This window comes from Cyprinus carpio, chromosome A24 (assembly GCF_018340385.1).
Source record: "Cyprinus carpio isolate SPL01 chromosome A24, ASM1834038v1, whole genome shotgun sequence".
In the NCBI taxonomy this organism is placed as follows: domain Eukaryota; kingdom Metazoa; phylum Chordata; class Actinopteri; order Cypriniformes; family Cyprinidae; genus Cyprinus; species Cyprinus carpio.
The window spans coordinates 6,229,432-6,466,742 of NC_056595.1; the positions used below are offsets into that span (position 1 = coordinate 6,229,432).

The following is a 237,311-nucleotide window of genomic DNA, read 5'->3' on the forward strand; positions in this document are numbered from 1 at the left end:
TCCAAACCCATAAAAGCTTAGTTCGTCTTCGGAACACAATTTAAGATATTTTAGATGAAAACCAGGTGGCTTGTGACTGTCTTATTAACTGCCAAGTAAATTACACTGTCAAGGTCCAGAAAAGTTAGAATAGTCCAGAATAGTCCATCTGCCATCAGTGGTCCAACCGTAATGTTATGAATCGACGAGAATACTTATTGTATGCGAAGAGAACAAAAATAATGACTTTATTCATCAATTCGTCTCCTCTGTCTCTCTGCATCACTGTAGCGGCATTTTGGAGAATATGAGCTGAACGCAGGCAGCGTACGCTCTTCTGTGTCACGCACTGCACAGATGCACTGTTTTCATTCAAATCAAAGAGTGAATGTAGAAAAAGTATCCTTGTGTCGAGGCTGACACAGAACAGCGTATATTCAGCGGATATTCTCCAAAATGGTGCTACGGTGATGTGGAGAGACACAGAGGAGATGAACTGTGGAATAAAGCTGATATTTTTTTTTTTTTACTTCAAAAAGTATTCTCGTCACTTCATAACGTTACGGTTGAACCACTGATGGCAGATGGACTATTCTGACGATGTCTTTCATACTTTTCTGGACATTGACAGTGTAATTTACTTGGCAGTTAATAGGACAATCACAAGCCTCCCGATTTTCATCCAAAATATCTTAAGTTGTGTTCCGAAGATGAGCGAAGCTTTTACAGGTTTGGAACGACATGGGGTTAAGTGATTAATTTTCATTTTGGGGTGAAGTATCCGTTTAACATTATGTAGCAACATTCCGTCAGTTTACCATATGTCCCCTTTTTATCAGACATTTCCTGGCCGAGATTTCCAAAATGCCTGAAATGTCCAGATTTTGGCTTTGTTTATACAATCAACGTTCTCTCAGTCCTCATTCATTATATGTAAGCATATTTGCATTGCTTTGACCATCCTTTGTAGATCCCACCTTCTTGCACGCCACGATTCATCAATTATGTACAATCCATGCACACTATTGGTCAAACTACTTTTCAGTCATTACCTTCAGCAAATATGAATACAATGCATACAATACATGCATACCTGTTTTGCCCAGATGTCATCTTTGCCTGCTTTGCATCCAGACAGCAACGTTATGAAAGTGCTCTGCACTCTGAAACATTTCAAGATAATACATTTTGCACTACGGTAAGTCGCCTTATTTCACCTTTTTAAAGAACAAAAGTTGAAGCAACTTGAGGAGAGTAAGGAAACAGGAGCCAGGTCTGCCAGGGGAAGAAAGGAGACCTGAGCTAATTTACGAGGCTGTGAGTGGATTGAAGTTTCAGTTTAACCTTTGCAGGGCAAAACATGCAGAGTAAAAAGAAGTTGAAAGACTCATTTTAAGACAACATTACAGCGACAACAAGTAATCCTTAAGCCACAAAAATAAATATCAAGATGAATTTAAGCATTTGTATCATGCACCAAAATGGTGGGATCCACATAGAAAATCCAACCATTGATTTATGAATATGCATATTAAGAAGTCGACAATAGCACATGACACAAAACATTTTGTTCGTTTTTCATGTTACTCCAAATATTATATATTTAACATTATTATTATTATTATTATTATTATTATTATTATTATTATTATTATTATATTAGGATCATATTTGATCATTTGCTACTGCTACCCCCCCCCCCCCCCACTCCCCCCCCAAAAAAGTTCAATCAAATATAATTGTTGAATCATGAACTGATGTTTACCTGAAACCAAAACCACACCCCTTTAAAGTTTCATTGTGGCTAAGACATGTATTACACAAAGGCGCATACATGCACGCACACATTCAAAGCACTGAATTACAGCCAACCCCACACCTTGAAGGTAAGCAAATCAGTCAAATTTGGTTATCTAGCCCTGTCCTTACTAAGTTAATCTAAGGCATTTAAAAGAAATGCATTTAACATAACTAATACAACTCAAATGCAATAAAGCCAATTCCGCAGATGCTTGAAGAATGCTTGCCTTTTGTAAAAAGTAAAAACCATGTTTTTAACTAATACAACAGTATTTGTAATCTATAAACAACAACCTATAAACAATCTATAAACAACAACCTAGAAACACCTGCTTTAAGATCCAAATGTTCAAACAAACGGTAAAAGCCCACACCATGCAAGTAAACAAACTTCAACTTACAGTTCGCCGCTGCTTCTACATGCTCAGGTATCAATCAGTCATAGTCCCCCGTCACAGAGGAAGGAGACTGTGCTAGTTACTGCCTACAGTTAGGTTATCTCTCTGTATTATGTATTATTCATCAACAAAAAGTAACATAATATTGTACAATATCCCAACATGCTTGCTTCTGACCGTTGCTTTAATGTCACCTCAGTGTTGCTGTTAGCCTGAGGTGACCTATGGACGAAGGCATGCAAAATCACTTGCAGATGACAGATTAAAACAGGCAACTGTTAGGACACCCATGTAATAGGTGCAATAACCACTGTTATAGGTGCAATGGGGCAGGACACCAGGCTATATATAAGCTATATATTTTTTCTACCTACAATGCAGGCACTAGGTAAGAGCAGGGTAAGGGCAGACAGCTTAGTTTCTTTGAGGTTTACGCTATTGTTCTATTCTGACTCAAACCACAATTACTAACAGTGCAGCAGATGGTTCTGTGATTGCTACTACATCTAAGCCTACACTGCTGATGATTTAATGTGACTTATCTATCTTAGAGAGACATCTAGTGTCTCTGCTTCTGGCAATGACAACACCATTATCTACTTTAGCAGACAGGGTTATTTCAGTAACAGTATGGTAACTAGATATATATTTAGTTGCTCCATTTGTATCATTTTATTTGTATCATTTCAGAATATTTTGGCCAAAAAGTTTTTTTTGAAATTTAAAGTAATAAAAAGTATCCAAACTATTTGTCTTATGTAGGATTGCAGGGATGCAGAAGCTTGTTCCAGTGTCTAGGGCTGAAAGCAGGGAAACACTCTGAAAGGTTGGATGGCCAGCCCCCATCACATGGCTAAAAGTAATAAAAAGACACACATATTTGTATTATGTAGCACACACACACACACACATTTTAACAGTTTATTTAAGTCCACTTAAAATAAGTAACTTACAAGGACATAAATATTATAGATGCAGTTTAATACATGTACAAGATCATGGACCAGTGGCATACAGCAGGTATTTTACAATATTAAGCATATCACTCAGTTCTTATGTGTATAAATAACAGTGTCTCCTCCATATATGACGGCTGCCTATGATAGCAGACAGTGCACAATACTTTGTCAAGCGTTTGGCCCTCGTTTTTGGCATCCCAAGTTGTTAAAGCCCTCTTACAACCAGCCTATGTGTGTCCAAAGCTGCCAAATATAAAAACAAGTAATCACCTCGATAACCTATTTCTGAAATGTTTTTTAGGAGTGATTGATATTTAATGATTTTAGTCATGAAAGCTTCCTCCATACTAGAGTCAAAGGTGCATGCAACCTCCAAAACAAACACCGCTCTACACTCCTCATTAATCACAATAACATATGATGTATTAGCAGACAAATGAGAAAACATTTCAGAATAACTGTTAAGATACTGAAACGTGGATGAATTTACACAAGAATGTTTGAATATTCTTACTAAAGATGCTAAATAGTTTGATATATCTTTCACTATCAAGTCCACTATTCTGTCGTGGTGTGCTATGTACATTCCTTTGTAAGCATTACAACTGTTCAGGATATGGGGCAATGTTTCTGTGATCTGTTCTGTAGTGTGATGCAGACAGTGAGGAACCTGAATTGTAAGAAACCAGATAGAAAGGTTGAGTCTAGTTGGAAGAACTTGTAATCTGGCTTTTACTGAGAAAATAACAATATCCTCGCTGAGTGCAGTATTCTTGAGAAATAAGTGAGAAACAGAGTGCATAGGCAGAGGGAAGACATGCGAGTTCCCTTTCAAGGGAACTTCGAACTGCATCCTCTAGGGGTCGCTATGGGGAACGCCTTGTCGTGACCCGTGTCTGAAGCATACAATGGAAAAACACCAACAAGTTGGCCAGCGACAGCCCCTGACGTCACTACCGGAGCGACTATAGAATAAATAGGTGCTGGGAGAACACGTCATTCTCTTCTTCATTTTCACTGACTGTTCTGTTTGAAGAGTGCATTTAAACATGGTAAGAACGATCTTTCTCTATCAATCATGGTTACTACTAGCAAAGTGTTTAGACAGTGTGTGCATCTGTGTCATCGTTATTTGACACCCAATGACACACAATCTTTGCGTTGTTTGTTTGGGTGAAGAGCATGCACGCGATGTCCTTGAGGGAGCAATCTGAGTGCATTGTTAGCGTTTTTCAATGAAAAAGCTCCGCTCTCGTTTGTCTCTCTTTTCGAGGAAAGAGGGGCAGCCATGTGCTTCCCGCGGTTCAGTATCCGCCGCTGCTGAGGCACAGAGGAGAATTAGCTTGTGGGTATCACAGGTGGATCTGGCTGAGGAGTTTAGAGAGGGACTTTCCCTTTTGCGCTTGTCGGCTGTGAACCAGAGAGAGCTGCTGGAGGATGATGTTATTTCCTTAACACTTTCCAATCCAGAGGCTAGAGCTCTACTGACCTCCATACAGAGATCGGAAAGGAATGGAAGAGGCCATTTTCTTCTCGGATCCATCGGTTTCAGCATACGAATTATGCCAACATCGAGGCGATGCGCTAAAGCAGCTAAGAAAGGATGCCCCCAGTAGAAGAGACGCAGGCTAGCTATCTATCTGTGGGGGAGACGTCCTCTCTTAAATCTCCCTCCTTGCCATCTAAGCCCCTTCAGGATACATCTCGCTTAAATGGCAAGGCATACGCAGTAGCAGGTCAGGCTGTGGCTTCATTGCACATGATGGTGGTGCTTCAGGTGTATCACACTGATCTGCAGAAAGACCTGGATAAAGGCGAGGGCCTTTCCCCTGATCAGGTAGCTGAGCTGCGCCGCACCACAGATCTCGCTCTCTGTGCTACTAAGCAGGCCACCTCCGCCATGGGCAGGTCTACGGCGGCCATGGTGGTAACGGAGAGACATCTGTGGCAGAACCTGGCAGATATCGGGAAAAAAGAAAGGGGCTTTCTTCTCGATGCTCCGGTTTCACCTTGCGAACTTTTCGGTACCTCCGTTGAGATGGTAGTCGAGAAGTTCTGGGAGGCAAAGGCTCGCTCAGCTGCCTTCAAATCCTTCCTTCCACGAAGCTCCAGGTCTGAGCCCGAACAACATAGGGGTCCTGGTCCGTCTTGGTCTGAGGATCAGAGATGTGCACAGAAGGCTAGTGTCGGGTCTCGCGCTCCTCCCCCACCTGCGGGTAGGGGTCAGAATCAGAGCAATATGTGAGTATCTACTTGTTCCCTTTGGGGGTTTTACATCTGCCCTTATCTTCGCCTTCCTAATTCCCCTATAACCACCAGCTCTCCACCTGACCGAGGTTAGGTGGGAACTTCTTGCATAACAGTATCCTATTCTGGACCTATGATGTTTTTGGTTGGTTCTATTGTTCATAGTGACCACCTTTCTGATGGTCTGGACTAAAGGGAGTCACCCCTTGAGCGGGGCTCCAGCACAGGAAGTGAGTATGATCCATTCTATATATACATATATATGTATTAATTTGTTGGTGGTTATGTGTGTATTATGTGTAGATTTCTTTGCAGTGCTCAACTTTCAGTGTTTCCTAAACACTCATTGATATTATGTCCAGCTGGTATGACAGCCCTGATTCCGGCTTCATGCTTCCTGGATCATCCGGCCAGGTCATATGCTTCTGCAGATGCCTTCTTGATCATCAGGCCCCGGCACGCCACTGCAAATAATTTCCTGGATTCAGCCTTAGGGTCTTCCTTGCTGAAGCATCGAGCAGGAAGAATAGGTGGCATTTGCAAGAATCTGCTTGTATAATGCTGTCTCAGGCAGCGCTCCCCTCGCCGAGGATTGTAAATTTGAACTTGCCTCTCCCATGTGGTTCAGCACCTCTGCTATTCTTAAGTACACACACTAAGCTCTGTGTACTTTTTGAAATCCATATGGTGGTTAGTGTGCATGTTGAACACTATGTGCACTTTCTAAATTCCAAGTAAATGGTAAGTGTGCATGCTAGCACTTTGCACACTTTCTAAAATCCACATAAGTGGTAAGTGTGCATGCAAAACTCTGCACACTTTCTGAAATCCTGTACGGTAAGGGTTATGCGCTCAGCTTCGTTCCCTTTCTTTGAGTTGGTTAGACCTTGGTTCCCTTGGCTCCACTCAACCAATGTGTCTTTATTTTACACTTCAAGCATCGCTTCCCTCAACATGAAGGGCTGTTGTGGGCATGGCGCTTCTCCTTAAGTGCCCGAGTTATCTCCCCTTCTGAGGAGTTGAATTCCTCGCTCCTTGGGCTGTTCTTGTGGTAGTTAGCAGTGCTCCCCTTTACCAAAAAGGGTTGCCTATGAGCGTGCTACTCTCTTTCTGAATTTGGAGTTCTCTTCTCGTGTGAGAATTGAGTTCTCTGTTTTTTCCCCAGAGCACCTGGCAACCAGCAGCATCAGGTGAGCTAGGCCATTTCTTCACCTCTCTGATGCCCTGAGGTTTTTGGCTAGCTTGCAGTACACTTACCGTTCTGATTCTCACGATCAGGCTGTAGGTCGACCTCCCCCACTCCGTTTTGGAGTTGGGTTTGTGCTGGAACATGCTGCTGGCTGAGCCCCCTCTCTTGTGAGAGTTGGGTTGTGTTCCCTCAGCTAAATAAAATATTGCTAGCTGTTCCAGCTTTGGAACATGCGGTAGGTCGAGTTCCCCTCTTTTTGAGAGTTGGGTGTTTGCCCTTGCCCTCAACTAGATATTTACTGCTAGCCGTTCCAGCATTATTATCATAGATCGAGTTGATGACTCTCAAACATGTTGTTTTTGGGATGCACCATTCCATCTATGAGCTTCTCTTTCAGTGTGCCACGAGAGCCCCTTAGAACAGTGTCTTATAAATCCATGTTATGGTAAGTGTGCACATGAAGTCTTTGCACACTTTCTAAAATCCACACTGTGGTAGGTACACACGCTAGTTCTCTGCATTCTTTCTAAAATCCTACATGGTGAGAGCTTCGCGCGGTTGCTTCGTGCCCTTTCTTGAGCTGGTAAGCCCCGTTCATCTTGGGTGCCACTCCACCTATGTATCCTCAGGATACCTATTTAAACAGGGTGTGTTATTAGGGATCTGTTGAGACAGTTCCTTCAGCAAGCTTATCCAAAAAAGAGCAAGCCTTATCCCCTGTGTGACAGGCCAAGACTTAGTAAATTAATAAGCTCTTGGTTGTATCCCTTTAAAGGAATCTATCTTGATTCCAAGCCTTGAACTCTACCCCGGGCCCAGGAGTCTGGCCCTAACAGGTAAGTTTGGGTATGTAGCCTAGGCCTTTGGCCATAAGGGATAATGTCACGACAGCCATCTAACGTCCCAGGGGCAACTCCCATGGAAATGGTAGAGTTGGTACTTAGTACTCGCCATGGTTCTGGCCGGCACTCCCCTCAGCATGGTGGCGTGGGTATACTGTTCCCATAGGGGACCCCTAGAGGACGCAGTTTGAAGTTCCCTTGAAAGGGAACATCTCAGGTTACGAATGTAGCCATGGTTCCCTGAGTAGGGAATGAGACACTGTGTCCTCTAGCTTTCCTGCCATGCTTCAGACGCAAGCTTCAGACGAAGAAGTGAATGACGTGTTATGCCAGCACCTATTTATTCTATAGTCGCTATGGTAGTGATGTCAGGTGTCGCCGGCCAACTTGTTGGTGTTTTTCCATTATATGCTTCAGACACGGTTCATGACGAGGCATTCCCCATAGCGACCCCTAGAGGACGCAGTGTCTCGTTCCCTACTCAGGGAACCATGGTATCATTCGTAACCTGAGATGTTTTCCCTGAAGTTTCTGTCCAGTCCAGTGTTGTTTTTTTGTGATACTGATGTAAATCCATGAGAGTTTGCCTGGCACCTGTAGATGTTAGCGGGGGACATACACACATTTACATTTTCTCCATGTTTATATATTGTAGGGAAAACCAGAGCACCTACATGCAATAACACATGCAAACTCCACATACATAAGTTATGCTAGGTGTTACTGGCACAAGTCACAAAATCCAACCTATAACTCTTTATGGCTACACTTACACTGTCAGTGTTCTGGATCAACATTTACTTACATTTATTTACAGGTGTGAGTCTCGAGATGTCCTGTTCACACAGCAGCTTGGACACTGTTTGTGTGAATGTGCAAAGGAAGATCAGTTAAGATTTAATGGATGAACTCATGCTTCGATTGGACTCTTATAGTGTAAAATGTGAGAAGACTTTCCAGTTTTATGGAAGTCACCATCTTTGATATTACTTGGACTGGAATGTCTTCCAAGGTTGCAGACATAGACTGTAAAAAAAAACATGGGCGTAGTGTCTATGATGTCACCCGTAGGTTTCCAAAGAGCATTTTTGAAGGCTAAAGTGGGCAGAGCCAGCCATCGCCATCTTGGACACGCGTCACTCCCGGATAATTGAAAATGGGCAAAGAGGTGGGACGTGGGTGGACCTGGTTGCTGAAAGGCCACCTAGCTCGATGGCTTAATATAATTTAATAAGGCTTAATAAAATTGATAGAATTTATATATATATATATATATATATATATATATATATATATATATATATAATTAACAGTAGATTAATTGCAGTTTAAATCACTTCTGTGTTGGTATCAAGAGAGAGACCGGAAGGTTGCTGCTTGGTTGCAGGTGATAGTTAAGAGTAGAACTTAGGCTTTACTCATGTTGCACATTCATAAAGATAGTGTTCAAGCACTATTATAAGTCATTTAGTGACTCACACCTTCAAGTAAATGCAGCTGTTATTGTATATTTAGAAAGGAATAAACGGCACATTTAGACAAATATGACACAATGCGTGACTGCTCTCTTTACTGGTTTTCATATATCAACCTTTTACCGGAACACTTCCAGATGCAACGTAACACTGTATTCTGGGGAATGTAGTTAAATAAACAACGTTAACCAAATACACAACATTTCCTTCCCTCTTACTCATAAGGTCAACATAAATAAACAATTAATTATCACTTGCAGAATGCAGGTATGCCATTCAGTTTCACTGTAACATTCTCAGAACATTCGGTCTTTCTTGTTAAATGTCTTATATATGAACTCAACTAACTCCCTGGGAATGAAGGTGGACTACCTCAAACCCTAGCTTAACCTTAGGGGATTATTCTGCCCCAAACAACAAGGGTAGCCCCTAACTAAGTGTAATCCAAGAAACGCTGTGGTAAGCACCGTTCCTTTACTGGATATCGGTGAGCTGCTTGGTTCTGATTTTCTGTTGAAACAACAGGTGATGATGGTTTCCTTAGTAGATAGGGAATTTCGGGTCTTGGTAAACTCTGTGGTGAAGGTCACAGAAGCTGGTGAGCTGTCATCTACTTGATCAGCGGCATCGGTACCTCTAGGAAGGTCCGTGGATATACTAGCACCACTCAGCAACTGATCAGTATGTCTCCTCCATAGAAGGTTTCCAGCAGTTTTAACCTTATATGACACAGGACCCGTCTGGATCTCCACAGTAGCTGGAACCCATTTCGGACCGCTGCCATAGTTACGAGCCAGCATGGGTGAGCCTGTTGAAAAGGTTCTGTCTTTGGCTCGCCATTTCCACCACTGTACCTGATTTTTTGTTGTTGTTATAGGATAGTTTCTTTGAGGGTTGCTGGTTTAAGCAGCTCAAAGTTTGTCCTGAGCTCTCGATTGAACAACAAATAAGCTGGCGACACTTTGGTAGTTGGATGTGGAGTACTGCGATAGCACAGCAAGAAGTTATGAAGGCGTTGATGAAATGTGCCTTGCCCAATCAAAGCTTTCAAAACATGTTTCATGGTCTGGATGAACCTTTCTGCTAGCCCATTTGTGGCAGGATGGTAGGGCGATGACTTGATATGTCGTACCCAATTTGCTAGTAGAAATGTGGCCATCTCATGCAATATAAATTGGGGTCCATTGTCTGAGACAAACTGCATGGGTGGTCCAAATCTACTGAAAATTACTCCCAACTTCTCAATTGTCTTGTCCCCTGAGGTAGATTTCATGATAGCCTTTTTAGGTCACTTACTGTGTGCATCAATGACAACCGATTACATTTTGTCCTCAACTGGGCCTGCAAAATCAGCATTAATGCGATGTCATGGTTTCTCCGGATATTCCCACAGGTGCAGCGGTGCCAGTTGTGGTACATTGCATATGCTCTTACATGAGTACCTCCTGGCAATCTCTTTCATACGGACCATTCCACAGTGTCACACATGTAGCTGTTTCAGCACTGATTTATGCAGAGCTGGTGGAATTATCACTTTCCTTCCCCACAACAAACAGCCAGACTGCACCGAAAGGTCATGATGTCGAGAGGTGTATGGTTTGAGCTCTGTGTCATCATTCTCACCTTTCCCTGTCATGACAAAATCCATGACCTTGGACAAGACAGGATCATTTCGCATGCCCTTGCACACTTGTGCAGCTGTCACGGGGGCCCTTTCCACTTGACTGAAATAGAAAATTTCAGCCACTTTCGCCAGTCAGCCAGAGGCAATCTGGACAGTCCGTCCTCATTACCATGCAATTCTGACTTGCGGTACTTGATGTTGTAGGTGTGAGCAGATAATAATAAAAAAATAATAATTTGCATCCTACTAGCAGCAAGAGAGGGAATGCCATGGTAAGGGCCAAAAAAGTGAGCAGGCAATGATCGGTCAGCAGCATAAACTTCCTTCCAAAAATATACTGGTAAAACTTGCTCACTCCAAACACAATGCTCAATGCTTTACATTCAATCTGAGCATTGTTTGCTTCGGCTTTGCTTAGACTCCTCGGAGAAAATGTGATAGGCTTCTCTTGATCATTCAGCATAATGTGGGACAAGACCGCTCCCACACCATCTGGGGAAGCGTCGCAGGCCAGCCGAATCGGAAGAGCAGGGTCAAAATGGGTGAGGGCCTTTTTGAGTCTCCCAACTGCAGACTGGAAAAATTCACATTTATCCTTCCGCATTCTTAATCCGCACTCTTTTAGTCTCTTAAGGGTAGCGTCCAGACGCTGCAAGTGTGACTCATCGTCAGTGCCAGTCACAAGAATGTCATCTAAGTAATACACTACTCCTTAAACCCCTGCCAGGATCTGGTCCATAGCTCGCTGAAACAGGGATGGAACCGAAGTAATTCCAAATGGTAAACTCTTATACTGAAATAGGCCCTTGTGTGTGTTGATAGTGAGAAGTTCTCTGGACTGTTCCTCCACATGCATTTGGAGATATGCCTGATTTACCAAATTTTTGCCCTCCAGTCAGTCTAGCAAAGAGATCATTAATGTGAGGTAAGGGGTATTGTTCCTCAGACAACACTGGATTTACAGTGACTTTAAAGTCCCCGCAAATTCTTATGCCTCCATCTTTCTTTATAACTGGAACAATAGGTGTTGCCCACTTGCTGACACTTATGGGTTCGAGCACATCATTCTCCACAAGTTCATTTAAGCTCGCCTCTAATTTGGATTTGAGTGCATACGGCAGGGGCCGGGCCTTTAAGAATTTTGTCTGGCATTCTGGCTCAACAGTCAACACATTGTCATTCACATTGATTCCTTCCATGCTGCCTAGCTCCTGTTTGAAAACTTTACTGTGTTTCTGAAGGACACCCTCTAAATCCATTTTTTTCTGTGTCATTATGTGTATGGCCTGCCAGTCCAACTTAAGTTGCTCCAGCCAGAGACGTCCCATCAATGAGGGATAATCACCCAAAACCTCATACAATGGCAGCTTTTTTGCTTGTTTGTTTAGTTCGACTGTTACCTGGGTGAGGACTTTCATGGTCACCGATTCACCAGTGTAAGTTTTAAGGGTCACATCAGGTGGTTTGAGTGGCAGGTGGCTCAGTATTTCACTATATACCACATCCGACACCAGTGACACCGCAGCACCAATGTCGAACTCCATCTTCACTGGCTGTCCTTCCAGCAGTGCCATGACTTCGTATGCCTTGGTTCCCCGCAGTGAGCACATGCAAAGGAAGTTCATCATCAGATGTGTCTGTGACCCGCTTGTTTTCTTGGTCAACAGTGAATACCTGTTCCTTTTGCTTCCTTCTGAATGTTATTTTCTGCTGCATTTTTCATTTTTCTGCCTTATTTCTACATGCACGCTCTATGTGTCCTTTTTGCTTACAGCTGCAGCACTCCATATCCTTATACCAGTATGTGACAGGTGAGTGCCCAGTCTTCCCGCAACAGTAACATGGGCCTTTATTTTCAGTCTCCATTTTCTACACTTTACTGTTTGAGCTCAGTTGCTGAGCTTCCATAGCAGCCAATTACATAGACACACTCAGTTCAATTGCCCTTTCTAGTGTCAGGTTGCTCTCAGTTAACAGTCTTTTCTGTATGCCCTCACAGCGGAGTCCGCACACTAATCTGTCTTGAAGTATGTCATTTAATGCATCACCAAATTTGCAGTCTTCAGCTAGTTTTTTTAGCACTGCCACAAACACTGTCACAGTTTCTCCTTCTAGCTGATTTTGTCGGTGGAACCAAAATTGCTCTGCAATTATAAGGGCTTTGGAGAGAAATGAGCTTTGAGAGTGTTCACTATTTGATTTTTCCCTTTTTTTTATAATGTTTTCATGTTGAATATGATTAGGTTCGAAATTCTCGTAACACACGCAGAGTAACTGAATCCTCGTCGCCACTTTTATTGTATCTTTAGAAAGGAATGAACAGCACATTTAGACAAATATGACACTTGCACTGATTTTGCGTGACTGCTCTCTTTACTGGTTTTTCATATATAAACCTTTTACCGGAACAATTCCGGATACAACGTAACACTGCATTCTGGGGAATGTAGTTACCAAATACACAACAGCTGTCAAGCCTAAAATCTGACAGAGTGAACATAGCCTAAAGGATTTTTTTTTTCTAATATTTTATGATCTACTCATTTTGGGTTTTACAGCCTGTTGTCATTGGAGAACATTTAAGTTCCACAAAGAACTTTTTTTTTAATCATCTAGTGTTTTAGAAAACCATGTGGAACATGCTTTAAAGAACCTAAAAACCAAAACAGTGATTTTTTGAATCTCCAACCACCTCAAGTTCTTTATATGAAGATGGTTCTTTGCTGAACCTAAGATGATGCAAAGACCCAATTTAGACCTATAACAATGTACTTGTTGATAGATTTGTTACTTACCACATACAAATGCAAGCCATCAATCCATTCTACCCTTCTCTGCATCAATCAGCACTGACTTAAAATCTTTCCTAAGTGTCCATCCTCTCTTTGCTTGACTGGATGCCCAGTAAGTTACAGCATTCAGCTCATATTATAACATCCAATTATTGGCAAGCATAGACAAGCATCTTTTTCCTCTGTCAATCAATTTCAGCAGACTTTCACACTTCATTGTTAACAACACTCACCAACAGGGGCTGCTGTCCAACCTATTTGTGCCTGTTTATCTGTGTGACCTGCAGAGATAGAGCATTATACTGTACCTGAAGAGCTGCAGAAAGCTAAAATATTCATGGCTGCTTCTCTGTTTCTCTGGTTTGTTATAAAGCTCCCTTGGTGTTCATTAGGTCCCTCCCTTGCTCAAGGTTCACTTTTCAAACCAGAGTAGACGCCAGATGCCATGCTTGCCGTATGCACCCCAGTAAGACTCTGTCAGAAGATGCCGCTACCTCTTCCTGTGCACCTTCATGGTCTCTTTCTATCCTCCCTGTTGCTTTCCTTTCCTATCTTCCTCTCTCTCTTTAGCGCTTTCTCTCATATGACTAGCCCAGGCAAACATCATAATTCGGAGCAGTGAGAAAAAGCCAGCACTGATGTTTCAACCTCTAGGAAGAGGACTATCAATCACAAGCCGATTGGAGGACCAGAGGCAATCAATAACACTGTATCAAGTCGTTCACGTCTCGGCCCATGAGGAGGCCCCTCGTCATGTATCACACTGACACCTCTCCACCCCGACTTCAGGTCTCTCTGGCCTCTGATGGCCTTCATTTCCAAAGGGGTCCAATTTGATCAGCCTCCTTAAGTGGTGCTCCCTCAACTGGATCTTCCAGGCTTGAGTTACCACAGCTAAAGTGCCTCATTTCCTGCTCTATTGGATTACAAATGGTGCAGTCCAACCCACAGGTGGAGACACAGCAGTGGCCATAATGACCCCATAATTAGTGTGGGCACTAGGCCCATGACCTACTTGGACTGAATCTCTGTACAAAGGCCGGCCCCCCATTTCAGACAATAAGCCAGACAGACATGTCACCTGTTCTGGGCTCTTAATCAAAGCAGAGAAGTGCAGTCTCTATTATTCTCTTTTGCATCGGGAAAAAAACTATACAAATAAACTTGAAAGGTTATGATGATATGAAGATGAATTAAAGTCTTTAATTACACAATCCAGAGAAACATGAGTCTTACATTCTCCACTGGCTGATGCTTTAGGCGCATTTTCCACCTAGATTTGCTGTCCATAATCCTTCTCTGAACATTATTCACTCACTGTTTGACATTTTCTGCTTGCCATTTCCTTGTCCATGATGACAGATGCCTAATGCAAGATGCTCACAGCTATTAAGATATGATATAAGGCTCATTCCTGTTCTGGCTCATGCAGTATATTATTATGTCCCCATTATGCATGACTATGTACAGTAAAATATTAAATAAATGAATAATATAATATAGTTTGTAAAGATGAAAATCATATTAGTTAATTACTTATTATATTATAGGTTTATATATTAATTTAAATTAGATTTAAATAAAGGAAGCATTTTACATGGGGTGAATTTTAAATAATTATGGTACTTTTTAATAGTAAGCAATAGGACATTCATTGGTATTGTATTATCGATTTCATCATGGGTTTTTGAAAAAGGTGCAAAAATCTATCAAAATCATCATCATAAAATTTTAAAATATGACATAAAAGTAATTAATAAAAAAATATATTTAAGTTGACATCCTTGTGTAAGCTAATGGTTAACGCTTACTAAGCAATAGCTAACTTAAGCATTTTATTTCCATTCTATTTATTTTTATAGAAATATTTATTTGAATTACAATGCAAGCATATTCATTTTTAAAAAACTACAGAATTACAGAGGAACTACATAATAGAAATGACTAGTATACAAATAATCATACTTCATTCAGTAAACAATTTAAATACTGCAATTTTGATTATTAAAAATCAGTGTCTATTTATGCAAAAGGGAAAAATCTGACCTTTTTTCATCATGCATTGTTTGTGTACACTATTAGCTTCAACAACAGAAGACACACTACTGCCTCTTCATATTTGTCTAATCATTTCTTCTCCTTCGCACCTTTTTTAACAATCAGAACATCACAGCTGGAGATCCAGTGTATTTACACAGGCGTTGTAATTGTTTCCATACACACTTGAGTCTAGGCTGTTGTGAGACAGGTGTTGATTCAAAAGGTTTTGCATCAGGGTGACAAGCATGTCAAATTCATCAGATCTGCCAACACTGATGGGCCAACCAAGGTTAATTTACTGGACATTTAATTTAATAAATCAATGTCCAGATTTGATTTTTTTTTTTTGTGGTTTTCTAATATCTAAACAGTTAAATGCTCTTTTTGTGCAGGATTTTTTGTTTTGTTTTCATTAATACATTTAATTAATTGCAAAAAAGAATACCAAATTTAAATGGTAATAGCAAGCCTTAGCAATCTAATAATTTGTCTTTACTTTAGAAAAGCAGTTCTACACAATCATTTGAGTTATGCACTAAATAACTGCTTGTTATTTGAGAGGAGCAATTCCAACTGAGATATAATTTTTTATAATGTATGTTCAGAAATGACATGTAATTCAGTATATAGCCTACAACAGCAGAAATACATGAGGAACAGTTTGTCTAACACACATTTACTGTAGCATGATGACTTTAATTGCTGTGAGTACAGCTGTATCAGAGTGTGGCTTAATGTCTTTCACCAAAAAAAAACAAAAAACAATACACAATAAAAAACTATGATTAGTATGTCATCCCTCCCACAAATTTCAATCTTTTCACTGAAAAGGTTGTGAGATCACACAAAAACAAATTTACAAGAGCAGCGGACAATGCACAAAATGTCTCAAAAATGTTCAAATATGCCAAAACACCAAAGTCAGCAGTGTCAATATATTTCTTTGGAGAACATAAATTATAAATAGTTAATAGAATGAAAAGAATACAAACAATTTAGGGCTATAAAATTAAAAAAAAGCACAGATTAGAGAAATTTCATGTAAAATGTTTGTCCTCAAAAATCTGCGCTTTGTTCATTTTATAGCTCTAAACAGTTTACACTTCTCCAAAGAAATATCAGCAGAAACATCTAAGACAATGGTCTGTTAATTAAACAACTCTTTCCATTCTGTTATCCAGATATAGACCAACCAACAAATGTATATCAGCTATTAAAATGTTCTGAAAGACATATTAATACAAGTTAAGTGCAAACAGTGGAAATAAAGATGAATGTTTTGCAGTATATGACATTATACGAACACTGGATGAACAATGTTTGACACTTGATGGATTCTTAGAAAGATATTAAATATAGTGGAGTTACGGTGGAAATAGAGCTTGGTCTTACCAGAGGTGAATGCAGCTGTCTCCAGACATGGTTGGACAGTTCTGTACTGATTATGTGATTTGGATATGTGAGGCTGCTTTTAAAACAATTATCTCATCCAAAGCAAAGTGGCTTCAGTGGGTGAAAGCATCAGCCCACACACTGGATTGAAGACCAAATAATCATCATAATAACCGTCATTCAGAACAGCTCCATCATAAAATGTCAGATTGGTGGGAATGTATAAGGAGTTTACACATTGGGATACAAGGATGACAAATCTGAAATGAAAAATAAACATGCATTATGACACATTGCTCAAATGGTATTTAACACAATGGGGTACATACTGTATCTTGGAGTCTAGATATGTATCATTTAAGCTTCAAATTTATTTCATGATGTTTCTCCTAAAATTCCTTACAAGACAAAAAATAACCAGGTACAAATGAAACAATTTTTGACATAGCCTACAGTAAGAGGCTAGAGATTTAAAATACATTTGGATGCATTGAGATCTCTGACAATTGATTGCATACTTATTTTGCCAAATCTGAACACAGTCTGAGACACTGTTGAGATCTCTTCTGAAACTCGATACTGGAGAATACTCATTTGAGATGAATAGGATTTTTATTTTTATTTTTTTTTGTCAGGAGAAACATCTGAGAAGGACATTTAAACATCCCATTTGCCAATTAATCTAATTTATGTGTAGTAGGAAAAAAAAACGGAGACATGAATGAAATCTAATTTGAGATTTATTCTTTTCTAATGGGTTTAATGACACTGCGTGTCCACAAATATGGCTCTGAAAAATTATCTGATGAAGCCACAATGGGCTAGTTGCATATCGCCGCCATCTTGGATTTCCAGTCTAGGGAGTGTGGGCATATATCTTCTGGTTTTGCTAAACGCCAGTGCAGAGGGCCGGATAAATAAAAATATTACCTTCTACAGTATATATGTTTACAGGATTTATAATATCACTTAAAATGCAACTTACTAAGATCTACATTACTATTATTACTATACAATAAATGTTAATTGAGCCAGTGGCATTTGAAACTATGTTTGGGTCAGGTGAATGAATGAAATACAATAACCCGGACTGTTCCGGAAATGATATTTGACTTGAACTCATGGGGCCTCATTCATGAAACATTCGTAAATATATTAGAAAATTCGGAGAAATTTACACGTAAAACAGACCTTCCTGAAAACTCTCCTCCGGATTCACAAATATTTTGTAATGGTCAGATTTGGTAGTTAAATGTGTGTATGTTGATGAATTCCAGTCATTCATAAATAGGGCGCACATGAACACTCATTCACAATTAGCAAATTCCCTGCCTATGAATTACAGCAATGCAACTTACGTATCTAGTAATGGTGTGGAATCCTTTGAACTCAATTCTCAGATTTGGCGAGTTATATTGCACAACTGCATAAGAGACTAATAGGCTATATGAATAAATTAATGTGTGTCCACAAGAGCGTTTTTAGCCAGCTGACATAATGCCTGGTGCTCTTCTGAAAACGACCAGCTTTGGAGGCACTGCATTTTTCTGGAATGATGCATTGTTTGCTATCATTTGGAATATTCACGACAGTAACGTTACGAGTAGTCTACTGTATGTTATTCTGAAGTATATTACTGAATATAAAAATGCAGTAACCAGCAATATTAAAGGGGTCATATGATGCTGCTATAAAGAACATTATTTTGTGTATTTGGTGTAATGAAATGTTTATGCATTTGAAGGTTCAAAAAACACATTATTTTCCAGATACTGTATATTATTGTTTCTCCTCTATGCCCCGCCTTTCTGAAAAGCATTGATTTTTACAAAGTTCATTGTTCTAAAAAAAGCAAGGTGTGATCTGATTGGCCAGCTATCCAGTGCTTTGTGATTGAGAATACCTCAATTGTGTGACAGAAATTTTACGCCTCTCACCATACTGTAAAGCCGCATCCCGGTGTTCTAACAAATAATTCTACCTATCAGATTACCAACCCATCAATACTGTATTTGTCCTACTGTAAAGGTAGGTTTAGGGTTGGGGTAGGTGTACATGTTAATAAAGGATTTTGCTTCCGAATTATGCTAGCACAAATCGTCAGAACACCGGGGCGATGAGACAAAACCAATAAAAACCCATTACAAACGAGGCATGTGTAGCATACAGTGGGGACATAATTAGAGATTATAATGAAATATATCTTTTTACGTGTTGCGTTGCATTGCGCCGCATAAACATAAAACCATATCTGCATTTATGATCGGAGAAACAACAAACAACAAGCGAACAACAAAATTTGTTCTGCTTGTGTTTCATGAATGAGGCCCATGGTGTGAACACATAAGCTACACAATGTCTTTTCCCCTTACCTTTATGTAAATTTTTGTTCATGAAATGCATTTGCCTTGTGAGACATCAATTGATCTTTATAAATATCCATTTCTTAATTCTGCAGATAAATCTTTTGTTTGTTCCATCAACAATTCACAATTTACATTTATACATAGTTATCTTTGCATCAAACATATTTTTAGATGAAAACACACTGCAAAAAGAACAAATTAAAGATTTTTTTTTATTATTATTACAATTTGCTACTTATAGATACCAGACAGATAATGATTTATGCAACAGATGCATTTTCACAAAACAGATAAATATTCATAAAAACACACAGGGAAAAACAAACTGATCTTTTAATAAATGCAAACCTGCTATAGGTAAATTATATTAAATTGTACAGACACAGTTAAAAATAAGGTTACCAAATAAAGTTAATAAAACATACATTGAGTCCATAATGCAGAAATCTCTTGAGCGTCTCTGCTTTGTATCTTGATGAATTTCCACACAGAGGTACACAATAATGTAAGGAGGATGTTTTCTCTTGTCTTTGATATATCACTTTAATTTGGAAAACATTAATTATGTCTATCTAGCCAAGTTTCGTATGAAACTTTCCACTTACAGTAAATGCAAACGTAGCAAAGATGGGAAGTAAGCATGCCCACCAGTACTGCGCGGGTCAATGTATAAACAACCCGCAACCGACCAACGTTTTCAACTAACCCGCCCGTTACTCAGACCGCAAAAAAAGAAAAAGAAAATATTGTACCCGACCCGCTTCCTGACCCGCATTTTTTGAAAGTAGTAAATTCTCATCGTAGGGCAGGGGCGTAGAATTAGGGGGGGGCGCCAGGGACGTGTCCCTACCAATGTCCAGCGACTGCCAAACTGTCCGTAGCAATAATTTTGAAAAAACAATTAAATATATGTACAGTCGTGGCCAAAAGTTTTGAGAATTACATAAATATTGGAAATTGGAAAAGTTGCTGCTTAAGTTTTTATAAAAGCAATTTGCATATACTCCAGAATGTTATAAAGAGTGATCAGATGAATTGCATAGTCCTTCTTTGCCATGAAAAATTAACTTAATCCCAAAAAACCCTTTCCACTGCATTTCATTGCTGTCATTAAAGGACCTGCTGAGATCATTTCAGTAATCATCTTGTTAACTCAGGTGAGAATATTGACGAGCACAAGGCTGGAGATCATTATGTCAGGCTGATTGGGTTAGAATGGCAGACTTGACATGTTAAAATGAGGGTAATGCTTGAAATCATTGTTCTTCCATTGTTAACCATGGTGACCTGCAAAGAAATGCTTGCAGCCATCATTGCGTTTCATAAAAATGGCTTCACAGGCAAGGATATTGTGGCTAGTAAGATTGCACCTAAATCAACAATTTATAGGTTCATCAAGAACTTCAAGGAGAGAGGTTCAATTCTTGTAAAGAAGGCTTCAGGGCGTCCAAGAAAGTCCAGCAAGCTCCAGGATCGTCTCCTAAAGAGGATTCAGCTGCGGGGATCGGAGTGCCACCAGTGCAGAGCTTGCTCAGGAATGGCAGCAGGCAGGTGTGAGCGCATCTGCACGCACAGTGAGGCGAAGACTTTTGGAAGATGGCCTGGTGTCAAGAAGGGCAGCAAAGAATCTACTTCTCTCCAAAAAAAAAAAAACATCAGGGACAGATTTGATCTTCTGCAGAAAGTATAGTGAATGGACTGCCGAGAACTGGGGCAAAGTCATATTCTCCGATGAAGCCCCTTTCCGATTGTTTGGGGCATCTGGAAAAAGGCTTGTCCGGAGAAGAAAAGGTGAGCACTACCATCAGTCCTGTGTCATGCCAACAGTAAAGCATCCTGACACCATTCATGTGTGGGGTTGCTTCTCATCCAAGGGAGTGGGCTCACTCACAATTCTGCCCAAAAACACAGCCATGAATAAAGAATGGTACCAAAACACCCTACAACAGCAACTTCTTCCAACAACCTAACAACAGTTTGGTGAAGAACAATGCATTTTCCAGCACGATGGAGCACCGTGCCATAAGGCAAAAGTGATAACTAAGTGGCTCGGGGACCAGAATGTTGAAATTTTGGGTCCATGGCCTGGAAACTCCCCAGATCTTAATCCCATTGAGAACTTGTGGTCAATCCTCAAGAGGCGGGTGGACAAACAAAAACCCACTAATTCTGACAAACTCCAAGAAGTTATTATGAAAGAATGGGTTGCTATCAGTCAGGATTTGGCCCAGAAGTTGATTGAGAGCATGCCCAGTCGAATTGCAGAGGTCCTGAAAAAGAAGGGCCAACACTGCAAATACTGACTCTTTGCATAAATGTCATGTAATTGTCGATAAAAGCCATTGAAACGTATGAAGTGCTTGTAATTATATTTCAGTACATCACAGAAACAACTGAAACAAAGATCTAAAAGCAGTTTAGCAGCAAACTTTTTGAAAACTAATATTTATGTAATTCTCAAAACTTTTGGCCACGACTGTATGTTTTGTAATTTCGCATCTGATGACGCATCTGAAACATCATACCATTGATATTATTACCTAAGAAGTTAAAGTAAATAGGCTACGTTAGAAAACGGCGCGCTTTCAAGGACGCGCATTTATTATTTTTAAATGGGCGGAATGTAGTCACTCACTGGACAAGTAGCGCAACAGCTGATGATACTGAACTGCAGCGTGCCGGTTAGAGCGGTTCTCGTTCTGAGTCAAGAACCGGTTGCATCGGTTTTCGGATCACCAGTACACTGAACCGAGAACCGTTTCTGTCGGACACGTCCGATTTGAGAACCGATGAGCTGATGATACTGCGCATGCGTGATTCAGCGTGAAACAGAAGCCCCTTTCACACTGCACGTCGGACCCGGCAAATTGTCCCAGGACCCGGGTCAACTTCTGTGTGAAAGCAAACACGTCCCGGGATTGATTCCGGGATTGAACCCGGGTTGGGGACCTAGTAACATTGCCGGGTTCAGTCCCGGAACGAGCGCTGTGTGAACAAAAGCCAGATCTAATGCCGTGTCGTAGTGATGACGCGTTATCGCGCGACTCTTTCAGCGTGTTCTGAAGGCAGATCAACGTTTGCGATGAAACAAATATGTGCAAACTGTAACGAAGCAGAGATCCGTTAGTTCCTCACTTTCCGCGCTTAAGCTGAGATCGTTCACCAGCTTCAGTGAAAGTTAACGTGCCTAGTGTTTTCGACTCGTACATTACACGTCACACCCTGATATCACGTGTCTTCACGGGACCTTTATGGGTTGTGTGTGAACGCATGCACATATTCCGGGTAATCACTGGCAGTGTGAAAAGGCAAAATCTAGCGACCCGGGTACAAATGCCGGGACACATTACCCATGTATTTGCCGGAATCGCAGTGTGAAAGGGGCTAGACTGACACACAGTGCGTCTGAGCCGAACTGATTCTTTTGGTGATCGATTCTGAACTGATTCTGTGCTAATGTTATGAGCGCGGGGAAACCGAAGACTTGAATGAAGGGCAATCTGCCGAAACGTAAATTTATTTAATAACAAATAAATCGCAATGGATTATGTATAGTAAGTGGATCATATTTTTTTTAATTGATGATAAATAGCTTTGATTTATTTATTTCTTCAAGACTTAAATCCTCATATGCACATTATTGCTGTTACTGTATTTGGGTGCGTTGTTGCAAAACTTAATTGTAAACTTTTCATGATTATGAGTTTTTAACTGACTAAAGTTATTACTGACTTTGTATATTTGAATGTTTGATAGACTTGACGCCATTACGTCATCACTAATGACGTCATTACGTCGAGCGTAAAAGAACCGGTGAACCGTTTTTTTTTTCAACCTGTTTATTCAATCGAACTGTCCGAAAGAACCTGTTCGCGGAAAAGAACCTAACTTCCCATCACGAGACTGAGCTCATGCGTCATCTTCGCGCCAGTTATTCAGCCAATAAAGTTTAGGCCTATGTATTTCAAAATTATGTCTAGTACTACATAAATTACAAAGGTTTAATTGGCATCTTTATTTTCCAACGACCGACCGAGACCACGACCCGACCGACTGCGACCCGAATATCATTTAAAATATTTTTGGATGACTCGTAACCGCGGGTGACCGCAGGCACCCGCTCATTTTGGATCAACCCGCGCATCACTGATGCCCACACTCGCGTCGCCGAAACTCACAGATGCCATCTTGTGCACCCAGCTAATAGTAACAATACACTGAGACATTGTGAAGTCGATGTGTTCATCCCTGGAACTCATTACTCACACATGCCAATCAAATGATGAACCTTCATTACCATGCAATTAATAAACAGAAATCATCCACCTGAAAATCAATCATATTTCTCAATTCTAAAATTTTTCAGAGAAATGAATACGTCTGCTATAACAGAGAGAGAGACAGCATGTCTGAAAAAGATTTGTGAAAAGCTATAGATTCTTTTGGCAGGTTTGATGGGCGCTGAGGGTTACAGGCACACGTCAATAGAATGATGCAGCCAATGATGAGGCCATTGTCGTGCAGGGGGACGTGAGTTGAATGTGTTCCTGCTAAAGTGCTGCTAAATCTGCTCACCATTGTGAGGGGCTACTGGAGCATGACTCCCCCCAGCTGCTGCTGGAGATAGCAGATGTACTGCTTTACAAGATACTTATTCTCACAAGTAGCTCAATCTGACCACCACCATCATATCACATTACTTTCAGGTAGACCGATGATAGCATTTTCTCGCTACTGAAATATAATTTTGTAAATGTTTGATAACTAAAAGCAGGCATAACTGCTTCTTATCAGAGTACTGATGTGAATTCTTCAGTAAAGTGAAGTTCCCTCATTGTAAAACAAATATATGTGAAGTAATGCTAAAAATGATCTTTCTGCTAATATGTGCATAAGGAAACCTTCAGTACAGACTGCATAATATTTATAGCCTTGTTCACCTGACACTTTTGGGAAGTAAAGTTTGCATAAAATAGAAAATCATCACCCTATCTATTTTTTAAGTGCATGTTATTGATATTATTGTGAATGATTCATCCATGCATGTTTAATTTTTTGTTTGTTTGTTTGTTTTTAAATATTAAAACCTAATAATTTTTTTTATCTAAACAGCATAACTCAGTCTTCCAGTGAAATTACAGCCTTTTCGGACTCTTATTTTGTCTGCTTTTACAGTTTTCTTACAGTTGACCTTAAGCTCACATTCAAATCAGTCTATATCCAAACAGCAACAGATGGATTTAAAAAGAAAAAATAAGTTAGGGCAGGGACTTGGTTCTTTTACAATAATATGCTTCACTTTTGACACTAAACAGAGGAAAAAATATGTCGCTACCCAGACAGCAACATTGTGTTGGACCAGATCTGGCCCACATCTGGGGCCTCATTTATAAAACTTCATGTACAATTCATCCTAAAAGTGTACGTACTTACGAAAGCTAGATTCTGCATACGCACAAAATTTTTCAGATTTAAAAAAACATTCATACACCAGAACCTGCGCAAAAATCCTTTTATAAATCCCAGTCAGAGAAAGATTGTGTGTACATGCATTTCCACCTCGTCTCCTTCCCGAAATCACCATACATGGAGATTACAATGCTATGCATAACCTCATCTGCACATCATTTCCATGCATATTCCCATCCACGTGACACCATGTTTAACTCCATCAAAGATACAAGGCATTAAGGAGATACATACTATAAATTACATTTCTGCCATACAATTTACATTGCTAAAAATCATCAAGTATTGTTTTAGAATAAATATAGAAAAAAATCAAATCAAACAAAATTGTATAAAATACTTCACAGAGAAACTTTTTAGAAAAGAGTTGATTCATTCTTTTACACTGGCCAAATAGTAGACTACTTCATTTGTTTTAAATAAAACAAATGTATGCCGTTTTGCTGATAATGTTCACACGTTTTAGGGTTTTTATATAGGCTAGTTTGGCCTACTTATATTTTGCAGTAGAAAATGCAGTTGTCTGACTCGACGCCTCACTGACAAAATAAAAAATAAAAAAAGAAACATGCAAATCTTACAGTTTTCTTTAAGTGATGTTTTATAAACAAATTTCGGGAGGAACACGTACAGTTAATAACATGGCCAGTTCATCATTAGTGATTACACCATTTATCCAATCAGCACAAGAGAAAACTCCTATAAATAACCAAGTACGTCCTACCTTCGAGCCCCGAGCTCGCCTCACTTGACACCACGATCGTCCCGCACAAGACCCGGCTCTCCTCGAGTGCTGGGTCGCAGCAGCAGGCCCTCAACGAGCCTGGTCCATGCCCCTGATCTCACCGCAGCAAAGCCTCACTCGCTTCATGCTGCGGCTCTTCTGGCCGCAGCGCTGTACACACCCTGGCCTCCAGCTCTCGTAACAGACGCTAGTTTGAGGCTACCTCCGCTAGCAGCGCAGGCAGTGTTGCAAATTAATTAATTTTCAGGTGAAGTCACTAAAAGCAGGTTTTCGTGGCTAAAGTTTGTTAAACGACGTTATGACATAAACGGATGTTGATGGCATTTTTTAACCATGAATCAAACAAGGTGTTTTTTCCAAAGTTTATCCACACTGAAATGTCTGAAAGCGTTACATTCGCCTTACTGTGCATGTATAAAACCTCACTGAGATGATACAGACGGAACAGACGTAAGTTTCACACAATTCTTCTGGCAGGATTAATTCATTTATGGAAATATTTCACCACTCACTGATGTGCCCACGGTGTGCCAACTCAGAATTTATCTAAAACGTAACTGCCTTCGTGTTTTGCCGCAGGACAGCAATTGTGAGTAAATTTTCTTTTTAGGACTGTAATACGAAGAGCGTGCAAAGTAATTATTTTAAGCAACAGTGTGAAAGTGAATAGCACATAACTGCAAAATTAAAGTTAGGTATAAACATATCTATTTGTACAATTCATTACATGATTAAACATGCTTCATCATTTTCAAAAGCCTCCGTTTCCACAGTCCATAGTTTACAACAACGTGAAAACAGCGTTTTCAAATTTATCCGCTCTGGAGAGCGTTTAAAAAGACTGGAAGGCCAGAACGAGAGGAAAAGATGCATTTTCAACAGAAACATATTAATGTGTACAAGGTTTGAGGAATTGCTATATCTAGCAACAAATTGCTAAGTTGGCAACACCGCAGGTTACCCTAGGCATTTCAGCTTGTCCCATTAAATGTCACTAACCCTTCCACTTTCCCACGGCCTACAGCTTCAGCAGCCAAAGCAAGCATGAAGCTGCTTCTGTTTGCAACACAGGCTCGCACATCCCAGTATTTCTATCCTGTTACTTCTAACCACCTTTTTTCCTTTCAGCGGCCTCCAGCTCCCATAGCAGACATTAGCGTGAGGCTGCCTCCGCTAGCAGTGCAGGCTACACAGGCTCTTCAGGATGTCACAAACCCCACCCCCTTCCCATGGCCTACAGCAGCTGAAGCAAATGTAAGGCTGCCTCCATTTGTTAATGGCGCAGGCCCCGATGCCTGGCATTCCCCCTCTCTTCCCCTCCTTTTCTTACGCTCCCGTTCCCAGAGCCGTCCCAAGCATGAGCATGCCTCCAATAATGGTGCAGGCCCCGACGCCCGACCCCCCCCCCCCATTTTTCCCCCTCTTTCTTCCACTCTTGGACCTGTCTCAAGTGTGAGCATGCCTCCGCTAATGGTGCAGCCCCTGAAGCCCGCCATTCCCCCTCTCTTTCCCCCTCTTTTTTCCAGTCCCGGAGCTGTCCCAAGCGTGAGCACACCTCCGCAAGCAGTTTCGGCGGCTACCTTTCCTCCTCCCCATCACATGCTTGCTTTTCCTTCTCTTTATCTTCCTTCTCTTTATCAGCCACAGCCCTACCCATCCCCCCAAATGCTCTTGCCTTGGAAACACCCCCCGTAGCCAGCAGCATCAGGACACAAATTTTGTCAGAAGTTCAGACTGTTGGCACCAGAGGCGGAACCATCCCAACCCCAGTCCCTCCCTCTTCATAGCTGATATTCCTGTAAACCATCCACTGAAACCTCTCCTTGAAGCTTCCCCCAATTCTATCCTACAAGCCGTCTCCCCTAGAACCCTCCAATCTTATCTAATAGCTTACAACCTGCCGTTCCCCGACTTTTTCTTGCTCGCCATCACCTCATTCATCTCTCACCTCAACGTCAACAAAAACCTACAAATCAGCTCCATTAAAGGTTTTTAAGCGGAATCCAGTTTTTCCACAAACCCGTATATGGTTCACCCTCACCCCAGATAGCCAATTTACAGACCTACCTACTCAAAGGTATCCAAAGAGCCGATCCCACCCACCCAGACATCAGGCAACCCATAACCTTAAAAATATTGACTAAATGTTTTTCCACCCTCCACAGAGGTTACCAATCCATTCACACCACCAGCACGCTTGACGCCATGTTCATCCTGGCTTTCTTCAGTCTTCTCAGATTCTCTGAGCTCGCTATCACATCTAGCTTCAACCCAAACATCCACCCCTCTATCTTCAATCTAGTGGTGCTGGATGACGAAATCCTCTTTTACTTCATAAAGTAAAACAGACCAAGAAAGGCCATTTCATTTTCAACCTCCAATCACCCATACTAGCATACCAAGCCCTCCTAGCCTTCATCCAGCTCAGGAAATCACAATCCAAACTCCCATCCGACCCCTTTTCACAGACGACTCCAACTGCCCCGTCACTCGTTTCTGGTTTCAAAAGCACCTTAAGTCTGTTCTGCTCCTATCCGGTACCCCTGCCGATAACTTTTCCAGCCATTCATTCCAAATTGGTGCGGCAACCACAGCAGCCCAAAAAGGCCTCTCCCAGCAGCCTATACAAGCACTCGGTCGCTGGTCGATAAGAGATACATTCGATTGGACCGCTTCCACATGAAGGAAGCCCACTGAACCCTCATCGGCCGACACCTTTAATGTCAGTACAGTTAACTAATTCCCACATTGCTGATTCAGTGCCTGCTTTCGCAGGAGCCTTTTCTGTATTTCCCCGCTTCCGCAGCAGTTCCCGCTCCCGCAGGAGCCTTACCTAATTCCCACACTGCCGCAGCAGTGCCCACTCCCGCAGGAGCCTTTTCTGTATTTCCCTACTGCCGCAGCTGTGTCAGCTCCCGCAGGAGCCCCTATCTCTCTCTCTCACTGCTGCAGCAGTAGCCACTCCTGCAGGAGCCTTTTCTGTATTTCCATACTGCCGCAGCAGTAGCCACTCCCACAGGAGCCTTTTCTGTATTTCTACTGCCGCAGCAGTGACTGCCCCTGCAGGAGCCTTTTTCTATATTTCCCAACTGCCGCAGCAGTAGCCTCTCCCGCAGGAGCCATTTCTGTATTTCTCTACTGCCACAGCAGTGTCCGCTCCCGCAGGAGCCTTTATCTCTCTCTCCAACTGCCGCAGCATTATCCGCACCCGCAGGAACCCCTATCTCTCTTTCCCATTGCCGCAGCAGTGTCTGCTCCCACAGGAGCCTTTTCTGTATTTCTCTACTGCCACAGCAGTGTCCGCTCCCAGAGGAGCCTTTATCTCTCTCTCCCACTGCCGCAGCAGTGTCCGTTCCCGAAGGAGCCCCATCTCTCTTTCCCAATGCCGCAGCAGTGTCCACTTCCAGAGGAGCCTTTTCTGTATTTCTCTACTGCCACAGCAGTGTCCATTCCCGCAGGAGCCTTTTCCTATATCCCTACTGCCGCAGCAGTATCCGCTCCTGCAGGAGCCCCTATCCCTCTTTCCCACTGCCAGTGTCCACTCCCAGAAGACCCTTTTCTGTATTCCTCTACTGCCGCAGCAGTGTCCGCTCCCACAGGAGCCTTTTTCTGTAATTCCCTACTGCCGCAGCAGTATCCACTCCTGCAGGAGCCTTTCCTGTATTCCCCTACTGCTGCAGCAGTGTCTGCTCCTGCAGGAGGTTTTCCTGTATTTCTCTACTGCCGCCCCAGTGTCTGCTCCTGCAGGAGCCTTTTCTATCTTTCTCTATTGCCGCAATAGTCACGTCTCCAGCAGGAGCCTTTAAATCTTTCTTTCAGCTGTGAACGCTTCCACAGAAGCCAAATTCTCTTCTTAGATACTGCCGCAACAATCGTATACCAAAGGATGTCCAGCACCCCTCTAACACTAAGCCTTGCTTTTTGGGGGGCAGTAAATACACGCATCTGGCTTCTTTCCTGTTCTAATTGCTTTTGGGGGGAGCGCTTTTGGGCAGGGCTGGACACCGAGCTCGGACCCCTCTCCCCGGACAGGGGAGTATGCCCCAGTCTTGGGAGTCTTGCCTAGCTCAGAGCTCTCTCCCTGGACAGCACGCTAAATACTCATAACCTTTATTCAATTATATGTAAGTGTGAACTCTTGAAATTCTGTCCTTCAAATATGTGACTATCACAGGAGTCTGCCTGCACACATCAACATCTCTGTTCAGCAGTTGTACAGTATTGTCACTGGACCTATTCAAACCAGCCGATGGACTGTTGATCCACCAAATCCAGCAGTGTCTCCCATAATATCAAAGTGCGCATCATTTCCTTGTTCTCACTAAAAATATTTTCACATAACATGAGATCTGCAGTTTAGTTTAAGGAGGAATTATTGTGCATCTAGCACTCCTCCCTGTCATTAAAACATAGCATGCCACAGGAAAAGCCATCAAAATATAGCGCATCCACTACAAATGTCTATCCATATAATCTTTAACTTCTGTATAATGACTTTATGTAATCGCAGTGCTCATCTCCATTAATAAGTGTAATTTTTAATCTAATTGTTTATATCAAAATGAATAAAAAAAAGAGTTTAAAATACTTAATTGTTTTGCTCACTGTAATAAAAATGTGCATACACATGGGTCAGAGTCTGCGTGCAGGTGCGCAAATTTTCCCATCAAGTTTATTATTATAAATCACATCTTTTGCATAGGAAGTGGTGTACACCTCTTTCAGGGCATGCTTTGTACGTATGCAATGGTTATAAATGAGGCCCTTGCGTGAAATCCATGTGGGCCAGATGTGGGCTGGATCTGGGCTGACACTTGTTGATGTCTGGTTACTTCCGTTCCATTGCTACTTTAAGATTAGATGCAGATACTGAGTATATTTACATGGACAATAACATTCCGATATTAACAAAAATAAGACAATAATACTCTGTTTAAGAATTTACCATGTAAACAGAGATTACCTTAATCCGGCTAAAGTCATACTTGAAGTAAACACAAATTGAATTAAGGCATGTGGAGTATTCCTATTTTAGTCGCATGATTGAAGTGCAGTATAGACATGTCACAATCACATTATTACTGTCATGTAAGACTTTTTGCTGCATTTTGTGACAGGATACACACACCGCAGTGTTCAACCGTTTGACGGCAAACAAAAAAGCATGGCTTCAAGCCTCAAGAAGGCACATTCTTATCCATCGTCGTCGGTTTGGACGTATAGCATGGCATATAATTAACTGCACTTGTAGCGTTCGTAAAAATAAAAATGAAACACCCAAAACTGTATACTACCGAATACAAACTGTATGTTGATAGGTGAAATTCTGAAGTGAATGTCAGATGGCATCATGTGGGAACGTAATGAAATGTGCCATTAATTGATCTACAGTATTAATTGACCTGTATAACATGTAAAATGGGAACATAAAACGAATATCCTTAAAGCAACTCATGTAAACACCCTAATGGTAATATTGTTTTATTTAGAATGAGGTAAATAATTAGATTACTGATGTTCATGTAAAAGTACTCATTAAGGGTTACAACTAAGCATGGGCCGATTATCGGTTTCAAATGAATACCGCGATTTCAAAATTTCAAAACCACTAATATTTTCCGTTATATGCAGTATGCGCTGTTTTTCATGTCTCCTCAAAGACTGAAAGTGTAGGAATCCCTCAGGTTGAGTGCAGTGTAGAGAGTAACACGACCCCTCCCCCTCCTGTTGTTGCGAGCAGTCAGTCCCATCAATGCTGTGATATTTTTGCTTAAAGGTACCATAGAATGCAAAAATCACTTTAATAAGGTGATTGAACACAGTTGTGTGGCTGCAGTGTGTGAAAACAACCAGCCTATAATGGTAAAAATACACTCACTCATTGTTTTATAATCCCAAAAAATCATAAACAGTCTCTCCATACGAGCAGTTCCAGACTATGATGTCATACTCAGTGAAAGTCCCGCCCATTTGTGATGCTCTCTGCCCTATACACAGCCCTGAATGAGAAGCAGCGGTCTGCCATTTATGTGTTCTTGCTGTAGCTGCTGGAGGTACAATGGCAGCACCAAAGAGCCATTAAAAGTGTTGTGTGTTGGGATGTACCAACAAACATAGGAGTCTCCATAGACCACTGAGAACACGGTGGTTACATTTCATTTTCAAAAAAACAGAAAAGTCCTATAACTTTACGTTTGTGCTAACATTTTACACCGGACTGCCTCACAAACAACGGTCAGTTTAGCACTGGAGTTGTGCAAAGAATGCTTCTGAAAGAGGGATCGATACCAAAGCTTTGTGCGCAAAAGTCCAGACTGCAGACAAAGTAAGCCTCACGCATCATATTTTGTTTTCCAAAAGAGCTTCTTGGCTCTCTGTAAGGCTAATATTGCTAAAGCTACCATTGTCTCTGCCTGTTTTCAATAATGCTGCCTTCACGTGCAACCAGAATGATCGTGAATAGGAATGTGGTAGTTAAAAATTGCATTTGGACGCAATGTGAGAATCAGTAACACGGTCACCATCAGTTAAACCGTAACACTGGTATGCCCGCGAGCATGAGCTCTTGAAGCTCCGCACTCTTCTGAGAAAGGAGGCAGGAGCATCAGCCTATTTTCATTTAAAGGGGACTTACACATAATCAGCACGTTTTGGCTCATACCCTAAACGTGGCAATTTCAACAAGCTATAAAAAATTATCTGTGGGATATTTTGAGATAAAACTTCACATACACAGTCTGATGACATCAGAGAACAATTTAAAATATTGTATCAATGCATTTTATGGCACCTTTAAGTTTATTATACAGTCAAAATCTCATACCAGCCCATGTCTAGTTGCAACTATGGATATTATTTTCATTGCTATAATCCAGCACGCTACTGCAAGTTTAATGACTGCAACATTAACCCTACAAAATCTGACACACACATCACACTGTGAAACACAAAGTCACATATGGGCTGCACTTAGTTTTTAGGCTGGTTAACACAGGCTGCTGAATTTTATTGTGTTTGATGCGGTTTGTTTGAAGTCATTATGTAGTGCCTTGATTTGATCTATATTTATAGATGTCTTTGATGTACAAATTAAATTCTACATTTCATCTACATATGAAGTGAACTTCAGTCTCCACAGGAAATGGTTCATTTCTTTAATGATTAAATCAAACCTTTATTATCCACAAATAATTGGCACTTGCATAAATGACTGGCTTTTGGAAGAAAATACTGAAATAACAAGGTTAAACATGCTTTACTTTTATATCCGTCAACAAAATCCTAAAATAACAACATATTACTCAGAGGAGTCCAATCCAGCTCTTGGATTGTCACCTTACTGCAGAGTTTAGCTCCAACACACCTGTCTTGAAGTTTTTAGTCATCCTGAAGACCTCAAGCTGGTTCAGGTGTGTTTAATTAGGGCTAGAGCTAAACACTTCTGGAAGGTAGCTCTCCAGGAGCAGGACTGGACAACCCTGCTATTTCTAAATCTGCGTCATAGTGAAGCCAGACATGAGCTCTCAATATGGATTTTTACGTTAAAAAATAAAATAAATAAATATTCATAAACCATATCTAAAAATACTTATACCATTCCATTTATATATGTTATTGTTGACTATTAAATTAGATATGCTAAGCTGACTACTTAGTAGATATATATGTTAGATGCATCTCAGTCAGGAGACAGGAAGTGAAGCTGAGACTGGATTCGGAGTGCCTTGATGCTATCCTACATTGGAATGCATCCTCCGGAAGGTAGCATTTTTCAGCTTTCAAATGCAGAGTGGTTTCAGACACAGCTCTGAAGACACTAAGTAGCTCGATCAGATGTGTTTGATTAGTTTAATTGGTTGGAGCTAAAGTAAGAAGCACGATTGGACACCCCTTGTTTATGTGATGTTTTATTAACAATGTTCGGGAGGAGCATGTCAGATACTTAGCCTAATCAACACCGGTGGAGCACATCAAGTTAATCAACACCATAATATAAATACAGCTGACTTACCTCTATCCAATGACTATTTATCAGCATTTGGTTTGCACCTTTTGCCATTATATGTCAGGCTCAGCATTCCCCCATTTAGACAACGAGGTCTATAATGGGAATTTTTTCGGTTCTCCGGCCAATCTGCTAATTCCGCCGCTCCGTCCTCATGAAAGGTAAACAAAGGGGATCTGTACAATCAATGTTATTCGTCTCCCAGCAATCAACCAAACCTCACTCCTAAATCCACAACAGCAGGGCGGCCAATAGATCGAGCAAAGCTAGCAAGGCCCCAAACTCGCCTTGCTCGACACCTCCATTGCCTCGCGGCATACAAGACCCGGCTCTCCTTAAGCGCTGGGTCGCAGCGCTATTTTTAGCCACGTTTGTGTAAAATACAAAGAAATTTCTCTGATTTTTTCTTAATTTTCGCTAACATTTTTTTCCTCTATTTGAAATTCACTTTACTCAGATAAATGGATGAAAAATATTGATTTGCGAGAAAATAATTTCGCCTATGTACCTAAATGATTAACGATTATAGGCACGTAAGGTTTTATCACAAAGGAAACAATCAACAAGTGCAACTAGCAACCTAATTCGCATGTGACGTGAGTATTACTAGGCACCTCTCTCCAAGTCTGTAGCCATTGTGGTGCATTGGCTAGCTTTTCAATACCTTCTTCTTCGCGTGATTAAGAGGAAAATGCTTGTCTTTTAACACCTAATAACTTTTAAATTGCCAAATAAAAAAAGTTGCTATGTGCTTTGGGAAAACAAGTTGCTAAGGTAGTTTAAGAAATTGCTAAATCTAAACAAATGGCTAAATTGGCAACACTGCAGGCTACTCGGGCATTTCAGCATTTCCCGTCAAAATGTCACAAACCACCCTTTCCTGTGGCCTGCACCTGAAGCAAGCGCGAGGCTGCCTCCACTTGTAGCACAGGCCCACACATCTCGGTCTTTTTCCTCCGCTACTAATAACCCCTTTTATTACAATTGCGGCACCGGCTCATCTCCCTCTCAGCTCTCTACTCCATTTAAAATCACAATATTCTCTTTTTTATTACAACATCACTGCCCATTCTTCCAAATGCTGTTGCCTTGGAGCTACCTCCAATGGTTCACAACATCCGGGCACAAATCCTGGAAAGTGCTGACATAGACCCTTCATCTAAGGCCATCACTAACGATTAATTGGGTAACAGAGTTTTCTGTGGATTATTCTGTTGATTAATCGGATAATTATAATTTATATTGTTGGTAGGAAGAAAAAAATAGACCAAATCAAACAATAGCCTTAAAAAATTACCTAAAATACATATATAATAGCAATGAGGCCGTGGTGATTGGTTTAAATGAAGTATGGAAAGCAATTAACGATACTGTCCTATTGAACAAAACTTAACATAATGTGTTTTAAACAATATACTGTAATGTACATGCACGTTATATAAAGCCTTCAAATGGCACCAACGTCCCGCTAATTGTTTCTTCATGTCACTATGCAATCTAATCCTTGTTTGGCTAAACATTTAATTCAAATGTACACAATCTTTATTATTTGGACAGAAATGCTACAGCAATCATAAGTCCTCGAATGTGGACATCAAAAGTTGCCATTTTTTCCAAGTTTTTCATTACATTCAGCCATTTCACTGAAATAATGTTCAGCTTTCCCCCATAGGCAGTGTGAATTAAACAAGGGTTCATGATCAGCCCTTCCAATGCCCCGCCTTCTCAGTTTTGCATTAACCCATTGGAGTGGCTACTCTGAAAATTCTGGGGTAAGAAACTCCTAATTGATCTGTCAGCTCCACATATCTCGCCATTTTCAAGCATAATCACTTCGAATGCTCTTGATGAATTCTCTCTCTTAACTGTAGGACATCGATCATGCAATCAATATGAAGAGAGAGGGGGAAGAAAAAAAAAGTCTTAGCACTTGGCTGGCAAAAGTCGACTTCACCTCAGCTTTCAAAGCTATGCCTATGCATAGATTCATGGCACTTATTTGGGGTACACTGGCACAGGGAATTCTATTTTGTCGTATGCTTAACTTTCGAATGCAAAGCCGCACCATGATTTTCTGACATGTTATCGGAAGCATCTTATTGGATTTGTTAAACAATAATGCAAAGTAATCCACATAGCATCTACCCTTTTAGACAACTCAAATTATTCTGAGTATTGAACTCCCTGTCAGGTGCCACAAGAGTGCTCCCGGTGGAGCAAATATGTTTCTCTTTCAACTACCGGCGAGGCTCACCCATCTGATGCAGTGAGTATTGAATTCCTGTCAGATGCTGCGAGAGCCTCCCAGTCGAGCAAACCTTGCCTTTTCCATCCAACTATCAGCGACGTTTACCCGTCCGATGCCGTGAGTATTAAATTCCCATCAGATACTGCAATAGCTTTCCAGGTCGAGTGAATGTTTTTCTTTCAACTAACATTGTTGCTTACCCGTCTGTGCAGTGAATATTGAACTCCCGTTGGATGCCGGCGAGAGCCTCCTGGTTACACAACCTTACCTTTTCCAATCTACGGTCAGCGAGGCTTACCGGTTCGACGCCGGCGAGATCCTCCAGGCCACACAAATTTACCTTTTTTCCTTTCTATGGTCGAAGAGGCTTACCCATCTGAGGCTGCGAGTATCGAACTCCTGTCGGATGCCTGCGAGAGCTTACCGGCTAGACAACCTTACCTTTTCCATTCTACGGCTAGCAAGGCTTACCTGTTCGATGTTGTGTGCTCCCGTCGGACATCAGTGAGAGCGTCCTGGCCAAACAACTTTATTTTTTCCATTCTATGGTCGTCGAGGCTTACCCATTCAAGGCTGTGAGTATTGAGCTCCGATTGGATTCCAGCAAGAGCCTCACAGCCACAAAAACTTACCTTTTCCATTCTACAGTCTTCGAGGCTTACCCATCCGATACAGTGAGTATTTAGTTCCTGTCGGATGCTGGCAAGAGCCTCCTGGCCACACAACTTTACCTTTCCATCCTACGTCCGGAGAGGCTTACCCGTTCGATGCCATGAGTATTGAGCTCCCGTCAGCCGTCACCGAGAGTCTCCCGGCTAGACAACCTTTACCTTTCCATTCTATGGTCGTCAAGCTTATCTACCCAATACTGCGAGTATCGAGCTCCCGTTGGAGGCTGGCGAGAGCCTCCTTTTCCATTCTACGGTCAGCGAGGCTTACCTGTTCGATGTGTGTGCTCCCATCGGATGTTGGCGAGAACCTCCTGGACAGACAATCTTTACCTTTCCGTTCAACGGTATGCGAGGCTTAGCCGTCGACGCCATGAGTCTCGACCTCCCGCCGAATGCTGTCTAAGCCCTCTCCGCTATCCTCACATCTTTTCCCCCCGCCTGGCGAGGCTTACCCGTTAGATGTTTTGATGAGTATGATACCCCATCAGATGCTGCGAGAGCCCTCCCAGTCGGGTTTTCCTCTTCTCTCTCTTCCCGCCCGGCGAGGCTTACCTGTCTGATGCGTTTGCTCATGTCAGACGTTGGTGAGAGTTCTCCCGGGTGGGCTTCTATACTTGCCGCCTGCAAGCAAGACTCATCCATCCGATGCTGTGATTAGCAGGGGCATGTCTGCCAGTAGGGCCCGTACGCCGACACCGTGACCTATTCCAGTCGAGGCAACTTGGTCCCTCCTGGTCGGGCTATACAATCACGCTGCTCCTCCCCATCGGCCGGTAGGGCTCACCCGTTCCAATGCTGTGAGCTCCCGTTGAGCATTGGCTGAGCCCTGCCAACTGGGCACCCCAAACCATGCTTATTTTTTTTTTATTTTTTTTGGTGGTGGGGGGGGGGTTGGCATTCTTAGTCTGGTGGCTGTCCTTTGCTCAATTGCTTTAGAGGGGTACTCTATGTTCGGGCCACTCCCGAGCTAGCAGCCCTTCCCCAGACAGCACGCCAAATATGCATTATCATACTTCAGCTAATTATATGTAAGTGTGAACTCGTGAAATGATATGGCTCAGCATCAGGGGAGTTTTCTCCTCCTCCGAGGCAAGGGAGGCAGTGTCTCATCAAAATAAAAACAAAAAAAACAATGCCAATATTACACAATAAAACATTAAAAGGTGTATAAATCATTGTCCAACAGCAACACCAGCAGGTAAAGTTACAGCAGGAATCTGTGCCTCTCTCGCTTCAACTGAGTTTTAACGGACCCCCTAAAGTGCAGAGGTGGGTAGTAACGAGTTACATTTAATTCGTTACATTTACTTGAGTACATTTTTTGGGTAACTAATACTTTTGGAGTATATTTAAAGATGGGAAATTTTACTTTACATTTTTAGTGAAAATACTGTACTTCGTTATTGTGGACCATGCTCCTCTCGTTACTTTATCTTAATGCAATACAAGTTAGAATACATTGTTAATGTATAAATATTACATAGATCTTTTTTTTATTATTTTTGATAGTCTAAGTAATGTTCATTTTAACCAAGAAAATGTTAATGGGAAATTAATTTACATTTGATTAAATAAAAAAAAAAAAAAAAAAAAAAAAAAAAAAAACTTTGAGGACTTTGCCGTCTCATTTCAGAACATGTTTGTAGCACCAACATTGCAGGACAAGATACAATTATATCCAATCAAAATGCCTGTATTGGGGTGTCATCTTTTGCTGGGCCTCTTGCCTAAATCATAAAAAAAAGGCATTATGAATGTGTGGGGGTCGGGCGGCTGGTTGGTTCATGCATCCCCAGGCCTGAGGGAGGATTTTCCAGCCGTCTCATCTAGCTCTTGTCCCAGTCTGATGAGTCTCTGAGCTGCCTGCGTCACTTTGCCTGAGCACGACAGAAAGCCAGCCAGTCAGATTTGTGATTACATTTCAATAGATCCTCCCACATACTCCATGATGAGGTAATTACATTTGACACAATCAATGAAAAACACCACAAAAATAGACAGAAATAGTTTCCATGCTAGAAACTCATTTATTAGTACAGCTATAGAGCTATTTTTAATGAAAAGCAAAAAGTTAACAGACTGACATGTAAAAATCAGTAGCAATTTCTAATATAAGTGTCACTCTTGCTCAAAAATTCAACTCGACCTACACCATTTCAGGTACAGGCATGAACAATACTTCACATAATGACTTATAATGCATATAATGTGTTTTTAGATTGCACAACTATTTTCCATTATTCCTTTCTAAACATGCTAAAAAAGATGTCTTTGATCATCAGGCCTACGTTTTTTGTCTTTCGTAGTCTTGCACATGACATTCTAAAAGTGTGGCAGTGGCACTCAAAAAAATCTCAAGACCTTGCTTTATTTTGTCCTTACCCTTTCTCCTGGTGGATAATAAAACAAAACAAAAAGAAAAGGAAAAACAGAAGAAAACCACAGAAGGAGGCACCTGAACCAAATCTAGGAGCTAAAATATCATGGAGACCTGACAATGCATGGGCTCTTTTCTCACCTAGCAACCACACAGCAACACCCTTATCCAGAAAATATAATATGGTAGTTTTCTTTTCAGGTTCACAAAGCACACACTCACATCCGCTCTTAAAACCCAAATGATTCCTAAAGCAAAACGTTGCCTTTGTGGCTGAACAGGTGAGCCCATCGCCGCAGCATTAACCAGGCTTATCGAAAGGGTCAAACCGAGAGAGAAAATAAAAAGAATATGGCATCTGCTTATCCCTTCTCCTTGCAAAGTGTGCGCTTATGCCTTCCGAAGACCATTAACAGGATCATGGAGTGCTTAAACAGCAAATCATTGCCCTTACCCTCTGAAATCGCATTGTTCCTCATTGCAGGGCATTGTGTTTTAAGCCACCACCAGTACAATAACACAAAACAATGTGTTTCCATTGGTTACCACTCTGCACCCCATCTATCGGTATTGACTGATATGACAGCTGTGATTGGCTGATAATGACCGGCAGTTTACATAATTCCAGTTCTTTTCTAATTTTCCCTGTCATTAACTCCTCAGAGAGGGAACACAATGTGGGCAAACACCAGGAGTTGTATTTTTTTTTTTAGAACACAGCATCACACGTATACTACAAAAAGGGTTGTAAAAAACAAGAAAAAAGAAAGAAAAGAACAAGAAAAAGAAACAAAACCTCCTGTTGTGTCTGAACAGGATGCAAGGAGGGGGGACTACGTACTCGTTCCTTGCTGACGTCTGTTCTTTCTTTCGTCATGATGCTTGAAGCCAACTGGGTGGAGGAGGTGGAAAGGGGCATTTGAGTCTTTTTTTTGTGTAATGCATTACATACCATCAGCCTTCTTTGTCTTGCTGATTGGACGCAATGCTGAACCTTTCAGTTTCTGTATAAAAATTTGCTACTAATTACTTTTTGTGTAACCCAGAAGTGATACAATTGATGTTATTGACTTAAATCTACAAAATGTCAATGTGTAAGAGCCACTGATCTTTGCAGTGCTGTACAAATAAAACTACATAAAGTCTGGAAAGTTATTGAGACTTTCAGGAAAATTACATGTCCTTTTATACAACCCCTGCTGTCTCCCTGCATGTAATATCTATACAATCTGGCATCCCATCATGAACCTTGCGAAGCTGACACCTGGGGCATAAACCGTAGCTCATGACCCAGAAAATAGAGGTTATGTCCTTTTTACATATCCTACAAGCCTCTGAGCATGAGGGGATGTCTGCAAACATGGTTACAGACCCCACCCAGAGAATATGCAACCACCACAAATACAAATGCAGTTTGTATATTAATGCATGGATATATATATATATATATATATATATATATATATATATATATATATATATATATCTATATATATATATAATTTAAACATTTAAAGCATAAATTAGAGGCAGTACAACAAACACTAACAACTTTAAATATTTTAGAATTTAAATAACTTTTTTTATTATCACTAGTATTTTTTATTTATTTATTTTTGAAAAATTGCTGAATGGTTATGAAAATGCAAAAACAGGCTTTATTTTCTTTATAAAGCAAAGTATCATTTCTTATTTAATTCTTTTGATTTTGGAGTGAAACACCCATATTTCTGCAGTGTGATCTCAAAATAACATTTCAGTCTCATTGTATATGCAAATATTTGATCATCAAACAATTCCAATAGAAACCGACATGATATCTAAATTGAAGTGGATTCATCCGGGAGCGTGAAACAGTATTTTTCCATTCAATCTCTGCCACAATTTTCAGTTTGCACTGACAATTTGTGGCTCCCCCTTTGTCCCTGAGTGCAGCCATTTTGTCTCTCTCTCTGTCTGAAATGGGGGTGCAGCATGAATCATCAGTCTCAGAGAGAGACGATGCCTCTGACAACCGCACACTTCACAGCTGATTGTGCTGGGCAGGAGATGCAGGCAGCCGGCAGGGCCATCTCAGCCAGAATACATTACATCCCAGCTTTTTAAGTTGGTGAAGACTATTACCCAGAAAGCCTTTGGAAGTTCTTATCAGCGCCAACCAGATGGAGAACATGTGAGCGATGTCAGTACCTGCAGACCTGTTGATAAAACAACACAGCCAGAAATCTGAAATTGAAAAGAGATTGTGCAGTTGTGCAGCATTTGGTTAGTAATGTAATCTCATTAATATGTAATGTTTAATTGTTTAATATGTATAAGGTATTGAAACCTCTGGTTTGTATAGCTCTATTAGTGGTTTATGCTAGAGTCAATAAGTGAACGTAATATTCTCTGCTTTTGTTTTCCTATCCAGACGTATTTGTCATTTGTGTTCAATGAACGTAAGTCAACACTGAATTTTATGGATGCTTGTTACATGATTACAGGGCACGACAAAGCCACAGAATTTCACAGTTTGACTTCAGTCCAAGAACAACATGCATCCAATCCACTCATATCCTACAAAAAACACCCCCCAAAACCACAATAACCATGTATGTCTGCAAAAGCCAGAAAGACATTTAACGACTCACTTTTACAGCAGAATGCATGTCTGCCCCCTTGTGTCTGAGAATAGTTAAGGAACCTGTCAAAAATATCCAGGACATATCTCACTCTCACACAGTGGGTACGGAAATTATTCAGACCCCTTAAATTTGTCACTCTTTGTTATATTGCAGCCATTTGCTAAAATCATTTAAGTTCATTTTTTTCCCTCATTAATGTATACACAGCACCCCATATTGACAGAAAAACACAGAACTGTTGACATTTTTGCAGATTTATTAAAAAAGAAAAACTGAAATATCACATGGTCCTACGTATTCAGACCCTTTGCTGTGACACTCATATATTTAACTCAGGTGCTGTCCATTTCTTCTGATCATCCTTGAGATGGTTCTACACCTTCATTTGAGTCCAGCTGTCTTTGATTATACTGACTGGACTTGATTAGGAAAGCCACACATCTGTCTATATAAGACCTTACAGCTCACAGTGCATGTCAGAGCAAATGGGATCATGAGGTCAAAGGAACTGCCTGAAGAGCTCAGAGACAGAATTGTGGCAAGGCACAGATCTGGCCAAGGTTACAAAAAAAAATTTTCTGCTGCACTTAAGGTTCCTAAGAGCACAGTGGCCTCCATAAATCCTAAAATGGAAGACGTTTGGGATGACCAGAACCCTTCCTAGAGCTGGCCGTCCGGTCAAACTGAGCTATCGGGGGAGAAGAGCCTTGGTGAGAGGGGTAAAGAAGAACCCAAAGGTCACTGTGGCTGAGCTCCAGAGATGCAGTCGGGAGATGGGAGAAAGTTGGAGAAAGTCAACCATCACTGCAGACCTCCACCAGTTGGGGTTTTATGGCAGAGTGGCCCGACGGAAGCCTCTCCTCAGTGCAAGACACCATGAAAGCCCGCATGGAGTTTGCTAAAAAAAACAGAGAAATAAGATTTTCTGGTCTGATGAGACCAAGACAGAACTTTTTTGGCCTTAATTCTAAGCGGTATGTGTGTGGAGAAAACCAGGCACTGCTCATCACCTGTCCAATACAGTCCCAACAGTGAAGCATGGTGGTGGCAGCATCATGCTGTGTGGGGTGTCATGCTGTGGGGGTGTTTTTCAGCTGCAGGGACAGTGATGTGGGGGATGAATGCGGCCAAGTATAGGGATATCCTGGACGAAAACCTTCTCCAGAGTGCTCAGGTCCTCAGACTGGGCTGAAGGTTCACCTTCCAACAAGACAATGACCCTAAGCACACAGCTAAAATAATGAAGGAGTGGCTTCACAACAACTCCGTGACTGTTCTTGAATGGCCCAGCCAGAGCCCTGACTTAAACACAGTTGAGCATCTCTGGAGAGACCTGAAAATGGCTGTCCCCCAAAGTTTACCATCCAACCTGACAGAACTGGAGAGGATCCCCAAATCCAGGTGTGAAAAACTTGTTGCATCTTTCCCAAAAAGACTCATGGCTGTATTAGATCAAAAGGGTGCTTCTACTAAATACTGAGCAAAGGGTCTGAATACTTAGGACCATGTGATATTTCAGTTTTTCTTTTTTAATAAATCTGCTACAAAAATGTCAACAATTCTGTGTTTTTCTGTTAGTATGGGGTGCTGTGTGTACATTACTGAGGGAAAAAAATGAACAAATGATTTTAGCAAATGGCTTCAATATAACAAAGAGTGAAACATTTAAGGGGGTCTGAATACTTTCCGTACCCACTATATATATGTATATGAAATGGTTTTCTGTGATTTGCCACAGTTTTACATTATTTTTATGATAATTGCGCACATTTACACAATTCAGTTCTCTTTAAAGTGTATTATTATAGTGTATCTTTTTGGTCTTTATAGTGTATACGTGAAGAAAAAAAAAGTTTTTAAAAATATAGATATATAGATGCCTTTGCATTTAACTCAAGAGCGTGTTGAACAGGATTAACTCTACAAATTTTTGATGATCATCAGTCATCAAATAAAATGGCTACTACAGCTAAGGCAATGGAAACAGAGGAGCATCTATAGCTGTCCACGGTTTAGTTCTGTCATAAGGAAAGTGTTAGTGATACACTGACCTGGATCAAACAGACACTGTATCATTCTTCACATTTGCTTGAAGGGAAAAATGACCAGGATGTAGCTCAGTATGCCCATTGGTGCATGTGTGAGCCTTTGGCATCCACTTCCTGCTCTGACCCACTTAGAATGGTGTGTTGGTTATTTTAAGACACCAGTCGCACACCCTGCAGCAGAAACATGCAGCATGAGCAGTGTTTTAGAGGATGGAGTTGCAGTCCAGAGCTGGCATGTGATACCCAGTACAATGGCTGTAAATGACAGGGAGACATTTTGTCCTTGACAAAAACAGCAAACGAATCTGACTAGTGAGACAAACCAGGAAACACCACATTATGCCACGGCATACCATAGTGTAGAGGTGGTTTGTTCAAAGGCATCGCTGTTTGTTTTTCAATGGCTTACTTGAATTAATCGTGCAGCCCTATTGTGTGGTAATTTAATTGCTGTCCAAATCCACATCTTTGACTTTACAAGAAGAAATCGATTCAAAATTCACCGTTTAAATCCTTTTTGACCACTGAACACTGTACGGTAACCGTTGCGCTGCACTGTCGCTTCCTGCAAAGACACACTAACAAGAACCTTCATCTGGGGCTCATTCTACTGGTGAAGACATCAGCTATAACAAACCTCCACAGAGGGGAAAAAATAAAAAAGAAACAAATCACAAGCATATTGTCTTTATACAGAATAAACAGTACATGTACACAACATCTCAGGTTTAAAAAAAAAAAAAATAGTACAAAATTGATATTCACAGTGATTTTTCTGTTCACACATTACGTGTCTCATATTTCATCCTATGTTCTTCACTGACACTGTTTTCTCCTGGGTAAATAAGTATGCTAACATTTTATTAAACTTCATTAGGGGCCAAAATGTTTATTGTGATGGAAATGTCACATCCTGATGGAAGGAAGTAATTTGAGTTAAAAAAAAAAGAAGATTGATGAATGGCTTATGATTATTTTACCCTTGTAAAAAGTATTTAGCATTATTATGTTCATTCTGGATTTTCATTTGTTTAAGATTGCATGTCTGGGTCAAAGGTAAACAAAGTAAATACATGAAAGGCATCTGAAATGTCACATGGTTAAAGGTTTCCAACACATTATTGACATGATTTAACATGCGCAGTGTGTTACATCAACTCTGCTAAGGAAACTACAAATATTATCAACAGTTTGTTCAAATATAAGCAGTGAACACTATTAACAGACAATTAAAACATAGGATAGACAATTTCTACTAGTGCCATCTAACATAACTAGTTTCAAAAAATGGTCCAACATAGGTATACTTTTTACTTCAAGTTTTGTAAAGGATTTGCCACTGATGATTCAAATGCGAGTTTTGAGCAGTGTAGAGTAGCGCTTGTTGTTTGTCGTTTCTCCGATCACAAATGCAGACATGATTTTATGTCTGCTTCTGTGAACGCATTTCAGAAAGGCGGGGCATAGAAGAGAAACAATAATGTACAGTATGGGGAAAATAGTGTATTTTTTAGTACCTTAAACTGCATAAACATTTCATTACACCAAATACACAAAATAATGTTCTTTTTATCAACATCATATGACCCCTTTAAAGCCATATAAAAGAACCTTTTAATTGTTTTTAATGGATTCTTTCATAATGAATAGGATATCCTGAACTTCAAGGGCGCTGTCAGTGTGTAGTGAACTGACATATAGGCCTATACAGGTTTTCAAGAGTTTGTGCATTGAGATACTAAAATTGCTAAAATCTCTTGCAGCACATTTAACTGTTAAACAACTTGTCAGACCGGCATTTTAAAAAAATTCAAAATCATAGCATGAAAACAAACATTTTAAACATAAAACCCAGCAGTGTTCTGGAACTCTGGCTCTTGAGGGCCACTGTCCAGCAGAGTTCAGCTCCAACCCTGAACCAACTTACCAGCCTGTCAGTTTCTAGTATTTGATTCAAGTTGAAGCAACTTAAAAAAGCACAGTTCTAAAAGATCTGTGCATTTACTACACAAACCACTTAAAATTCTAACAGACATAATGCTCAGTAACTCATTTAATAATATTTGTGAGCATAAAGAGATACATCATATGCATAACACCACCATGTTTCAGTGTCACTCATTTTATTTCCTTCAACGCCTCTCTTTTACACTCAACAATGGTATCAGAGCGACCTCTGGTGTCCAGTCATGGAGAATGCTCTTGTTTGTTAAGCAGTGCTAAGCAGCAGGTCTCCAGAAGCTCTCATCTGCTCCATTCTTTATAGAGGGCTTCATCAGCATAAAAGAACTGTTCAGTTGTGATTTCAAATGGTAGGCCAACCTAGGTTTTATTAATGGTCTTCAATAGCAGTTTTTAAATGAAAATCATTGTTTACATCAGTACAAGAATGTTCATTTACATTTGGCAAACTGTTAAATGCAACAAGATGACCTCACTCATATGTACTCAGAAATCAAAAACCCACTTAAGCAAGGCTCAGATGTTACAGTATGTCTTTTCTGGGATACTGAATTACAACCTGAACTGCTCTGCTCTGGAGAGAGGACACACTGCTGGGCGTAGTGGATGTATGATTCCTCACAAGTCCTGATCAGACCCGAACAGATTTGTTAGCAATCTGGTGCAGTTCTGCGATGAGGGCCGTGTTGGAGACGTTGTCAGGGAAGGTTCAGCCAGGAGCACTGTCCCAGGCCATAATATGCAGGGCCCAAATAAGGTCCTTCATGGCACAGTCTACTGTCATCCTGGGCATATGGAGGCTTTTTCTTCAAAAACTCTCCTGGGCCCTATAAACCTTATTGACGCACTTGGGCAGAAAGTCCTACTTATGCTCTTCTTTTTGATAAAGGCTGATCACAACCTAGTCAGAATGGGGAACACACCCTGTTGGAAAGAAATTGAAATCAAAGTCAATCTGATGTAAAATTTAAAGTTTTACTTTAAAGTACATTTGAAATAAATGCTTTAAAGCAGCACACTTATTTTGATTTGTTAAATAATATTATTTTTAAAAGTATGCTAAAGTATACTTTTTACAAGGGATCTTCTACAGCCAAGGCAAATCTATGAACAATCCATATAACTGTTGATGTAAAAATGCTGTGTTTGTTGTGTACCTCTCTTCGCTTTCTTCTTGTGGCATCTCTTTTTTCTGATTCTGCTGGACTCTTCAGATGAAGATTCATCAGTGATGCTATCATCACTGACATATGAGCTGGACGAGCGCTTACGTCGCCTCCTCCGTGACCTGGACTCAGACAACACTGATGTGCTAGCTGCAGCAACCGAGAAAAGTAGTAAAAAAGAGCAAATGAGCAAAGCACCAGTGTAACAGGAATTAGAACACAAACTGCAAAATTAATTCATTCATTTCAGCTCACAATTCATAAACATGAATTGAAAATAGTGATTCCAATATTAACAGAACTACTCTTTAGAAAACTTAATATGCATTTTCATAACATTATCAATATACTGTCCATAATAAACAATATACTGTCCATCAATACAATATACTGTCAATATACTGTCCATCAAAACAATATACTGTCAAATCAATATACTGTCCATATAATAAACCTTGTCTTTTGTAAGTGCATTCACTGCTCACTGCTAATAAAGTGTGCATAGTTTAAGTGTTTTATAAGGAGGTGACATGGTTGGTTCAATTAGTTTTGTGGGAATGTGATAATATGTTGAGGCCACGAGATATTAATTTCTGGGAACGACATCCATTTCTCGTGGTCACGACTTCTTATGTTGAGCAAATGACTTATTTTTCTTGTGGGCACGAGTTTAATGCATAAACCTGCATGACCATAGCAACCTGGGATTATCAGAAGGCCTTGGCTACCGGACTGTATTATGTGCTATAGTCAGCATTCAAATGAAATTTATCATGAATAAATGTTACATAAAGTGCAGAACATAAAATAATAATAATTATAATAAAAATTCATCCTACAGCTTGTAAGTGTATTAACTGATCTTCTTTTTCCCGTAATATTTGTATATTATTATTATTGGTTATATTTTTTATATTCGTTTATATTAATTTTTCCCTTCATTTTGATCTCTTTACTAAACGTTCTGAATACTTTTGTAAATAATAGCCTACTGTAAATGCTCGACATGCCAATAAAGCTTTGATTGTGCTGACTGGAATTTTTGCTGGAATGGAGTTTAAATTTAACATACATTTCATTTTATTTCAGCTAATTAATAGACTGTTATTATAAATACTATAGTGTTTTGTTGAGGAATTAATCATTCACATAGTTTAATTTGTAAACAAAAACAGAACATGCTCATTTATCATCACACATGGGCATAAATACAATTATAAAGTCAAAACTTTATTGGCATAATTGTCAGGCGTTTATTTGCTAAATATAGGCTATGGTAGGCTAGCAAATGGTAGCATAATTATACAAAATGTTAACTAGGTAAAGTGATACACAAATTGAAAGGGGAAAAAAGCATATATAACTATAAACATAAAAATATAGCTCTAATAAGTTAATGTAATAATAATAATAATAACAAATATTAAATTAAATGTTTAATGTTAATAAAAATGTTTTATCCATCTTTGATAATCCTGGGATGCTATGGTCATGCAGATTTTTTACGCATAAAACTCATGGCCACAAGCAAAATATGTTGTTCCCTCAACATAGCATCTCATGGCCACAACATAAGGATGCCGTTACCTCGACAAAATGATCTCGTGGCCACAACATTATATGACGTTCCCACAAATTAATATCTCATGGCCACGACATATTAGGGCCTTTCGCACTATAGGAACCTTTTCATAGTACCATAGCTAATTGTGGAACTACCCACTTTTGGGCATTTTCGCACCGCAGGAACATGGAGCAATTTTAGTACCGGACTGCCTTTTTCGAGAACCAAATTAGCTCCTACTCCGGAGCAGGGTCTAACCAGCACAACTGGTACTACCAGTGACGTATGTATGCATTGATTGGCCAAACGTGTTCGAAAACGCCCTCACCCACCATTATTTAAAACGCCGTGTAACATACTGTAAACATTGTGTCAACCTATTTCGCAAGTATGACGAACAGCCATAAATATACAGACGCTGAAGTGCAGGCACTTGTAGCAAATGTAGCACTGCCAGTTATCGTTGGAGATTCTTAGTCCTCCTTTCCGTTCTTTCAATCGCTTTACTTACACGTCGACATTCCATGTCCATTATTGTGAAACCCATGAGTAACAACAAGGATCACAGCGTCCTCCATCCTCCTGTTGTTAACGTTGTTGTTCTTTGTTAACATTGTTGAAAGTCGCACACAAATGACATCGCTGTCGACCGGCTTACAACACATTCTAGTACACACTCTCGGTGCAAATGCAACCCTTTAAATGGTACTGGGAAACAGTTCATGCAAAATCGTCCCAGTACTTTAGTACTGTACACTTAGTTCTGGAACTAAAGCAGTTAAACATATATAAAATGTTTCACTAACTATATTGTGGCTAGGGCTGGTCCAAATACCATTTTTTGAGCTTCCAAGCTTCGGTAGTAATCAACGACTCGACTGTTTCCCAAAAGCATCGTAACTTAAGTAGCACTTGAAAATCATCGTAGATCTACGAGTGCTCTGGAGTAACCGTAAAGCCCTAAGTGCATCATAAGAAGACAGATTTTGGCAGTCACCTGCAGTAAAATCGGAAGATAAATAAAGAACACAGTAGCATACTTTCAATAACAGCATCACACATTTTAATTAACAGTTTAAATAAAATAAAATTAATTCCCTTATATAGAATTTAACAAACTGTGATAGGCTAAATAGAACAATGTAACGTTAGGCTGGTTAGACAGCACACATTTCAATAAACAAATTATTTCTTTACAAAGTCAAACTTTCAAATAAATAACAATAAGGTTGCAGGCTAGTGAAGCTACCCACTTAGTCTACCTACACTCTTTTCATGCTGTGTGTGCGAGGAAGATGAGTTTGCTTTACTGTACGTTTTTTATGACTGCCGTATTCGCAAGTATTTTCCAAGCAAATTAAGTGCACGTTTTTATCATGTGTAAAATTACTGATTAACATGGCAGATAAAAGCAGGTCGTTTTTTTACACCAACAATATACTATAGGCGTACTACTTACAGAACTCAGGTGATTTTTCAAACTTGATGTGCTGTTGTGGTAGGCCATTTTCAAATCGCATATTTGGCACACTGCATTTGTCTTGTCACTCAATTTAAAGTGCTCCCACGCAGCTGAGGTCTTTGGGATTTTTGTCTTCTCTTCCAGATGAACTGAATTATGACGTTCACTCATGGGCGATTCATATTCAAGCGAATGAGAACCGTTTCGTGGGGGATGTCAGGTGTTCAAAAAAATAAAATAAAAAAAATATTCTAATCTCAAAGTTGATAATCGAATGCCAACCCACTGAACGAATATTCGAATAATCAAATATTCTGGTCCAGACTTAATTGTGGCCTGGTTGTCCTTTGGCTCAATAAACAATTTATTTTCACTACACTTCTGCAACACTTCTATTAATTGTAAAGATTATACATTAAACCCTAAATAAAATACTCCACAAACACTGCAATTTGATCTGGTTTTGTTTTCATAATGAAAACATTATATCAACATTTTGAATATTAAAAAACCCGCATATCATGAAATGTGAAAAAATTTTGTCCTGACACACAATATAATAAAAAAAAAAAATAATGCAAAAGGTAATTCTAAAATTCAATATAATACAGTTTGCAAGGAGTTTTTTTTTTTTTTTTTTCACCTTCAGGCACTGAAACCAAGCGAGCGCCAGTGAGGTTCATGATCTGTGAGCGGAGGAACTTGCGATCCTCCTGTAGGTCCTGCACCTGTCTCTCCAGAGCTTCAATCCTCTCCTGTTTGCTCTCCAGTAGGCACTGAAGTTTGGTGATGGTCAGCATAACACTGCTGGGTAAACCCTCCATCGAAGGTACCGCTGCTGAGAAAAATAAATACTTCCCTCAATCTATGTCCCATCATTGAAATATGATGATCCTAATGAGCTCTCCTCAACCTAATGATTCTCAGGAAATGAAAAATATCATACTAGTGACAGCACTGTCCAGAGTGTTGTCCTTCTCAGCATCAGCAGTGGCCTTAGAGTTCATATTTTCCAATTGAATGAATTCAGTCTCTGGTTCCTGTTTCACCCAACTGTGGCTGGTCACGGGACTCTCCTGTCTGGCAGAGCTGGAGTCAAGTTCACTGCTGGGGGAGTATGGAGCGGATTCCTGCTGCTGCCACTGAGTGTGTATCTCAACTGGAACACTGCAAGAGAACAATATAATAATTTAACTTTTTATATTTATTATATTAATGATATATAATTAAACAACTTGTTTAATTACTACAGTCATGGCCAAAGGTTTTGGCAGTGACATAAATTTTGTGTTTTGCAAAGTTTGCTGCTTCAGTATTTGTAGATTTTTCCACATTTGTATGGCATACTAAAAACAATCACAAGCATATCATAAGTTTTAAAGGCTTTTATTGGCAAAAAAAAAAGTGTCAATATTTACAGCGTTGACCCTTGTTCTTCATAACATCTGCAATTCGCTCCGGCATGCTGGTTATTAGCTTCTGGGCAAAATCCCGACTGATGGTGATCCATTCTTGACTTATTAGTTCTCAGAGTTGATCACAGTTTGTGGGCTTCTGCTTGTCCACTCACCTTTTGAGGACTGACCACAGGTTCTCTATGGGATTGAGATCCGGGGAGTTGCCTGGCCACGGATCCAAAATTTCAATGTAATAATCTTCGAGCCACTTCTTTATAACTCTTGCTTTGTGACATGGTGCTCCATCATTCTGGAAAATGCACGGATCATCTCCAAACTGCTCATGGATCATTGGAAGAAGTCCCTCCTGCAGGACGTTTTGATGTTTTTATTTATTTCTTTATTTCTTTTTTTGTTTTTATTATGAGAGAACCCACTCCCTTGGTTGAAAAGCAACTCCACACTGGTCTCTGAATGCTTCACTGTTGGCACAACACAGGACTCATGATAGCATTCACCTTTTCTTCTCCGAACAATCAATTTTCTAGATGTCCCAAACAGTTGGAAGGGAGCTTCATCAGAGAAAATAACTTTGCACCTGTCTTCTGCTGTCCAATCCTTGTACTTCCTGCAGAATTTCAGTCTGTCCTTGACGTTTCTCATCCAACACACGAGAAGTTGAGCTGAACATCCCTTCACTGTCTGCGCTTGTGCCGGGTGCGGACAGGTACAGTACGCTCGCGCAGCTTCATTGAGCGCAAGAAAGGGGCTCTTATTTTGTGCAGTAGGCTGTTCGCTTCGTGCTATCTGTGCCTCAGACATGTAACTCTGCACTTCCAGCGCTGAACGACTGGCCGTGTCCTGCGCATAGATTTCGAAGTTCTTCCACACAAATGACATGATAGCGAATGATTACAATGTAGTCTGTGCACGCGGGCGCACTTCTGGAAAAATCGGCCGAAAATGTAGTGTGTGTAGGTTTGGGAGTACAATCGCGTACTTTAAGCAAAAAACGGCCGGTTCCGATTTATGGCCGGTCAACCAGTGCATCCCTAATTGACACCTTGCACAAGGAGGGCAAGACACAAAAGGTCATTGCAAAAGAGGCTGGCTGTTCACAGAGCTCTGTGTCCAAGCACATTAATAGAGAGGCGGAGGGAAGGAAAAGTGTAAGCAATAGGGATAACCGCACCCTGGAGAGGTTTGTGAAACAAAACCCATTCAAAAATGTGGGGGAGATTCACAAAGAGTAGACTGCAACTGGAGTCAGTGCTTCAAGAACCTCTACGCACAGACGTATGCAAGACATGGGTTTCAGCTGTCACATTCCTTGTGTCAAGCCACTCTTGAACAACAGACAGCGTCAGAAGCGTCTTGCTTCAAAAAGGACTGGACTGCTGCTGAGTAGTCCAAAGTTATGTTCTCTGATGAAAGTAAATTTTGCAAGAGAGGAGAGGCACACAATCCACGTTGCTTGAGGTTCAGTGTAAAGTTTCCACAGTCAGTGATGGTTTGGGGTGCCATGTCATCTGCTGGTGTTGGTCCACTGTGTTTTCTGAGGTCCAAGGTCAACGCAGCCGTACACCAGGAAGTTTTAGAGCACTTCATGCTTCCTGCTGCTGACCAACTTTATGGAGATTTATTTTACTTTATTTTATTTTCCAACAGGACTTGGCATCTGCACACAGTGCTAAAGCTACCAGTACCTGGTTTAAGGACCATGGTATCCCTGTTCTTAATTGGCCAGCAAACTCGCCTGACCTTAACCCCATAGAAAATCTATGGGGTATTGTGAAGAGGAAGATGCGATATGCCAGACCCAAGAATGCAGAAGAGCTGAAGGCCACTATCAGAGCAACCTGGGCTCTCATAACACCTGAGCAGTGGCACAGACTTATCGACTCCATGCCACGCCACATTGCTACAGTAATTCAGGCAAAAGGAGCCCCAACTAAATATTGAGTGCTGTGCATGCTTATACTTTATGTTCATACTTTTCAGTTGGCCAAGATTTCTAAAGATCCTTTCTTTGTATTGGTCTTAAGTAATATTCCAATTTTCTGAGATACTGTATTTGGGATTTTCCTTAGTTGTCAGTTATAATCATCAAAATTAAAATAAATAAACATTTGAAATATATCAGTCTGTGTGTAATGAATGAATATAATATACTAGTTTCACTTTTTGAATGGAATTAGTGAAATAAATCAACTTTTTGATGATATTCTAATTATATGACCAGCACCTGTATATATATAAAGCTGTGACGTTTTACAAACGTAAATTTGTAAAATGGCACAGCTTTTTAAATATCTGGAAGTACACTCTTAACATCAGTCAGTCAAGCATTATAATATGTATATATATGTATATGTATATATATATATATATATAATATATATATATATATATATATATATAGATATATATATATATATATATAAAATCAAATATTCTTTAATAATAGAAGTTTAGTAATTAGAATTAAAACTTGGTATCCATTTATGAATCCAAATTAGTAATTTTAACTGAACTTAGGACTAGTGGTCTACCGATATTGTTTTTTTTGACAGCCGATGCAGATATCTTGGAAAGCAGGGGGGCCAGCAGCCGATAATAATAATAATAAATTTAATAATAATAATTAGGGCTGCACGATTAATCGCATGCATTTGTCATGCGTGTCTCATCAGTAAAGCTGGTTCCGTGATTAGCGGTAAATATCCGTCACCTGTTTTCAAATGCACCGGGAGTTCATACACAGAGCCGTAGTTCACTGACAAGCTACGCAATATCGTGTTCATAATCGAATGCGTTTAATCTCAATTATGAACAGAATATTGCGTAGCTTGTCAGTGAACTACGGCTCTGTGTATTAACTCGATCCCGTTTGAAAACAGGTGACAGACATTTACCGCTAATCACGGAACCGGCTTTACTGATGAGACACGCATGACAAATGCATGCGATTAATCGTGCAGCCCTAATAATAATAATACTTAAGAAATTTTAAATCATTTGGCAACGGATTAAAAAATAAATGTGTAAAATAAACATACTTATACTTAAGATGATAAAGTATTTTTCATAAAAAAATATTTAATACAAATATAATTAAAAAGGAAGTAAACACTGTTTAAAGTTTAAAGCATTCAATTCACACGGACCGAATGTCATAAAGAGAACATACAATCATGCTGGATAAAAATGCACACTTCACAAGATCTCACAGCTGGATCTGACTAAGTTTGCAAGGTTTGTGATATTAAATGTTCATTAGCCATTCAAAGATTTGTTTAAATTATATAAGTGCATATTTGGTTAATGCTGACAGCAAACAAGAAAGTATTATAATGTTTGCCTAATACTAATAATATAAAAGCAATCATTATAATACTTTTGTATACATTAATTCCTTTGTTTAACCGTTCTGATTATTAGACTTCTATCCGAACTGTTACTACGATAACAGTAAACAAGCGGGAGAATGTGAACACTGTGTGCTCAGGCACTGCCATCTCAGCGCTGTCAAAAAAGTCAGGCACGCTGTCAAAATAAAATAAAAGTTCCGCCTCGAACACATCGGCCAAGCAGAAAAACTTATTGGCCGATGCTTGCAAAATGGCAAATATCGCCCGATATAAGAACAATATAATATGTGCCAAGGACTAGCAAGCTGCTGGATTCATGAATATTAATCAGGTTGTGTGTGTTCGCTCGAACTGACTCGAACTGTGAGCTCCAGCCAATGAGATTTTGCATGTCGTTCCAAAGTAACTCCATTATTTTGACAGAAAGATACAACAAAGAATATCGTTTACATGTAGTGTGTCAATTCCGCATGTTATATAAGACTCTCTCGCTCTCTCTCTCACTTTGCACGAGTGAGAGAATGCCACGGCGAGTCGTGCGCCTTTACACTAGAGTTCACGGTATGCCAAATACACAAACACAGGTGCGCTGCACATCCATTCAGAGATTAACTGAAAAACAGCAGAGATCGCTTGACAGAGAGTGAAACTCTGAAGCGCTCGGTCAGAGTGTTTGGCGAGTAAAAAAATATATCTGTGCTAAACTTATACTCAGCCTCCAACTCACACACTGGCGAGTAAAATCTGAGAATTTATTAGCCATAGGCTAATATTAAACATCATTTAGTCGCCCAGTGTGAAGATTTAGTTACATATGTGATTGATTTACTGGCAATGTAGAGGGTTGAGCTATCAAAGATATTATAGCTTTTTTGACTTCTGATCGCAAATGTAGCCAAATTTAGGAGCTCTTAGATTAGCGAGTAAGGTCCTGGCAGAACGCTAGGTCCGGTCCTCACAGATGAAAAAAAAAGCGTATAGGAATCGATACGTGGAATCAAATTTTAATTTGACAACAAGTATCCGATTCCTGACCTTACGTATCCGATTCTGCAATCGGAATCAGTTTTCGATTCCTAACCCTAATTGTTACTAGTAAGAATTTAATTGTAGAGCTTTCTAATTGAATTGTAACTAGGAAAAATGCAATTATGTAAAGCTGGGAATATTTTAAGATAAAACGGCTTGCCATAGACATATGATGCTGTAATCCGAGCAATATAAGATAATTTTTTACAATGTTTTTGTAATGTATTATCATCACGGGCTATAATAAAAAAAAAAAACAAATAAGCCCATACTAATACGAACAGTACATACATTTAATTCAAATACATTTTATTACCCCATATTTTTATAAGCCCACATATAAATATGTTACAGCTCCCCTTTAAAGCTCTTGTCTTTTTCTCTGTTCCATCTCTCCAACCCTTTTCTGCTTACAGGTGATCAGAGGTGAGTGGATAGTGTGTGTCTCCTGCTTTGTTGCAGTTTGCTGATTTTTGTAAAGTAACTGTAAAATAAAAAATTAAACAACTGTTTAAATATGTTACAGCTCCCAACTGTTTTTTTTTTTTTTATTATGGTGCGGGTTTATCTTTTTGTTTGTTGATGTTGTTTATGTTGGTTAATAATCAAATAATATTGTGCTTGTTTTTGAAGCTGTGGTTGCTTATTTGTCTTGCGAGAGTTGACAAAAGTGTTTCATACCTGTATGACTTTCTTCTGTGGAACACAAAAAACATTTTGCGGTCCATTCAATGAAAGTCAATGAGGTCCAAATGTTGTTCAAACAGCGGTTTCAAAATATCACCTTTTGTGTTCCACAGAAGAACAAGATGAGTAAAAGACAGAATATTCATTTCTGTGTGAAATATCCCTTTTAATGTCAAATAATGTATATTTTCAGACAGAATAAATTCATTTGTTTTGTTTTTCTTTGCCCTTTAAGTGAAACTAGCTAAATAAGACCAATCTTCAAGAAGCTGATACAAAGCAAAAAAAACGTACTCTGCAGAGTGAGACTTTCTAGGCTAAGTGTTGTTTTATGAAACATAAGCATTCTATTCCAGAAACTACCTTTTGACGAATAAAAAAATAAGTGACAGTGTTTGGAACCGAGAAATGACTCCTGTTCGTATTCTGAACGTTTGGCGTTGTTTCCATGCTAAACATACCTCTGCACACATCTCGCCATGGTCTGCCTCGATTCAGTCAGTCTTTGGATTGCAGTGACCCTCAGACTGTGGTTAGTGTAGGTCGTTCTGGTGCCAGCCTCTTTGCATATTTTGGGCAGCATTTGGGCCAGATAATTGACTCCCAGAGGAACTGCAGTATACCACATCTCATCGGTGACCATGTACCTCCTTTTGGGCTGCAGATACAGCGCTTCTGCGTCTGCTGGAATTTTGCTCAGATATTTCTCCAGAGAAGCAACTGGACACAGAGGATTGCCCGGCTCTTCATGCATAGCCCTGCGGTTTTTCTTCTCCCTTTCCTGCATGTTTTTCGTATCCTCGTTTAATGTCATCGTGAAGTATTTGAATCCGTTTGGGTCTCTGTTCAGAGTAAACGAGTCTGGCTGCAGGTGTCGGTTTCCCTCTTTACCCCTGAGTCCAAAATGTAACTGGATGTCAAACCAGACCTTATTTAATAAGCCTTTTGGGTTGCCAGGGTCCAGTGCAGGAGAATGTTTCAGTAGGTGCTGGTCCTCAGGTGAAATAGGGGGGTAATGTGTTGTTGTGTCTCTACCGGAGCGTCGGATCTGCTTAACGACGCCTTTGAAAACATTATTGGCGGACCTGAATTCGGTGTCTTCAATTAGATTCCACGCACGGTTGAGGGGAAGCTCATTCATGAACCGATTCAACCCAGTTCGAAGTGCGACGTAGCTGCTGATGCCGTACAACTCTCCTTTGCTCGTCCGAATAGAGCCATAAAACTCGAGCAGCACCGAGTTTAGCTCCGACTTCTCGACGGTTTTAAAGTCGACTGTCAGCTGTTTTTCACGCAACCAGGCTTTAAAACAGTTCACTGCCCATAATGCTTGCTTTATAGTACTAGATTCGTTCCGGTTGTGCTCCAATTCGTCTAAATCCGCTGATGAGACATTCGCACTCCTGGATATTTGTGCTGTTAAAGTGGCCTCTCCTCCCTCCGTCTCTTCCTCTTCACCTGGAGAGCTTTCACACTTTAGGTCAAACATTATATTCATGGGAACAAAATCCGTTGTTCTTTCTTTCTGTATCATAAATGTTCAAGGCGTTCGTAGGGTCATACTACATGACTGAAAGGAAGCTCAAAGCTCAAATGAACAATTATTTAAAGCGACTTGCCGATCTGTACACGAAGCCAGGAGTATTCTCAGGATTTCTTTGTTCTTCTTCTTTGAGATACTAGCGGATTGAGCGCCACAGAAACATACCGCCACCTACCGTTTACTGCGCAAGCAGCATGCGATCTATCAATCCAAAGAATCGAGCTGTAAGATAGAAATATCTTTAATTTGATGTAAATGCCCTTTTATTTGATTTTAGCTAACCTAACACTGATACTTTATCACTGATATGTTATCATACGCATGCAAAAATAAATACAACTTAAAAAAAAGCTGTTTATCCTTGGCTTTAATGCTCGTGCTGAATTTCATATAGGCGACGTATTAAAACGGTGCCCTTTTGATCTTCTGTAGACTACTGACAAAGTTTTGTTATTATTATTATTATTACAGAACCAAGTGTCCGGATTAAGAGTAACTCAAATAATTGTTAAATAAAATTAAGCTTCAGAATTATAGAAATATTCAACACTTATTTTAAGTTTTTAAATATAGGCTGTTAGGCCTACTAATAATTTCACCCAGTAATATATGAAATATTCAACACTTATATAAAAATAATGTCCATATATATATATTAGATATTATATTATTTACATGATATTTAGATTTTATTTATTTACAAAGTTTTTTTTTTATTATTATTATTAACCTACCTCATGTTTTCAAGACTGTGCAAACTCTTGTCCCCCCACCCCCCAAAGAAACAATGTTGAAGTGTGAATTACATTACTTTTACCTTATTATAATGCTTGTCTTGAGTTATTTTAAAACATTCTTATATATGTAATCGAAAAGTCTTGTAACAGAAATTAAAAACTTTTATTGTAAAAAAGCAACTACATATTTTCCAGGTTATGGAACCTTTTGAGTCACAAATACCAAGAAATGTAAATGACTTGAAACTACATAAAAACCCAAGTTAGATGAAGAATTCCCTGAAATGTTCTCCCAACTAGTCAAAAATAGCTGTCTGAACAAAGAAATTTAATTTAAACTGAACAATTTTTTGCTGAAATGTTAAGGGTTTGTGAGTTTCCAGCATGTATTGCAGCATGAATAAATCATGTGGTTACTGTTATAAGATTGTTCATGTTTTTTTTATTTTTATTTAATTAATTTTTTTACTATTGGCTTTCATTTAAATCTTTGTTGTTGTTTTGTCATTATTGTTAGTTACTGGCTGTGTTTTGCTGTAAAGTGCTAGACTTTTCACATTTGTTGATCGTTACCATTCTTGAAATCTGTGTCAAGTGTTGAGGTCCATCTTATACAGTATATACCAGATATCTTTGCTTTGTAAGGTGATTGTGCCTTCAGACACAAAGATAGCATAGATCTCTTTACATATTAAGTGTCGATTTTGTATTACATTATAATATATTACATTATATTGTAATTTGTAACAAAGTAAAGTGTTACATAGGTAAATTTTTAAGACGGTGGTTAAGATAATTTAAAAATCTAAATGCAGCATGTTGAATTTTTCAGTTTGGTAGTGTTGAATGTATATTGGTTTAGTCATTCTTACCATGGGTGTAGGTTTCTTTGTAAATTGCAATCTCCTGTTAAAAAACACGTAGTAAATGACTCATTCCATGGACTAACATTTGTCCCAGCTTTGTGAATGGTGACAAACATGGGAACTTGCCGAGCCTTTCAATTCAAAACAAAATGACATACAGCATTGGTTGCAGTGCACAGAATCGGCAATCCATCTCAAAACAACAACACACAACCTCAAGACCTAAAACCACATATGAGCCAACAGTCATTAAGTTACTATACACAGTTTTTAAAAATCACAACTGAATAAGAGACACAAGAACCTAAATATAACCTTCCATTTATTTAGCACCTATAGAAAGAGAAAGGGCGCCCCCAACTCATCATCTGGATAAGCAATAAACAGTATATTCCAATACCAGTTCAGAAGCTTTACACATCTATCTAATTAACATTTTATATTTACTTATGTGACCTGTGCTGGCACAATGAGTCACAATGAGCAAATTTTCAAAAATTAGTTATTTATATGTTCGATATGCATACCTCCCTACTATATAATAGGCGTCCCCTGAGTCCAGGTTCATGTCACAGACCCACAACCCAGGCCCTCTTCAGTGTCCACAGCCCAGGCCCCCCTCATCACCACGGTCACAGCCCAAGCATCATTCAGTGGCATGGTCACAGCCCAGGCACTCCTCAGAGTGCAGGCAAAGCACTGGCACCCTTTTGCTGCTAAACTCTGCAGGACAGTGGTCCTTCAGGACTGAGTTTGGACACCCCTGAGGTAGGTGTTTGTGAAGGTACTGGTCTCAGTCATTCAAATGAAGCAAAATCATAATTAATATTTAATATAAGTTCCCTTGCCCAGGGTCACTCAGCACTGCATCATAGCTGACATTAGGAACTCCCTCCAGGTGAGATGATTGTCTGAAGCTGGCAGTCATGTTCAGAGCTGCATACAATGGCAGTACTAGGTGAGCCTGGCTGATCTCTTCTCAGAGATATGAATGAGGAAGTCAGGGGGTTTGGGACAGCATTTGATTTGGCACTTTGTGCCACCAAACATACAGCTCATGAGACTGGCTGCTCCATGGCAGGTTGGTTGAGATGGAGAGACAAATGTAGCGAAACCTCACAGATACTGATGATTCTCAGCTGGGGCTTTTCAGTGATGCTGTGAATGCTGTGGTTGATAGGTTCTGCAGTGCAAGGCAGCAGTCAATATCAGCTGGTACCAGATTGAGTCAAAATGCCCTATTGATTCCCGGCATGCACCACAAATAACAAGATAAATATTTCCACCCGTTTCATCAAATAGCCCATGGCTACCTGTGGCAATGAACTCTGGTTCCCACAGCATCATCTGCTGTAATGACTGAACCTCTGAAAAATAGCGTCTCGGTTACATATGTAACCCTGGTTCCCTGAGTAGGAAATGAGATATACTGTACTCCTTCAGTACTGCTATGATTCCTCATAGCAAATGAGAATAATAAAAACTAAACTGGAAACAGTTGTATGGTATTCTATTTTATAAAAAAAAAAAAACATCTGCACTTTGAGGTTTGTGTTGAGTTCTGTGTGGATTAATTACATTTTGGATGTAAATTGCATCTTCATGTAAATTAAATTTCATATTTGTAATAGTTCTCAATAGCTAGTGTCTGATCACTATATTGTCTGATTTCCAGCTATAGTCAAAGGCTGCTTTCTAGTGGTCAATAAAACAACACAACCTGTATGTGGTAGTGGTCTACTCTCTCAGGTTAGATTGTGCCTAGCAGAATGTCCAAAAACAAGGACTACATTTCAGTATAACTATGTCAAAAGTAAAATTACAAAATAAAACTATTATGATAAAAATAATTGAATAAAAGAATAATACTTAAAGTTAAAATGATCATAGTAATAATAAAAATCTCACAACTATATATTCTTTCCAATGTCAAATCACATCTGTAATAGAATCAGACCTATATAAGAGTGTATGTAGGCACGGGTGCATTGTCAGGCATGTTGAATATAACGTTGTGTGTCTTGCCTACAGTCTTGCATGGTGGTGGGAGTGTCATGGTCTGGGGCTGCATGAGTGCTGCCGGCACTGGGGAGATACAGTTCATTGAGGGAACCATGAATGCCAACATGTACTGTGACATACTGAAGCAGAGCATGATCCCCTCCCTTTGGAGACTGGGCCGCAGGGCAGTAACATAATAACGACCCTAAACACACCTCCAAGATGACCCGGGTAAAAGTGATGGACTGGCAAAGCATGTCTCCAGACCTAAACCCTATTGAGCATGTGTAGGGCATCCTTAAGCGGAAGGTGGAGGAGCGCAAGTTCTCTAACATCCACCAGCTCTGTGATGTCATCATGGAAGAGTGGAAGAGGTTAATAAAGAAATGAAGAAATGCTATATATATATATATATATATATATATATATATATATATATATATATATTTATATATATATGGTTTCTATGATTTTCCACAGTTTTACATAATTTTTATGATAATTAAGCACATTTACACAATTCAGTTCTCTTTAAAGTGTATTATTATAGTGTATCTTTTTGGTCTTTATAGTGAATATAATGGCTACTACGGCTAAGGCAATGACAACAGAGGAGCATCTATAGCTGTCCACAGTTTAGTTCTGTCATAAGGAAAGTGTCAGTGATACACTGACCTGGATCAAACAGACACTGTATCATTCTTCACATTTGCTTGAAGGGAAAAATGACCAGGATGTAGCACAGTATGCCCATTGGTGCATGTGTGGGCCTTTGGCATCCACTTCTTGTCCTGACCCACTTGATGTGTTGGTTTTTAAGACACCAGTCGCACACCCTGCAGCAGAAACATGCAGCATGAGCAGTGTTTTAGAGGATGAAGTGGCAGTCCAGAGCTGGCATGTGATACCCAGTACAATGACTGTAAATGACAGGGAGGCAGGAAGCCAATCTCACTAGTGAGACAAACCAGGAAACACCACATTTTGGCACGGCATACCATAGTGTAGAGGTGGTTTGTTCAAAGGTAGCGCTGTTTGTTTTTTAATGACTTACTTGACTTAATTGTGCAGCCCTATTGTGTGGTAATTTAATTGCTGTCCAAATCCACATCTCTGACTTTACAAGAAGAAATCGATTCAAAATTCACTGTTTAAATCCTTTTTGACCACAGCTGAACGCTGTACAGTAACCGTTGTGCTTTGCTGTAATTTGCATGCATATTTTTTTACTGAAATGCTGGAAAGTATTTACAAGAACAATATTTCATCACTGCTCCACCACAGCAAGAGCGCCCTCTGGCACTTCGGATGGTGATTTACTGATGATCACAGAACTGTGCTTTACTGAAAGATATCCATGACAATCGCAGCTTCTGCCTAATCGGAATTTATCGCCTTTGAGATTTAATTTTGATTAATCGTGCTGCCCTACCACACAATCTTGGTGTTTGTCAGTAGGTAATTGCACGGGTGGTGGTAGAAAAACACTGACATTCTGGATTCAGACGGCTATAAAATCACAGACTAACACCTGTAAATGTTGAAAATAGCTTATAAAATCACAGACAAACACCTGTAAATGTTGAAAATATGTTACTTTTTAATAAGTAAGTGTCTGATGCCTAGCGCTTTAAAATCTGTTGAGATTTTAAAAGTTGAGTATAGTGTATTCCTGCCTTAACATGTAAAGTTGGCTGACTCATTTCTGTCATATCCTATATGTAACTGATTGTAGCAAATGAAACTTGGGAGCTAGTTCTGAAAAACACTCCTGGCTGAAACATGTTCCCATATCAATCTGATAGATTACCATTCTCTATGTAGTGAATATAGCGGTCATGACTGGTCATCTGGTCAAATAAGTTTGTAATATTGTTGTAATGACTGGGCATTTGGAATTGTTATAGTGGTCATGACTGGTCATCTGGTCGGTGAACTTTGGCTCAAAATAATGCCACTGCACCTGCCACACATTCAGCTCATATGAAACCGCCGCAGCTGCTGCACTCGGCCCACATTCCAGTCATGTCGGTTCTGATGCTTCAAGCTCCATTAGGTTCAAAGCATGGCGCCCCCTCCGGTACCTTCAGCCATCTGCAAGAGGACCACAGCTGTCTGCTCTGAAAGGACAGCAGGTGGACACACTCTCACACAGTCAGCCTGTTTATGTATCGGATGTCATCCCATCAAAAATGACTGCAATAGGAGGCCTTACTGGCAATCATCAATTGCTAAAAAAAAATAAAAAAAAATAAATAAAAAAAAAACGGGAAAAGACACAAACTGGAGGGAAAGATAGACAGGAAGCCAAGAAAAAAAGTGTGTGTGACAAAGATAGAGTCCCACAGAAAGATAAACAGCTACACCTAAAGGTTTTGCACTGCTAATTTGTCACTCCACTTGAACGCCAAACAGTGGGAAGAGCATTGTTCATACATACATGTACTGCCATGTTTTGGAGCATATATTGTATAATTCAGGATGACAGGGACAACATAATTACTTAAAAGGGGTCATATTATGCGATTTTAAGTTTTCTTTTCTCTTTGGAGTTACAAGCTGTTTGTGAATAGATACTGTAAGATCCCTAAAGTTGCGAAGACTGAAGTCTCAGACCCAAAGAGATTCTTAATAAAAGTTTAGACTTGTCCACACCCTCCTAAAAAGCCTTGAGTAAACACGCCCCCACATGTCTATGTCACGATGTGGGAAGATTTGCATAACGCCGCCCAAATGGTCACGCAAAGAAAGGTGTAACTTTGATTCTCGCTGTAGTGTTTTTTGTTTCTGTGGGAGAGGGTGTTTGTTTGGTTGTGAATTGTTGTTGTTTTTTTGGAGTTAAGCTAGAGGATGTTTGCACAACGAGATGCAAAACAGTCGGTTAAGTTGTTTTTTCTTGTCGCGCCACTGTTCCAGAACAGTTCAAAACCCAAATATTCAGATGTGTCAAGGGGGCAGCACACGGTTTATCAAGGACTGTTGGGATCCTGATAAATTCCAGGGAGAATATCATGTTAATTACCGCTGACATGAGTTTCCTGATCCTGGGAGAGAAGATTACAGCCGTCCTCCACCCTGCTTCAATGACTACCGTCCTGTTGCACTTACTCCCATCCTCATGAAGTGGTTTTGAACGGCTGCCGACATGTCATGCACCATATCAGCACAGAACGGGGGCACGTCCACATGCAGTCTTGCCCTCCCCCCCGTCCCCTGGTAGGACCCCTTCCAGTTTGCATATCGGGTCCAACCTCTCGACCGATGACGCCATCGCAACTGTTGCCCTCCACTCAGCACTCACACATATAGCACAAAAAGGACTCATACGTCAGAATGGACCCCTGTTGCATATCGGACTTCAGTTCAGCATTCAACACAAAAATCATACTTATGCTGTTCATAACAGCTCATTTACAAACTGGTCCAGCTGGGACTTAACGCTTCGCTGTGCAACTGGCTGTTGGACTTTCTGACTGGAAGACCTCAGGCAGTACGGGTCGGTAGCAACATATCCAGCACCATCACACTGAACACCGGGGGCCCCCAAGGATGTGTGCTGAGCCCCCTCTTCTTCACTCTGCTGACCCACGATTGCACACCGTCACACAACTCCAACCTCTTTATTAAGTTTGCGGATGACACGACTTTGGTGGGTCTCATTAGCAACAGAAATGAGACAAACTACAGGAGCGAGTTGACCCGCCTGGCCGGGTGGTGCAGTGACAACAATCTCTCTCTGAACGTGGAGAAGACAAAGGAGATTGTTGTTCACTTCAGGAGAGTTCACACTCAGCATGCTCCTCTGACCATCAACGGTGCGACTGTGGAGAGAGTGAGCAGCACCAAGTTCCTGGGTGTGCACATCACAGAGGATCTCTCCTGGACCGACAACACCGCAGCACTGGCCAAGAAAGCACAGCAACGTCTCTACTTCCTCCGCAAACTGAAAAGAGCTAGAGCACCGGTCCCCATCATGTGCACCTTTTACAGAGGCACCATCAAGAGCATCCTGACTAGCTGCATCACCGTGTTGTTTTTGCACCTGCAAGGCGTCCTGCCGGAAGACTCTTCAACGCATAGTGAGAGCTGCTGAGAAATCATTGGTGTCTCTCCCCTCCCTCCAGGACATTTACGGAACCCATCTCACTTGCAAAGCCCTCTGCATTGCAGGTGATCCCACACACCCATCACACAGCTTCTTCAGTCTGCTGCCATCAGGGAGGAGACTGAGGAGTCTCCAGGCCAGGACCAGCAGACTGGCCTGTCAGGAAGCTGAACTCGCTCTTGAACTTGCCCTTCCTTCCCTCTTCTGCCCCAGGCTTCACTAAACTATGAACCCCCCCCACATCCCACATCCCCAGGTCCTTCCATTCCCCCCCTCCCACTAACATACGATGATATGCACCAGTCACTTTGTGCAGCATTTTTACATGCCCTTATTTGTATAGTTGAATTTTAGATTTTATTTAGATTTTATCTATCTGTATTTTTAGGCTCTACTGTTAGTGTTATCTGTATGCACCATGGGTCTGAGAGTAAAGCAATTTCAATTCTCTGTATCTACGTACTGTACATGTGGAATAATTGACAATAATGCAAACTTGACTAAAATCTCTTGCGGCACCTTTAACTGTTAAACAACTTGGTAGACAGGCATTTTTAAACATTTCAAAATCATAGCATGAAAAAAAAAAAAAAATTTTAAACATAAAACCCACAAGCACCGTTCTGGAACTCTGGCTCTTGAGGGCCACTGTCCAGCAGTATTCAGCTCCAACCCTGATCCAACTTACCAGCCTGTCAGTTTCTAGTATTTGATTCAGGTTGAAGCCAGACATAAATGAACGCGGTGGTATTATGTGAGAATATAACCTTGGTAGAGATTCAGTGGAAATACAGACACAATGTTCAAACAACTTAAACATACGCACACAATCTGTGCTTTATGAGTAGACTGGATGGTCTATTTTACACAGTGACTGTATGCAACAATATATGCAACTTAAAAAAGCACAGTTCTAAAAGATGTGTATTTACTACACAAATCACTTAACATTCTGTAACTCATTTAATAAAATTTGTGAGCTTAAAGAATTACATCATCATATGCATAACACCACCATGCTTCAGTGTCACTCACTATTTTATTTCCTTCAAGTGCCTCTCTTTTACACTCAACAATGGTATCAGAGCGACCTCTGGTGTCCTGTCATGGTGAATGCTCTTGTTTGTTTAGCAGTGCTAAGCAGCAGGTCTCCAGAAGCTCTCATCTGCTCCATTCTTTATGCGAGGGCTTCATCAGCATAAAAGAACTGTTCAGGTGTGATTTCAAATGGTAGGCCAACCTACCATTTGACTAGTTTGTCAAGGTGTTAGGGTTTTATTAATAGTTTTCAATAGCAGTTTTTATATGAAAATCATTGTTTACATCAGTACAAGAACGTAAATTTACATTTGGCAAACTGTTAAAAGCAACAAGATGATCTCACACATATGTACTCAGAAATCAAAAACCCACTTAAGCAAGACTCAGATGTTACAGTATGTCTTTTCTGGGATACTGAATTACAACCTGAACTGCTCTGCTCTGGAGAGAGGACACACTGCTGGTCATAGTGGATGAATGTTTCCTCACAAGTCCTGATCAGACCCAAACAGATTTGTTAGCAATCTGGTGCAATTCTGCGATGAGGGCAGTGTTGGAGACGTTGTCAGGGAAGGTTCAAATAGCCTACTGTCCTCCTGGGCATATGGAGGCTCGTTCATCAAAAAACTCTCCCGGGCCCTGTAAACCTTATTGACGCACTTGGGCAGAAAGTCCTACTCATGCTCTTCTTTTTGATAAAGGCTGATCACAACCTAGTCACAATGGGGAACACACCCTGTTGGGAAGAGATTGAAATCAAAGTCAATCTGATGTCAAATTAAAAGTTTCACTTTAAAGTACATTTGAAATAAATGCTTTAAAGAAGTACACTTATTTTGATTTGTTAAATAATATTCTTTTTAAGAGTATTCTAAAGTATACTTTTTTACAAGGAATCTTCTACAGCCAAGGCAAATCTATGAACAATCCATATAACTGTTGATGTAAAAATGCTATTTGTTGTGTACCTCTCTTCGCTTTCTTCTTGTGGCATCTCTTTTTTCTGATTCTGCTGGACTCTTCAGATGAAGATTCATCAGTGATGCTATCATCACTGACATATGAGCTGGACGAGCACTTATGCCGCCTCCTCCGTGACCTGGACTCAGACAACACTGATGTGCTAGCTGCAGCAACCGAGAAAAGTAGTAAAAAAGAGCAAATGAGCAAAGCACCAGTGTAACAGGAAATAGAACACAAACTGCAAAATTAATACATTCATTTATTTCAGCTCACAATTCATAAACATGAATTGAAAATTAGCAGAACTACTCAAAAACATATGCATTTTCATAACATTATCAATATACTGTCAATATATCATAAACCTTGTCTTTTGTAAGTGCATTCACGGCTCACTGCTAATAAAGTGTGCATAGTTTAAGTGTTTTATAAGGTGCCCAAGAGGTGACATGGTCGGTTCACTTAGTTTTGTCGTGCCCATGACATAATAATTTGTGGGAACTTGATAATATGTTGTGGCCACGAGATATTAATTTGTGGGAACGTCATAACTCATGGGAATGTGATATTATGTCATGGCCACGAGATGATATTAATTTGTGGCCACGACATCATAACTCGTGGGAACGTGACATATGTCATGGGGAGATACAATTTGTGGGTGTCATAGACTTGTGGGAATGTCATATTATGTCATTTTGTCGTGGTAACAACATCCTTATGTTGTGGCCTTGAGATGCTATGTTGAGGGAACAACATCCATTTCTCGTGGTCACGACTTCTTATGTTGAGGGAATGACATTTTTCTTGTGGCCACAAGTTTAATGCGTAAAACAAACCTGCGTGACCATAGCTACCTGGGATTTTCAGAGATGGATACATTAATATTTTATTTTGAATTAAGAAATTATTATATTATTAAATTATTATATTAACCATAGGCCTTGGCTACCGGACTATTACATGCTATGTTCAGTATTCAGATTTAGTTTGTAGTTTATAATTATTAAATATGGTGCATAATATAAAATAGGCCTACAAGAAAACATTTTTAGCCATCCAACAGTCTTGTAAGTCCATTAACTGATCATCTTTTTCCCATAATATTTGTATAAGTAATAAGTATTATACTCTAGATTTAATTTAATACTGTCACATGGAATTGATGTTGATGGTGTTGAAATTATGCAGCCAAGCGATGATATCTCAGATCATTATTTAGTTTTGTGCAAACTTCATATAGCTAAAACTGTAAATTCTACTTATTGTATGGTAGAACCATCACTTCTACCACAAAAGACTGCTTTGTAAGTAATCTTCCTGATGTATCCCAATTCCTTAGCATATCCAAAACCTCAGAACAACTTGACGATGTAACAGAAACTATGGACTCTCTCTTTTCTAGCATTTTAAATACAGTTGCTCCTTTACGCTTAAGGAAGGTTAAGGAAAACAGTCTGACACCGTGGTATAATGAGCACACTCGCACCCTAAAGAGAGCAGCCCGGAAAATGGAGCGTAGCTGGAGGAAAACAGAACTGGAGGTATTTCGTATTGCTTGGAGGGAAAGTAACCTATCTTACAGAAAAGCATTAAAAACTGCTAAATCTGATTACTTTTAGTCTCTTTTAGAAGAAAACAAACATAACCCCAGGTATTTATTCAATACAGTGGCTAAATTTACGAAAAATAAAGCATCAACAAGTGTTGACATTTCTCAACATCACAGCAGTAATGACTTTATGAATTACTTTAGTTCTAAAGTCGATACTATTAGAGATAAAATTGTAACCATGCAGCCATCAGCTACAGTATCACATCAGACAGTGCACTATAGATCCCCTGAGGAACAGTTCTACTCATTTTCTACTATAGGAGAGGAAGAATTGTATAAACTTGTTAAATCATCTAAACCAACCCTATTCCATCTAAGCTCCAAAAAGAGGTGCTTCCAGAAGTCATAGATCCTCATAGATCCTCTTCTGACTATTATTAATTCCTCATTGTTATTAGGGTATGTCCCCAAAACCTTCAAACTGGCTGTTATTAAGCCTCTTATCAAAAAACCACAACTTGACCCCAAAGAACTAGTTAATTATAGACCGATCTCGAATCTACCTTTTCTTTCCAAGATACTAGAAAAGGTAGTATCCTCACAATTATATTCCTTCTTAGAGAAAAATGGCATCTGTGAGGATTTCCAGTCAGGATTTAGACCGTATCATAGTACTGGAGCTGCTCTCCTTAGAGTTACAAATGACCTGCTCTTATCATCTGATCGTGGTTGTATTTCTCTATTAGTGCTATTGGATCTTAGTGCTGCGTTCGACACTACTGACCACACTATTCTTTTGCTTAGACTAGAACACTTTGTTGGCATTAATGGAAGTGCATTAGCATGGTTTAAATCATACTTATATGACCGCCATCAATTCGTAGCAGTGAATAAAGAGGTATCATATCGTTCACAAGTGCAGTATGGAGTACCACAAGGCTCAGTACTAGGGACGTTACTCTTCACGCTTTACATGTTAACCTTGGGAAATATCATCAGGAAACATGGTGTTAGCTTTCACTGTTATGCTGATGATACTCAGTTCTATATTTCTTCGCGGCCCGGCGAAACATACCAATTTGAAAAACTAATGGAATGATTAGGAGGTATAATATAGTTGGATGGCGAGTAATTTCTTACTGCTAAATTCTGAAAAAACAGAGGTGTTAATTATAGGGCCTAAAAGCTCTGCATGTAATAACCTAGTTCTGAAAAAACAGAGGTGTTTATTTTTGGACCAAAAAACCTCCACTAATCTAAAACCTAGGTGTGTTATTTGATAGCAACCTTTACTTAGAAAGCCACGTTTCTAGCATTTGTAAAACTGCATTTTTCCATCTCAAAAATATATCTAAATTACGGCCTATGCTCTCAATGTCAAATGCAGTAAACAAATGTTAATCCATGCGTTTTATGACCTCAAGGTTAGACTATTGTAATGCTCTATTCGGGTGGTTGTTCCGCACGCTTAGTAAAAAAACTCCAGTTAGTCCAAAATGCAGCAGCTAGAGTTCTTACTAGAACCAGGAAGTATGATCATATTAGCCCGGTCCTGTCAACACTGCACTGGCTCCCTATCAAACAGTTCGTATAGATTTTTCAAAATCTTGCTTACTGTATTATAAAGCCCTGAATCGGTCGATTAGCACCTCATTAGTATTGAACGAGCTCTTGTTACATTATAGTCCTCCACGTCCGCTCCGTTCTCAAAACTCTGGCAATTTGATAATACCTAGAATATCAAAGTCAACTGCGGGCGGCAGATCCTTCTTCTATTTGGCGCCCAAACTCTGGAATAACCTACCTAACATTGTTCGAGAGGCAGACACACTCTTGCAGTTTAAATCTAGATTAAAGACCTATCTCTTTAACCTGGCTTACACATAACATACTAATACACTTCTAATATCCAAATCCGTTAAAGGATTTTTAGGCTGCATTAATTAGGTAAACCGGAACCGGGAACACTTCCCATAATACCCAATGTACTTGCTACATCGTTAGAAGAATGGCATCTACGCTCATATTAGTCTGTTTCAGGTCACCGTAGCCACCAGATCCAGTCTGTATCCAAGTCAGAGGGTCACTGAAGTCACCCGGATCCAATATGTATCCAGCCCAGATGGTGGATCAGCACCTAGAAAGGACCTCTACATCCCTGAAAGACAGCGGAGACCAGGACTAGAGCCCCAGAGACAGATCCCCTGTAAAGACCTTGTCTCAGAAGATCACTGGGACAAGACCACAGGAAACAGATGATTCTTCTGCACAATCTGACTTTGCTGCAGCCTGGAATTGAACTGCTGGTTTCGTCTGGTCAGAGGAGAACTGGCCCCCCAACTGAGCCTGGTTTCTCCCAAGGTTTTTTTCTCCATTCTGTCACTGATGGAGATTTGCTTCCTTGCCGCCGTCGCCTCTGGCTTGCTTAGTTGGGGACACTTCATTTACAGCGATATCGTTGACTTGATTGCAAATTATTGCACAGATACTATTTAAACTGAACTGAGCTGCATGATGACTTCACTGAATTCAATGATGAACTGCCTTTAACTGTCATTTTGGATTATTGACACACTGTTTTCCTAATTAATGTTGTTCAGTTGCTTTGACGCAATATTTTTTGTTTAAAGCGCTATATAAATAAAGATGACTTGACTATATTATTATTATTATTAGCCTATTATTATTGGTTATATTTTTTATACTCGTTTATATAAATTTTTCCCTTCATTTTGATCTCTTTACATAACGTTCTGAATACTTTTGTAAATAATAGCTGACTGCTGTTATTAATTATGCTGACTGGAATCTTTGCTGGAATGCAGTTTAAATTTAACATACATTTAATTTTATTTCAGCTAATTAATAGTCTGTAATTATAAATACTATAGTGTTTTGTTGAGGAATTAATCATTCACATAGTTTCATTTGTAGATGAAATATCAAAATGCTTATTTATCATCACACATGGTTAAAAATACAATTATAAAGTCAAATCTTTATTGGCATAATTATCAGGCGTTTGCAGTATTTGCAAAATACATGGTAGGCTGGCAAATACTAGCGTAATTATACAAATGGTTAACTAGGTCAGGGTTTCCCAAAGTGGGGTCCGCAAACCCCTGGTGGTTCGTAAGGGAATTACAAGGCGTTTGTTTGTGAAAGCGAAACTTTGTTCGGCCTTCCAAAAGAGGACAATATCCGCTTCGTCATGCCTGGGGCTGATCCGTGCTGGTCGCTGAGGATATACATCAACTTTGCACGCTCCTTTATGAGAATCCGCCTCAAGCCGCCAGTCTCCACTCACTCAAGCCAGCCGCGGCTCACTCTAGGCCTCCAGCTCCGGCCAGACAGGTAATCAGAATACTTCGTTTTTGAGGGGCATAATCATTTCCGTCACATTATAATGGGTTTTATGGCATTCGACCAATCACAGCACACAGAATATTATGTTAAGGGGCATAACATTTCCGTCACACGCTTGAGGCATTCGACCAATCACAGCACACCTTGCTTTTCAGAGTGTTGAGATTTGTTTATTTCAGAAGGCGGGGTATAGAGGAGAAACTATAATGTACAGTATGTGGAAAATAATGTGTTTTTTAAAGCATCATATGACCCCTTTAAAGTTAAACATACAAATGGGCCATTAAATAATTTAAATATTTACTTAAAATCTCAGGGGGTACTTCAAGTACATAATTTATGTCAAAGGGGTTCGGCTGACAAAAAAGTTTGAAAACCCCTGAAGTAGGTAAAGCGATACACAAATTGAAAGGGGAAATAAACATATGTAACAATAAATATAAAAATATAGCTCTAATTAGTTAATGTAATAATAATAATAATAATAATAATAATAATAATAATATACAAATATTAAATTCAGTGTTTAATGTTAGTAAAAATGTTTTATCCATCTCTGATAATCCCGGGTTGCTATGGTCACGCAGATTTGTTTACGCATTAAACTCGTGGTCACAAGAAAAATATGTCGTTCCCTCAACATAAGAAATCGTGGCCACGAGAAATGGATGTTGTTCCCTCAACATAGCATCTCAAGGCCACAACATAAGGATGTTGTTACCACGACAAAATGATCTTGTGGCCACGATATAATATGACATTCCCACAAGTTACTATGACATTCCCACAAATTTGTATCTCATGGCCACGACATATTGTCACGTTCCCACGAGTTATGATGTCGTGGCCAAGACAAAACTAAGTGAACCGAACATATCACCTCCTGGGGACCATAGTTTTACAAAACATAAATAGAATGTTTCACTAACTATATTGTGGCCTGGTTGTAGTTTGGTTCTATAAACAAATTAATTTTCACTATACTACTGCAACACTTCTCTTAAATGTAAAGATTATACATGAAACCCTAAATTAAATACTCCACAAGCACTGCAATTTGATCTGGTTTTGTTTTTATAATGAAAACATTGTGTAGGACCTCAGTGAACAAGACACACAAATAAACTGCACAGTCGGCTACTTCTGCCAAAGGAATCAAAAGAGCCTCTTTCCTCCCATCTGCGATCTGAACACCATTAATTATTAGCTAAAGGGGTCAGCATTTAGGAGAAGTGATAACGTGATTCCACAACAGAGGACGTCTGTTCCAAATACCCCCGCTCATCAGAAAAACCAATCATGAGCTAATCATGTGACTTCGATATCCTGAGTTGGCTTCCTGTCAGCCGTATTGTTTTCTAATTAAAAGAGTTGACGACATTAACTCTTTTCACAAAATACAAGGATCCTGTGTATCAAGAAGCATCTCATGATCACAATGTATGGAAACCCCTGCAACCCCACAGGAATCATAAATAATTAATGGACCTCAACACAAAGGATCCATACAGCGTGTCCCATGACTCTGCTTCCTGCTTGCTTGTGACTCTTTCTACGAACTGAACTTTTCAATAAACAATCTCAAAAGGACAACTATCGAGAAATCTGAAGGTTTAACTATATTAACAATATATGTTTTATGTCTTATACATGTTTGATGTGTTCAAGGTAGTGTGTTCAAGTAATGTGTTCAAGCAGATAGTGCTATTAAATGTGTGTAAGATATGGAAAGTTTAGTGTTGAACGAATGGCTGCGATCTTTGCAAGACTGTGAAATGAATGAAAAGATGGTATTTTGAATGGTGTGTGTTGTACAACACGTTATAGAAGTTATTACACAAAAGCCTGCAAAGATATTGCCCCATCTGATAAGTTGAAGTGTCATGTTAAGGAATGCATGCTCCGCCTTGCAACAGCATCCCATTGGAAGATCGCGTCATGGAATGGACCAAATCCGCTTGGATAAAACCCCAATGTCTGAACTAATTCAGTGTGCTGCGCTTCCTTCTTCACCGTGGCTTGAACTATCTACTTCAAAACGCTGCTAACGTTCTTGTCATCCAGAACTCAAAACACTCCATTGAAACTTTGTGACTGCCAAGAATCTTCGAAGTCCTGCAAACAGCGAAACTCTTCCAAAGAAATTCCGAAGCTCTACGTAACCAGGCAACCAACCAATCATCAGCAGGGTTTTCCCAAAAGACGTCATCCAAACGACAGATCTGCAACCAATCCGAGGCGCAGGGATTCCCTGAGACGAGGTTACAAGTGAATCTCCAACTCCGCTTTTCAGCGCAAATGCAAGTAAAACAAACAAACTTAATTTCTTGCTGAAATAAGTGCAAACTGATCTTAAGCAGTAAAGATAAGACACATCTCTACTTCTGTGATTTTCTTGGTGCTATCTAACGAATAACTTACTCCTGGGACTTCATTCAAATTCCGTTATCATCCTCTTCAGTAACTGTGTGTGTGCGGGTATGTATGTATGGATGTATGTATGTGTGTGTTCATTAGGTTTTAGATCCATGTAATAGAGTAGCTCAATAAATCCTTGTTTCATTTATAAAAGAAGTATTGTCTTGTGTGATGTATTTAAAGATTAAACTTTGCCCAGATCCTGTGCTACCTAGCTCGTGGCTTATAAATTATCATTCTGTTTGTATTCTCATTGTCCATGAAGTAATATAAACAGAATTGTAAGGATATGCTGAATTTTACGTTCGCTGGACGAACCGTTGATGAAGTATAAACTAATTAAATTTGGAATCAGTTCAATTAAAGCAATTCAAATCTTTAGATTCGATTCTTCTTTAAAAGAAAAGGCTTAATCCCTATAATTGTATCAACATTTTGAATACTAAAAAACCCTGCATATCACGAAATGTGAAAACATTTTGTCCTGACACACAATATAATTAAAAAAATAATGCAAAAGGTAATTCAAAAATTCAATATAATACAGTTTGCAAGGAGTACCTTCAGGCACTGAAACCAAGCGAGCGCCAGTGAGGTTCACGATCTGTGAGCGGAGGAACTTGCGATTGTTGTGTTTGTATTTGTTGTTTCTGTGTTGGGATTATATGATGTCCTGTTTGCTCTCCAGTAGGCACTGAAGTTTGGTGATGGTCAGCATAACACTGCTGGGTAAACCCTCCATCGAAGGTACCGCTGCTGAGAAAAATAAATACTTCCCTCAATTTATGTCCCATCATTGATTTATGATGATCCTAATGAGCTCACCTCAACATAATGATTCTCAGGAAATGAAAAATATCATACTAGTGACAGCACTGTCCATAGTGTTGCCCTTCTCAGCATCAGCGGTGGCCTTAGAGCTCATATTTTCCAATTGAATGAATTCAGTCTCTGGTTCCTGTTTCACCCAACTGTGGCTGCTCACGGGACTCTCCTGTCTGGCAGAGCTGGAGTCAAGTTCACTGCTGGGGGAGTATGGAGCGGATTCCTGCTGCTGCCACTGAGTGTGAATCTCAACTGGAACACTGCAAGAGAATACTATAATTATTGCACTTTTCATATTAAGGTAAGAAAACTGGTGGCATTGTTGGGACTGGTACTGCTGGAGACATCCAAGTCATTAAGTCTAAGCTGGTGAGTGTATTTGCAACAAAATTCTCACCTGATTTGGACTCGGAGACTTTGTCTAGTTACATGAAAGATAAACTTGGGCGTGATGTAACTTGTCAAAAGATAGAAACTTTACAAAGCCGGTTCAGTTCATTTAAAATAACTGCAGAGTGCAAAGAAGTGGGTGAAATGTATAATCCAGAGCTGTGGCCTGAAGGAACTTTTGTGCGGCGATTTTTATGAAGCACGCAAACCAAAGTCTACAGGGGGGCTAATGGCAGTGATGAATGTGCCTTTAATGGGGGCTGGGGTACATGATGCCTAGTGCTATCCACAGTGATGGTGGTCAGAGTGGTGTCATATAACTCACGAGGCTTGCGCCTAGGACAGACTGCTGGGGACAGAGCGCATCGTGTTATTGTTGACCAGCTACTGGGAGACCACAGACATTCTCTGCCTGCAAGAGACATTTTTAGCCAAACAGGACCTTGATAAACTTAATTCTGTCCACATTGATTTCCATGGAGCATGAGAGTCCACAACGGATTTAAGCACTAGAATGGTACGTGGTAGAATACCTGGAGGTGTGGCCATTCTGTGGCGCAAGAAATATGACCCAATGATCAGTATTTTTAGATTAGAGGTGGACTGGTGTATTGCAATTAAAGTTATGCATAATATGAATGTTTTTATCATTTTAAATGTTTATACCCCATATGATTGCTATAAAAATGAAGATGATATGAACAGATTGGCATTTTTAAACTCTTACATTAAGGAATGTACATTTGCAAATATAATTTGTGATGGGTGATTTAAATGCAGACATCTTTGATGACAAATCTCTCTTTGGTCAGCACTTGATGCAGTTCTGTCATGACAGTAAACTGGTTTCTTTCCAGCATGAAATTTCTGCCTGTAGATAGTTATACTTACATCAGTGAAGCTGGCACACAACATCCTGGCTGGATCATGTAATCTGTACATCTGATGCTCATGATAGTCTGGAAACAGTTTGAAATTATGTATGGGGTTGACTACCACTGATCACGTACCTGTCTCTATGACGATAAATGTTGATAACCTACCTGATTGCAGCAGATCAACAGAAGATGGGGCCAATGGGGTCAAAGTGAATTGGGCTAAACAATCTAAAGAGGATGTCATGTTTTATTGTGCGAGGACAGATGTTCTCTTAAGGGAAGTACAGCTACCCATAGATGCTATTTTATGTTCAAATATTAACTGTGATGATGACACTCACTGTAATGACCTAGGTGAAATGTACAATAGTATAGTGAGTGCTATATATGAGGCCAGTAGACCTCTACACACTCACCCCAGAAAGGTTAAGAATACCAAGCCTGGTTGGACAAAGTATGTAGCTGCCCATCAAGAAGCCGCTAAGACAGCTCATAGAGCCTGGGTTATAGCTGGTAGACCCAGACAGGGGCCAGAATTAGAGCATAAGAAATTTACACATGCTAGATACAAATATGCAGTGCGCTTTGTTGGGAAGCATGAGCAAGCCTTAAGAGCTCATTCTATGGCTGAAAACTTGCTTGGTAACAATGTCACTGAGTTCTGGAAAGAAGTAAAAGCTACAAATAGGGCCAAAGCAGTACTGCCTTGCCACATTGAAGGGGTATCTGGTGGAGACAATATAGCAGAGCAGTGGAGGCTGCACTACGCAGCTCTGTTTAATTGTATTAAAAGTGTACCTTATTGTGTGGGCAAGTTAAAGGAGGAAGTGATCCATTTTACTCCCAGCGAGGTTTATCATGTTATAGAGCAACTAGCTGATAACAAAGCTAGTGGCAAGGATAACATCACTGCGGAGCACCTTAAGTTTAGCCAGCCCCAGGGTAGCAGCTCATTTTGTCCATCTGCCTCACAGGGCTGATGACACATGGCATACTGCCAGACACCATGTTGACAGTCACATTAGTGCCAGTCATTAAGGATAAGGCAGGTAAAATAGGGAGTTTGGACAACTATAGACCCATCGCCTTAGCCAGCATTCTTTCAAAGGTGTTAGAAAAGATGCTACTAGATAGACTGAGTGAGTTCATTTACACCACAGAAAATCAATTTGGTTTTTAAGGCCAAGCACAGTACAGATCTATGTATCTATGCCTTGAAAGAAGCTGTTGAATCCTACAGAAGGCAGGGTTCTACAATATTTCTAGGGTTTATTGATGCCTCCAAGGCATTTTACAGGGTAAATAATCATAAGCTTTTTACTAAACTCAAGCTTAGGGGTGTGCCTGGATGCATCATACGTATCCTGGTTTACTGGTATGCCCAAACAACATATGCAAGTTAAATGGGGAAACAGCCTATTCTCACCCTTCAGTGTAGGCAATGGAGTACGGCAGGGGGGACTTCTGTCTCCTGCCTTGTTCAACCTATACATTTGACAGCCTGTCGAAAACAGTTGGGGAAGTGTAAGACAGGTTGTCAGATAGGGAACACTCTGTTAAACCATCTGATGTATGCAGATGATTTGGCTATTATGTCCCCCAGCACCGTTGGGGTTCCAGCAGCTGTTAGATATATGCTCTGAGTATGGGGTTGAGGTTTTTGATGTAAAGTACAATGCAAAAAAGAGTGTTGTATTGATATGTAGGACCAAGGAGGATCAGAAGCTGCATTTTCCTACGTTTTACCGGTCAGGGCAATCCCTCTGTGTATCTTATTGTACGAAATATCTTGGGCACATCATCACTGACAGGTTGGAAGATGATGCAGATATGTATAGGCAGAGACGAATGTTGTATGTTCAAGCAAACATGTTAGTCCGGAAATTCCATCACTGTTCTGATGATGTGAAGGTGAGATTGTTTCGTGCATACTGCACCCCTATGTATGCAGCCCCATTGTGGGTCAACTACAAAAAGGAGACCATGCGCAAACTTCAGGTAGCATATAATGACTGCCTGAGCATACTGCTAGAAAAGCCCAGGAGTAGCAGTGCAAGTAAGCTCTTTTGTGACTCGGGGCTTAGCACTTTACAGGCTCTCTTGAGGAACCTAATTTTTAAGTTCATGTCTCGACTTGATGAGTCTCAAAACTGTATTATAATGATGCTCACAAGCCCTAGGTGCAGCTCGGCTAGACTAAAAACAATCACAAGCATATCATAAGTTTTAAAGGCTTTTATTGGCAAAAAAAAATAGTCAATATTTACAGTGTTGACCCTTGTTCTTCATAACATCTGCAATTCACTCTGGCATGCTGGATATTAGCTTCTGGGCCAATTCCTGAATGACGGTGATCCATTCTTGCCTTATAAGTTCTCGAAATTGATCACAATTTGTGGGCTTCTGCTTGTCCACTCGCCTTTTGAGGACTGACCACAGGTTCTCTATGGGATTGAGATCTGGGGAGTTGCCTGGCCACGGATCCAAAATTTCAATGTAATGATCTTCGAGCCACTTCTTTATTACTCTTGCTTTGTGACATGGTGCTCCATCATTCTGGAAATACACGGATCATCTCCAAACTGCTCATGGATCGTTGAAAGAAGTCCCTCATGCAGGACGTTTTGATACCATTCTTTATTCCCGGCAGTGTTTTTGGGCAGAATTATGAGAGAACCCACTCCCTTGGTTGAAAAGCAACTCCACACATGAATGGTCTCAGGATGCTTCACTGTTGGCACAACACAGGACTCATGGTAGCGTTCTACTTTTCTTCTCCGAACAACTGATTTTCCAGATGTCCCAAACAGTTGGAAGGGAGCTTCATCAGAGAAAATAACTTTGCACCTGTCTTCTGCTGTCCAATCCTTGTACAAACCCGATTCCAAAAAAGTTGGGACACTGTACAAATTGTAAGTAAAAAAAGAAATGGAATAATTTACAAACCTCATAAACTTATATTTTATTCACAATAGAAAATAGATAATGTATAAAATGTTGAAAGTGAGACATTTTGAAATTGACATGCCAAATATTGGCTCATTTTGGATTTCATGACAGCTACACATTCCAAAAAAGTTGGGACAGGTAGCAATAAGAGGCCGGAAAAGTTAAATGTTCATATAAGGAACAGCTGGAGGACCAATTTGCAACTTATTAGGTCAATTTGGCAACATGATTGGGTATAAAAAGAGCCTCTTAGAGTGGCAGTGTCTCTCAGAAGTCAAGATGGGCAGAGGATCACCAATTCCCCCAATGCTGCGGCGAAAAATAGTGGAGCAATATCAGAAAGGAGTTTCTCAGAGAAAAATTGCAAAGAGTTTGAAGTTATCATCATCATCTACAGTGCATAATATCATCCAAAGATTCAGAGAATCTGGAACAATCTCTGTGCGTAAGGGTCAAGGCTGGAAAACCATACTGGATGCCCGTGATCTTCGGGCCCTTAGACGGCACTGCATCACATACAGGAATGCTACTGTAATGGAAATCACAACATGAGCTCATGAGTACTTCCAGAAAACATTGTTGGTGAACACAATCCACCGTGCCATTTGCCGTTGTCGACTAAAACTCTATAGGTCAAAAAAGAAGCCATATCTAAACATGATCCAGAAGTGCAGGCGTTTTCTTTGGGCCAAGGCTCAGACGAATCAAAATTTGAAGTTCTTTTTGGAAAACTGGGATGCCATGTCATCCGGACTAAAGAGGACAACCCAAGTTGTTATCAGCGCTCAGCTCAGAAGCCTGCATCTCTGATGGTATGGGGTTGCATGAGTGCGTGTGGCATGGGCAGCTTACACATCTGGAAAGGCACCATCAATGCTGAAAGGTATATCCAAGTTCTAGAACAACATATGCTCCCATCCAGATGTCGTCTCTTTCAGGGAAGACCTTGCATTTTCCAACATGACAATGCCAGACCACATACTGCATCGATTACAACACCATGGCTGCGTAGAAGAAGGATCAGGGTACTGAAATGGCCAGCTTGCAGTCCAGATCTTTCACCCTTAGAAAACATTTGGCGCATCATAAAGAGGAAGATGCGACAAAGAAGACCTAAGACAGTTGAGCAACTAGAAGCCTGTATTAGACAAGAATGAGACAATATTCTTATTCCTAAACTTGAGCAACTTGTCTTCTCAGTCCCCAGACATTTGCAGACTGTTATAAAAAGAAGAGGGGATGCCACACAGTGGTAAACATGGCCTTGTCCCAACTTTTTTGAGATGTGTTGATGCCATGAAATTTAAAATCAATTGTTTTTCCCTTAAAATGATACATTTTCTCAGTTTAAACATTTGATATGTCATCTATGTTGTATTCTGAATAAAATATTGAATTTGAAACTTCCACATCATTGCATTCTGTTTTTATTCACAATTTGTACAGTGTCCCAACTTTTTTGGAATCAGGTTTGTACTTCCTGCAGAATTTCAGTCTGTCCTTGACTCTTTTCTTGGAGAGAAGTGGCTTATTTGCTGCCCTTCTTGACACCAGGCTATTTCCCAAAAGTCTTGGGCTCACTGTGTATGCAGATGCTCTCACACCAACCTGCTGCCATTCCTTAGCAAGCTCTGCACTGCTGGTGACATGATTCTATAGCTGACTCCTCAGGAGGAGACGGTCCTGGCGCTTGCTGGACACTCTGGGACGTGCAATGCAGTCAAACCTCTCTCCTTGAAGTTCTTGATGATCCGGTAAAAGGTTCTATCAGGTACAATATTCTTTGTAGCAATTTCCTTGCATGTGAGGCCATTTTGTTATTAATGTTAGGTGGTCATTTTGTGTCAGGATCTAAATTTGTTTTTGTTTTTTTTCGTGAAAAGTTCATTTTTTGGCCAATGAAGCTTTTAGCAATTATTTAAAATTAGGGCTGTCAATCGATACATTTTTTTAAAATCTAAAAAATATAATAATAATATAAAATGTACGATAACAAGTGTAGAATTGTCTGTTTACTCATTTGCATCAATTGGAGTAAGGGAAACTGTGAGACATGCTGAGACAGGTGAAAAGCGTTTGGGTAACAGTGGATATTGACCTACTGTGCGCACTGTTGTTGTTCCCACTGTTAGCAGGGTATAATCGCTGCATTTGGGGTAAAAAAGACAGAATTATGTATTGTGCCAAGAATAGGGGTGGGAATCATTAGTCAACTCTCGATCCGATCCGATTCTGGGAGTCACGATCCGATTCCAGAACGATTCTTGATCTACTTTTTTCCCCCTTATTAATTAATTAGTTTACCAACTTGAAATTGACATATCCTTACATAAGTATTTAAACTAAATAAGTATATAAATTTACATATCCTTACATAAGTAATTAAGTACTTTTAAAAATAATTACAAATTTAATATATATTGGGCTTTATGTTGTAGGGAGACAGAATCTGGCCCCATGGTATACATTTATATTAGTGCTTAATGGGAAAGTTTACCCCCATTATCTGGAAGATACTGAGCAGACCAGCTCTCGGGTCTCCCCATCCAACTTCAAACACATTCCGAGATAACTAGATAGCCCTCGATGCCAAATGGGCCAGCCTGACCAGCCAACTCACATTCTCACAATACACAACACACACACACATTTTATTCATTTAGACTATAATTAATCAATTACAAATGTATCTAGTATATGCATGTATTGTTTGTATGTTTCACTATTGTAGTAGCCTAGTTACAATTCTTTATTTGTATTAGTTAGACTCTTAATGCTTATATTCAGGTATATGAGTTTATCTCTGCTTTAAGATCTTCTACATGTTTCATCCTTGGTATCAAAATGATCTGCTTTTTATTCCTCAAACAATTATGTACAGTATGTGATCCTAAAATGCATCATAATATTTTTTGTATAGTTTTTTGTTTTCAGATAATCACGCCATTCATAAAATATGCAAATGAGGTGTCACTGGGTCAAAGAAACACTTTCCCGCTGAAACTATATGCCTTGTTACTGGTAAATCCGACCAAAAGGGGTGTTACCGGGAAACCAGATAAAACCTCTTCCACACCCAAAAAGTGCGCTTCTCTTAACTTGCAGTTCCCTGGAGACACCCATCACCTTGGAAACCTCGCGACTCCCCTTCCGGGGAGTCCGATCTTCTGGCAGTTTTCAGCAACTTTGTTGATTCACTTTGGAGCAGTCTACCCATGGATGAAATGACGAAGGTTTCCACTCCTAACAGGATTCAACAGGAATCTACGCATTATACATGCAGGGTTAGAACAACTTGTGGGTGTGTAAACGATCATGCAGGGATTAAAAATGAATTCTGAGAAAATTTTTGTAGTTTGGAGGTCTCTTTTGGCCCGTTTTTAACTAAATAAAAAATAACTGCTTTATTTGTTTAGGAGCAGGGTAATTTAAATTTAATTTTTGTATTGTAATTTTTATATTTTTTATTTTATTAATCAAAATACAATGACCACAATATAATAGCCCTATTCAGTGTTGGGACTTTATAGTTTTGTTGCAAATTAATTAAGAATTTATAGTGCTATATCGCTTATAGCTTAATTAAACATAAATATATTGTATACACAGTTTAAAAAAAACTCTGTAAAAATATTGCATTGAAATGTGTGCTGAAGGAATTTGCGTATTTTAATTAAACCTGTCAGGTTTGTGGTTTTTCATCATTATACAATGTTTAAATAAATATTCAGAAACACATGCAGTGCTACTTTTTGTCTTTTTTCTGTTAAACTTTTATTAAGCTGCAGATCAAAATATAATAGGCCTATACCCTAAATAAGGATAAATTATATTGGAATGCATCTCCAAAATAAATCGCATACACAGATGCAAATTGCCATTACAGTAGTCAGCTCTGAACAACAGGTAAATAAAATACACTGCTCAAAAAAATTAAAGGAACACTTTTTAATCAAGAGTATAGCATCAAGTAAATTAAACTTCTGGGATATTGATCTGGTCAGTTACGTAGCAGAGGGGGTTGTTAATTAATTTCAGCTGCTTTGGTGTTAATAAAATTAACAACAGGTGCACTAGATGGGCAACCATTAGAAAACACCCAAAAAAGGAATGGTTTTACAGGTGGAGGCCACTGACATTTTTTTCCCTACTCATCTTTTCTGGTTGTTTTTCACTAGTTTTGCATTTGGCTAGGGTCAGTGTCACTACTGGTAGCATGAGGCGATACCTGGACCCTACAAAGGTTGCACAGTCAGTCCAACTCCTCCAGGATGGCGCATCAATATGTGCCATTGCCAGAAGGTTTGCTGTGTCTTCCAGCATAGTCTCAAGACCATGTAGGAGATTCCAGGAGACAGGCAGTTGCTCTAGGAGAGCTGGACAGGGCAGTAGAAGGTCCTTAACCCATCAGCAGGACCTGTATCTGCTCCTTTGTGTGCAAGGAGGAACAGGATGAGCACTGCCAGAGCCCTACAAAATAACCTCCAGCAGGCCACTGGTGTGAATGCCTCTGAGAAAACAATCAGAAACAGACTTCATGAGGGTGGCCTGAGGGCCTGACGGCCTCTAGTGGGCTCTGTGCTCACTGCCTGGCACCGTGTAGCTTGATTGGCATTAGCCATTGAACACCAGAATTGGCAGGTCCGCCTCTGGCGCTCTGTGCTTTTCACAGAAGAGAGCGGGTTCACCCTAAGCACGTGTGACAGATGTAAAAGGGTCTGGAAAAGCGGTGGAGAATGTTATGCTGCCTGTAACATTGTTCAGCATGAGCGGTTTTTGGTGGTGGGTCAGTGATGGTCTGGGAAGGCATATATCCATGGAGGAACACAGAGACCTCTACAGGCTAGACAATGGCACACTTACTGCAATTAGGTATCGGGATGGAATCCTTGGACCCGTTGTCAGACCCTACGCTAGTGCATTGGGTCCTTGTTCCTCCTGGTGCACGACAATGCAAGAGTATGTGGCAAGAGTATGCAGTCAGTTCCAGGAGGATGAAGGAATTGATACCACTGAATGTCCCCCAGACTCGCCTGATCTAAATCCAATAGAACACCTCTGGGACATTATGTTTCAGTCCATCTGACGTCGCCAGGTTGCACCTCGGACTGTCCAGGAGCTCAGTGATGCCCTGGTCCAGATCTGGGAGGGAATACCCCAGGACACCATCCTTCATCTCATTAGGAGCATGCCCTGATGTTGTCAGGCATGCATACAAGCACGTGGGGGCCATACAAACTACTGAGTAGCATTTTGAGTTACTGCAATAAAATTTCAGCTTAATGGACTAGCCTGCTGCATCCTTTTTTCACTTTAATTTTGAGTGTCTTTGAATTCAGCCCTCTGCAGGTTGATAATTTTCATTTCCATTAAACAATGTGGCATCTTTTAATTCCTAACAAATTACCCAGTCTATTTCAGTATAGATATCCTGCATGCTATTTTTCCCCATTGAGATCTGATGTGTTTTCAAAGTGTTCCTTTAATTTTTTTGAGCAGTGTATAAACTGAGGTTACAAAAGTGATTCAGTCAAGATCAGGGAGGGATTTTCGTTTATTTTGTTCTTTGATTAATATTAATGACTGGCGGCAGTAGCTGCTGTCGATGCACGGATTCAATACACCCTTGTTTTCTTTCTCAACTCTGACAGCTTTGTGCCACTCTGTTTGAAGCGTTTCACATTATCAAAGTTTTGCACACAGAAAGATTGTTAGAAGCTTTTATTTTTCTCATGATTTCGGTCTTATTTTCATGAATGTATTTTGTAATAATACAAATAGTTAACAGAATAAATGTTTAAATTGTATAATGTGAACCAAAGATTTTTTTTTTCAAGATATTGTTTTTGCTGCTAAATTATACAGTCAGCAAGTTAAATTTCACAGCTTATATATATTTTTTTCAAATGTAGTTTTTCTCTGTAATGAGAAAGTGAGTATTTAGTGGATTATGTTTAACAAAGGGGTCTCTTGTCACCCCTAAAAATATGATTAAAAAGCAGTCTGTGTATTGTAAATAACAATGTTTTATACTTTAAATAATTGTGTAAGTAGTAAAACAACACAAACGGGGCAAAAATGCATTTTAAGTTTAGAAAGATTTTTAGTCTATAATAATTTTTTTTACTTTGATTTGTTTTGTATGTATTCTTTCCTCTTTTACACAATACATCACACACACGAGTCCGGTAAGAGCGAACAAAGTCAATATTTGTAACACTCCAAGGCTGTCAAGGCTATTTTATCCACTTAATCATCGGATGAGGTGATTATTTTGTTTTTAATGTCTAATTAATTAAAAATCATGAAACTTATACATTTTCACATCAATTTATTAAAAGTTTAACAAAAATTATGTTTTTGGCCCTATGAAATGTTTTATTTTTTTCTTACCATTTTTTTTTATTATTATTGTTAACAAATTCTGTTTTAGCATGTCTAACCATTTGAATGCATAAAACAACTTAATTTATATTATATTTTCTTAAAGTAGCCTTATGAATTATTTTCCCTCAGAAATTCTGTGTTGTGCATTAAAATCTTTCTGGTTATCAATTGAAGGCATAAAACATTAATTTAATTTATCTTTTAATTATTGAAAATTAAGCAAACTTTATTTTTAGGCAAACAAAGGGGATTTACTATTAAAAAATTAAAACCTGAAGAAGAAATGTTGTGCGATTATTCCTTAAAAAATTATGTTTGTTTCATTTTAGTAGTTGTAGTAGTAGGCTATGTACATTCTACTGAAAAATAGAACCAGACTTTTATTTTGACAGGTTGCTGTGAATACCTTTACAGTTCTGTAAAACTTAAATCAAATGGTCAAATACTCATGAAGCGACTCTCAGAGCAGTTCTGGAGATGTTGATCATGTGTTTACGTCCTCATTTAGAGAGACAGCAGACACTGAAAACACTGCAAGCGTCACACGATTCAGTATGTGTGTAATAAACAAAACCACACGTCTGCGCCATTCATTAACAAAGACACACAGAACATGGAGGATTCATATTTAAATAGACTTTTGTGACTCAATATTTACAGATACTAGTCTATATCGCGATTTGATTAAGTGTAATGACCTCCTTTTTTTTATTAATTCATTTAAAATTTTACAAATTCTGTGACATTCCACATTAAACTGTGAATTCCATTTTTATGACTGGATTCCACGTGAAATCACGCACCTGATGGTATTTACCGCTGATTAGAGAACATGCTTTACTGACTAGATGTGCATTAATCATCGGCCGATATATATCGTGCACCCCTACTTCTTTTTTTTGTTAAGTTGCATGAAAAAATTCCGGGTTGCGGTTTTTTTGGGGCTTATTTAAAAAATTATGATCACTTGTTAGGAAAATCTGACAAGCAACTTTGTTTCTTTACATTCATGTTCGCTGTATTCTCCAATGCACTGATTGACACTCTGCTCACAATTGGCAATTAGCACAATAATAAAAGTGCTGTAGTGTGATTCGTCAAAAATTCCTCACCCTCATAGGAAAAAAATTGTGTTCAACCTGAAGGCGTGTATGGCAAGCCAAAAAAAAAGTGCATAGGAATCGATAGGCAGAATCAAATTTTAATTTAACAACAAGTATCCGATTCCTGACCTTACGTATCTGATTCTGGAATCGGAATCGATTTTCGATTCTCAACCCTAATTGTTACTAGTAAGAATTTAATTGTAGAGCTTTCTAATTGAATTGTAACTAGTAAAAATGCAATTATGTAAAGCTGGGAATATTTTAAGATAAAACGGCTTGCCATAGATGTATGATGCTGTAATCTGAGCAATATAAGTTCAATTTTTACAATGTTTTTGTAATGTATTATCATCACGGGCTATAAAAAAAAAAAAATTAAAAACAAGTAGGCCCATACTAACACTAACAGTATATACATTTGATTCTAATATATATTTTATCACCCCATATTTTTATAAGCCCACATATAAATGTTTGGCTATGTTACAGCTCCCCCTTAAAGCTCTTGTCTTTTTCCTCTTTTCCATCTCTCCAACCCTTTTCTGCTTACAGGTGATCGGAGATGACTGGATAGTTCATGCCTCCTATTTTGTTGCAGTTTGCTGATTTTTGTAAAATAACTTGTTTTTGCTTTTCAAATAAAAAAAATGGTTTCAGTTTAATATGCTGCAGGTGCATCTAATAAATGAAAAAAAAAAAAACGTTCTCTGCAGAGTGAGTGTTTGTTTTTGGAATGTTGTTTTGCTAAACATACCTCTGCACACATATCGCAATGATCTCCCTCGATTCAGTCAGTCTTTGGATTGCAGTGACCCTCAGACTGTGGTTAGTGTAGGTCGTTCTGGTGCCAGCCTCTTTGCATATTTTGGGCAGCATTTGGGATAGATAATTGACTCCCAGAGGAACTGCAGTATACCACATCTCGTCGGTGACCATGTACCTCCTTTTGGGCTGCAGATACAGCGCTTCTGCGTCTGCTGGAATTTTGCTCAGATATTTCTCCAGAGAGGCAACTGGACACAGAGGATTACCCGGCTCTTCATGCATAGCCCTAGGGTTTTTCTTCTCCCTTTCCTGCATGTTTTTCGTATCCTCGTTTAATGTCATCGTGAAGTATTTGAATCCGTTTGGGTCTCGGTTCAGAGTAAACGAGTCTGGCTGCAGGTGTCGGTTGCCCTCTTTACCCCTGAGTCCAAAATGTAACTGGATGTCAAACCAGACCTTATTTAATAAGCCTTTTGGGTTGCCAGGGTCCAGTGCAGGAGAATGTTTCAGTAGGTGCTGGTCCTCAGGTGAAATAGGGGGGTAATGTGTTGTTGTGTCTCTACCGGAGCGTCGGATCTGCTTAACGACGCCTTTGAAAACATTATTGGCGGACCTGAATTCGGTGTCCTGCATCAGATTCCACGCACGGTTGAGGGGAAGCTCATTCATGAACCGATTCAACCCAGCTCGAAGCGCGACGTAACTTCTGATGCCGTACAACTCTCCTTTGCTCGTCCGAATAGAGCCATAAAACTCCCGCAGCATCAGGTTTAGCTCCGACTTGTCTACGGTTTTAAAGTCGACTGTCAGCTGCTTTTCACGCAACCAGGCTTTAAAACAGTTCACAGCCCATACTGTTTGCTTTATAGTACTAGATTCGTTCCGGTTGTGCTCCAATTCGTCCAAATCCGCTGATGAGACATTCGCACTCCTGGATATTTGCGCTGTTAAAGTGGCCTCTCCTCTTCCGTCTCTTCCTCTTTCACCTGGAGAGCTTTCACACTTTAGGTCAAACATTATATTCATGGGAACAAAATCCGTTGTTCTTTCTTTCTGTATCATAAATGTTCAAGGCGTTCGTAGGGTCATACTACATGACTGAAAAGAAGCTCAAATGAACAATTATTTAAAGCGACTTGCTGAACTGTACACGCATCCACGAGTGTTCTCAGGATTTCTTTGTTCTTCTTCTTTGAGATACTAGCGGATTGAGCGCCACAGAAACATACCGCCACCTACCGTTTACTGCGCAAGCAGCATGATGCGATCTATCAATCCAAAGAATCGAGCTCAATGTAAGATAGAAATATCTTTAATTTGATGTAAATGCCCTTTTATTTGATTTTAGCTAACCTAACACTGATACTTTATAACTGATATGTTATCATACTCATGCAAAAATAAATACAACTTAAAAAAAAAAAGCTGTTTAGCCATGGCTTTAATGCTCGCGCTGAATTTCATATAGGCTACATATTAAAACGGTGCACTTTTGATCTTCTGTAGGATAATGACAAAGTTTTGTTTTCAAAAGGTTATTATTATTATTATTATTATTATTATTACTACTACAGAAACAAGTGTCTGGATTAAGAGTAACTCAAATAATTATTAAATCAAATTAAGCTTCAGAATTATAAAAATATTAAACTCTTATTTTAAGTTTCTAAATATAGGATATTAGGCCTACTAATTATTTCATCCAGTAATATATTAAAATATATATATATATATATATATATATATATATATATATATTTATATATATATATATATATATATATATATATTATATATATATATATATATATATAATGTGTGTCCATGATATTTATCATTTATTCATTAATTTTATTCACAAAGCTTTATTATTATTATTATTATTATTAACCTACCTCATGCTTTCAAGACTGTGCAAACTCTTGTTTTTTTTTTTTTTTTTTTTTTTTTCCAAAGAAATAATGTTGAAGTGTGAATTAAGATAAGTAACAATATACTGTATATGTGAATAATGAGAAAATTACACAATAATAATGCTAGTCATCTAGTAACTTTGAGCTGCTTTGGTTTATTCAGTTAATTACTTTATAGAGTGAAATACAATTGTGTTAGGACATACTACTCCAGATTCCATTTCATGTCAAACGTTGTTTCATTTAAATAGTATCCTGCAATTCACTTACACTGAATGACACATTGCCCTACACAGTATACTGAATGTGTGAATGCTCTTCATATTAATCTGATAAAATATAATTGTTGGGAGAACAGCAGAACTCTGCCTGTATTCTTGTGTTAAAGATATATTAAAATATACTGTAATATATTAAAATATTCCATGTATATATATATATATATATATAATATAATATATATAATATATATATATATATATATATATATATATATATATATATATACAAAAACGGTGCACTTTTGATCTTCTGTAGGATAATGACAAAGTTTTGTTTTCAAAAAGGTTATTATTATTATATTATTATTATTACTACTACAGTAAACAAGTGTCTGGATTAAGAGTAACTCAAATAATTATAAATCAAATTAAAGCTTTCAGAATTATAAAAATATTCAACTCTTATTTTAAGTTTCTAAATATAGGATATTAGGCCTACTAATTATTTCATCCAGTAATATATTTATATAATAGATTATATATATATATTATGATATATATATATATATATATAGTAGATATATATATATAATATTATATATAGATAATGTGTGTCCATGATATTTTACATTTATTCATTCATTTTATTCACAAAGGCTTTTATTATTATTATTATTATTATTAACCTAACCGCATGCTTTCAAGAATGTGCAAACTTTTGTTTTTTTTTTTTTGTTTTTTTTTGTCCACAGCAATAATGTTGAAGTGTGAATTAAGATAAGTAACAATATACGGTATATGTGAATAATGAGAAAATTACACAATAATAATGCTAATTCATCTAGTAACTTGAGCTGCTTTGGTTTATTCAGTTAATTACTTTATAGAGTGAAATACAATTGTGTTAGGACTTACTACTCCAGATTCCATTTCATGTCAAACGTTGTTTCATTTAAATAGTATCCTGCAATTCACTTACACTGAATGACACATTGCCCTACACAGTATACTGAATGTGTGAATGCTCTTCATATTAATCTGATAAAATATAATTGTTGGGAGAACAGCAGAACTCTGCCTGTATTCTTGTGTTAAAGATATATTAAAATATACTGTAATATATTATATATATATATCTATATATATATATATATATATATATATATATATATATATATATACTTTTGTGTTAGTTACAACATACTTATTGGGTGAGTAAAACCTGTTGCTTCAATAATCCTGATATTTTACCACAAGTGGACAAACTGGCTGCAGAAGTCTCATAGATAAGCAATTGTTTTGCAGACCGTAAATGTCACATTGCAATTTTAGCATTTCTCTACATGCTTCACAAAGTCATTCACATACATATTCAGAATTCACATTGTCATGCACATTTTGCAAAACAGGAAAAATGTGAGGTTTTAGTGTGGCAAAATACTGGCGGCGTATCACGACTGCTACTGGACAGAAAATAAAAGTGCTGGCTTTATATTATTTGTGTTCTAACTTCTCAACTTCTAATCATCATAATGCACCAATGTTATCTTGTAATCCTGGACACCACAAGACTCCACTTAAACAAATTCAACTGGCCAATTTTGCCTCGAGAATAAGGAATGTCACAGAAACTGGACACAAATGCATGTTTCTGTTTGTGAGGACAGCTGCTCATGAGATTTTTGAGTGCTGTTATACATCTTCATAATATAGGCCTATACGTAATACATATTTGCACAGTGTAATAAAACATTAATATTAAACATATTGTACTTGAAGATTGTGTTACTAATTTTCCACTTTAAACTAAGTTTTATCAACACATGTTTGTAGACAATAGGATAGAAAATAAGTCATGTTAGTTTGCCTTGGTTGTTAAAATAGTGAAAGCCTCCTTGTTCCATGATGAGCACTCAGATTGTGTTTCTCTCAGTGAAGGATGGCCAACAGGAGGCGCTTGAAATCTCCACCACATTCTGAGCTGATGGCATCTTTCAGAGACACATCATATTTCTCCAGGTACATGTCTTTAATGGTCTCCAGATCAATCTATTCAAACAGAAGAGTGTCCATTACTGGTTGTTGTATAAGATGGTCTAATCTAACCTCCGTGTGATAACAGAACAGTATACTTCATCATGCAGTATACAACATACTTAATGCTAAATATCAGTGTCTATGATATATGGAGGACCTGATACACTGGCATCATACATTTGACCTTTAATTTCCAACTGAACCAAAAGTACACTACCGTTCAAAAGTATGTGGTCAGTGAGATTTTAACTATTATTATTTTATTTTGTGAAAAATGATTTGATAAGATGAACTGGTATTATACCTCTGAGCGACACACGATGATGCGGATGAGAGTGTCTTCATCAGTTCCGACACCTTTCATAGCGGCATTCAGCTTCCGGGCAAAGCATAGCTGGGGGTTCTTAGCACACCTCACTATGGGTTAGATGGAGCATGGGAACCAGTTAGCACTGTAGAATTACTATGCATATCATCAAAACTGGAAACACTAATATCATTGTATTTTACCATGCCAGTTTTGCCTTTGTTCACAATGCACCTAATCTGTTGTGTCTGCATTTAGTAATGACTTAAAGGAAATGTACTCAACCTCAGGCCATTCGAGATGTAGATGAGTTTGATTCTTCATCAACAGATAGAAAACTTGAACATTATGTCACTTGCTCACCAATGGATCCTTTGCAGTGAATGGGTGCCATCAGAAAGAGTGTGTTGTTGTTTTTTTAATCAGCTGTTTGGACTCTCATTCTGACGGCACCCATTCACTGCAGAAGATACATTGGTGAGCAAGTGATGTAATGCTCAATTTCTCAAAATCTGTTCAGACGAGAAAAACCTACATCTTGGATTGTCTGAGGATGAGCTAGTGTCAATGAAAATGGGTGAATCCAGGCACATTATAAAGTTTAGGCACCACCGCAAAGAATAGATTTCATGTAATTTTTTTTGCTGGCTGTTCATACTACAAAATGCAGTTGGATATGTTAAAAAAATGCAATTGCTGTTTTTTTGGACAAAGCCTATGCTTAATACAAACCAAGCATAGTGTAGCAGTCCTTCAGAGTTCCAGAGGTTTCCTTATCGATTGCATCCAAAATCTCTGTTCCAGAAATCTGTGGGAGAACAAGGTGAAATACAATCTAAAAGTAATCCAAAGCTGTTACACGAAAACGAACACAACTTATTGTACATAAGTTACTGCCTTAAGCTCAAAGAACAGAACAAACTCACGGCTTCGTAAGCTTTGAATGTGGCCTGCAGTTGTAAGTAGTTCCTGGTGGCCAGAATGAAGCTGAAAGTTGACTCATCTGTGCCAAAGCAGCCCTCTCCAGCCTTACAGAGAATTAAACATCTGTTAATAAACAGAAATGGAACTGGATGTGTGACTACAGGGTGATCTCATTCATTCAGTTATTTGTACAATCTAACACACATATTTGTATGTTTAGATAGACCAGGTTTTCCCAAACTGGAGTTTGCAAGGAAACTGCAGGGGGTTTGTGAGCTGTTAAAAAAGCTAATGATCAATAAAACTTTCACTATTAAACTAAACATTTAATAATATATATATATATATATATATATATATTTTGTTAATTTATAATATATGTTTATGTTTATATATATATATATATTTGTTTACCCGAATGGAATGTCATGTGACCATTAAGTGACATCAGAGAACTGTAGACATGCTAATGTGTTGTTAATATTAACTTATTAAAATATTAATAATAACATGATAATAAATATTACACACTAGAATTTGAAACATTGAGGCCAGAAATAAATAAATAAATATATAGCAATTACTACTTTCTTCATATTTCAAATGTTGTTTTTTAAACATTCTGTTCATTAAAAAAACCTGTAAAAAATGGTCGAGGTTTCCACAAAAATATGAAGCAGCTCAACAATGTCTTTGACATTGATAATAAATAGAAATTGTGAAAATCAACATATTAGAATGATTTCTGAAGGATCATGTGACACTGAAGACAGGAGTAATGGCTGCTAAAAATTCAGCCTTTTCATCACAGGGTTAAAATACATTTTAAAATATATTAAAATAGAAAACAGTTATTTTAGATTTTTATTTATAGGGTTAAAATACATTTTAAAATATATTAAAATAGAAAACAAATAAATGTAGCCATGGTAAGCATATGGGACTTCTTTCAAAAGCATTTAAAAAAATTGCTGACCAGAAACCCTTGAACAGTAGCATAAATCCAATAAAAATCACCTTTAAATTCAATATTCTTTGAATCTCAAAGGATATGTAACAGTTTTGTGTGTCTAAAGTTACACGTGAGTAAAAGAATCATATTTTAGATGTTATCCACATGTATGTTTCCAGACGTTTCCTAAAACCAAGGGGCACGTATGAATATTTAAATGTGACTGTGTTGAATGTCTCCTACTTCAAACAGTGAGACGGCATCTTGCTCTGCCAGTGCGTCGTCCACCTCGTAGCTCTCGTCTCTGTTACCCTACAAGAGAGAAAGTATTGACACCTTTGACCGAGAGAGTGAAATCCAATCTAAGTCATTGAATCCTGCTACTACTTATCTAATGAAAGGGGATCTGACCCGCTGCTCTACAGGGACAGGAGGAAGAGGGAGGGGTACTAAGCAAAGGCCAACAGTGAGCACTTTACGCTGCTCAGGACTGCAGTGTGGTCATTTTGTAAGACCTAAGCAACCATTTTGATTCAGAATGAAGAGGATTTACCTGGAGAAGCAGTGTTAGTAGTCTCCTAACATCCCCACTGGTGTCTGCTTCAATGTCTGCCTCCAAATCCCTGTCATGCACTGTAGGCAACAACATACAGTTGATGCTTACTAAAAGTAATTTGCTTAAAGGAGCAGTAAGTGATTTCTGAGAAACGCTGTTGAAAGTGGATCGGACCCAGCACCAAAACACACTTGTAGCCAATCACCAGTAAGGGGCGTATTCAGTAGTGATGGGGGAGGAGCCTGTGTTGAATAGCATGTTTGTAAATTTGTGGGCACAGCTATCAAGATAGGGGTGTGATTCTTTTGGATAGTTATAAAATAAATGTGTAAAATAAACATACTTATACTTTAGATGACAAAGTATTTTTCACAAATAAATATTTAATAAAAATATAATTAAAAGGGAAGTAAACACTGTAACCAACAGGGCACTCAGTATTCTGGGAAGCTTGTGTGCATTGGGAATCTTATTTTTTAAATAAAGCCAGGGTAACATTCATTTTACATACAGCACACAGAGAAAATGACATGAATATGACAAGTGGGCAAATGCATAAAGCGCAGCATAACTTGAAATCACAAGTTTAAAGTTTAAAGCATTTAATTCACACGGACCAGCCGTCACACAGAGAACACGCGATCATGCTGGATATGGATGAAAATTTAATTAGATATATCTGATGAATTGGTTTGAGTAAGTTTGGTTTGTTTGTTTAATTGTTTGTTAGTCATTCAAAGATTTGTTTAAATGATGTAAATGCATATTTGCTTAATGCTGTCGGCAAACGAGAAAGTATCATAATGTTTGCCTTTCTATTACTAATAATTTAAAAGCAATCGCTAGTTATAATACTTTTTGTATACATTAATTTCTTTGTTTAACCATTCTATCTGATTATTAGACAGACTTCTATCTGTATTAGACAGAACTGTTACTACGATAACAGTAAACAAGAGGGAGGATGTGAGCTGTGTGAGCTGCCTTTCTCAGCGCCGTTAAAATAAAAGTCCTGCCTCGAACACATCGGCCAAGCAGAAAAACTTATCGGCCGATGCCGATATTTGAAAAATGCCAAATATCGGCCGATATATCGGTCGACCACTAAAGCTATATGTACAAAATTCAGGAAATTAAAAACTTTCATTGTAAAAAAGCAACTACATATTTTCCAGGTTATGGAACCTTTTGAGTCACAAATACCAAGAAATGTAAATTACTTGAAACTACATAAAAACCCAAGTTAGACGAAGAATTCCCTCAAATGTTCTCCCAACTAGTCAAACATAGCTGTCTGAACAAAGAAATTTAATTTAAACTGAACAATTTTTGCTGAAATGTTAAGGGTTTGTGAGTTTCCAGCATGTATTGCAGCATGAATAAATCATGTGGTTACTGTTATAAGATTTTTTTTTTTTTTTACTGTAGGCTTTCATTTAAATCTTTGTTGTTGTGTCATTATTGTTAGTTACTACTGTGTTGTGCTGTTAAGCGCTAGACTTTTCACATTTGTCGATCGTTATCATTCTTGAAATCTGTGTCAAGTGTTGAGGCCCATCTTATACAGTATATACCAGATATCTTTGCTTTGTAAGGTGAATGTGCCTTCAGACACAAAGATAGCATAATTCTCTAAGTGTCGATTTTGTATTACATTGTAATATTTTATATTATATTGTAATTAGTAACAAAGTAAAGTGTTACGTAAGTCAATTTTTAAGACAATAGTAAAGAGAATTTAAAAATCTAAATGCAGTATGTGGAATTTTTCAGTTTGGTAGTGTTGAAAGTACATTGTTTAAGTCATTCTTACCATAGGTGTAGGTTTCTTTGTAAGTGGCAATGTCCTGTAAAAAACAAAAAAAACAAGAAGTAGTAAATGACTCATTCCATGGACTAACATTTGTCCCAGCTTTGGGAATGGTGGCAAACACAGGAACTTGCAGAGCCTTTCAATTCAAAACAAAATGACATACAGCATTGGTAGCAGTGCACAGAATCTCCACCAGGACATCCTCGTCTGTGCCAGCGCCCTTCATGGCCTTCCTGAGCTCTTTAACAGCAAACACATGAGGAGGATCCAACATGGCAAGAATGGCCTTCTCAAAATTACCAGACAGCTCACTCTTCAAAACCTCCACCAATTCTTCCAAAAAAAAAAAAAAAAAAAAACACACAGCTGTTGGTGCATGCTCTTTATTCTTAAAAGGTGTCCAGATACCATGCTCCAATTTCCGTGTGACATAGAATGATGTTTTCAGAATACTCACATCATCATATTTCTCAAAGTATGCATGTTTGATCTCCAGTCTTCTTATGTGCTGTTCGATTCGATTGGCTAGGATGTTTATGTTGCTTGTTAGTTAGTTGATAATTAAATAGAAAGACCACAAAAGTATCCTCAAATGATGAAAAATTTCCTGTAAATAGCAGACTAACTCTAACTGCATGTAGAACTGTAGTTGTATGGGGGATTTATTTCGATAAACATAATAAACATTGAATAAAAAAGACTGACTTAAGCGCCTTACCTAAACCTTTGCAGGCTTTGCGGATGGCCTTTATGTCAGCAACTACATAATAGTCTTAATGTGTTAATATGGTTGGATGTGTTGTATGTGAAATGAGAGTTAAGTAATTTGTTAAATGTTTTATCCTGTTCACAATAAATTACGTAATTAAGTAATATAAGCCAAGATCACTAAATTCATGTTCCAGCCTTTAACATTAAGTAATATAAGCCAAGATCACTAAATTCATGTTCCAGCCTTTAACAGTTGTGAATTTTTTTACCTTGCTATGACACTAACAGTCATTAATATTAGCTGAGGATATTTATATGTGCCAACTGTATTAAATATTTGTTGTTATCAAATATGTTACAACTGTTATTTTAATTGTTATAAAAAAAAAAAAAATGAAATGTTACTGTTTATTATTACTGAAAAAATATGGAAGCAATTTTTGCAGCTATCAAGAATAACACACACACACCACACACACACACACACACACAACACATATATATATATATATATTAGTTGAAATAAGTTAAATCCTGTTTATTAAAATGTACTAATTGGTAGATAAGTAGTTAATTGAGATACTTCCATAAAATTTTGTATCTTACATATTTTAAAGATAAAAATGTCAACCTAAATAGATATAAATAAATGCAACATGAAAACATTAATAATAATAATAATAATAATACACTTTAAAAAAGCTCTTAAAAAATCTGCTTTTTGTAACTGAGATTTATTGCGCCCCCCAGTCTCCCCCATATGAACAAAAGCTCAGGAATGCTCAGAGGAACTGCCCTGTCCTGTTTAAATTCTCTGTCTCCCAGATGGAGGCCCCTGCACAAGCTAAAATGAAACCGAGTTTGTCCCAGTCAGTCTCCTCCCACAGCGCTTCCTCTGACTCATTCCGAATAACGGGATTCTGATACATTCCTTCCCTTTACAGTTTCATATATAATCTAAATCGCTATAAAACATATTCGAAAAGTGAAAACATTAAAGGTTTTTAATATTTTTCAACAAAAGCAATCCAGGAAACCAGGAGACGCATATCGTTCAGAGTTTACGCGATACAAGGGCTGCGTTTACCAAAAGCATCCTGGCAGCGGAAAACGCAGCCCAGATCAGTGAGATATCCTAACTGTCTCTATTCTTTTCTCTCTATATTCTTTTTTCTTTTCTTTTCTTTTCTTTTTTTTTTAAACCTATATGAACTGATCGATTATACGACGTGTCCCGTACAAACTCTGCGCAGGATGTTGACGTTCAGCTCTCTCTGACGTTGACGTAAGGTGTGATTTAGCGGATAAAAAATGAACAGAAATACTCACTTGGCAGTTTCCCATGGTGAGAGCTTGAGGTATTTGATGATCAGATGATCTGACCGCTGTCTGAACTGCAGGCCACACGCGCAAGAGCTTCTGAAAGTGACGTCAGCGCGTAGGGGGAGACCGGGATGGACTCAAGAGAGTTCAGCGTCTGCATTTTTGAAAACTATTATAATCATCTATGCATTATATCTATACACAGAATACATAACTTCTGCATACATTATAATAATTAATTCTGTAATCCTAACGTGTTTTTTTTTTTTAAGCAGTAAGAAAATAGTTGAAAAAAACATCTCAAAACAACAACACACAACCTAAGAACTAAAACCACATATGAGCCAACAGTCATTAAGTTTCTATATTCAGTTTTTAAAAATCACAACTGAATAGGAGACACGAGAACCTACATATAACCTTCCATTTATTTAGCACCTATAGAAAGAGAAAGGGCGCCCCCTACTAAACAATCATCATCTAGATAAGCAATAAACAGTATATTCCAATACAAGTTCAGAAGCATTACACGTGTATCTAAATAATGTATTTTATTTATTTATGTGACCTGTGCTGGCACAATGAGTTACAATGAGCAAATTTTCAAAAATGAGTTATTTATATGTTCACATACTCCATTAAAAGAATCCATTCAGAATAATGTATGATTTGTTGGAATCGGACAATACATAGCTGAGCTACACCTGTTTGAAGTCAATAGAATCAGCAAAGTCAATTTTGACAATCAACGTCTGTTTATTGTGTGTTGGTCTTTTCTTGAACTACATACCGTATCAGTCACAACTAGGTTGTGAGCTTCCACAGTCCAGTCTATGGTCTATGTCTATGGCATCTGCCGTCATTTTGCATGCTGAGTCTGTGACCTCCATGGCACTGTGCATATCCTTGCCATTCCAATGTGACCATTCAGGTCGCCTCCCAGGATGATGGACTTGTTTGGTGTAATCGTATCTTGGTCAAGACATCCAGTCTGCGGTGCATAGCAAGAGATTAGATCATGATGAAATACTGAAATACCTGTTAAGGCCAACACCCCCTGAAGTCTCTGTTACAGCCTTGGTGTCTGAGATCCCTTTAATGACTGCCATCTCTATATCTGCGTTATATAAAATGCATCATTCATTCATCATGCATTCATTCATCTCAAGGTTCCTCCTTGCGACCAATCATGCACACCTCTCTACAGTACAATATGATTAGGCAGCCCCTAAATCAAGGCAGTATGTTCAATATGTTCCAGCTAGAGGAGGATGGGTCTTCCCTTTTGAGTTTTGGTTTCTTCCAATGTTTCTACCTATACATTTAATCCTAAATTTTTAGGGAGTAATTCCTTGCCAATGATGCCTTTGGCTTGGTCACTTGGGTTGTAGGGCACTGTAATACTGCCTTGATGTTCTTGTCACCGTCATCATCCATGAGGTGCCTGTCTTGATCACCACTTCTGAAATACCCAACGCCTCCTGAGGTCTGTGTTATGACCTTGGTGTCTGAGATCCCTTTAGTGACATGCATTCAAATATGCATACCTCCGTACTATATAATAGGTGGCCCCTGAGTCCAGGTTCATGTCACAAACCCACATCCCAGGCCCTCTTTAGTGTCCACAGCCAAGGCCCCCCTCATCAGCATGGTCACAGCCCAAGCATCATTCAGTGGCATGGTCACAGCCCAGGCTGCCCTCAGAGTGCAGGCAAAGCATTGGCACCCCTTTGCTGCTAAACTCTGCAGGACAGTGGTCCTCAGGACCGAGTTTGGACAACCCTGAGGTAGGTGTGAAGGTACTGGTCTCAGTCATTCAAATGTAGCAAATCATCATCAATATTTAATATAAGTTCCCTTGCCCAGGGTCACTCAGTACTGCATCATAGTTGACATTAGGAACTCCCTCCAGGTGAGATGATTGTCTGAAGCTGCCAGTCATGTTCGGACCACCCCCATCCCCCACACACCAAACACACACACACACACACACACACACACACACACACACACACACACACACACTACTTATGGCTTATAAACAAACAAAAACAGTTCACTTGTTATTACTTGCACTACTGTCTGTTCATCCAGAAAACTGAATGATCCATTTGCACATTGGAATATTTTATATTTTATATGCACTTTTTTTTACTGTCCATTGCACTAGTGTGCATTAGTGCACCTTGCTGATAGTATTTAAAAATCTGTCAAATATGCCCATAGTATTGCCTTATCTGTATATTTATTGTACATTTGTAACATATTGTAGACACTGTATATCCTGTACTTACTGCTTATTGCACTTCTGGTTAGATGCTAACTGCATTTCGTTGCCTTGTACCTTGCATGTGCAATGACAATAAAGTTGAATCTAATCTAATGTAATGGCAAATACACAAATTTTTGCCCAGTAAAAGTGACCTGCCCCCAACTACATTTATTCATTTTATCCAGAGCGACTTAGAAATGAGAAACACAAGCGATTCATCATAAAGAGGCAAAAAATGCCAAGAATTGCTAGTAGTACAAAGTTTCAGACAGTGCTGAATAGTACAGCTGTAACAGGGAAGGATTAAGGGATAGTGAAAGCATAGAGGATGATTTTTTCCCCACCTGTTTTTATGGGAAAAAGTAGAGGAAACTAAATGTTCTGATGTTCTTTTGTTACATTTCATTTGCGCTCTTTCCCACTAGATGTCAGTACACCACAAAAGTAGTAGAAGGTTTAGAAAAACAACTGGATTAGGATGTGTTCTGTTATACTGGTTCAAACTTCATATGAACTATCCTTGTATGCGAAATTACAGTAAGTGTGTCACACATCATAGCACACGATTGTTACCACAATCCCTTATGGAAAAGGAGTTTGTGACAGTTCTGTCTTTTTCAAGTAAAAAACGTTTTAGAATATGAAGCCATTTTACATGATCAGCATTTTACATACAACCATGAAACTGAAGTAGCCTAATTATGAAATTAAGCTAATAAAAAATTGCTAGCTAATAGGTGAAATGTGTGGATGTAATGTGCAGTAATAATAATAATAATAAAAAAGATAATTAATCATATTTTATAACTATTCATTCAAAATTCTAATCGTGTCTTGCTCTATTCGCTACACTGTCCTTTTCTGTATAATAATACCAATCGTTCTTTTCTTACAATTTCTGCAAAATATATGTGTACAGTATTCAAATATGTATTTGAATAACCAAATTAGCACAAATGCCATTTTCCCCCCAACTCAATATCAATGATCAATTGATGAATGGTGGTTGAAGTTTGTACAGAAAATTAATTTAATGCACCCCAGATCTTTATAGCTCCCTGGTATTTATAGCCTCAGCTTTTTCTTTTGTTGAAATTTTGCTGACAGTTTGTGGTCAGAAAAGGTCCATTGTCTATTAGCAATAGTGTAGCGTTGTATTTGAATCACAGCTCACACAGAAGTCACTTTCAAATCAAGCAACTCTCTAATGCTTAGCACAACAAATCCACCTGACCGCCTTGAACCAATCTGTCGCCCTCATTCAAAATTCCCAATTGCATGGCTTTCTATTGAAATTCACAGAACAATGGTACATGGCTGCAACTGCGACTGCCATAAAGTGGCTTTAAGTGTGGTTGTGTGGGCTAGGAAGTGGAAAATAATAATAATAATAATAATAATAATAATAATAATGGATGGTTTGTTTCAAGAAATGTACATTAACTAGACTGTATAAGTGACATCATTTGAAAATATGTTTTGAAGTTGTGAAACGCTCAAAACATAACATGCTGGTGACACCTGCAGGTAAAGACGTAAATGTAATGAGAACATGGTTTAAACATGTTTAACTATCACTCTCTGCTTTTCATTATACAAATGTGTTTTTCACTAAAACTAAACCTACATTTTAAAATTGACCCCATATCAAAACCATATATTAGACACTAGTTTATAAGTTCATCAGATCATTGACCAATGGAATTGCAAACCAAGGCTGTATGACTTAACAAAGCCTTGTTTACTGAAATCGCTTGACTTGGAAAGTCTGATATATTCTTCAAAACAATAAATTCATAAAGAATTCAAAGATTCATAAAGCAGTTTTTTCAAAAGTGTCTGTCACTGGAAAAAACAAAAATACAACAGAATCCAGTAACTACAATGATCTTACTTGGAAAAACTCTTACACAGAAGATTTTCCAGATTTGATCTAGATGTTCAGTGCTGGCATTAATCAGTGTATGTGATATGATATGATATGATATGATATGATATGATATGATATGATATGATATGATATGATATATGATATGATATGATATGAATTTTAAACTTCATTTGATCCTGTAATTCATCATAACTTGAGTGTACTGTATATAAGCAGCATGAATATGTATGTGCATTAAGTCCATGTAAGATTTGTTTTTCTACATAGTAGTTTACCTGCATTCTGTGCAGTATTCACTTATTCATGAGCGAACATTCCATTCTGAGGGTACCCTGTGTGTGTGTGTGTGTGTGTGTGTGTGTGTGTGTGTGTGAGTGCGTGTGTGTGTGTGTGTGTGTATGTGGGTGGAATCATGGGCACAGAGGAATTTCTCATGGAAATGATCCTCAGTGTAGAGAGGGCATTTAATTGGGTGAATATGTCATAAGGGCTCACAGTTAATCACAGCAAATAGAGAAATAGAGGATGGCTGAGAGGAAGTTTCTTTTTGGAAACAGTGAAGAATGTGGGCTGTTGTAGTTGGGTTTTAGCAATGTGTGCCAGATGTAATTGGTGAAAGAATTTTGTAGATAACTAAATGTTTCTCATTTATGTGACAGAAGCAAGAACTTTCTGAAGCCTATCCTTCAGTGCCTCTTAGATTAGCCATTTTTATACATGAGCAACAATGACATGGTCCTTCAAGCCTGTACAGTAAATACTGACTCTTTTAATTGTTTTTTTTTTTTATATTTACAGTATATATATATATATATATATATATATATATATATATTATATATATATATATATATATATATATAGATATATATATATATATATAAAAAAAAAATGCTGAAAATTATGAAGGCACAATTGGTGCGCAGTTACACTTACATTTAACTGCTACTCTAATTTTAAACATTCAAGCCCCTGAAGCTTCAGTTTAAGCAAAGCAAAGCAAAGCAAAAAAGTTGAGTTTCCCTCTTGGTGACCTGACATCAAGTGCTGAGTAAGTTGTGCCTTTATATGGGCGCTGATGTGTGTAGTGATGAGCTGCAGGTGTGAGTGAACAGTAATCAGGAGATAGTCAGCAATGTGTTTGAGTAGAGGGAGAACATGTGTCTGTGGCATCAAATTGTCAAGGAATAATTTGCTCACCAATGGATCCTCGGCAGTAAATGGGTGCCATCAGAATGAGAGTCCAAACAGCTGATAAAAAACATCACAATAATCCACAGCACTCCAGTCCATCAATTAAAGCAGGGGTCGGCAACCTTTTGGTCATGAACTGCCATTTTTAAATTTCCTGGTTCCCTTTCAGTCGGTCACATTCAATGTCACATTGATGACCGACAAATTGGGAATCTTGCTTGAGAGACCAATCTACCTTGAGTGTAAACTAAATGAGCCAATGCACATTGGCATGCAATGATTGCATCCAGCTGCTGCTGATCGGAGCGCGAGTACAAATAGGCAGCAGATGCACCGCATACTCAGCTTTTCACTTCAGAGTCGAGCGGTTGTTTCGTTCTGCTCCTGACTAGCGAGGCAGTAGCCGGACTGGTCTTACTGTGATTGTGAGGAATTCCCCTCCGAGGGCTCCTCCTTCCACCGGCACTTCGCAGCCAGTGGAGCTGCCCAGGGAACAGGCTGGACCCTCTCATGGGGTACCTTTTTTATCCTTCAGCGCTCCCCCCGACATTCAGATGTTGATCGCTGCATCGGAGGGTAAGCCAAACCTTTCTGGAGATGATGATCCGGCAGTGCTGCCACCTTATGGGCAGCCAGCAATGCTGGATACGGATATGGAAATGGTGGCTATGCTTGCCTGGGCCGCCGAGAGGGTTGGGCTCGAGTGGAAACCTCATTGTGTCCCAAACCCTTAAGGTTGGTTGGTTTCTCGGGGTGGCTCGCACTGGTTCTCAGGGCCCCATCCCAGTGCCTTTCTTCCAGGAGGTGCATGATGAGCTCACTGGGTTGTGGATGGCACATTTCACTGCCAGAAACCGCCTCGGGGGCATGACCCAGAATTTCTTAAAGAGCTTTGCACCACTACTGAACTTGCGATACGGGCTACAAAGGTCACTGGGCTTTGCGATGTCCACTATGGTGGTCCAGAAATGCCAACTCCGACTGTGTCTGGCCGACATGAGGGAGACCGATAAGACGCGGTTCCTATATGCCCCCGTGTCCCAGACTGGCCTCTATGGCGATGCAGTGGTGGCATTACCGGCTCCAAGTCACACCTTCACCCCGTGGTCAGACCTTGCATTTCTCCATGCAGGAGTGCCCCTAGAACAGGTCTCCAGGCATGCTGTGGTTCACACGGATGCCTCCACCACCGGATGGGGGGTCATGTTCGATGGGTTTGCAGTCTCGGGGGTTTGGATAGGCCCCCAACTGCACCGGCACATCAATTGCCTAGAGTTGCTGGCAGTAGGGCTTGCTTTGATACGTCTCAAAGGGCGCTTACAAGGCAAGCACATACTGATCCGTACGGACAACACTGTGACCGCAATGGTACATCAGCCGATAAGGTGGTCTACACTCCCTTTGCATGTCGCAACTCACCCGCCACCTCCTCCTCTGGAGTCAGACGCATCTGAAGTTGCTTCATGCCATTCACATTCCAGGCTTGCACAACTGGGCAGCCGATGAGCTGTCACGAGCTGCTCTCCCCGGGGAATGGAGACTCCATCCTCAGACGGTCCAGCTGATTTGGATACGTTTCGGAGCCACTCAGGTAGACCTGTTTGCATCTCCAGAGACTTCTCGCTGCCAGTTGTTTTACTCCCTGACCGAAGGAACACTCTGCACGGACACACTGGCACACAGCTGGCCGCGGGGCCTTTGCAAATATGTGTTTCCCCCACTGAGCCCATTTGAGACTTTGCAGGCAGTTGAGCTGAAGTTTTTATCAATGAAGGCTCCTGCTTGCACTGGCCTCCACCAAGGGGGTAGGGGACCTGCACGCATTATCGGTCAACGTATCTTGCCTAAAGTTTGGGCCGGCTGACTCCCAGGTAATCCTGACGCCCTGGCCTGGCTATGTGCCCAAGGTTCCCACTACTCCCTTCAGGGATCAGGTGGTGAGCCTGCAAGTGCTGCCCCTGGAGGAGGCAGACCCAGCCCTAGCTTTGCTTTGTCCCGTCCGAGCCTTGAGATGCTACGTAGACCGGACACAAAGCTTCAGGACCTCAGACCAGCTCTTTGTCTGCCATGGAGGCCTGCAGAAGGGGAATGCTGTCTCTAAGCAGAGGATAGCCCACTGGATAGTGGAGGCCATCACCCTGGCTTATCAGGCACAGGGTGTGCCCTGCCCATTCAGGTTGCAAACTCAGTCTACTAGAAGTGTTGCATCCTCCTGGGCGCTGGCTTGTGGTGCCTCACTGGCAAATATTTGTAGAGCTACTGTATGGACTGGGCGACCCCCAACAGGTTCGCTAGATTCTATTACCTTTGTATGGAGCCGGTATCCTCCTGTGTTCTCACCTCAGGTCCCGTTTAGTGTTGGCTTGCCGTACTGTAGACCCTGTGGAGCTCCTCCATCCTCTGGACAGCCAGACGTGGCGGAACATCCGCTGCCAGGCCCTCACTCGATTAATCCGTGAGAACTGGTAGAGGGCTGGGTTCCATATGTAGAGACCTAAGTGGATCCCATATATGTAAAGTCCACGGTATAGCCTCAGAGCCCGTAGTTCCCCAGCAGACTTCTGCCATTTCCAAGAGGGTTACAATCACCTCTAATCTTCAGTATGCACTTAAACGGTTGTTCATATGTATAAGTGCTTCCGAATCCTAATTCGGGAAAGATGGGTCTTCTATAATGTTCTTGTTCCAAGTGGAATGGGTACATTTTCTCATTGTTATCCAATCTCACAGTGGGCAGTGGGCAGTGCTACGACAACAGTGACTGGCCTTCTTGTTGCGAGCCCTGGCCTACACTGAAAAAGGGGTGCAGGAAGCTCGCACAGGACACTGGAAGGGGCAGCATCCATGGTGCTTTGGTAGTAATTCCCAATTCGTTGGTCACCGACGTGACGTCGAAAGTGACCGACTGAAAGGGAACATCTCGGTTACGTATTGTAACCCTCATTCCCAGAAGGAAGGAACAGACACATCACGTCACGTCTCCACGGCTGCTGTACCACTGATGAGCGGCTGGGTCACCGGCTCGGCACCTTAGCAAAAACTTGAGTATGCGGTGCATCTGCTGCCTATTTTTTACTCCTTGCAGGCCAATGTGCATTGGCTCGTTTAGTTTACACTCTAAGTAGAATGGTCTCTCTAACGAGATTTCCAATTTGTCGGTCGGTTGTTTGGAGAAACAAACCAACAGGAGCTAACTGCTTAAGCTAACCAGCCAAACCCTGACATGACTAGTTTACTGACAGACAGTTGGCTAGTTGACTAGTGGGTTATGCAGTTAAATCCTACTAAGGTGAGGACTTGGCTTATTAATTTTAATTCAGTTATGTGGCTGGCAACGCCAGGAAGTTTACCCAGGTACATCAGCATGACCTAATTCATATTCATGACCTCAGCCTTGTAGGATTTGTCACATCCCCTCTGGAACACCTTGATGAGTCATGAATTGTCCCAATACAAATATGTGGCCCGCTGTATGCTGCCTAGGGGAATGAAAAATCTGTGTGGGTGTCTTGCGCTGGATTCATCTTCTGAGCACAGCCAGAGCTAGCAGGGATTTAGCTATACCCCTGAGCTCATTAGCCCACACACTGTGGAGGTCAGAAAGAAATTCTAAAGCTGTTCTTGATAATTCATGCAGATAAGACATCAAAACATTTAAATAGTTTGAATGTGCATTGCCTTTATTTTATATAATGATCATGTGACTATATTTTTGACTTTTGCCTCAATAAACTCATAATTTTTTTCATTAAATTTTTGTAATAAAATTTTAGGTATGGGGTAGGATTAAGGGATGCAAAATATGATCATGCAGAAAAAGGCATTAATATGTGCTTTACAAGTACTAATAAACAATCAAAATTCTAATAAGCAACTAGTTAATAGTGAGAATTGGTTGCTAAAAAGTGCTTCCGAACCCCTTGTCACAGGTTCTTTAGGTTTGGACTCTTTGTGTTTCATCACAGTTGTCCTTGGTTCATTTGTTGTCATGGATATTCATTTGATTTAGTCATTATGTTCAGGTGTGTGTGTCTAACTATCATGTGCATAGTAGTTCAGACCCGTTTGTGTTTGGTTGTCCAGTGTCGTTATTGTTAGCATTGTGTTTGGACTGTTGCTCTTCTGTGCATTATTGCCTGGTGAATTATTAAAGAGTACTACCTTTATTCATCTTTGTCGTGTGTATTACCTTATCCTCACAACACGTTTTGGCAAAAGATTATTAGATTTATTTGTGTCTTCTCAAGATATTCTTTGGAACATTCTCAAATCATGCTGGTGAACATGATTGTAAGGTTTCATGAAGCTTGAGTGCTGCTGTCATTAAAGCAAAAATAAAGAGAAAATAAGACGCTACTCATAATGTATGACACGTAAGAAACATTTATGAAATATGAAATGACCTCTGCAGTCATCCTTTAGCCAGTGTAGAGAGAGGCCAGTCTCACTGTATTGATTGGCTGTTCGTTCCACTGACAGAGTGCTCTTGAAAAGAGAAATCAATGCTAAAGTGATTTGTTTATACTCTTTTAGTATGCTTTTACCTTACATTACAGCTCATCAAGACTTGCAATCCAAAGAGTTCACAGCACACATAGGCCATTAAACCTTTAGTACCAAAGGATGGTTGAAGCTTGGATTTTAGAATTTGCTGGAAGGTGAGAAAAATGCTACAGTAACCAAATAGGCTTTAGTTTGGCCTCCCCATTAACATCCCTTGTTAATATGTAATTACTCACAGATTAAGTATGTGTAGTATTATTAGTGGCGTTCTATTGAGGAAAAGGCCTTTGAAACACTCCTAACTTAAAGTATTAAGTGTTAATTTGGTGCATAACCCGACCTGAACTGTTTGTGTTATAGATATGAACAACCTTAAACTTTGTGTTTTGTTAAGGAAAGGTCGAGAAAACAGACGATAAAACATCTAAATTATTTTTTTACATTGAAGGAAGGACCAGAGTCATATCTAGAAACCTGGTGGTGGAATTTTTTCAGTTGGGCCAGTAAAAAAAAAAAAAAAAAAAAAAACTCTAGTGACCACATAAAAACCACTCACAATACCTTACGAACTGCACATAAGCACTCTAAAGTCAAGTCACTTTTTAAATTTTTATTTAGCACTTTATACAATGCAAATTGTTTTAAAGCAGCTTCACAGTAATAAACAGGTAAGTTCTTCAGCTAGAGACAGATGTTGTAAAATTCATCAGTTGAATCAGCTATAAAGCAGCTCTACAGAAAACCATTGTGTCTTCATCCAGCAGGGATGACAGGTCTACGAAACAAAATCAGCCCAATTGGTATGCAAAATCAGCACAGTCGCGGCGCAAACTAGACCAATCTCGTTCTGGGGTAACAGCCTATCAAAAACACTCCAAAATCGCATCCCGGGAGGATGGCAACCCATGGCAACAATATGAAAGTAACCCAATTCCGTGGAAAAAACACAGACTTGGCAACACTGTCATCTAGCTTTAGTCAGTTCAAGTTTTGTTCTCGTCCAATGGCATCAGTGCAGTCAGGTAATGCAGTATTACTGAATATTAAAGGCTTAGTTCACCCCCCAGAATTAAAATTTTGTCATCATTTACTCACCCTCATGTCATTCCAAACCCATGTTTATTCATCTACAGAATTTATTTCTAATCAAATTTGACAGATTTCTGTCCCTCCATTTTAAGTCTGTTCACCCAAAACTCGTGACGCAAAGAAGAAAAATTGTGTCTCCTCAGAAGACTTGGATCAAACTGCTCAAATCATATGGATTTTTTTTTTTTTTTTTTTTTTTTTTTATGGACATTTTGAAACGTCAGAGTTTTTGGTGGACAGACTTTCAATGGAGTTTTAGAAATCTCACAAATATGTTTAAAATATCTCAATTTGTGTTCAGAAGATGAACATTTCTTTGGTCAGTAAATGATGACAGAATTTTCATTTTAGGGTGAATTAACCCTTTAAGGTTTTTTTTTTTTTTTTTTTTTTTTTTAAACCCAAAGGTAACACAGAACCTCTTAACAACACCTTAGATGCTCTGTCAACTATTCACAACATTCTAGCATTGTTATAGAATTTTACCACAGCAAGCATCACTCACACTTTCTTCTGAAAATCTAGTTGGATGTACACTTTTGAGTGGTTATACTGGAATCAATTATTCACATCACGTGTACAGCAGTTGACTGGACTGATCTTCAGCAGATTGGCTATTGACAGAAATATTAGGAAGAACCTGATAGCGTCTCATCCACTTCCCCATACAGAACACCAATTGATCTCTGTCAGAAAAACTACAGCATCTCCATAAAAGCTATTCAGGAGCTGAGCCAAGCATGCATATGAATATCCTAAAGTGGTTACAATGAAGGCTTTTAAAGGCTTCCTTTAAGTTTAAAGTAAACAAACCTTGGAAAGAGCTAAGACTGCCAGGATACAAATTTACTTTGAGAACTGGCCATGGTCACTTAGCTGGAGCCTTTGTGGGGAGATCAGTCAATATTAATGAAAGCAAAAATGTTGACAACATAAAACCAGTCAAGAGTTTTGGCAAATACAACATATTTGAAATGGTGTAAGATGCAATTATGAGGGCTCTTTGTGGAACTGTTTTAGGTTTAAGCAAACTAAATGTTCGGTGAAGTACAGCATACACCTCTTCTGTTGTTTCACCAGAAGATCGTCATGAAATTTTGATGAAATTTTAATATAACATCTATATGGATGATTGTTCATAATAGGATCTATAACATGCATGTACAAAACAGATAGCTGCAGACTTTAAATGCACAAGTGAATCCCCTAAATCAGAGGTGCCAAACTCAATTCCTGGAGGGCCAGAGCCCTGCAGAGTTTTGTTCAAACCCTGCTCCAACATGCATACCATGTAGTTTTCAAATAAGTCTTAAGGACTTGATTAGTTGGATCAGGTGTGTTTAATTAGGGTTGAATCTAAACTCTGCAGGGCTCCAGCCCTACAGGAATTGAGTTTGACACCCTGCCCTAAATTATCATTCAGTGTGTGTACAGAAAACAGGAAGCATGTTTTTTAAATTGTGACCGCTGACATAAGGATAACCATTGCAACATTTTGACATTCTAGGGCTATTTTTGACTAAAGTAATTTTAGCAACCGGTGCAGAGACAGTAATAGCTATGGTGAAGAGAGAGTTTCAAAAATTTGTGTCAAGAGTTTTGTGATTTTCTAGCACCATATTTAGCTGAAATATACACATGGCCAGTATACAGTATTGGCATGCACATTACTAGTATATTGGCTGTTTATTAGTACTTATAAAGCACATATTCTGCATGACCATATCTACATCCCTTAAACCTACCCAATAGGCAACATAAACTTAACTATTATCCGCTTGTTAAGTCTGAAGTCACATGTCACCGCTTCCGTGTCCAAACCACAGTCTATGGTCCAAACGCTCTATCAGATACCATGAGAAAACAACAAAAGGTGCTAAAATACACTCACAATGTGATATAATACTACCAAAAATATTATAATCCTAACTTTTAACTCCATACCGAAATCCCAGATAGCCAGACAATGAAAATATAAATAAATAAATATAAAATTATTTGTGTTTGGGACACTGTGACTGTAGTGTACACTGTAAGTTTGAAAATGTTTATCTTAAATGTTTAATATGAATAAAAAGTGATCATAAACGGCTGCTGAGGTAGCATTCTCAAGTGAAGCGAGTTGAGGCTTGGAACTGGAAACAGCGCTTCTTACCACTTTACAACCGAATACTAACTATTAATAAGCAGTAATTACTGTAGAAGTTAATTGAGGCAAACGTCATAGTTAATAGTTTATAGTGAGAATAGGACTTTAAAATAAAGCGTGATCACAACAAATCCCTGAGCACAGTATTTTATGAGGTATTATTTCTTATTAATTTGTTATTAAAATGTATTATTTTTAAAGAAAAGTAAGCATGAATATACACCCCTAACTCCTAAACATAACTGTCACTGGGGCGTAAGCCGATTGTACGAAAACGTACAAAGAAAATTGGATGAATTCATATGAATTAGCCACCAAAATTGTAAAAACATAAAAATACTTATGAATTTCCATGGGATTGTGTTGTTCATATCTGTAAAATAATGGGTACTTAACTTTTGGACAGATTTTGACCAAACTTCATTTTGTTGCTATTGTCTGTACAACAGATTAAATGGGGTGTTGTCAGGATTCAGGTAGAGGGATGAGGCAAGGACTCAATGATGCAGAGAGAAGGGCTCTTTAATAATAAATAATAAGATAAACAAACAAAAACTACCCCGTAGGGGAAACAGACAAAACTTGACTGGCAAGGCAAGGCACGAGAAACACAGACAAATATTTGACGACGAACTAACAACCAGACTGCAAACACAATGAGAATAAATAGGGAGCTAATGAGGAGGGTAACGAGGGAACACATGTGGGGAAAATTACATCAATAATCAGGTAACAAGATGGGGTGGGGTCAAGACAATTGACGAGGACACATGGCACATAGGAACCAAGACAAAAGCCATGTGCTTACACAAAACAAAAACACAAGCACATGGCCAGCAAACCAATCACAAGCCATGTGCTTGAACTAGACACAAACATGCAGCTAATGAGCAAACTCATCAGCCGCGTGTTCACACAAGACAGCACGCAGCCAGCGAAAACCAAGCTGCGTGCAACAATACAAAACACTGGAGACCGCACGCTCCCACAACAAAACATGGAACGCGAGTGTCCGGTCCCCGACACGAAACCGAAACTCAGCAAGACATGAGTGCCGGGATCCGAACACCACGCTCCAACATGAAACAGGACACGCAGACGAGAGCACACGGCTCGAGCAGTCTCGAAGCCGCGCACTCACATTTAAAACAATGACATGACGTGAGTGTCAGGGCTCTGTCACAAAACCATGAATGACACTAGACAGAAGTGACAGAACCTTGACAGGTGTATCATCGATTTCAGATTTACCTGAAAAAACAAAACAAAACAAACAACAACAACAAAACCCTCTGGTTGCCAAAATAGGCATTTACTGGCCAGAATAGCGCCAGTATGTACCAGATTATTGTGAAAAGTAATAAAATGTACAATTAAAGGCTCACTGAAGGTGCTTTACTGTAAATATTTTTACCAAAAACTTTTTTTCATTCATTTTGATTTCATTAAGTCTACACATAATTGTTTTTGTAGAAATATTTATTGCAGAGGAGGTATTTTTATGTACATGCTATCACAATATTACACAATATAAATCTACCAAATATCTCCATATGTGTATGCTATAAGCTTGTCATAGAGCATTTAATATAACAAGGACATAATACAGTGGTTAGGGTACAGTTTCACTCACTATACAACTTGTAACAGTCCAATAAAGATCAAAGATTTTTTTTTAAGTTCTATCAAGGGCAGTGAAACATCAGTCTTACTAATTACTCATTATCATGCATTAGCAATGAGAGTTAGAGCTAAGACAATACCGCATTAGTAGAAGGAGTGTCCCCCCAACACGTGACAGTGGCGGGACAAACGTGGGGCCCAAGTAAACAAGCTAAATAACCAAAATCAAGTCATAGATAAATAATCACTTCTGTAAACTCCAAAAACTGAACTAAACATTGCACTAAGACAATGTATTAGGCAAGATTATCATTAACATTAACAGGTCATGAGTTGAGTGCTTATATCATACATAGAGATCAACTGAGGACCTGCAGATGGGTAAAACTTGTGAACTAGAGGGATGCACTACGATACAACAACCATTCCCAGAAACATTCTCTATGTAACAAAGTTGGTCGATTTTACACATCCATTTAGGCATACATTAAGAACAGACTCTAGAAAGTCTTCTGTTCTTACAGGAGTATGAGATGACTAGACAGTTAAGGAGCAGATGAACTATGGGTTGCTGAAAGTTCAGTTTAGTGAACCTAGAAATACATGTGCACATATCCTGATGGAAATAGCAGAAATCTTGGCTTCTGAGTAGATTACATAAATCCGGGAATTGGTGATTCTCGCTTGATTACTGCTTTGTAGCCAATAAAGTACTACCTGGGTCATTCCTACTTGACAATACATTTTGCATAAAACTTATAAGTTAAAAGATGGAAATCAAATACGTTTATTATTATTATTATTATTATTGCAGTATCACAATTAAATTAACATGGAATGAATTACAGTTAAAGTCCCCAGATATTATCCACTTTTACACTGAAAATATGAAAAAATAGTAACCTAAAAACAGTAACATCTAAATTAACTGGTTTGATTCAAGTCTTTAACATCATTGAACCAACCTATATACATTATAACAAAAAAACTAATTTTGAGGAGTTAAAGTTGTAGTTCACCCAAAAATGAAAATTCTGTCATTAATTACTCACCCTCATGTCGTTCCAAAACCCGTAAGACCTTCGTTCATCTTCGAAACACAGCTTTCAGACCCTCCCATCGACAACAAGGGTCCTTACACGATCAAGACACAGAAAAGTACCAAGATGATCGACAAAGAAAACAAAAATAATTACTTTATTCCACATTTTTCGTCTGTACTGCATCACCTGTGGACACACGTTCACGACAGTACCATGATGCAAATGTGTGGCGGCGCCGGCGCTGACCTTGGTACTTTTCTGTGTCTTGATCGTGTAAGGACCCTTGTTGTCGATGGGAGGGTCTGAAAGCTCTCAGATTTCATCAGAAATATCTTAAATTGTGTTCCGAAGGTGAACGTCTCAGGTTACGAATGTAACTATGGTTCCCTGAGTAGGGAACGAGACACTGCGTTCTCTAGGGGTCGCTATGGGGAACACCTCGTCGTGACCCTTGTCTGAAGCATACAAATGAAGAAAAAACACCAAAGAGTTGGCCGGCGACAGCCTCTGACGTCACTACCAGTGCGACTATAAAACAGGCACCGGGAAAACACGTCATTCACTCCTTCGTCTGAAGCTTGCGTCCGAAGCATGGCAGGAAGCTAGAGGACACGGTGTCTCGTTCCCTACTCAGGGTACCATGATTACATTCGTAACCTGAGAAGTTCCCTTTCAAGTAAACTTCGAACTGCATCCTCTAGGGGTCGGTATGGGGAACAGTATACCCACGCTGCCATGCTGAGGGGAGTGCAGGCCAGAATCATGGCAAACACTAAGTACCAACTCTACCATTTCAATGGGAGTTGCCCCCGGGATGTTTAGACGGCTGTCTGTGACAATACCCCTTATGGCCAAAGGCCTAAGCTACATACCCAACTTAATTGTTAGGGCCTCGGCCCGGTGGTAGAGCTAAAGGCTTGGAATCAGGAAAGATTCCTTTAAAGGGATACAGCTAGGAACCTAGCATTTTATACTAAGTCTAGCCTGTCACACAGGGGCTACAGCTTGCTTCCGCAAAAGCTTGCTGAAGGAGCTGTCTCAACAGATCTCCAGTAGCAACAACCTGTTTAGATAGGTATCCGAGGATACATGGGTGGAGTGGCGCCCAAGATGAACGGGGGTTTTACCAGCTCAAGAAAGGGCACGAAGCAACCGCGCGAAGCCCTCACCATATAGGATTATATAAAGTACGCAGAGTACTAGCGTGCGAACTTACCACAGTGTGGATTTCAGAAAGTGTGCAAAGACTTCACGTGCACACTTACCATATCATGGATTTTCAAATACTGTTCTAAGGAAGGGCTCTCGTGGCACTCTGATAGAGCAGCTCATAGATGGAATGGTGCATCTCAAAAAAGTATGTTTGAGAGTCATCAACTCGATCTGTGGAAATAATGCTGGAGCGCTCTGGGAAAAACAGTGAACTCAGTCTCATATGAGAGGAGAACTCCTGAATCCAGAGTAGCACGCTAATAGGCGACCCTTCTTGGAAAAGGGGAGCGCTGCTGCTAAACTACCACGAGAATCGCCCGAATAGCCCTTCATGTTGAGGGAAGCGATGCTTGAAGTGTATAAACAAATACACACTGGCTGAATGGAGCCCAAGGAACCAAGGTCTAATCATCTCAAGAAAGGGAACGAGGCGGAGCCCGTAACCCTTACCATACAGGATTTCAGAAAGTGCGCAGAGTCTTGCGTGCACACTTACCAATACGTGGATTTTTAGAAAGTGCGCAAAGTGTTCACGTGCACACTGACCACCATGTGGTTTTCAGAAAGTACACAGAGCTTAGCGTGTGTACCTAAAGGTTCCTAAGCATCGCAGAGGCGCTGAACCGCATGGGAGAGGCAGGCTCAAATTTTATAAACCTCTAGCGAGGGGAGCATCACCTGAGGCAGCATATACAAGAAGACTTCTGTAACTGCCACCTTCACTTCCCGCTGGATGCGACAGCACTAAGCGGCCAGGAGACCCCTCAGGGTGACCTGGCCCGGACATCCATGAAATTCCCTGCAGTGCTGTGCCAGGCCTGATGATCAAGGAGGCTCCCGCAGAAACCTGTGATCTCAGCCGCCTAATACCGGAACATGAAGCCGGATGGCTGGTGCTGACGAGTGTTTAGTAAACACCGTAACGGAGCACTGCAAAGGAAACTCACAGAGTTTATTAGTAGACACATAACCACCAGCAATTTACACATAAGTATATACAGAAAGGGTTATTTTTATACTCCCACCCTCCTGCGCTGGAGCCCCGCTCAAGGGGCGCCTCCTTTTAGTCCGGACCATCAGTAAGGTGGTTGCTATGAACATAGAACCAGCCAAAAAACATTATAGGTCCAGCATAGGAGACTGTTATGCGTTAGAGGTTTCCACCTAACCTCGATCAGGTGGAGAGCTGGTGGTTACAGGGGAATTAGGAAGGGGAGGATAAAAGCAGAAGTTAAAAATCCCTAAAGGGAACGAGTAGATACCTCAGTATCACTCTGACTCAGACGAGAACGCTGCCTCGTCTGGATCACATCCCTTAGGTTCTGCTTACACCCTTGTGACCCACAATTCCTCTTAACCCTGCCCGCAGGTGGGGGAGGAGCGTGAGTCGCGACACTAGCCTTCTGTGCCCGTCTTTGATCCTCAGATCGAGACAGGCCAGGACCCCTATGTTGTTCGGGCTCAGACCTGGACCTTCGTGGAACGAAGGATCTGAAAGCAGCAGAGTGCGCCTTCGTCTCCCCGAACTTCTCGATCACCGTCTCAACGGAAATACCGAAAAGTTCAAAAGGCAAAACCTGAGCATCGAGAAGAAAGCCTTTTCTTTCTTCCCGATGTCTGCCAGGTTCATCCACAGATGTCTCTCCGCCACCACCATGGCCGCCATAGTCCTGCGCTTGGCAGAGGCGGCCTGCTTGGTAGCCCGGAGAGAGGCCTGTGGTGCGGCGCAGCTCGGCTACCTGATCAGGAAAAAGGTCTTCGCCTCTATCCAGGTCTCTTAGCAGATCAGTCTGATATGCTTGAAGCATTTATTTTGTAATAAAGCCACAGCCTGACCTGCTGCTGCGTATGCCTTGCAAGATTTAAGCAAGATTCCTGCCTCAGCAACCGCGGGGAAGCAGCAGATGGCTGCCTTTTTTTTTTTTCTTCAGAAAGAAGGGGCGAACGAGAGCGGAGCTTTTTCCTTGAAAAAATGCTCGCAATGCACGCAGATTGCCTCCTCAAAGACATCGCGTGCGTGCTCTTTACCCAAACAAATCACGTAAAGATCGTGTTTGTCATCAGGTGTCAAATAATGCTGACACGGATGCATACATTGTCTAAACGCTTGCTAGTAGTCGCCATGATAGACAGAGAAAGAGCGCTCTTACCGGTTCTTTCAGATGCACGCTTCAAACAAAACAGTCAGTGAAGACGAAGAAGTGAATGACGTGTTTTCCCGGTGCCTGTTTTATAGTTGCACCGGTAGTGACGTCAGAGGCTGTCGCCGGCCAACTCGTTGGTGTTTTTTCATTTGTATGCTTCAGACACGGGTCACGACGAGGTGTTCCCCATAGCGACCCCTAGAGGACGCAGTTCGAAGTTCCCTTGAAAGGGAACAAAGGTTTTACGGGTTTGGAACGACATGAGGGTGAGTAATTAATGATAGAATTTTCATTTTTGGGGGGAACTATCCCTTTAAATTTGGTAAAAAACACTCTTCAAGGAGTTTTTATAGAAAAACATTCCAGGTGCTTTTTCTAAGTCCTCAAATCCAAAAATTTCAAACAAAGTTGCATTTATTATATTGTTTGTAGTTGGTATAGGTATAGCCAAATTCAACGTCAATAAAGCCAGGTCATCATTGCCAGTGAGTATTAGCAATAGACCTGATGAATCATCTGTGATGTTTTGTGGTATTAGTTGGTTTATCTCACTTTGAAACATTCTTTGCTGTTTGAATTTGGTAGTATAATATCTGCATTTTAAAATGATTTCTGTTCTTTTCATTTAAATTCCACTGAGCAAATAATCAAGCTATTTTTACTTAAAGTTTAGTGATAATTAATCATGTCAAGCCTGACCAGAACATATTTATGAAAGAACGTATAAGAAATTACTGCAGAACAGGAATGACCCAAATATAAGCATGGGAAGATATGTTTTATAATATGATATGAGTTTTATAAGTTAAATTGTGATCCAGAAGTCATTGGTAAATTTAATCCACTGTGGAGAAATGGGAGTGTGGCACCATTTGATTTTTACAGAATGTCAAGAATTATGTATTTAGTTTTTTTTTTTTTTTTAAAACCTCTTTGGTAGCTATAATATATATACATGGTATAACCATTTATTCTGTATTCTGTACACAAGAATCTGTCAACACATTTAAAACCATTCAGTTACTGTAGAATTGGGTCAAAATAATTTGCAATTGCAATATGTCGACATTTATGTGAACATTTCATTAATAGGCATCATCCTGTACAATAGTTCATGCCTTATGTGTAGTTACACCTTTACTTTGACATCATTACAAATGACCTTGTGCTGAGAAGGCAAACAAGATATGTTAACATTCCAACAGTAAATTAGATACATTGTTGAATTCACTTCATTGGTCACTGGGGATGTTTTATTATGTTCTTCTAAGAAATCATTGCATTTTCCAAAAAACAAAAAACAAAAAACAAAAAAACTATATGGTAAGAGCAAGATTTCTATTTGTAAACTAATCATCATAAAATGTATACGAGATACATGTTAAAGAAATTGAGGCTTGGGTTAGAATTTGATATAGGATAGACTGAAATTTGATATTTCATACATTGTCATGAGTGTTCTAATTTTAAAAGACAAAAAGGAAAGACATTAGAGGCAGAAACCTTAATGATTGTGCACTACGCTGAGAGAAACAATATCTATGGTCCCATGAATTGAGTAGTGGACCTTTTTTTTTTTTCATAGTGTACCCCATTTGAAAAGCATTTACAATTTTGCAACATTACTAATATATAAACTAAACCATTTCTTTTCAAAAATAAGATGCTGATTTTCATCAAGTGTTTCAGTAAGTATTTGTAACATGGGCTATGACAAAGGTTTCACATCTCCCAATACAATGTAAGACTGGTACAGGACTATTTAAATAGGCACATTCAGGATAATATATCAGCAAATTTGGAAGCATTGGAAATGTTAGGTTTTTTTTTCTAGTATTTATTTTTTATTTTTTTTCTAGTCAAGAAAACTAAAAAATGTTGCAGATGTTTACAAATGATCTCACTGCAGAACAGCATAAAACAACAAGGCCAAAAAAACAAACAAGGGGAAATATGAATAGAACTATGTCCAGTTTACGTCTGTCTTTCTAAATATGTTCTTTATTAAAGTGCTACAGGCTAATTTTCTAGCAGCCGCATGAATTCGGCTCACTGTACAAATGTAGTTTCTCTATTTTGCTGTTGAGGTTTGATAGCTTAGATTTATTGGATTTTACCTCTATCTTTGGCAAATAATCATTTTTACTCAAACCAGACAGTAATGTATGAAACAAAATAAAACAAGGAAATGGATCAGGCTTTCTCCATGACACTTGACACATGCATTGTCCACACTTTCCTATGTAACAGGTATTTGTACAATCTTTTGTGGAAGCCACAGTCAAGGAGGCTACAGATGCAACTATTATGAGAGTTTAAATGTTAATGAGGATACACGTAGTGCGTATAGGCATCTTGTTTACATTGCACATAAAGAGTTGCATAATTGTAAACTACCGTTTCTATTTAAAGGTTCAACCAATACTTTAAAATCTGGAATGCCTGGTGAGTTGTCACATTTTTTTTTTTTTTATTCCAAAAAACACAAAAGGAAAACAAAAGGTTGAAGAGAAAGGCAGCTTGTGCGACATGTTGATTTTTTTTTTCTCCAAATCACCATAAATAAGATTTTATTCCATGGTGTATTTATGAAAGAAAAAGCACATATAATGAGGACTAACTAATGGTTCAATAAATTGTCATGCCTTTTTTGTTGTTCCTTGGTCATCAAAGTCCCATGGGCAGACATCTGACATTTTAACATCACTAGTAACTCTGCCTTTGGAATTTGAACTTTTCTGTTTGCCAGTGGATGAACTGATGCTCCGGTTGACTTCTTTACTAGTTGCTGCATCTTCAAAATCCCAAGGGCATACCTCTGCTTGCTTGCTTTTTGGTAATGCAACATTTGGGCTTTTTTGTTTTTCCATTAAGACAATTTCCTGACTACTATCAACATCCCATGGACAAACCTCAGCCAGTTTAGACTGGATGGCGGGTCTTTCTTTCGTTTTGCCAGAGGTCAACTTGTCTTTTTTGTTTGATTGAATTTTGTCATCATCAGGACCCTTTGTGTTCTCTCTTTCCATCTCTGATGTTCTAATAGGAGAAGTTCCCTTATTTTTAGCATGGGTCTCCTTTGTTTTAGAAACCTGAGAAGAACAAGGGTTTTTTTCAGAGATGGGACCTAACACAGTCTCAATGTCCCATGGACACACTTCTGCTTTAGAGGGTGGCTGCAGTGAGCTGCCCATGGATTTATTAGGCTCGGAGAGAACACCCTTTGCTTTGCCCTCTGTAGGTGTTGTACCCTTGCCCTTGACTTCAGTAGGCAAGGAGCTTATTTTCCCTTTGATCTCAGTTGGTGTGGTGTCCTTTCTTGGTCTGGTCTGATCAGGGGAGCAATCCGAGTCCTTTGGCTTGCCCACCACTTCCACAAAGTCCCATGGACAGACCTCAGCTTTTAAAACCGTTGCAACCTCTCGGGATGCCTGGGGTTGGGACATGGCAGGCTTACTACTGGAGTGAGGATTTTGCCCCATTGCCTGACTATGGTCCTCATTTCCTTCCTCCCATGGACATATGTCTGTTCTGTCAGCAACTTTCTGGATTGGATGTCTGGCCACAGAGGGTGACTGCTCTGTGCCTTTCTGCTTTTTCTGTTGCGACTTTGTTGCCTTGTTGCTACTTCCATGGACTGTGGTGGTCTGCTCGGGGGCAATAGACACATGTTTCTGGACCTTGTTTTCGGAGGGGGTTGGCAAGTCCTCCACTTCCCAAGGGCACACCTCTGAGAGGTCATACAGGTCTTTACCCTTGGCTGTTTCTGAGCAAATGGAGGGCTGGCTTCCGCTCATCTGTGGCTTCATTATACCTGTTTTGGCAGCTGTCTGCTTGTACTCCACTGACTGACTGACAATCATCTTTGGATAACCCTCTTTTTCTTCAGCTTCAGCTGAGGTCTTGCCATCCTTGTTCTTTTGATTAGCTTTCTTTGTTGGATCCTCCACTGCTTGGGCCTTTCCTGTTAGACCGAGTGTTTTCTCTTTGGCACTGGCGATAACGCTTAGAGATTTCTGCAGCATGGATGTCCTAGGGTGAATAGGTTTCTTATCAGCTGTCAGGTTGTGAGCGCTGGCTGACTTACACACCAAGGGAACTGACTCTGTTGCCTCACTGGCTGCATCAATCTTCTCGCAGGACTTTTTGACCAGCTTCTTGCCCATTAAGGTTTCAAGAAGGGAGCCTTCTGTGTTTGCGACTTCCATCTTGTCAGTTACTGAACTGCTGGAATCCTCACTGTGGTCCCGAACATGGTCATAACTGCTATGGGACTTTTTAAGGGAGAAAACTTTGCTCTTCAAAGATTCATCTTTGGCAGGCTTAACAGAGTGTGTGGGCTCAAAAGGGTTCTTTCTCAGGACACAGATGCTGTTGCGGTTACTCCCATGTTCACCCAGGTCCTTGTCTTCACGGCTACATTGGCGGCCCATTGTCTCTGGAATCTCAGTGATGCGGCGCATGAGGGAGCGACCTAAGCCCTTTTTGGAGCTGCGCTTTTTCTGCAGGTGAGGATTGTTGGCCAGCATCTTTTTCCTCTTATAAATCTCCAGCTGTGAATAGAGCTTCTTCAGCTCTTCCTGTGGATTTGAAGACAAAATGGGTCATTAACTCACAACATATGTCTAGATGTAGAAGCGTAAAAATGAAATGACCCTAGTTACAGTGAAGCAGACACTCTTTTGCACATAAAACATGCAGAACTAGTCATTATATTCAACTAAAGACAGTGCCTTGAAGACGTTAGACCAAACCAACATGCTGTTTTACACTAATTAGAGACAGGACAGTCTGGGACGGTGTCAAATATGAACATTTTATGATTTATTTTTAGGTCTGAAATAGCCTCTGAAGAATTTCAAAGATTTTTGTTCAGCTGTGTCTTGAAGTTATTAACGAAAATTATACCAAGAGCAGAACTTTATCCCATTAACAAAATGCCCTTCCTATGAACAAAATTTGGGTCTTCAGTGAGAGACTTCTTCAGCTCTAACAAACAAACAAAAACCTCTGCTCACGTTGGTACGTTTTTCCCAAAGACTGTCGCAAGACCTTACGCCACAGCCATTAATAGAACATAGCTGGCCCATTTCCTCTGGTGTCTGCAATAAAAAACTGCCATGGCTCAGTATGTTTGTCAGTTATGGGACAAGGGGTCAAGAGATTTTTGCAGATTATGAAATTTCAGTTATTCGCTAAGACAGGAGAGAGTCAGGGGGAAAAGGAAGCCTGAAACAAAGCAAGGCACCTACCCGAATATCCTCTGGGTCCAGACTGTGCTCACTCCAGGCTGATGTTATGCTGCTATTCAGGTATGACCCTGACCGCCCCATGTCCAATTCATCTTCATAGGCCTCTGTAGCAATGTCATCCCTTAGATGAGTACCCGCAAACAAGAACTATGGGAAAGACATGAGTGCTTAAGAGATTCTGAAAAATTTGATTTTAGCTAACAAATGATTCAGAGGATGAAAGATGATTGCTGGGATTACCTTTGGCACAAGCAGTAACCCCAAAGTGACAGTCACTGTCAAGTGTGTATGAGCAAAGAATAGCATCAGCATCCAGTCTGGGTGCAGTTCAGGGGCAAGAGTGAACCTGTGGGTGGATTTACAGAAAAATTAATAAGCATCTACAGCTTTTATTTTGTTTTTGGCGGTAGCCTGGAAAAACAACAACAAAAAACGCATGTTTACAAGTTCACCTACTGTACCTACAAAAACAGGATTTTTACTAAATGAAACCTACTAAGTGAGTGACTTAAAACTCAGGCCACATGAAGAGCACTCCTGAGGCACACCTGAACTGCACAAGTAAAACCCCATTCAAAAGTTAACTCTGACATTGCCATGTTGCTAAGCTAACACTTCAATACTATATATCCTTTGATTCTCTTGATTGAACTAACATTTTAGTGAGATGGATGTGTTTCGTATCAGCGTTTTTACACTGCTGAACAAAACTGCATTTATGGCTGCCTGCCATCTTTGAATGAACATTTTTCATATGAGTAAGTCGCGATTGCATTGTGGGGCAGTGTTATTCATAAAGAATACAGACAGTCTCAGTCAGCACCCTTTTTACTAGTCAGGGCACAGATCAGGGAGTCAGCCATTTTAAGGTCTGTCTCACCCTGCGTTCCATTCGAAAGGGCTCATCCCTACGCCTTAATCCCTTCAAAGGGTTTACCCTTCGGAGTGAGAGCTTCAAAGGTTTGAAGGGTGTTTCTTTGAGTGTCCTTCTGCGTCATCATCCCATGCCCACTTGGAGGCGCCGTCATCATGCAAAGAATCTGCAAAATCTGGTCATGGTGTTGTCAATTGCAAAATCCTTTCAGGGCACTGGAACATTAGTTTCCTGAAAAATCCCACAATGCACCAAAAAAGCAGGGAGCTTTGATGCTCACTATTCTCTGTTATCGGAAATTATGTCACATTTCTGAGGTGCGGAACAAAATGAATGAGTCAACTCAACAAATACACTGTAATGACACACAATAGATGATTTGAAAAGACAAACCATTTATTTATCTGCCTGCTAAACACACATCTGGTAGATAACATTTATAATCAATATTCATATGAATGTTATAAGGATATGTAACAGAACAATGTGTTTAAAGAGCATAAAAATATATCAAAAGATACTGGTCCTGCCAGTATATCTACAATGTTGTATTTAGTCATATCGTCAGACATTGAGTAATCACTGTTCCAATGTGTAGTGAACCAGGGTCCTTTCAAGTGCCTGGATTTGTACACAATATACTGATTCCTGAAAACTCTGGAGCAAGGGAGCAGTTTGAGATGCACCCACATTGTTGCCTCAATCTGTGAAAGTAGAACGGCATTTGCAATTGACACAAGCCATTTTTGAACCTGCAGTCACAATGATGTAAGAGCATGTGCACAGCTCCAATATAGAAGGTTTATTTTTAAATTTATACTCTGTTTATCTGTGGTTGGTCATATTTTTTTTCTTCAGGTTTATCCGTGCTGACATGCTGGAAGACTGTCTTCACCTTCACCATGTTTGCAGTGAGGTTTGCAGCTTTGTTGCTTCCAGCTCTTTTAATCTGGTTGGAAATTGATGGTCCCTCTGAGATGACAGATGCACTGCTACATCGAATAGCATGGACATGTTCATTCATATGCAGAAAATAAAGTTTCCTCATATTGTTGTTACATCCCCTTCTGAGATCCCTGAGGTAATCTAGAAAGGACCTGTGTATGCTGAAAACAATCCCACAATGCACTAATTACTTTTTATGATGAAAGAACATGGGTGCTATTACACCAAAATACAGATAGTTAAGTAACACTATCCCATGGCTCTGTACTGTGATTAATTACTGTAGAAACAGAGGTAAAGAGCAGCAAGCGATGCAGGCCTTCCAAAAATCACATGCCCTGCCTTTGAAGTCAACTGCCTTTATCTTGTGTAAGAGTTCAAGTCCCTGTTTGAATGAGTGCCTCATTACTGCTGAAGATATTCATACGCTCCACAACTCTAAAACTACTCTTTAGAAGGCAGTGTCAGTCCATCGGTCAAGGGAAGCTGAGCTTCCTCAAAAAATTGCATTCAAAATTAACATAAGAATTAAAAGGGGTGGGGGCGTGGGATAGCTTAGAGCTGATAGTTTAATCAAAAATATCAATTCTAAACTAAATTGATATTCAAATGATGTCATGTCATTGGTTTCTATCAAAAGTGTGCCTGAAAAGGCAAAAGTGATAAGAATAAATGAGATGAAACCTTTCAAACCAGTGAGCTAACTGTATCATTTAAGTGCAATAATGCAAGAGATGAAGAGAGACTATATTTTGCCAAGTATCCAAATTCGTTCTGATTATTAAAGTATCTCAAAGCAAATTAATGAATACAATTTCATCAAAGCTTGAAGAAATCCTAACCTCTGAATTATTTGAATGATTCTTTGGAGGATTTTCCATTAATGAAACAGGTTGACGGTTCTTAAGACTCAGTGATCCCGTCATAGTGGTTAACATCCCATTGGAAATGGAGATTTTCAAAGAATAGCAGCTTATATTTAAATCAGTTCTTCACATAAATCATATGGCTTGGAATATAGAGCACAAGCCATACAGACTACTTTTATGGTGCTTTTGTATCATCCTGAACTTGAACGCCTCAGTCCCCAATCATTGTAATTACGTGTAAGTTATTTATATCTCTATGCAATTGAAACCAGATTTGGATGGGGCTTAAGACAGAAGTTTGTCCAACTATATAAAAAGTCAATTTTAAAAGTAAGTCTGTTTCATTACAGTAAACATAAACAATTGTGTCTTGTATAATTCATAAAAGTATTTTATTCCAAAATTGCTGTAACATCTAACAGTAATACTAAATGGTAAATAAATGTTCTTTAGTAGAGAATACTTGCATGTAGGATGGGTGAGAAAAACTCACACCACTTCTTAGAGAACAATGAGGAAGTCCTTGGTGGCATTCACTCACCTTAAAATGTGGAAAATGGCAGAGAGGATGAGCTCATTGTGCAATGCGATGGCCATATAGCGTGGCTCATGAAACGCTGAGGGGACGGTCCTCACTGCATAACACAGATACACACCCCACAGGAGGAACAGGAACTCAGCTGTTTGAGAGAGGTAGTATAGAGTTAACACTAAACTGACTAGTACCTGGGACCTACCAGTACACAGATTGACCAGAGAATGATGTGGCTGTCAAAACCTTTCTGTTACAAACCAATATAGCGCTAGATTGAAAATACTAGAATGATAGAGAAAAAGACATTCAATAAATGTAATAAAAGCCATCTAGATTGCTTATATTCTCTGGACACTGCTTGACAGACAATTGCAAATGAAGCTGTGGAAGGTAGTCCAAAGATTTATAGTTCCCCATCCCCTATTGGCACATCCTACACAATATTAGCCAGTCAGCTGGCCTGACATCAATAAACATGTGTTCCCCAGTGAAAATCTGTCATCATCGATGTGAGTCTTACTGGTCCAGTTGTTAGATTGGGCACATTCCAATCTGCGATGCTTGAGGATACGACATCGGCATAAACATTTGTGCTGAATTCGATTCGTCACAGCCCAACTGATGCTTCCTGTGAGATTCGCTATGTGTCTGCAATTAGTGCCAAAGCAGCCTTGATTTATCACTTCCTTGGCTTGTATTACCAACATCATGACCTGTAATGGTCTACCCCTGTTTATATTTTGATTAGCATACTCTACTCTTACAATGTATGCAGTAAATAGTATTTGCACTGTGCAGAGTGTAATTTATTTTTATTTTTTGTGTATGAATCATCTGACTGACATATGACACCTGTCAAAATTAGTAGTATACACAATAGAGAACACTGTACAGAATATTGTATCCCATATTGCAATGCTTTTGAATTTGGCCTTCTATTTTAAATATCCCCCCCCATACAAATAAGATAATAATAAAAATTTAGTAAGGTAGTATGTTTTTTTTTTTTTTATCACCTACCTTTACCGAAGAATTGCTTGACTGCTTTGTCACTACCCATCACTCATTTCATTAATACATCAGTGTCATCTGGAACTTTACCATCTAAGCTTAAGATTGCTGCAGTTACCCCGGTTTATCGCTAAGTAGCTACATGCCCATTTCAAACCTCTCTTTTCTCTCTAAGATATTAGAAAAAGTTGTTGCTTCCCAGTTACAGGCCTATTTAACAGCACACAACCTATATGAGCCCTTCCAGTCTGACTACACATAACTGAAACAGCCCTGCTTAAGGTTCTTAATGTTCTCCTTCTAGCTTCTGATTGTGTCACTCTTAGCACTCTCCTTCTGTTAGACCTCAGCTCAGCTTTTGACACTGTTTGTCCCAAGATACTCCCGTCATATCTTTCAGCAACTGGAATTTCTGGCACAGCCTTTCACTGGTTTTCCTCCAAACTGACAGGAAGGCAACAATTTGTTTTATACCAGAAGCACAAATCATCCACCAAATCCATCAGTTCTGGTATACCGCAAGGTTCTGTCTTGGGTCCTCTTCTTTTCACTATTTATGTTACCAATTGGACAAATAATCCTAAGGTTTTAACTTCAACTGTTATGCTGTTAAACTGGCATTCAGATTTATTTTAGCACACCATCAACTTCAGTGTTTCCTCCACCTACATTAACAACTTGCATCATGGAACTCAAACTTAGACCAAATTACTTTAAATTTAACTTTGTTAAAATGTAGACAATACTGATTAGCTCTAAAGCTGTTGTATCCAAACTATCCAGTCAACTGATAAATTTGGATGGTGATCTGATAATGCCCTCCACAACAGTTTAAAACCTTGGTGTTCTCACACATATATTAAATGATCAAATTAGTAAACTGGTAAAGACAGGTTTTTTCCACCTACGTAATATATTTCATATTCAATCCTCTCTCTACATCTCAACTAGATTAGTTTAACTCACTTCTTTATGGCCTTTCAGCTAAAAATTTCAAATGATTACAATATGTTCAAAACTTTGCAACCCACTTGATCACTCACACAAGAATGAGCACATTACTCCAATCCTCAATAACCTTCATTGGCTTCCTGTTTCCTTCTGTATAAACTTTAAGGTACTAATTCTCACTTACAAAGCTCTCCATAACCTTGGTCCTACATATTTATCTGACTTACTTCAGCCTTATGCTCCTGTTCACTCCTTACAGATCGTCTGGTGTGGGATTGTTAGTCACCCTAAGTTAAGTCTGGTGACTATGGGAGCCAAGTCATTCAATGTTGTGGTTCCTAGGTTGTGGAATGCTCTTCCTCAAGAAATTCATCAAGCATCCTCACTTCTCTCCTTCAAAAATATGTTGTTGTTTTTTTTTTCTCTGATCAGTTCTCGGTCTGTAAATTGTACCTTGTTATGGATATGTTATTTATTTGAGCACAGTTCATAAAAAAATCATAAAAAAGCTTATTACAGATTTTGCAAATGACAGATTGCTGTACACTTTAGAATACTTATAGTATTACTATTATTGCATAATATAGTATTCTTTATATTAAAAATATTTAACACAATTAACACAGCTAGGGTTGGCCACCCCACTCAAAAATGCTGCTTCTGTCTCTTTTTTTTTCTTGACAAAAATTTAGTTTAGTTAGATTGAGAATGTCTTTATGTCCACATTGAATGGGAATCTTTTCAGATGTGCATTCCAACTTCACCTCAGCGCCAGGTGCTAGATGAGAGAGCTTTAGTAAAATAACAGTGAACTGTGGCCAGATGAGATGTTTTCAGGCCATATGTAAGTAAAAACTAATTTCCCTGTCCTGTCAGCCGTTATACTGTGTATGTAGCACAGTACAAATGCAGTGGCACGCGCTGTATAATTTCATGTTAAATTGCAAATGAAAATACGAGCATCCAGTGTTGTAGTTATGTTGTCAGTTAAGTCACTGAGTTACCAAAAAGGAGATTTACACTGCCTTAAAACTGGGCATGTATGTAAGTATTTGTTATACATGAGTCACATTTAACAACATGTTTCTGAAATGCAGTGGTTTTCAAAAAACTGTCCTGCAATTAATCACTATTAACTACAGAAGAAAATGTGTTAATCGATTACTCGAACACTTAAATACAGGTGTGGATGTATGTCATGTATTTAAATATATCTGTAATTAATCATTTGTAATCAAGTTGTAATTTTGTGTATTTAAATATATTAACTTTAAATGTAATATTGAATAACACACTTCTTCAAAGTACAATAAAAGTGTACCCTCTTTAAATACACTTTATTGTTTTTTTTATTTCATAATACATATGATCTGCAAGCACTTTTTTTTTTAAATGTACATTTAAGATTTGAGGTACACTGCAAGTGCACATTCAATACACTTAAGCGGACTTCTTTTTTACAAGGGGTGTTTAATTTTTAAGAAGTCATTCATAGAAAAAGTGAAAAAGTAAAAAGAAAGAAAGAAAAAAGAAAAATTGGAATATATCGCATTAGTTGTTTGGACTACATTTATGATGCCTTCTTGCTATTTTTGAGGCTTGACAGCCCTAATATGCATACACCTTCATTATATGGAAAAGAGCAGTAGGAACATTTTGCTAAGTACTGCTTTTTGTGTTCCATTGAGGAAATAAAGTCATATGGGTTTAGAATGACAGGTAAGAATAAATGAATGACCCATAAGTTAAATTTTTGTGTCAATTATTCTTTTAAACAGTGCCTTGATGAGATTCTCTGTACTTTGTTTCATTAAATAAGTGTCCATATTTGGAAGCATTTCATCCAGACAGTTTGATCATTAAAATGCCAAAAACTCGTACAAAAAGCTCCTAGGTAACAGGTTCACTCACCCACAGCAATCATGTAGTCCCAGCGGTCCAGCAGACACATGCTGAACTGTAGCCGATCAGTGGTGAGGCCCACATTGATGAGAGCAAGATGTCTGTTTGGATTCTGACAAACAGCGGCGGTCCAGGCTACTGCAAACCATAACACAATCAGCAGGATGACACACAGTAGACGCAACACTCTCCAGCTGGTCATGTAGGGAATCCGTTGGGCTGTACGTGACAGGAACACTTTGAGAACCCTGGAAAACAGTGACAACAACCATTGAATCATCACTTCCATATTTGTACTGATGTGGGTTGGATCAGAAAAAAAGGATTAATTTATTTTTTATTTTTTTTTGTGAAAATTATTAAAAAACTGATGAATTGCACATGAATGTCCATTAAGAAAGTAAAGGTCCATTTTGATATCATTAGACATACTAATAATTACATTCTTAAATAATTACAGAGTCTCTTCATTATCACCATTTGTCTTTATGTCACATTGGTAAAGTGTCATCTACTCCCCTTTAATGAGTGTCTAGTAAAAAAAAAAAAAAAAAAAAAAAAATGATCTAAGTAACGTGTTAATGTTATATTGGTTGGTTTTGATCTAATGCAATTTAATGAGTTTTTGGTAATAAAACTGCCCCTTTAATTTTTTTTAATAAAAAAAAGTGTATAATATCACCTGACATGTCTGTTCAATCAAATGAGGGACTAAAGTGGTTGTAGCCTTTTGTCTGGGGGTGGGGCAGTCCTTTCCGGAAGCAAAGTCGCATGGGACACAGTGCCACCAATTGGTAAGTTCAATTTCACTTTTTAACATGTTTAAAATTAAATAACTTTATATAAAAAAATATATGTATGTGCATCAGTATGTAAAGAAGTATGTTTGATTGTTTAAAGACACATTTTGATTTTATTTATATGCTAAAACTGTGTTTTTTTGTTTGTTGCCTCAGGGCAACACTGTGCAGTTGACCACTTTTTTTCGGGCAGTATGCTAAATTGGGGAGATGTGATCGGATGCAAAATTAGGACCACATGGTGCATTCAAGTCCTCCTGGGAAGCTCTGTGAATGCATCATATATGTGCAATTTATGTTATTATTATTATTATTATTATTATTATTATTATTATTATTATTATTATTATTATTATTATTATTATTATGTTGCCACAAAGATGATGGTGCCTATCATCTCATAATCTGGCTAAATGAGTAGTGATTTCTGGCAAACTTTATCTCTCTTCTTTATTAACAGTACAAATAATGTGTACAAATTACATTGAACAGTCAGCATTAAGATATGCATTTTTCATGATCAATGTTTTTACTATCTACTGATACTTACAGGAAATGGACACAAGACAATTTTACGGGCGGAAGGAACATGATCGAGCAGTTAGGGTCATTCCTTCTGACAGTGAGCTTAAGGAGAGTGAAAATGGGGACAGTGAGGTTGAGGAGAGTCATGAAGACTGGATCCCTGAATCAGGTTTGAGAGACAGTTTGGAGGTCAGGGGTCAGTTAGGGGTCAGTCAGCAAAGTATCATGTCTGTGTGTGCGTACATGTGTGTGTGTTTGTTTGCATGCATGTCATTGTATGATGAAGGGTATATGACAAACATGCTTCCTGCTGTCTTTTTTAGGAGAATGCCTGTCTCTTGACAATGACACAGAGAAACCACACAAACACACATTCACACACACATACACACATAGTCATTCGGATGTTGGTTAATATATAAGTGTTACAATATGTTTATATGAAATGTCAGAAACATTTGGTGTTGTAATTAGTAGTAGTTTGTTTATTTGATTGTTCATTGTTTTTTTTATTGGTTGGAACCATTTGTTATTGATGTTTGTCAAAATAAAACATGTTCTAATGAATATATTACATGTTTTCCTTATTCCACTTATATAGAAAACCTTGCTGTTTTAGTACCCTCGTAGCACATTGTTGCCCTGAGGCAACGAACCAATATTTTGTTCAGGGGTGGGGGGGGGGGCACATTTTATGATGGATATATTATCAGGGACCCCCAAGCTCCCAAAAAATGGGGGGTAACATATTTTTCCCCCCCAAAATAAAAAGTCATGCCATAGAGGAAAAATGATCTAAGTAACGAAGTATCATCCCATTTCTGTCCAGATCTGAAGAGAATTCATTCATTTCTGTTGCCTTAATTACGAATGCCATTAAGCCTTTTTGCATTTCCAGCATATATCAAGTCCACATTTTCTTCTGTGCACACTCTGTGCAATATTCTCCTTCATCCTATTCTTCTGGAGACCAGATTTTGTTGTCCAAACCATTCAATAAAATGTCATACATTTTGGTCTAAGTACCTCCTGTTATTTGTTTTGACATAATGATTTTAAGCAGGCATTTTGGCGTGTAGCTTAACAATGTAGTGAATCATGTTTACAATGTGTGTATGTAGGCCTATTTCATGACTAAATTCAAAAGAACAATGCTTCTAGGTGCCTATGCTTTTTTAAACATAGGCACCTAGAATACTTACGCATTTGTGGTTATAAGTTTAAGAGTATGATTATTTATAACACATAATGAACACCATATTAAATCTACTTAATTTACAGCATGATGGACTGTATCATATCTTGACATTGTTTATTTAAGATCCACACAGTATCTTACTACAGCTTGTGAGTGGTTAGATGTTGAGTGTAAATTTGAGTGTTTCTTGTGGAGTTAATGTTAATTAATTGATGTGAGCTTAATACTCCAACTGATAAATGTGAAATGTTTTATGTTTTTTATGTTTTATTTTTATTTTGATGTTAATCTTTATAATTCGACTACAAGCAACTTTGCAACTACATGCCAACTAACTCTCATTAGAGTATTAGTATGCTCAAGAATGGTAGAATCTAGTATGGTAGAATAAGCTGACATATTTGCAGTGACACTTATGTCAGTTTATCTGTTGGTTGACCATCAAAATAAAGTGTTAGCATATATTTACAGTAGCAGACATACTAATACTCTAATGACTGCTAGTTGATATGTAGTTAGAGAGTTATCAACAGCTGTCTAAAGGGTACCATCAAAATAATCAAACTGAAATTACAATAAAAATAGTTAAAAGCAAATGTGTCATATTACACATTCATCTGGTCTGATATCTGATCTTATGGCTGTTTGAGAGAATTTATTATTATTATTATTATTATTATTATTATTATTATTATTATTTCTACTACTACTTATAAGTGGTTTGACCGCTTTAAGTAAAGTGGCATCAGAAGAATGGCAAGAAATGAGACTTATAACACATTATAACTATGAGAAATATAATCAATTGTAGAAGTGGATGCAACATGTTCATTGTGTTATAAATCATCATACTCTAGAAAGCTATAACCACAAATAAGTAAATATTATAATATATTAAAACTGTTCTTATGAATATTCATCAGATGATACAACATATACATTTTTTTTTTGTTTTATAATGCATTATGCATTCATTATAATGCCTTAAGAATACTGTAATACCAAATAATGTATTATAAATACAGGCTTCATAGAAAGTGTTACCGAATATTTTATTATTCCAAACAGAAACTAATTTAAAATGAACAATTGCTGATTGGATAGTGATTGGATAGTGAAAATGAACACTATCCAATCTGCTACCTGACACCCATCCAGTCTATTGTTTTTTTCAGGGTTGATTCTGAAATGGCAAAGATCTCAGCAGGTTCCACCTCATTGGCCATATTAGGAAAGTTGTGACATTTAATAACATTGTGGTCTGTAAGTCATCCAGCATGTGTGGGTGTGTTATTGTGTATACAGGTGCACATGTACATTTGTGTGTGTTTGTGTGTGTGTGTGTGTGTGTGTGTGTGTGTGTTTGTCTGGAGCAGTTTATCTATATCTCCAAACTATCACAGATTGCAGTGTGTCATTCTCTGCTCACATAAGACATTCTTAATATCTAATTCTAGCCATTCCTAAGATTAGGATTAAGATTTTTATCAAACAAAATAATTAATTATTACTAAGACTGTGACCAAAATAACAACACTGTAAGTTCTACAGGTATCTGGAAAAGTGACTGTGACGAGTGGGGTGGGGCCGAGAGCCGTGGGAGCGGAGCGAGGCCGGTGGGGTGATTTGTAAATGAGCAACACCAGCTCCACTCACCGGTCTCGAGTCCAACGGAGGAGATCGGAAGGATACAAAAGAGGAGCGACGACAGTGAAGGACGAGAGAGGACCAGTCCTGGATTTTATTTTGTGGTTTGGTTTTGTTTTGTTTGTGCGCGGCAGTCGCCCGTGAGGGGCTGTCGCGCTGTTTCGTGTTTATTTTGTAATTAAAGTTTTATTTGAGTGTCCGTCGGTTCCCGCCTCCTCCTTCCCGTGATTATGAAGTTTGTACGTTGTTACAGTGACTCATCTTTTATAATGTAATAATTATTGTACCTGTAGAGTTTGAGGGTGACCGTTCCATAGACTGTGGCAAATCCGAGCAGACGAACCCATCGCAGCAGGATACAACGGAAAACACTCGGCTGGAAGTACAGAATCACCACCTGGAAGACAACAAGCAAGCGCTCAAATGGAATATGCATTTATTCAAAAAACTAGATATCTGTTTATTCAGATAAGATGATGGTTGATTATGAGTCCCCTTCTGTTTTGACCTTGACTGAGGATAAATAATAATAAAAAAAAGAGTAATTTTTATTTTATAAATGAAATACTACTAGAAAAACTGACATGATGGTGAGTAAATACTTTTAAGTAAAGGATAATATATAGTCTACCATGTTACCATAAAAGAATCCTGTAACTAAATAATCACAATTTAATATGCTAGGAAAGAAGAAACTAGATCACTATACAGTATATCAATATTTGCTGAGAAAGGACTTGTATATATGTATTTAATAAAAGCTGTATATAAAGTGCAGACAAAGTGCAGATATGCAATAAATAAAAGATTAACTTAATAGCTTCAGTGATTATAACAGGAGTTTTTGCATAACTTGTGATAGACTAGACTTCTGTTAAACCAGAGCCAGAATAAATGATGAGCCATTTTCCCAAAAAGTTTTTATATGTGTTCTATTCATCAAGATTAATAATCATTATTCCAACTATCAAGAGCAATATTCAACAATAACGATTTTTGTCCTAATGTTTGCAGTCCTATTAGCTCATGTTTTTAAATATATAATTTAGATAGAATTTTAAATAGTCAATTGTTATTGACAACAGTTTAAAGTATTTTGACTGATTGAAATATCTGGTTAAATTGAAGTATTTGACATTAAAGGCAACAGATACAATTATTAAGGTAGTGATAACAATTGCCCTCACAAATGTAAAAAAAAAAAAAAAAAAAAAGAAAAGAAAAATGCCCCTGGAAATCATTCTCAGGGATGAAAAAAAAGAAAGAAAAGAAAAATGTGGGTGGGTCCTCCCGCTAAAAAAAAAAAAAGAAGTACCAGCTTGTTTAATAACACTATGTGAACACACAGCCAGACCCACCTAAGCAGCAGATATGCTAAGATGCTTTGTCTTTCTTGCTGATCAAATCACAGACACAGAACAACAACACCCAGACTCTGTTTTAATCATTCTCGGGGACTTTAATAAAGCCAATCTCTCCCGTGAACTGCCAAAATACAGACAGCACATCACATGTCCCACCAGAGACAGTAATATATTGAATCACCATTACACCACAATAAAGAATGCATATCACTCTGTCCCACGGGCAGCTTTAGGACTCTCTGATCACTGTTTGGTTCATCTTATACCAACGTACAGGCAGAAACTGAAATCAGCTAAACCTGTATTAAGGACTGTAAAAAGATGTACTAATGAAGCAGAGCAGAATTTAAAATCTTGTTTTGACCTTACTGATTGGAGTGTTTTTGAAGCTGACGCCACCAATCTGGACGAGCTCACAAAGACTGTAACATTATATATCAGTTTCTGTGAAGATATGTGCATTCCTACCAGGACTCATTTAACCTACAACAACGACAAACCGTGGTTCACTGCAAAACTCAGACAGCTCCGTCAGGCCAAAGAAGATGCTTACAGGAAGGGGGACAAGGTCTTGTATAAACAGGCTAAATACACACTGGAAAAGGAGATCAGAGTGGCAAAGAGGAATTATTCTGAAAAACTAAGGATTCAGTTCACTTCCAGCAACTCATCATCAGTGTGGAAAGGTCTGAAGGAGATCACCAATTACAAGACACCATCCCCCAGCAATGTGAAGAATCAACAACTGGCAGACGATCTGAATGAGTTCTGCTGCAGGTTTGAAAAAACACTCCACACCCGCCTTGAACACCTCTCCACATAACCATTCACACCATTCACACCTCCTGCAATCCCCCTCTCCCCCAAACCAGTAATTCAGATCATCGAAGATGAGGTGCACCAGGTCTTCTGGAAGCAGAAAAGGAAAAAAGCACAAGGCCCAGATTGTGTTATACCAGCCTGTCTGAAATCCTGTGCTGACCAGCTGCCCCCATCTTTACACAGATCTTTAACAGATCACTGGAGCTATGCATGAAGTCCCTTCATGCTTCAAATGCTCCATCATTATCCCCATCCCCATCCCAAAAAAATCCAAAATTACATGACTAAATTACTATAGGCCTGTGGCTCTAACGTCTGTGGTCATGAAGTCATTTGAAAAACTGGTGCTGGCCCACCTGAAGGACATTACTGGATCCTTGCTGGATCCTCTTCGGTTTGCCTACAGAGCAAACAGGTCTGTGGATGATGCAGTCAAAATGGGACTGCATTATGTTCTGGAACATCTAGACAGACCAGGGGCTTATGTGAGGATCCTGTTTGTGGACTTCAGCTCGGCCTTTAACACTATCATTCCATACCTCCTCCTGCAAAAACTAACTCAGCTCTCTGTGCCCACCTCCTTCTGTCAGTGGATCAACAGCTTCCTGACAGATAGGCAGCAGCTAGTGAGGCTGGGACAACTCACATCCAACACCCGTATAATCAGCACTGGAGCTCCTCAGGGTTGTGTTCTCTCCCCATTGCTCTTCTCCCTCTACACCAATGACTGCACATCTAAGGACCCCTCTGTCAAGCTCCTGAAGTTTGCAGTTGACACCACACTTATTGGCCTCATCCAGGACAGTGACGAGTGTGCCTACAGACAGCAGATTAAAGAGCTGGCTGTCTGGTGCAGTCTTAACAACCTGGAGCTCAGCACGCTCAAAACTGTGAAGATGATCGTGGACTTCAGGAGAAACCCCCCTGCTCTCCCCCCACTCACCATCATGGACAGCACTGCGACTGCAGTGGAGTCATTCAGGTTCCTGGGCACCATTATCTCTCAGGACCTGAAATGGGACACTCACATTGACTCCACTGTGAAAAAGGCCCAGCAGAGGTTGTACTTCCTTCGCCAGCTGAGTAAGTTCAACCTGCTACAGGAGCTGCAGTTCTACTCTGCCATCATTGAATCCATCCTCTGCACTTCAGTAACTGTCTGGTTCAGCTCAGCTACCAAATCTGACCTCAGAAGTCTACAGAGGATAGTCCGGAATGCTGAGTGAATCATTGGTACAACCCTCCCCACTCTCCAAGAACTGTACTCATCCAGAGTGAGCAAAAGGGCTGGCAAAATCACTCTGGACCCCTCACATCCTCCACACTCACTCTTTGAACTGTAACCATCTGGTTGACGCTACAAAGCTCTGAGCACCAGAATGGCCAGGCACAGAACAGTTTCTTCCCCCAGGCAATCCATCTCATGAACACCTGACAATAATTGTGGAACACACACTATTTATACACTTATATACTTATCTAACTCACATACGTAGTCTACATTTCAATTTGCACATAAGACATCTGTACATACATCTGTCTATTGTTATATGTCTATACATACAATTGTCAATTTGTATATTTGGTATATGTTTATTCCTTATTTACTTGTTTCTTTTTTTTTATATGTGTTTTTTGTTCTGTCACTGTCATTCTGTTACACTGTGGAAACTTCTGTCACAACAACAAATTCCTCGTATGTGTAAACATGCCTGGCAATAAAAGCTCATTCTATTCTATTCTATTCTATTCTATTCTATTCTATTCTATTCTATTCTGTGTCGTGGGAGTGCTGTAGGCACGAGTAGTGAAAACACAGAATGAATTTTAATTTATACAGACTCTGAATGAGCCAAGTGGAATGGTAGTGGGGTAGTGAAAACACGGAATGGAGTTTAATTTATTAGAGCATTCCTCAAGTGGAATGGATTTGACTGAGGGTGCTCTGAAAAGTGAACACACATATGGACTGAATTAGAGACAGTAAAAGTGAGTGCTCCCCCCATGGGTTCAATATCATTGGTCTTAAAAAGTGGGTGGTTCTTGTCCCACCCACATACAATGGTTCTGACGCCCATGATTCCAGGGGGCAAAAAGCTGCCCCTTAATGGAAAAGTTCATTTCTAAACCCTGCTGGGGAGAAATATCTCTGTCAATGAATATATCTGGTGATATCACATCTCAAAAGCATGTCTCGAGACCCTTGCGTTCTGTGCCGTGCTTTTTAAAAACCATTCCTGAGAGCTGCATCTTGTGTTTTTAGATGCAAAGATGTGTTCTGTGTGAACAACCCATTAAACCTATTTATTGTTTAATTTGCACAAGAAACCAATTAACAGCTAACATCCCATTAAAAGTTTTTTTTTTTTTTTTTGGTTTGTTTGTTTGTTTCTGAGAACACCTGAAGGTACAAACCAGAAATTAACTTTTTTATTTTTTGCTCATCACTCATCTCATTACATCAAGCCTCAAACCTAAATGCAATCAATCTCTATGATGTGTCTGTGATGTGCGTTTTCATTGATCTATCCATCCATCATCCTTATCTAATAGAGAATTCCAGCAAATCACTGTAGTTTCATTGCATCCACAGAGAGAGAGAAAGAGAGAGACTAAAGGTGAACTGTAATTGAAGCAGAATCTTACAGCTGTGAAGCCCCCTCTGTCCCCCGCGTACTGGCCTCCGCTCACTCTCTCTTTGTGCAAACAACGATGCGACGCTCTGTGTGTAATCTAATAACAACAGTCTGCTCACTTCTCAGGAAGCTCTATTATTGAATTGATTATGGAAAAATGATTCTGAGTGGATGAATTGCTCCAGCACGGACTCTTCTATCATAATTAAGTTGAGAAAAACTGATGACAGACACTACAGACCCCCACAGCTCTTTAACACACTTCTACAGCTACCACACAAATCTTAAATGATGATATTACTGAATAGTGAAGTTACACATCATCAAATATTTCAGATTATATTTAAGATTCAACATGAGAAGGCATTGGTAACTCATTTAATGCTGTGCAATGTGACATTTTGGAAGTAAAAAAGAAAACAGAATAATAACTCATCTTGTGTTTCTCAGTCACACATTTCATCCTTAGAAAGTGACTTTGACTGTGTGGATGGTCAGTTTGAATCCTTCAGTTATAGTCCTTCAGTTGTTCATAGATGAGTGTTTATATAGACAATATAATATATAAAACCACAAGACCTTTTAATAAATCTTTCATAAAAATATAGGGAAGAAATTTTCAAAGCATTGTGTCATTGTAGCTGCTTTAATCTCAAGTCTTTCCATTGCATTTACTTGTGTCACCAGCAGATGTCCTCTGTGTTTCGAGCACAGCGAATCATTTTGTGAACTAAATGGTTGAACTGATTCAAAGCAGCTCCTTATCCATTGTCAGTACTATTTTATGAAGCAGTAAAAGAGGCAAGGCAAGGCAAATTGTACTTATAGAGCAGATATAGTGAAATTAGAAATTAGTGCATGAATTACAATTTTGAGGTCTTTACTAGAAAGAAAGTGTTTCACTTGATCGGAATTGAAAAAAGCTACTCTTTAAAACTGCATTTACACGCTTGTCAAATTTGGAAAAAAAAAAGGATAAAAATGGACTCCAAGATTTTTTGCTTGGTAGTGTAGGATATTACTTAAGAAACCTAACTGTGTTTTAATGGAGTTGTTAGTAACAGCGGGCCCTAGTAGAAGCACTTAATTTTTATTTTCATTCAATTTTGGAAGATCTTTTTTTTTTTGGTTATAATTATTTTGATATTTTTTTTCTTTTTTGGCCAAAAGGGAGAAAAAAAAGCTTATAAATAATAGTTCATTTAATAAGGCAAATATTAAATTAAATTAAATTAAAATAATTGTAATCATTGAGTAAAATTAACTTCAAGATGCCCCCCCCACACCAACCAAAGAAAATGACCACACCATCTCCCCATTTTTTATTTTTACAATTTGAAAACTGATTATTAGTAATATGCATTGCTAAGGATTTAATTTGGACAATTTTAAAGGTGATTTTCTCAATATTTAGTTTTTTTGCACACTCAGATTCCAGATTTTTCAAATAGTTGTATCTTGGCCAAATAGTGTCCTGACCTAGATCTGACACTTACAGTATGACTGGTTTTGTGGTCCAGGGTCACATAAAAACTATTAGCACCAATTGTCTTCACAAGCTATTTGGGCTTACGTTGCGAATGACTGCAAAGGCTAATGCTAACCAGTCAAACCTGACCTTGCCAAAATGGTGAACTTTATGTACAGTGTTGGGGTAAAGATTTCAAGTAATGTGAGTTATGTAATCAGATTATAATTTTTTTAAGCAACTAGTAAATTAACATTTTGTTTTTTAATTTAAAAGAAAATATATGAGATAGTTTTTTCAAATAAGTAATCCCAGTTGCTTTGTTTTTCAATTTATTGACTGACAACTGTCGATGTGTTGAGAGAAATCGGGAGTAAGTGTAAAGGTGCTGTGCAAACATGATAGTTACTGTAGTTCTAGACTTATGTAAACATGCATTTACATATCTCACTTGCACAGATTCAGTATTCCGCAAAATGAATAAAAACAGTGAAATGCAAACTCAGAATATGATGCAAATCTGCAATAAATAAATGTTAAATAACACAAATTTCCTTTAATGTATTTAATACCATTTTATTTACCAGTCTTTGCGACCTTTGATGATCCAAATCAACTATACTAAAAAGCAAAAATTACTTTAGAAAACATTTGTTTTGTTTATGTATTTTTTGCTAAAGACTGTTAAAAATTTTTCTCCTGTGTCCAATTCTTCATGCAATCCAGAATGGCAGCACAGCTGAAAGGTTTGTTTGATGCACTCTCCACTTTACAGATGTGAATTTACATTTCCCTCACCCTGAGGCTTATTCATTTCACTTTTGGTGTGAAAGGTCTTTTATATTTGCAAAAAAATATAAAACTATTTATATTAAAAACAAACAAGTAAGCCCAACCCAGAAAAGTTCATAAAAGTAACATAACACATGACTTTACATATAAAGCAATTAATGCAATTTTTATTTTATTTTTTTAGGAAGTAACACAATATTGTAATGTATTCGTTTTTAAAAGTTACTTTTCCCAACCCTGTTTATGTGTATATTACTTGTGATAAATGGTAATTACTCTATGACACCAAAGTGTGCTCTTGAAGAAGGACTTCAAGGGCTTAGGGCTCCAACATATATATATATATATATATATATATAAAAGATGTTTCTTAAAGGCACAGTGGCAAAAACGACAACTGTAAGAGTCATAGAGAGGGTGGAGAATGGATGTGTAAAGCTAAACTCAGGTAAATTTAATGACCCCTATAAATGCAATTTATACATCCAGTGGGGCAGAAATGTGTATAAGATTTAGTGTGTGTGTTTGTGTGTGTGTGTGTGTGTGTGTGTGTGTGTGTGTGTGTGTGTGTGTGTGTGTGTGTGTGTGTGTGTGTGTGTGTGTGTGTGTTTGATAGATGTCTAAGATCCATTGGCAGAAGTGTGTGTGTATGTGTGTTTGTGCTTGTCAGGGGAGCATCCAGTCGGCCAGCTCTTAATTAGAACTGGGAGTACCACACGCCTCCAGCAGAACTCTGAACAGTTTTAACCAGGCACTGACAAACCATGCAAAACTAACACTCTACACCTACTCAAAAATATCCCATGCAGAGTAAACAGCACTCCTCTCAAGAATTACTTCATTGTCAGCATAATATTCATCTCAAGTAAAGTGACATCACTGTCGAAAGATATGAAACCTGTAATCTGTCAGCAATATTTATAATGTACTACAGGGGTGATTACAGGGTTGGACAAAGATACATCAAAATGTATTTTAAAATAAAGTACCAAATACCTTCATTTTAAGTGTATCAAAATAGATTACAAAATACAGCAGCTACACCATGTAACAAGGTAAACTACTGTATTTTTGTATTTTAAAAATATTAAAAAAATACTTTTTTTTCTTTAAGGGAGCATGACATTTCTTAGCAAACCTTCCATCAGTTGGCCTATTTGATCAGTCCCTTCACCATTACACTGACTCAGTTGATTAAGTAAACAGTGTATGATAGAAAAAGCTTTTCTCTGCCCGAGTCATGCAATAAATCTGATATATGCAACCAGTTAACAGATCAGATATTCACATGTCCCTGTGATCTCCCAAATGAAGGTTAGTTGTAAAGTAACCAACAGTTTAGTGTTTAACAGTTTGTGAATGACTCATAATTGTATCCAAATTTAGTTACTTGGTGTTTGGTAACGAAGGGCCTACTTTGCATCAGCAACACTGATTTAATGACAAACAAGTCTTTCATAAGAAGACAACTGATGGCACCTGAATACTTAGCAACAAGTTTCTAACTAATTAATCATTTGAATGTTAATCATAAATATTATAATATATTATGTGTCAGGTATGCAATGGTATGCAAAATCATGATCCTACTAAACAGCTACTTCAATTAGGGTACAATATTCAGCAATCAAACATTTATTTATCAATCACTGGACACCTATTTGGAAGTTGAAAACAAACATTTTAGCTTTCAACAGTTATTAAATGATCAATATGTTTTGTTTTTAAATGTAGGCAGAAACATAATCAGAAAGTAGCAACAGAACTTGTCAAGGAGTATTAACCCAACTCCAACCACTGAATCTACTGAGAGCCATAGAAGTATAGTGGACACATACACATTAATAGTGTAGCAAGAACATTTACTTTTAATCCAACAGAGAATACTACAGAGCAGGTATTCCAAAACATTTGAAACATTCTAACAGAAACAGTCAAACTTATGTGTGAATGTGGGTGAGAAAGTAAGTTTGTGTGTGTGTGTGTGTGTGTGTGTGTGTGTGTGTGTGTGTGTGTGTGTGTGAGGGAGGGAGTGTATTGAATGAGTGTGTGTAGCCTGTGGACTACATTGCAGAGGTCTCTTTAGCTAATGATGCCTTTAAGCACAACAAGTTTCTCAGAGCGGCTCACAGTTAATGCTGCTGCTCCATGCGAGTTTAGACCATTACACCAATACCGTGGCATTAAAATGTAATGTTGTACAACGCAATTCATAACACAAGTATGAACTGCATCTAAGCGTTGTTTCAAAGGGAAGCTAGGGCAAGCATTAGCACAAACTGTCATCTACATTCAGTTTCCCTTTTCAGGTCAGCTAACGTGAAGCAGCAGTTTGAAGAGAAACTTGCTGAGCAAGTGAAAGTTAGTTAAACTGTCAGTGGGTATAATAACCTGAATAAAGCATTCAGTGTAGTGACAGAAATTTGAAGGAAACACTATCGCACCCTTCAGCAGTGAAGTTTTTATCTGCCAGACCAATAAAATAAAGTACACTAAATCTGTTTGACGGGACCACACACTAGCAGCACACTAGCAGCTCATAGATCGATCTATCTATCTATCTATCTATCTATCTATCTATCTATCTATCTATCTATCTATCTATCTATCTATCTATCTATCTATCTATCTATCTATCTATCTATCTATCTGTCAGGGGTGCGGGCTAGACAGAGGACTCAGATGCAGAGTAGGGAAAAGGAGAATCTTTATTCTCGCCACAAAACACAAAATAACAAAAACAATAATTAAATGCTCTGGCGCACACAGAGATCTCCGAGCTGGCCGGCACACTGCGGACCACTCGCGCTGCCGGATCTCCGAACTACGGATCCTTAGACGGGAAAACAGAAGGTGAGAATGCAGCTTGGACACACACACAAACCACGGGCAAAGACAAAACAATCTACTCACGACGACAGACAGAGAGGCAGAGACATATAAGGGAGCTGGGGAACGAGCTACCGAACAGACAGGACAACACAGACTGCAGGGGAAGCTGAGAAGGCACCCTGCACCGTGACATCTATCTATCTATCTATCTATCTATCTATCTATCTATCTATCTATCTATCTATCTATCTATCTATCTATCTATCTATCTATCAGCGCTATCTATCTATCTATGGGGAAGCGGGCTAGACAGAGGCTCAGATGCACCCGTAGGGAAAAGGAGAATCTTTATTCTATCTCGCAACAAAATCTATCTATCTATCCCATCCCCCCATATGTGACCCTGGACCACAAAACCCTAAGTCTTAAGTCACTGGGGTATATTTGTAGCAATAGCCAAAAAACTTTGTATGGGTCAAAATTATTGAGTTTTCTTTTATGCCAAAAATTATAAGGATATTAAGTAAAGATCACATTCCATTAATATATTTTGTAAATTTCCTACTGTAAATATATCAAAACTTAATTTTTAATTAGTAATATGCTTTGCTTAGAATTCATTTGGACAACTTTAAAGGTGATTCTCTCAGTATTTAGATTTTTTTCCACCCTCAGATTGAGATGTATAAATCTCAATTTCAAAAAATTGACATTTAAGACTGATTTTGTGTGGTCCAGGGTCACATATATGTTTAGTTTTATTTAAACAAACAAACAAACAAACATGCATGGCATTTTAGCTTGCTTCTACAAGCCATTTAACTCTTTTATTGACATGGGACTCATACCCGAGCACTTTGCATCACAAGAGTAATGCTGTACCAAGTGAGCTACCAAGCAAGTTTACTACAACAGAAAATACATATGTAGCTGGTTATATGACATAAAAATGGATTAATTTACAAATCATGCACTACAATATTAGTGTTCGAGATCCTAACATAATATTGTGCAAGGGTCTGTTCTAAAATAAGTCTTTATTAATTACAAACCTGATTCCAAAACAGCTGTGACACTGTACAAATTGTGAGCAAAAAAGGAATGGAATAATTTACAAATCTCATAAACTTATATTTTATTCACAATAGAATATAGATAACATATCAAATGTTGAAAGTGAGACATTTTGAAATGTCATGCCAAATATTGGCTCATTTTGGATTTCATGAGAGCTACACATTCCAAAAAAGTTGGGACAGGTAGTAATAAGAGGCCGGAAAAGTTAAATGTACATATAAGGAACAGCTGGAGGACCAATTTGTCTTATTAGGTCAATTGGCAACATGATTTGGTATAAAAAGAGCCTCTCAGAGTGGCAGTGTCTCTCAGAAGTCAAGATGGGCAGAGGATCACCAATTCCTCCAATGCTGTGGCGAAAAATAGTGGAGCAATAACAGAAAGGAGTTTCTCAGAGAAAAATTGCAAAGAGTTTGAAGTTATCATCATCTACAGTGCATAATATCATCCAAAGATTCAGAGAATCTGGAACAATCTCTCTGCGTAAGGGTCAAGGCCGGAAAACCATACTGGATGCCCGTGATCTTCGGGCCCTTAGACGGCATTGCATCACATACAGGAATGCTACCGTAATGGAAATCACAACATGGGCTCAGGAATACTTCCAGAAAACATTGTCGGTGAACACAATCCACCGTGCCATTCGCCAAGTTGTTATCAGCGCTCAGTTCAGAAGCCTGCATCTCTGATGGTATGGGGTTGCATGAGTGCGTATGGCATGGGCAGCTTACACATCTGGAAAGGCACCATCAATGCTGAAAGGTATATCCAAGTTCTAGAACAACATATGCTCCCATCCAGATGTTGTCTCTTTCAGGGAAGACCTTGCATTTTCCAACATGACAATGCCAGACCACATACTGCATCAATTACAACATCATGGCTGCGTAGAAGAAGGATCCGGGTACTGACATGGTCAGTCTGCAGTAGAGATCTTTCACCCATACAAAACATTTGGTGCATCATAAAGAGGAAGATGCAACAAAGAAGACCTAAGACAGTTGAGCAACTAGAAGCCTGTATTTGACAAGAATGGGACAACATTCCTATTCCTAAACTTGAGCAACTTGTCTCCTCAGTCAGCAGACGTTTGCAGACTGTTATAAAAAGAAGAGGGGATGCCACACAGTGGTAAACATGGCCTTGTCCCAACATTTTTGAGATGTGTTGATGCCATGAAATTTAAAATCAACTAATTTGTCCCATTATTATGATACATTTTCTCAGTTTAAACATTTGATATGTCATCTATGTTGTATTCTGAATAAAATATTGAAATTTGAAACTTCCACATCATTGCATTCTGCTTTTATTCACAATTTGTACAGTGTCCCAACTTTTTTGTACTTTTTGTATTGGGTATTTGGGTTTTTTGGTTTTTTGGTATGTTGGGAAGTTGTGAAGTTTTATTTTTTATTTTGCCTTGTTTTGTGTAAAAATGTCTTAGCATTCAAAAATGTCAAGTGATGAAATGATACTACTGTTATGAACAAACCTTCATCCAGTAACATTAAAAGAATGTTTATTCAACATTATCTGGTCTAAAACTAACACTACTATAATGTTTGCAAAATTATGAAATAAAATTTTCCCTTAGCGTTCGCAACAACGTTTTTTAAACTGGACATTTAAAAGTATAAATAAATGTAAAAACAGTAAAAGTAGTACGTTACCCATCATCCCCTGCATGCCACTCACAGCTAAGATTAACCTTATGTATAATGGACTTTCATTGACCGCCAGTTGATCAGAAAGTCAAAGATCAATGAGAATTAATGTAACATGACCTGTGTGTGTGTGTTTGTGTGTGTTGGATAGGGCACCAAAGCCCTATCCAAAACATGAAAGACAAAGAAGAACAAACATCTGAGGCTGCGTAATTATCAGTGTGTTGCAGATGTGCCACGACCCCCCTTTCGGGACTGTTCGTGTTAATCCGATTAGTAGAGGCATTAATGGTCGTCCCACAACAGTTGAAAAATATGCAGGCATGTGGTTATTTTGGCTCACTAGCTCTGAGTCAGACAAGGGATGTGGAGGTGGGGGGTGGGGGGTGTTGAAAGGAGCCAACGGAAGTCGACGTTGCCTGGATTGGTGAGGCGAGACTGTATTTTGCATGCTGCAGGGAAGTCTCATCGCACTCAGAGCATTACAAAACACACATCGCTTCAAGTGACTGATTCCTCAGAGGGGTTGAGAACACAAACAAAACGCAGTTGCTGTGGCAAGAGACGATGGAGAGCCAGACGGTAACCAGGATAAGAAAAAACACTGAAGCAAAGCCTGAGTTATCTAATACTATATGTTAGTGCAGTGACATCACTAAACCTTTTTCAGCCTTTACATGATATTTGATCTTTTTTTCAATTCAATTTTTTTCAAATTTACTCTGTAATCAGTGGCGGAGCTATAGATTTATACATGGGGTGGCCAAGGCTAATTCATGGGGTCCATAGACCATAATAGAAAACAACTACTCAGCAGTACTCATACTCATACACTGACTTCAACCTGGCATAAAAAAGCATGAATAAATGCAACAACTGCTGATTACTTCACATTACCCCACATTAGATATACATGCCTACTGTAACTTCAAATGTTAGTCTGTTGGAACTCATTTCTCTTATTTCAATAATCTGATTAACCAGCAGTTGGAGCAAAAGATCTAACATTAACTTACACAGTGAACTTTGTAAATGTTAGAAAACCTAAAACTTAAACTTACTTCAAACAGGGCTGCAAACTTTTGAGATCAGACTGAAGAGAAAATTATTCTGGAATAATTAACAAGCTTGTGAATAAGTACATGTTATTTGTTCTCAATTTTTCTAAACTAAACTATACTGGGAGCCCTACTGTTAATGTTAAAAAGAACAGTTGATTTGTATACGTTGTATAAGTTCATATTAGACCATTTTTAAAACAACGTTAAATATATAAATTTTTATTAACTATAATAATTATATGAGTAAAATATAATAAATGTAATTTTTTGCAAAAATTCTATTCTGTACATTTTTCTCACTAGTTTATGGACACTGAATGGATTTTCTGAGGTTATATGACAATGTTTTCAAACTGCTGTCTTTCCGCAGTTGAAACACTCATTGAGTGATTACATGAGACCCTATAAATTTAGTAATCTTTCAACATATCCTCAGATGTTCATTCATGTTTATTTCATGCTAATTAGAATGCACTCCTGCTTCACTTGAACTGAGGCAAAGTGGGAGAACACATGAACCTAAACTGTATTTATCGTTTGAAATTCTTAATAAAACTACAATAATTTGAATGTTGAGACTTTCCTTGATAGCACACGTGCATCACAGAGACGTCTGCATTTACATCTGCAAGACATATTTTTTAGAGTGTTTGCTCATCTACAATATGTCTATAGACCATTTCTTATCAGAAGTCAAACAGAGGTTTAGAAAATGTCTTTAAGATGTTTATGATTTAGAATGTATGTAAAACTGACATCTTAAGCCCAGGACAACCTGCACAATTTTCGGCTGTCTCAGACATAAGATTGGCATTGTGGAACAATCATGGCGATTTCTGTGTTCGTGGCTCCTAAACGGTGGTCCTATGTCGTACAGGGAGAGAGGTTCAAAGATGGCCGTTTTCACAGTCTTGTGACCAAAGATAGACAATGTCAGAAATTCATCATGATCATGGTACTGTACATGATTTCACCACTTCCACTTTTTTTCAGCACACATAAAAACTGCCAACTGCAACTGCCAAAGTGTGATTCATCATGTTCTTTTTTTTTTTTATCACTAGCGCATGCTGATGACGTTTTATTCTTCTACAGTAACATGCGTTGTAGCCTTCGAGTCAATAGGTTTCATCAACTGCCAAAGTGTGATTCATCATGTTCTTTTTTCGCACAGTGTGATTTGCAATGCTATATAGGATTGCTAAAATCGTGCAGTGTCAAATGTATGTACACAGCAGATGCTTTCCAGACGGAGTGATCTTTAACAGACATCTTGCAGACAAACGTGTGAAGTAATGTCAGGGGTGTTCAGTGCCACCCTGGAAACCCTTCTAGCTCTGCCACCATCCTAAAATGGTGAATTTTTTATTTTCTTTTATTTATTTATTTATTTATTTATTTCAATCAAAAGAACCATATTCACAACCAAATATTCAGTGTTGCCAAGTTGACTCAAAATAAAATGAGTACAGAAATGTGATTAAAATATTCCAGGCACACAAAGAGGTAAAGATATATTTTATATCACTAATCAAAATTATATTGAATACATTGAATACATGTAGTTACAATTATTAAATATTGGAAATATAATGCTACTTAAAAAAATACAATTAAATAAATAAATAAATAAATAAAAATCACCCAGGAAATCAAGGCGTCTACTGTAACACTATAACACTTAAATATACAAGAACAACATAAAAAAGGGTTTTTTTGATGTGAAGGGGTTTAGCTGAATGTCAGAGTAGTACGAAACAAAAAAAAGGGTAAGAGACAGCTCTGACATTTCCACAGTTTACCTGGAGCACTCCACTCTAAATATTAGTAATGAGAGGAGCTTAATGACGAGACCTTCCCTTTTCTCAGAAAAACTGAATCTTATTGCGAGAGAGAGAGAGAGAGAGAGAGAGAGAGGCGCACAGAGAAGCAGCTGACGCATGTCTTGTCTTTGGGGATTTGACAGAGCTCTCATGCATCAGAGAATCATGCTGTCCGATCACACCTGCTATACAGCACACACATGCACTGTTAGCACTCACAAATTTTTATGTTACTGCATATTCATGAATCAGTACATCCAAAAAACCTATAACAGCTTAACAAAAACTATAGCATTTAGATTTTATTATTATGATAGGACAGTATGTAGATAGGAAGCAAAGTGAAAGGGGGACAGTATCGGAAAAGGTCCGCAAACCAGGACTCAAACTCGGGATGCCTAAAGCACAACAGTGCTATATGCACTACACATGAGGATTTCTGTGTCTACATCATTGAATTTTAAAGATTTTTTTTTTCTTGCACCACAAATGGTTAAAAATCAGTTTTTCATTACCTGCAAATTTCCAAGCGACATTGTTTCAAATGTTGCGTCACAAGTGTGACTAATGCAGGGAACCCCTGCCTGACTCTGCCCTGCTTCGCTCGTGGATTGCCTTTTTCATGAAGGCGAACTTCCCCTGTCTGCTCTCCCATTTCTTCCCTCCTAGGAGGAAGAAACCATGGGGCAACAAGACACAACTATTGGCCTCAAGTGAACTCACGCCAGCACAGGTCCTGTGTGTTTCACTCTCCCTGCAATGCCTCGATTCGTCTGTGTATTTCATGCATGAGGATCAGTGACCCTCATCAGCTGCGAGCGGCTTGATCTCCTTCAGCGGGTCTGAGGAGAAAGTTGTTGCTGATGACTCCATGTCACTGAGCTTCAGATTCATGTTCCAGCGAAGACCCTGACTGACACCTTCCCTCCGAAGCAACTAACATGGCCCAACATGGACACCGAGTTGATCTGCGTTCTCTCTAAGTTTGTGGATGACCTCGGCTTGGGCTGGTCTGCTCCCGCGGTGGTGAGTGGTACCTGTAAGGATGCCGTCAAAGATCCTCCCACCAATGGTCCACCCGGTTCTCACCAGGACAGTGCGCACCCTCTGCTTGGCACATGTTCATTCCTCCACTTCTTCCGCTCTCACCAATGTTGATGGCGCTGAAGAAAGAGGTTATTGAAAGATTCCCCCCCTCGAACAGGTGGTCGCCATGCATCTCTGCCCTCCATTGGCCCTGGGATTGAAGGCAGGGCTTATTCAGTGGCTGGCCAGGCTGGCTCAGCACTTCACAAGATGGCAGTGCTCCAAATTCTTCAGGCCAAACTTCTCCACACCATGGACGAGTCCGGCCAGAGTTCTGATGCCTTCAAGAAGCTGCGCATAGTGACTGACCTAGCTCTGCGTGCGACCTGGCCCCTGCGCAGGCAATTGACAAGGCCATGGCTAACCTGGTGGTGCTGGAGTGCCATGACTAAACTTAACAGAGATCAAGGATGCTGACAAGATCGCCTTCCTCAACTTCCCAGTCTCCCCCAAGAGACTGTTCGGCCCTGCTGTGGATGGATTTGCTGAATGTATTTTGGTTTACAGCAGCACAGAAGCACTTCAGTTCAACGACTGGTACAAGTCAGCAGAAGGCTCCGTCCTCCCACTAGCCTGCAAAGCCCATGCCAAATCTGGCCCAGCCCCAGCCTAAATCTGAGCCTGGGCTTCTGTAACGCCCTCAAAAGACAGTTCCCGCCGATGCCAGACTACCCTCAAAGAAGTCTTGCACTCAGTCTCCATTCCCCCGCTTAGCTCTGGGTGATTGAAGTTCTGTTAAGTCTGGGCCCACCCTTCTCATTCAGCACGTGCCCAAGCCAACTACTGCTGTGATACTGGACCCACATAATCAAACGAGCACTTCTCCTCTTCCCACTACCTAATACGTCAGTTCCCTGCCTCCTTGTGGTAACCTGCCACTCTAAAAATTCAGACCACTTGCTGTCTGGCTACAGGCCTTGAAAGACATTCTAGATGTGTCAAGCTATGGTTCTAATAACCATAGAATGGGGTTACTCACTCCAGTTCGCTCGCAGACCATCTCAGGTATTATCCAAACCCCAGTACAGGACAACAATGCTCATGTTCTCCGGTCCAAAGTGCAAACTCTGCTTCCAAAAGTAGCTGTAAAAAAAAGTTCCTCTAATGAACAGCGAATCAATTTTTACTGCCGCTACTTTCTCATTCTGAAGGATCTGAAAGATACTCTCACATTCAGATAGCCCCTCATCATAGACTGCTCTTCACATTTGAGGGGGTGGATTATCAATATACAGTCCTACCATTCAGACTGTCGCTGGCCCCATGCACTTTTACTAAAAATCAATTTAGCCAAGAGCTCTGTCTCTCGGCAAGTGAGTCGTCTTTCTGGGGACAGTTATCGATTTAGCCCAGATGCGGGAATGGATTATGCTGGAATGCTCCCTGACAATTCAGACTCAGGACTTCATGTGCCTTCAGAGTTTTCCAAAGCATGCACCACCTTATGTCAGCTGCTTCCTCTGTGATTCCTCTGGACATGCTTCAAATGTGGCCCCTCCAATATTGGCTCAAAGCCCATGTTTTCATCTCAGGGTAACCTGATGCATTTATTTTAGCATCAGAGCTGTGGCCCCTTGGAAAACATCTCACATGTTTCAGTCAGGCATCCCATTGGGACTGACCTCCAGAAGGAAGGTGTTCACAACAGAAGCCTCCAACTTGGGTTGGGGAGCACTGTGCGAAGGCAAACTGGTTCACAATGTAGTCTGTCTTCAGGAGTGCAGAGAACAGAAGACATCTTTCACTGCCCAAAGCACTTCTTGAAGCAATGAGATGTCTTAGCCCACAAATGGAACAGCGCTCGCTTGTATGCCTTCCTCCAGATTGCCCTGCTTCCTCAAGTTATCAGATGGGTCAGGAAAGCCAGATGCTCTGTCCTCCTGTTGGCCCCACTCTGAAGGAATAAGATGTGGTTCCCTGAGTTGATTCAGCTGTTATTGGCAGCCCCTAGCCGATACCACTGAGGACAGACCTCCTCTCTCAAGCGAAAGGCATGATTTGGCATCCCTGGCCTGAGCTGTGGAGCCTTCATGTTTGGCCCCGCGATGGGAGTTTTTACAGCTCCCCATGAGTGTGACTAATACCATTTTGGAGTCTAGAGCCACCTCTACAAGATGACTCTGTGCCCTTAACCCTCTGGAGTTGACTAATGCGGATACGCGTTTTGTGGCATATTCTCCTGATAAGACTGAAAAGAATTTAAATTACACTTTCAGTTTTGATCGTACAGATAAGAGCAATACTTCAATAGAATCTGTAAAGGGTCTACTTTTATTTGTATACACACATAATAACAACAAAACTTTGTGCATTTATTAAATAAGAAAACAAACAGAGTGCGCTGTCTGCCGTCTTGGTTCTGCGTGATCTTCATTTAGAAACATGTCATTAAAATGAACTGTAACTCAGCAAATACTCAAAACAGAGACATGAGAGATAGATCTATAGAAAGCTTGACATGTCTACTTTTAAACTGAGCAAGTCTCATCGAAAACAAATATTCTGTGATAAAGTAATCGATATGAAAACAACGCAATGTCCAGTCTTTCATGTCTCCCTTCATTATATCTAATGCAACCACACCCACGTGCTGAGCACGCTATTGATATTACAATCGTCTTCATGAAGCTCGCGGCGGGTAAATGCCCACTTCACAGCAAACAAAGAGGAGTGAATGTTATTAACGTTTTTTAATTTTTTTTGCTTTTTTTAAATGTTACTTATTTTAGGTAAATGAGATGTTTATATTCATTGAGAGGTGTATGTTTTTTATTATCTCAGAAAGAAGAATGAAGCGGATTGACCCAGCAGAGATCACGAGTAAGTCTTTTTTATTATTAATCTACTTGTATTAGTTTTCATTTAACTTGCACACATTTTACTAGTTAGACTTTTTCCAAACTATAATTCCTGACTTAATGTATAATCAAGTGAAACATTATGAAGTTTCATTTACATCATCTCAATGTTTCACCATGCCAGGAGTTTTTTTGTTCTTTTTTTTTTGTTCTATAACATAGACAGCAATACGATATAAAAGTAACATGAGTTATAATGTTGCTAGCTTAATGTCAGTAAGAATGATTAGACAAAACTTTACTGTGATAGGCTATTCTCCGTTCACGAATATAGCCATATATGTTTATAACTTTATATATTGTATAGGCCCACATACAAAGCATGCTTGTGTTTTTGAGAATGTAACTAAGCTTCTGTTCATGAATATCTGCTCTGGTCTAAATATTTTGAATGTGTTATACCCCGTCATTTGTGTTTGCAATCGTCTGTGGTAAAAAAGTGTATCAAGTAAGCTGTAAATATCACTGATAATAAATGTGCTATGTGGTAATTGTGTTCTTTTACCACCTATAAATTACTCTTATTATCAGTGACCATCACAATAACGTTAATAATGCAGTTTATCCGCGTAAACAGCATGCCTACTTTTTTATTTCAGGTAAATGATAAACTGTTGCAAAGCGAGCCAATGCAAATAAGCAGCCCACTCAGGAACTTGGAACACATTTAAGACCAAGCGAGGCACACACTCCCATCTCTTTAAAGTCTCTTCAAAAAAGTATGTCCTTCAGAGCACATAAACAACCCTTACCAAAAAGTAGTATACTTCAAGTTTATTTTATTAAGTATACTTAAGTAAAGTTCAAGTATATTTAGACTTTTTGTAAGTATAAGTCAAGTATACTTAAATGTCATTTTAAGTATATTTCTGAGAAGTACATAAAGCCCATTTCTGAGAAGTACATAAAAAGTAAACTAAAAGCATACTTTCCTATTTTTTTAGTTTAAAAGAAGTATACTAATAGCACACTTGAATAAACTTATTTTTCGTAAGGGAATATACATTTTGGAAATGCCAGGTATGTGATGTTAATTTATATATTTCAACATGACACAATACCAGTAAGATTTTTTATGTTTTTGTAAAGAATTCTCTTCTGCTCACCAAGCCTGCATTTATTTGATCCAAAATACAGAAAGTTGCATTTGCTAAAGCAGTAATATTGTGAAATATTTTACTTTTTAAAATAACTGCTTTCTATTTGAATATATTTTAAAATGTAATTTATTCCTGTGATCAAAGCTAAATTTTCAGGATCATTACTCCAGTCTTACTCCAGGTGTAACAATATACACTATACCATTCAAAAGCTGGGAGTCAGTATATACAGAAATGAATATATATATATATATATATATATAGCATACAAGTGATGATAAATACAATAATCATGTTACAAACGATGCTGTTCTTTCAATTAATCAAAAAAAAAAAAAATCTCATCTCTTTTCAACATAAGTAATAATAATAATAAAAATAAATGTTTTTTTTTTTTCAGTAGCAAATCAGAATATTAGAATGATTTCTGAAGGATTGTGTGACTGGAGTAATGAAGCTAAAAATATAGCTGTGAAAGTCAGTTTTGATTGTTCCTAATAAACGGTTTAACCACACTTGCAAGTGAATCTCAAGTTATTTTGTGGGATAATTAATTATATTCTAAATAAACTACAAACATAAAAATATATACATTTATTTTGTCCTCACATTCTTTATTGTAACTCTTACCTCTCAGTCACATAACTGGCTGAAAGGCTCATTATGCAGGCCTTTGTCTTCTCAGGTGTGAATCACACTAATTTTCATGGTCAATCACGCCTACTCGCATATGCCCTTTCAAAACAAAAAGTGTCTTAGAAAATTTAAATCAACTGAATATAGTGTTTTCAGACTTTAGCCATGTTTATGTTTATAAGCAACTGAAAAAATGCACAAGTCAGGGGATGTCAAAACTTCTCAAGGCCCCCTTAACCCCTTAGACCCCAGAGGGTTAAATGGTCAGTCTTTTAAGAATGGTGTGCAGCACAGAATGAGGACCTGTTTTCTTGTGACGTGTCATTCGTGTTATCCTTTCTGCAAGAGTTGCTGGATATGGGGCGCACCCTTTCCAGTGTATGTGGCAGCCATCGCAGCGAATCATGCTCTTGTGGCTGGCCAGTCAGTCAGCAAAAATGATTTTGTCGGCCGAATTACAGCCCTTGTTGCTTAAGACCGCTCTCCTTTTGGCTTTGTCGGTTAAGCGAGTGGGTGACCTGCATGAACTGTCAGTCAGTGCTTCATGTCTTGAGTTTGGGCCTAACGACTGTAGAGTCGTCCTCAAACTGAGGACACTGCTATGTCCCAAAAGTGCTTTCCACTCTGTTCAGAGCACAGGTCATTACCTTCCTGGCTCTTCCCAATTCATAGGATGAACAGGGCCCCAATCCACTCTGCCGGATTTGGGCTCTTAGAGTGCATGTTGAGCGCTCTGGCCCATATCAATGCTCAGAGCAGCTCTATGTATGATTCGGTGGCCGCTCTAAAGGGCTGCTGGTTATGAAGCAGAGACTTCAGAGAGCAAAGCGGATGCTATAGCCCTGGCTTATCCCTCAGTTGGCTCACAGTGTCATATAAGAATGAGGGCCCACTCCACCAGGGGAATGGCCTACTCCTGGGCTTGATCCAGTGGGATTTCTATTGATTATATCTGTGCTGCCGCCATCCGGTCGTCGCGGTCCACCTTCACCAGATTTTATAACTTGGACATCCCTGCCCTCCAGGCATGGATTTCATCCATCTGAAAGTGGAGAAGGTTCTGTTATGTAGTCCCCAGCCTGGTGCCTTGGGTCTCATAATTAGCTTATGTTTGTAGATCATCCCTAAGCATGGGTACTCTGGCGCTCACAGGTTGGCTTTGATCTGCACTTGCTTATAGCTCGGCACTATTTGGATGCATTCCCCATAGTGTGCAACACAATGGGAGAGACCGTTCAAATGGAACACTCCAGTTACTAATGTAACCTTGGTTTCCTTAGATAAGGGAACGATCGTTGCAAAGCCTGCCATGTTATAAGGCTGTACATGAGCTCATGACTGTTACTATCAGTCGAAAGATTCTGACGAAATGGCACTCAGAGTAGACTTATATAGTAGTCGGCTCTACCCCTTTGGTTGAAGAGCCATTTGTTTGTGCAGCTACATGAACATGAACAAATCAGGCTTCAATATTCGGAGTAAACAAGAGTTCCCTCATAGCGTGCAATGCAACACTCCTTCACTTAACTCAGGGAACTGAGGTTACATTAGTTTGAAATAGGATTTATTTAATTTTTTTTTTTAGTCTTTATTTTTGGCTTTTTTGTTTAATTTTGTAATAATCAGCATAACAGACTTCTGTTCATTGATTTTAACTTGTATTAAACATACAATATTGTTTTAATTTCAGATGATCTCAAGATTCGCAGTACAGTGTTCAGGGAGATGGGGGTGGTTAATTTGAGTTAAAGTTTTCATTGCATTTTGAATACACAAAATTGTTATGAAAGCTATTAACAAGATTTTAATTATGCAATAAGGCCATTCTTATGAATATAGTTATAGCTAAAGTATTTTTCACAATAATCTCAAGTGCCTTATTATTTTTACAATCTATGTTTACAATACTTATAAAAGATAAAACTATGAAGGATTATTGTTTTTAGAACAGATGTTGTGTTATTTTATTAAAGTAATTAGCAATTTTGCGTGGATGATAATGTTATGTTCATTCTAAATGTGCGCTGCAGTTACGATCACAATAAAAAAAAAAAAAAAAAAAAAAAAAAAAACTTAAACACGTCCAAGACTATTCTTTTGTATTTGACCGAAACAGAAAGTCTTATAAGGATGAATACATGAAGGTGAATAAATGATTAGAAAATTTCGGGATGAACTATTCCTTTAAAAGCAGGAAAATGAAGACACAATTCCCAGGGAAACTGTGTGAGAAGTACTATCTAGCTGTCTGGCTCATCTGTGTCTGTGGCACTACCCTCTGGAGTGTAAACCTGAGAACAGTGTGTTCCTCATCCCTCACGCAACATCCACACAAAAACACACATTCCTCTTCAAAGCTCCTATGGGCATTCCCTCACACACACTTCATTACACCCCTTCAGGGGCTCCATCCACTCATAAGCAGACGCCTAAAAAGCATATATTATTTACCTTTACATAATAGTCCTGGAAGATTTATCTTAATGCTTCCCGCTTGCATTTCTTTTCCTTTTTTTGCAAGTTTCAACCCCCCTGCAGCTCCATTTTTCTTCGTCATTCTCAAAGAAGGCACCCCATTACGTAACACGTCACTTTCTCTGCACATCTTTGAGTCTTTGCGTAAGATGAAGAGAAAGCAGCAGAGTAGGAGTGGACCTGTCAAAGTGTGTTTGAACACATGCTCTCCCCCAAACACACAACCAACCACACACACACTCTCAGAGTGCCAAGGCAGAGATTGATAACACTGCAGTCAATCACGATGGCCTAAGAATTCACATAGCCACTGCCATCAAACTCATGTGGCGGAATTCAGAAACCCTATTAGTGCTGTCAGTCAAAACTCAAACATACAGCCGTGATTGGCAGAGGAACACAGGAAACACAGAGAGTGGCAGACAGGAATTACAACACAAGAAAAGAGACGGGCTATGTTTGACAAGAGAAACACTACAAATAATACTAATTATAGTACTTGTACAGTATCTGCAGTATTCAGGATTTATACTTTGTAAACTGGGCTGTGTATTGAAACACAAAAGGCAATGAGGTCAGCTTGATCTTTTTCAGTGTGACGAATGAATGAAACAATATTTTTTTTATTATTATTATTTCTATTTTTTTTTACTGACTGAAGACACCCCAAGATACTTTAAAAATGTAAAAAAAAAAAAAAAAAAAAAAAAACATACTTACCATCTAAAATAACTGGTTTTATTCAAATCAAAAATATAATTTAACGTTACTGAACCTACATACATTCATTCAGTGGTGTAGCAAGTCTAAGCTTAGTTAATGTAACGGTTAAAACATAACGTATTGTTATCTTTTATGAGGTAAATAATGTTACATGACTATTCACAAGCTGTTTTATTGACTCAGGATGCTTGGAAATAATATTTAATATTTTCAAGTCCATTCATTATTAGTAGCGCGTCATCCACACAATAATTGCAATAAGCTTTGTTGTTTATTTTTAATATAAGGCAAAGTTGCAGCCTTTAGATTATGTCAATTTGATCAGGAAATACAAACAATAAATAATTCGCAAAAAAAATAAAAATAAAAAAAATAATAATACAGCTTGTGAATAGTCATGTAACAAAACTTTTACCTCAGAAAAGCCAACAATATAACATTGCCAACATTGTTTTATTATTCTCATAAATTAGTTTTATTATTCTCACAAATGAGAGGTTAACTGAGAGAATGGCTAGTCTTGACAGTCTGTTCTGCACCATGGGGTTCTGCAAATAATATTTTATTAACTTCAGTTTTAAAAAAATGTGGTTTTGCTATGGTACCATGTCCAGAAAACCATGTTAATACCACATTAATACCATATTATTTTTAATATGTACTTGCAGAGAATATATTAATGAAATAAAAGGCCACTTAAGTGTACTTAGAGTACATTTTCATGATTCTGTTTCTAAACGCCTTTAAAAAGTTTAAAAACATTTTGTTTTATTAATCTTTTGTCATGATTTTTGTCATGATGTAGTTATTCAGTAATACAATTAAAATTAATATATTTTAAATGTACTAAATCACAACCTCATCTCTCCAAATGTGTAATTTCAAAAATATTTAAATACATGAAGATTCAATATAAATAACATTAAAATATATTTTAGCTTACCATCAAAGCAGTACAATTTAACCATAAATCAAAGTCAACAGAAGTAATTACATGCGTATAAAGATGCACAGTAGTTAAGTACTTAAGTGAGTCAAAGGAGCACTCTGAAGTTCAGCTAATTGCATTTAATATAAATTAAAGCTATAAGAAATGTTCCAATTGAAATTAACAAATTAAGTGTCTTTATAAATATTCTTTATATATATTATTTCCATAATAAGTACTCTTTTTAAAAGTATGCAATACTGTACTTCTTTTTCACAAGGGACTCCTTAGTGCTTTTTTTTTTTTAAGTGACATCACTTCCACCATTCTATACATGTCTTCTGAAAATAAATCTGTAAATATTCTGTACTGAGGACATCTCGATAGCATGACTCAATCTCTCAAGGGCTCTCGCCTCATCAAGGCAGCACTTTCATAATGTGCTTTTATAAAGAACTTCCGTTTCCGTGGAGCACTGTGGCTCCAACAGCTGGGCTGTGAAAAGTTGAGCAGATGAGATGACGTCCAAAGCCTTCTATGCAGCAGAATGCTGTTATTTATTACAGTCATGTGTGATCATTAGCTGGCATGTTCCTCTTCTCCACCACCACACCAATCTCCAGGCACTTTATAACAAAGGCAACGGATCACGGCGTTAGATTGGTCAAAATGACGTTAAATGCTACATGTTAAATGCTGATGCATGATTCAGAAGATCCACCTTCTTGAGATTGGAATAGAATACGACTTGAAGGGCTTGTCCTTGTATTCTTCAATACATGTCAGTAAAAGGATAACCTCAGGTAGCCATACTAAATTTTACTAAATCATATTAAATTTATGGGCTTTTCATTTATGTTTTTAAAGAATGGTGCATATACAGGAAAGTAAGGGAATATTTAATTTTATTTTCAGTTTTATTTATTTATTTCTACTGTCAATACAGCCTTATTTGGGTCATTTTATTTTCTATAAATACATATAAAAGTAATATAGTGTTAATTTTGCCAGATATTTTTAATTCAGTCTTAGTCTTAGTCCTGTGTCAAATGTAACTTTTAGTTTTTATCATATTTAGTCATCTTGTCCTGTTTTAGTTTAAGTCGACTAAGGCCTGGTTTCACAAATGAGGCTTAGTTTAAACCAAGACTAGGCCTTAATTAAATTAAGATATTTAAGCAACTTCTACAAAAATGCCTTAGAAGAAAACATTGGTAAAACAAGGTCTGCATCTTGACACATAACAATGACACCATCATATTTTAAGATATGTCAGAGCAAGATATTTTCAGTTGAGACAACTCAAACATGCATTTGAGTCTGGGACAAGCTTAAGCCTTGTCTGTGAAACCGGGGGTATATGTCTGAGAATTTTAGTCTAGTTTTAGTCAGTGGAAACTTACACATTTTCGTCATATTTTCATCTTACTGTATAATGGTTAAAATGATTTTAATTGCAATGTTTGTTGATATTTGGGAAATGAATTTAAAATTTTCATCAGAAGTTGCTCTTTCACCAATAAGCACAAATCAATAGAATATCGACTCATACGGATGGTTTATTTTACCTCATCTAACGTTAGTGTACAGATTTATAACAGGATATCAATTAGAGGCTAAATACTGTAAACACCAAATACTTCAGGTTAACAATCGCCTTGTCTACATTGGTGTAACAAAAACCTACTCTCAAATATTATAACAGAAATATCCTAACAGAAATTCCAATTATTCTAAATTGCATTAATGGGGTCATATGATGCTGCTAAAAAGAACAATATTTTGTGTATTTGGTGTAATGAAATCTGTTAATGCAGTTTAAGGTTAAAAACCACATTATTTTCCACATACTGTACATTATAGTTTCTCCTCTATGCCCCGCCTTCTGAAGCGCATCAATTTTCACAAGGCTCATCTCTCTGAAAAGTGAGATGTGCTCTGATTGGCCAGCTATCCAGCGCGTTGTGATTGGCCGAATGCCTCAAGTGTGTGACTGAAATATTACGCCCCTTAACATATTGTGAAGCCTTGTCATGCCGGAGCGACGAGACAAAAATATAAAACCCATTATAAACGTGATATAAACATGTTTTCTAGTCTAGTACCAAAGTAATTTTGCTTTCTCAATGGAACAACGTCACACACTGCGGCCTTGAGCGAGCAGAGGCTGGAGGCCTAAAGTGAGCCGTATTTTGGTGTTTTTAGATCACGGCGCCTCCGAAGAGAGAGGGCATGTGAATGGTTGTTAGGCTGCATAAAGCAAAAAGCCAGGCAGAGTACGCATCTGTTTAAAAGAAAAGCTCTGATTGGGGGATTTGAGCACTTGATATCTGGCAACCGCAAACATGAACGCACACATCTTGTACAGCAGTCTGAAATGTTTTGGCTCCACTTTTTTCAACAACAATAAAAAGGTTTTGGTAAAGTTTTAGTTCTTTTAACTACATTTTAGTCTTGTCTTATTTCGTCAATGATATTGCATGTTCATTTAGTCTCAGTTATCATTTAATAACCTTATTATCATCTCGTCAACGTCTCATTTTCGTCAGGGGAAAAAAACCTTGTTGACGAACATTTTTCATCGTTGTTTTCGTTAACAAAATTAACACTAATCTAATAATAATAATAATAATAATAATAATAATAATAATAACAGTTTGTAGTTATTGACAAATTTATATTTCCCATAAATTAAAGAAAATATTAGTTTGATCTTTCCTTCTAACTTGGTTAACTCTCAAAGACTGAGATAGCCACCCGTGGCTAAAAATAACTATTGTTTTTAAATATTTAATAACTTTTGAACCACTAATCCTATCTGAATGCTTTAAAAAGTGTTGTAAAACGGAGATTATCCGCTTTTCGGATATCTCATTTGGAAGTTCAGAGGCTCCGTAGTATACATGATCATAAATATTGATTCGTCAGAAGAAACCAATGCATTTCATTCCTCTTAGCTAAACAGTAACGATCGTTGACACTTAGTTCCACTTCCATGCCCAGATTGGTTGAAAATGTCCCATATTCAATCAATAAACATAGGTTTTGGTCTTTTGAACTACCATTTAGGATTTTCATTGGAAATTTGAACAAACGTTTTAGTAAAGTAAAGTCCGTCATGCGTGCATGAAAATAAACCCAAAATAACACATTTGCATGAGAGAACTCACTGAAAAACCCAGAAAAACACACAACTGAGTACTTTGACATAAAACAAACAAAAACAAGGATGAAACAGCGGTACATATCGGAAAAAGCACTGGAATATATGTATTCACATCACTTGGCGATGTCGCAGTAAAATCGATTCCAACGCAGAGTACAGCCAGCGGATCGATCATTTACTGTATATAATGTAAATAATTCTTATATAGTTCATAAAGATCACTTTCACTATTTTGCCTGTCGCACTCTGTACATTCATCACTCAGTTTGTGTGTAGTTTGTGAATCATTTGCACTGTTTGTATTATTGTTGCAGAAGACAATTTGCGCAATTGTTTTCACTAAATAGCTGCATGGTTTGTGTTTGATGTTGTTCATACTCAGATTGAAAATATATTTATCTGAAAAAAGTAACTTTTTAACTGTTTTGTAACTTTTTAACACTGATTCCATTTTCTTTACTCCCTAAACGTTTTTTTGGACCCATCAATATTGTTAGTAAACTAAATAGACCTGTTTTTCATTGAAAAGTGCCTATAACAATATTGTAATTAATGGCTATAATTCACTTGGGGACATGTCTTATCATCATGTCTAGACAATATTTTATCTAGAAGTGTAACACTATAATTTGTGTGAATTGAAATAAATAAAAAAAGTGAAAATTGAATTTAATTACTTATTTTTCCATCATGCTGTCGAAAGTATCCAATTGATGTCCATTTTAATTTAGATGGCACATTATGTATATATGTGTCAGGGTTATGGACCTGTGTCTGTGTTTTTTTCCCCTCCATGTGCCTTCCCTGACCCAGTTTCCTGTGTGTTTGATTGTCCATTTGGTTCAGCTGTGTTTCCCCAATGATCACATTATCCAGTGGACTACCCTCCATTTTTGTTTCTCATTTTTGCTTAGTGTTTTGTTTCCATTGTGTTCCTTGTATGGACGCCCTTCTTCACCTCGAATACCTGAAGCAGGGGGACAAAGCTCTTGAGGACCATACTAGACTGTTCCTGCTGCTAGCCAACACCACCAGCTATGCAAGTTTAAACACCGCGCACAGAGCACTGTCGTCCGAAGATGGTCCTCAAGAGGATTTTGCTGCCTTTGTGGAGTGGACACTGGTGAGGCACGGATCCCTGTTCACCGTCTGTGCTGAGGGGGATCTTGCCAGTGCCACTCCTGACCCGGAACCCAGCCTACCATCCCCTCTAGCTAAAGCCAGAGCCCACCGATGACGGAGAGCCCATTCCCGCTGCGAGAGCCAGCGCAATGCCGAGTGACTGAGTGGAGGATCGCCTTGGAAGCAGAGTCAAACCCGTCAGACCAGGTGCAAGAACCAGCTACAGAGCCCACCACAAGGGAGAAAGCCGTGGACGGTGTGAGAGCGGAGAGAAGCTCTGCCCCCTGCACCATGGCTGAGGGTGAGCTGAGTATGGAGCAGTGTTGGTGCCAAAACCGGGAGGGGGATCTAATAAACTGGGAGTCTTTCTCCTCGAAAGTGCCCTCCACCTCGGTCGCCTGAGCCCTCTGCTCCACCCTGTCTCTCCAGATCCTTGGCATCCCCCTGGCTCGTTGGCTCTCCGTCTCTGCCTCCATCTCCTCCTCCATGGCTCCTCCCTCCATTGGCTCCACCGTGGGTTGACATCATGGCTATGGCCTGGGTCCAGCTGGACTCCTCCTGCTCCAAGCCCCTCCTGTTTCCTCCCTGGCTCCTCCCTCCATCATCTCCTCTCTGGTCTCCACCTGTCGTGATTATCTCCTCTCTGGTCTCCACCTGTCGTGGAGACCATTAGTTTGGACCCGTGCCCCCCCTTCTGTCGTTTCTACGGTGCAAGGACGCACCTCCCGGGAGGGGGTGTTATGTCAGGATTATGGACCTGTCTGTATGTGTTTTTGCTCTGTGACCCAGTTTCTGTCTCCTGCTAACTGTGTTAATTTGATTCCAGGTGTGTCTCCTTAGTTACTCGTCATCCTGTGTTTAAAAACCCCAGTCTGTTCAGTCTTCTTTTGTTGGGTCTACCAGCTCAGTTCGTGTGTCATTCAGTGTTCCCTGTGTGGATATACCATGTTGGTTGGATTCATTAAAGACTATTTTGTGTTATCCTTGGATCCGTGTTCCGGCAATGATCGTGACACATGAGTAAGTCTTTTTTATTTATATATTATATATATATATATATATTTTATATATATATATATATATATATATATATATATTAATCTACTTGTATTAGTTTACACATAACCTGTACACATTTTACTAGATAGACTTTTTCCAAACTATAATTCCTGACTAAATGTATAATCAAGTGAAATCGTGACAATATGTATGTGTGTATGTATGTATGTATGTATGTATTTATTTATTTATTTATTTATTTATTTATTTAATTAATTGAGATAATAAATGTGATAACATAAAATGTTAAAATATTACAATATTTTTACTTTAATAAAATACCAGTTAAACAGATTAATGTCATAATCGTTGTATAATGTAATTGTTAATTACAGGTCAAAACATTTAAGTTTGTAAAGTGTTTAAAACTTTAGCTAATTTCAAGATTAATTTTATTTAATATAATAGTGTAGCAAATAAATGTCTCAAAAAATGCACCTCTAAACATTAAAGGTGCTGTAAGTTTTTGATTCTACTAAAGCATTAAAAATACCATAATATTTAAGAATATTTTAAGAAACATGCTAAGTAAACAATGCTACAGTCAGTTATTCTCCTTTGAAAATGTGCATTCCGGGCCGGAATGTCTGTCTCTCCGTCCACTGCCAGTTTACCCAATTGTATTTCGGCACCCCGGGTTGCCAGTTGGTGGAAAACACAGCATATTTCATTTCATTCATCATCATGCACGCTCGTTCCTGTTGGTGTCGTCAATCTGGCAACCTACGTGTTCGTCAAGTCTAAGGAGTAGGGGCCGAGTGAAAAAAAAAAAATCCCTCTCTAAATTTTTTGAATTTGGACTACAATACCTAGTTAAACCTCTGGGTGTCAATCCTACATACAGCACTTTCAAACAAATAATAATAATAATAATAATAATAATAATAATAATAATAATAATAATGGGACATGACCTTGATCCATTTTCATGACACTAAAGTGCCTTAACCGCAAAGTGTACAATATACTGTAGGTGTTTAGAATAACTAACTAATAAATGTATTTAATTATTGGTAGACAAGCGTTAAAATGTTATTGGTTTGTTGCTCAAAAGCGTGAATGATAAAGCTGACTGAGGCAGAGATCAATGAGATGGGCAGCTCAAGGTCAGAACATAGACCATCTGCTTATTGATCCTGGATTAGTTTTCATGGAAACCCACACATATTCCAAGAAATTGCCTTACGTTTTTGAAGATGTAGTGAGAAGTGTGTGTAGGTGTGCAATTAATGACGCAAGAGGTTCCTGTCCCTCAGACAAGCAGAAGAAACATTGTAAACATTAGATTTTTATGTATGAACATAATGCTATCTAATCCATTCGATCAATCATTGGCGAAATTCTCATGTAGCTGCATTAAAAGGTCTTACATTGAGTGATCTAATGCCTGTTTCCTAGAAGTGACCTTATGCCATCCATCCTTGACCCCGGGAAGCTTCTAAGCTCTCATTTACCAGATGGACAAATGCAGGATTAGAGAGAGTGTGCACCTTTTTCCCAAAACACCATAAATAATTGAGCGCTAGCAGAGGTCATTCCTGGAGCAGGTCTTATTAAGGACGGAGGTGAAGCATGGAGTCTGGTGGCTTCTTATCCATGAAGGCGAGAACACAACCTCGCCAGGTGTTTTTGTAAGTATGAGTCAAGAAACCTTTGTGCAATAGCATGCTGTAGGTGCACAGTGCAGAGTAAAAAAAAGTCTGACCTACACATTTGGATATATTTGTTTTTTTGTAACATATTTTGTAAAATTGTTTTGTAACTTAATCTAAATACTTTGGAACACTAATAAGGTATATAACACAAATTGTCCACCAAACATAGGACTTGGTTTTCATCTGCATATTATTTTTAACAACATCAGTTTTCTGCAATATTTCTTGAAGGAAAAAAAATATGGACAATTAAAAAAAAAAAAAATAAATAATAAAAAACTGATGCTCAAGAAGGCAACACGATGCATTAAGAGCCAGGGTATGTAAACATTTTGAATTGGATGAATAGGGTAAAGTGTACTTATTTTGTCTTGTAGGAAACATGTAAGTATAAGATTCTGAATGGCAGTACTAAATGAAAAAAGGTGATCTTTACACATCAACCTGTTCAAAAGTTTACACCCCTCTTTACGCTCTCAATGCAGTGTTCCCTTGTACATCAGTAAATGTTTTCACCTTTTGTAATACTGTAGTTGTGTATGAGTCTCTCAGTTGTCCTTAGTGTGAAAAGATTGATCTCAAAATCATATTGTCATTGTTGGAAAGGTGTCAAAAATGCAGACAATGCTAGGAAAATAGAAAGTGAAGGAGGGTTTTTTTTTTTTTTCTAAAGAACAGCAGGCAGTTTAACTGCTCAGGATAAACAATGGACTCACAAACAACTATCACAAAACATATAAACAGACGTGGATCATCCAGGTAATGACAGACAGTTCAAGGATGTGTTAAATAGCTTATTCAGGACAGTACTAAATAAAAATTAAAAAATGTATGATCCTACTAATTTTGATAAAATTATAAAAATGTTTATTATTATGTTTGCATATTTTGCAAGAGGTATGAACTTATGAGCAGAACTGTATTTTTAGGATGCTTCTGCAGAGTGTCAGAGCTGGAGAATCACCAATTGATCTTTTCATGAATTGCTTGTTAAAGTTTGCATTAGTGTTTAAATGAAATAAATTACATTCAAAGTTAATTAACGTCTTGAGTGAAAAGCTGTGTGTTTGTAATAAACAAGTCCATCATTAAGGCATTTTAAATTTATGAAATTATAAATTTATTTATTTAAATTCTGCTAAATGACTAAATGTAAATGAGAATGTAAATTTAAACCAATGCTTCTGGCCTAAATACTAGTCCATAATTCATAATAATTGCTTCCTCCTGTGAAAAAGTCCATCCCCTGTTGCTGCATATTGTTGCATATTGCTTAGAACAGTTTTAGACTGCTTTTACTTGTAAACAGTGCTCAACCAGTGCATATATCTGACAAGACACATTTTCACTGGAGAAAGTAATATTATAAATAGAGGACTCAAATTTCAGCCGGAAACAATGCTTTGAAGTTAAAATTGCCTTAATAATAAATTTGCTTCAAAAGCTCCTCTCAACAAAATTCCTCTCAAAAGCTATTAATTGATGGACTGGAGTGGTGTGGATTACTTGTGGATTATTGTGATGTTTTTATCAGCTCATTCTGACAGCACCAATTCACTGCAGAAGATCCATTGGTGAGCAAGTGAAGTAATGTATTAAAAATATATTTAAATACATGAAATACAAGTTAATATAAATTTAACCTATAATATATTTCTATTTAATAGTAAATAACATGCGGTTAAGCGTTCTAAATCATTACATTCAGTTCACACTGAAGTACATTTTTTTAAGTATATAATTGCCGTAATAAGTACTTTTAATGTATGCTAAACTGTGCTTCTTTTTTCGCATGGATTGGTAACATAATGCAGAAGATTGGTTTAAGATTCTGAAGCCAGGTGCACAGACAGGAGAACAACGGGTGTTCTCTGATACACTTAATCCACGGAAAGGCAGGGACTTGGACTGACCAAAAGCATAAGGCCACACCCCATCCTGTGCCGGTCAAAATGCACCAGAGCACAGCAGTGCGTCTGTCATTAGCCTCCCGATGGGCCGGGCTCCAGGGTCAGGGTGGCACCAGGCCATTTGGACATAGAGGTGAAAGAAGAGGACAAATGGAGTGGGAGGAGGAAAAAAGGTGGAGACTGCTGGTTTAAAAGAGAGTGGGCCTAAGGTGAAGACTGCACCTATGGGGGATTCACGCTCACACACAGATTGATGGATGGTGGAAATACTCAGCATGGATGGAAGGTGTGTAAGACGCATAAGGGATTTGAGGCACGAGGGAGGAATCACTTCCCAATGGAGATAAATGAGAGAGATGCTTGAAAATGAGAGATCTGGAGTTGGCCCCTCCAGGATTTTAGCAAATATTAAAGGAGTAGTTTGGTATGTTGTTTTATTTTTTCAGTGGAACATAAATTGAGAATTTTTAAAGCATCTATCCGAAGCCCTTTTTTCCAAATGAACCATCCTGTGGCTAAGATTTTTAAAGCATCTATCCGAAGCCCTTTTTATTTTGGCCCACCAATTCTCATCAAAATATTAGTGTACCAAGCAGATAATAAAAAATGCAAACATCCAGTCATATATTGGGATTAAACTCCATTTCAGTCGAAATAATCATCTTGATTTAAATAAATAAAGTAAAAATCGTTTCATTAAATTTCGAGAATACTAGTGGATGGTAGAGAATAAGCTCGATGAGATAGGACATGGAATTGTAGTAAGCTATATTTTAGACTTTCTTTCAGTACAAAGTAATAATAACACAATAATTCTTTCTGCAATGCTTTTAGAAATCAGATTTTCTGGAAACATTGCAAGGTTATTTTGCACCTCTGGCACTTTCCCTACGGCATTTAATGGCAAGTGTTTTATTTTTTTTTTTTTTTTTTTTTTTTGTCATTTTTTTTGAGTTTACAACGAAATTTTACGAGTTTAATCTCGAAACACAACACTTTGATGAGTTTATTCCAGAATCCTAGTTTTTCGCAATATAATGCACTTTAATCTCTACGGCCCTATAATAGTGTAGTTGGTGTTGGTGTAGAGGGTTTTTTTAAAATATTTTGTTTAATATTTAATTGTTGTATTGTTTGGATGTTGTAGGTATTGTTGGAATTTTTTTTGTGTATTTTTTTTTTTTTTTTTTTTTTTTTTGTCATTTATGACACAACCCTTTCCTGCCATTGATGAGTTATTATTGATGTGTTAGTTTTTGCTGTTTTTCGGGTTGTGGGGGTGTTGTGGGTGTTCTGAAAGGAATTTAGAAGATGGTGTGTGTGGTCCTGTGTGGTGTGCAAAAGTTTTTACACACAGGTAAGCTAAAATGATCACCAAAAATACAACAGCATCTTAATCAAAATAGTGTAATATTATGGAGAAAATTGCTGATGTCCACAAAGAGGTCTTTGACTGTGCAGTCTTTGTTAAACTTCTTTATTAAACTTAAAGGGATAGTTCACCCTAAAATGAAAATTCTGTCATCATTTACTCAGCCTTGACTTGTTCCAAAACTATATATTTCTTTCTACTGCTGAACACAAAAGAAGATATTTTGAAGTATCTTAGTTACAGCTGACGATAGCCATTGACTTTCATAGTATTTTTGCCCATACTATGGAAGTCAGTGGCTACTGTCAACGGTTTGGTTTCCAACACTGGTTCCAGCAACTTGAGGGTGAGTGAATGATGGAAAAAAAAAGTTTAATTTTTGGGTGAACGATCCATTTAAAAAAGGATTTTTTTTTTTTTTTTTTTTTTTTTTTTTTACATATTCATACATTAAAATATTCTGGGGGTCATGAAAAGTTTGTGAATATGATTCAAGATACTGGTCCCAGCTGTCAACTTAAAGGGGTGGTTGACTGGTTGTTGCTTTTTTTCTAGGCTTGATTGTGTTTATGGAGTGCAGTCTAACATGTGTTCATGCTTTGTTTTTTAAAGAAAAAAACATTATTTTTTCACATAATTTACCTTTATTCCACACCGATCTGTCTCTTCTCTGACAAATGCCTCGGTTATTTCCTATTATTATGAAGCCCCTCCCTCAGAAATAAGCGGTGGGCTGAGATTGGTCAGCTGGCTCAGTGTGTTGTGATTCGCTAAACCGCCTCTAGAGCACGTCTGAACATCCCGCCCCTCAAGCTCAGAATGTGCTCCGGTTGTATTGTAAACAATCACATCCTCTATATTGCTTATCAATTTAAACCATTGAGACGCAGAGAATATTAATGAAGAGGATCGCACAGAACCTTTGCAAGCATGGCTCTTAATGGTATGTTTGTTTGTCGTTGTCTCATACTTTTAGATACACTGTTGTTTGTAAATGCTACTGTTTCTGTTAGCTTTTAATATACGGTTTTATTCTGATTAAAGTTTTAATACAGCACAGCAACTGCACACGCGTCCATATATAACGCTTCTCATTGTGTGAAAATAAGTGTATAAATGGAACAGTTTGTTGGAGCTGATCTGACGATCTGAATGAGAGAGTTTATCTGGGTTTGTGATGTAACGGACCCGGGAGGAAGCTCGTTGTAGTGTCTTACCAGCCATTTTTTGTAGGCATTAAACTGCCAGAATTTTAAAATACATTGAACTTTCAGCACTGCATCTCTGCAGATATTATTTATGCTCAAACCACAACATTACACACTAACTAATGTTAAAAAAGTGAAATCGCAATCAACCACCCCTTTAAAAACAAAACTCTGGCAGGAAAAGAGTTAATGCGTCCTTATTACACGTTACACAATGTAAAACCTGATAAGTTACCAGAAAATAAAGCAGCCAGGCATTGGCTGCTAATGCGACTTAGAAAATGACAAGCATCAGATATGGAGTATAAAGCAAATCTGTGGATGGTTCAAAATTCACACAGGTACCCCGTGACTTTTGCATGGCCAGGGATGAAGAGACCCCTAGAAAAGCATATGTGTGTGTGCGCACATGTAATTCAGTTTCCGCTCTCTCTCGCTCTACATTCCCCACTTTATTCCAGACATCGTAGAGTGAAGTTATTGCATGTGACATGCTCAGCAGTAGGAGAGGGGTGCGAGCTGAAAAATTGCATTACTCCACAAAGCAGAATGCCAGGGGAACAAGATGAGATACATCTCTGCTTCTTGATAACACTAGAATTATTTAAAGTAGAAGAGGGGAAGAAGGAGTGGAGAATATTTTCCAGTCTATATTTAGATTTGGAGCAATCGCAGCAGAACAGACAGGCAGAGTTTCTATCTGCTTCAGATGAGCTACAGGGTGGGCTGTGAGCGGGCAGATCTATCAGCCTCTGAGCTTCAGATTAAACTACAAACTGAATCAAAGGGGAAATAAACTGAATCAGTTCTAAAAGAACAGACACATTCTCATAGGCTGCGTGAACACTGCTAAACCAAATGTACAGACCTAATATTTTGACACCAAGCTGATTTTTTGTCCTGTCTGATAATATTCACTTTAAATTAGAGTTGTCAGTCAATAAAAATATTTAATTGTGATTATTTAACCCTCTGGGGTCCGAGGGTGTTTTGGGGCCCTGGAGAAGTTTTGACATGCCCTGACATTTTTGCTTTTTTCAGTTGCTTATAACCATATAAGTCTGAAAACACTGTATTCAGCACAAACTGGGCTACAATAATATGTGAGCAGCATGTATGTACATTTTTGTCCATATAAGTCTGAAAACAATGTTTTTGGTTGGTTATTGGATAAATTAAATTTTTAAGTCACTGAATAAGGCCATAAAACACACAGAACATTTGTTCACAAGACTTTTGAGAACTGGAGCTTGTAGCCTAGAGTTTTTGCTTCAAAATGATCGCTCACAGAAAACAATATATTGATTAAAATTTTCTTACACTTTTTGAGTAGATAGGGTCTATGCGAGAAGGCATCAACTATCATCTATGCTGTGATTCACCTGAGAAGACAAAGGCCTGCATAATGAGCTGCATAATGAGCCTATCATGATCTATCTATCTATCTATCTATCTATCTATCTATCTATCTATCTATCTATCTATCTATCTATCTATCATCTAATCATACCAGTGTTAATGTTAACTAAAACTAAAACTATTGTCATTATTTAACATAAAATAAACATTTACTGAAATAAAATAATTATAATATAATATAAAAAGCTTTGAACTTATTTTACTCCAGCTATTTGCCAATGTTTCTAATTTTCATTTAGTTTAATTTGATGTAATAAAATAACTAAATTTAAATAAAAAATGAATAAAAACTATACATATAAAAACAATAACTAATACAAATTTACAAAAAAAACAACAACAATAAAATGGCTAAAACTTAAAAAAATACAAAAGAAAATCTAATTCAAAAAATATATATAAAAAATGTATACCATCTCAATCATAGTAAATTAACATTATAACAAATTAAATTTCATTTCATTAAAAGTTGCCCAAATCAGATGCCAAAAAAAAAAAAAAAAAAAAGTCACATAAAAAGTGAGTAAATGGCTAAAATGGTCTTCCATCATCATTCCAGGATCAGTTCAAAGATTATTACATTCCAGGACCTTGTATGTGCTAATTGCTTTAATTACAAGCCTCTAAATCAGTTCACTTTAATTATATTTACACTTCCATGTTAAGACAAGCCCACAGTTTCCTGTGAATGCCACTAAACTGCAATTACTGTAAGCCAAAAGGCTCTGCTGAATAAAGCACACAGCGACATCTGTCTAAATCAATACTTCATCGACACATGGACAGCAGAGACTGTCCATCAGTGAATTATCTCAGCCCTTATTTTATCCTAGATTGCTTCAGTGCATATTCTGCATCACGTTCAGTGAGAACATCTGTATTGTTCTATAATGTCAATGCCTTTGTAAATGTGACTTTTGATGTATTTTGGAAGTTTCCTCAATTAAAACAAGCTGAGCTCAGTGTAGGCAGTAATGATGTACTTTCTGTGGACCGACTTTTCTCCATGTAAAAAGTCCCTTTTTATTCTTACACATATGATATAAATTACCAGATTTAACAGCATTTCATGATCATGACAGGAGTCTATAGAGCTTAACTCAAATTTATCCCAGAACATTTCTTTAATGCTTAAATTAGTGCCATTAAAAAGACATTCTCCTTCTAATGGCTACATTACATTGCAGCACAAGTCTAAGAATATTAGTTACCAAAGTGCCATTAATTTTAAAACGCCTAAAGTAATAAAGTACATAATAAAAATGGGTGCAGTCAATAAAGCTTACCGGAAAGTACAAGAGGATCGCTCCAAACAAGATGGCCTCTAGCAAGATGAGTCCTGATGCTCTGATACTCTGAAACACATCAAAAACAACATCACATTGGAAAACCTCTATGTTTAAACTATTCTTTTGATAGAAATGGGTCAGTGGAAAACCATCCATTTGTGACTAGTGCATAACTTATCCCTTTGCACACAAATGCATTCTCATTGGACTATTCTAATGTGTTCACAGATGTTGATTAATCTTTGTTCTCTTCACACTGATGCCTTGCCCTGGAATAAATCTGGTCTGGTTCAGAATAACATTCACAACTTTACACTTTATTTTGAGTCTATTTTAGACATTCTACTAACTATAAGTAACTTTGTAACTACGTCAACTCCCAGTCATTAGAGTATTTGTAGACTGTCTACTTGATCTGCTAACACTTTATTTTGTTGGTCCCCTACAGACATTCTACTGATTATAAGTAACTTTGCAAGTATGTTAACTTACTCTACTAACCCTAATTTATTAATCTAATAAGAGATAACTGAATGCCTAAAGTAGACTACCAAAATAAAGTGTAACCAAAATAACTAAGAAAAACTGGTAACACTTTAAGATTTTCAGATCAAGATTTTCAGTATCACTAAAAACGCCCAGGCAAGTATGTGGCAGGTTGGAATTAAACTCTATATTGCATTTGTCACATTTTGAGATATTTATGTTATCCAGAAAAGCTAAAATGCTTTTTTTTCTCTCTCTCTCTGGCACTGCGGCATGTATAGGTATGTCTCCTTTAAAGCGGAGCAAATGAGAATCACATTAAGAGGCAACAGGTAAGCTGTCAAATGCTTTCTGAAATCAAACAGCCAATAGAAAGCACTTGACAGTGTGAGCTGAAACAGAGCAAAATTTCTAATCCTAACTTTCATTTAGCATTTACTTCTCCAGCATTTATGGATCGCTTTCAGGCAGCGCCCAGACGGAGCATGCTTCCAGAGTAAATTAAAATGCTGGCACTATCAAAACTGAGTGCCCTACATATCGACAGCCTAAACGGCGCCTCACTGCAGGGATTAATGAACCTTCCTCGCAGTCAGTGTGAATCCAGTCTACTATTACTCAGGCCACAGACTGCATGTCTGCTCAAGCTAAGACAGTAGCATGTGTGGCATACGCTTCTGAAATACTCTCCATATATGTTAATAATGTCCTAATATAGTATGTAGCTGTCGTGTTTTTTTGTATGTATTTTTATTATGTGAAGTATTCTGATTGAGGAAAAAATAAAAAATAAAATATATATATATATATATAACCCTGCATGCTGGCTTATGCCATAATTGACAGAAGTCACTAAACCTGCTAAAGTTGTTCAAATATATGGGTGAGGAAATCTGTCGAGAACATTTTCAAGTTAAATGCTAGAAACAAAACTAAATTAAGAAAATGAAATACAGTATAATACATCTTAAAGGGTAAAAATGTATTCTCCTAAAGGCACAAACGCTTTTGCTTGACGTGACAATGAGGTTCGTTCCTGTGTGTCAAGCAAGTCCATTTGAACTGCTGTTGACCATATTTTATGTGCTCTATGCATGTGTGCTTATCAGTGTTTATATATGAATGAAAGTTTAATTAAATCTGTTCATTAGATTGTGTCTCTTCACACTGCAAGACTTGGACTAAACCTTGATGCATATGGATTACTTTTACAATGGCTTTATTAACATTTTGAAAACTGAACAATTCGATTTCATGGACTTTCAATGGATGGACAAAAATGATGAAAATATTACATATGTCTGTGTGCCAAAGATGAATAAAAGCCTTACGGGCTTGAAAAAAAATGGATGACATAATTTTATTTTTTGGGGGGTAGAACCAACCCTTTAATTGAAGTGATTCACATTAAAAAAAAGAAGTGTCTGCATAAATCATAATAGTGTTTTTTGACCCTATACTTAGTCAATATAGTCTCTCATTTCATTCAGCACCATCAGTTCACTCAGTTCTCACATTCTGACAGAAAAATATGGAAAAATTGTAAGAGGTACAACAGCTTATCACTGGGGCAACACCCTTAAAAGGAACACCTTTGTATCTTCTTTACCCATAAAGGGTGCATGTTACTACCTTAGAGTAGTACCTTTATGTTACTCTTGTGGTACTAATTTGCACCTTTTGGGGTAAATAAAATAGGGTACTGCCCCAGTGATAAGCTGTTGTACCCCTAAAGGTACAATATTTGCACATTTCTTTTTGAGAGATAATAGACTGCGCCATGTAGTAACAAGAATAGTGAAGTCAGCCTCATCTTTATGTCAGGTTCTATTCTACATGTTGGAGTTTATCTTGTGATGAATTTTTTATGAATGTTGTTTGTATGTTAATAATGATGTCATGGAAAGCACTTTGACACTGTAGAAAAATAAGATCTCTCTGTGAAGAATAGCTGGAGTGATCTCTCCCTTTCCTTTTCTAAGGTAATATTTTGCATCAAATAACACCTCTTTTTCCTTCCTCTGTAATTCCTCTGAAAATTTTGTCTCTTTCACTCTAAAGGTGCAATCCATTCATTTAGTTTCCCAGGAACTCCATTCTCTCTGTCCTTTATCAACCTTGCTTGTGTCTCAACCTGTCTCTGGTCTAAATATCTCCTTAATTAACTCAAATAAGCTTAAAATATACACTCTAAAAAACTCTGGGGTGTTTTTTTTTTTCAAACCAAATGCTGGGTTGAGACCACTGGGTAGGACGTTGGGTTGTTTTAACCCAGTTTTGGGTTGAAAATTGGTCTTGATCATAACCCAGCAGTGCTGGGTTGGGAACGCTGACGTGAAAGAGAGCACGCACATCATGTTAACATCGGACAACGCCAGTGTGAGAAGCCGCCATTTTCTCAGCGTGAAAGAAGCGAGAAGCGAGTGAAAGACATTAGGGTTAGTAAAGATTCAAAATGTAAAGTTATCATTCATTGTTTATGTCCGGGAGTATTTTGAGGTTTCATGAAAGGCGGAAATAAAAGAGCTTATATTGAAAAATACGCGGATGCGGTTTTCACCTCGGAGGTCTTAACAGCCTCTTTTACTGAACGGAAGAGGTACTTTTAATATAATGTCCGTGAGTGTCTTATATTTACATAAGATTTTACAATATCCACACTTTTTGAGGTGTTAATAGGCTATGGTTATTGTTACGGTTACACTCATGTTAATTTTCTTATTAATTAATTAATTAATTTTTCTATTAAAAATCTTATTTTTCGCGGTTAAACTGAATGTACGTTAGTTTCCTAAAGGAAACGGCGTTATGTAATAAAGAGTAGCATAATTATTTTGAGGCTGTTGAAGTGGTAATTGTTAATGTTTTGCATGTAATATTTCAGACTTGTTGAGCTTGTGTCTTCTTTTGTGAGGAGGAGACGGTTTTCTCAGCTTCTTCAGAAGAGAGGAAAAGATGGTTTTAAGGCAAGTAACTTAAACTTCATAATTCCATCATGTTATTTTTTTTTTTTTTTTACTAAGACTAAAAGAATGTTTGTTTTTTTAGATTCGATGGATGCGGTTTTCTAGAGCTCTGTTTTAGACAGAGACATTAAACAACCACACAAAGTGTTGAAATTATAAAACAGACTATTTACCTATCCTTACTGATGTGAATACACCTCTATCTAAAAAAATGGATAGTAACATTAATTAAACGTTTTCTTTTTTCAAATGTTTTTCTCTTTTTAGGCCACTGATGAAGAACAGGCGGTGACTGGGATGAATGCTGGTCAAAGAAGAGAATGTCCTTTCCCCTAAATTGACGCAGCAGTGGTTTTAAAGGAGGACGCTGTCCTGGATGATGTAAAAGATGTCACATGATGTGCTGATGGGGCTTCTTCATGACTACATCAGTTATGCTAAAGAGACCATGAAAATTGACATGCTTGTTCTGTGTTGTTTAGTAGAAATGGAGTTTGCACTCTGTCATTCATACACATGCTCACATTCTTTCACACACGCATGCATCTGTTAAATGTTATAATATCAGGGTTAATGTTGTGGTTTATTTGTGTACTGTCATGCCAGAATAGTTTGTAAAGAACTTAACTAATTGTACAATTATTGTATAATAGTATTTTTGTATATTTTTCTACAATATATAAAATTTACCAAAAAAGTCAAATTGGACCTTAAAAGTTATATTCAACAAATGTTCGATGTTTTATTTATCAACTCTGTAGCTGTTAATGCTATACTTTTCTGCATTTCTTCTTACATGCTTGTTACTTTTTGACTGTTTTCTCTTGTTTCAAATAAATATTTACCTTTTGATAGTTATTATTTGTGTGTAAAAGTGATTTTAAAATGAACAAGATTTGTAGGTTTAATGCCTTGATTTTGGTTTATTTTAGCCTAGCAATGTAGTAATTTTAAACCATAAAAAAGCAACCCAGCATGCTGGGTTAAACATAATAACCCAACAAGTCATTCAACTGAGAAGCTGACAGATGAAAACAAAGATGTCGTAGCATGATGAAACCAAGGCTCCTTGAAAAAAATATGTGCCTCTAACTACATTTTTGCAAAACTCCAAAAATGTACCTATACATACATTTCACTGCAGTTTACATCTGAAATAAACACTGGAGGAAATAAAATGCCAGCCATTTTTATTCCTTGTCACAGAAATTTTGCTTGCAGTGGCAGATTATTAATTATGTAAGAGTTGTTTTTGTGTGATTCCGTGCACAGTACTGTCGATCTCAAAATGATTTACTATAGTGATTGATTTTTTGTCTTAAGTCTGTCTTTGTTGACATTATCAGTTAGGCTGAGTGTAGGTGGAACGTTATTTTCTAATGCAATTAAGCTTTTACTACCACTTACTGAACATTTTACTTTCAAACTGCCACAATACGGACAACAACCAACAAATCACATTAATCTATTCTGGATAAATTTACAGCACTTTTATTGCCAGTCAATGGTCCTTTCACTTTGAATGTTTCATGAAACGTGCAAGAAGCAAAGTAAAATCATCTTGAAGAAATGTAGCCGCAGACATGTATAATGTAGCATAACGTAGATCACACTTGCAACTTTTTTTTTTTAAATAATATATCTCAAAGCCATTTTGTTTCTAATTTAACAAGGAATTAAATGTCACCTAACACACAGAATACTGTACACTTGAAGTATGAGTGACTATTTGTAATGTAACTCAGCATGGAAACATCCCGGTGTCGATAAGAACAGGATGTGCTTCATGGAAACAGTTGCCATCTTAATTAGATCCCTCCAGCAGCACATGCTCACCTTGTTCCTACGGAAATGGTAGAGCAGCACCATACTGATGAAATCCACCAGCATGCACAAGCCCTGGAAGGAGAGCACCGCCATACGCAGGGCGCCGTCACCCCAGGCCACGCAGGGCACATCGTCCTTGCAAAAATCACAGCCTTCTTGGCAGGGCAGACAGTGGCTGGAACTTTCTGGAACATCCATGTGATGTGGCAAACCCTCTGTGCCCTTCCCTCTCACTTTCCCTGGAAAACAAATCAAATAACATTACATGATGTTCTTTTAAACAACTCTGCATTACATTTCAGTTACTGTGTCTTACCACTTGCATAAATCTGTATACATTTTAATCACACCAACAAAAAAGCGCAAAGATTTGTGAAATTAGCAGCACAGACTTGACATTTAAAGCGGTCCAGCCCACCCTTCCCTCCAGTCATTGGTGGTCTCATCAGTAGGCAACTCACACCATTTCATGTGCTAGCCAGGGTGGATGGGTGTGTACACACCATCTGGGCAGTTAGAATGGATGCACCAGTTGTTACTGCCTCAATTGCACATCTCATATCTATGACAATTTGTTATTCAATAGTTTTACTCTCTATTAAAATCCAACTGTTATCTGGGGTATCACAAAGAAATAATAATAATAATTATAAAAAAGGTGTCTTTTTTACATTAGCTGATAATTGGCAGTCAGTGATTACCCACACTGCAAGTTAATAAAGAATAATATACAGGAAGTGACACCATCAATGGGATTTTAAAGGTGAAGTGTATAATGTTTCCTATGCTACAATATGTTGCAAGTTCATGGGTTATATCTACCTGTATGTATGTACTATTATATATATATATATATATATATATATATACATATATATATATATACACATATATATATATATATATATATATATATATATATATATATATATATATATATACATATATATATATATATATATATATATATATATATAGTTGTGCACATAAGTTTACATACCCCTTGCAGAAAGTGCTAAATGTTCAACAAAATAAAAGGGATCATGAAAATTGAATGTTATTTTTTTATTTAGTACTGTCTTGAATATGCTATTTCACATAACATATGTTTATATATGCTCCACAAGACATAATTATAATTGAATTTATAAAAATTACCCTGTTCAAAAGTTTACCTACCCTTAAATCTTAATACTGTGTGTCATGTCCTGGTCGGTCCATGACTGTATTTTATGTTTTGTGATAGTTGTTATTGAGTCCCTTGTTGGTCCTGAGCAGTTCAACTGCCTGTTGTTCTTAAGAAAAAAGCTCCAGCTCCTGCACATTCTTTGGTTTTCCACCAACTTCTGCATGTTTGACCGCTTTCCAAAAGTGACTGTATGACTTTGAGATCCATCTTTTCAAACTGAGGACAATTGAGGGACTCAAACATAATTACAAAAGGTGAAAACATTTACTGATGCTTTAGAATGAAACACAGTGCATTAAGAGCCAGGGGGTGTGAACTTCTGAAGAGGATGATGATTTGTCATTTTTTCTTATTTTGATGAAATATCTTATTTTTATTTTATTTAATTTTTTTCATTTAGAACTGCACTTCAGAAGCTACATAAATACATGTTTCACAGAAGACAAAATATGGACAATTTACCCTGTTCATCCAATTCAAAAAGTTTAAATCCCCCGTCTCTTAATGCATTGTGTTTCATCTTGAGCATCATTAAATGTTTTGACCTTTTCTAATTGTTAAGTATGAGTCCCTCAGTTGTCCTCAGTTTGAAAAGATGGATCTAAAAATCATTGGAGTTACAGTGTTAAACTGCAATTTATGAACGCCTATGATTAATTATTAACCCCTGAGTAAATTACAAGCAGTGTGAAACATGAAACAACATAACCCAGAATTCTGTTTACCTGTGGATTAAAATGACCTAGGGATAACTATTGTGTGTGTGTATAAGTATGTTTAAGTGTGTGTGTGTGTGTGTGTGTGTGTGTGTGTGTGTGTTTCCCCACCCCCCCAAAAAAAAAAAAAAAATCCTACAGGTTTGGAACAACACGAGGGTCTGACTTTTCATTTTGGGTAACCTATTCCTTTAACATTATCTTACTATAATATATGTAACAAAAACTAACTGATGACATGAGACTATATATACACAAACTATTTTAATCTTGAAAAAAGCAGGCTAATGAAGGCCAGACGTAAGACGTCAACATTATTCAGAAAGCTGAGAGGATGATGGCTCAGTAGAGCAGATAAAAAAGAAACACACAGAAGACAGCCAACTTCTCCCAGGAACACACTTATCAGAGATCACTGGAGGAGATCCAGAGAGAAGCTATCACAGATGGAGGACCTGTGGTGATGTCCATATGTCTGTCTGCCTCTCTAACTCGCTTTGCACAGTATGGAAGGAATATAGCTTTACAACCTGTTCTAAAAGCAGATAAAATGTTCTGACTTTCACCATAACTACAAATTCATAGCAAAACTGTATGAATAATCTCACATAGACAGATTTCTTACATCATATCAGCCTCACACTGCAGCTTATATGGCAAATAAATTAATCACTGTATATAAAGTAAGAGTTTTAAATGTGGCAGTATGAAATATTAAAAAGTAAAACAAGCTAGAACTATTAGACAAGGTTGTGTTCAGAGAGGTGTGAAGGTGAGCCCCTGCTGAGGGCTAGATTCTGCCAGCATACTACTGTTGATTCCATGTCTTTTTTTTTTTTTTTTTTTTTTTGCATACAAGTTTTTGGTGTGCTCATTGCGGGAAAACCCTTGAGTGACAATTTCTGAGCAAAGAACTAATCAATTAAACATAAGGGGTGTGGTCTTGTAGTGCTCCAATAAGATAAGAGGCAACTGATGCTAAGTGTATGCTAAGTGCTCAAAAAAAAAAAAAAACACCTTGTGCATGTCTGAAAGGGTGAATAAAATATTTATGTAAGATATTGCATCCAACTGCACAGCGGGTTCACTGAAAATCTGTAATTTAAAATCTAATTTAAACCTGAAAGCAAACAGAAAGTTTTGAATCATTTCAACAAAGTACAATTATGACACTGAATAAAGAAGCCATTAAAGCAAAAAAGACACATCCGCTAAAGCATTTGGAAAATCATATTAACTTTTAAAACAAACTGTTATGGTTACATTGCAAAAATGCAAAATACAATATTTTTTATAAGTAGACTTTTGTACCCCTAGTATTTGACATATATGTGTAGACTTATAGACTTTTCTTTTCTTTTTCCAATTTGTTTGCTTGTAAATTTTATTTATTTTATTTTGAAAGTTGACCGAAATAAACGAATCAATCAATCAATCAATCAATCAATCAAACTTATAGATGGACAAACATATGGACAGACAGGATATCAATAACATTTTCATGAGAATATAGTGGCAGTCTTATCGTATAAACATGTAACATAAATGTCGTAAGTTCATATCTTATTCTGTCCATATTGTGAGCAAGGCATGGGTAATGAACTGAGAAATCAAAATTCCCTTGATCTTTTGAGATATAAGAGGTCATTGTACTATAAAACATCCTATAAGTTTCAGAACTCAAAACTTTCTCGTTAGTCTAAAGACAGCTTATATTTAAGCTAATCTGCCAAAAGGACAGGTTGTGGAATGTGCCACTTTATGACATAATAGTGTGGCTAAACTCCACCTCCACACAAGATCGGGGAGGGAAATGGCTGGAAAATTTTGGAACATCATGGGAGTGGCAACCCTCTGTGCCCTTCCCTTTTCACTTTCCCCGGAAAAACCCCAAAAAAATTAAAAATTTCATATGTTTTTTAAACAACTCTGATTTCCCTTTCAGTTTCTGTTTTTCTTAAACCCTTTCATAAATCTGTATAAATTTTAAAACACCCCAACAAAAAAACCCAAAAATTGTGAAATTTTGCGCAAAGAAAGGGAATTTTTAAAACGGTCCCGCCTACCCTTCCCTCCAGTTTATTGGTGGTCTCTCAGTGGCAACCCCCAATTTCATGTTTCTGCAGGGTGGATGGGGGTGTACACAAATCTGGGAGGTTAAAAATGATGCAAAAGTTGGTTTCTGCCTCAATTTCACATTCATATCATGGGGCAATTTGTTATTTAATAGGTTTTTCTCTTTTTAAAAAAACAAAATTTATTGGGTTCAAACGAAATAAAAATTAATTATAAAAAAAAGGGGTCTTTTTTACATTAGTGTAAATGGCAGTCGTGATTTCCAAAATGCAAATTTAAAAAAGAATTATACAGGAAAATGCCCCCATCCCCGGGATTTAAAAGGTTTAAAATGTATATGGTTTTCCATGCTCAATTGTTGGGAAGTTCATGGGTTAATTACCTGTATGTATGTATATATAATTTTATTATAATATATTTTAAAATATTATTAACAATATTTATATATATTTTTTATATATAGATATAAAATATAAATATTTTAACATAAATTAAAAATAACCTATAATATTTAAAAGTTTTGCAAATAAGGGTTTTTAAAAACCCTTGCGAAATGCTAAAGTTCAACAAAATTAAAAAAGGGGTCATTTAAAATTTAATGTTATTTTTTTTTTTTTTTTTTAGTACTGTCTTGAATATGGGTATTTTTTACAAAACAAGTTTATTTGCTCCACAAGACATAATTATAATTTAATTTATAAAAATTTCCCCGTTCAAAAGTTTACCTACCTTAAATTTAATACTGTGTTTTTGCCTTGGGGCGGTCCAGGGTGTATTTTTTTGTTTTTGGGTAGTTGTTATTTGGGCCCTTGTGGGCCTGAAACAGGGTTTAAAAAATGCGTTGTTTTTAAGAAAAAAAAACTCCAGTCCTGCACATTCTTGGTTTTTACCAACTTCTGCATGTTTTACCCCTTTTCCCAAAAAGGGCTGTTTTGACTTTGAGAAACCCCTTTTTAAAATGAGGACAATTGAGGGACTCAAACATAATTACAAAAGGGAAAAACCTTTTCTGTGCTTTAGAAAGAAACCCCAAATGCATTAAGAGGGCCCGGGGGTTGTGAACTTCGAAAAGGTGGGATTTGTAAAATTTTTTTTTTGAGGGAAAACTTATTTTTATTTTATTTTTTTTTTTTCATTTAGAACGCACTTCAGAAACTCATAAAAAAAATTTTTTCACGAAAAACAAAAAAATGGGAAAAAATTTTTCCTGGTTTATCCCAAATTTAAAAAAATTTAAATCCCCCTTTTCTTTTTGCATTGTGTTTTATCTTGAGCATCATTAAAGTTTAACCTTTTTTTAATTGTTATGTATGAGTCCCCCAGTTGCCTAGTTTGAAAAAAATGGATCTAAAAATCATTGGAGTTTCAGTGTTTTAAAATGCAATTTATGAAAAGGGCCCATGATTAATTTTAACCCCCCGGGAAATTCAAACAGGGTGAAAAAGAAAAACCCTAACCCGAATTTTTGTTTAACCCTTTGGGGTTAAAATGGGCCAGGGATAACCCTTTCACTATTTCATATTGTGGGTGGTTGGTTGTGTGGTGTGTGTTTCCCACCCCCCCCCAAAAAAAAAAATTCCCAAGGTTTTGGGAAAAACCCCGAGGTTCGATTTTCATTTTGGGGAACCCCTTTCCCTTTTAAATTTTTTACTATAATCTAGTACAAAAAAATCCTGAGCATAGACTATATATACCAAACTATTTTAAACTTGAAAAAAAACAGGTAAGAAGGCCCGACGAAGAGTTTAAAATTATTCAAAAAAGTGGAGGATGGGCTCGGGAGAGCCGATTAAAAAAAAAAAACACAAAGAAAAAGCCAACCTCCCGTAAAACACTTTTCAGAGATTTACGGAGGAGATCCAGAGAGAAGCTAAACACAAGGGGGGAAAGGAAATGTGGTGATGCCATTGTCTGTTTTGCCCCTTAACTCGCTTTGCACAGTAGGAAGGAATAAAGCTTTACAACCCCGTTTAAAAAACAGATAAAAATTTGATTTCACCAAATACAAAATTCCCTAGCAAAAAAAGTCGATAATCTCAATAGGGGATTTCTTACATCATATCGCCTCACACTTTCAGCTTATATGGCAAATAAAATTTAAACACTGTTAAAAAAGTAAGAGTTTTTAAAAGTGGCCGTTTTGAAAAATTAAAAGTAAAACAACCCAGAACTATTTGACAAGGTTGGTTCAGGAGGTATTTAAAGGGGAGCCCTGCTGAGGGGAGATTTGCCCGCATAATACGTTGTTCCTGGTTTTTTTTTTTTTTTTTTTGCATACAAGTTTTTGGGTGCTATTGGGGGGAAAAAACCCCTTTAGTGCAATTCTGGCAAAGAAAAATCAATTTTAAACCCCTAAGGGGTGGGTCTTGTAGTGCTCCAAAAATAGAGGCAAAAGATGTAAAAGTTTTATGCTAAGTGGGGGGTCAAAAAAAAAAAAAAAACCTTTTGCATGTCTGAAAAGGGGGAAAAAATATTTAAGGGAAGATATTGCTTTCCCAAAAGCCCCAGCGGGTTCCAGGGAAAAACTGTTTTTTAAAAATTTAATTTTTAAACCCGAAAGCAAAAAAGGGAAAATTTTTAAAACATTTAAAAAAAAGTACAATTATGAACTGAAAAAAAGAAGCCTTTTAAAACAAAAAAGACAAAACCCCTAAAAAAAATTTGGGAAAAAAAATATTAACTTTTTTTAAAAAAAAAACTGGTTTTGGTACATTGCAAAAAAAGAAAATTTCAATATTTTTTTTAAGTAGAAAATTTTTTTTCCCCAGTATTTGACAATATGTGTAGAAAATAGGGCCCTTTTTTTTCTTTTTCCAATTTGTTTGGGGTTGTTTAAAATTTTTTTTAAATTTTTTGAAAATTGACGAAAAAAAAACGAACAAAAACCCAAACAAACAAACAATCAAACTTATAGATGGAAAAAATGGGCAGACCGGATATAAAAACATTTTTATGGAAAATTTGTGGCCCGTTTATCGTTTTAACATTAAAATAAAGTGTAAAATTCATTTTCTTATTCTGTCCCTATTGTGGGGCAAGGCAGGGGGGAAGAACTGAGAAATCAAAATTCCCTTGATCTTTTTTGGTATAAAAGGTATTGTACTATAAAACCCTCCTATAAGTTTCAGAAAATCAAAATTTTTCGTTAGTCTAAAAGACAGCTTATATTTAAGCAAAACTGCCAAAAGGGGGGTTGGGAATGGCCCTTTTGAATTTTTTAGGGGGGCTAAACTCCCCCTCCCCAAGATTTTGCCCGTTCTCTGAAGTCGTGCTTGTTTAGGCCCCGCATGGATTCTTGATTTTAAAAAACGAGAGAGGCAAACGCAGGCCCACGCCGAAAAATAAAAGATTTTAAAAATGGCTCCTAAGGGCAAGAAAAACGCTTTGGGGTGCCAAGTTGTGGAAAAAAAACCGTCTTTTCCTGCCTTCCTTGATCCCAACATTAAGAAAGACCGAAAGAAGTTTTTTAATGAAGATTAAAAAACGACGAAGGGAACCCGGGCCTTTTTTCCTTAAATTTTTTCAGGGGGATTTATTTAAAACAAAGCACAATTAAGTGCCGAAAATTTTTAGAAAGCTTTAAAAAAAAGATGCTCCCGTGCCAAGCGACTTTTATTGGGCGAAGTCCCCACCACACAAGGGGAGTAAAACCGGGACGTTAGTTGTTGTTAAATAAAATAATATGATAAAAAATAATAAAGAAAAGTTAGTTAATGGTTTTTTTTTTGTTTGTGTAAATTTCGAATATAAAATACTGATACATAAAAATGAGAGATCCAGTTGGTTTCTTTTTTCATTCGACACTGCTCCACTGATCATGTACTGCTTACTCCACTGCACACCTCGGATCACTTCCTCCTCACTCTTAACCTCAACATGGTTCCTGACACATCATTTACCCCTCCACATGTCATCTTTCGACGTAACCTATCCCTCTCACCCTCCTGGCTATCTGCAATGGTTTCATCTTCGCTTCCTTCCCCTTAAACTGTTAGCATCTTTTGATGCTAACAGTGCTACTAATACTTTCTGCTCCAATCTTACATCTTGTTTAGACACTGTTTGCCCCTTGTCTTCCAGGCCAGCCCGTACCACCCCTTCAGCCCCTTGGTTATCTGATGTTCTACACGAACATCATTCTAAGCTTAGAGCTGCTGAAAGGGTGTGGCGCTAATCCAAAAATACTATTGACCTTAATGTGTATCAGTCACTCCTCTTTTACTTCTCTGCTAATGTCTCCACTGCTAAAAGGACATACTACCATAACAAAATTTACAATTTGTCTAACTCTCGCATGCTTTTTAAAACATTTTCCTCGCTCCTTTGTCCTCCTCCTCCCCCTCCTGCTTCATCTCAAATAGCTGTTGACTTTGCCATGTTTTTCATTAATAAAATTAAAAACATCAGTGCACAATTTTCCACACCACAATCCATCAAGCACATCTCACCAGCAAACATACACTCATTCACATCCTTCTCTTCACTCTCTGAAGCAGAAGTCTCCAGACTCATCCTTTCTAATCATCCTACTACTTGTCCACTTGATCCTATTCCATCTCATCTCCGTCAAGCCATTTCTCCTGCAGTTGTACCTGCACTCACTCACATCATTAACATAACCCTCTACACTTATGTTTTTTCCCTCAACATTTAGACAGGCTCGTATAACTCCACTACTTAAGAAACCCACCCTCAACCAATCTCTTTTAGAGAACTATAGACAAGTTTCCCTTTTTCCTTTTATTGCAAAAACACTTGAACGAGCTGTGTTCAACCACGTCTCTGCCTTTCTCACACAGAACAACCTCCTTGACAGCAACCAATCTGGCTTCAAATGTGGACATTCAACTGAGACTGCCTTGCTCTCAGTTGTTGAAGCCCTAAGACTGGCAAGAGCAGAATCCAAATCTTCAATACTTATCTTGCTTGATCTCTCTGCTGCTTTTGACATGGTTAACCACCAGATCCTTCTGTCAACCCTACTGGCAAAGGGCATCTCAGGAACCGCACTCCAGTGGTTTGAGTCTTACCTATCAGATAGGTCCTTCAAAGTATCTTGGAGAGGTGAGGTGTCCAAGTTGCAATATCTAACTACTGGGGTGCCTCAGGGCTCAGTTCTTGGACCACTTCTCTTCTCTGTCTACATGTCATCATTAGGTTATGTCATTCAGAAACATGGCTTTTCATACCATTGTTATGCTGATGACACTCAACTCTATCTCTCATTCCATCCTGATGATCCGACGGTAGCTGCTCGCATCTCAGCTTGTCTAACAGACATTTCTTGTTTGATGAAGGACCATCACCTTCAACTCAACCTTGTCAAGACAGAACTGCTTGTGGTTCCAGCAAACCCATCGTTTCATCACAGTTTCACCATCAAGTTAGGCACATCAACCATAATTCCTTCAAAAACAGCCATCAACCTTGGAGTTATGATTGATGATCAGCTAACTTTCTCAGACCACATTTCTAAAACTGTCCGGTCTTGCAGATTTGCTTTATTCAACATTAAGAAGATCAGGCCCTTTCTTTCAGAACATGCTGCACAACTCCTTGTTCAAGCTCTTGTTCTGTCCAGGCTAGACTATTGCAATGCTCTCTTGGCAGGTCTTCCAGCCAGTTCTATCAAACCTTTACAATTAATCCAGAACGCGGCAGCAAGATTAATTTTTAATGAGCCAAAAAGAATACACGTTACACCTCTGTTTATAAATTTGCACTGGCTACAAATAGCTGCTTACATAAAATTTCAAGGCATTGATATTTGTCTACAAAACCACCACTGGCTCTGCACCCCTTTACCTAAATTCATTACTTCAGACTTATGTGCCCTCTAGAAGCTTGTGTTCTGCAAGTGAACGCCACTTGATTGTGCCATCCCAAAGAAGCACAGTCACTTTTACAGTGCTTTTAAATTAAATGTTCCCTCCTGGTGGAATGACCTGCCCAACTCAATCCGAGCAGCTGAGTCCTTAGCCATCTTCAAGAATCGGCTTAAAACAGATCTCTTGCATCTTTATTTGACCCTCTAACTTTAGCACTCACTATTCTAATTCTATTCTTAAAAAAAAAAAATTTAAAAAAATCTACCTTTCTAATCTTTTTGTATTCTATCTATTTTCTTTTTATTTATTATACAATTATAAAAAAGACCTCTAACACTAGCTTGCTCTATTCTTTTTCTATTCTATCTGTTTTCTTTTTATTTATTATATTATTTAAAAGCCCTTGCTACGTTTAAGCTAACTGAGACTTGTTACAGCACTTATATATCATTGCTCTTTTGTTGCTTTTGATTGCTTCCATTGTCCTCATTTGTAAGTCACTTTGGATAAAAGCGTCTGCTAAAAGACTAAATGTAAATGTAATGAAAATATGATATTCCTGTCATTAATATTGTACTACCTACTAGCTATATCCATACCAGAACATACTTTTTTAATTACAGGTCCTTCTCAAAAAATTAGCATATTGTGAAAAAGTTCATTATTTTCCATAATGTAATGATAAAAATTAAACTTTCATATATTTTAGATTCATTGCACACCAACTGAAATATTTCAGGTCTTTTATTGTTTTAATTCTGATGATTTTGGCATACAGCTCATGAAAACCCAAAATTCCTATCTCAAAAAATTAGCATATTTCATCCGACCAATAAAAGAAAAGTGTTTTTAATACAAAAAAAAGTCAACCTTCAAATAATTATGTTCAGTTATGCACTCAATACTTGGTCGGGAATCCTTTTGCAGAAATGACTGCTTCAATGCGGCATGGCATGGAGGCAATCAGCCTGTGGCACTGCTGAGGTGTTATGGAGGCCCAGGATGCTTCGATAGCGGCCTTAAGCTCATCCAGAGTGTTGGGTCTTGCTGGTCTCTCAAACTTTCTCTCTTCACAATATCCCACAGATTCTCTATGGGGTTCAGGTTCAGGAGAGTTGGCAGGCCAATTTGAGCACAGTAATACCATGGTCAGTAAACCATTTACCAGTGGTTTTGGCACTGTGAGCAGGTGCCAGGTCGTGCTGAAAAAAAACGAAATCTTCATCTCCATAAAGCTTTTCAGCAGATGGAAGCATGAAGTGCTCCAAAATCTCCTGATAGCTAGCTGCATTGACCCTGCCCTTGATAAAACACAGTGGACCAACACCAGCAGCTGACATGGCACCCCAGACCATCACTGACTGTGGGTACTTGACACTGGACTTCAGGCATTTTGGCATTTCCTTCTCCCCAGTAGTTTCCTCCAGACTCTGGCACCCTTGTTTTCCGAATGACATGCAAAATTTGCTTTCATCCGAAAAAAGTACTTTGGACCACTGAGCAACAGTCCAGTGCTGCTTCTCTGTAGCCCAGGTCAGGCGCTTCTGCCGCGGTTTCTGGTTCAAAAGCACACGCCTGTGCACGGTGGCTCTGGATGTTTCTACTCCAGACTCAGTCCACTGCTTCCGCAGGTCCCCCAAGGTCTGGAATCGGTCCTTCTCCACAATCTTCCTCAGGGGTCCGGTCACCTCTTCTCGTTGTGCAGCGTTTTTTGCCACACTTTTTTCCTTCCCACAGACTTCCCACAGAGGTGCCTTGATACAGCACTCTGGGAACAGCCTATTCGTTCAGAAATTTCGTTCTGTGTCTTACCCTCTCGCTTGAGGGTGTCAATGATGGCTTTCTGGACAGCAGTCAGGTCGGCAGTCTTACCCATGATTGCGGTTTTGAGTAATGAACCAGGCTGGGAGTTTTTAAAAGCCTCAGGAATCTTTTGCAGGTGTTTAGAGTTAATTAGTTGATTCAGATGATTAGGTTAATAGCTCGTTTAGAGAACCTTTTCATGATATGCTAATTTTTTGAGATTTGGAGATTGGAATTTTGGGTTTTCATGAGCTGTATGCCAAAATCATCAGTATTAAAACAATAAAAGACCTGAAATATTTCAGTTGGTGTGCAATGAATCTAAAATATATGAAAGTTTAATTTTTATCATTACATTATGGAAAATAATGAACTTTTTCACAATATGATAATTTTTTGAGAAGGACCTGTATATTATTTTAATGATTATATATACAATATAGAAAACAGTATCAAACCATGTAGTACCATGTAGTATCAGTACTTTATATAGTACCTACTAGTGATATTTATACTAGAAAATTATTTTTCAACAGTCACAAAGTAAGTTTCAAATAAAATATATTACCTACTGGCGTTATGCGATTTCAGATTCAGCTACAATGTTATTTATTTATTTATTTATTTCAATTAAAATGCTTTAGTAGCTGCCTCTGTAGGCAGTACACAGCAAGGCAGCTCATAGGTTTTGGAACAGAGAGAAAATTCAGAGCCTGTATAGCTTGTGCTTTATTGCTTAATTCTCTGATCTGCACAGCTTCTTCTCTGTCAATATAGACATAGGACTAACTTTCTACTAATAGCAAAGAGTCACTGGGGAGGCTGGGCTGCAGACTCTAGAGCTGCAAGCTGTGGTTCTGCTTTCAGCAGGTCCAATATATGAGTAGTGTGAGTTTGACTGAACTGATTTAAACAGTCCTCTGATATATAATATACAAACAGGGACAGTTTTGGCACAGATCTCCTCGCATGTGCCAAGGAATAATTAATCTGAATTAAAGACAGGCTCATTTGCTGAATTCAAAAATGAAATTAATTCAGTATCTTGAGGTTTCATTCACAAAACAATAGGTCAAAGCGGGAGTGTGTAATCATAATCCTCAGTATTTCAGGCCTGAGTGTTTCATGACTCCAGTCTAGGGCCCAAAGCAGACATGTTGACCCCAGCTCAATACCGATCCACTCCAGCACATACTTAACAAGCTATGAAGGGCCAAAGCCTTCATATTTCAGCAGAACAGCAGCAACATCAGCTTTAATGAAGCATGGAATGGTATAACACTTACACAAATCCATCTTTAGAGAGAAAAGGGCTTTATTTCAGTCTTTCTTGCTTTTATAGGATCAGGGTTTTGAAGACAGATAGCCACAGGAGAATGGCCAGAGAGCATTATATGGGCTCACAGCTAAACAGTGTTGAGAGTAACGCGTTACAAAAGTAACAACATTACACTAGTATATTACATTTTCCTGTAATGCAGTAATATAACGCATTACTAATAAAATTTGGGTAAGATTATACTCGCGGTAGCGCACGTTACAACAACATATTTAAACTCAAAATTAAGTGGTTGAATTTACCAACACAGCAAAACAGCACCAGAGAAAACATTTCCTGGGTAAACTAGTTTGTCTATTTCCTGCTGCTGGAATTCCATGGTTGAGATGACTGCAGAGACAGATTCTACATCTGTGACATGGAGACATTTCCCATTATTTTCAGTTCAGCAGAGAAAATGACAAGAAGGCATAGTCAAGTGCAATCAATGTGCGACACCGAACTCTCAACATTGAGAAATAGCACGAGTAACTGAAGAAACACTGGGACTGGTGCCACAAACACTAACAGCGAGAGCTGCAGGGTTGGAGGAGAAAAAAATGCGGCAGACGAGCGAGAACAAACAACATCAATGAAGTTTGACGAAAATAAAAAAATCTGTTTTTCTTATTAAATTATAGTCTATATATAAAAATAATGAATACACTAAATATATTTGACTTAAATAATTAACAAATTAACAAAATGAAAAGAAAAAACTGAGTGGATATGTTGCTGAGTTTGGTTCATTTTTGTGTGGCACGGCGCTCTACAAACAAGTTTACAGAAAGGAAACCGAGATGACAGAGAGCGCATCTTAAAATAAAAGTCAACACCTTGCGGTTTTGAACGATCTGTATAATCAAAAATGATGGAGTATTTTCCGCTATACAGCATTGCAAATGCAAATGTCATTATCAGAATAATATACAGTCAACCAGATATATAGATAGACTCATTAATTCCACGTTAAGTACAAAGCCTCGTTGACAATAATAAATAATAATTTAGCAATCAAATACATCGCAAATATGGAAATATTTGGATTTTTGCCGAATGATAGAGGTAGGCTGCTTGAGAACTAACGCGTTTGCTTTCAGTTTTGCATTAAATTAATTTCTTTTGACTTGTTTAGCAACTTATATTTTTCATTCATTTTGTTCTGAATACCGTTAAATGTTAAGGACTTGTTGTGGAGTGAGGAGAACTAAAATAGCCCATAGGCTAGCTGTTGTGTTTATTGTTAGTACATTAGGGCTTATAACATTTCGCTTTATTTACCACTATAATTGCTGAATGTAATTGCGGTTTGTGCTTGAAAGTGAACGTAACTCAAAAGTAACTCAAATGTGGTGTATCACATTACAATACAGAGACAGTAATATTGTAATGTAACAAATTACTTTCAAAAGACAGTAATAAATAAACAGTGTATTACATTTTGGAAGTAATTTGCCCAACACTGCAGATAAGCTATACATATATAAATTACAATCATTTTCAGCAGCATGTTTTGAAGAGGCTACATTGGCAGTAACTGTAAAATATCGTTAGCACACTGTAGCATAAAATAGTGTTATAATGACCTAAGTAACACTCAGTATGCAGTAAACAGAAGGAGGTTATGTGGAGTGAGATTTTTGTGTTGATTATGCACAGTGAGAGCTTAAAATATCATATTTTATTTCTAGCTATGTTTGCCCCTGTAATTTCAGATTTCAATATTATATCTAAACAATATTACATATTTAAATAATATTTCACAGTATTATTGTTTTACTGTATTTTTATTTGTATTCAAATAATTGCAGCCTTGGTAAGCATAAAACTAATATAACTAATAATAAAACTAATAATCTTTCTAATATGCTGATTTGCTGCCCAATAATTTTATATTATTATTTATGTTGAAAACAGTTGTGCTGCTTTTTTCATGATTCTTTGATGAATAGAAAATAAACAAACAAACAAAAAAGCATTCATTTGAAATAGAAATATATTTTTTTAACATTATAAAAGTCTTTACTGTCACTTTTGATCAAAAAATGCATACTTGCTGAATAAACATTACTTTTTTTTTTAAATATAAATAAATAAATCTAACTCACTAATTAAAATGTAAAATAAATGAATTAATACCATTTGATATATTTTCTATAAAGCATATATAATGCATTATAAAGGGTAGCATTTATATTTCAAATATATTCATATATATTTTTCATATATATTTACAATTATGAATCTATTACATAAAAATACTATGAATAAATTAATGGTAATAGTGCTGACACTAAAGTATAATACATTATAATGCATCATAACATGAAGAGGTTAGTGCAAAATGCAATATAAATGTGGTAATCTGAGAACACTAATTATACAATTGTGTTTCTATAAGGAATTTTGAATAAATACCCTCATAATGTAATGCTTGTTGCTGGGTAGAGGAGAAAGAGCGCACAACAAAAACGGAGATTCAATAACAATCCATTTAATAGTAATCCAAGAGCAAGGGTAACACAAGTTCACAAGAACATCAGTACATCAACAATACCAGACCAGGAAGAACAGAAAAGGAGCAACTTAAATACACAGACCAAACAAAGTTAATTAACAAACACAGGTGAAAGTTCACAAGAACATCAAAGGAAACATGAGGGAGAAAACAGACTAAAAGTCCATGAGGTGACAGAACTACCCCTCCCGGAAAGAAAGGAGGGAGGGGGTTTGGGAGGAGGACGAGGCGGTGGCGAAGGGCAGGGAGAGAGGCAAGCAGATAACCAGGGCGGCGGCGATAAAGAGGGAGAAACCAGGGAGGAAACATGAAGGACCAGGGAGGATCTGACACAGGAAGGAACCAAGGAGGAATCAGGAAATGGTGACAGAACAGATGGACCCCCTCCAGGATGACCAAGGCGCAACCTAAAAGCCAGCAGGAGGGACTTGGAGCAGGAGGAGGAGCCAGGTGGGACCCAGACAGCAGCCAACATGACGCCCCATGGTGGAGCCGATAGAGGAAGGAGCCATGTTGGAGGAAGGGCTGATGACTCCAGGGGGCTGGCCAACAGTGGCGGAGCAGGTGGGAGGGGAGCCCGGCATGGAGACGGAGACCCGTAGAGCCAGGGAGGATCTGGAGGGTCAAGGGGGGGGGAGGCTGGAGGGGGGTGGCCGACACGGAGAGTCTGGCTCTTGCTGGTGAGGTGTAGGGAGGGGTTTTTAAGGCTCCATAGGGAATGAGATTGTGGGCGTTTTGGGCAGGTGGGATCTTGAGCTGAGAACATTCTATCCCTAATTAACCCTCTGGAGTCGATTAACGCGTATACGCGTTTTGGGGTATTTTCTCCTGATAAACCCGAAAAGAACTTAAATTACACTTTCAGTTTTGATCGTACAGATAAGAGCAATAAATCAATCGAATCTGTAAAGGGTCTCCTTTTATTTGTATTACAGACATTAATAACAACAAAACTTTGTTGCACTTATAAAAATAAAGATAACAAACAAGGAGTTGCTGTCTGCAGCCTTTGTCTGCGCTGATCTTCGGTACAAATGCGTCATTAAAATGAACTGTAACTCAGTGAATACTCAAACGAAGAGACATGAGGAGAGATATCTATAGAAAGCCTGACATGTCTACTTTTACTGCTGCTGAAAACAAAATATTCTGTGATAAAGTAATCCATAGGAAAACCAAGCGATGTCCGTTTTTCACCGTCTCTTCATTATCTTCTAAATGCGAGGCCCCCGCGCCGACTGCGCGCCATGGATTCAAGTTTCACTGAAGCGCGCGGCTTTTGATAGCCCCCACACAACAGAAGACAACGCAGCGAGATTGTTCTTCAAGTCTCTTTTTATTTTTACTGTTTGCTTCGGAATGAGAGGAATAAGACATAATTTGACCAAAAAGATGTGATGTGAGCGTTGAGGATTTGAGATTTGGATTTCCTCAGAAAAAAGAATGAAACACGTTATTCAGCAGAGATCATAAACATGAGTAAGTCTCTTTTTTATTTATTTATGACTTGTACTAGTTTTCACATAACGTGTAAACATTTTACTAGTTAGACTTTTTCCAAAGACTTTTTCCAAACTATAGCCTAAATGTATAATCAAGTGAAATTATGAAGTTCAAGCCAAATATACACTACTATACCATTCAAAGCTTGATGTAAATAATATAAATGTAAACAATAAATGTAACTGTAACAAATGTAACAATCATTGGTTCTTTCAATTTATCCCCTTAAAAAAACCTGAAAAAAATATTCTCAGCTCTTTTCAACATTAATAATAATAATAATAATAATAATAATAATGAGAATAATAACAATAAATGTTTTTTGTAGAAAATAAGATTGTTAAAAGGATTTCTGAAGGATTGTGGTGACTGGAGTAATGATGCAAAAAATTCAGTTTGAAAGTAAGCTTTGATTGTTCATAATAAAATGTTTAAACTGCACTCACAAGTGAATATTAAGTATGTTGTGGGATAATTAAAATATTCTAAATAAACTACAAACAAATTATATACATTTATTTGTCCTCACATTCTTTCTTGTAACTCATCGCTCTCAGTGAAACAGATGACTGAATGGCTCATTATGCAGATATGCAGGCCTTTGTCTTCTCAGGTGTGAATTCATGATAGTTGAGCTAGATATGCTTTTACCAACAAAAAAGTGTCTTAGAAAATTTAAATCAATATATTGTTTTCTGTAAGTGAGGTAAAACAAGATGATTTTCACATCATTTAGAAAAAAAAAAAGGCTACACAAGCTCCAGTTCTCAAAATTCTGGGCCCAATTGCTGTAGTGTGTTAGTGCCTTATTATTCAAGTGATTTAACATTTTTAGTTTTTCATAAGATAACATCAAAAAAACATCATGTACATACATGCTGCGGGCTAGTTTGTGCTGATTACAGTGAGTTTAGGAGATCTTGAGCACTGTCAGATGACAAAACTTCTCCATCCAAAACCCTTAGACTCCAGAGGGTTAGACAGACACATCGCCAACACTGGCAGATCTAAGCCGCAGGGAGGACACAGGATGATTTCAGTAGCACTACACACCTTCACACTGTTCACTTTTAATCAGAGTGAGAATCCTTACTCTGACCAATACTAGGGATTTAGGGATTGGTTTAGATCAGGGGTCGGTATCCTTTTCGGCAAGAAGTGGTTAACCATTGTACATATTTTCTTAGTACATTTTAGTCTGTATTTGATTTGCATCAGTTTGCACTTGTGTATATTTTTTTAATATACATTATTTCCAAAGTAAGTACTCTTTTTCTAAGTATGCTAAAGTGTACATCTGTTTCACAAAGAAAAGGATGTTCAGTATACTTTCATTTACCTTAATCATTTGATCTGATTTTCAAATACCATTTTTCTTTGTATTAACTGATTCTGATGCATAAATCACAGTGTCCCTCAGACATCCACCAGTTTCTTGCATGCTTGCCCTGATTCTCTCTTTCTCTTTTAGTCTTTTTGTGAATGTCAAAGGCACAGTTGTGGCAGCTGTCAGTCAGTGTGTGTGTGTTTCTGTGTGACAGGCTAATTGGCCCAGTGACACTGCTCACACTCAGAGCTAGAGGTTTTTAATGGTGTCGTCACACTGTCATGCCAGGAGGTCCATCCGCATACACATGCCTGTGTCCCACCAAACACGTCGACTAATAATAGGACTCAACCTCCACTGATGTCTGTGTTGGAAACTCAGAAACGAAGACCAGGAGACTCTTGGGTATCTTCAGCAGGACTCTTTATTGAGAACATGCTGTGTGGCGCTGCAGTCATCAAAAGTACAGTATAACTAAGCCAGTGATACATTGTAGTTTATATACATTTAGAGAGCCGTGCTTAGAAATGGAGACAAAGCACCTGGGTGACGACCTTAAACAAAGCATGCAAATAAATTATTCATTTGGTATAGCAACCTGCCCCATTTCACCAGTCCTAATCCAATCAGCATCATTTGACTAACAATAAGAGAAAAGGAACTGACAGGAACCTCTTGCTACAAACTTTGCTTAAGAGAATATTTTGTCTGATGTCATCATATTTACCTTAAATGCTCAATACAATATACTTCACCTTAGTTTTTCATGTGATGCTATGTCAGAACATAGGATCAGCATATTTTAAACAGATTCTTAAATTTGTAATCCCACATCTGACTCATTTATCTGTCCTATAATCATTCAGTCCTGGTTTGCTTAGAGTTCAAATTGTAATTTTAACAGAGAACCTAAAGAAGATACCAATCAAAAAGCCTGATTGAATGACTTTTATGATGTATACTTTGCAAACTTATGGAACATCCAAATCAATGCTGTGAGCTGGGTTTATTGCACTTATTGTACATGTGTACAAATGGTGATAATTTCGCAAAGACCTTATAAAATGTGTAAAGAATTCAAAATAGCCGTCCTTTTTTAGGGTCACATCATGACATCACATCTTGTTTTTGGTTTGTGTAGATGTCTTTGGACAATGTTACATTCATCTATCAGTCGAACCGCACCAAAGTTTGTTTGGAAGCAGAATAAGTTTCCCTTAAAGGGGTCCTATTATGTGTTTTCACTTTTAATTTTAGTCAGTGTGTAGTGTGTATGTTTGGGCATAAAAAAGATCTACAAAGTTAGAAATCTCAAAATCCACTCCAAAGGGAAATATTTAGTTTTTAAAAAATCCCTTTTGTTTGGACTACAGCGTTGTTTTCCAAAGTTTGTGATGTCACAAAGCGGCCCTATTAGCATAGACACAGCCCTAAGTGAGCAGCAGCAGTCTGCCATTACTGTTTTCTTGCTGTAGCTGCTGAAGATACAATGTCAGCACCAAAGAGGCAATACAAGTGTTGTGTGTTGGGATGCACCAACGAACATAGGAGTCTCCATAGACCAATGAGGACACTTTCATTTTCTAAGGAAATGTCCCAAAAAAAAAAAAAGTCTTCCACTTGAATTTGTCGAGCTCATAATGTGATAGTACACGAAGACACAATGAGACCAGCTATGTTGTTATTTTTATCACCCCGTGTCCCCGTCTGTGTAATTCATTAATGCGCTTTTACTGCACAGTACTGTCATATTGCGTGAAATTGTCCTGTTTTGCTGGAGCATGAGCTCCTGAAGCTCTGCCCTCTTCTGAATAGGGAGGCAGGACCCATTCATTTGCATTTAAAGGGACAAACACAAAAACGGTGCATTTTGGCTCACACCCTAAAAGTGGCAATTCCAACAAGCTATAAAATAATTATATGTGGGGTATTTTTGAGCTAAAACTTCACATACACACTCTGGGGACATCAGAGACTGATTTTACATCTTGTAAAAAGAGGCATAATAGGACCCCTTTAAAAGTCTGCTTGTTTGGTGTTCACCAAGGTTCAGGTGGCAGCGCTGACACTTATTCAAATTAACCATACTAACAGAGCAATCGCACCAGAGTTTGTTTTAAGTGAAGCAAACCTTCCAAATCTAAATGCCCTAGGTTTGATTAACTATCCCTACATTTATTATCCTCATAGCAGGTTGCTTTAATTAGCTTTACATTGTTTGTTTGATAAATTTTATGCTCTTTCACAGCAGAATATGCCAGCATAAGCAAACAGCTCTACCTCAAAATGGCCTGGGAGTAGAGAAACAATAAAGCTGTGGTGTTGATCTATTTTTGTGACAGTTTAAACAAGCAGAAGGGCCTTTGAAAGTGCTTCTAAACATAGAACAGCAGCACACAGCATGCAGCCCATCACTCCTGCATCTACGGGTCAACAGATCCAGGAACAGAGTAAAGCAGACACATGCAGTGGGACGGAGGGGTTGGCCAGCCTGTAGGGTCAAGCGCTGGCCGTACTGAGAGACAATGTTTCCTGAGATCTGGGCTCAGATCAGCTATCTGGAGCTAATACGAGTCCTCGGGTGGGCTCTACAGCAGCTGAGGGTAAGAAAAAAAACAAAAAAACAAATCCATCTGCTCCATATGCTGATGTCTAGCAGTTTCCAGGATGATATTACAAACAAAAGGTGCATCGCAACAGGAAATGGAGCTCTGGGTGTCTTTCTGCAGCTTCCCCAGTCAGCGCAGCATGTTTCTGTCTGCTCATTAAGTCTCTGTGGTGTCGAGGAGTCGATTTTCAGTATCTTCTCCTATTCCAGCTTAATTTGTAGAGACAGCTATAAGTAAGCCATCTGCAGGTTGATTCCCCTGAAAAGCGTAAACACTTTGTCTCTGTGGTGCTTTCAAAATAGTTAGTCAACCCGATATGTCAAACTGGTAATGCTTTAAGGACCAGTTCACAATAACTAGCTCCTTATTAGCATGCATATTACTTGCATATTGGCTGTTTATTAGTACTTATAAAGCACATATTAATGCCTTACTCTGCATGACCATATTTTAGATCCCTTACCTAAACTTTCACCCCATACCTAAACTTAACAACTGCCTTACTAACTATTAATACGCAGCAAATTAGCAGTTTATTGAGATAAAAGTCATACTTAATAGTTAGTTAGTAGTTAGTACTGTCAGTTAGTTAGTAGTGAAAATTGGTCCCCTAACTAAAATGTGACCATCAAAACTGAATCGACCAATAGTATGAGCTTGGGGTGGGGCTGTATATTTGCCAGACAGTGTTCTGGAAACCTGTTTGAAACAGTCATTATTTTTGCATTATATTATTTAGTGTCACTAGTGGCACAGAAATTACATACTTTACCTTTAATTTTTTTTGAAAAACAAGCACACTTTTTATACCTTTAAAAAGATCACTTATTATGGAAATAACATACTTTGAAAGAATATACTTAAGTGCAAACTTTGTATAATATTAATTTCATGTTAATTGCAAATGAATGAAAGTGTATTATAAGTTAAATTTAGAGTTTAGAGTAACTGTAGAGTGCTTTTTTTGTTGTTGCTTTTTGGCCAATTTAAGTGAAGGGACAGAGAAACAAGGAAGGCAAAGGCCTTAAATCTAGATGAATTTGCTGATCTTTTTGTAAAAAAGCAAAAAACAAAACAAAAATCGTTGAATACAGTTACTGTGACTGATACTGAATATGTAATGCAAATGTAAAAATATAATGGAAATGCAATTACAGTTACTGTGACTAATACTGAATATGTATTTAATGTAATTTTATAGAATTGAATTTACAGTTAATGTGAATTGTTGTGTGTTTGTAATGATGGTATTTTGCCTGCATTAAGCATAAATAAATGTGACTTGACTTGACATGATGATGGGAGACAGGAATATTCCTTGGAGACCAACTCTTGTGTTTTGGATTAATTAGAATTCTGCCTCAGTGTCACCTGATGACATGTACTTAAAAAAGGAAGTGTATTTCTAGCCACATGTATTTAAGTCTTCATGTCATTTCCCAGTTAAATCATAGTCAGATTCATTCTCTATACACCCAATTAAAGCAAGCACTGCTACACCGAGGGCTGTAAAGACACGACTGGAGACTACACTTTAACAAAGACACATCCTCTGCCTGTCTGACAAACATCATTAGGCAGGAATAGCTCGTCTTCTTTAATTGCAGCATCAGGCCGCAGCTGTGATGACCCTGTATTTGGGTTGTGAGAGGGTGAGTATTTCACTGACAAATGCTATTAATTGTTTGGGATTATTCTCAGGTCAAAGCATAAATGTCACAGAGATTTCATCAGTACTAAAACCAGAAATTGTCAGGAATGTAGAGTTACAAGCTACGATCAGTTACTTAGTTTCGGGCATTTGCACTATATATAAAAAAAAGTGTTAAGTGTAAAGTGTTAATTTACTTAATTCGTTTTGGAAACACAGCCCAGACCTGTACATCATGTTACATTTCAAACTGTTTACTGTTGACAAACATGAGGCCCTGCGTGATTTAGTCCATAAATGTAGTTATGTGCCAAATCCTGCTGGAAAATGAAATCAGCATCTTCAAAAAGCTGGTCAGCAGAAGGAAGCATGAAGTGCTCCAAAATTTCTTGGTAAACGGGTGCAGTGACTTTGGTTTTCAAAAAACACAAAGGACCAACACCAGCAGATGACATTGCACCCCAAATCATCACAGACTGTGGAAACTTAACACTGGACTTCAAGCAACTTGGGCTATGAGCTTCTCCACCCTTCCTCCAGACTCTAGGAGTCAAAACTTGCTCTCATCTGAAAAGGGGACTTTGGACCACTGGGCAGCAGTCCAGTTCTTCTTCTCCTTAGCCCAGGTAAGATGCCTCTGACGTTGTCTGTGGTTCAGGAGTGGCTTAACAAGAGGAATACGACAACTGTAGCCAAATTCCTTGACACGTCTGTGTGTGGTGGCTCTTGATGCCTTGACCCCAGCCTCAGTCCGTTCCTTGTGAAGTTCACTCAAATTCTTGATTTTGCTTGACAATCCTCATAAGGCTGCGGTTCTCTCGGTTGGTTGTGCATCTTTTTCTTCCACACTTTTTCCTTCCACTCAACTTTCTGTTAACATGTTTGGATAAAGCACTCTGTGAACGGGCAGCTTCTTTGGCAATGAATGTTTGTGGCTTACTCTCCTTTGTGAAGGGTGTCAATGATTGTCTTCTGGACAACTGTCAGATCAGCAGTCTTATCCATGATTGTGTAGCCTAGTGAACCAAACTGAGAGACTATTTTGAAGGCTCAGGATACCTTTGCAGGTGTTTTGAGTTGATTAGCTGATTGGCATGTCACTATATTCTAATTTGTTGAGATAGTGAATTGGTGGGTTTTTGTTAAATGTGAGCCAAAATCATCACAATTAAAAGAACCAAAGACTTAAACTGCTTCAATCTGTGTGCACTGAATTTATTTAATACACGAGTTTCACAATTTGAGTTGAATTACTGAAATAAATGAACTTTTCCACGACATTCTAATTTATTGAGATGCACCTGTATATATATATCATATGATAAGCAATATCACACAAGTGCTATTTTTGTCCTGAATAGCATGTGTGCAAATGTGATTTTATACAACAGTTCAGTAAATAAGAAGTTAATATTGTGTTATATTATAAACACAATATTGCCTGTTTTCACTCAATTTTGCCAACGAAAATATTACCTATAGAGCAACAGCAGAACTGTTGTGTCTCTGATCAACACAGTGGTGATTTATTTCTAAATGAATCCATGTTTTGAACGAATCTGTGTTTTGAACAAGGTGAGGGTCCAAATTGCAGTTTCAATGCAGCTTCAAAGGGCTCTACACGATCCCAGCCATGGAATAAGGGTTTTATCTCTAGCGAAATGATCGGTCATTTTCTAAAAATATTAAAAATGTATATACTTTTTAACCACAAATGCACGTCTTGCACTAGCTCCGCGATGACCTATTCCAAGGTTGTCTAGTTGCCAGATCTTGTATGAAATGCATCCTTCTCACACAATCAACACATACAAATTTCAACCCATTTGTCCCCTCAACTTGGCAACCTACAACCCAGTGATGCTATTGATATCTGCCCAGGGAGTACCACAGGAAGGAAACAAGGATCACTGATAGAAATGGGACGAGAAGGATAAGGTGGTGTTAGGTTGTGCTCCAGTAAAAAGAAATCGAAATATACATGTAAATTGAGATATAGCTGACATTTCAAAAGGATATGGTTTTTATGTTTGAGTATTTGAAGTTTAAGTTTCAGGTGCTGCTTTGCTTTGCTTACTGTGGTTTCTGGGGAAATGGCTATATTCCTGGTGCAAAGCGCCACCTGCTGGCAGAGAATGAATTTGCATTTTTCGATAAGCCCTTCTGCTCTGTTTAGACCAAAACGATTTGGTGGGAAGTGGCTATTTTTGTGGAAGAATGAATTTGCAATAATGAATTATAAAACTCTAAAGATATAGGTTATACTAAGATATATTTATATGTTACTAAATTAATATAATTGTTTGATATGTTTCGCTAGATAAGACCCCTATTCCTCGGCTGGGATCCACAATTGAAGTCCATTACATGGAGAAAAATCTGGGAATGTTCTCCTCAGAAACCTTAATTTCAGAAAGCACGGCTTATGCTTACCAAGGAGTTCTAGCATGTGATCTGTTAACTCTGACGGACATGAATCTCCAAGGCTTGGCAGGGAAAGTAAACAAAGTGCTCTTTCAGTCTCTGATTAACTGTATATCTTTAACAAATATGCCTTCAGTGTGGAATATTTATCCCGAGTTTGAGGATTTTCCAGTATGCTGATCGCTCACGTGGCCATGAAGCTGCCAAGGGCTGCGACGACATAATAATATTTCATGTCGTCCACGGTGATGTCCCGTAATGCGAACTGAGCCTCTTGTTGCTCCTGAAACTCTCGCAGCTTCAGAGATACAGCATTCGTCAACATCACAAATAAAGGAGTTGTTCTGTGTCGGGGTCACCAATGTACTGTAACTTTAGTGCTAGCAAAGACACATGGAGGCAGGACTGCCTCGCATTTATTTAATCTGCAGCAGAACCACGCATCAACAACAACTCTCTTTCTTAAAGGGGAACATACAGTACCTTAAAACCATGTATGTATGTGTGTGTCGGTGCTGTGTGCCCTTCTGCTCTATTTAGACCAAAACGACCCTTACTTTTATGCAGCCTACATTATGCTATTTTGAAGACTGTTAGTAACAAACCTGTTTTGGTTAACAATGACTTTTACTGAATAAACAAAGAATACTGAGATGTTTCTCACATTATCTTCTTATATGTATGTTTCGTTATGTTAGGCCGTTGTAACCTAATGTTTATGTGTAATAAATTTAATGTTGAATCATATCAAATATTTCGTTCTAAAGCTACTTTTTTGTAATGTCTACTAGATACGTTTCTCATTTTACACAATAATGACTTTAAATTATCATTTTGTGGGTATTTTCACAGCCCAATTTAATTTGCAATTAATTATATTAATGAATTGCCACATCATGTAATTAGATTCAACATTTTAATTGACTGACAGCCTTTTATAACCTTGGGAAAAAAATATAGACATTATTGAAGATGAATAAATGACTCAAGTGTAAAAATACTCATCGATGATTTTAGGTTTTAGGATAAATGTTTTATTGTAACATCAGGATTGTCCTGAAGAAATAAACAAAATAATTTAAGACTGCAAACAGATTTGGAAGATGGTTTTGAGAAAGGAATAGCTCACCCAAAAATGATAATTTGCTTAAAATATACTCAACCTCAGACCATCCAAGATGTAGATGAGTTTGTTACCTCGTTGAAACAGATTTGTAGAAATTTAGAATTATATGACTTGCTCACCAGTGGATCCTCTGCAGTGAATGGGTGCCGTCAGAATGAGAGTCCAAACAGCTGATAAAAACATCATAATAATACACAAATATAATCCACACAACTCCAGTCCATCAATTAACATCTTGTAAAGTGGAAAGCTGTGTGTTTGTAGTAAACAAATCCATCGAGGCATTTTTTTTTTTTTTACTTTAAACCATTCCTTCCCACTAAAACACAAGTCCTCAACATTGCTTTCTCCTGTGAAAAAGCTGTCTCGTCTGAATTAGAAGATAAATATGCACAGATCAAGCACTGTTTACAAATGAAAACAGGACAAGGGGATTTTCACTGAAGGGAGCATTTTTTATGAATTTTGGGCTCATATTTTGGCCAGAAGCAATGGTATGAAGTTAAAATGCCTAAATGATGTTTGTATGTTTATGTTTTTTACAAACACACACTTTTCACTTTATAAGACATTCACTGATGGACTAAAATCATGTGGATGACTTATGGATTACTGTGATGCTTCTATCAGCTGTTCGGACTCTCATTCTGACGGCACCCATTCACTGCAAAGGATCCTGGTGAGCAAGTTATGTAATGCTAAATTTCCAAATCTGTTCTTCTGATGAAACAAACTCATCTTAGGTGGGTGAGTCAGTTTTCCGCAAATTATCATTTTTGGGTGGACTATTCTTACACACCACCATCATGTCATGATCTTAAGTGTGTTCAGAATGTCCAAAGACCAAGACTAGGGTTTGCTAGATATGTGTCATGATTACACTGGGCCATATGGGAACCCTGGATGGCGTATGCTGTGATGTTCGCAGTGGTGGAAGCCTCCTGTGGGGAAGGAGGAGATCAGGCTATTTTTACAGCTAGACCTGCAGCTGACACTCACACTAACAGCAGATCTCACATCACACATACAGAACACATTTCACATGAAAGATAATATGAGAGATCCTCCTTCACAGACATACAAAAATGTGCTTGATTCTACACACTTGTTACCAGAGGTATCATGCCCATTCATGTGCCCCCTCAGATTTTTCAGCTAAGTGGATTTTGAATGCAGCTTCCAAAAGACAAAAAAAATAACCGACTAATATATATATATATATATATATATATATATATATATATATATATATATATTTGATGTGATCACACTGGTGTGTTTAGAACGTTCAGTGTGGCACATCATCAGCTGCTAAATTAAAATCTGCATTCACGCTTTCGCTGACGCCGCGCATTATATCCAATCACACACGATTCTGTTGAGCTTATGAATGCAATGGCCACTCAGAGGCGTTCAGATGAGTCATTGCCGAAACACTGGTGTTTTGTTCAGTGCGCGCGCTCGCTGACTGATTTCGGCTCTCATCAGAAACAACAAGTGCAGATGTGCATACGAATGTAAGTAAGAGATTCATCTCACAGTGTAAACAGCTTCAGTGATTATAACGGGAGTTTTTTGCTTGAACTCTGGCTGAAGTCAGTGAAAATTTTCTTTGATAATGTAAATGTTCTTTGCTCTTTCTGTACAATGAAAGTGTCATTATTAATAGCTTTATGATTAAATTCATGTTAAATACAAAGGCAGTCATATTAAAATTATTTATTATTTATCAGAGAAAATCTGATTAAACCTAGATAAACCTTGAAAATACTGGATATAGTGGTTTGATCATTTAAGTGTACATCCCTCCTCTGTTTAGTTGTATTTCTGAAGCTCATGTTTTTATTTATTTAGCTTGCCAACACTGCTACAGCAGAGCTCTTCTTTGCACCTGATGTGACCTCATGCTGGGAGATGACATCATTTCCCATCCTCGTGTCACTAGAGGATTCTTTCTACATCTCTCCTCTCCTGACCTGGCTGCCTTTGTTCCTGTGTTAACACTCGACTGAACTCACTGTGCTGGCTGTGCAATAAACCCCTAGTTTACTTTACAAAAATTAGTATCAAGAATCAATATGAAACTGCAATTATTTTGCATTATTCTTTTTCAAACCTATACTAAATGAAGACAGTTTCAATGGATGTTGCATATAAAGCATGTCAGTATATGGCCTTGAAAAAATATATATATATATATATATATATATATATATATATATATATATATATATATATATATATATATATATATATATATATATATAAAAAACACTGTTTAAAGTGGATCAAAAATAAAAAGAGAAAAGTAAAAATCATGGGAATTACATGTGGCCAGCTTCCCACCCTCTGAGGGCAGGAAACAATGCTGTTGTCCAGGTGGTCAGTCAGATAGCAGGTATCAGATTGAAACAGCATTAGTCAAATACACGCTGTTCTGTTGACACCTATTTTAATACGGCCAGGGCAGCTGCTGCCGGTGCTGTCGAGCAGATGAAGTCTCTCTCTCCTCTATGAAGATGAATGGCCCTAGCACCGTCGCCGAGGACACCGTCGTTCACCATTACAGACAGACAGATGCGCGGCCAGTGAAATGAGGAAGAGAGGTGGAAATGAAGCTGGCTAAGTGGGACTCAGTCAAACGGACTGAAGCCCAGAGCAAACAAACATGTTTATCCTCGGAACGAGAACATCAGAGCGAGCTGACGGAGCATGAGGTGACAGTTATCACGCACAGCACAGCACAGCACAGCACAGCATGTGGGCTGCACAGCACGGAAAAGAAATGCTTATGATTTGAAGTTTGTGTTTTTTGTTTGTGGAGGGGGAGGGGAAACTTGTACTTGTTTGTGGTTGTATTGGTATATGGTTCCTGGGTATTTTGAGACATCACAAGTGGATGCTTAATGGTTCAGGTCAACTAAGTATGAGCAAAATTAAAAGTGATGCTAGGTTAATGGCAAATCACAAAAAGTTGTACTATGTCACTAACCTAGAATCACTATTACTTTAACACTTTTTGTCCAGGTTTCTTAATTTATTCAAACTACATTTGAAATCCATTTCAAACACAAACAGTGATTTGAAGAACCACATCTAATGTAGATGTTTTTTTTTTGTTTTTTTTTTGTAATTATATTTGTAATTAATTACATTAGTAATTCATTAATTAGTTTGCATTGCATTTTTTTCAGAAAGTAATAATTTTATTCAAAATACATTTATACTGTCACATATGATTTCTTTTTCAAATGAATAATTTCTATCCTTTAAAGTTTTCTTTAAATTTTTTTTTTTTTAGGATTTCAACAAATTTTATTATATTTTATATAGGATATTCAACAAATATATATATATATATATATACAATCCCTGCACAACATTGATAAAAAAAAAAACATATGTATGTGTGTGTGTGTGTGTGTGTGTGTGTGTGTGTAGCTAATCAACATATTAGAATGAAGAAACTATTTATATATACACAACTGTCCTGGTATCATAATGAAGAAAAACACATTATTATTATATTTATTATTATTATTATTATTATTATTATTATTATTATTATTATTATTATTATTGCTCTAAACCATTTCCATTAAAATATCATAAACATTTGAAAAACTGCAACCGCCAAATCACAGGCATGTAGTGCGACCAACATGCAAAACAAAAGTAAGAAAAAATGTTTGAGTTTTTTTTTTTCTGTCCCAGACTCAGCCTCAAAATTACACACTTTGGCTTTAAAACAAATCTTCTACGAATACATTGTCAAAAAGTAGATATTGTGTCTAAGCATCTGCAGAGTATTATGTCTATTACAATGTGAGAGGTTCTTCAGATAAACCGAAGGAAATCGGGATTTGCCATGTGGAAGTTATTTGGCAGCACATGCGGCCAGCAGTGTGGGAGTGTGTCCCACGGGTGGGTAAAAATGGAGTGTGTGCCAGCCGAGTGAACAGTCATGCTCAAAACTCATGCTCTCAGTGTGAGCAGCAGACTGCTGCAGTCAGTGTGTGCCCGTGTAGGGCTGCACGAGGACTGAAACTCACTCGAGTTTCCACTGATCATCACCGTAAGCTTAAGCATTACACATGCTCACAAACCTGTTCCAATAAACTGACATAAATCATGTCTGCTGTGTTTCTATTGCTTTTTATCTGCTCCATATTGACATCACATTGTCACTCAAAGCCATTCAAGTAAACAAAGGAATGGCTTCAAAAGAAGAAGAAGAGCGTTTTGGAATTGCAGAGTCAAGCCCCGTTCACACTACCAGCGACAAAACGACACGATTCTAATCTTTTTCAATGGAGAGCTGCCGACTTACGGTGGTACAAGAAACAGTGACCACTGGCGACCAGATGTGGGTGTGTCCAGCAATGCAACAAAGTTGTCAACTGTTTAACTTTATGCAAATGTTGAGTGACTTTTGTGAGCAACAACAAATTGGAGAGAAGACTGTGTCCTTCACATCACCGTATCGAGTGCAGGCAAGACAGGACAGAGAATTTATTGTGCGATTTTACTGTTTTAGTTCTTCTGTAGTTTATATAAAAGCACCCTCCAACAGCAGAATATTACTTATTTTGCATAATTTCTAGTCAAACTATCATGATATCTTATATCATATCTGATCACATTTTCTAAAGATGTGTTCATAGTGCAGTCTACCAATAACATCACAGGACTGCCCATGAGCAACTTGCAGTACAAGTAACATGCAGAGACAAAGTTGCTGGCAGTGTGAATGCAATGTGAGCCCAGACCTTAATTATGGTGTGGTTTTATTATCAAATATAATTCACGCAAAAAACACGATTCACACATGCGTAGACAATTTCACATGCATGAAACCTAATTCACGTACACACAAAAAAAAATTCACGTGCGTGAAAAAAAAAATATATTCACAAAAAGCAATTCACATGCGCAAAATAAAATTATATATTCATAAAATACATTTCACAAATGCAAAACACAATTCGTAGATATACAACTGTGCACAAAAACCTTTGAATGTTTAAAATGTACGAGTGTCTGAATGTACAAATCGTCATTTACTACGAATCCACTCGGATTTGTGTGTGTGTGTTTTTGAGACTTTCCTGGCAGAGCTCTCTTCCCACGTGGGTCTGTCGTACTCTTTAGCCAATCAGATGCGAGCTTAACCATTCAACCAATCATATCATAAGCCACCGAGAGTGCATTCAAGGAGCACAATTCTGCGCACCTTTTGCGCAATATGGATTAATTAGAACGGAAATTAAGCCTTTACATCAGTAATCCCATAGACAGTAAAAGAAATGGACACAGCGACCCAATTGGAACTCAATTGAGACAAGTGAAGCCCATTTTTAGCGATTTTTAGAAGTTCCGTTTCTGATGCGCAGACTCAAACTAAGCTTGATGACGTCAGCAACCTGTCTGACAGATGTAAATCTTCTAGTAGCTGTGCGTGCAAACTGCCATCGTTGATCTTGCAGAGACTGCGAGCTTGAGCGGGGAGTTCTTTGGCGTGAGTGAGCAGGAGTAAGTATTTTGATTAATTATTTTGTATAGTATTTTAAAATGTAACGCCAGGGCTTCTATGGGCTTCTCTCTTGACGTCTCCCCGATTGCCTGCGAGCTTCTGAATGCACTCTCGGTGGCTTATGATATGATTTGTTGAATGGTAAGCTTGCATCTGATTGGCTAAAGAGTACGACAGACCCACGTGGGAAGAGAGCTCTGCCAGGAAAGTCTCAAAAACACACACACACAAATCCGAGTGGATTCGTAGTAAATGACGATTTGTACATTCAGACACTCGTACATTTTAAACATTCAAAGGTTTTTGTGCACAGTTGTATATCTACGAATTGTTTTTTTGCATTTGTGAAATGTATTTTATGAATATATAATTTTATTTTGCGCATGTGAATTGCTTTTTGTGAATATATTTTTTTTTTCACGCACGTGAATTTTTTTTGTGTGTACGTGGATTAGGTTTCATGCATGTGAAATTGTTTACGCATGTGTGAATCGTGTTTTTTGCGTGAATTATATTTTAGATTAATCTGTCTCCATATTAATCCAATTGAAGAAACTTGTGGAATGATTAGAAGAGATTTATCTGGAGCTGTTTTTCAAGGAAGAAAAAAAAAAACGTTTGAGCTTGGGGGAGCAAACCGAGCCAGTTGATTTGGTCAGTCATACTTTTAAACATATTTCAGTTTTGCTATAGTAAGGAATTGATTTACTTATTCAAGTTAATGCACAATGGCAGGTGCACACTTTCTATTTAGTCTTACTGAATAGACGATAAACAATTTATTTTCCAAAATCTATTTATAGGTTGTGTTCTGTGTAAATGAAATAATATTTGGATGTAAATGATCAGCATAAAAGTAGAACATTGAGCCGCTAAAACGGATGCGTCCTGTGGATCACCTTTATCTGATATCTTCATCAGAGTTTTTTGCTGTCTTCAGATTCCTCTGCAGTTTGTGTACATTGTTAAAAACGCGGAATATCATTTTATGCCACAGAACAGGAAAGCATTATTAGTCTATTATCCACCAAAATGCAGATTCGTCATGCGACAATTCTTACACAAATGAGATTGAGGGAGATGTTTGTTTTAATTTATTGATTTACTTACAATAATTTCAAATGTATTAACTTTTACATGTATTATTAACTACATTATATGCATATTTACTTAGTATAAAAAAACCTTTATTATTAAATAAATATTTAGTAAAATCCTTAAATTGTTATGGGCCCTCTGGCCCCACCACAAGCTAAACCTATGGGTGTCACAAAGTGTTGGTTTTAGGCCTTGTGTACAACTAATTAACTTTTTTTTTTTTTTTTTTTTTTTTTTACTGTATTTGTTTTGTTACACAAATTTTGTTTGTTTCAATATCGCACTAATGGTGGAAAAAAAATCTGACATGATTTATCCTTTTTTTTTTTTTTTTTTTACCTCTCAAGAATCTGCTTTTTAAACAGGGGGTTTGTATACTTTTTCCTATAAAAATGTCAAAGTCAAAACTATGCCTTGTACAACATATACTTTTTTAATATACATGAGCAATAAATGGTTTTTGGTGACTATTCGCCGACTTTTTTTTTTAAGCAACTATTAATTTTTGGACAGTGGCTGCATAAAATTACATCAAATCAAATGTACTTACAGCTCACAATCAAACTAATTCATTTATACAGGAGGAAACTGCTCAAAGCAGTCACCAAAAAAAATGTGCACAGCTATTGAATGGTATTGCTGGCCTGTTGCCACACATCATGATAGAATTGATTGTCATATATTGAGTGTGGCAGCAGTAGTTTTGCCATGACCAAATCAATGTGATTCATGAGTTGTTTTTTTTTGTTTTTTGTTTTTCGCTTATGGCTCTGGCACACATTGCCTCTCATGCTCTCTATAAATTTTACATATCAGCATCCTATTCATTTACACAGTCTTTAAATAGAGACATTATCACAGCAGACTGAGAGAGGAGATCAATTTACCATGAATGAACCAGAAGCTGACATTGTGACAGCCGAAACACACAATTATAATGTGAAATATGACCCTATGGATAAAAGTAGAAAGCAACATAACCAAGTGCATTCAGAAAATACATTCGTAAGCATGTTTGCTAAGGCAATCATCGCTCTTAATATTTCTCATTCTTACGGTCGGTGATTTGAGCAAAGCCCTAGAATTTCAGAGGTGAATTGCATGTGAGGGTGAAAGTTTTCTCCTTGCAGATTTCACAACGGGTTCAAGTTGGTCATGCAGATTTGCATGCTAACCAACAGAAAGCTGAGGTTAGGAGCTGTGCTTCATATATCACAACACTATTGACAATAGACCCTTTTTGACAGAAATTTTGCCAACTGGTCATTCCATGCCAACTCAAACAGAGGCCACTTTGCATTCAGCTGATACTTTTTCCCTTTGAAAGTCCCTATGAAATCAAAATTTGGGGCTTTTAGTATGAATATGTTAGCCTCTAAGGGGTCATGAGTTGAGAAATCAATTTTTACTTGAGATTTTGATATGTAAGAGGTCATTGTACTAAAATAATATCCTGTAAGTTTCAGAACTGAAAACATCATTGTTATGGAAATACAGTAAATGCTCTTATTGACACCAGGCCCAGTGAACGCCAGATCCTAGAATGTGCCTATGACTACACCTCCACAGAAGAATATTAATGGATAAGTCTGTAGCCCCGCCCACTGATTTACGCATGACACAGTAGGGATATAACATAAGTGGCACTAAACTGGATCGAGCAACCAAGCAATAATCATGCCGTTGAAGATCGCAAAATATTGTGCAGTGCCTGGTTTTGGAAGAACACAGTCGCTGCATAACTTTCTTTCGGATTCAATATATTTGGAATGCGTGATTGAACTTCATTTTTAATGAAGTTTCAGCTCACGTGAGTAAAGCATTGAGTGTTTGTTTGCTTCATTTCACCGCAAATTCCTTTGTAAACAAGACACTGGTCGACACTGGATTTGCAATGAGACTGAGATTAAAAAGCATTGCTGTGGTGCAGCACACTTATGTGAGTAAAAAATATTTGTACTTTGTGTCACTATTGCTATGTTAGAGATCGCTTGATATGTCCTGATTATGTGTACGTGTCTAACTAAAGTCACACAGAGAGTTAGTTTGCTATGCAAAACCATTATCCAATTCTCGAGCCAGCCTCAAAACCAGTGTAGAAAATAGCCTATTACTAATTGATTTTGATGTTTTTGAATATAAAAACCATGCCAACGTCATAAGTGGACCTCAGACAACAATATGAAATAATAAAAAAGCCAGTTCATGACTCCTTTAAAGGTTTTATTTTGTACTGTTCTCTGAGGTCTACTTATAATGTTATCAAGTTTTTTTTTTTTTACATCAAAATACATAATGATTTAGAAGTAATAGGCTATTTTCTGTCCTGTTTTGACCCCCCTCATCAGAGATTGTAGACTCGGAAGTAAACGCCCACTGCTATGGCTGGCTAACAGTTGTGTATGTTTGACAGCCTAGATCCTTTACAGATGGACGCTGATGTCATTTAGGTTAAAAAATGCATGAATACTCAGTACATATCAAACAATCTGTAATAATAAAGCAATAGTGACCACGTAATAAAAACAGTTGCTCACACTTCTGTGGTGTGACATTACTGTCAGATCCAATATAGTCGACACAGCATCATCTTTTAGTTTCAGTCTTTCTGAAAATCCTGCATTGAATTGAGCCTTGTTTGTAAATGAATCTTCAGTAAAATGAAGTGAACAAATGAATGTTCTTACTGACGCAGTCTGGAACTTCATTAAAAATAGACTTAATCCACTATTTCCTAATATAAGGATCAGAAGGAAAGCAATGTAAAGAGTTTTTTTTTTTTCACAACTTTGCACTGCACAGTATCTTGTTGTCTTTGGAGTCATCATTATCATTTGCTTTCTGCATAGACCTGTGTTTGTCTCTCTCATTATTTACCCACTATGTGCTCGAATTGGTGGGCGGGGCTAAACAGGCAGTGATATAGAAGCAGACATTGATCTTCTTCTGCGGAGATGGTGTTTAGCCACACTATTACGTCATAAAGTGGCACATTCCACAACCCGTCCTTTTGGCAGATTAGCTTCAATATAAGCTGTGTTTAGACTAACGAGAAAGTTTTAAGTTCTGAAACGTATAGGATGTTTTTATAGTATAATGACATCTTATATTTCAAAAGATCAAGAGAATTTTGATTTCTCAGGTCATGACCCTTTTAAGGTCATCTATAAGCTAGTGTGCTCCAAAACAATGGCAACAAATCGCATTTAGTGGATATATACGGAGCCCCGCACATGACATGCAAGAAAAAATAAATAAATTGTGCACACGATTTACTAATTCGTTCCCTCAATGTACTAAAATGTGCACACAATTACTATTATACATCGAGTGAACAAAATAGTAAATTGAGGGAACGCAATAGTAATCATGTGCACATTTTAGTACATTGAGGGTACGAATTAGTAAATCGTGCGCATGATTTAGCCTACTATTTTTTCCTGCATGCCATGTGCGGGGCTCTGTAGATATAAGCATTCAAAACGTACAGTTTTTCACTTCTGCCGATATGGATCAACAATTTTGATGACATCAGCCTGCATGCTGGCATGCAGAATGTATATTATATAGGGGATAGGGAATGATTCAGTAAATATACTTTCCATTGGGACGAATAAAGTCTGGTTGTGCATTGTGTCACGTGAACCACCACAGCACACACACACAGTCAGTTTTGATTCAGAGACACAATAGCACAGAGAGCACATGAAAGAGTACTAAGTATTCTACTCAAGTAAAATTACCATTACATTAATGAAATCTTACTTAAGTACAAGTATCTACTAAAGTATAAGTAAAAAGTAGCTCATTTAAAATTTATTCAGAGTTAAAGTAACTTAGTTATATTTTAACAGCGAAATGGGGGCAAAAATAGTTTTTTAATTAAAGGAACACCTTTACAAGTTAAACTGCTATAACCAAAACATGTCAACATAAGGCATTTAAAACATTAAGGGAGGTATGTGAGATTTTAATGCAGACCATCCCACCAAAAGATTTTACTAATAGACCTATCAATATCTGTGCAAAAATAACATAATGAGACTGCCTTATTTCTGAAGTAATTTTTACCTCCTTGTAATTTGGCTCCAGATCTCAGGTTATTTTGACCCCCCTCCACAAATGAGTGTATTTCTCAGTATACTATGACATTAAATATTTTGGATTTCATCGCTAATTATGTTAATATAATATGTTAAAATTATAATAAAATAATAATAATAATAATAATAATTAATTGACAAATTCAAATGACCACATCTTTAGGCAACCATCATAAACACCCTATTGTGAGGGCAGGTTTTACAAGAACCACTCACAGTCTTCATCTTCTGTAGTTTGATCTACTTTTAAAACCACTTCTTCCTGACTCTTTGAAACCCGACAATTTCTTCCCACATATAAAATTAGCAAACTCAATCTGTGCTTCTACATTTAGAGCAGAATTTCATAAGAAAGCGTAGTTTTTCTCATAAGCACCCATGCCGTGAGGTTAGTAAAGAATATCAGGCCTGCAGAGGCACAAGGTTATAAATGATGACTCTCTTTATTGGCACTTCCTCTGAACCTCTCTCTGCCTCGTTTCCTCATTAGTACCGCAGCCTATCGAAACCATACATCCCTGTCATACAGCGAGCGCAAAATAAGGGTTCAACGGATATTTCATCTCACACTAAATCTTTATTTTTTTCTTTTACACAACCTTCAGAGAGACATAAATGGAAGGAAAAGTAATTACTCCACCGGATGTATTTCTAAATATCAAACTTCAGAGGAGGTTCAAACGAACAGGCTCATCTGTTAAGTTCAGTGGCTTAAAGAAGCAATAACAGCAGCGTATGATCAATGCAAAACCAGCAGGTGTGTGACTCACCAAGAAGAGATCAATTCAAAGTGCCGCTGAAAATAGCACAGCTTTTTCACCAAAATAAACAAATGGAAAGTCCAAACAGAAAATGTGTGCGTGTCTTTGAATCATGCATGTTTGTCTGCTTTTCCACAGGCTATTTATACCCTGGCGAATATTTGTCTGTCTTGTCTAATTTCGGTCTGATTGTGTGACTAACTCTACAAACACTAGAGGATATGTTGTTTACTCTTGTCTGGTTGGGTGTACAGTGCTGAAAACAACACAAATGCCGCAACATTTTTAAATTTTCAGATGTGTGTTTGAAAGGGTCTGAAGGGTCTCTTCTTATTTTTTATTATTTTTACTATCAATTATTAAAGGTCAATTATGCTTGCAATTACTCACCCTTGAGTCGTTCCAAATCTTGCATTCATCTTTGAAACACAAATGAAGATATTTTGTTCACACTTTATTTTAAGGTTCAAATCTTCCTATTACCAAAACATTAATTATGACTTTTGGTTCAATAAACTCTTAATTTGCTGCCTGTTATAAGTTAGTTGTTAAGTTTAGGTATTGGGTAGGATTGGGGATGTAGAATATTGGCATGCAGAATGTGCGCTTTATAAGTGCTAATAAACTGCCAATATGTTTGTGACGAGAGGGGCGGGTGGAGTAAATGCTATTGTGCCACACCTGCGCCACTCACCATTCTCGAGTCCCACGGTGGAGCTCCGGAGGGATAAAAGGATGAGTTATGACAGTGTTGAACAAGAGAGGACCAGGCCTGGACTTTATTTTGTGTTTTGTTTCTGTTTGTGCGCGACAGTCGTCTGCGAGGGTTTGTCATGCTATTTTGTGTTTATTTTATTATTAAAGTTTTTGTTTAAATGTTCGCCAGTTCCCGGCTCCTTCTTTGATTGTTTTAAGAAGTTTGTTAAAAGTGAGAATTGTTCTCTATGCTAAAGTGTTATCAATCATTTTTAAGAAGCTTGAGAGATTTCTGTCCCTCCATTAAAAGTCCATTCCACCAAAACTTTGACCTTCAAAAACTGAATTAGGACATCATAATAGTAATCTATATGAATGGATCAGCACTTATATCGGCATCTACATGAATATAAATGAAATAACTTTTATGAATAACTTTCATGCATATGAATGAGGAACACAGTGTATCAACGATGATCAAGATTTCTTTAATTTGAAGTATTCTTTGATCATTGCTGTATTTCTGAATTTGACTTCTTCCATTGGAAGTGCTGAGGCCACCGTCTTCAGTAAATTCTCTCTCAACTGATTGAAACTCCTGATCATTGTCCATACTGGTCTCTCCTATGGCTCAAGTTGTGTTTTTAATAATGCAACCACAGTTTTGCATTTAAAATGCACTACTAGGGTGTTCTTGAAGTTTCTAGGCTACTGGATGGTTACCAATGCGCTGCATTCCCGTAGCCCACACTTTAAGTATGATGCTAGCAAGGTCATGTTTTCAGTTCCCTGTGTGGTATGAACGCTACACATCAAAGCTTAATACTGAGGGTTAGAATTTGTTCAAATCACTAACCCCAAGTATGAGCAATAATTCTAGTGATGCTTGTCTACAATAGTAGGATTTTTTTAGCAATCAAAACCAAACCTTCAACCACAATGGCTAAATGCATACTTTATGCAGTCCAGGATTACACATTCCGGAAGTCTTCGCTAATGATATTCTTGGTCTGATGAAGTAGAAAATCTCTAGTCTGGCTTAAACAGGATGAGTGACATGTAGGCTGCAGTTTCAGCATCAGACATTTGAGATAATGAGAGTGAAATACAGCTTTTTTGCATCCGAGGGCCCTCCTGTACAAAGCTGCTATATCACATTACAATGAAACTCCTGATTGCAATGCAGTTTTGAGCTCTATTTATAGTCAGCATCAGCGTCACCAGACCTGTGTTACGAGGGGTGGATGGAAGCTATTATGACAGAGGTCACAATTCAATTGCATAATAAAGTGAATATGCTGTGTCGCTATGTGCGCTATGCTCGACTGTGTCTCGCACATACGCATACTGTGCAGTGTCCATCAGGAGGCCGAGCACACTAAGAGCTTTCTCAATTATTTAGTGCACCCTGTGCAATCTATTACATCACATCCATTATGAAGGAGCCAGACCTTAAAATCTATTCTCTTTATAACTGCAATCCTCCAAGCATCAGGTTAACAGCATTAAGACACCGCACAATCATTCACTGTTGAGCCAGAAGGTCAAAGATATATATATATATATATATATATATATATATATATATATATATATATATATATATATATATATATATATATATATATATAGGTTAGCAGCATTAAGACACCGCACAATCATTCACTGTTGAGCCAGAAGGTCAAACCATGAATCAAGAGCAGAAATCACAATGTAAGCTGGCATGCTGTTCGGCAATGATGTGATTATTTGACTGCTGTAAGAGGTCCTGAAGAGTTCAAATTATTTATGTTCTGCTGCAAAATGGGTATATTAAAGGAATAGTTTGTCCAAAAATGTACATTCTGACATAATTTACTTGACATCAGTGATGTCAAACAACATTGGTTTCTGTGTGTCTCATGATGCAGCTGACATAACAATGTATATATCCAATTCCTATAGCTTTATGGCTTTTTTTTTTTTTTCTTTACGTTTTTATTTTCATATGAATAAAGAACCATGGACATTCTGCTAAACATCTCATTTTATGTTTCATTAACAGAAAAACATGTTGGATACTTCCTTGTGTTAAAAAAAGTACACATAGCATTTTAAAAAGTGTTAGGTTTTCAAAAGAGTAATTATTAAGTAATTAATATACTTTATAAGAATATATTTAAGTGTGACCTGAATTTATTGTTTTTAGACATTTAACTTAACAGCATTACATGAAAATTTTATTATAGTTTAAATTTATATAAATGCAATTTGCTGAACTTTAGAATGTTTTTTTGAACCGTTTTTTTGAACAGTTAACATGCTTTAGTATGCTATTCAACACATTAAAATAAGTGTACTTCTAAAGCAAAGTAAAATATTATCAGAACATAAACATGATTTAAAATGCAATTTGTTTATAATTTGACACTAACGAAGTGCACGTTTTAAAAATGTACTTACATGTGTTGAAAAACTCTGTCATGAAAGTGTACTCTTTTTTAATTTAATTGGCCTTTTATTGTATTACTAATATCTATATTATACTTTTAGGTTTGAAGCACACTACAAATGCTCATTCTATAGAATCAAGTGCACCTCTTTTTCACAAAGGCTTCCACTTTTCTTTTAATGTCATATTCTAATTAGATTTTTTAGTCCACTGACGTGTGACTGGTCTCCTGGCATGTATTATATAAACAAAAACTTTGGTGTTTGCAATCAAGACATTGAAGCAAGAGTTTGAAGTCATACTCACTTCCATAGAGGTGATGTTGCACCTGTGTGGCCAGGCATCTGCAAACCAGCCATCTGCAGAGCACTGATCAATATCCACATCCTGCAGGCTGACGTCCACACGAACAACACCCCTATATGATATTATAGAGCACAAGAGAAAAAGGGAAATTAGTCTATTGTTAACTGTAAAGAAGCTGAAAGTTTCTTTCAATGTTTTAAGTAAAACACTGTTATTTTAATTTTAATATATGATTACAGTACTTCACACAAGTAAATTTAATGCTGAAAGTGTGCTAAAATGATTCTTCAGCTTTGATTGCCAAGCAAAAATGTCATTGATTGACAAGTCTATTCACATAAATAAAAAAAATAATAAAAAAATAATGTGTCTTTGTTAAGTGACATAACAGCCAATGTGTATGTGTGTCTACATGTACCCATTAAGACTTTGCATTTTCCTGATTGATATATTCACCCAGTAAACAAATTATCAATAAGCTGATCAATACACTCTTTATAAGTCTGGTCTTACTCTTCACGAAGTCAGCAGAGGAGAGATAGCTTTTGCACTCTCATCAGCACTCAAAAAGGGAGGAAAAGGACATCAAATACTCCAGAATCTTACAGACATACAATGTGTAATAGTCTTTATTATAGAGACGCAGCATTCTAACCCTGAACAAACAACCACTGAAGTACAATGAAATTTATCCTCATTTAAAAATGGGGATTCTGTGGACTATATATATATCCCTGAACAAACAACCACTGAAGTACAATGAAATTTATCCTCATTTAAGAATTGGGATATATATATATATATATATATATATATATATATACAGGTCCTTCTCAAAAAATTAGCATATTGTGAAAAAGTTCATTATTTTCCATCATGTAATGATAAAAATTAAACTTTCATATATTTTAGATTCATTGCACACCAACTGAAATATTTCAGGTCTTTTATTGTTTTAATACTGATGATTTTGGCATACAGCTCATGAAAACCCAAAAATCTCAAAAAATTTGCATATTTCATCCGACCAATAAAAGAAAAGTGTTTTTAATACAAAAAAAGTCAACCTTCAAATAATTATGTTCAGTTATGCACTCAATACTTGGTCGGGAATCCTTTTGCAGAAATGACTGCTTCAGTGCGGCGTGGCATGGAGGCAATCAGCCTGTGGCACTGCTGAGGTGTTATGAAGGCCTAGGATGCTTCGATAGCGGCCTTAAGCTCATCCAGAGTGTTTGGTTCTTGCGTCTCTCAACTTTCTCTTCACAATATCCCACAGATTCTCTATGGGGTTCAGGTCAGGAGAGTTGGCAGGCCAATTGAGCACAGTAATACCATGGTCAGTAAACCATTTACCAGTGGTTTTGGCACTGTGAGCAGGTGCCAGGTCGTGCTGAAAAACGAAATCTTCATCTCCATAAAGCTTTTCAGCAGATGGAAGCATGAAGTGCTCCAAAATCTCCTGATAGCTAGCTGCATTGACCCTGCCCTTGATAAAACACAGTGGACCAACACCAGCAGCTGACATGGCACCCCAGACCATCACTGACTGTGGGTACTTGACACTGGACTTCAGGCATTTTGGCATTTCCTTCTCCCCAGTCTTCCTCCAGACTCTGGCACCTTGATTTCCGAATGACATGCAAAATTTGCTTTCATCCGAAAAAAGTACTTTGGACCACTGAGCAACAGTCCAGTGCTGCTTCTCTGTAGCCCAGGTCAGGCGCTTCTGCCGCTGTTTCTGGTTCAAAAGCACACGCCTGTGCACGGTGGCTCTGGATGTTTCTTTTCCAGACTCAGTCCACTGCTTCCGCAGGTCTCCCAAGGTCTGGAATCGGTCCTTCTCCACAATCTTTCTCGTTGTGCAGCGTTTTTTTTGCCACACTTTTTCCTTCCCACAGACTTCCCACAGAGGTGCCTTGATACAGCACTCTGGGAACAGCCTATTTGTTCAGAAATTTCTTTCTGTGTCTTACCCTCTCGCTTGAGGGTGTCAATGATGGCCTTCTGGACAGCAGTCAGGTCGGCAGTCTTACCCATGATTGCGGTTTTGAGTAATGAACCAGGCTGGGAGTTTTTAAAAGCCTCAGGAATCTTTTGCAGGTGTTTAGAGTTAATTAGTTGATTCAGATGATTAGGTTAATAGCTCGTTTAGAGAACCTTTTCATGATATGCTAATTTTTTGAGATAGGAATTTTGGGTTTTCATGAGCTGTATGCCAAAATCATCAGTATTAAAACAATAAAAGACCTGAAATATTTCAGTTGGTGTGCAATGAATCTAAAATATATGAAAGTTTAATTTTTATCATTACATTATGGAAAATAATGAACTTTTTCACAATATGCTAATTTTTTGAGAAGGACCTGTATATATATATAGTCATGGCCAAAAGTTTTGGCAGTGACATAAATTGTGTTTTGCAAAGTTCGCTGCTTCAGTATTTGTAGATTATTTTTTCCACATTTCTATGGTATACTGGAAAACAATGAAAAGCATGTAAGTTTTAAAGGCTTTTACTGCCAATAAAATAAAGTCAATATTTACAGCGTTGACCATTGTTCTTCATAACCTCTGCGGTTCGCTCTGGCATGCTGGATATTAGCTTCTGGTCCAAATCCTGACTGATGGTGATCCATTCTTGCCTTATTAGTTTTTGAAGTTTATCACAATTTGTGGGCTTCTGCTTGGCCACTCGTTTTTTGAGGAATGACCACAGGTTCTCTATGGGATTTAGATACGGGGAGTTGCCTGGCCACGGATCCAAAATTTCAATGTAATGATCTTCGAGCCACTTCTTTATCACTCTTGGTTTGTGACATGGTGCTCCATCATGCTGCAAAATGCATGGATCATCACCAAACTGCTCATGGATCGTTGGAAGAAGTCCCTCTTGCAGGACGTTTTGATACCATTCTTTATTCCTGGCAGTGTTTTGGGGCAGAATTATGAGAGGGCCCACTCCCTTGGTTGAAAAGCAACTCCACACATGGATGGTCTCAGGATGCTTCATTGATGGCACAACAAAGGACTCATGGTAGCATTCACCTTTTCTTCTCTAATCAATATATTTTCCAGATGTACTGTACCAAACAGACAGAAGGGAGCTTCAGAGAAAATAACTTTGCACCAGTCTTCTGCTGTCCAATCCTTCCTTGCTCTCACACCAACCTGCTGCCCTTCCGGAGCAAGCTCTGCACTGCTGGTGACACGATTCCGTAGCTGACTCCTCAGGAGGAGATGGTCCTGGTGCTTGCTCACAAATACTTTTTCACTGCAGTCGATCCTCTAACCTTAAAGTCCTTGATGATCCGGTAAATGGTTCTTTCAGGTGCAATATTCTTTGTAGCAATTTCCTTGCATGTGAGCAGGGGCGTCACTAGGCCCTTTTTAGGGGGCTTCATAATAATAATATGGGGCACATCAAACATTATGCCAATCTAGACAATAAGGTTTGTCTATATTCTAAATTAATATTTAATGAATGTAATCTAATTATTTAAAATTATTTGAAATTAAATTATTCAGGGGTTGACTTGATGAGCATGTAGATCCTACTGTATAGGCCTATGTTTCTGCTTATTTTAGTATACAAACAATATATTAATGCCCAGTTTCACAGACAAGGTTTAAGCTATAGTCCCAGACTAAGATGCATGTTTGAGCTCTCTGAAAGCAACTTTCAACTGACATATCTTAATAAATAAATAAATAATATATACCCCACCCCCACATTGGGGGCTGAGCCCCCCTAATATTAAAATCCTAAAACCGCTCCTGCATGTGAGGCCATTTTGTTGCAAAGCGGTGATGGTTGCATGTGTTTCTTTGGAGGTAATTATTGCTAACAAGAACACAATGATTGGAAGCACTTCTTCCCTCCTTTTATAGCAATCAGTCTGCTCTTACAATCTAATTAGTATGATAGTGATTTTACCTGACTAGTACTCATTCACATGTACTGCTGATATGATTAGTCAATTAATGTTAGCTGGTCAGTATGTGTCAGGATTAAAAATCAGTGATTTATTTATTTATACATTTTTGGTGAAAAGTTCATTTTTTGGCCAATTAAGCTTTTATCAATTATTTAAAATGCATCTGATAACTATACACAATAATCTAGAAACAATGTGAATGAACACCACAACAGCTGAAGCAGCAAACTTTGCAAAACACAAAGTTTATGTCACTGTCAATGTCATTCGGGGGTACCAAATGATCAGTGAGAGCAGAACGAATGTGTCACACGTTTTAAACTCAACAAAATGGTAAAATACATATATCAAGAGCATGCTCACAGATCAAAACAGAGAACAAAACAGCACTGGATGAAGTGGATTAGAGCCCTGCACGGGCATCAAATATAGGCCCTAGGCAGTCTTTTTTTCCCCTATTCCCAATAAAAGCTTATACTACTGTTTCAGCTATTAAAATAGCTCAGTTTTGTATGCAATGGAAAAGTGGTTATATTTTGTTTCATTTTTTTACAAATTTATTTAGAAAAACATTTGGAGCAGTTTTTCTTTTTTCTTTTCTTTTTTTTTTTTCTTTTTTTTGGTTGAATGTAAGTTTTTTTTTTTTTTAGTAACGACCAAGCAGCCAGTGAATTGGTCATAGCCTATATGTTTGATCAATTTAGCCTTCTCAAATCATCACCAGTTGCCTAAAATAAAATCTACATATAAAAGAGTTCAAGCATATAACAATATTAGTTTAAATGTATATCTTAGATAATTGTGCGCTATTAGACGCATAACCAAGTGTTTATGTGGAGAGTGGAAACTGAAGTGCACTCTGCAGACATGGAAGCACCAATGTGATCACTTGCATTTCTTTTTATTTATTAGCCTATTTTATTTTAATTTCTCCATGCAGCAAATGCTTTAAAAAAAGCTTTAAAAAATGACTTTATTGCATTCCAGACTCTTTTATTAAAGTGCTTTTCACTATAAATTTTCCAGGTAGCTTGAATGTAAAACATTGTCATGAATTAGTTGTATTCCCATTTGTAAAACAGCCAACAAATTAATTGTTGTAGGCTAAGCCGATCTCATGAAAGTGCATATAGCATGATTTTCTGCTTCTATTTGGCGTTATATTTATATGCAGAAATTGACTTTGGCATGCAAAAGACTGGTAAATTCATAATTAATGGCATGGCTGGTTCAGTCAACAGAAATACGGGACACACAGGCCTATAATGACTGCCGAAATGTTTGCGGGGCAAATCTCAGGTCAGTCTGAGCGCTCATGGTACACACAGTGCATACAGCCATACACCTGCAGGCACCACTGATAGCAATGGACTTATTCAGTACAGCCTGACAAAAATGCTTTAATGTTTTAAGGCTTCATCATTTGGCTGAATGGAGCTTTGAGTTAAGAACTCAAAGAATGAAACTGACTGACTCTGAATGATCTTTAATGGCATCTCTCTTCAGCATGTTTATTTTTGTTTCTCATCACATCTGCCTGCACCAGCATTCTCACATCTGCTGTCAATGTGCTGAAACATCAAGAACAGGCTTGCGGAACATCCCAGTCTCAGTTGAGAGAAATAACATTATAAAGCACAGATGCCCATGTAATCTAAAGACCTGTTCACACCAATATGAATTTGATTTGATTTGCGTATGCGATTTGTCTGTTCAGATGGGCTGAAAACAAATGCAAATCAGGTGCCAGTTAAGAAAAAGCATAAATTAAGATACAGATACTGTGTTGTGGCTTGATTTTGCTGTTTTGTTAACTTATGTTTGCTTTTTTAATGTTGTTGTGTTGTGCACTACTGGGCCACCGTAAGTAGCAGAGTTGTGTGCCACTGAATAGTAGCCTATAACATAATTTTTTCTTTTTCTTTTTTCTTATTTGGTGTGCTATATGGTGGTCATGTGGAGGAATTCATGTCGTGAACCAATAACAAAACAGAAAAGGGGCATCAGAAATCTTATAGTTATTCACTATTCTATGATGCTTTTTTAGTAAACAGTGTGATTAGTGTGTTCACACTGATAATTCCAAAAAGAAAAAGTGCACTTCAAATACCAGATGATGTACTTATTTTACCAAGGAAACGAAGTGTGAAACTTTGGACACTTCATGCACTCAATGGTTGCAGCTTTAATTATGTACCGGAACTGGCTATTATACTCTGATGCTGGATGACAAAATAACTTCATATAATTGATATACTACATAATAGAGTACATAGTGCATACAATTAGTGCTTAGTATTTCATTTGGGACACTAAATTCATTAAACTCTACTGCAAACAGGCTACTTCATAAATTGAACAGGGTCTGAATAAGAAATAAGAGTTTTTGCCAGTGAGCGACCACCAGGGCAATATTGTTTGGATTGCTGTCTGGGTAGAACAAATCTTAGGTCTGGATCTAGGCTGGAGTGTTATAATTGATGACCTCTGGACAAGGTTTTCATTATGGAACTGAGCCAAGTAAGTTAATGCTTCCTGAAGTGGCTGTGTAGCTTCATAATAACATAGAAAGCCAGCAAGAGAATAACCGTAAAGATAAGCGTGCCTGGCATCTACTAAACACCCACTTCTGCCTAATTGGTTGCCTGCGTTACATTAAAATCTACTTAAAATACAATATGTGCACTTTAAATAAATGTATCATAGCATTAGTTTTGGCAGTAAAAAAAAATAAAAAAAATAATTCAATTTGAATTTCCCAGCAAGCTGAAGTCACACAAACATGCTGATTGCTTACTGAAACCCTTACTAACGGTTTTGGATAAAAATAGCAATATTCCAAGAAAGTACTTGACCTGCAAATAATAGCATACTCTAATTGTATTATTTTTACCACACTTTCTAGCATATATTTTGTGGTTTGCTCATTCATTGAAAAATGAACAGAATAAACATTTGAAATCTTTGACATATATAAGCAATCATTACCAATGCCAATTCAATGTATAACTTCTTTGAGTAAGATGCAGTTACATTTAATTTTTCACTTCAAAAGACATTCATTGATTAGCTGGAGTTACATTTAATTTTTCACTTCAATTTTCAGCTGTTTGAACTCCGCACCCATTCACTGCAGTGAATCCATTTGATGCAAGTTATGTAATGCTAAATTTCTCCAAATTATGTTCAGATGAAGAAACAAACTCATCTACATCTTGGATGACCTGAGAGTGAATATATTTTTCTTTCACTTTTGGGTGAACTATTCCATTAACAGTTTGATATGGACTAGATCAAATACCAAATCAAAATATGCTTATTGTAAATATGATGTTTTGTATAACCAGTTGCTTCCTAAAACCAGTCGGTGAGTGTTAAGGAAGTGAGTGGATGTGCATATAGAGTATCAAAGGCATATGGAAATAATGCTAATAATCCTCCAGACTCTATTTTTCTCATGTACTGCAGGTGAAAAAACATTGTAGGCTATACTGTGATGAACGCTGGTCCTGCAGGCATGCAATTATAGATCAGAAAACATTGAGGAGTGCCTGAGGTAACATAGATCTCTCTGTTTCTCTCTATCCGCTTCCTGTCTTTTACTCTTTCTTCCTCTCAGACAGACACAGAAGTTGCAGTCATGGAATAGTCTCTACTCGTCTTAATTGAAGCCTTGACCAAGCAAGTGTGCTAATTTTAGCGACCGTGTTCATCAAGCGTCGGAAAGTCACATCCTTCCTCCAAGGTCAAATAGGACCCATGGCTCTGTATTGCCGTTATTAACTCACAAGACAGAAAGTGGATTGGTACAGTGCCATCATTTTGTCTTGATGATGAAAATCCTGTTGATTATTGTGATTAGTATAAATTGACGGTAATTACTGTGGCAGACAATGTGACATTGGATTGTATTTCAATCAAGGTATCTATATTTTGTTAAAATGCACCACATAACTGTCAACAATTTTCTCTGACTTGAGCACATTAGCTTGCTTGAATAATACATTATAGAGTAAGAAGCATTACATAGGAAAATGTAATTTACTTTTTTACTTTAAAAAAAGATACAAAATAGGACTCTTAACTATTTTTTAAAAAACAAATTGTTATCAGTTTATTTAATGTATTATATTTATTATAATTTATTATGTTTATTATATATTATATTTAAATTTGTGAATAGCGAATAGACTTGACCATACAAATAAACACTACAAACATACAATAAATAAATAAAATAGATCGTGATGACTGTTATAACAGTAATACCATGTCACATAGTGGTGATAAAGAGCCATCTGCTCTATTAATCCAAGTTAGATTTTAATCCTTTAATGTCCTCAAATACTTTTTTTATTGTATAATCCTGTTTGTAGGAATGAAGCAAAATATCAGTTATCGAGCCAAATAAGATAAGATGTGTCCTCATTGGATGGCACCTAGACGATGCAGTTAATTAGATCTCCATTCTGAGGACTATTTTGGGCCCTGTATGACCAAACAGCTGATCAGAGAGAACAACAAAGCGACGATGTTGTATTCCATTTAAAGCTGGATGTCAGATATTCCTACATGATATCTCCTACTTCTGGATGTTCCGTTGCTCCATGCTTTGGAAATTCAAAATGTTAATGCTACATTGCAATTTCTGCCTGATGTAACCCATATAAAGGAGTTTTGCTAGTATAAATGAATGTATAAATTGCCATTCAAAAGTTTGGGATTTGTAATTTGTAAGATTTGTAATTTTGTTTTTTTTTAAGAAATCTTATACGCTCATCAAAGCTGCATTTATTTCATCAGAGATACAGAAAGAAAAAAACAGAAATATTGTGAAATATTATTGCAGTTTAAAATAATGGTTTTCTATTTTAATATATTTTAAAATATTTTTTTGATTTATTATAAGTAATATTGTGAAATATTTGGACCCACTTAATGCATCTTTTAAAAGATATTTTGAAAATATTATCCTTACTCCAGAGTGCAAAGCAGTATTTTCATTACTACGTCCATTTCTATTGAAAGTTGTATTTAAAATTGCTTTACTGAACTTAAGTAGGACTATATCTTTAAATATAGTGCATTTTAACCTAAGCATTTATGCTTTATGCTAAAATATAATTATTCATGTGATGCAAAGCTGAATTTCATTATCCTTACTCCAGGCTTCATGCTTAACCCACTTAAGTAGGACAAGCTTTAATATTATGCTTATATTATCTCATAAAGTACTGCTAAATAAACTGACAAGCATTTATGGTAGGCTAATATGCCATTTCTATTGAAACTTGTATATCATGTACTTATATATATTTGCAAATATACATATAATGATGAAGTTGCAATTTGGTATGTTTACAACATTTGAAAACTGTAAATGTAATATCAAATAACTCTACAGTAAAAAATATAATTTAGTACTTCACATGTGCTTATGTAAGTCAAGACAGCAAAGTAAGTGTACTTCTTTCAAGCATGGCAAAAGATTATTAAAATATTATTTTAAAATGTACTTTCAAGAATAATGTTTAATCTGACATTATTACAAAGTGCAATTCTCTGCAATTCTCTACTGTATATATATACAGTATATATTTATATATACATACAATTAAGTGTACTTCGTTTTCACAAAGGTACAATGGCATATGGCATGACAAATTTCCTATATTTTCCTAATAAAAAAACTGAGAGTTATTTTTCCTTTGCTAAAGTTGTCAGTCTTAGAGAACAGTAAATATCTTTTCATAGATACAAAATGAAAGCAATTTACTTTGTAAAGGAACAATGGCTGAAGAGATAGTGTTTGTTGATGGGATTGGGTAATGGCAATCGGGTAAGGGCTGAAATGTGAGGGCACAAAGAGATGCCGTCACTGCACTGCACTGACATTAAAGACTTTGATAACGGCCGACAGTACTTGATGGAACGACCCCGGTGTCAAAGCACAGAAGACAAGAAGGGCCTTGAGTCACATTAGGCAAAACTCGTCCTGTCAACCTAATGCATTTCCCTCACATTTCCCTCATTTTGCTTCCTTAAAATAGAAGCACAACATGACATTGAGATCATACTAAAATATAATGCTTCAGTGCACTTGATTTATTAAGAGGATGCTTTTAAGATCATCTTCCATTCAATAGACATGTGCCTTGAAGCTAGCTGAGGTTCTGTCGCTGTCTGAACAAATACTAAAAAATACTCTATGCTTCATCCATCTATATTTCATTAAGTCCACGGCAGAATGACAGTTTGCTCTTTAGAGAGTGTGTATAGCAGTCTCTTTTTTCATTGTGCAGGTTTTGTTGGCTAATTGAATTTTATCTAACTCTCGTCCTTTCTTTTTGGACTACATTAGCATAACAGCGCTCGTGGATGAAAAGAGGTGACATCCATCTCCATGCGTTTTCTTTTTAATGAGCTCCCCCTTTTTTATACTAAACTGAAATTCAATTCAAACTGAGCAGAGCAGCAAGAAACCGTGTTCACACTAATTCCAGCTAACACAGGAAATGGATGGATTTCTCCCAAAGGACTCGATTTGTTCAGACAAGAGTTCAGACAGGACATCAATATTAACAGTAGCCATTTTCAAAGTTCTCAATGGAATACCAGTTAAACTGCACTGTATACACTATATACTGTCTACTATTTTGAAAATTAAAAGTAATTTCCGCAGTGTAAATTTATATCTTATTATTTTATATTTTAAATCTAATATTAAAGTACAGTATTACCGGTCAAAAGTGGGTCAAAGATGCATCAAATTAAACTTACAAAAGTGATTTTATAAACATAGAAAAAAATATTACATGCAAGTAAAGTGTCTACTTTAATGTTTCAAATAACTTCTGTGAAAATAAAATGTCAAAATCTGAGTAAATAATGTTCCATTGTCATTCAGCATAACACATACTAAATTGCATTATGTTTTAAATTGTTAAAAACTGACAAATGGGTATAAGCTAGTGGTTTGAAGGACAGTGGCACAGATTGGTAAAGATTTAAAATTATAATTAATTCATTTTTGGGGGCTCTTTTTAATGTAATCTAATGATTCTTGTTCTAAATATGCCTGACAGGATTTTTGGTATGTAAACTATTGCTACACTGAATGACATTTTAGTGGATGTGTTCTGTAAATCATGGTAAAAATGTATTATAGTCTTTATTTTATTTTATTTTATTTTATTTTATTTTATTTTATTTTATTTTATTTTTATATTTTTGTTCAGATGGATGAATGAATACAACAGATAACATTCTAATGTATAGAAAAGGTAAAGCTGTTAAACTTTTTTTTATTGTTTTGATGCTTGAAAACCCCTTGAAACCCCATACTGGAAAACAAATGTAACATGATGTTACAGAAAAGGCACTGTCTCTTTAAGACTACCATGTCAGTAGTAATTGGCCTATTCCTAACTCAGGCCCCCTTGGGCTCTTGGCAGGAGCTTGTAGGGCAGAGGACCCTATGTGGCCCATGTGGGTTATAATAGGACATTGTGGATTTGTGTATCCCCAGAGGCCCCTGGCAGACTGGACAGCCTTAATAGAGTTCACTTTTCTCTCCATCCAACGCTCACTCACATCTGACAAAGGAGAAAGATTGCAAGCTCTGGTAACTTTAGATCTATTTAATGTACACAAACAGTTATTTAAATACGAATGAGAGGGCAAATCTTAATGTTACACCAAACTATAACATTCTGAAGTATTGTGAAGTTCCAAAATTATTGTAGCACTTTGGGGACAGTACTCCAGCTTGCAAATCAAGCTCTATATGGTCAAAGTTGTGGAAGAACTGAGAAATGCATTTTTAAGTTCAAAAGTAAATCTCCCATTACACTTTAAGAGAAATCAATACATAAATGCACAGCTACATAAAATAGAGGCATCTGTGAGAGAAGGACATATCCTTCACCATACAGACAGTTACTGTGGCTCATCAGAAGCCAAGAGGTAAAATGAATTCGGTCTTCTAGAATGGTTTACCACTGTGTTTCATTATCTCGTGAGCACTCCACATTTCATAAATAGTCCTATACCAGACAACTGCTTATAATCAGCAAACTCTTTTCCAATGATTTAGAGCAAACAGCATCCTCAGATCCTATTAATTTTCTAATAATCGCTTAAAAACTTGGGAGAGACCCAGTCTTTTAATATATATATATATATCACTGTTTCACGTATACTTTTCTGCATATTTCTACATGTTGTTTGAACCATATGGATTTTTCATATCATTCTTTTACTCTTCATTATGAAATCAGACAATTGTCCCACACTGACTTTATGCCTCCAAGAAATATCAGAATGAATGTTTTAAAAATTTATAACATGCAAGAGTTTTATTCAATTCACAGTATGTATGAATTGCATTTTTGAATACATTAATAGATCCTGACAAAATAATGATAATCACATCATTGAACCTTGGGCCAGAAACCACAGACGACCCTAGCAACCATATAGCAACATTCTAAAATCACTCAGAACACCTTAGCAACCATGTAATGATATTCTGCCAACCAACCACAACACCCTCAAATTGTGTGGCGGGGAGCACCGTTCTCACATTTTGTCCAAAAATGTACAAATCTACTTACTAATCATCATACATGTGCTCTACGTGTCAATTTGCTCGAGTTACACCAGATAAAGGAATTTGTCAAAGTGAAGAAAGACTCAGCTAGATGTAATTAACTTTTCACCTGCATGGCCCAGACATTTTGCTTCATAAATATCAGGTTGTCCGAGATAAGAAGTCTAAATTTAAAATTCATAGATGAAACATTTTTCTTAATATGTATGATTTTTTAGAGGTTGATGTGGTTTCTGTTGTACATCTTTCATTATTTATTCATTATCGTAGTGACTGAAAGGTATCCTGGGAGTGAAGACTGGAGACATTGCTTTAGAGAACACTACTTCCCTCCTCCATTGCCCCTTTATAAATATACAGTAGGTGGCAAAGAGTGTGCCTAAAGACAAGAGGATGCATCTACCTTAATGTCATTGCCAGCAAGTGTTTCGGAATTCACTACCCAGGGGATACAAGCCATCATAAGACGAAGCCTTGGCCAAATATCGACCTGCACAGGGAGGTTACAAATTACAGCATAACTACTGAACAAACCCAGAGAGACGCTGGCTTCCGCTGGCTTTCCTCATTTAGACGACAGACTGGAGAATTTTAAGATGCTGCAAATTGAGCATGGTCTGTAAATTCTTACATACCACAGTCCAACTATGCAATAAATGCATTCAAATCAATCACATCATTGATGATTCACCCAAAAGAAGCTATAGTTCATAATAACAGCTTATAACACACAATCATGGCTGCTGTCCATGGTGCTGGTACCAGTGGGATTAATTAGTAAACAGGAAACAGCCATATTCCTGTCTCTGAGCTCCAGTGTTATCAGCGCCCCTTAACTCATCTTTGAACAGAGTCGAGGATCCTTGAACACAACATCTCCACCATGTTAGCCTGATCAGCCTAAACATCTCCAATGACCGTGGTTGTATATTGAGAAGTGAGCTGATTGTTTGGGGGCCAAGGGGTTTCTTCTATGCAACCAGCATCGGTTATTTTTAGAAGCACTCTCTACACCTGCAGTGATGGTTTGCCATACTAAGCAATAGCATCTGAGGGATAAAGTACAAAAACGTGAACAATAAGACTATGACAAACAATTATTGCTACTGCATTAGGTAATGTTGCAATTAAACCTTTTTTTTTTTTTTTTTTTTTATTGTAAGCACTATAGAAATAAACAAATTAATTCTAATAATGATGTAATTTGCCAAATGAAAAAAGACTAATTTATACTAAACAGAACAGTAATCCTCATAATAACAGATTCTGTGTGAATAATCTGCACTGTAAAAAATAAATTTTTAAACTTGTAAATAAAGATTATTAGATTATGTTTTACAAGAAAATTCTACTTCAAAATGTCACATTTAATTCATTGTGTTACTTGCTCTTTCTTCATAATTGTTTGTGAAATTTGGAAATTTCTGAGTAAAAATGATTTCTATACCATTTTTTTTTTTTTTTTCAGTGTGCATTAATCATGTAGTATTACATTAACTGAACAATCCATGTTATCAAAGTTACCTGAAGTCTGGATTCCGGTTGGGTTTAAGGCCATAGAAGCCAGCAGACAGTGTCAGGAGCCATCTGGGAATGAAATTCCCATTTTTACACTCCAGATACGGAGCTGACCAGTGAATCTGAGTTTTGTCGGTAATATAACTTTCTCCGTTGCGCACAGACGCGTCAAAAGAAGCAAAGTCTTGACTCAGCACTCGTTTTTGGAGATGGGTTTTCTTTTTATTTTTATGCTCATGGTACCACTCGGTATCAGCAGTTCTGATTTTCAATATATGGTGGGCAGTGCTGGATAAATCCTGGAGAATGATCTCTCCACCTGCCCGTGTGGCCTGAAGGTAAACAGGTGGCCCTTCAGGAGGGGACTCGGTGCTCAAGGTGATCACTGCTCGATGGATCTTGATGTCTCCCTCCAGGATACTCCTGACCAGAGCGTGGTACCACTCCATATCGCGTCTGGGGCTGTGATGTCTGGACTTGTTCGTCTGTAGGATCATGTTGAGGAAGTTTGTGGCGTGAAGGACCGTGTCCAGGACGCTGCGCATGGCGTGATGCGCGTCTCCGCGAGTCCTTCCCCGCGACACCGCCAGCTCATATCTACTGGAGCAGTTGGCGTGTTTTAAGGTGGAGGAATCCCCCGTGTGCAGAAACGCAGTCACCACTCTGGGTACCTGTTCCTCAATCTTCAGCGCTAAACCCGAATGGAGTTTCCGGAGGTGCGCTTGCTGATTGTTGTGCGTATTGTAATTGGGCAGCTTTGCTTTTAGGTCCCGATCATGTTCCACATATCTATAATTTGATCCTATAACAAATCCCACTTGCAAGAGTAACGATATCCGGTATATGGCCATATCCTTCAGTCCCGTTCCTTTACCTTACAAGCGTCAGTTCACCAATTCTGATGCGAGAAATCACAGCTGGAATGAATCAAATCAGCACAGCATTTTCACCTGTGGATTTTCACGCATTTCGGATACCCGATTCCTGGTCAGAAGACAATTATTGCATCGGTAATCCCTTTCCCTTCAGATACATTGGCGTTGTTTGTGTAAGTGATGCTGACTCTGTCTTGTATCTCCTTGCAGGAGCGCAGCAGATGTGCAGAATCCCCGACGCTCTCCCCCCAATATGATGCTGGACCACAACAGACGTGATCGAATAAGAGATGGGGGGGGCAGGGAGTCAGTACTTCACACTTAATGACAAACACACTCCGCCCTCTTTCGTCCACTCCAGTCTTAAAGCATGACAACCATTCGCTATAACATCTAGTGATGTCCAATTCGCGTAGGAATCATTCATTAAATAGGTTCTTTTAAACGAAGCATTTGAACCGGTTTTCAAATCAGACTCGTTCGGTCAGAGCGCAGTCCACGTGTTACGAATCGGTTGCAGTGAACTGGTTGAAAGAACCGATTCGAGAATATGAGTCGGACTTCTCAACACTACTAACATCCCGTCTTCTTCATCACCTTATTGGGTTTGGGGAAGTGCCCTTGATCGGTGTATGGTCATTTCTGCTGTCAGTCATTTGACGGAGGGCGTGTTTGTAGAACTGAAGGAGCTATCCAGTACTGAAAGGAAATACATTGAAAAAAAAAGGAGAAAAAAAAATCCTTAATTCACATTAAGGTTTCGGGTTTCGGTACAAATAGATGCTCGTTTTGGGCAGGAGTAGATTTATAACAGCTCTGCTATAAACATACTGCATAAACGTCAACAGAGCGACGCTGTTTAAATTCCGAGCTCGTATTGAGAGGGAACAATAAAAACGAATTGCCGTGGTTGTTCATCATAAAAACAGAACGCGTTCTTGGTTTCCGGCCGGTTTTGTTGTTGTTGTTGTTGGTGGTCTATGAGAGAAGTATGACGGACGTTTTTCACCATTGTCGTGTGTCGCTGTTATTTCTAACCTCGCCTCGTTAAGACGCCCTCAGCTGTTCAAAACGCGCCTTAAAACCCCTGCGTAAATTCGGGTTCATTCCGTTGCGCACCGTGCGCTGTTTTTAATTGTTCAGCGTCTAATCTCAAGAGTTTATTTATGTGTTTAGTTTATTTAATTTATTTTATTTTTCAGACGCCAGTCGAGTTAAAATAGTGCTCGAGAACCGCATTTCGAGATTTTCCACAATGTTGCGTTCCGTCTGTTTGTTTCTGATACAGACACAGTCACACAGAACGCGTTCTAGCGTTTTGTCTGTGCCTTTGTTTATTTCTGTCTGTGTAGAAATGCGTCAGACGGACGTCTTGGACTTTGGATGCGGGCACGCTGTTACTTAAAGCGTCGCGTCAAGTTTTAAACAGTTTCAAAACGCGTCTCCGCCACGCTGTGCGCGAACGGCCCATAACGCTGATTTAAATACAAATTTCAAGTCAATACTGTGATACCCATCAAACATGCATTCTTGAATTAAACATAGCCTACACAAACTGGACAGAGCTATTTGCTTCGAGGAGACATCGAGTGCGCAGCACTGCTTGACGCTCACTGGGGGAAATACTGCAGTGAAACGAACAGCACAGGATGAATGCATGCGACTGCGTGAGGATGTGAATCATGGTGCAATATGAGTCATCACCGCACGAGCGCTTAATCCAGATCTGTAAACAGTGAGACGTTCAGTACGGAAACTAAACGCGTGCGTCAGGGGCGCAAATGACTCAAGCGTCTAAATGAACTGCATCGGCACACAGAGCAAACAATTGTGATGCCATCCCTTTCTACAGAGGTACACGCCACGGCTCGTGCCTACCAGAGCTCCTCATAGAAATGTATGTCTCTGAACCATATGTTCATAACTGGAAATATATGCACGTAATCAATAAATCTGACAAGATCATTTTGGCATTGTTATAAAATACAGATCATATATACAAGCATGGTACATGTTTAGCTCCTGACAGGAATTATTTAAAAGGGGCTTCTTCTCACACTGTGAATCTTTACAAAGGTTATATAGATAATTTAAATATATAGTAGCTGTAATTAGAAGGTTCTGAGTCAAAAGTCTGACTACACATGCTTGTTTTCTGTGACAGTGACCTAGTATTTTTGGTTTCAAACACCTAAATTGGGATATTATTATCCTCAAAAAAACAAAAAAAAAAAAACAAAAAAAAAACTGCTGTATCATCATATCAACATTAAATGTGCAGTATCATTGGAATACAGTAGCTCTTGAGTAATCA

The 237,311-nt window shown here is 38.1% G+C and overlaps 4 protein-coding genes and 2 long non-coding RNA genes across 11 annotated transcripts; 1 reads left to right on the plus strand and 5 right to left on the minus strand.

Moving 5' to 3' along the window:
• Nucleotides 1-44,838: 44,838 nt before the first annotated feature.
• LOC109063613 (zinc finger MYM-type protein 2-like) lies at nucleotides 44,839-89,045 on the minus strand. Of its 4 annotated transcripts, none has more exons than XM_042714112.1 (5): nucleotides 87,816-89,045; nucleotides 75,391-75,611; nucleotides 50,091-50,282; nucleotides 46,413-46,571; nucleotides 44,839-46,182 (listed from the first exon to the last, which is right to left on the minus strand). In XM_042714112.1, the coding sequence occupies exons 1-5, from the start codon at nucleotides 88,886-88,888 to the stop codon at nucleotides 46,157-46,159; spliced, it is 1,671 nt and encodes a 556-aa protein (XP_042570046.1). In that variant the 5' UTR covers nucleotides 88,889-89,045; the 3' UTR covers nucleotides 44,839-46,156. The 4 variants fall into 4 exon arrangements, with proteins under 4 accessions (XP_042570046.1, XP_042570044.1, XP_042570045.1 ...); XM_042714110.1 differs by lacking the exons at nucleotides 75,391-75,611; nucleotides 87,816-89,045 and adding exons at nucleotides 50,394-50,614; nucleotides 56,393-57,654 and having other exon boundaries at nucleotides 44,846-46,182; XM_042714111.1 differs by lacking the exons at nucleotides 75,391-75,611; nucleotides 87,816-89,045 and adding exons at nucleotides 50,394-50,614; nucleotides 56,393-57,653 and having other exon boundaries at nucleotides 44,848-46,179; nucleotides 50,091-50,285.
• On the minus strand, nucleotides 66,439-75,153 carry LOC109058753. Its single transcript, XR_006153438.1, has 3 exons — nucleotides 75,088-75,153; nucleotides 67,193-67,351; nucleotides 66,439-66,960 (listed from the first exon to the last, which is right to left on the minus strand). It is a non-coding gene; the product is annotated as an uncharacterized LOC109058753 (long non-coding RNA).
• A 2,200-nt stretch (nucleotides 89,046-91,245) lies between the features above and the next one.
• LOC109063665 (annexin A13-like) lies at nucleotides 91,246-97,061 on the minus strand. The gene is made up of 9 exons (XM_019080698.2): nucleotides 97,007-97,061; nucleotides 96,713-96,883; nucleotides 96,550-96,583; nucleotides 94,734-94,813; nucleotides 94,424-94,492; nucleotides 93,231-93,332; nucleotides 93,037-93,112; nucleotides 92,302-92,414; nucleotides 91,246-92,009 (listed from the first exon to the last, which is right to left on the minus strand). Exons 2-9 carry the CDS (start codon nucleotides 96,821-96,823, stop codon nucleotides 91,890-91,892), a joined length of 705 nt encoding a protein of 234 aa, XP_018936243.2. The 5' UTR covers nucleotides 96,824-96,883; nucleotides 97,007-97,061; the 3' UTR covers nucleotides 91,246-91,889.
• Nucleotides 97,062-117,950: 20,889 nt separating this feature from the next.
• gpr158a (G protein-coupled receptor 158a) lies at nucleotides 117,951-179,339 on the minus strand. 2 transcript variants are annotated; one of them, XM_042714114.1, is made up of 9 exons: nucleotides 179,049-179,339; nucleotides 173,758-173,826; nucleotides 134,500-134,609; nucleotides 130,052-130,290; nucleotides 126,185-126,323; nucleotides 123,196-123,301; nucleotides 122,956-123,102; nucleotides 122,722-122,805; nucleotides 117,951-122,283 (listed from the first exon to the last, which is right to left on the minus strand). In XM_042714114.1, exons 1-9 carry the CDS (start codon nucleotides 179,235-179,237, stop codon nucleotides 120,343-120,345), a joined length of 3,024 nt encoding a protein of 1,007 aa, XP_042570048.1. In that variant the 5' UTR covers nucleotides 179,238-179,339; the 3' UTR covers nucleotides 117,951-120,342. The 2 variants fall into 2 exon arrangements, with proteins under 2 accessions (XP_042570048.1, XP_042570049.1); XM_042714115.1 differs by lacking the exon at nucleotides 122,722-122,805 and having other exon boundaries at nucleotides 179,049-179,331.
• LOC122135324 lies at nucleotides 164,746-168,987 on the plus strand. 2 transcript variants are annotated; one of them, XR_006153439.1, is made up of 3 exons: nucleotides 164,746-164,868; nucleotides 166,306-166,538; nucleotides 168,377-168,987. It is a non-coding gene; the product is annotated as an uncharacterized LOC122135324 (long non-coding RNA). The 2 variants fall into 2 exon arrangements; XR_006153440.1 differs by lacking the exon at nucleotides 168,377-168,987 and adding an exon at nucleotides 167,236-167,475.
• A 24,846-nt stretch (nucleotides 179,340-204,185) lies between the features above and the next one.
• On the minus strand, nucleotides 204,186-235,649 carry LOC109049310 (probable G-protein coupled receptor 158). Its single transcript, XM_042714889.1, has 3 exons — nucleotides 234,129-235,649; nucleotides 220,056-220,167; nucleotides 204,186-204,299 (listed from the first exon to the last, which is right to left on the minus strand). Exons 1-3 carry the CDS (start codon nucleotides 234,971-234,973, stop codon nucleotides 204,186-204,188), a joined length of 1,071 nt encoding a protein of 356 aa, XP_042570823.1. The 5' UTR covers nucleotides 234,974-235,649.
• Between the last annotated feature and the right edge of the window lie 1,662 nt (nucleotides 235,650-237,311).

Excerpts from the sequence above, each read along its gene's own strand:
- LOC109063613 (XM_042714107.1), bottom strand. The coding sequence starts at position 57,465 with ATGATACAGAAAGAAAGAACAACGGATTTTGTTCCCATGAATATAATG. Across the intron at positions 50,615-56,392 it reads ATGGCGAGATGTGTGCAGAG|TGTTCCAGTTGAGATACACA; the intron begins GTATGTTTAGCA and ends GTTCTCTTGCAG. Across the intron at positions 46,572-50,090 it reads CTTGGTTTCAGTGCCTGAAG|CTAGCACATCAGTGTTGTCT; the intron begins GTGAAAAAAAAA and ends CGGTTGCTGCAG.
- LOC109063665 (XM_019080698.2), bottom strand. The coding sequence starts at position 96,823 with ATGTTGGATCCTCCTCATGTGTTTGCTGTTAAAGAGCTCAGGAAGGCC. Across the intron at positions 93,113-93,230 it reads CATTCAAAGCTTACGAAGCC|ATTTCTGGAACAGAGATTTT; the intron begins GTGAGTTTGTTC and ends GTTCTCCCACAG. Across the intron at positions 92,010-92,301 it reads TCATCGTGTGTCGCTCAGAG|ATTGATCTGGAGACCATTAA; the intron begins GTATAATACCAG and ends CTGTTTGAATAG.
- gpr158a (XM_042714114.1), bottom strand. The coding sequence starts at position 179,237 with ATGGATGTTCCAGAAAGTTCCAGCCACTGTCTGCCCTGCCAAGAAGGC. Across the intron at positions 130,291-134,499 it reads GTCACCCTCAAACTCTACAG|GGTTCTCAAAGTGTTCCTGT; the intron begins GTACAATAATTA and ends ACTGTTTTCCAG. Across the intron at positions 123,302-126,184 it reads GCCATTTTCCACATTTTAAG|GTTCACTCTTGCCCCTGAAC; the intron begins GTGAGTGAATGC and ends ATCCACCCACAG.
- LOC109049310 (XM_042714889.1), bottom strand. The coding sequence starts at position 234,973 with ATGGCCATATACCGGATATCGTTACTCTTGCAAGTGGGATTTGTTATA. Across the intron at positions 220,168-234,128 it reads AACCGGAATCCAGACTTCAG|GGGTGTTGTTCGTGTGGACG; the intron begins GTAACTTTGATA and ends AATATCATATAG. Across the intron at positions 204,300-220,055 it reads GCAACATCACCTCTATGGAA|CTGCGAGAGTTTCAGGAGCA; the intron begins GTGAGTATGACT and ends GTATCTCTGAAG.